The sequence below is a fragment of the Plecotus auritus genome, assembly GCF_963455305.1.
Source record: "Plecotus auritus genome assembly, chromosome: 5".
NCBI classification, from domain to species: Eukaryota; Metazoa; Chordata; class Mammalia; order Chiroptera; family Vespertilionidae; genus Plecotus; species Plecotus auritus.
The window spans coordinates 48,759,091-49,010,156 of record NC_137776.1 but is presented as its reverse complement, the minus strand read 5'-3'; the positions used below and the strand labels follow the sequence as shown (position 1 = coordinate 49,010,156).

Genomic DNA, 251,066 nt, shown 5'->3' with positions numbered 1-251,066 from the left:
CAGGACCCAGGTGCCAGGACATTGTAAGAGCTTCCCAGGTGCTTCTAATGAATGATACAGGCAGAGATCCACTCCACCAATGGGAACAGTTAGAAACTCTCTAGAGCAGTTCTAGTTTTCAGGTGTCTATGAATCACCTAGGATCTTGTTAAAATGCAGATGTCGATTTGATAGATCTGGGGAGGGAATTGGTAGCAGGAACCTTTTTGTGTTGCCCTCTAATTCACAGGTTTGCCACACGGGACTTCTAGTCATGTCGTATTTGTCCAGAAGGGCCTGTGGGGGAGTGACAACCCCTAGGACCAAGCTTCAGGCATCAAAGTTGAAGAGGACATTTAGATTAAAATAGCAGGGAAGCTGAGGTAATAGGTAAGAAGATTAATATGAACTCTGAAGGGAGATGCAAGGTCAGAAAAAGGAAATGAATACTTTGGTTGGAAGGCAGGAGACTGGAGAGCTGCAAGAACAACAAAAAAAGGTAATGCCTAAAATTCCAAACTAAGGTACTCAACGAGTGCTGGGGTTCTTCTTTTATGTCCTTGCCAGCACATTGTGTGGGGAGCGTCAAATGGGATACCTAAGGCCTTCTCCACTTACCCATCACTCTCACCCACGAGGCCTGGTGGAAGGCTGAACTTTTTCCAGGTTTGCTTGGTGAAGGGTTTGATGAGCCATGTGGGGAGTTATGAGACAGTACTGTGGTGATGGGAGCCCAGGAGCTCTTGTACTTAAGCCCTCTCTCGTAGGCCTGGGCGATGAGAGTGTATGCAAAGTGCTAGGCTGAGGGCAAGCTGGTTGGGTGGAGTGAGGAATGGTGGGAAAGAGGGTGATATGTATGGAAAGTGGGTAGAAGGGCAGAAAAAGAGATAGAAGACAGCAAGTTCATGATTCTGGAAGGTCAGGTGTGTATGTTTTTTTAATTGTGGGGAAAAAAACAACCTAACAAAATTGACCATCTGGACCATTTTTAGTGGTACAGCAAAATAGCATTAAGTATACTCATTAACATTGTTGTGCTACCATCACTATCATCCACCCACAGAATTCTTTCATCTTGCAAAATTAAAATTCTATGCCCATTCAACAATAACTCCCCATTCCTCATGTCCTCCAGCCCCTGTCAACTGCCATTCTACTTTCTGTCTTTATGAATTTGACTATTCTAGGTACCTCAAATAAGTGGAATCGAATTATATATGTTCTTTTGTGATTGGCTTATTTCATTTAGCATAATGTCCTCAAGGTTCATTCATGTTGAAGCATGTGTCAGAATTTCCTTCTTTTTAAAGACTAATCATATTCCTTTGTATGTTCATACCACGTTTTGTTTACCATTCATCTGTTGATGGACACGTGGGTTGCTTCCAACTTTTGGTTATTGCAAATAATGCTGCTATGAAATGGAGATACAAATATCTTTGGTCTCTGCTTTCAATTCTTTTGGATATATATCCGGAAGTGGGATTTCTGGGTCATATGGTAATTCTATTTTTAATTTTTGAGAGACTACTGTGGAGAAGAAAAAAAATATTTCCCCTTTGCTCTTCTGGTTCTTTTGTGCTAACCAAACAATCAAATTAACAGGCAACAGATTGACAAGAGAAAATCAAATCTGCTTCATATAGGAACCCCATGTGCATGACAGAGTTAGAGATGAAAGGGGGGATTGAGGTATATAAGACATCCTGAGCTAGGGATGAGGTAAGGTGTCTTGGGGTTTCAAAAGGTTACTGTGGGATAAGGAGAGCAGACATTCAGTAATTAGTAGATAGATTAAAAGAAGTTATCTCTGGTAATCTCTTATGTGCATGGCTTCTAATTCAAATTCTTCTGGGTAGTTAAAAGGAGTAGAGGAGCCTGCTCTTGAGCCTGAACTAAAATTGTGTTTAGCTCATAATAATTTGCATACCACTGAGGTACATCTTGGGGTGGCTCAATCTGGACCCCCACACCATCATATTGTTTTTCCGTAGGTATTGCACCATTTTACATTCCCACCAAAAGTGTGCAAGGATTCCAATTTCTTCACATCCTCAACAACACTTGTTTTTTTTTCTTTTTGATAGTAGTCATCCTTATGGGTGTAAGGTCTAATCCCACTGTGGCTTTGATTAGTGATGGATGTTGAACATTTTTTCATATGCTTACCAGCCATTTGTACATGGAGAAATGTCTATTTAAGTCCTTCATTCATTTTTTAATTGGGTTGTTTTTTTTGTTGTTGAGTTGTTGGAGTTCTTTACATATTCTGGATACTAATCCCTTATCAAATAATTTGCAAATATTTTCTCCAGTCGGAGAGAGGCTAGTTTTTGAGTTTATGTGAGGATCTGGTGATGACTGTGGCAAAAGGTGAGCCAGATCAGGTTCCTTCTGATGGTGCATGGGATGGGGCTTTGTAGCACTATTAGGGGGAGTCTTACAGATCCCTTGAAGGCAGCCCAGAACTCATTTCAACTGTGACCAGTTGGGTGGATTGTGGTGATGCTGAATGGTGTTGAGAGATATTGCGAGTGGAAGCCCTAAATGCTGTGACAGGAGGTGATGATCTATGAGCAGCATTATTAAAAGTGATCTTGAACACCAGAGGGTATGTGGCCCAGGAGCTACACCTTGAGGACTTGTTTCACATGCTTTGTTTGGCTTTTGTTGGGTAGCACATGACTAGATGTATTCATGGAAGACCTTGAAAAGGGTCTATCAATGAAGATGCCAATTGATATAATGGGGTTTGATAGGTTATAGTAGTCAAAATGGTGTTGGCCAGCTGGAGCCGTATATTTAAGTAGAAGATATCATATCTCAGACAAATGGGCATCCACTCTAAGTTGTAGGCTTCTAAAGAGAAAGACTAAGTCTTATTCATTCCAGTATTCTGTACCCAGCACAGTTTCTGATACCCAGTAGATGACAGTTTCTTGCACATAGTGGATGCTTAATAAATATTTGAACGGAATTGAACATAAGCCAAGGAAACAGCAATGACTTTCTGAAATAAGAAAACTCAACTCTTCATAGTTAGTGTGAACCCTGAGGACTAAGAAGGGCTCCTGGTGGCTAACTGGGCTCAAATTAAAACAAAACAAACAGAGTCTAGCAGCCATTTCTGCACAAGTGCCTCTCATACAAACTGCACTTCAGAGAGAAGCCTGCCTGCTCTGTTTCTGCCATCTAAGCCAGCACTTATAAAGGTTTCCTGGGATCCTATTTCAACCAATAGGATTGAGGTTTTCCTTCATCTGCTGTGCAGCTCTGACCAATCAGAAAGGCTCTGTTCTGACCAATCAGGACAGTGCCTTTTGGACCAATCAAACTGTGAGGATTTGGCATCCTCCTTTGTATGAGGACAGACCAATCAGGAACCAGAGACGGGAGTTCTGTCCATATAAACCAGCTCCCCTCTGGCTCAAATAGCACACGTTTCCTTGGAAAACTGCATTTCCCCTGAAGGCTGCATTTTCTTGGCTAGAGTTGAAACGCTGAAGGAGATGTCTCGCTGGAGCAGACCATGTAAGAGCAGAGCAGAGCTGTCTAGCTGGTGAGGGGCCTGGCTCCAAGAGCCGCCTGGCCCCAGAACTGTTCCACCACGGTGCTGTTCTCACAGCCACGCTGTGTATCGCCGTTTGCACTGAACACAGTTTCCTTCTTCACCGTACCCCAACTTGGGGATTCCTGTTGGCATTGAATTGATGCCAATGATCATTGGTTGGCATTAGGAACAGATACTTATGACTAATTTATTTAAACTGCAGGAAGAGTCCAGTTCTCTCTTCAAAAGAGATGAAGACTTAATCACAATCCTTTGTTCAAAAAAAATCTATTAGTAATGATGTTAATTACTACATATTAAGCACCAATCATATCCAGGCATCATGCCTTGCACTAGATGTGCATTATATTTAGTCCTTGCAACAATTCTCAGGTAAGCAGTATCATCTCCAATTTATATTTGAGGACACTAAGGCTCAGAGATATTAAGTGTCTTGCTTAAGGTTACACAACCAGCAGAAGCAAAGCTAGGATTTATATCCAAACGGAGCCCACATTTCTTCTCTGAGAACCTTTTTTAACCTGTTTTTACCTGGGAGCCATCATTCTCATTTTCTAGTATGCTCTTCTTCTAGGTAAATAAGCACACCTTTTTCAGCCGCTAATCATGACCCTTATAAACAAACTATTAATAATTTTTTATCTATCTCTGGCCTTTTCCTAAGTTCTCCATGTTCTTTAAGTTTGGCATTTACCCAGCCTTTGAAATAGCATTCAGTGTGTGTGTGTGTGTGTGGGGGGGGGGGGGGGTCATTAAGTTTTGACTTTAACAAAAGAATTATCTCCATTACCATTTTAAGTCAGCATAGAAACTATTTTGCACCTATTTATATATTCACAAAAAGTGAAATTTTTATTTATTTTAATTTATTATTATTTTAAATTCTCACTTGAGGACATTTCCATTGACTTGAGAGAGAGAAACATTCTGTATGTACCCTGAGTGGGGATCGACCCTGCAACCTTTTAGTGTATGGGATGACACTCCACCCAACTGAGCCACCTTACCAGGGTAAAAGCAAAGTTTTAAAAGTGAACAAATAAGAGGAACAATAACCACCAGGAGCCCCAGGTCTGGTGTTTTCTATCCTTAACACAGTCAATTGCATGAAAAGGATACCAGGGAAAAGCACTGAGCACCTGGACCAAATATTTCCTAGGTGCAATGGCTTAGGTCCTGGCACTGTACACCCCAAGGAGAGGAGAGACCACAGGGTTCAGGAGGCAAAGCAGGACAAATACTATTGTGTGGATATTTAGTCTCCCTGTGGTCTAGACTAGAGAGCAGAGCAGCTCAAGGTGTGGGCTGTGGGCAGGTACTGGTCTGTGCAGGGTTTCCTTCCCAGTCTGTGAAAGGTAAGTAGAGAAACCAGGTAAGTTTATAGCTGTTGAAACTAATAAAAGTCTTGGGCTTGTATATTGTCTATCTCTAATTTTTCCTGTCCATCCTTTCATTCCCCAAACCTAGTGTGGTGCCTGGAACGCACTGACTGGGAGGTAAGAAGGAGAGATTGAGGGGAGAAGGCAGAGACCAGGAAACACAATGCCAGGAACAGGAGCACATTTTTTCCTTAATTCATCTTTATTGTGTTTTTACAAAAGTATTGGTATGAGACAGGTTAGATATGGGCAAAACAGAACAAAAGCAGCAACTGTTCCTTCACCTCAGATAGTTCGAGAAGGCAAAGCAGGACTAGAGATATAACTATTGGTTTTGTGAGTCTATGTTGGAATGGCGCTCAGCACAGCTGCTAGACTTCCTGGCCATTTCCTTAGTAGTCTAGTAAAGATTTAAGTGTAGTAAGGCTCCCAGAATAAGTCACCGGTTATAACTTTGGAAATTCATTTTGCTCGACACTCCCAGTATTCCAATTATGTACAGGTATCAGCACATACCCTGCAGATTCCATCCATCACTAAGGCATTGCTTACAGATCAGGTAAGCTGCTCTAGGTTTATAAGTAAACTAGAGGGTCGGTGCACAAAAATCGTGCACTGGTTGCCGAAACCGGTTTGGCTCAGTGGATAGAGTGTGGGCCTGCGGACTGAGGGGTCCCGGGTTCGATTCTGGTCAAGGGCATGTACCTTGGTTGTGGGCACATCCCCAGTGGGGGGTGTGCAGGAGGCAGCTGATCGATGTCTCTCTCTCATCGATGTTTCTAGCTCTCTATCCCTCTCCCTTCCTCTCTGTAAAATATCAATAAAATATATTAAAAAAAAAAAATCGTGCACTGGGGGAGGAGGGTCCCTCAGCCCAGCCTGCACCCTCTCACAGTCTGGGAGCCCTCCAGAGATGTCCGACTGATGGCTTAGGCCCGCTCCCCCCCCCCCCCCCCCCCCCCGTGGGGAGCAGGCCTAAGCCATCAGTCCGACATCCTTAGCACTACTGCAGAGGCAGGAGAGGCTCCCGCCACTGATGCTGCGTTCCTGTGAGCCTGGCTTCTGGCTGAGCAGCGCTCCCCCTGTGGGAATGCACTGACCACCAGGAGGCAGTCCCTGCGTTAAGCGTCTGCTCCCTGGTCGTCAGTGTGTGTCATAACGACTGGTTGTTCTGCCGTTTGGTCAATTTGCATATTAGCCTTTTATTATATAGGATGCTGAAGAACCACTGACTGAGTATCCCTCTGAGCAGACAACTCAGCAAGCAACAAAGAGACAAAGTGTTCTGCCCCTTTCCTTATCGCTCTAGCTTTGGGAATGTGGAGTGTGCTTTCCCCAGCACTTAGAAAAGATGTAGGTAATTCCCACTCCTGTTTCTTGCCATGTACAAGGATAGCACCTGGTCTTTTTAGTCCCACCCTCCTCATTCTTGGGAGAGGTGGAGCGGCTTATCTAATAAGTGAATTGAGAGACGAAATAGGCACGTTTAACATAGTCTTCCTTCATTCTCCTGTGGAAGCCAGCTACTCTGCAAAAGGCAGACCCCCATGAGTAGAGTCCTGTGGCTGTCCAGCTGTGAGTTCATTCTTGGGATTGATACTAGGAAGGCACTTGTTTCCATGCATCCTGACCATTTTCTCCAATATCAGCTTCATCAGTAATTAAACTCATTTTTTTTTTTTTGAGGGGGGGAGCTAATCAGGCCGGGTTTCCAAGTGAGAGAATGTGGGCCGAGCAGAGAGTAAATTCATATTTAAAAAAAAAAAAAATATATATATATATATATATATATATATATATATATATATATTATTTTAGAGAAAGAGGAATGGAGAGGGAGAGACATAAATGGGAGAGAGAAACATTGATTGATTAGTTGCCTCCTGTATGCACCAAGAATGGGATCAAATCCACAACCCACGCATGTGCCCTACCTGGGAATTGAACCTGGGACCTTTCAGTGCATGGGATGAAGCACAACCAACTGAGCCACACCTGCCAGAGCTAAACTCACATTTTAATCTTCATCAGTTGACATCTTAGTCTCTCTCAGTTGGTTTAAAATTTGGTTGGGTAATATAGGGATATTATTTACTGGGCCTCTCTCAAACATCATCAGATGGCAATGATTGCGTGGTCTTGTCTGGTAGGTTACTCTGGCCTGCATTCTTCACTTGCCCTCCTTTTATTTCCTCTCAGAAGATCAGTAGATCTTGGATCACGTGGTGACTCCATTATACTGATACTTAATCTGTTCTCTTCCGAAAAATATGAGCTAGACCTTCCTCTGCCACACTGGGGAACGAGGGCAATCTTCTGGTTTGGCCAATGCTCCCTTCCACCCACACCTCTCTGGGTGTGTTTCTCCTAAAGCTGTGCCCCATCGTTTGTGACATGTCATGGTAGAAAACAAACACAAGAGCTCTGGAATCAAAAGGAAGTATCAGATAAAGGCAAGACTTTGCTCTTCTAGAAAGTATCAAGTGTTGACCTATGAATCAGGAGGTCACGGTTCGATTCTGGGCCAGGGCACATGCCTGGGTTGTGGGCTCGATCCCCAGTGTGGGGCGTGTAGGAGGCAGCGAATTCTCTCTCATCACTGATGTTTCTGTCTCTCTCTCCCTCTTCCTTCCTCTGTGAAATAAATAAAAAATCTATTTTTAAAAAAGTATCAAGAACAAAATGTCTTACTGGCCGCATCTGTGGTATGATTCAGGTAAACGAAAAAGCTCGCGGCCTCCGTAGCCTTCCCATTCCCAAGGTTTCGTTAGAGCTCTTTCTTTGGCTCTTCCTGAGCTGGGCAGCCAGGAGCATTTACGCTTACGGTCCAGTTCTCTGAGATTTGGTTGCAAATCACTCGTGCCACAGTCTTCTCCGACCTCGTATTTTCCTTTGGGTCACTGGAGCAGTATTTGGCTAGTCTGCCTGTGAACACCGCCTGCTTCCTCTAAGCCAGAGTGTGGCTTGCTTCTGCTGCCGGTCTTGCCTAGTGGTGCCTGTCTGTGCTTGTCTGAGCGTTAGAGGAATGACTGACCCAATTCCTGTCACCATACTGACAGGGCCCATGTCCTCATCTGGACCTTGTCTACGCCAAGCGCTTTGTCTTTGTACTTCCCCTCTCCCGAATATGGTATTTTATTTGCCATATTACTTTCTATTACAGACTAAGGCTTTAAAGAAAGAAAATACCTACCCCAGGAATTTTGTCAGTAGTGTTTTCTCTTTTTATCATTCAATGTTTTCTGATCTAAACATTTTTTTAATGTAGAAATGCATTAATATATAAAATTATAGGCTCTAGGTTTAGAAAGCCTGTGTTTTTGGCAAGTTAGCCACCTCATAACAAACTATGAATAAAGTGCCCAAGGTAGGATGAACCAAGAGTAGCTTATATTCATATATAAACATAATTATAGTATAGATATTGTTGCATACCTAGAATAAAAATTTAATGTAAATGTACCAAAGAGAAAAAAAGCACTAAAGATTTATAAAACTTACATAAAATAAGACAATGCTCAACAGAATAATAACCAAAATTTCATTAACTCACTGGTCTTGTGACCTAGAAAGTGAGGTAGGTAGCCCAAGCCAAATTCCCTTGGTGTTTCAGCTCCTCCTGTACCAGGCCAGACCCCTGGCAATGGGATGGGAGTAGGAGTAAGCCTTGCATGTGTAGTGCATTGCATTGTAGGTAAAACACAGCAAACAGGGAATTCATTATTCTTGAGCGTTTCTCTGTGCTTATGATCAGATTCTACATTCACTTGGAGGAGAAACAACCCTATTAAAATGTCTTTTAAAAAGTCAAAGCTAAATGACTAGGCATTAAAAATTTGAGGAATGGGGCGGGGGTGGGGGGCATCTATGAGGAATCCGTCAGCTGGCTTATCCAAGGAATGAGCAGAACTTAATTCTCCTCCCAGCATGGGGCTCCCGGGCCCCCAGCTCCTTTCACTCCGTAGAAAACAAATCCCCAAGTTGCTGCTGAGCCAAACTCTAAAGGCCAGGCAGGAAATGAGCAGCACTCCTGAATGAGAAAGCCTGGATCAGTGATTTTTTTTCTAAAGTAAACAAAAGATCTGCGAAAGTATTTCCTTGCACTATTTGGCAAGAGAAAGAAGCACCTGGAGAGTGAGTTAGGAAGAGAAAGCATTTAAGAAATGGGAGTAAGGAATGGTGTGGACAAAAAAGGGGCCACATACTAAATCTCACAAGCTCAGGGGAGGCCTGCACAGTGGCCTTACACACTCAGAGACAGAAAGTAACCACATAAGATGGTCTGAAATTAAAACTGTCTAACTAAAAGTGTAATGGTGGGTAGTCATGTCCTAGGCCGGTATGGTCCCTGACAAAGGTAGATCTTTGCCCCCGTCTATGGTCTTTTTGCATCTACAATAACATACCTTTGGATGTCAGGGTAATCTCTTTTCCAGATCCCTCGGGGCACAATCTCCCACCAGAGCAGACCACGGAATCACTCCTTGTTATCTTGTTCCCCGCATACTGTCTCTATGTGCTGTAAATGTTAACTATCCTATACCCACCAATGTAAAAGATGTGTCTATCCATTCTACTTTTTATCTAATCTCCGAGATTTCCCCCCTTTGCTTTCTCCTTCCTCCCTAATCTATCACCGATGGATTTCATGTAACCCCTTACGTCTTCCCTTTTGATTGTGATGTATAAAATAAGGTGCAAAACTTCCTTTCTCTGAAGCCTTTTCTCAATCCATTGCGATTTGCTTCCTGGCAAATAAACTCAAAAAATCTCTACAGGTTTGGACGCTTCTTACGTGGCCAATGGTTATACTGAAGCTTTGTTTCACTAATCTCCAGAGCCCAGCTGTTCGGTTAGGAAACAAAGCTGCAAATGAAGAGGCCCCAGAAAGACTGGTGGATTAAGAGTACATACTAGTACATTGATGGGAAGGGTACATTCATAGAATAATTACTTTTCTGGATCCTGAACTTCATTTTTCATTTGGATTAAAAAAATACTTTAAAAAACATCTTCTAGAGGGTCGAAGTGGAATATATACATTACAATAAATGAGGGCGGTGAAGGCAGAAGTCTGAGTAATGAGAAAAGCAATTCTCCTTGGAGACGAATATTCTTGCTTCAATGCAGCATGTGATTCTGGCAATTTCAGTCCTTCTCTTTCAAATGCTTTTCGGTGCTAGTTCCAAATGCTGCTTGAGGGGCCACTGTCTCGGCCCACCTGTGGGAGTGGGGTGAACTCAAGATGTATGAGGAGCTATCACCTTCTCTATGGCAAACATTCTGTTCAGCAGGACAGCCCTGGGAGAAAGACAAGTTACTCTTGGGAAGCAAGAGGTGAGAGAAACGAGGCAGCAATCGAATAGTGTTGCTTATGTTAAGTACATAGCATTAAAAACAAGCAAACAGAACTAATGCAATTGACTCAACAGCATCTCAGCATTAAATTTAGAAAGTCACTTGGTTTTAGCACTTTTCCCCAAAGGAAAAGGCTTTAAGGCACACAGGGTGATTGCTGTTCCCCATATTTTTTGAAACAACCAGTAATCAATATACATGGATTAACTGAGAAAAAAACTAGTTTCTGCTTTTTCTGCAATGAGCTAGGAAGTGCAGCATAAAGGAGAAATGGGTTGAAAACTACCAGAGAATTTGTATAAGGATAACAAAACTCACAGTTTTCCTGGACCAAACCCCATCGGCCCAAGCAGGAGACATAATGGTTGGGGCTCTTTGGGAGGCAATCGATGGCTCACCTAATTTGGTCGGTATCAGCTGTTAGAAACGCATGTTTCCTGGGGCCCAGGCTCTGCTTAGTGCCTGCCTGCTGGAGAAAATCAAAGATAAAGACTCAAATCAATGGGAGGCCAAGCGCACCGCTAACTGGACACTATTTGTAACTATGTGAAGTCCATGTGCTCTTACTTAAAGTATTGACCTTTTTTCTCCTTACGTAATATAAGGGGGAGCAGAATTTGTCACCCTAAAATATGCCTCTTTGGCATAAGGATTATTTTAGGCTGATTATTTTTAAGCAATAGCAGATAGGAAAAGCTCTGACAACTGAGTAGAAGTTACCATTTTTAAAGAGACATTTGCAAAAAGGAAATGTAATGGTGTATCAAGAAAAGAACGACTCTAAGTCTCTAAAAACTTATCAATGAGGCGGCAAGAATTTAAATCTGCATAACAACCTTACCCTTGTTTACTGTGCTTTTCCTGGTCACCTCCCTCAGCTGGCTCCCCACCCCACCCAAGCATCTTTTGTCCTTCGCTGACGATGGCATCTAAGGTGATGGCTTTGGCCATTTTGGGGAGTTACCCAAGTTTCCTGGGGTCTTTCCCATGTATGCAGGAGGTACTGGTATACACATTATTAAGCTTTTGTTGGTTTTCCTACTGTTGGTCTCTTTCTCTCGCTCTCTCTGTCCCCCTCTCCTCTCTCTTTTGTTAATCCTAATCACTGGTCCACGGGCCAACGCTCTAACCACTGAGCAACCGACCAGGGCTATCTCTCTTTTTATTACAGAGGTCTTAGCCAAGAACTTAGAAGGATAGAGGAAAAAAAATACTTTTCCTCCCCTCAAGTGTTAATGTGTATTTATTCATTCACCTGCCTCTAGCAGCTCCTTACTAAAGGTTAAGTGGTTGTGAAACCACATGCTTTGGAGAATCCAAGCAGCTGTTTAAACTCTTGAACAAGTAGTGGTGCTTGTGGCTTGCCTCTGATGAGTTGCAGAGGCAGCTGAGGGTGGGCTGTCTTTGACCATCTGCAGGTTTTATTGAGCTCCGCCGATCTCATGCCAACCTGGCTTGCCGGAGTTGGGGTCACTGTACTCTGAGACATTTCAGGATGGTGCTCAAGAGAGCTGTGCTCGGCAGCCTCCTGGGCCCTCCTGCAGGTGCACTTGCTTTTTCAGTTTGATGCTGTTTTTCTTACCCTCGATAGGCCCTCGCAGCAGAACTATTATTACTTGCTTGTTACTGCATGTTGCTGACTCATACTCAGAGGAAAAAGACATTTGGTCTTCCACTCTCTTTCCTGTCACTTAAGGCATATGTTAACGAAGGACAGATTTGGGCATCCATTCTTCCCTGTAGCTTTGAGGCCACAATATCGATTCATTATAAATGAAGATGAAACTGTTACTTTACTTCTATTCATATTTATAACTACACCAAAGCTATCCTGCTGGTACCTTTGTGCCTCTCAAATCTCAAACCATATTCCGAGAAATGCTCAATATTTTATGCTTGAACTGGCATTAATGTACAATGTTTTAAATAAAGATGTTTTCACTCATGTTTTATTACTGACACTCCATGAATTCATATACTGTATATTAGATTATGCTAGAGCTGAATCTCTTTGAAGGTTTCCCCTCCCCTGGCTGTACAGACTGATTTTTTTTTTCTTTAAGTGAGGAGGATGCAAGTATTGTGTGCTCTGCTTACTCAGAGGGAAGCCAAGTAAAAGGCCGAAGGCTGAAGGCTGAAGTGGGTGGGGCAAGAGAATTAAATATACAGAATGCATAAAAGAACTGATAGGAGGCTTTTGCTTCGTCATTCCTCTGGGTTCCTTTTATTCCCTTCCTTCCCAGTTTGTTCCTGTGGACAAGTGCAGCCTACTTATTTCATAGACTCACTTAGAATGAGCTGTAGTAACCTTGAAGGTCATCTGATCCAAACACCCATCCATTGTTATAATTCCCCGTTTTATTCAGAAACTCTCTTTCTTCTCCAGCAGCTTTCTGAGCAGCATTCGAGCCTTTCAATTAAAAGTGCACTGATGATGCCCTAACAGGTTTGGCTCAGTGGATAGAGCGTCCGCCTGCGGACTGCAGGGGGGTGGGGGGGGGCGGTGTCCAGGTTCGATTCCGGTCAAGGCCATGTACCTTGGTTGCAGGCACATCTCCAGTGGGAGGTGTGCAGGAGGCAGCTGATCGATGTTTCTCTCTCATCAATGTTTCTAGCTCTCTATCCCTCTTCCTTCCTCTCTGTAAAAAAATCAATGAAATATATTTAAAAAAAAAAGTGCACTGATGAGAGGAGAGGTTTGGAATCAGACAGTTCTGGGTACAAATTGTGGCTATCACTGACATCTCAGAGTCCTGTCTCATCGGTTAAATAGTTATAATAAAGCTAATTCGTAGGAGCTTGAGGGTTAAACGAAATAAATAAAAGTGTAGTATATAAAAAACAGTACAGAGATACATTAAGGGTAGCTGAGCAGTTCAATAGAAACTAGGACCCACACTTCCTGTCGGATGTGAGGCCATACTTTTCCACAGCACCCTCACAAGGTCTCATAAAACCACCAAAAAAGTTTCTGATGCTCGAGTGCTCAGTGTGCTGCCTTGAGGACTGTAAATGCTTTTATTAATAACAATACCTCACATATACTCAGGGCTTTAGAATTTACAATGCACTTTCACAAGTGGGGCGAAGTAGCCACAGCAACATGTCTACTGATGACTAAGAGGCAGGAAACCGAGGAGCAGAAGGTCTGAAAGGTCTGTTAGCGATGCAAATGTGAAGTAGCCTGCACTTGTGAGGAGCTTAATAAACATGAAAACCAATTAGAAGTTACAATGCGAGACATATTCAGGCTTCAGATCTTGGCTTTAATGAGTCTGAAAACCATAAGAACACGGCATAGGGCAGTGGTCGGCAAATTCATTAGTCAACAGAGCCAAATATCAACAGTACAACGATTGAAATTTCTTTTGAGAGCCAAATTTTTTAAACTTAAACTTCTTCTAATGCCACTTCTTCAAAATAGACTCGCCCAGGCCGTGGTATTTTGTGGAAGAGCCACACTCAAGGGGCCAAAGAACCGCATGTGGCTCGCGAGCCGCAGTTTGCCGACCACTGGCATAGGGGCTTGGGGGCAAGAATTTGAGCTACCTGAAGCTTAACAGTCTAAATGGTTCAGATGTCCAGGAGGGCGGCTCTCTGCATATGGATGAATTTTCACATAGAAACCAGAGTACAGCAACGATTCAGATTGCATAATGGTAGAAACCTCAGTGCGTTCATAGTTTAGAGACAAAGCATATGGAACTGAGACAAATAGCAAATAAGCTCTCAGAAGTCAACATTAACTGGGTGTTTCAATCTGACAAATGTGTCATACTGCATGCAAAACTTTTAAAAATAGAAACTGTTACCTTGGCTTTTCTCACAACCCTCTCAAACAGTTCTTCAAGTGTGTGAGAATTTTTACACTTGGAAAATGCTCAGAAGTGAATTTTTAGAAATGGAAAAAAATGGAAGGTGCATTTTCAATATAGCATATTTCATTGTTTCTGTAGCCTAAGAAGATGAAAGAACATATCTTTTTCTGTTAGAAAGAAAATGGGAAAAAAGAAAAAGAAAATGGACCTTTCAAAATCTAGCTCCTTCAGAAGAAGATGAATTTTTAAATATCAAACTCTGTCTAAAGGGAAAAATAAAAATTTCATGCAATTAGCAAATAGTTTAAATTAATACCCAAGCAGGTGCATTTGTAACACTTCATGATTTTGTTAATACCCATAGACAATATTCCAAATCAGGGCTTTTTTTTTCTTCCTCTGCCCCAAAAATCTACATTTTATCTAGCAATAAACTCAAAATAGGGGGTTGATTCAGGTCAGAAAGACTGACAAACAAACTTAAGACACGGGTAGAAATGGCCCTACTGAGCCATTCCGTGGAATAGGAGGTCTCTGCTAGACAGAGCTCCAAAGAGGACAGTTTGTGTCTCACAGTCCAAATTTGGTTGCTGTATTTTTGAAGCTTCTAAAGGTTAACTACATGCTGTAATACACTATAGAAAGACACGAAGCTGAATTTTACTGCGCCAGTCAAGAGGCAGGCTTGAATCTGCTATTTAGAACTGAGAGAGACAGTACAATTTACATGTGTGAGAATGTGAGAATAATTTCACCTTCTGTTGTTTTTAAAACCACCTTGGGCCATGATTTTGAAATTGAGAAACAAGATCTCCTGGGGTTCCCATAGCAACATTAACTTATCTAACTTCCCTTGTTGTATGCAATACTTTCATTACTAATTTGGCTTGTAAATATACATTTTAATTATCAAAGACAACCAAGTTAAGAGTCTCGGGCAAATTTTAACTTTTACATTTACTGACATGCACGTTTAAACAAACCTGGATATTGTACTTCTGAAGACTTGCTACCAAGGCAAGTGTGTACAAAAACCTTTCTGTAGTCTTCTTTGCTCCTCATCTCTGCATTCCATTCTTTAGATGACCCCTCAACCAATCTCTCCAGATACATTTATAACATGCCATGACTAGGATAAAACAGAAACAAACAAACCTCAGATGGCTCCAGTCCGGGGACTAGACCCCGATGTGCCCTCCATTCTAGTCTGTCTATAAGATGACCCTCTCCCTATCTTTTCTCCACTATTCGTCATCATGAATGTCCTGCACCAAATACGTTTTCTCACCATCTTGAGAGCGCACATTCAAGGACCCCCTCCCAGAACCCTGACTCTTGCCCCTTCCTTCCCACAGAGATCTTTCTTTCAGAACCACTATCACCGCTGTGACCATCACCATGTGGCACACTGTTTGTGACTGGGCAGCATCCCGCCCCTTTATTTATTTTTTAATTTATTTTTATATTCATGTACAATTAACCTTTAAAAAAATTTTTTATTGTTCAGATTATTACAGATGTTCCTCTTCCCCCCCCCCCATAGCTCCCCTCCACCTGGTTCCCACCCCACTCCAGGCCTTCCCCCAACCCCCCGCCACTGACCTTGTCCATAGGTGTAAGCTCTTTGTCCAATCTCTTCCCGTACCCCCCACACCCCTTTCCCCCCGAGAATTGTCAGTCCGCTCCCTTTCCATGCCCCTGATTATATTATATTCACCAGTTTATTCTGTTCTTCAGATTTTTTATTCACTTGATTTTTAGGTTCACTTGTTGATAGATATGTATTTGTTGTCATTTTGTTGTTCATAATTTTTATCTTTACCTTTTTCTTCTTCTTCCTCTTCTTAGAGAATACCCTTTAGCATTTTATATAATACTGGTTTGGTGGTGATGAACTCCTTTAGCTTTTTCTTATCTGTGAAGCTCTTTATCTGACCTTCAATTCTGAATGATAGCTTTGCTGGGTAGAGTAATCTTGGTTGTAGGTTCTTGCTATTCAACACTTTGAATATTTCTTGCCACTCCCTTCTAGCCTGCATAGTTTCTGTTGAGAAATCAGCTGATGGTCATATGGGTACGCCCTTGTAGGTAACTAACTGTTTTTCTCTTGCTGCTTTTAATATTCTCTCTTTGTCTTTTGCCCTTGGCATTTTAATTATGATGTGTCTTGGTGTGTTCCTCTTTGGGTTCCTTTTGTTTGGGGTTCTCTGTGCTTCCTGGACTTGTAAGTCTATTTCTTTCACCAGGTAGGGGAAGTTTTCTGTCATTAATTTTTCAAACAGGTTTTCAATATCTTGCTCTCTCTCTTCTTCTGGCACCCCCATAATTCGGATGTTGGTACGCTTGAAGTTGTTCCAGAGGCTCCTTACACTATCTTCACATTTTTGGATTCTTTTTTCTTTTTGCTTTTCCGGTTGGGTGTTTTTTGCTTCTTCATATTTCAAATCTTTGACTTGATTCTTGGGATCCTCTAGTCTGCTGTTGGATCTCTGTATATTATTTTTTATTTCAGTCAGTGTATGCTTAATTTCTGATTGGTCCTTTTTCATATCTTTGAAGGTCTCACTAAGTTCCTTGGAGGTTTCTAGAACATTCTTGAGTAACCTTATAACCGTGGTTTTGAACTCTATATCCAGTATTTTGCTTTCATCCATTTCTTTCATTTGTGACTTGTTTCTTTGTCTCCGCATTTTGGCTGCTTCCCTGAGTTTGTTTCTATGTACTGGGTAGCTGCTAAGACTTCTTGAGTTGATAGAGTGGCCTTGTGTGGTAGGTGTCCTATAGGGCCCAGTGGCTCAGCCTCCCCAGTCACCTGAGATGGACGCTCTTGGTGCACCCCTTTGTGGGCTGTGTGCACAGTCTTGTTGTAGTTAAGTCTTGATTATTGTTGGTATCACTGGGAGGAATTGACCTCCCGGCCAATTGGCTGTGATGAACAGCTGTGTCTACACTGGAAGATCTGTTGCACAGGAGACACCCTTATAGGGCAGGACTTGTTTCAGTGGGGCTTTGGTGCTCACTGAGTCCTCCCCTTTTTTTAAAAAAAAATATTGTCTTGATTTTCCTTAGAGGAACTTTTCTCCATTCTATACATTCTGGTGGCACCATCAACGAAGCTGTCCTGCCCCAGCCTATTAAGAGGTAATCATGACCTAAGTTGGACCAATCACATTCTCCCAGAAAGTTGAATTTTAAGTAAATTAAAAAAGGATAAACAGTGGAAATTGAATTATTGTGATGGTGGTCCTTTGAAGAAACTGTCCATTTCTCCCAGATTTCTTGACTCCTCATCAACACCCATCAGCTGTTAAGCTCCCTACTTGAGTACTTGATCATATATTATCTTTAATCTTGATTTAGAGGCTTGCAATGTGCACATTTTGCTTTGCCAGCTAGATACTATTGATGCTCTCTGAAAACAGGCCTGGGTCTTTATTTATTGTATTCATATAATTCAGCACAATGTAAGTACTTAGTAACAAATAAAAAAAAAACAATCTTAGAAACTCTGTAAGTACTTAGTAAAAATGAAAGACCAATCTTAGAAATTCCATTCTATTAATGTGCAATACGTAAGCCGACTTATATCCTTTTGAGGCAAGGTGGTAAATGAAATTTTTAGTTGCTACAATTAAGAATTTTCTTGGGTATAAACAGTTGTCTTAAGGAGAACATACAATGACTTGAACACCTAATAGTCTGTAAATAATTTTAGCATGGGTCATAGTTTCCCAATTTTAGAAAGGAAAGAGAAAGACATTAGTCTCTGAATTAAAAAAAAAAAAAGAAGTTTTTGGGAAAACAGACAACAAAACAAAAACAACAACACACCTTTGTCTTGGGCTTGTGATTTTCCCTGGAAACAAGGTGAGCTGCCTGTCCGCTACCAGATAACACAGGAGGGAGTTAAATTGTGTTTGACTAATATATAAATAGCGTAGGTGATTTTCTCCTCTTCTGAAAAATGGAAGGTCACGGCTTCTCAGAATCATACTTATGACAATAATTAAATTGCATGCTTACAAAATTCAAACAAGCTTGCTCATATAAGTTTTGGAAACACAGGCTATGATGCACTCTTCCAAACCACTTACATGTGCTTACAATACACCAAAGAGCTAGCCCACAATAAACAGCAGAATACATATATCCTCTTCTTCTGATTGTCTTTTCATAAATAAAAAATTTATAGAAGTCTTTGAATAGTGTGGTCCTCTGGTTTGCACCTCAACATGGTACAGAATTCAGCTGTGAGAAAGGAGTGAAAATGCTGATGTGGAGCTATTTTGAGTCAACTATAATGGTTTCTGGAATTTGCCTTGAACCCATACGCGGTGCATTTTCACTTGTTTTTTCCTATTAACTTGTAAGCGGCGATCAATCAGATTTTGCTTCTCGTCTAACCCAGCCTTGCAGAACATGCTGTGGACTTCCCCTGTGAGACAAAAATAGCAATCAAGTGTGTGACATATGACTGGGGAGAGGGGGGATGGCAGTCAGAAACATGGAACATTAAATGAAATGACTGACAATCTAAATTTCACTTTTACTAACAAATACTCAATACAAAACGATGAAGGGAATGTGAAACTAAGTGGGTTTCTTCCACTTCACCCAAATACACCAAGTATAAACAGGCTAGCACAGCAAGCATAGATGTACAACATTATTGGTGACTGCTTGCAATATTTTGAAAGGTGCCCCCTGTTTGAGTTTTTATTGGTTTGCAGAGACTCCAAATGACACTTTATAATACTATTCACATAAGTTTGGGAAAAATCCTTGAGCACAGGATTCATTTTAAATACTTTTTTAAAATGAGAAAGTGACAAGAGCTAAGTAATTTTTCTAGGGACTCTTAAAATCATACTCCTGCCTCTGCTGTGGCATATCATCAAGTTTTTTCATATGTGGACAAACAGTACCCCCAAAAATGGAACAGACTATCCCTTCATTTGGGTATAAGGATGGAACATATGATTATTTAAAGCAGTTTTGACTGAAGAAAGATTAGAAGGCAAAAAGGCCATTTCCAAACTGTTATGTAGAATAGTATAGTTACCAAAGTACAGACATCCAATGTTTAATCAAGCATTAAAGCCTCATTTTTAGAGCTTCTGAATTTTCTCTCTATAAACAATAATCAAAAATATTTTTTACAACTAATTATTTATTCTTATAGATAAGTATACCTTTTGTAAAGAAATATGCTCGGGTACCATCTCCTCGAACATAAAAATTTTCAGATAAACAGTGCCCTGAAAAAAGAAAATAATTATGAGAAGAGAAACTTAATATTTCTTTTAAAAAATCTTGACATGTGCCCTAACTGGTTTGGCTCAGTGGATAGAGCGTCGGCCTGCGGACTGAAGGGTCCCGGGTTCGATTCCGGTCAAGGGCATGTACCTTGGTTGCGGGCGCATCCCCAGTGGGAGGTGTGCAGGAGGCAGCTGATCGATGTTTCTAACTCTCTATCCCTCTCCCTTCCTCTCTGTAAAAAATCAATAAAATATATTTTTAAAAAAAAAATAAAAAAAAAAAATAAAAATAAAAAAAAAAAAAAAAAAAAAAAAAAAAAAAAAAAAAAAAAAATCTTGACATGAAATATAAATGAGGCATTCCTTAAAACACATGAAATTAATTTGAGACTGAATATACTATTACCCCTTTTAAAACGAAGCTGGGTATTATCATATCTTCCATAGTCCCGAAATAACAGCATTCCCCCAGGTTTCAGTAACTTGGACAATCGGTTTACAACACCTTGCATCCTTTGAAAAAAAGCAAGATACAGTTTGCAGAAATCTTTTATATACCACATTTAACTTTCTTAAAGATAAAATAAGAAAAGCTCGATAAGGCCCAAGAAACCTAAACCACAAAAATAAGGGCAACAAAGACAAAATATATTTTGTATAGAAAGAAAAAAGGATAGGAGCAAGTTAATTAAATGTTTGACCAAATTAAAAAAAAAAAAAAAAGGAGAGAAAAGGAAGATGGCTGCCGACAGGAAGGCAGGCTACAAGATAGTGTGTTAGTGAGAGAACGAAAGGAGAGAGTGTGGACGTACAGGGAGTGTCTATTTGTGAGTGAGGGACAGCTACACTGAGTGGCCAGATTATTATGATCTCTGAATGCATAATAATCTGGCCACTCAGTGTATATCCTATATAATAAAAGGCTAATATGCAAATTGTCCCCTCGACCAGGAGTTCGACCAGCAGGCAGGCCGGCCTAGTGCCCATGTCCCCTCCCCCTGGCCAGGGTGGCCGGACCCCACCCATGCACCAGGCCTCTAAAATATATATATATATATATATATATACATACACACACACACACACACACACACACACACACACACACACACACACACACTGAGTGGCCAGATTATTATGTGTTCAGAGATCATAATAATCTGGCCACTCAGTGTATATTCCAAGGGACTGTTGGGGATTGCCGGACCGGGCTCCCCTGACTGGGCAGCCTCCACTGCTGCTGAAATCTCTCCCAGAGCAACTGGCTCTGCCGAAGAGACTGCGCCATCTTGAAGGGGAGAGTGGCGGTGATCAGGAGCCTAGCCTTAACTTCAACCAGGAAGAATCGGATACTTGCTGGGACCCTACATCCACAACATCCAGGGACCAGCAGTGAACCCACAAACACTGGGTCTCAAGCAGCACGAATAGGTCGACTCGGACGAGCTCTGCACCTCCTCACAGAAAGGTCAGATTTTGCCCAGAGAAAGGTGAGGTCTGCGATCCAGGCTGAAGGGAGAAACGCGCACAGCGGGATCTAGAGGTTCAGAGGAAGTCTGCCCCCCACAAAATCCGCGGACATTGGGCCAGCGTAGTCCGTGAATGTGGAAAGGGGTCCACAGGGCTGCTGACAGAAGGGAACTCTAGAAATCAACCCATAGCTGGGCTGGGCACAAAAGGGCAGCCTGAAGCTTTACCAGTATAACGGCTGCGCTGTGCCAGGGGAAAAAGATGTGCAAAGAGACGTGAGCAGAGTTGTGTGCAGTGCCGGGGAGAAAAAGTTGTGAGTTCGCACACTTACTCTGGCTCTTTTTTCTCTTTAAATCCTTGCTTTTGATTACTAAGCCCAATACATAAGATCACCCAATTAAAAACACTCTCAGAGACTGCAGGGGAAAGTTGTTTTTGTGGAACTTGGGGATCAGAGCAGGGAGAAACAATCAGAAAACCAGCTCTAGGGCAGTCCATACCCCCAAACCAGTATTAAGTGCAGCAGGGAAAACAAAATCTAAATACTGGGTAGAGAGGACTTATAGCCCCGGATGTCAATACAGGAACACTGCCCCCAGGGGTTGAATCACAAACTGATTCTTGTGTAAATACAACCACAGGCAGGCTGAGTAACAAAGAAATACTACCTGCTTCAAAACAAGATTATGGCTTACGACACAGAGGAGCTGTGGAATGCAGGGAACTTCAATACTGTCCTGACTACCTGATAGGAAACAGGCATGCTAAACAGAACAGTAGAGGAAGTGAATGACCTTTACTACTGCACATTTTTATTTTTTATCTTTTACTTAAGAAACTAATTTTTTTTCTTTTTTCCTCACTTGATTTTACCTTTATAATTATTATATTTTTATTTTTAATCAGTATTATTATTACTACTATTTTACCTTTTTTAAAGTTTCATTTTATTTTCTCTTTATTTTATTTTGGGATTAGTATTCTACATTCTATTTTCATTTTTCCTTTAGCATCATTTTACTCTATCTCAACTTTACCTTTATGCCAACACTCTCTTCCTCACTTTTCCCCTTTTGTTGTCCTGTTTCTCTTACCCTTTTCCTGCTTTAGATTTTCCCTATTCCTTCTTATTACCCCCTGTTAAAAATTCATCCTACTTATATATCTAATTTCCAATCCCCTGCTCCCAGTCCATACACACTTCTCTCTTCTCTTTCTTCACTATCCAAAATTTTTTCTCTCTTCCCTTTTTTTGTTAGTTTTTTATTTATGTTTTTGTTTTATTTTGTTTTGTTTTGCCATTCTTTCTCTCTGTCCTATTGTTGTTGTTAGTATGATTGTTGATTAGATTGGTTTTTTGTTTGTTTGTGTGATTGTTTCTCTTTTTTTTTTTGCTTCTGTTTTTCCTCTCCTTGCTTGTTATTTGTTGTGGTTTGTAGTTTGCATTCATATCTGGGTGTTAGTTGTTTGCATTTTTTTGGATTAGTTGCTGTTCTATTGGCGTTTTCTCCCCATATAAATAGTTTTTTCCCCTCCTTTTTTATTCTCTTTCTTTTCTCTCTTACTTTTCTTCCTTTTCTCAATATCGTTTTTGCACTCTTTTTTTTTTTTTTTTTTTAGTCCCCTAATTCTCTTTTCTCTGGTGGTCACCTTTATTTGGGGTTATTAGTATCATGAATATATTTGTATTCAGTGCCTTGTGCACTGTGCCTTGTGTTGTATTTTGTGCCTTTAAGTCAACGCAGGAGAGAGAGAGCTACATAACCAGAAACCCGGAGAGATCATGGGGAGACAAAGAAACAGCCCGCATACAAAAGAAAAGGAGGCAGCACCAGAAAAGGAAGTAAACAAAATAGAGGCAAGCAATATGTCAGAGAAAGAATTCATAGAAATGGTCATAAGGTCGCTGAAAAGGTTGGAAGGCAAATTCAACAATATGTGTAAGAACCAAGAGGAAATGAAGAAGAACCAAGAAATGAAAAATGACATCACTGCAATAAAGAACTCAATAGAAAGCATCAACAGTAGACTAGAAGAAGTGGAGGACAGCATCAGTGAGCTAGAAGACAAGGTAGGAAAAAATACCCAAGCAGAGCAGCATCTAGAAAAAAAGCTTAAAAAACAGGAGGAGAGCCTAAGGGACCTTTGGGATAGCACAAAACAAAACAACATCCGCATAATAGGGGTGCCAGAAGAAGAGGAAACTGAGCAAAGAAAACCTGTTTGAAGAAATAATGACAGAAAACTTACCTCCTATAGGGAAGAAAAAACTCACACAAGTACAATGAGCTCACAGAGTCCCAAACAAAGTGAACTCCAAAAGACCGACGCCAAGGCACATTATAATTAAATTGGTAAACACCAAGGACAAAGTAAGAATTTTAAAAGCGGCAAGAGAGAGACAGAAAATTACCTACAAAGGATCCCCCATCAGACTGGCAGCTGATTTCTCAACAGAAACACATCAGGCCAGAAGGGAATGGAATGAAATATACAAAGTCATGCAAAGGAAGGGTTTGAATCCAAGAATACTGTACCCAGCAAGGCTATCAATCAAAATTGTGGTGAAATCAGGAGCTTCACAGACAAAAAAGGACCAAGGGATTTTATCACCACCAAACCAGCAATGCGAGAAATGTTAAAGGGTCTGCTGTAAAAAGAAGAAATAGGAAGTGAAGAAGGAACACAGGCATAAAAAATAAAAATGGCGACAAAGAAGTACCTATCAACAATAACTTTAAATGTAAATGTCCCAATCAAAAGACATAGGGTAGCTGAGTGGATAAGAAAACATGACCTATATATCTGCTGTCTACAGGAAACCCACCTCAGAAAAAAGGACTCACACAGACTGATGGTGAAGGGATGGAAAAAGGTTTTTTAGGCGAATGGAAATGAAAAAAAAAGCTGAGGTAGCAATACTTATATCTGACAAATTAGATCTCAAACTGAAGGACATAACAAGAGATAAGGAAGGCCACTTCATAATACTAAAAGGAGCAACCCAACAAGAAGATATAACTCTGGTAAACATATATGCACCCAAAACAGCAGCACCCAAATACATTAAAAAACTTCTGAAGGACATCAAGGGAGAGACTGACAGCAATACAGTCATAGTAGGGGATTTTAATACCCCACTAACACCACTGGACAAATCCTCTAAGCAAAAAATCAGCAAAGAAATATCAATCCTAAATGACACAATAGATCAGATGGAATAAATTGACAACTTCAGAACATTTCACCCCAAAGCCACAGAATATACATTCTTCTCAAGTGCACATGGGTCATTTTCAAAGATAGACCATATGTTGGCACACAGGCAAAGTCTCTTCAAATTCAAGAAGATAGAAATCATATCAAGAATCTTCTTAGATCACAATGGCATAAAACTAGAAATCAACTACAATAAAAACAATTAAGAAAAATCAAATACCTAGAGGCTAAATAGCATGCTATTAAACAATGACTGGGCTACCAGAGAGATCAAAGAAGAAATAAAAAGCATCATGGCAACAAACGACAATGAAAACACAACAATCCAAAATCTATGGGACACAGTGAAAGCAGTTTTGAGAGGGAAGTTCATAGCTCTACAGGCCTACCTCAAAAAAAAAAAACACACAAAAAAAACAATGGTAATAAGTTATCTAACCCTACAACTCAAAGAGCTAGAAAGAGAGCAACAAGAAAAGCCCAGCATAAGCAGAAGGAAGGAAATAATAAAGATGAGAGAGGAGATAAATGACATAGAGACCAAAAAAAAAAAAAAAAAAAAAAAAAAAAAAAAAAAAAAAACAATATAAAAGATCAACAAAACCAAGAGCTGGTTCTTTGAAAGGATAAACAAGATTGATGAACCTCTAGCCAGGCTCACCAAGAAGCAAAGAGAGAGGACCCAATAAACAAAATCAGAAATGAAAGAGGTGAAGTAACAACCAATCCCACAGAAATACAAACAATTATGAAAAAATACTATGAACAACTCTATTCCAACAAAATGGACAACCTAGATGAAATGGTCATATTCTTAGAAAAATACCAGCTCCCAAAACTCAACCAAGAAGAATCAAAAAACCTGAATAGGCCAATAACTATTGAAGAAATTGAAACAGCGATCAAAAATCTTCCGGCAAACAAAAGCCCTTGTCCAGAGAGCTTTACAGGGGAGTTCTACCAAGCATTCAAAGAAGAACTAAAACCTATCCTCAGACTATTCCAAAAAATTCAAGAGGAAGGCACACTTCCAAGCTCTTTCTATGAAGCCAGCATTACCCTAATCCCCAAACCAGATAAAGACACCACAAAAAAAGAGAACTACAGGCCAATATCCTTGATGAACATAGATGCTAACATCCTTAAAAAAATTCTAGCAAATCGGATTCAGCAATACATTACAAAGATCGTGCATCATGACCAAGTGGGATTTATTCTGGGGATGCAAAGATGGTACAATATCCGCAAATCAAGAAATGTGTTACATCACATAAACAAACCGAGAGACAAAAATCACATAATCATATCAATTGATGCAGAAAAAGCATTTGACAAAATCCAAAACCCTTTCTTGATAAAAACTCTCAGCAAAGTGGGAATAGAGGGATCATACCTCAACATAATAAAAGCCCTATATGACAAACCTACAGCCAACATCATACTCAATGGGCAAAAACTAAACCCCTTTCCCCTAAGAACAGGAACAAGACAAGGATGCCCACTTTCACCACTCCTGTTCAACATAGTACTAGAAGTAATAGCCATAGCGATCAGACAAAAAGAAGAAATAAAAGGCATCCAAATTGGAAAAGAAGAAGTAAAACTGTCCTTATTTGCAGATGACATGATACTATACATAGAAAACCCCAAAGACTCCATAAAAAAACTACTAGACCTAATAAATGAATTTGGCAATGTAGCAGGATACAAAATTAACACCCAGAAATCTATGGCCTTTTTATACACCAATAATGAACCCACAGAAAGAGAAATGAAAAAAAAAAAATCCCATTTACCATTGCACCAAAAAAATTAAGATACCTAAGAATAAACTTAACTAAGGACGTAAAAGACCTGTACTCAGAAAACTACAGGACATTGAAAAAAGAGATAGAGGAAGACATAAACAAATGGAAGAACATACCATGTTCATGGATTGGTAGGATCAACATCATTAAAATGTCCATACTACCTAAAGCAATCTATAGATTCAATGCAATACCTATTAAAATACAAATGGCATATTTCAAAGATCTAGAACAAACTCTACAAAAATTCATCTGGAATAAATAAAAAAAGACCCCAAATAGCCACAGCTATCCTGAGAAAGAAGAACAAAGTTGGAGGGATCACAATACCAGATATCAAGCTATATTACCAAGCCACGGTTCTCAAAACTGCCTGGTACTGGCATAAGAACAGACATATAGACCAATGGAATAGAACAGAGAACCCAGAAATTGACCCAAGCCATTATACTCAATTAATATTTGACAAAGGAGGCAAGAGCATACAATGGAGTCAAAACAGTCTCTTTAATAAATGGTGCTGGGAAATTTGGTCAGATACATGCAAAAAAAAATGAAACTAGATCACCAACTTACACCATACACAAAAACAAACTCAAAATGGCTAAAGGACTTGAATGTAAGAGAGGAAACCATAAAAATCCTACAAGACTCCATAGGCAGCAAAATTGCAGACATATGTCATAGCAATATCTTTACAGACACAGATCCTAGGGCAAGAGAGACTAAGGAAAAAATAAACAAATGGGAATACATCAAAATAAAGCTTCTGCACAGCAAAAGAAACCATCAAGAAAACAACAAGAAAGCCCACTGCATGGGAGAACATATTTGCCAATGTTATCTCCGATAAGGGTTTAATCTCCAACATTTACAGGGAACGCTTACAACTTAACAAAAGGAAGATAAACAATCCAATTAAAAAATGGGCAAAGTATCTAAATAGACACTTTTCGAAAGAGGACATTCAGAAAGCCAGGAGACATATGAAAACATGCTCAAAGTCACTAATCATCTGAGAGATGCAAATCAAAACAATAATGAGGTACCACCTCACACATGTCAGAAAGGCTATCATGTCTCCCATTTGACCCAGTGATTCCACTTCTAGGAATATATCCTAAGAAAACAGAAACACCAATCAGAAAGGATATATGCACCCCTGTGTTCATAGCATCACAATTTACAATAGCTAATATTTGGAAACAGCCTAAATGCCCATCAGAAGATGAGTGGATTAAAAAACTGTGGTACATCTATACAATGGAATACTACGCTGCTATAAAAAAAGAAGGAATTCTTACCATTTGCAGCAGCATGGATGGAACTGGAGAGCATTATGTTAAGTGAAATAAGCCAGTCAGTGAAAGAAAAATACCACATGATCTCACTCATTTATGGATAATAAAGAACATTATAACCTGATGAATAAAAAGATAGAGGCAGAGAAGCATTGAACAGACTGTCAAATTACAGTGGGAAGGCTGAGGGTGGGGGACAGGAGGTAAGAGATCAACTGGAAGACTTGTATGCATGCATAACCAATGGACACAAGACACTGGGGGGTGGGGGATAAAGTCCGGGGGGTAGGGGAAGCCGGGGGAAGGTCAATGGGGGAAAAAAAGGAGACATATGTACTATTTGTAATACTTTAAACAATAAAAAAAAAAAGAAAGAAAAAAGGACACCAACTTGCTAAATTATCAGATTTTAAAGGCCCTACGCAGTGGTCGGCAAACTGCGGCTTGCGAGCCAACATGCGGCTTGCGAGCCGCAGTTTGCCGCTCTGTTGACTAATGAGTTTGCCGACCACTGGGATACGGGCTTAATCACAAGAAACAACAACAGCCTGTAATTATTGGAATCGAGAGTCTAGGTCAGTGGTCGGCAAACTCATTAGTCAACAGAGTGGCAAACCGGCTCGCGAGCCGCAGTTTGCCGACCACTGCCGTAGAGTATCAAGAAATCATCCAAATGACCAGAACTTGATGGATGAAGTCAAAGCTCAACTACAAAACCACAGAGATATTTTCTGATAATTACAGCAAATTAAAGTAGGTCCAAGGCAGACAGAAACGGATGTTGATCTATTTTTCTTGCAAGATAAAAAATAAGCCAAGCAATCCCAAATTGTGCATATCTACAGTAAACAGAGATCAGCTTTCCTCCACAGTAGCTCCTTTTATCCTGGCTCCTTTATTTAGTTCAAAGGTACCATCATTCACCAAAGTGTAACACCTCAAGGTATCATTAACCCTTCCAGGTCTCTCTTCTTCCACTATCCTCTCCAAATTTGGTCATCAAGCTCTCTATCTTCTACTTCTTTTTTTTAAAATGACATCTTTGATATTTTTCTCTTTTGTTTCCCATTGGAACTCCCTTGGTACAAACTGCTACCTTTTTAGGCCTGGAAACAGAATAGCTTCCTAACTTGTTTTATTATTCTCCCTGCCAATAATTCCTGCAGATTATTGATAAATTATTCTGCTTAAAATTATGGTTTTATGAAATCATTGCTTTGCTCAATTAATTTTTCCTGTCTCTTTCCCACTACTTCCTAATCTGAAGTATCAACTCCAGCCAAACTGTACATGCTTGGCTCTGAGCAGCCCATGCCTTTGTTTATGTGGTTTCCCCTCAAAGAATTCTCTCCTTGCTCTCTGCCTATTTAAATTCTATTCACGCTGAAAGCCCCAGATTAATACTGGGAAGCCTTTACTTTCTTTCTTTTATTATTTATTCTACTCATCTCGTTCCCCATCAAACATGACCCCTTGTTACTGTTCTTGACTTAATGCTTTCAGTTAAGTGTTCATGGACTTATGTGTGATTATGGGTGAGACATGGCAAAGATTTCAGATACTGTATTAATGCCCAGTGTTTGACACTGGCTGCCTACAGAGCTCTATTGAGAAGAACTCAGGGCTCATTGGGAATGATGATCAGAGTACAAAATCAGTGACAAATGTCTGCCTTGGGAAATTGTAAATAGAGAAATTGTAAATTTTAGCTGGTGTGCTAATCCACGCTTTATCCACGCTACTTAAAGCTTCTGAGGTGTTCTTGTTTTAAAAGCGAGGGCTTGGGATCAGATAATCTGTACATTCTTTCCAATTAAAACACTGTTCAGTGAAATAATGGGGTGAAAAGCTGTGGCAGGTTATGAAGGAAGCTGATACACGAAAGGAAGTGAGAACACGAAAATAACTATGAAAACAAGAGAGAAATATAACAGAAAGAGGTGGCATGCTTAGATCAAAAGCTCTTTTAAAAAACTGGAACATAAGTACACAAAGGGGAAAAAGAAAAGTATTTTCCTTGTTTATTTTATTACAGGTTTTTCCCCCACACTGTGCTTATATTCTTAGGCTTTGGCAATTAAATATGACTATATCTAACCTTAAAATAACTCACTTTCAGGATAAATGTTTTATGTACAGAGAAAGGTCTCCTTCTGCAATTATTACTAAAGCAAGCATGAAACAAAAATGCAGAAAAACAAAGAGCCAAATACAGTTGACTCCTGAGCAGCATGGGTTTGACCAGCACAGGTCCATTTATACATGGACTTTTTCCAATAAACATATGGAAACTTTTTTGGAGATTTCCTTACTCCTGTGAAGCAATTGTAATATTACCCTATGCTACCATAAAGCGATTACATTGCTGCTTCCCCATTATCAATGCATGAATCATTAAACCTGTAAATAAGTATGAATTTCTTTTTCACAATATCTTTTCATTTTTTATATTTAGTGTTAGTGCTGTAACATCTACAGTGTTTTGTATCATGTAAGATAATACTGATGTAGGACCGACAGACAATCTAGCATAAACAGATGACATAAACTTACGGTATCAATAAATACAGCACAGTACTGTAAATGTATTTTTCCTTTCTTACTATTTTCTTAACAATATTTTCTTTTTACCAGCTTACTTTATTATAAGAATACAGTATACAATGCCTATAAAATCCAGAAGATACGTTAATTGACTGTTTATGTTATTGTTAAGGTTTCTAGTCAACAGTAGGCTATTAGTAGTAAGGTTTTAGGGAGTCAAAAGTTATATTCAGATTTTCAACTGTGCAAGGGGTCAGCACCCCTATCCCTTCCTTGTTCAAAGATCAACTGTACTTCAAAATGTAGCCACCTGCTTCTGCAAATCTTTTCTTCCCAACTATCCTTTTATGTCGGGAGTTGTAGGTAAAGGCAATGGGTGGTAGCGGATTTCCTGATCACCCCGTCTTGGCTCCTAATGCAGTTCCAGGGCCAGTGAGAGCTGCGGGCAGGAGTGGCTGGCAGTGAGATGGACAAGATGAGAGGGGAGAAAGCCCCTTTTCTTCCTTAACCCTACTTGGGCCAACTCTGCTATCCTCTGGGTGAAGGAAGAAGAGAAGGAAAAGATGAGGTTTTTAAATACGATCATTGCCTGCCTACTCTATGCTTGGGTCTGTGGTAAACATACTTTCTTACATTTTAATGGCAGGACAGCTAGCTCTTTTATAGCCTTCCATTTAAGCTGGGACCCCCAGACTCAAGGTCTAGCTGAACCACTTGCTGTTCATTTGTGCATGGATTTTCCAGGTTGGCAAGAATACTTTTCTAGAACTTCCCTGGGACTGAATCTACTACCACAATCCTAAATGACCTAAAAATATTGTCTTGCCTTTTCATTTACTATGACCCTCTTTCTACTCATTCACCTTATTTTTAGATCATTTCCATGTAGATAAGAAAGTGGCTATTGACATGATACATCTGAATTTATTCTATAATAAATAAAATAAACATACTGTACAATAAAAGTAATCTTCCCAAGACATCTGCTTTCCCTTCTCTTTAACATTCTATTCAAATCACGAGAAAATACATCATCTACACTAATTTCAAATAGTCCGTTTGTGGTTTTATTTGGAATTTAAACATTTCCTGTTATGGGTGTCAAATAGAAAATCTTGTTCTCAATCCAACTACTCCCTCCTTTTGACTATTTATCCTTTTAACTATGAAACAAAACATGTAGATGACATATTTCTACTAGTACCTAATAATGCCAATAGTCTAAACAAATTAGCAGGAAGAAACAGGTTATAGAAACTGGGAGGGAAAAAGTAGCTTAATGGAACCTGCTGGATCTCACTAAGTGCAAATATATCTTTCATTCAGATCTATTTGGAAATCTAATTTGTTTTTCCACAAAGTAATCAAAGTGCCCATCTCTGAATGAGAAGTAACAGGACTGTAAAGGGTCCTAGTGACCTTGTAGTTGCAAAGAGAGAAGCACATAGCAACTCAGCCTCTTTGGGAAAGGGTCACACTCATCAAACAAAAGTGGTTGAAGCCAAGCCTGTACCTGCTACCAGAGGCTCCTTCCTGGAGGAGTCCACTACCACAGTAGAAAGCCCAAGTTTAAGAAACCTTATGAAGGCACAACCCTGAAACCACACATGTGCCTGAATATATACGAAGGGCAGAATGTTAAGAAACGTGATCACTTTGATTGCTGGTAATAGCTCTTTACGCTTCTTCTCTGGAGAAACGCTATGTTTATTCTTTCAAAACATTGTGTGTGGTCCTACCAGTTTTGCTCAGTGGATAGAGCATCAGCCCACGGACTGAACAGTCTCAGGTTTGATTCCAGTCAAGGGCACAAACCACGGTTGCAGGCTCGATCCTCAGCCCTGGTCAGGGTATGTGTGAGAAGCAACCAATCGATGTGTCTCTCTCACATCAATGTCTCTCTCTCTCTCTCTCTCTCTCTCTCTCTCTCTCTCTCCCTCCCTCCCTCCCTTCCTCCCTCTCTCTATAAAAATCAATGGAAAAATATCCTCAGGTGAGGATTAACAAAAAAAACCCACACTCAACAAAACATCGCGTGTGAACAAAAAAATTAAGTCATAAATATTCAAATAATGTCACTAGGCCAACCTTAGATTATAAAGGTCCAAGGTTAATCTGGCAGATCTTGACAATCTTGACAACCCCTAATTCCCTAGTGGGCTTCTTCTTCTTCTTTTTTTTTTTCCTAGTGGGCTTTTTTAAAACAAAATTTTTTAAGCCTCTGGACAGACCTGTGCGAAGCCAAATAGATTCACAGCCCACCTCTTCACAAATGTTCAGGAAAATGCTAAATCAAAGATGTTTGTTTCTGATCACCAAGTACAATTTCCCTCCTGGGAGTCTATTAGGCTGTTCTGAATTTGTAATTTCCTTGAAGCACTGTCACTTTTAATAGGTATGTGTCTTGCCAAAGTGTGCTCCCTTCATTCTGACAGTGACAGAAAGCTCACTAATGAAGCAGTCTGACCAGTTTCTTTCTAAAAGTGTGAAGAAAGCAAAAACTGCATTTAAAAGGCTGCATATTATACATAATGTGGTTCACTAAATAAGAAATGCAAGAATTGCCATTTTTGCTTTGATAGTTCTAAAAACTGCTACTGCTAAAGGGGCTTTCCACATGTGCTTTGCCCTTTTCGCTTCACTCACCTGTCAGGATGAATGGAAGAGAGCACAAAGACAAGGAGGATGACGTCCAGGACCCCATCTGGAAACGGGTAGGGCAAGCCATCGTCACAAACGTCGTGAACAAAGGCACAACACTGGGCTGCTCTGTAGGATGCGTGCGACTGTCAGGATACAGAAACAAAAAGAAGGGAAAAGTAGTTAGCAGACTTACAGTATTTTTCTTCAAGTAAAAAGGTCAAGGTTTTTACTTCTCCCTAGTGTCTTTCTCTATAAATTTGGATGCATTTTATTTCTGATTCAGTATTTTATTTCAAAAGCTGCCATAAAAATTAAGTCTACCACTTGTAGTTGATAGCAAAGACTCTTTGCAAACCCTCTTTAATTTTAAAAGTGGGTGGGGCAGTCCTATGAGTCCATAGGCAGCGTTGCTGGAAGATTCCCCGGGGCGATTTCAGAGGCACAGGGCTGCTCCTCAGCTCTCCCCCCATTGCTTGTGCCAGGACTCCATGAGCTAGATTAAAAAGGTTGCATTAGAGCGTGCGCATGCGCACACACACTCACACACTCTCTCACACACACAATTCACCTACAGAAACAACACTACAAGGATACATACAAAAATATGAATAAAACTGATCTATCCTGGGGCTCCAGGAAGTGTAATTGTAAGTGCACTTTAGGCTTTTCAATATTTTAGAAAATGTCTGCAATGAATAATTATTACTTCTATTATCGGAAGTTATGTTCCGTGTGTTAACTACACATTTTTGTTTGTAGAATTTCCTTTCCTTTTCCATTTCCTAACATTGCCTCTTCTTGCTAAGGATACGTTCACTAGCATTTGGGGACTGGTCAAATAAGCCCAGGTTCCCCACTGTTTTCCTAACTTCTAGGATGTTTTAGATTTGCATTATATGCCTTTTCAGACATCCCCCCCCCAATTTTTTTAATTTAATGAATGTGTACTATGTGCCAGACTCTGTGGAAGGCTTTATAGACATAAATATGAACAAAATCACCTTGTAGGAGCTGTTGGCCTTTCTAGGTGTACCAGTCCCTTCAACTCTAGGTTAAATTCCAAACAACTTTTATTGTTTAGGGTCCTATCTTAGGCATCTGTTGATGGTATGATTCCCAGAAATAGTAAAAGCTCAGTTAAAAATGGCCACAGATAACATCTGATGCAGAAACATTCCCTCCCCTCGCCCAAATCACTTCAACAGGAAATGGCTCTCCTTACAGAAAATCCAAGGCATACCTTTATTAGCTCCACAGCTCCAGAGGCGAAATCACAACAATAAAGAAAGGACTCCGGAGCATTCCTGTGAAAATGAAAGAAATACTTAAATCTAGAATCCGGATATGCTGCAGCTGCAGAAGGAAAAAACTCGGTCTGAACTAATTAATAAGTACTTCCTCCACAGAATTTTGGATGATACTTGGCTTGTCATTTCGTCTTTGTAGATACTGTTCTCAGTAGTGGTTTGTGGGTGGCCTTCCTGTTGCCTCTGAACCAACATTGTCTCAAACACTTAGTAATTACAGGGTTCATTTCATATTCCTGTCCTGGTTTTAAGGCTATTACTAAGGCCTACCTCCCCTCAAACCACACTCTCACGTGGAAAACCTCCAAGGTCATCCATCAGCATTGCTTCAGCCTCCTCCTGCCCCTCACAGGCACTCTTTCTTCTCAGCCCCTAGCAGCACAGTCTATAGCTACTATTAGCTTAGGCACTTCTACCCTTCAACCCGGACACTCAGGCCCCTGTGTCCCTTCAGTGGTGCTTCAATCCGCTTCCTGTGTGTACAACTCATTTGGCTCCTGGGCCTCTGATGCCGTGATAGGGCAGAAACACACACACACACACACACACACACACACACACACACACACACACACACACACCATGTAAATATAACTTCTAAAGACTAAAACACTACTATATTCTTAGTTATCTTTTCAAGTTATTCCCAAACTTTTATTGAGACTCATATATGTACCTAGCATTAGAGTACAAAGTAGTAATGAAATTGTGTAAGAAGAGTATGAATTTTAGAATCAAATAGACCTGTGTTTAAATCCTGGATTTGCCACTTATTAACTTGTGAATTTTATTTAATTTCTTAAAGACTCAGTTGGTTTATTTAAAAAATGTAAATAAAGCACATAAATTTAGCTTTTTTTTTTCTGGGGTATGGTGTGGTGGAGATGTTTACACATATGAAAATCTTGATTAATTTTAATTGGCCGCCACTAAACTCAGACAAGTTCTATTTGGCCTTTATCTGAAATTCATTTAACAATGGCTGGACGATGGCTGTTAATGGGCAGCTGTATACTTTGAATTCTGTGGGCCAGTATCCTTCCTTATCATCTCTCATATGCTAGGATCAAATAATCCTTGCATCATGTTACTCAGTCCGTGTTTGAACCACAGAAAGGGATCAGTATGCCATTAAATGTTAATTATCAGTATGGTCCTGGCTGTTGTGGATTTTATGGCCTATGTGGGGACATAACTGGTTTTATACAACTACTAAAGGGGTGTTGCCAGGGCAGACATCTGGAGGTTTAAATCTTAGGAATTTTTGTCATTGTTGTTAATCCTCACCCTAGGATATTTTTTTCCATTGCTTTTTAGAGAGGGAGGGAGGGAGGGACATACACGCATCAATGTGAGAGAAACTCATCAATTGGTTGCCTCCCATGTGCACTCTGGGGCTAGGGATTGAACCTGCAACCCTTTGGAGTGCTGGCGACGCTCTAACCACTGATCAATGCTGGCCAGGGCAGTCTTAAAAATTTTGAAGGAGGGGATAGCATTGCTAAGTGGGGAGAAGGGGAAACTGTACAAGGATTTGGAGGTGGGAGTCACACACCAGGGATGAAAAGCAGAATTGATCCCAACAGCCCAAACTGGTATGAGGTAGGATATTCAGGTGGGTCTTGAAGCACATAATTAGAACTTTTTAAAAAATACATATTTTTGTTGATTTCAGAGAGGAAAGGAGAGAAAGAGAGAAACATCAATGATGAGAGAGAATCATTGATTGGCTGCCTCCTGCACGTCCCCCACTGGGGATCGAGCCCACAACCCAGGCATGTGCCCTTGACCGGAATCGATCCTGGGACCCTTCATCCGCAGGCCAACAAGAACTTCTAATTTGATTCAGGAAGCATTTCAAGCAAGGAGGACTTTTAAATAAATATGGACTCTAAGCACAAATAAGCATTTACAAAATATCACCCAGGCTCAGATTATATTCTTTTTTTTCCTCAATATATTTTTATTGATTTCAGAGAGGAAGGGAGAGGGAGAGAAAGATAGAAACATCAGGATTGAGCCCATAACCCGGGCATGTGCCCTGACTAGGATCAAATTGTGACCTTCTGGTTCATATATCAATGCTCAATCACTGAGCCACACCAGCCAGGCTCAGATTATATTCTTAAATGCTACCCATTGATGAACACTATAGTCACGCATAACTCACTTGTTTTGTGGCACTGGGGATTGACACTTGATTTAAGATCTGTCCAAATAAGTTCAAGTTGGAGGAATAGAATCTGGTTATGAAAAGTTAACTGGTACTAAATCATCTCTCAGTAACTGTTTTCTCATCTTTAAAACAGAGATAAATACAGCATCTAAAGTGGTTGTAAAGATTGATGGGTTCATGTAAGTACAGTTTCTAGAAAGGTGTCTAATTCAGAGTAAGCACCTAATAAATGTTAGTCATTATTAAGTTACTGCTATTGCTATTATTTATTATCATTACCATATTTTTAAAGGAAGATCTTCCTGTGCCTTCCAGGAACTTAAAAACTTAAGAACTAAACAGGGTTCTGTAAAAATTTCCATTTAACTCAAAATGCTTCTCTGGACACTGGCACGTCTAGCTCGTTATGAAGGGAATGCAGTCTACCTTTGGGCAGTAGTTACTAAACACCCACACAGTACAGAACAGTCTAGTTGCTAACGGAGAGCATGGGCTGTTTGCCACGTGTCCTGCCAGGGTGGCAGCATGACCTCTGAGACTGAATTCCCACTGCATCAGCAGCCAAAGTTAAGGTCTTGTGACCACTCACTGACTTTCCAGAGCATTTCTGTAAAATCAGCTGACTGCCTTGGCCCTTCTCCCAGCAAGTAGGTGTAATATCATTACTACTGCCACACCACCAAGCACTCTCTTGGCAGGAGTTTAAGAAATAAATGATCCTTGGAGAATGATATGACTTCTCAATTCCAAAGGTCTAATTATAGTAAAATATTCTGAAAATGTAAAACATTAACCCTATACTTTCGAAAAGTAATAAAATGTAATTTCTTAGGTGGGAAAAAAGAAGTCTAATGGAAAGTTAATCACTGGTTGCCTTTTAAAGATGAATTCATTAGCTCAGATTACTGAGCTACAGTGATTTCTAAAACATGGATACGAGGCAAAATAAAGATACAAGACGAGAAGAGCCAAAGAGTGAGGAGGCAAGAGCTTGCAATTAGTAGTTGAAGGGAAAAGTAGAAAGGGAAAAATACAGCTAACAAGAGGGGAATCCAAGATATTAATGAATCAATATGTACTGAGCTCTAACTATCTATATTGTACTGTTAGGTTATCTGGAAAACCAGATTAGGATAAAATATGCTCTCTCCCTCAAGGAATATAAACAGTGGTTGGAGAGAGAAGACATAAAGAAATGACATGCTAAATAATACCTTGAGATGAGTCATAAAGTAACACATAATCGACTGCCAATGCCGTAGATTTATGTGTATTATAAGCTTGGAGATCACTGAAGTGAAGGAACCTGGCTATGTGCTATAAAAGAACAGGAAATTTCAGTCCAGATATTGGAAAAGGGAAAACAAAGGAAATAAGTACAAAGAGAGAAAGGCCATTCAGAACTGCAAATCTGTCAGCATCACTTCTCCCTGGCCACTTTAACTGGTTATTTGATGCCATTAGGGGATTACTATTCATTATGTTAGGTTTATAATAGTACTGGAAAATGCCCTGATTTTTTGGAAATACATAATAAGACATGTCATATTTAAAGATAAAGTATCATAATATTGGCATTATATTAATAATTGTTGAGTCGAGGTGGTGGGTATGTGGGGATTCATTGTGTACTCTTTATTTTTCTGAATGCTTTCACATTTTCATAATGAAAGTTAAAAAAATAGCATCATTAAATTTAAAAAATATGCATAGAGAAAAGACTGAAAAGAATTACAACAAAAATTCTGTCAGTAGCTATGTTAGGATAATGAGGATGATGGGTAACCCACCACCACCACCACTACCACCACCCCTAAGCCCTGTTTTCTCTAGTGGAAATGTTCTGGAATGTGCTTGTGTTTACTTTATAATTTAAGAAAAAGAATGTAAAAGCCATTGTGTAAATGTAAAAAAATTAAAAAAGGAACTTGCAGACCAGCCATTCTTTAAAAGGTGTTAAAGAATGTTGTAAGGTGTGTCTTCTTTGTCATGGAAATAGTAAAACATATAGGTGAGGTGGGGAATATGGAAGGGCCAGCCAGGAAAACATTTCAATCCTTATCATCTACTTCTTTGAGTCTTAAGGTTAGTTGCTATTACCTCCAAATAATTCTAGAGACAATCATTTGACATCCAAAGGTTTTATCATGGGTGTGGCTCTGGGAGTAATAACAAAATAAAATGAGGATTAAAGCATAAATTTTAAACCCAAGTTTCTGTGTGTAAAATGACACCTATGTATCCTCGAGGAGCAATTCACAGCTTAGTGGAAGGATCAGCTCTCTTGCTTGTTTCTTATTCACTCATCCACACAAACAAGCTTAAAAACATACTTCAACGCATGGTGGACAAACCATGGCTGTGAAATACTATTTTCAGAGTAAACTTGAAATTAGGTTCTAAGACAAAGGCACTGCTTTTGAAATTTGCCTTAGTCATTTTTTATATGGGAACAAGAACACTACTGGCATATACATGACATTTCCCCAGAATTTCTCAACATCCCATACATATATAAAAATTTATAGGAGAGAACTCACTGCAAGGTGTTCAGAATTGGAAAAACACTATTTCCAGCACCACAGCCAACCTAAAATCAAAAGAACAAACAAATATCATGAAAGCAAGGTGGAATTTTTCTCACCAATCTTGGAATTTTTATTAAAAAAACACAAAACAATTAGAAGAAATTTACTGGACCTCCAGGAATAAGAGAGTTTTCTAAACTCAAAAGCAATGGAATAAATCACAAAAATAATACTAAGAAATTTAACTATGGAAACATTTGAAGTTTTTATACACCAAAACCCAAATAAACTGAATTAAAAGATGACCAAAACACTGTGGGAAAAAAAAACAAAACCCATTTGCAATAAATATGATAAAGGGCAGAGGTCATTAAAAACAAACAAACAAACAAATAAAACCTATCTATATCATAAAAGGCCTGTGGTCATGACGCTGTAACGGCAGAATGACCAAATAACCGGTCACCAGGAGGTGCATGGAGCACCTCTTGCAGGCTGGGGCTCGCGTGGGGCTGGCAGGGCTCGCGAGGCGGAGGTGGAGCCCACAGCGGAGGCAGAGCCCGCGGCTTGCACGGAGTAGGCGGGTCTGGGGTCCTGCGGCTCACGCAGGGTGGGTCTGGGTCTTACGCGATTTCGCGCGCTAGGCCTCTAGTAGGTAAATAAACAAAGAAAATAAAGAGAACACAAAGGAAGTACAAATGGTTTCTAAGCATTTGAAGAACTATATGACCTATTTAATAAGCAAAGAAATGCAAATTTAAACAAGGTATATTTTTTGTCTTATAAAGCAGAAAGCATGAAAATAAAAATATCCCAATCAATGAGGATGTGATGAAATAGACACACAATGCCATGAAATGTGAACTGGTATTAGTACAACTTCTTAGGAAGCAATTTGGCAATAGATCTTAAGAGTATTAAACATTTTAATAAACTATGAACTAGTAAATCTAACTCAAGATAATAAAAGAAAATAAAGAAAAGTCTATTTCCAAAGATGTTTGTTGTAGAAACCTGAAAACAATTTAAATACTTATTAGTGTGAAAAAAGATAAGTAGAATTATAGTACCCCATATAGTAAAATATTTTGTAGCTATGAAAATGTTTATAGAAAAATTTTAAAGATAGGGAAAATAAAATAGCTTATGATATAATGTTAAATAGAAACAAAGCAAGACCTCAAAATACAGCTATAGTATAGCTCAACTATATAAAACAGTCTAAACTAAAGGAGAAAATGTCCGTAAAATGTTAACAGGAGGATTGTAATTTTATTTCTCTTATCTACTCTTAGCAAATTCTCTGTAATTAATATATTCTACCTTTATAATCAGAGGAAAATGTGTTTTCTGAAAAGTAGAAAATCAAGCCCTGACTGGTTTGGCTCAGTGGATAGAGCATCGGCCTGCGGACTCAAGGGTCCTGGGTTCGATTCCAGTCAAGGGCATGTACCTTGGTTGCGGGCACATCCCCAGTAGGGGGTGTGCAGGAGGCAGCTGATCGATGTTCCTCTCTCATCGATGTTTCTAACTCTCTGTCCCTCTCCCTTCCTCTCTGTGAAAAATCAATAAAATATGTTTTTTAAAAAAAAAGTAGAAAATCAAGGCCTATACACCAGATTAGCAAATTATATTCCACATTCCTGTTTCACCTGAAAATAAATAATAACAGAAAGAGATAGAAATTAAGGCCAAAACTTTACTGGTATCTAAAACTGCTCTCAAGTTAGAAATTAAAACAAATTAAAAAATTTTTTTAAATCACAATCATTTTCCCCTTTAAAAAATTCTGGATTGTTAATAAAGTAATATGGAATGTACAGTTTAAAATGATTTGCCACGCCCCATGTTGGCCCTGTAGTGCAGTACCTCTAGGATTCTGAATGTGGCTTTGCTACCAGGAAAAAGGTCCGCCTTCAGAGGTTCTTTTCTGTGCTCTTCAGAGTTGAGGTTGGAAAAATCAGATTCTGCTTTGCTTTGACCACCTGAGGAGCCAGAACTTTTCTGATAAGAATTATTTTCTTCATGAACAATAGGGCAGTGCTTTCTTGAGAAACAATTTGCAGCATTAGTTTTTACATGATCCCATGATAATTCTTTTGCCTCCTCTTCAGTTTTCTGATCAAGTGGAAGAATTTCAGGAAATTCCCTCAACAGCCAATTACGATCCTTGAAAAACTTATTCTTATGAATCTTGTAAAATGTGTCCCAGTATTTATTAGCTTCCCTCTCATACTTCACTAAAATAAAGAAGAAAAAAAATTATTTAACTATGATTTACATTATTAGTTATTAATAACTAAATGTTTAATAGTTAAATCTGTTAAATATATTATATATTATTTATCATTCATAACAAGTATATTTAGTATGGAATAACTTTAATATTATAATTATTTGATTTTTTTTAACTCTTACAGGTTAAAACTACAGAGTATTAACTCTCTGAAAATGTGTCAATATATGGGGTATTCAGTTCATCGGCTTCTGTCTCAATAGTTTGGCCAGTAAGTTTTTGTGAGGAATATAATCATTGCAACTGCTTTCTACAGTGTAATCTTGGAATCTTAATAATCACATTTTTACCAATCTATAATAATCTATAATAATAAAAGCATAATATGCAAATCGGCCAAAAGACTGAACTGCAGAATGACTGTTCCGACAATCTTCCAGACGACCACACTATGACATGCACTGGCGCCAGGCCAGCCAAGGCAGGTGCAATGCGATTAGTCGGGGGCCCCCCATCACCCCACAATCGCCCCACAGAGGGAGGCCCAGGGCACCCTCTGTGGGGTGATCAATGGGGGGCTCCTGCAATCGATCACCCCAAAGAGGGAGGCCCAGGCTACCCAGCCAGCGGTGCTGCGGTGCATGGGCGGGGCCTCCCTCTGCGGAGCCATCGTTCACAGAGCCCCACAATCAATCGCTCTGCAGAGGTGCAGAGGGAGGCCCAGGCCCCTCGGCTGGCAGTGCTGCGGCAGGTGGGCGGGGCCTCCCTCTGTGGGGTGATTGATCTGGGGGCCCTGTGATTGATCACCCCACAGAGGGCAGCCCAGGCCACCAGCCAGTGAAGCTATGGCGGGTGTGTGGGGCCAGCCAACCGATTGCACCCCATGCCTGTCGCCCCAGTGGGAGGCGACCGGTGGCGAGGGAAGGGGGGTAGCGCTGCACAGATGGCAAGCAGTGGCAGTGGTGGGGGCCGGGCCAGCTGGGGCAAGGCAAGTCCCAATAGGCCCTGATTGCCGGCCAGGCCCAGGGACCCTACCTGAGGGGTCCCAGATTGTGAGAGAATGCAGGCCAGGCTGAGGGACACACACACTCTCCCCCCACCACGCCCTGCATGAATTTTGTACATCAGGCTTCTAGTCTATATATATAAAAGCCTAAGCGACAGTTAGGACCAGATGACTGGATGACCGGCTGGTTGCTATGATGCGCACTGACCACCAGGGGCAGACGCTCAATGCAGGAGCTGGCCCCTGGTGGTAGGTGCGCTCCCACAGCCAACCTCCCACAGCTGGCCACCCCACCCATGCACAAATTCGTGCACTGGGCCTCTAGTAACCTATAAGGCTCTTTATTATTTTAGAGAAAGAATACCTTATTTTTTTATCTGTGTGAAAGCAGTTTCAACTCGATATCTATGTAAATAGGTAATCAAATGGTATTATAAATGACATAAATTTAGAACTATAATGGTCCATTGAAATAATCTACTCTGACCCCTCTGTTTTTCATTGGGAGAAAGACAGCACAGAATAGATGAACCCAGTTGTTCCAGGGCCTAGAGTCCCATCACAACAGAACTGGGCTGACTCCTGGAGTCTAGGGGCCATCTCCAGAGGCATCTCTTCTTATGACATCTCCTAATATGAAGCCTTAAAGAGAACTTCTGATGCCTTTCTAAAAGATATAGCATTTTGTGATGTCATCCCTTACGTTTCACTGGATCCCAGGGTCAGGGTTTGGTCAAGAGTCTCAAAATTTTAGGGAATTCTTAGCTTTCTGCCTCTTTCTATCTGTACCTTAAATTAATAAACTAATATACTTCTTCCTTCCCTCCTTCATTCATTGAACAAACTTCTCTTGGATACTATTATGTAGCAGGCCTACCCCCTAGGCCTAATCCATGGATTAAGAATTACTTTCATCCAATGTAGACACATGGTATTTTAAAAGCTTTCAAAGAATAGAAAAAAACCTATTGATTTGGAATAATTTCCAAGATTCAATGTTGGGTGAAAAAGCAAAGTGTAGAACATTATGTTAGCATGCAACCATTGGTTAGAAAAAAAAAGTAAAAGAATACATGTGTGTGCATACCCAGAAACATACATGTATGTATATATACAGATATACTTATAAATGTACAGAATAGCTCTGGAAGGATAATCTTTAATTAGTAATACTGGTTGCCTCAAAAGAGCAGGACTTAGTGGTTTGAGAATTTTCATTTGAATTTTGATCTCTGTGAAATTACTATACTAGTATACCAAAAATAAATTAAACTAAACTAAAAATAAAAATAACACTCACTTTTTCCATAATTTTAAAGAAGCCCCTGCCCTTAGAACAAGCACTGCCTATAGTGAGGTTTGTCTTTGTTACAGAGCCCTGGCCTGAACCCTTATAGTTTTTCTTTTCTTTCCATTTTTATCTTTATGGCCTTGCACCATAGATCTCCACCCATTTGGCCACAAGACTTTATTCCCATCAAGCCTGAACTGTATCTGGCAGCAGGACTGCTATGAAGACAGACACTCTCATCTGTATTTAAGGCCTGAGAAATGAAAGCAGATCTCTGTAACAAAAGAATTATGTGATGTTGAAGTCCAAGACATGCTCACATCTGCATTAATGGAAGGAAGCCTATTTATGATTAATCTAAAAATGCTACATTTTATCTTTACAATCGTCCTATCTCTACTTTTAAAAATTGGAGTGTACCTGATATACAAAGAAAACAAAACAACATTCTACAAATCAGACTCAGGAGGAATTAGGAAACTGTCTAATTTCCCCAGGGTCTTCTTGCATCTTGTCTTCTTCCTTTTACTGGTACCTTAAAACCCTCTTTGTAACTCACTTTATGCTGGTAGAAGGGTTTTCTGCTTAATAAAAAGCAACCACCTAACAAGACCTACATTTAGTCAAATCTCTAGTATCTGCGTTTCCAATACCAAGCTACTTGTGAAGTGATTTTGAACCTAACTATCAGTTAATCTATATATATAAAAGCCTAAGCGACCGTTTAGACCAGTTGGCCAGTTACTATGACAACGCACTAACCACCAGGGGGCAGATGCTCAATGCAGGAGCTGCCCCCTGGTGGTCAGTGTGCTCCCACAGCCAACCTCCCGCAGTCCCTCCCCCTGGCTGGCCGGCCCTGATCAGCCCGATCGCCGGCCAGGCAGAGGGACCCCACCAGTGCACAAATTCATGCACTGGGCCTCTAGTAGAATATAATAGTACACCGTGATTAATTTGCAGACTATTCCCCTAGGAATTAATTGGTGGTAGGGAGGTAGACACCTAGGGAGTAACTTGAAAGAAAAGATATTCATAGCAGTGCTATTTGTAAGAGGAAAAACTGGGAAATAACTCAAATCCTCAACAAACCATAACCAAGCAAACCATGCAGGTCAAAACAGAGTAACCTTACACAGCAATTAAAATGGAAAGGATAATAATAAGAGAAAACATTCACACAGGATGGTCTATACACTGACTGCAACTCAAAATTTTATTTTACATTCATTTATCACAATCAGGTGAAAATTTGGAGTGATGCTAACAATTTAATGGATATTATGTAGTTCTTTCTTTTGCAGTTTTGTCTACATCTTACACAAAGATAAATAATCTTATCTGATTCTTCCTTCAATTTGCCTACACAGTTTCCTCATTTGATGAGTGGTTGAATGTATCTCCATGTTCAAGCTCTAAAAAGTCTATGTACTGAGGAGAAACCAAGATGGCGGCATAGGTGAACACCTAAACTGCTGCCTCACACAACAATTTCAAAACTACAGCTAAAAGACAGAACGGACATCATCCAGAACCACAGGAAAGCTGGCTGAGTGGAAATTCTACAACTAGAAGGAAAGAGAGGGGCACACAGAGACTCACAGGAGCTGCAAAAGGCTGAGGTACGGAGACACACACGGAGAGGATGGGCGGCTGAGTGCCTAGCTAGCTTTCTCTAGCGGGAGAGAGACGGAAGCTCCTGACTGCACTGAACCCCAGTTCCGACTGCACTGAACCCCAGTTCCGGGCAAGACCCTAGGGACCCAGACTCATACCGGGGGAGTCTGGACTGTTGGGAAAAGAGAGGAGTGCACGGAAACTCAGGGGAGCTGAGAAAGGAAGTGGTCACCTATGGATGAGGACAGTGTGGGGGGAGGTAAGGGCAGAGGGTGGGGTGGGAACCAGGTGGAGGGGAGCTATGGGGGGAAAATAGAGGAACAATTGTAATAATCTGAACAATGAAGATTTATTAAATTAAAAAAATAATAAAATAAAATCAATAAAAACATATTTTTTTTTAAAAAGTCTATGTACTTTCCTACATAGACTTTTAGACATTATCAGTTCTACAAACTACAAAATCTTGGATAAGATTGCTGTCATAAAAATGAGCCTGAATTATATTACTATTTTAATTTCTACAATTTATAAAGAAAATGAATCTGCAGTAGATGACTGGATTCTGATTCATATACCAAATATATCAAGCATCTAAATTCAGCTCTGGCCTAGGAAATCTTTAAAAAGGATCTGAATACTATTAGAAGATGATGGTCAAGGTCTGTGTATATACTTTCAAGCCTTTTTCAAGTATTTCCCAATTTTCCAAATTATGAGGAAAAGAACCCCAAACAATGACATAAATAATTATACCAATAACAACATCATTAAAAATAACAACAATTACACATACTAAGTATTGATTATGTGCTAGGCACTATGTCAAACACTTTACTTGGATTTTTCTTCCCATTTAATCTTAATAACACCTCTCAAATAGACGTATTATTTCAAATTATGAAGAAATTCAAGGTCAGAAGAGATAAAAGAAATTTCCCAAGGTTCAGCAGAGCCTGGACTTTGACCAAGTCTATCAAACTTTAAAGCTCATGCTCTTAACACCATTACACTACACTGCCTTCCTAACAGAAAATCAATAGTAGCCCCTCCAAAATACCTCTGAAAATAATCTGTTTTTCTTTCCAGGTTTCTACTGATACTTTATATTTTTATTTTTATGTTCAAGATTATTTTGTATTAGTTTCATGTGTATAGCATAGTGGATGGACATTCATGTAGGTTACAAAGTGTTTCCTCTGGTAATTCAAGTGCCCACCTGGCACCACAGATAGTTCGTACTCTATTCCCTATGCTTTATCTTTCATCCCTGTGACTATTCCAAAGCTATCAATGTGCACTTTTTAATCCCATTATTTTATTTCACCCTACCCCACTGCACCCCACCCCTCTGGCCTCCATCAGTTTGTTTTCTGTATGTGTAAGTCTGTTTCAATTTTGTTTATTTGTTTACTTTGTTCTTTAGATTCCACATATAAGTGATATCATGTGGTATTTGTCTTACCTTGTCTGGCTTATTTCACTTAGCATAATACCCACTATGTCCATCCATGCTGTTGCAAATTAATCTGTTTTTCTAATTCTGTACTTTCTTCTCATTATGAAACACCAAGTTAAAATGAAAACCTCAGCATAACTTATAATCAGTATAAGTTGTAAAAATAATGCTGATTGGAGTAAACCTTCATAAAAACAGGTCAGAAATACAGAATTAAACCCCATTTAAATTATATAAAATATCAATTATGTATGCAAAGTTATATGAAGAAATTAGGGTGAGCAATGACAACATTAAATGCTCTATGAGAATAGATGGGTTTGTGGCATAGAAACAAAACAGAAACAGCTCTCAGGATAGGATGGGGAAAGGTTAATGGGCTGTAACTCATTCCCCTTTTTCCGTTTTGCTTTTTAAAGTTGTGTTTTCAGTAGTATCTCCAATCAATCCTGGCAACTCCATAGTTACCAGTAATGCGTGACAGCTTCTGAGACCCCACGGGAGCTCAATCAAACTCATAATTACGGTTATGAGACAACAAAAACACCTTTAGCGTATGATTTAATTTCCTGAACTGCAAGAGTACCTGTGATAACAGGGGATTTGGAAGAGCTACATTTTTGACCATGAGTGAAACGTTTTTTCTCAACCTGCTGTTAACTTACCTCAAGTTCAGGCCAATAATGATAAAAGAATATAGTGAAGCAAAATCTGCCCTGTCTTTATATGGTCCAACTGACCTTCTAAATAGGTATATTAATAATCAATTTTTCTTGGAAGAACATTTTTTTCCTTTCACATTCCTAGATTGCCAACTCAGAATTAATTATTCTATGCCACTGGCAATAAAAAGGATATAGTAATCTGTTTAAACACAGCCAAATGAAGCATCTTCTCAATTATTCACTTATTAAATTCAGTACTGCTGAGGGGAAGGAGGAATATGACACGCTAACAATACTTAAGTATTCAGAATTCACTCTGAATCACACTGAATATCATAACTAAGAAAATGAATTAAACCATTTATGTATCTGACATATATGATATGATTAATATGAATTATGAAAATTTATTCTAAGTTGCAGTGTAACAAAAAGCAATTTAAAGTTACTTTTGCACATCAATTACGCAAATACCTGAGCTCTCAAAGTTGTTAATTTCCACATGTCACTGATAAAGTTCACCATTGTCTAATAAAAGAAAACTCTTGAAGTTATGAAATGAAAAGTACATTTCTAAGAGCACTGCATGAAATTTTAAATTAAAGCTGATTTATAAACAATACCCTAAATTTATCAGCACAAAAAACTTATAACTGCCTTTTTTTTTTTTTTCCACATAGGATACTCTCAAGTGGTAAGTTATTCAAGGTAAGGTATAGTGGGATTCTTTTACTATTTGGCTTGACATTGATAACTCATCCAAGCTAGGTAGTTATTTATAAGGATATTTTAGAGTGAAAATCACAGCTGCTTTTGTTATTAAGTTTTAAAAACCCATTACATTTGCTAAATAGCCAGCTGAGATATAACACACTGGAGATGTTTTTAGAAAATTATAAAATACTAGGGGCCCAGTGCAAAGGAACTGTGGGCTGCGAGGCTGCAGCGGGCACAGGGGCGGGTCTTGGCCCATCCTCCATGTCCCCGCCCAGTCCCTCCCACTGCGGGCCCTGGTCCCCTGTCTGCTGCCACCACCCTGCTCGTACCCACTGACAGCATGGAGCTATTGGGGTTGGCGCCAGCAGTGGGTGCAAGTGGGGCTGGCGCCATCAGTGGATGAGTGCGGCAGTGGCTGCTGCCCCAATCATCCATCAGGAACAGGGGGAGGTGGAGAAGTCCTCAGAGTCGATCGGGGCCGGCAGCCACCGCTTGCACCCGCTGACGGTGCAAAGCCACCTGGGACTGGTGCTGGGCGCCAGCTACGGGTTGCGAGCTACAGCTGCTGGCCCCAATCGCCCCTCAGGAGCAGGGGGAGTTAGAGAAGCCCTGATGGGCGATTGGGGCCGGCAGCCACTGCTCGCACCTGCTGATGGCGCCAACAGCGGGTATGAGCAGAGCCAGCACCAGCAGCAGGTGTGAGCGCTGGATAGGACCACAGTGTGTGGGAGCAAAGAATTTTAGGTAACCACCAGAAGCTTTCCCTGAAGACGGTGACTGGTGCCCCGCCTTGGTCTGGCGCCCCGGCTCACCTGTTCCACCATCCCACCACGGAAGATGCTCACCATGTTGCGCTCTGCCACCTGCTCCCGACGCCCGCCTAGTTCCACGCGCACCCCCTGGTGGTCAGCGCACGTCATAGTGACCGTTGTTCGGTTGTTCCACTGTTTGGCCTATTTGCATATTAGCCTTTTATTATATAGGAGGATAATCATGTTAACTCAAAAACCGCCAAATGAATCTTTCTCATTTCTCAAATTAACCTGCTTTTAAAAGAAATATGGTCTATAATAAAATTTAAAAGAATTTAACAAAGAATACGTGGTATTAAAAATCATTAATCTGGGCATCTAATTGAAAGAAATATTGCTAAGGAGAGCTTGGATGCTATACATTTTAATCACAAAAACAAAATGTCAACCATCTCACAGCAAAAAATGATTGTCATCTGTGATAGATAAGTTCTTATTTTCAGAATTGTGAGGGTGTTTCCTGACTACAATTCTCATCAACAGCTGAGACAATAGGTGAGAAACAGGACATGGGAATGACAGGATAGACTGACACACACAGAGAAATATTCTGGAGCCCAGCCAGTGTGGCTCAGTGGTTTAGTGTCAACCTATGAACCAGGAGATCACAGTTCGATTCCTGGTCAGGGCACATGCCCAGGTTGTGGGCTCGATCCCCAGTGTGGGCCGTGCAGGAGGCAGCCAATCAATGATTCTCACTCATCATTGATGTTTCTATCTCTCTTTTCCCTTCCTCGCTGAAATCAATAAAAATATATTTAAAAATAAAGAAAGAAAGAAATGTGCTGGAGAGTTGGCCAGAATCGGAGAACAATTAGCAGCATTTCCTCCCAGTGGCATTAAAATACGTAAGATAAGCTCATGCTGTATAACAATCTGCAAACGGGATACTTTGTGATGGGAGCAAACTGGCTCTTTTAAAGACTTAGGACTCTCCTAGGTAAGAAGGGATGACGGTTAACAGGCACTGGGAGAACTGGGTCAGAGCTTCCTTTGGGTTTTCACAAAGTTTGGGCCAGTAGAGCTTTTAAACGGATCTATTCACCTTGACCCCTATTCACCGGAGACATTAAATACCAGATTAGAAGCCTCACCAGATTAGCTTCCGCAGACTAGCAGCTCTATGATCCCTGGCAGAGACCGGACTGGGTGGCTAGGTAGGCTTTTACTCTCACTGCAATGTCCTGTCACTCAACAGCTTCTCGGAACCAAAGTGTTCTTTCTCTGCCACGCGCAACCTTGCTTACGTGTGATGAACCCGGCACCCTCGCTGTGTGGCCCTCTCCTGGTTCCCTGACATGTATGAAGTCCACCGCACTGAGGAGTGTTACGGGGGGAAGCAGACAGGACGCAGCAGAAACCTCCATCACTTGGAGTCATTTTACAATGGAATCTTCTGTTCTGTGTCTCCATGACAGCCAGAAAACTTGCTCAGAAAGAGATTGGACATGCTAATAAGCACACGCCAAATGCTTCAAAGCAGTATCATCAGTCCTCTCAAGCCTGCTTTTCCTGCTTCTACAGAGAGAGCCCAGTCACCACCTTTCTATTTCAGTCACATTATGATTCTGTGGGAACTGTCATTTTCCTTTACTGCGGTTTCCAGGGCCCTAAAATAACCTTCTCATTAGCTTCACTCAAGTTCATTGTTAACATAAATAGGCCAAAACAGGCAGCCCGTGCAGAGCACTGTAAGGGAACATTATCAGCACTGCTCAACTCTTTATGTTCTAAACAGAAATATTCAAGAGTGTGAAAAAAATCCTTGTTTTTTTTAATGATCAGATGAAATATATTGTGTATAATTTTTAATTTGCAGGAAATGAATTAAGATGACTGATAACTTTTAATTCGGTTTAGGCTTGACTCTTTCTGTCACATCCAGGTGGCCACTAGCAGAAGCTTGAGTAATATGGAAAATATGTCTGTGCAGCTGCTGGCAAAGAAGCAAAATTATACTTCCTCAGAAACAGAATGACAGAGCTCCTGAAAGGAATGCAATGCTGGCTGATCTGTAAGCAGAACTGCCACTGGTATGCACCCTCAAATCCAACTCCCGGGCCATATCCCACTCTGGACTGCATGGCTGGAAGCTCATAAAAATAGAACAGCTCCATTGTGGGTCAGGGACTCTTCTTTCTTGTCCACTCTCCAGGACACGTTCAAGCTCAGGGGTAAGAAATGAGAGCAAGCTCTAAGGAATAGCAACTGATGCTAGAGGATAAGACGCAGCACGGCCCCTTCACTGGGTAAGGGCAGCTAAGGAGGGCTGTCTCAGTAGCTCGGGTTGCACAGCTACCTTCGCTTCAAACTTTAGCCTCAATTGTAGACTAAAGCCACTAGAATGATAGTTAACTACCAGTGGGATTAGTGATTTTCACTAGCTTGGCTTGCACGGAGGAATGTAAATACCTTTCTCTAGGGAGCCTTGGGACAGCTGACCAATCTAAACCAAAAATTGTATCTCATGAATTGGCAAACATTTCCTTCAAAGGGCCAGTTAGTGAGTAGTCATTGTGGGCTACATATGGTCTCTGTCACCACTATTCAGCTCTGTAAACATAGCTCAAAAGCAGCCATAGAAAATATGTATATAAATGAGTATGTCTGTGTCCATGTATGAAGTATAAAAACAGGCAGTGGGCTGGATTTGACCCATGACCATGGTTTCCTGACTTGCTCTATCTCATGGGTACTCAGACTTTGCCACAAGAGTGAATGAGAACCAAACTGTTCTGACAAAACTAACCTATGGGGTCAGAAGCCAGAAGAACAATGGTTGCTCATTGTGGGGCCTGAGGGGTTGGGGGAAGTATGGTAATTGGGATGGAACATGAGAAGTTTCTGGGTTACTGGTAATATTCTGTTTCTTGAGGTGGGTGTTTGGAAAAATCATTGAGCTCTGTGAGAATTCACTTATAAGTTGTGTAAAATTCTGCATTTGCTACTTCAATAAGTTTTTTTTTTTTTAAAGGAAAAAGAACCAAGCTGTGTTAAGAAGAAATTATTTTAAGCAAAATAAGGTAAAAAAAAAATCCTATCTACAGATGTTCGGCAGAATGTCTGTGGGTTCCCAGCAATGTAGTAAGAACAGAGGTCATTTTGGGGGGTACTTTTTTAAAAAAATTATGGTGAAAAACACATAACATAAAACTTACCATCTTAACCATTTTTAAGTGTACAGTTCCAGAGTGTTGAACAGATGTCTAGAACTTTTTCATCTTGTAAATCTGAAATTTTATAACCATTAAACAACAACTCTGGTGTTTCCCTGTCCCCCAGGCCTTGGTAACCACCCTTCTACTTTCTATTTCTATGAATATGACTACTTTTTTCACATATAAGTGGAATTATATAGCATTTGCCTTTCTGTGACTGGCTTATTTCATTTCACATGTTCTCCAAGTTATAGCATGGGGTAGGGTTTCCTTCCTTTTTAAGGCTGAACAATAATCCGTTGTATGTATCTACCACATTTTGTTTATCCTTTTATCCATCGATGGACATTTGGAGTGTTTCCACCTTTTGCCTACTATGAATAGTGTTGTTATGAACATGGATATATAAATATCTCTCAAGACTCTGCTTTCTATTTCTTTTTGCTATGTCCAGAGGCAAGGTTGCCAGATCATATATGGTAGCTTCATTTTTAATTTTTAAGGTGCTTCCATACTGCTTTCCATAAAAGTTGCACCATTTTACAATTCAACGAACAATGCAAAAGGGTTGCCATTTGTCTACATCCTCACCAACACATTTTCTTTTTTTGTGATAGTCGCACAGATCAATTTTTCAGAAGCCATTTTTGAAGGCCTGGCAAGTCTTTATCTGAATTAAACTCTAAATATCAACGGCCTTCAAGAAAAGTTACCTTAAATCCTTACATACTGGAATTTTATATTTATCCTAAGAGACCAGCAACATTTTGATATGACTGTACCTTCTTTGCTGAAAGTGTTTGAATTTGTTGAACATTCCTAACAAGTGAAACGCAAAGCAGATACTAAAAGACTCCTAACGAGAGGTAATTTTAAAGTTATATTTTCATATCTTGTTTGAAATGCCACCCATGTCCGTGTGTCTCCCAGAAAGAGCAACAATATGACTAAAAAAAGAGCAAGTACAAGGTGAATACATAATTTATTTCATTAAGTTGGTCCCACTGCACTGGAAAAACTGGGCATTCTCCCAAATGGAACAAGGACATGGCACAGGTAGAAGCAAAGAACTCGCCCAAACAATGACACAATCAGGAGAAAAAGCCTCAGGTGTGAACTGAGTCAGTGGAAGGTCAAACAGAAAAACCCGGCTCCGGGAGCTGCTACGACAGTTCGTTGCCTACCTTGCTCTTCCAGAAGGACTCGCTCAGCTGAGTTTTCCTCTACTTTTTTTCTGGCTGCTGCTTCTTCCTCTTTTGACCATTGCATATGATCCCTAAAAAAAATAAAACAACTGTAAGACATGCTTCACAGTTGAAGAAGGCAGGAAAAAGGCGGCAGGGGATGCATCTGTCATTCCAGATTACGCAAAGACAAATGATACAAACTAATTCCACGTTGACTGAATATATTTGTGTCAGATGTGCCTTCTGATAAGTGCGGGGACCACCCTGGAACCTCTATGGTTTCTTTGTTTAAAACCGGTTGTGCTGCAAGCCCCAGCCACCTTTTGGAAATGATTGCTGAAGTACGTCGTCCCGGAAGCACTATTATGGCGCATGATTGTTTAGGTGCTGGTATGGTTCACTGTATTTTACTCTAAGACTAAATTCATTTGCCTTTCTGTTAATTTATGAACAGGGCATTCTTTAATGGTTTTTGAATACTCTTTTTACAATACTTGTAAAATACTTTGTGCTTATCCTCAGTGTTTAAAGTAACTTTAGACTTTTCTTATTAGCTGCCTTAATTTCTATAAATGGTTTCATTTACATTTAAATTATAGACTACTTGATATAGATATAAAAAAGTCACCTAAGAATTGGCATTTTCTTTAAGTATTTTTTAGTTTAAAAATGTATTTTCCCAATACGAGAAGATATTATTTTTTGCCACAAAAATGTCTTTCTTGGAATAAAAAGCAGCATCTTTATATAAAAAGGTGATTTTGTTTTGTTTTTACAAAGTCTGCATTTCTTTTTTTGCAACTGGTAAAACTTTAGTGAGTGATGTGATTTCTTGGAATAAACCGGTGGTTTTTTTTAAACAATAATGAAATCATATACACAAGAATTCAAGTTCTATATAACTTGAAATGTACTTATTGAAAATTGTAAAAAATATCACCAACATTAATATCATATGATATTTACAGCTACCTCACTGAGGAGAAAGGGGTAAATTATAAAATTCCTGAGGTGCATCATTATGGTGACTGATAAACATTAACTGATATATGTGTATGAAGTTGGAACTGTGGACAGTTTGTACAGGAAACAATAAAAAAATCCATTTTGATTGGTTCTCTTGAATAATTGCAGATGAAGTTAAGAGCTCCAAATCAGAGGATCTCAAATGTGAATGGTTTAGTAATGTGCAAGACACAATGAATTGGGGAGGGACTGGAGGATGGGAGACCAACTAGAAGACTGTTGCAGTGATCTAGGAGTAACGAGTCCCAGGATTAAGGTGGTGGCAATGAAAAACAGAAAGGAGGAGTGGAGGGAGAGACACTGGAAAAAAACAAAGCTGTTATGTCTTGGAGATTAACTAGATGTTGTGGGGAGTAGAATAAGAAGAGCCAGGAATGATTTCAAGATCTTAAAACTAAATATCAAAAAAACTGGGGTATCAATGACAGAATAAGGAGTTGGTTTGGGTAGAATGATGATAAGCTTGGTGCTATTTTTAAGTAATGTGTATGTAATCAGATATGAGAGGGTGTATTCCAGTGAACTGCCTATAAATATACCACCGAAAGGTGAGAAACTGCAATCTTTTGAGAAGGATTAGAACTGGTATACTGAAGTCCCCAGGAAAAGCTAATGATAATGCAAAACTCAGTTTCACAGATGAAACTTTAACCACCATTATTTCAAATAAAACCTAATTATTTAAAATCCAAATAATCATTAAGCAGCTTTGTCACTTGCTCTAATGAATCAGATTAGAATAGATTTTTGTTTTGTCTTATTTTAATATATGTGAGGAATCACTTTGAGCTGACAACTATACTTTGTATTCTGTACATATAAATATACTGGGTGGGGCAAAAGTAGGCTTACAGTTGTTCATATGAAAATAATACAATAAATAATAATACAAGAATAAACTGTTTTGCATACTCATAACTGTAAACCTACTTTTGCCCCCCTCCCATATACAGAATATTATTAAAGGTAACAAATAATTTATTTAAAAAAATAGTATTATTGCCCTGGCTGGGTGACTCAGTTGGCTGGAGCGTCATCCTGTACACCAAAAGGATGTCGATTCCCAGCCAGGGCACATACCTAGGTTGTGGGTTTGACGGGAGGCAACCAGTTGGTGTCTCTCTCTCTCTAGAATCAATAAAAACATATCCTCTGGCCCAGAAATTCTATTCTTAGGTTTACATCCAAGAGAACTGAAAACATATGTTCTCACAAAAAATATTCATAAACACAAATATTCACGTAGCAGCATTTTTATAATACCCCAAAAGTAGAAACAACTTAAATACCCATCAAATGATAAAAGGATAAGTAAATGTGTAATATCCACACAATGGGATGGGAGTATTTCTGCACCAAAACCCACCAAACTACTGGTATACATAACTTGAATGAACCTCAAAAACATTATGCTAAGAAGCCACATGCAAAAGGCCACACAATGTATGATTCCATTACTACGAAATGTCCAGAAAATGCTAAAATATAAAAACAAAAAGTGGATTAGTAATTGCCTGTGACTGGGAATTGTAAAGGGCAGTGCCTGCAAACCGGCATAAAAAATCCTCTTAGGGTAATGTAAATGCTCTAAAATTGGACTGAGGTAATGGTTATAACTATAAATTTACTGAAAATCACTGAACTGCATACTTAGAAGGGATAAATTACATTGAAAGAAAGAAACAACAAGAAACATATCCTCTGGTGAGGAATTAAAAAAAGAAAGTATTATTAAGGCTGGGACAAGTCATCTATAAATTTCTACAACATATAAGAAAGAAAATAGAACAATTCATTTCCCTATAAAGAACCAAGCTCTGAGACAATGAGAGTATATGTGGTCTTTAGCTTTAAGCAAGTTTTAAACTGTTAGTTTAAATTGCTTCTTCCTAAGCATTTAATAGGTTTTAGTTATTTTTTAAATTGCTCTAACTTCCTTACACTGTTATTTATGTTGCTTCATTTTCTTAACTGCTAAGTGAGGGTAATATTATACCCTAAGCCACTGCAGAACAGATTTTCCACTGTACAGTTACAGAATCCCCACTGAAACCTGTAAAATGTTCCTACTGTATTTATGGGACTTCCTCAAGAACTGTAGTTTTATGGTAGTTCTTTATATTAGAAAAGTCTGATTCACGTATACCCAAACCCAACAGACAGCAATAAGAATCATTCAAGTTTATAAGCAATAAATACAATTGCAATAGAATTTAAGCATAGAAACAAATAATGGACAAACAAACGGAAAATAATCAAGTATTTAAGAACCAACACCACCACCACCACTACCCAAGGGGGAAAAACGCCTTGTACTGTTTGATCTATGAATTATACTTCTGGGAATTTATTGTAACAAAGTAATTGAAAATAACAGAGAGGTTCTCAGAAGTATCTTTAGAGAGAAGGAATGTTTTTTATTCTGCAGACCATTAGTATGTTCTTCACTGTTTTCATTGTATGACCTTGCATACACTCCTCTTTATTGTTTCTTTATTCATTGGTATATATGTCAATCCTCCATCTAATAAGAATGATGCCTTTTAGTTGTAACTTACTACTAAGAGTTTTACATATTTATGTCCTTTAATACTCACAACCTCCCCTGAAGGAACTTGCTCAAGTTCACATACCTTGAAAGGGGTAGAGTCAAAATTTAAATTCAGATTTTTTAGATTCTGAAGCCCATATTTAGCCACTATATTAACTCTCAGTCTAGTTATAAACTTCTAATAGATATGAACTGGATCTCATATTTATCTATATTGATCCACTTATTCAAACATACTTATTAGGTGTTTATTAAATAAGGAATATAGCTATGATACAGACATATTAATCTAATAATGAAGATAAAATAGATACCTAAGTAACTAAAGTACATGTTAGAAAATGGTTACAATAAGATAGCTGATTCTTATGTGTTGCTTATTTACTATGTGTATACACTTTATATTATACTAGAGGCCTGGTGCACGAAATTCATGCACTTGGGCGGTGGGGCAGATCCCTCAGCCCAGCCTGTGCCTGGGGGAGCAGGCCTAAGCAATCAGTTGGACATCCTTAGCGCTGTCACGGAAGAGGGAGAGGCTCCCACCACCACCACTGCTGCGCTCTCCAGCCGTCAGCCCGGCTTCTGGCTGAGCAGTGCTCCCCCTGTGGCAGCACACTGACCACCAGGGGGCAGCTCCTGTGTTGAGCGTCTGCTCCCTGGTGGTCAGTATGTGTCATAGCGACCAGTTGTTTCACTATTCAGTCGATTTGCATATTAGCCTTTTATTACATAGGATATATATAATCCTCACAGCAATCCTATGAGAATAGATATTATTCCATTTTAAAGATGAAGAAACTGAGGCACAGATAAAGTAACTTCCCAAATTTAGACAGCTAGCCAGATTGTGCTCTCAACATCTAAACTAGTCTCTAATGACAAATGTCATAATGAAGGTATTATGACATTTGTCATAATACAGAGAAAATATTTATCTGTATTAAAGAACTGTGTATGTAACAGGGCGAGAGGAATCAAAGATAAATACAATAATTAAAGAAAATTCATACTATATAATAAGAAAAAATTCAATCCTTGATATCTGAACTCAATTGGAATTCTGGAAACTATTATTTAAATGGGTTATATAATAGAAAGACATTTCACAACATACAGGTCCTGCCTTGGATCTACAGAGAATGGCTTAGACCAGTATTTTTTAAACTAAAGGTCACATCTCTTAGTGAGTCAAGAAATCAATTTAGTCTGACAATTAAAAAGAGAAAGAAACAGAGTAGAAAAAAATAAATGGAAACTATCTGGGCATGCATCACATGGTAAAAATGGACAGAAAACTTCTGTTCCTATTTCATAAGCATATTTTATGTATACTGCTCCATGATGTAAGCTGCACTTTTTACTGTGGATCATGCCAAAAAGCTTGAAAGTCACTGGCCTAGCTGATAATATAATTGCTTTCTGCTTTCTTATAAATGTCAGGGTTCCCCTGAAAAGTTGCTACACACTCACACTTGGAACAGCATGGAATGAGGAGTGATTTTTCCAAGTAACTGTTTAACTTGCTCAATGCAGACAGATCTCTGGGCCATTTCTCAAAAGGATTCTGAATACAGTTTTATGTCAATGCCCGCCCCTCCACCCCCAAATTAATGAATGTACTAAATATAATTAAAAGACTATCAGAAGAATATAAAATGGTTCAGTCACTATGGAAAATAGTTTGGTAGATCCTCAAAAAGTTAAACATAGATTCACTATGTGACCTCGCAACTACATTCCTGGGCACATACCTCAAAGAATTGAAAACAAGGACTAAAACAAGTACATATATACACATGTTCAAAGCATCTCTACTCACAAGAGTCAAAAGGTGGGAATAGTCCAAATTTCCATCAGTGGGTGAATGGATAAACCAACTGTGGCTTATGCATACAACAGAACATTATTTAGTCATAAAAAGGAATGAAGGAGAAACCAAGATGGTGGCATAGGTAAACACCTAAACTGCTGCCTCACACAACAATTTCAAAACTACAACTAAAAGACTAAATGTCTAGCACCCAGAGCCATGGGAAAGTTGGCTGAGTGGAAGTTCTACAACTAGAAGGAAAGCGAAAAGAGCATTGAGACGTGCACAAGAGCTGAAAAGCTGAGGTACGGGGCGCGCGAATCGGGCTGGCGACGGGCAACGGGGAGCGCTGCTTTTTTCAACCCGAAGGGAGACAAGCTCCCGATTACTCTGAACTACAGTTTCTGGGGAGACGCTGGGGACCCAAACTCCTACGGGGAAAAGCTGGACTGTCTGCCATCGGGTCGGAAAGTGAGGGTGGTTTTCTTGCAGAGGTGCACCCAGCAATCATTGTTTACTGCGCTGGGGCGCGAGACGCCGGGACTTGGAAACAAGGAAACGCAGAGACGGCTGACTGGCAGCCATTGCTGTTTGCTACACCCTAGCCTAGTGACTCCCTGAGACCATGCCCCGCACAATCTACAAACCCATCCAAGCTCCACGCAGCAACTTTTGCATATAGATGGCCTGCCCTATCGCAGTTTAACCAAAGAAACTGCAGCTCTGGTCAGATAGCTCCAAAACCTCCAAACCCCAAGCAAAGAGGAAAAAACTGTAGTTCTCGCTGTACCTCCTGCTGGGTGGCCTCAGACAGCACCCCATTGGAGATCCAGAAGCTAGTGTATCTAGTGGTCAGTGTGAGACGACACCAGATTTAAACTACTCACATCCATAAGTGACACATTCAAGAGGCAGACTCAGTGAGCACCAAAGCCCCACTGAAGTAAGTCCTGCCCCAGAAGCGTGTCTCCAGCGCAGTTCTTCCATTATAGACACAGCGGGTCCTTACAGCCAACTGGCCTGGAGGTCAATTCCTCCCAGTGACAGCAGCAACAACCAAGACTTAACTACAACAAGGCTGTACACACAGTCCACAAAGGGGTGCACCAAGAATGTCCATCTCAGGTAACTGGGAGGCCGACCCACTGGCCCATATAGGACACCTAGCACACAAAGCCACCCTACAAACTCAGGGAAGCAGCGAAAATGTGGAGACAAAGAAACAGATCACAAATGAAAGAAATGGAGGAAAACAAATGACTGAATATAGAGTTCAAAACCATGGTTATAAGGTTTTTCAAGAATATCCTAGAAAAGGCAGATAAATTCAATGAGACACTCGAGGATATGAAATAGGACCAACTAGAAATTAAACATACACTGACTGAAATAAAAAATATAACACAGAGACCCAACAGCAGACTAGAGGAACACAAGAATCAAGTCAAAGATTTGAAAAACAAAGAAGCAAAAAACACTCAACCAGAAAAGCAAAAAGCAAAAAGAATCCAAAAAGCTGAAGATAGTGTAAGAAGCCTCTGGGACAACTTCAAGTGTACCAACATCCGAATTATGGGGGTGCCAGAAGAAGAGAGAGAGTAAGATACTGAAAACCTATTTGAAGAAATGACTGAAAACTTCCCCCACCTGGTAAAAGAAATAGACTTACAAGTCCAGGAAGCACAGAGAACCCCAAACAAAAGGAATCCAAAGAGAACCACACCAAGACACATCATAATTAAAATGCCAAGAGCAAAAGACAAAGAGAGAATATTAAAAGCAGCAAGAGAAAAACAGTTAATTACCTACAAGGGAGCACTCATACGATTGTCAGCTGATTTCTCAACAGAAACTATGCAGGCCAGACGGGAGTGGCAAGAAATATTCAAAGTGATGAATAGCAAGAACCTACAACCAAGATTACTCTACCCAGCAAAGTTATCATTCAGAATTGAAGGTCAGATAAAGAGCTTCACAGACAAGAAAAAGCTAAAGGAGTTCATCAACACCAAACCAGAATTATATGAAATGCTGGAAGGTATTCTTTAAGAAGAGGAAGAAGAAAAAAGTAAAGATAAAAATTATGAACAACAAATACATATCTATCAACAAGTGAATCTAAAAATCAAGTGAATTAAAAATCTGAGGAACAGAATAAACTGGTGAATATAATAGAATCAAGGGCATAGAATGGGAGCGGATTGATAATTCTCAGCGGGAAAGGGGTGTGGGAGGTATGGGAAGAGACTAGACAAAAATCATACACCTATGGATGAGGACACTGGGAGGAGGTAAGGGCAGAGGGTGGGATGGGAACCGGGTGGAGGGGAGCTATGGGGGGAGAAAGGAGAAACAATTGTAATAATCTGAACAATAAAGATTTATTAAATTAAAACAAAAAAGGAATGAAGTACTGAGACTGCCACAATATGGATGACCTCCAAGACATTATGTTAAGTGAAAGAAGCCAGACACAAAAGTTCACCTATCATATGATTCCATCTATATGAAATGTCTAGAAGAGGAAAATCTGTAGAGGCAGAACACAGATTGGTGACTGTCAGGGGCTGGGGGACTGCAGGGTGAGGATAAACTGCTTTATAAGTGAGGGGTTTTACTATGGAGTGATGGAAACGTTTTGGAAGTGGACAGAGGTGCTGGCTGCACAAAATTGTGAATGTAATTAATGCCATTGAATTGCTCACTTTAAAATGATTAATTTTATGTTTTGTGAAATTCATTTCACCAAATTATTTAAAAAACTATAGGCAGATGTAGATACTAATAATACAAATATCCAGAATCAGGAGGGCAAATCTTTCTCAGGATATTAGAAACTGAATAAAAAGGGGCCTATTTTTTCTCAAGAAAATATTTAAAAAGAGGATCATGCCTATACATATATAAAAGCCTAAGCAACCGTTTGACTGCTTGACCGGTAGCTATGATGCGCACTGACCACCATGGGGCAGACGCTCAATGCAGGAGCTGCCCCCTGGTGGGCAGTGCACTCCCATAGTGGGAGCGCTGCTCAGCTGACCAATGGGCACCAGACGCCAGGATCATGGTTAGCAAGCGCAGCTGCGGACACTCCCTCTGCACACCCCTCCCCATCTGGACCGGGACCAGCATCGGGACCAGCATCAGGACCAACTGGGCGTGAGCCCGCGGCCGCTTCTCGGTCATGGGCACACCAGTATCACCCTAGGACGGGCACGTGGAGACCGCAGCAGAGTGGCAGCGAGCCTACCGAGTGGTGGCTGCAGCAGGCACAGTGGGGCTGGGATGAGCGGGAGCGGTGTGGCGCCTGGCCTGGGCTCAGGCTCCTCCCCAGCCGCCTGCCCTTCGTGCTAGTACATCCCTCGGGGGATGTAGGACTGCCGGTTTCTGCTGATCCCCGCTGGTCAGGCCGAGGGACCACACCAGTGCACGAATCCGTGCACTGGGCCTCTAGTACAGAATTAATATTCCTTACCAAGAGGCTAAAGAGAAACAAACTGTAGACAATCCTAACATCTCTGAGAGAAAAATGACATATGCTTTTCTAGAAACAACTTTAAAAATCAAAATTCACCAAGAAGAAACATTACTCTTACATATAAAGAAGATAAGGAAGGGAGAACTTTTGGACAGAACTTTGGACTTGAAGGAAGGGAAAGTAAACCAGTCTTCTGGTTTTCAGTCGGTGTGAAGCAACTCCTTTCCTATTACGTCACTGTCACAGCATCTCTGCCTTTGGAGAGAGGTCACTAGAGGCATCCTGGCACAGGCTGCAGAACCCATTGTGGGGTATGCTATAGAGAAGAATGCCTGACAAGACTCAATCAAGGTTTCTCAAACTTTGATCGACAGAACCTGAAGGTCTGCCTGGCTGCCAGTGAGGGATGAGAAGTGGGAGAGAGAGGAAAAGGGAAGTGGAGCTGTTGATGCCCTAGGTCTCCAGGCTCACTTCATTCAGAGTAGGTTTGTGTTTACCTTTTAAATATTGGGATCCTAGCCTTGGAGAGTGTGGCTCAGTCAGTTAAGCGTCAGCCTGTGCACTGAGAGGTCCGCTGGTTCGATTCCTGGTCAGGGCACAAGTCCAGGTTGTGGGTTCAATCCCCGGTCTGGGTGCATGCGGGAGGCAACCGGTCGATGTTTCTCTCTCCCTCTCTCCCTTCCTCTCTCTAAAATCAATAAAAACACATTAAAAAAAAATATTGGGATTCTATGTTAAGACTTGACTTGGAAAAGAAATTCTACTGCTAAAGAAAAGTTTGAAAGCCATTAGACTGGATCATGGATTCTTAAACCTCGTTCAACAGAATTACTAAAAGAGCTTTTTCAAATTAAAATTTTCTGGGCCATATCTCTAGACCTAGCGAAATAATAAGTCGCCAAGGGATTCTTGTGCCGCAGCCCAAAGCTAGTCACTGGACCAGTTGACCCTCGTTTCCTGGACAGCCTATGACAGAACAGAACAGAACTGAAATGAGTAGGCAGGAAATCTTGCACAAAAAGAGCTGGGGCAGCAGATGGAAAAAGAGCACACACACAGCTAATCACTAGTCTAAAGAAGGGGAAAAATTGGTAAAGGAGAAGCCTGCCTTGGACCGGAAGATCTTCTAGGTGTTTAAATGCCTAGCAATGATCTCACAAGACACAACTGTCCATATTGGTGATGGTGCTCAAAATGGTTTTAATTCAGCAACTGTCCAAGAGTATAACATGAGCCACAAATATAATTTATAATTTTCTAGTAGCCACATTTTAAAAAAGTGAAAAAAGAGTGAAATTAATTTTATTTATTTATTTATTTTTATTATCAACAGAAACTTTATTTCTCATTGATTCGGGAACAACGGAAGGGTAGATGGGAAGAAGTTGGGAGGGAGGTAGAAAGAATTCTAGGAAGAGGAAGGGCTGGATTGAGGGAGATGACAAACATGTACAGGACAAAGGGGCAATTCTTAAGAAGGAGATATTGAATGAGGGAGCAGTAATAGGGGGCACACAATTCAAAATCAGCCACAGTTGGGGTGAGGGGAGCATTGGGCCCAGGCTGGTTGGAAAAGGGGAAGGTAGTACAATTTAGGGCTACAGGACCCTGGGGTTCTGTCAGGGTATCAGGGCTCAGGTTTCAGGTTACAGGGTGTAACATGGGGGAGTCCAAGAGGAGCTGTGCTGGCTGCAGGGGGAGCCCCCAGGCCCCTCCTCTAGAGCATCTCCTTTTGGGGGAATCTCACTGATGTGGCAGAGCCTTTCACTGTAGTCTGGCTGCAGGCTCTCCACCAGTTCCTTAGACACACCACTCCAGGCCGAAAAGTTCCCATGGTATTTGATAACCAGATCCTCCAGGCTCTTGAGGGTAGGAACTCGGGGTACGGTCCTTTCCAGCCAGCAGTACACAAAGATGAGGCTAACAATCAGCCCCACAGAGCCAAGGGGGATGAGCACTGCTTCCAGTGCAAACAATGATGGGGGCTCTATGGGCTTCTTTGAAGTATGGCTGCCCCAGTGGATCGGGTGGCTCCATTGACTCCAATGCTGAGCATTTCCACAGAGTGGGTTATAGCGACTCTGAACACGAAACGTGTAGAGTTTCTGCCCATCCACACTAGGCAAGGAGAAGCTACAGCTGTGGCCCACTGACTGTTCAATCCAGCTGCGGTCCTGGGCACTCCGGTACTGCACCAGGTACTCCAAACAGTGGCCCAAGTCTCTGTTGCTCCACCTCAGTTCTAGCTGGGATTCACTCTGGTTGTGAAGTGTTAGGTTCTCTGGAGCCCAGGGAATCACCAGATCCTTCAGGTTTAGCCTCGTTTTGGTCTTCCTCCCAAGTTCCTGTGGGTCCTGGAGCTGTACAACAAATGTTTGGTAGAGATGGATCTCCTCTTTTCCCAACCAGCAGCCAGAAGTGATCTCTGAAGAGTATAGATAGTGGCCACACTCCTGGATTTTGTCATGACCAGAGTTCCCGTACCAATAGTGCAGAGTCAGGTTGGTGGGCCGAGGCTCAGAGCTGCTGTCCCAAGTGCAGTTCATGTACTCGACATTGAATACAAAACACTGAACCTCTGGGAGGGGCAGGGTGGAGACACTGAGGGCTCCAGGGGGTGTAGATGTCAGGAGTAAATGAGCTTTATTCCCATTGGGTGTGAGGACTGTGGGGGTCAGCCCCATCCCCAGGAGAGGCAGCTGCAGGAATAAGAGGAATCTGAATGGCAGTGATCGCTTCAACACGGCACTCTTGTTCTTCGTTCCCTGGGTGGTACTGTCAAGAGTGAAATTAATTTTAAAAATATATCTTATTTAATTCAATACACCCAAAATGATATCATTTTAACATACAATTCAATATAAAAATTAACAAATGATATATTTTACCTTTTTTGTATTAAGACTTCAACATGTTACAGCAAATCTCAATTCAGACTAACCAGATTTCAAGTGCTCAATAACCACATGTGGCTGGCTAGTGGCTACCATTTGTATAGTAGAGGACTAATTAATGTCAACCTATTTTTTTTATTTTATTATTTTTTAATGGTTAATAATTCTTTTTAAAAATCTTTATTGTTGAGTGTATTATAGATGTCCCTCCTATTTTCCCCCCATTGCCCTTCTCCACTTGGATCCCGCCTCACCTGAGGCCTTTACCACCCTATAGTCTGTGTCCATGGGTAATGCATATATGCAGATATGGTCTTTGATTGATCTCTTCCCACCCACCCCTCTGAGATTCTGTTCCATGTTTCCATATCTCTGGCTCTATTTTATTCATCAGTTTATTTTGTTCATTAGGTTTCTTGTTCATTTATTTTGATTTTTAGATTCAATTGTTGATAGATATGTATTTATTGCCATTTTTTGTTCATATTCTCCTCCTCCTCCTTCAAGAAGACCCTTCAACATTTCATGTAATACTGGTTTGGTGGTGATGAACTCCTTTAACTTTTTCTTCCTATAAAGCTCCCTTCTACAAGGGAGCAAAAAAGAAAAAAAAAGAAAAAATATGAAGATAGTGTAAGAAGCCTCTGGGACAACTAACTGCTTTTCTCTTGCTGCTTTTAAGATTCCCTCTTTGTCTTTAACCCTTGGCATTTTATGATGTGTCCTGGGGTGGGCCTATTTGTGTTCCTCCTGTTTGGGACTCTCTGCACTTCCTGGACTTGTTTCTGTCACCAGGTAGGGGAAGTTTTCGGTCATTCTTTCTTCAAATAGGTTTTCAATTTCTTTCTCTCTTTCTTCTTCCAGCACCCCATGATGCAAATGTTCGTACGCTTGAAGTTGTCTCAGAGGCTCCTTACACTATCTTCATATTTTTGGATTCTTTTTCTTTTTGCTCTTTTGAGTGGGTGTTTTTTTTGCTTCCTCATATTACAAATCACTGATTTGAGTCTCGGCATCCTCTACTCTACTGTTGATTCCCTGTAAATTATTCTTCATCTCAGTTAATATATCTTTCATTTCTGACTGGTCCTTTTTTTATGTTGTTGACATTCTAAGTTCCTTCCTTGAAGTTCTCATTAAGTTCCTTGAGCCTCCTTATAACCATTGTTTTGAACTCCATATCCAGTAGTATGCCTGTTTCCCTTTCATTTAGTGGGAATTTCTCCTGTTCTTTCATTTTTGACATGTTTCTTTGTCTCTGCATTTTGGCTGCATCCCTGTGTTTGTTTCTATGTATTAGGTAGAGCTGCTATGTCTCTTGGAATTCGTAAAGTGGCCTTGTGTAGTAGGTGTCCTGTAAAGCCTAGTTGCTCAGCCTCCCCAGTCACCTGAGCTGAGTACTCGAAGTGTGGCTCCTATGTGGGCTGTGTGCAATGACCTGTTGTAGTTGAGGCTTGATTGCTCTTGGCATCACTAGGAGGAATTGACCTCCAGGGCAATTGTCTGTGAGGACCAGCTGCGACTACAGCAGAAGAGCTGCTGTGCAGGAGACACCCCTACAGAACAGGACTTGCTTTAGTGGGGTTTTGGTGCTCACTGAGTCCACCCCTTGAGTGTATCACTCATGGATATGATAGAGTTGTAATCTGGCATAATCTGAAGTTGTCCACCAGGTGCACTTTCTCTGGAGCCTCCTAAAAGGTGCAAATTCAGCCACTGTCGGTGCCCTGCCTGAGACCATCGACCCAGCAGGAGCTATAGAATGATCTGCAGATGGCTGCTACTTGTGTTGGGCTTGTAGGTACCTAGGAGGGGCCAAGCTGTGAACCTTGGCAAGCTGCTGCTACTGCCAAGTCTGGGGTCACTTATCAAGAGGTATGGGGCACCCTGAGTCCAGCTGCTACTTGTTTGAGAAATTTTAGGAAAGTCTGAAGCCTGAGCCAGGACAGGCCATTCATATGGAAAAGCCACTGCAAACAGCTTGGGTGAGGCTGCAAATTGGGTGGGGTGAGATCTCAGGGCTGGGCACACAGTACGGGCCAGGTTGATTAAGACTCAGCTATGGTGCCTGCCAGTGAGCTCTGTGTGTGGGGAGATCTTTGCAGAGGAACAATGACCTCTGCCAGCACTTTTGTCTAGGACAGTGGTCGGCAAACTCATTAGTCAACAGAGCCAAATATCAACAATACAACGATTGAAATTTCTTTTGAGAGCCAAATTTTTTAAACTTAAACTTCTTCTAATGCCACTTCTTCAAAATAGACTCGCCCAGGCCATGGTATTTTGTGGAAGAGCCACACTCAAGGGGCCAAAGAGCCGCATGTGGCTCGCGAGCCACAGTTTGCCGACCATGGGTCTAGGAGACAGCTACCCCCCGCCCCCCCCGCAATTCCTGCCCTGATGATAGACAACTTAGTTCCTTCCTGTATGGCCCTAAATCCTTTCAAACTGCTATCCCAGTGCTGGAGCTCCAAGGGAGTGAGTCTGAATAAGTCCGTGTGCTGGCCCTTAAAGAGGAATTGCCTGGGACTCCAGCAGCCTCTGTGTCACTCAGGCACAATCCCCACTGGTTTTATAGCCAGAACTTACGGGGACTTCTCTTCCCAGCTCTGGAGGCCTGGGCTGAGGGTCTGGTGTGGGGCTGGGACCACTTACTCTTCACGGGAAGCCTCCTCAGCCAAGATATCCCTCTCAATTAAAACACCACACATGGGTGTCAGACCAGCCCATTTTGTGCCTTTGCCCCTCCGACCAGTCTCAATGTCCTTTCTTCTTTAATTCTCTAGTTGTAGGTTTCTATTCAGACAGATTTTAGGCAGTTCTGAATGATGGTTGTTCTGTATTTTAGTTGTAATTTTGATGTGGTTGTGGGAGGATGTGAGTACTTGCATTTACCTACACCGCCATCTTGTTGTTTCTCCTCAACCTACTTCCTTTAAAAATTTATATTGTTGCAATAACAATATAAAAAATCCACAAATCACTTTCCTAGCCCTAGACACCTTGTTCCCCGAAGGTAGTCAGAAAATAATTTTGTCTGCAGATATCATGCAACTTCACATCTTTAGCCCTGGCCCCTTTTCTTCTTCCCAGTGGCAGAGCCTGTGTTCAGGACATTTTCCTCAGAATGTTCTGCTCCCAAAGCCGATTCAAAAACACCTATAGTAGGTACTGGAGAAGGAATAAATACTTCTAATCTCAGTTACCCCACTTAAATAAATCTTCCTTTATATGTCAATTATACTTCAATGAAGCTGAAATTAAAAAAGAAAAAAGAAACCTTCAGACTATGCTAAAACAGAAGTGATTTTGCATTGTTGAGTTGTTCTTACAAGGCATATACCAATAGGCCTTGTAAGAACATGCTGGTCCCTTACAATTTGCTGCCTTGTATTGCTAATTATAAAAATTTTCTATAAACATCTCTTTCTAAATAGAGGGTAGAATTCCTGAAAGCATGGACTAGGGTCACGCCAGTGTGTTCTTCCAGGTGTTTAGTAAGCAGCAAGTACTGAATTTACATTTGTTGATGACAAGTACTTGCAAAGAAGAAGGGTCTGTGGGGCAGGAGGAAGACTCTACCTAGAAAAGAGGCCTGGAGTGGTAACTCTAGCAAATCAGGATCAGGGTGAGCAGGGAGGGCCTGCAAGAACCCCAAAGCTGAGGAAAGCACTGTGAAGTTTCACTTTTCTAATTTCATTTGCAAAGAAATTAGAACTGGCAACTCTTAAATTAGGATCAGTGAGCCTCAACCACATAAGTGATCAGCATTAAAAATCCTTTCTTGGCACTAAATGAAAACAGTACCACTGTTGATGTTTAATATACATACATAATATCAGACCTAAGAAGATAACTCACCACATGTTGTGCTCAAAAACTTTGGCTGGGTCAGTTAGAATCCTTGATCCCAGAGGGACTGCTGGGTGATAACCACTTTGGTATCTCTGTGGCACATTTCTTATTCTTAGACAGGAAATCGAATTTCTCCAAATCCCATTCATCCTAATTAGTACCTAAAAAATTACAAACAATTAATCAGTCAATATGGATTGAACAGTGTATTGTTTATCTAATAGCCAAAAATTGGTCCAAAAGGTTTACAACCTGTGAAAGGACATGAAAACTAAATAACTTTAATATATTTTTATTGATTTCAGAAAGGAAGGGAGAGGGAGAAAGAGAGATAGAAACATCAATGATGAGAAAGAATCACTGATCAGCTGCCTCCTGCAGGCCCCCTACTTGAGGATCAAGCCTGCAACCCAGGTATATGCCCTGACCAGGAATCAAACCATGACTTCCTGGTTCATAGGTTGATGCTCAACCACTAAGCCACACTGGCTGGGCAAACTGAATAACTTTAAATGAAAGATGGGCATGATAGTTTTTCTTCTCAAGTATTATCAGGCTAAGAGAAGGGAAAAGAGTATTTAGTGTTCAACATTGGCTGACAATCTTTATAAATCACAGCCTTGACCAACTTTGCCTTGTTAGGCATTTGCTTACCTAATTTTTAGCATGTGGCCAAAGCATGTAAACCAAGAATCTGGATTTTGTGTATTAAAAAGTTTTAAGTGATTTCATTATTCTTGTGTTAGAATTCTAGGAAAACATTTTTCTAAGAGAAATTTTGTGACCACTAGACCAAAACCCCAAGTACTATAGTAGTAGAATAAGAAAACAAACCTATTGTCTCATTCCCTGGGCTGAGTTAAATAATATGAAAATTAGTCAAATAAATAAGGACATATTGTATTAAGATATGATCCCAGCCATTCTTAACTCTAACGACCCTGTATACATATACTTTTAAGAATAGTCAAGTCCCGCCGAAACCGGTTTGGCTCAGTGGATAGAGCATCGGCCTGCGGACTGAAGGGTTCCGGGTTTGATTCCGGTCAAGGGCATGTACCTTGGTTGCGGGCACATCCCCAGTGGGAGGTGTGCAGGAGGCAGCTGATCGATGTTTCTCTCTCATCGATGTTTCTAGCTCTCTATCCCTCTCCCTTCCTCTCTGTAAAATATCAATAAAATATATTAAAAAAAAAAAAAAAAAAAAAAAAGAATAGTCAAGTCCGGCGTGGCTTAGTGGTTGAGCTTCGACCTATGAACCAGGAGATCATGGTTCGATTCCTGGTCAGGGCATATGCCGGGGGTTGCGGGCTTGATCCCTAGTGTGGGGCGTGCAGGAGACAGCCAGTCAATGATTCTCTCTCATCACTGATGTTTCTATCTCTCTCTCCCTCTCCCTTCCTCTCTGAAATCAATAAAAATATATTTTTTTAAAAAGAATAGTCAATAATACATTTGCAAAATAGGTTTCCCTGTACAAAACACATGTTTTAATTCTAGCGCATCAGTTGCCTTGCCAAATCCATCCCCATTTCTGGAAGAATAATCTAAACATTTAATTAGTATGTCATCTTAATTATGTATTGGCAAATATGTCAGTTTAAAATGTTTATGGAAAAGTCTAAAAAAGAAGCTCTAAAGATCTTACTTTTTCCAGTAAGAATCCATTGTAATACAGCTCAACATTTCACTCCCATTCAGTTGTGCACCCGACATTCAGCCTAATGCTGTAAGCTGTCAGGTAGAAACAGATGCTATAAGGTGTGTGTACATAATATGCACTAGAGACTGTCCAAGGTGCTATTAGGCATAAAAATGACATGTATTGTACACCCTTTACCACCTTATTGAAAGTCAATGGGTTTTAAGACCGTGAATTTCAAAATGAACTGCAGAATGTCAAAAACATCTCATTATGTTTTTGAACATAAAATTCAAAATTTTCCATTTGAAAAAAAAAAAAAAGCTTAGTTATACACACCAAAAAGACTGTAATGGTTCTATTCATATGTGACTGACAGTGATGAGAAATAAAACATTCCATAGCTAGTGCCAATCTCCTGTTTTTTGTTTGCTTTTCCTTCTCCACTAAATGCAAGCTCCTTGGTTGAAGCAATGAAGTTAAATGCTCTGCCTACCACTACCTTTCCTCTGATATGCCTTTGTTCTTTTCTCCTGCCAGTGTGCCACGTAAGACTAACAAACCCTACTTGCACTATTATTTTTAGAGCTCTCTTTCTGCACTGACTGCTACTCATAAAATCTCTATGCTGAAAAGTAGAAACTGATTACACCTAGAGAGGCAATTCATGCTCAAAAGTGTAAAAGATGTAAACGTATTCCACCCAAATCAAAATGAAATTTCAATCCTTCAAATAATCATGTGATACTTATCTATGTCTACATATAGAAGAGGAAGAGAGAGAAAAATAATATATGAGCTTCTCCCACTATAAATGACCAAGAACCTCTATACACAGTTGGAGACAAAAAGTCATAAGAAGATTGGATATTAGGCAATTCAGGAAAATGTCAGAGATGTGTGTGCCTTGCAGGCTCTCAGCCTGTAGAGAGTATACGGTGTGGCCTAAGTATGAGGCAATTTGTCCTGCTTAGGCAGCTGTTTTTCTAATTAACTACATAAGCATATTTGTTTATCTTTATTATCTGTAACAGTCACAGCTTTGCTCTTTATATTTTATTATATAAATATATAAATTTGTATAATAAATATAATACATAATAAAATTACATAAATGCCTTCTCAAGTAAACTGAAAGCTTCAAAGGGCAGCACCAAGCTGCTCGTGAATTGTTTGACTGATTACACAAAAATGACACTTGTCTGATATCAATTTAATTAGAAGGAAGTTCTTCCTATTTTCCAGGGTGGCTCCTAAGATCCTTACAGTGTGGAAGAAGAAAGTGACAGAAGAGTGTGACAGTATACAGGCAGCTATACAGTTACATTGACTGTAGTGACAGAGAAATATGTGCTTCATGTTATGACTATCATGATAGCTTAATGTTTACTAGGCCATGGTCCTATTTTGTGATGGGGGGAAAAGAGAAGAGCAGGGTTAGCCATAATTCCAGTGGAGAAAGTTGGTTTCTGCTACCAGAGTGTCCCACTCTCTTTATGTACACACTTTTAACTCTCTTTTGGCATACCCTAATTTGGGTACAGGATTAACTAAGATATTATTTGCAAAACGAAGCTGTATGGGTAAGCAGTATTTTTATTTGAAATAACACAAAGAGGTACAGCTAAAAATATCCCATTCACTGGAAAGAAGGAAGGAAGAACAGAGGAAATAAAAACAGATGGGACAATTAGTAATCAAAGATCAAGGAGGCATATATAAACCCAACCATATCTTACATTCAATATACATGAACTCCAATGAAAATTCACAGATTGTCTATTTGTACAAAAAAGCACTATTTACTGTCTATAAGAGAAACACTTTAAATATAAAAATACAAATACATTACAATATTAAAAAGAGATACCATGCAAATACTGCATGAGAAGTACTGGTGGAGCTATATTAATAGACCAAGTAGGCTTTTAAAAAAGACTATTCAGAGCTAAAATGGGACATTTAATAATGATGAGCCAATTTATCAAGAGATAACAATCCTAAATGTGCATGCACATAATAAAAAACTTTAAAATACATGAAGCAAAAATGAACACAATTTTTTAAAAGAAGAAATTAACAAATTCACAGTAATACTTGGAGATTTTAATATCCCTCTCTCAGCAATAAATAGAACACTAAGAAACAAACCATTAAAAAATCAATAAAGGATTATCAACTTAATTTAAATGACACTTATAGAAAGAACAATATCCTATCTAATAAAGCGGGAATATGCTAATTGACTGCCATGCTCTCCAAGATGGCAGCACCCACAGCCACAAGATGGTGGCGCCCAGTCCCCTCAGCCCCACTGGGACGGTAGGCGAGCAGCAAGGCCAGGCCCGCCCCCAGATGGGCCCAGCTGCTCCGCTCCGGAGTCCCCCAGTCCCCTCAGCCCCCCAGCCCCCCAGGGCCGGCCCAAGGTGCAGGCAAGCCTTGGATGGCAGCTGCCCAGCCGCCCAGGGCCAGCCCAAGGCACAGGCAATCCTCAGATAGCAGCTGCCCAGCCGCCTAGGGCTGCCTGAGGCTCAGGTAACCAGGGCCAGCCGAGGCTTGCGCTGCTGGCAGCAGCAGCAGCAGAGGTATGATGGGGCATCACCTTCCCCTGATCACCAGGTCGCCTCCTGCCCCTCAGGGCTCCTGGACTGTGAGAGGGGCCAGGCCGGGCTGAGGGACCCCCCGCCCCAGTGCATGAATTTTCATGCACCAGGCCTCTAGTATCTAATGCAGAATACACATTCTTTTCCAGTGAACATGGAACATTTGCCAAGGTAGACCCTAAAAAAAAAACCATATATCCTAGGCTATAAAACAAGTCTCAATAAATTCCAAAGTATTAAAATCATATGGAGTATGCTTTCTGACCATAATATTAAATGGTAATATTTTTGATGAATTGATTTATTAATAATATTTCCTTATCTCTGATAATAGTAATTTTCTTGAACTGTACTTTGTCTAATATTAATATAACCCCACCAACTATCTTATGCATTGTTATTTATGGCCTATCTTTTTTAAAAATGTATTTATATGTTTACATCTAAAGTGCTTCTCGCCCTAACTGGTTTGGCTCAGTGGATAGAGCGTCAGCCTGCGGAATGAAGGGTCCCAGGTTCGATTCCGGTCAAGGGCATGTACCTGGGTTGCAGGCACATCCCCAGTAGGAGGTGTGCAGGAGGCAGCTGATCAATGTTTCTCTCTCATCAATGTTTCTGACTCTCTATCCCTCTCCCTTCCTCTCTGTAAAAAAATCAATAAAAATATATTTAGCCCTAACCGGTTTGGCTCAGTGGATAGAGCGTCGGCCTGCGTACTCAAGGGTCCCAGGTTCGATTCCCGTCAAGGGCATGTACCTTGGTTGCAGGCACATACCCAGTGAGGAGTGTGCAGGAGGCAGCTGATCGATGTTTCTCTCTCATCGATGTTTCTGACTCTCTATCCCTCTCCCTTCCTCTCTGTAAAAAATCAATAAAATGTATTAAAATATATATATATATATATATATATATTTTAAAAAATAAAATAAAATAAAGTGCTTCTCTTACAGAAGTAAATTGTTGATTTTTCCTTTTCTATTCAAACATAATATCTAGAAAAATTCCTAACTATTTAGAAATTAAGCAACACACTTCTAAATAACCTATGGGTCAAAGATTTACATGAGTTAGTAAATGTTAAGGCAAACTAGAAAATATGTTAACTGAATAATATTGAAATCTTATGGGATGTAATGTTACCACAGCTATGTTTAGAGGAATATTTATTAGAAAGAAAGAATCATCTCAAATCAATTATCTCAGCTTAAATCTTAAAAAGGCAGCTCAGCTGGTGTGGCTCAGTGTTGAGCATCAACCCTTGAACCAGGAGGTCACGGTTTGATTCTGGGTCAGGGTAGGCCCAGGCTGTGGGCTCCATCCCCAGTAGGAGGCAGCCAATTGATGAATCTCTCCCATCACTAATGTTTCTATCTCTTTCTCCCTCTCCCTTCCTCTCTATAAAATCAATAAAACCATACACTTGTTTAAAAGGCAGAAAAATAGTAAATTAGGTGCAAAGTAAGCAGAAAGACAGAAATAATAAAAAGCAGAAATCAAATAGAAAAATGGATAAAATTCAGAAAATCCAAGTCAAAAGTTGGTTCTTTGAAAAGATTAATAAACCCCTAGCAAGAATTATCTCAAATATTTTTGTTTCAGAAAACACAAATTACTAATAACAGAAATGAAAAGGGACATCACCACAGAACCTATAGATGTAGAAAAGCTAATTAGGAGCTATTATGAGTAATTTTATTTCATTTACTAGATGGGACAAATGCCTTGAAAACACAGTTTACCAATAATAACACCAAAACGGCACAAGAAAAAAATCTAAACCGGGCTAAATTTATTAAAAAAATTAAATTTGCAATTTAAAGAAAAACAAACATTACATCCATTAGGATGACTACTGTTATTTTTTAAAATATGTTTTCATTGATTTTAGAGAGAGATGGAGAGAGAGAAACATTGATTGGCTGCCTCCTACAGGCCCCCTACTAGGGACTGAGCCCACAAACGAGGCACATTTCCTGACCGGGAATCGAACCTGTGACCTCTAGGTGCACGGGATGATGCCCAACCGTCACACTGGTCAGGGCAGGATGGCTATCTAAATAACACAACAAAAACAAAAAGAAAATAAGTGTTGGCAAGGATATGAAGAGATTAGAACCTTTGTGCATTGCTAGTGGGATTATAAAACGGTGTAGCTGCTATGGAAAATAGTATGGCAATTCCTCAAAATATTAAACATGGAATTACCATATGATCCAGTAATTCTACTTCTGGATATGTACCCAAAAGAAGTGAAAGTAGGGACTCAAAAAGATGTTTGCATACTGTGTTTATAGCAGCATTACTCACATGCACAAAAAGTAAAAACAACCCGAATAGCCACTGAATAAACAAAATATGATCCTAATATACACTGAGTGGCCAGATTATGATGATCTCTGAACGCATAATAATCTGGCCACTCAGTGTACTTCTCTTGGGTACCTCATTTATTTGATATCAAAGTTACTATAAATCGTGAACCTGATCAGTTTTCCCCTTTACACTGGCTGATAGAAAGCTCAGGGCAAATAGGGGGTTGATCTCCAGCAAAAGTCTAGAATACTTTTGGTACCCATTTGAGATACAAATACATTCAGTGGCCAGATTATTATGCGTTCAGAGACCATAATAATCCGGCCACTCAGTGTATATAAAGAGCTAGGTGGTGTCACGACCGAACGGGCGACCGGTCACCATGAAGTGCAGGGAGCACCTCTCGGTCCTCCCTCTCCCCTGGCCCCCGAGCCGCTCACCATGAGGGGGGCGCTGGGGCGGGGCGGGCCTGGGAACTGTTGAGCGGTAGTGGCAGGCTGCTTCATGGGCGGCCGTGAGCTTAGCGGAGCAGTCACCCAGGCGGCAGCGAGTTTTGTGAAGCAGCCATGGGGCGGGGGAGTTTCGCGGAGTGTCCAGCGGCAAGCTTCGCGGGGCAGCAGCAAGCTTTGCAAAGCCGTCAAGAGGCAAGGCGAGCCTCGCGGAGCAGTCACGGGGCCACGAGCATATCGTGGAGCGTCCTGGGCGGGGAGCTTCATGTAGCATCGCAGGGCGGCAGAAGCCATGCGACGGAGGCCAGGCTAGGCCCAGGGACCCTTACTGCGCATGATTTCGCCTCTAGTATATACATAAAATGGATATTATTCAGCCTTTAAAAAGAAGGCGTTTTGACATGGTACAACATGGATGAGCCTGAAGACATTATGCTAAGTGAAAAAAGTCCATCACCGAAGCACATATGCTATGTCATTCCTCTTGCATGAATTGCCTAGAGAAGTAAAAAATGGAGACAAGAGGAGCCGGTAGTTGTCAGGGGCTGGCAGGGAGAGGAGAATGGGAGTTAAGTGTTTAAGGGGTATGAAGCTTTAGTTGGGGAAGATGAAGTTCTGGAGATGAATGATTGTGATGTTTGCACAACAAGATGAAGTTCTGGAGATGAATGACTGATGTTTGCACAACAATGTGAATGTCACTGAACTGTACACTTAAAAAAGATTAAAATGTGTATATTTTACCACAATAAAAAACAAAACCTTCCTACAAAGAAAAACCACAGGCCTGATAGTTTCACCAGTGAATATCAAACATTTAAGGAAGAAATAACACCAACCTTATGCGACTCTTAGGAAACAGAGATACTTCTCAATCTGTTGCATGAGACCAGCATAACTCAGGTAAGCAGTACCTTTGCATGAAATGAATGTTTGATTATTGCTTTCATTGCTGAGGCTTATATTTAATTTTAATTACTCTAGCTCAGAGCAGAGAAGTACGAAGGCAAGAAGGATCCCCACAAATCCTTGTTAGGTGTTTGGGTTTTTATTTACTGTTGAAAGCCGCTGAAAAGGTTTGTGGTCCTGATTCTTCACCTAACTTAGCTTAAACTAATTCTGCCATATCAAATTCTGGTCCATATACTCAAGTGGTATTGCTTTTACTTACTTTGCCTATAGGTTTCGACTTTCTTCCTCTTGGTGACTTTAGAGCCATGGCTGTCTGAGATCTCAATGCCAAGACTCGGTCATGAATAGTCAGCTGGCTAAAGCAATCACTAAGGAACAGATCCAGAAAAGAACTGAAGCTCTTAGGAGTACTGGAGCAACAGAATTTCACTATATAAATAGCCTTTATGATGCTATCAAGTATACACAGGTATGCCATGAAGAGCTGACACACTTCCTGCCAGCTCTAGGGGTAGGTAAGTGTGCCTATTTTAGAATGCAAGGATAAAATGAAGGGTCTTGCATATAGTATGACACGCCAAGGCGAAGATGGCTTTAATACTTAGCAGTTTGCTGGGCCCACCACTACAATCACATTGTGCTTGTAGCAAAAGAACAGCCCTTGGTATTGAAGGACAATTTGTGGAGAAGAGATCTCTGCTCTAGCTCTAGATTTGGGCTGCATGTTTTGCTTCCCACTAAAATGGAGCCCTTTTCACAATGACTCACACATCTGCCTTACTATACCAACAAACTATAATAAACTTTACCACAATAGGTAAAATATATGTACAAGGGTATTTCATGTTACAAACATGAAAGTATTTCTTAAATAACTGCAAATCTTATTTATGTAGAATAAAAGTTTTAAGTACTGTTTAAATAAAAAGGATGATTTTAGTTAAAGAAAATACTTCATACTATATTTTGCAAATCGAAAAATATCTTTGAGAAAACAAAGCACCAATTCCAATTTATTTTTCATGGAAATCAGAATTTTAAAAAACGTTTACCACATGTAAGGCCCTATTCTAAGCACTTTGCATGTATTATCTTATTCAACTTCTATTTCCCTAAGCACTTTGCATGTATTATCTTATTCGACTTCTATTATTCGGCACTATTTTTATACTCATATTACAGAGGAAACCCCCATATGGGATGAAGTAACATGGTAAAGTCACCCATCCAATAACTGATGGGGCTTCGATTTGGACCCAAGCAGTCTAACTGGAGAGCCCACACTCTGACTTTACTTTTTTTGTGTGTGAACATTTTTATTATTCACATACGTACAATTCACCCATTTGTGTTCCACTTTTGTACCCTATACATGCAAGAAGGATCACAGTACTGATTCTCCAGTCTGCTCTGGGTTGCTAATTTGTTGTAACTGACTTAAGGAGGCCAGAATTCCTTCTCTCCCTTCATCTCTCTCAATTGTTTCTTCTCTTGGGCCTTAATCAAATAGCAAGTAATGCCACTGGGAGACACTAGTCCCCAGATATAGGAGAGCAGTTATTTTTTCCAGTCCTCACATTTCAAGGTACAAGCAAAGCACCCCCGCCTCACATAAATAATGTAACATTTTAACACCCAGTTCTTTTCAACTGGTCTACTTTTACACAGCTGAGGAGTAGTGGCAAAGAAGAACATATTTCCCTTGCTAGTAAAGCTTGATCCCAAGATTGCATTCTCACATCTTAATACTATTAGCACAGCACCAAAGAGCTAGAGCAAACAGTACATACTGCTGGTTGTTTGAATCTATGATTATCCTTGGAGCACTTAGTTGGCTCTGAGCAAAAACTATTTGTAAGGCTCCCCAAGGATTTCCAGTTGTCTCACTCATGAAAATCTCGGGGGGAAAAATGCCGTAAAATATACACTAAATGCCTGCCCTCCATTTAAAAGTTAACTCCTCTTCCATATTTCCTGGGTTCTGAGCATCTTTCAACTAAACAAATTAGTGAGACATTCATGTTTTTACCTTTGTAATTGTTTAGCTTTTCTCAGCTGGGAAGCTGGTACAAGTTTTCATTCAGAGGAACAAGTATCATCTTGATAAAGCTGCACTGACATTACCTGAGAAGCTAGCATTAATGAGAGCAAATTAAAGTGCTATTGTGGTACTGTGTTGGATAGTGAACGCCAACAGGTAAGAAACACTTAAGTATCAAATGCACTGAGGTGAAAGCGGAAGCTTCAATTCACCCTGTAAATGTCAGTGGACTCCGAGGGTGACCATCTGTGAGGTAAACAGTTCAGGCAACTTGTACAGCTCGTTTTAACCTTTCATTGGATGATTACAATTTCTTGGTATAAATAAGGTTATTAGCAACAACAGAACAACAATTACAGCAAGTATTTACAGAGCACTTTGATGTCAGTCACTGCAGCTTCAAAATGGGAATCTCATGCTCAGAGTTTTGCTCTCCACGACCACCCTTAAAGGTGGCCATCCCCTGCACTCACTCACAAAAAAAGGCTGCTGGGATTCACAAGTTATTTCTTTAAGGGTTTCATGTAACCCATCTCAAGCCTGCCTCAATCCAAAATACCTGAAGGGTATACTATTCTAATTACTCTGGAAGTTGTCTCTAAAAAACAGTATGCTGGACCAGAATGAAATCTGTTGTAACTCATTCACCTCTTTTCACATTTGTGCGTGCTATACAGTAACTTCTGGAGGCATTAATTAGATCTGATGGGCTGATAAAGGATATTAAGTTGCATTCATACTTTGTGTGTAATCAGTTCTTACAAATTCACATGGATGAGACTGATGGAGTTCTGCTCTTAATGGAACTTCTGCTTTCTTTTTCATTGCAAAGTTCCTTAGTAAACGAGGTGAAGGAGATGCTTGTATCTTTTTGTAGGATTTACCTAGTCGTGTTTGGACTAACACATCAATAAGGCTGTCGTGGCACAAAATGAAATGTAATAAAAATTGAAGTCATAATAGATGAATATAACATTAAGGAATAAAAGTGTCCACATTTCACTTCCAAAGAAAAGTGAAATTTCCATAATTTCAAAAGAATGTGGGCTTTAGGTAGGCAGAGATTATAGCACTGTAAATTATATTTTAAAGAACCACAAATAGTTATGACTTGCAAAACAAGCAAGGCAAACTGAACCATGGACTGTCAGGTAACATTCTGACCGCCACACCACAGAAGGAACGACACAGAGAAAGGGCCAGAGAATGAAAAATAAAATTCATAGGAATGGCATAATTTCAACACGAGAACAGGTAAGCTGAAAGTTTCAGAGACCATATAGAATTTCTACAGGATTACGAGTAGGAGGTCAGCGTATATTAGATGCACCTGTACTTTTTACCTATAACAGTCAGATGCTGCTCCCATTGGGGTCACCTCTCTTCTCCTCTTGTCTTGAACAGGCTTTTTTGGCCTGGTCTTCTGTCAGTCATCTGGCCTTTTATCCAACAGGAAACAAATCCCTGATTTCCTTGTGGCCTTGCGATTACTTTGAGCTTAACTCTAACACTTTGTTCTTATTCAAAAGATCAGTCTTTCTAAAAACTCACCTCTCAGCTACTTTGCAGCTGGAGGAGACATGTGACTATGTTCTGACTAAAGCCTTTGCTTAAAGGGAAAGGGGTCAGAAGATAGCTTGCTGGCACGGACACACCTGCCTCCTCCCTGAACTTAGATGTGATGTTGTGTACAGAGGAGGAATGGGGCCTGGTCCTTGATGGCATCACTGATAGGTACCACCTTCCTCTGGACTTCTTGCTAGATGAGAAAAAGAAATTCCAAATTTTAGCCACTACTAGGTTTTCTGTTGTTTTCATCCAAGAGGATTCTAACAAATAATTACCATTACTGTTAAGTCCTGGGAATCCAGGGGCAAATCCATTTGGTTCCTGCCTTCAAGAACCTTAACATCAAGTGAAGAAGTTGAGATGGAAACAAAGAGTCCTCTACATGTATAGCAGAGGTAGGTTAAGGTTCTACTAGAGCACAAAGGAATGAATAAGTCTATTGATAATGGCTAGGAAAAGCTTCCTAGTGGGGACAACATTGTGTTGGGTCTGAAAGAACAAGTGGGGATATTCCAAGAAGAGAAGGGTGAAAGCCAGAGCATCTCTGGCAGAGGGATTAGTACAAATAAAGATAAAGAAGTGTGAAAGTGCACGTTGTAGTCAGAGAATAAAAAAATAATTTGGAAAAATATGCTAATAACTTTGGAAATGAGTAGAGTCTATAATTAGCACTGTACTCCAGTTGATAAAAGGTTGACAATTCTGAAACTAGTATATACATATACTGGAATTGAACAACTCAGAAATAGAGAGCAAATGGTGGGAACCAAATTTCTCACCAATATAATATGTACATCCTTTACTCTGCCAGCTGAGAGGGCCTAGAAACAACCACACCCCACTGCAAAAATACACACTAAGCACCTGATCTTGTTTCCTAATATCATTCACTAATAAAGGGAACCAGGGCACTTTAGAGAAATGGCTAATTGTATGACTGGGGGAGGGAATATAAGGTAAATTTGTAGCATCTTTAGTGCCAGAAAGTAGGAAATGCTCAAAACAATAAAACAAAACAATCTCTTATCCTCTGAGACAGCATGGAGGGATCTGGAGAGTATTATTCTAAGCAAAATAAGCCAGTCAGAGAAAGACAAATATCACATGATCTCACTCATTTGTGGAATATAATGAACAAAATAAACTGATGAACAAAATAGATCCACAGACATAGAAGCATGGAACAGACTGTTGAATCTCAGAGGGAAGGCAGGGTTGGGTGGGGAGAGTGGGAAAAGATTAACCATATATGCATGTATGTATACATGCATAACCCATGGACACCGACAATAATGTGGTGAAGGCCTTTTGAGTTTCTTAACCCATGTCACCTAGTAACAAAAACAGAAACACTAACAATGAGAAGGAAATCCTGCTTTGAACGAGAGGCTCTCACAGTGTGGTTAGAAAGAACCACAAGACCATAAACACCTATGAAAAGAGAAACATTTTGAACAAAGGCTAAAATGTGGACTCTTATCCACCATCTCATTTTAATATGAAGGTCATTATAATAGATCTCCAACCCTTATTCTTCAGGAACAATCTCCTACTGGACACAGGGTTATTAAAAAAGGGTTCGTCAAACTAAGGCCCCATGACAATTTTTTTTTAAAATTCTTACATGAGGTTATGTTTGTTGAATTTAGAGAATGAAAGGGAGGGAAGGAGGGAGGAAAGGGGGTGAGAAAGAGGGAGAGAGAAACATCAATGTGAGAAACAATGATCTGCCACCACCCATATGTGCCCTGATTGGGGATCAAACCCACAACCTAGGTATGTGCCCTGAACAGGAGTCAAACCTGACACCTTTTGGAGTACAGGACGAAGCTCCAGCCAACTGAGTCTCAGGGCAGGACCCATAACAAATTTTTAAACTGTGGTTTTATAATCCTATATAATAAAAGCCTAAAATGCTAAGTGTTCGGTCGTCTGTTTAACCAATCAAAGCATAATATGCTAATGATATGCTGAGGCTGCTCAACCGCTCGTAATAATGTGCACTGACCACCAGGGGGCAGATGCTCTGACCAGTAGGTTAGCTTGCTGCTGGGGTCCGGCTGATCGGGACTGAGCAAGCAGGGCTGGACACGCCCTGGCGCCCTCCCACAGTCCCTCTCTGGCTGGCCAACCTCCTGTGTCCCTCCCCAGCCCCAATTTGTACACCAGTGGGGTCCCTCAGCCTGGCCTGCACCCTCTCACAATCCGGGACCCCTCAGGGGATGTCGGAGAACTGGTTTTGGCCTGATCCCGCAGGCCAGACTGAGGGACCCCACTGGTGCACAAATTCGTGCATCAGGCCTCTAATAATCATAATCTAAGAAAATCAATAGGAACAAATGTAAACTGCTACTTGACTTCAGTGCCTGTGTTTGCATTTATGATCTTGTTGGCAGCAAGCAGCACAGATATAATATAAGAGTGATGCGTCTGACTATACAGCACACTGTTAAAGATTCTGCAGTATTCTGAATAGAGAAAAGTGATGAGGGAATTGAGAAGACACACAGCACACAGCATAGTATGGATGGGCTGAAGTCCAAAGAACCTGTTTGGCAGTGGTCAGTCAATTTATTGTTTATAATGAGCACTACAAATGAAATTTTGGTGAAACATCGGCAGTCACATTATAATACCAATTTGAATTTTACTGGCTTTGTGGTTATATCTCTCTAGCTATTTTGATTTTGTCATTGAATAAGAGCTCTATGCAAAAGAAACTTAATACCTGGACTTATATAACAATACACTAAAAATATTTTAAGTCAACCCAGGGGTCTGCGAATTTTTCTTTCTTTAAATGAATGTTTACACATTTTTCAACATTGAGAAATACAGCATTAGAAGATTCCATTCCAGAGCATTCTACTCTTATTCCTCCTTAATAGCAGAAATATCTCAAGAAGGGCAGAAACACCTCAATTCTCCTTGGAAAGCATTTCAGGTGAAGAGGTGAAGGGTTTGAACTAAGTTAAATCCAGGCTTTGTCACTTGCTACCAACATAACTTCTGATATGATACTTAACCTTGTTAATCTCAATTTCCTGAATAAAATGTAGCTAATAAGCTTATTTCAAAACACAGAAAAGTTACAAGAGGTGATCTATGTAGCATATTTGTAGCATGATGCTGGGTGCATGGTAAGTGCCCAATAAACTTTAGTTGATATTACTGTTATTAGTATGGCTCTCACAGTTTCCATGAGTACTACATGGGGCTTCATGAGTACTACAGGATTAAACCTCCCATTATCCTTCTTAGTTTAAACAGTCCTAAATAGTCCCATCTTCTCAAAAAGATGAAAGACTAATTTACCAATGAAGTGGGGGTAGTATAGTAGCAAGTGCTGAATATAATAATATTCAGAATATAATAAGCCTCAAGTTCAAATCCTGGCTCAGCTATCTACTAATCATGTTTTTTTAAAATTATTTCTTTTTAGAGGGGGGGGGGAGGAACGAGAGGGAGAGAGAGAAACATTGATGGGCTGCTTCCTGCACGCCCCCTACTGGGCATCGAGCCCGCAACATGAGCATGTGCCCAGACCAGGAATCAAACTAGGGACCTTTCGGTGCATGGGGTGATGCTCATCCAACTGAGCCACACCAGCCAGGACTACTGATCATGATTTTTGGTAAAGCCACTTACTTTGCCTGAGCCTATAGGCTCATCTGTAAAAATGGAGATAAATCTCAAGTCACAAAGTTCTCACACAGAACATTATAAGCTACACAGGGTTCCACAAATATAAAGTCAAATTATTATTCAGTGAATTCCAGAAACATCCCTAAAGGGCACCCCTTAAAACTTAAAAGAAAACACACACACACAAATTAATAAATAATTAGGAACAAACACCACTCCTACTTCCCACTGTTGAGCAATCAGGTGTTGAGGTGGACAATTAGGACACAAAGCCAAAGTGAAAGTAACAATCAAGCCTTTTATTTACGGTAACAGTGTAAGCAAGAGAGCAAAAGAGGCGTGAGCTCACCAGTGTTCCACTTCTCCCCGTGGAATGGCACCAGGGAAGGATCAAGTGGTGCAGCCCAGATGGGGGAAACTGTCTCATTGCCCAGGAGCCGCCCCCTTCCCCAGGCTCCTGCGATGGTCATGGATGTGGGGAAAGGGAAAGAGCTAAAAATAGAATGGTACTGAACCAACATGGAGAAAGTGTCTATACAGGTGCCCCCAATAAGGAGTCCTCTGAATGTAGTCATCTGGGCTTGGAATTGTCAAATGACAAACTATAATAATTTAGTAACAAGTTGGATGTCCTTTATTCAAGGGAAACCAATCCATGGATTGGGGGTGTTGACATAAGAAATGTCCAAACTATAGTGAATTTTAGGAGTTTATTTGGGCCAAACTGATGACATACATACACTCTGGGGCAGCAGTGGGGTGGCAACAGTGGTGATAGTGGTGGTGGTGGTGGTGGGTGGGTGAACCATAGCTGGGATTGGATTACAGGATAGTTAACAAGATTATGTGCTCTCTTGAGGGTTAATACCCCTTTAGAGGGCTATTCTGATATTTCAAAGGTGTATTAACCTAGATGCACAGGAACAATAGGCAGGTTTGGCTTACAAACTTTCACTAAAGAAGTTACAGGCCTGAGGCATGACTACCCACCATGACCTGCCCAGTTAGGAATTTATTAGATCACCCTGTGAGGTTATTTTCCAAAGAACCCCCTTTTCATCCACGGGGAGTACAGTGCCTCACAAGCAGTGGAGCACTCTTCCCAAGGGATTTGGGGCAAGAGCAAGAATTGTAAGGAGCCTTGGAAGAGGCAGTATGAAAACAGGGCGTGGTTGGCTGGGAGAACAGGGATTCCTTACCGAGCTTCCAAGCCCTGTTTTCTAGGGTAAGGTGAACTAATGTTGAGTGGCAGGACTGTGATTGGTGTATGTGAGGTTTCCTTGACAGGTGTTTCCTGAAAGTGCAGGCTGCAGAAACCACCATTTTGTGGGTCCTGATGCACGAATTAACTATCAGAATGCAGATACACATATGAACATGGCTGCCCAGGGGGCCTCGTGGGGAGAGCAGCTTCTCCCCAGAGGCCTTCCAGGAAAAGCCTTGTAATTGTCTGTGGTCAGGCCTGAAAGATCACCCATAGGAGTCTGATCTAGAGCCTGCTCCTCACCCGAAGGAAAAAAGAACTCAAGTATTCTTTACCCAACGCATAATAAACATTATTCCGAGAAATGATATAAACAAAAAACTAATACATTTAATGTGGATAAAAAGGGACTCTGTGGAAAGTAACCTCACAGGGTGATCTGATCATAAATTCCTAACTGGACAGGTCATGGTGGGTGGTCATGCCCCAAGCCCACAACTTCTTACTGAAAAAATTATAAGCAAGCTTATTATTGTTCTTGTGCATCTAAGTCAGCACACCTTTGAAATGCCAGAATACCCCTTGAAGGCGTGACCACCTTCAAGAGAGCATATAATTTTGTTAACTATCCTATCAGCCAATTCATGCCTTGCTTTCTCCCACCTTCATGTAATCTTCCTTATGTTCTCTCCTTAATTTCAAATGCATAAAAGAAACCACAAAACTGTTAATCTCTGAAGCATTTGAGATCTTGCTTCCCAGCAATTGTCATCAGTTTTGGTTCAAATAAACTTATAAAAATTCTCTGTAGGTTTTTTTCTTACGTAAACATTAAGAATGATTTCTTTAAAAGCCCATGAATAATAATGCTGCAGCAAGTTTCTTAAGAATAATTGAGAATAATAGTTATATTCTTAACCTCCAAGGACCATATCATGTAGAGAAACCTTAGTAATCTTCAACCTATAAAACTCTTATTTCTAAGATCATTTTAAGTCAGTTGTTAAGAGCTCAGAACCACATTTTTAGAGGAACATTTCAAATGGTGATTAATATACCAGGCTAGTCCACACAATTTTTTCAATCCATAATGTGAATGAAAAGAAATTTGTTTATTTTAAATGGCCTTGGAAAACTGGCAAATTCCATTTTCCCAAATAGTTGAAGCACTGCCTGGGGCAACTTGAATCTTATTTAATACAAAAACAATCTGATTAAATTATTCTTTTAAAACAACAACAAAAAACCCATAATACCTATCAACCATCTCTTTGCCACCTGATAATATAAGGAATAACTATAAAATAATGCTGTTTAACTAAAAACTAGACCTGTACATCAAAATAAGTGTAGTGTCTTCAAATAAGTCACCTTAAGAGATTACTATTTACTCTAATAATAGTAAAACATCCTTGAAATTCCATTTTCAGATAATGGCCTAATGGCAAGCTTACTGATTCTTTTTAATATCCTCAGTGGTGGCAAATTCTTTGCTTTAAGATATATACCCTTTGTTGTCTTTAGAGTAGTTGTTCTTGTTGCCATAAATGTGTAGATTCCCAACATAACCAACTTGGAAATATCATATCCATTGAGATATACCTTCTGGTATGTTCTGTTTCCTTAAACAGTCTTAAACAGCCAAACCTCATAAATCAAGTTCACACAGTACAAACTGTACTACCACAAATGATAGTATCCTTTTTGCTTATTCTTTTTTAAGAAGCCAAAACTACCTGGAAATATGAGCTAGATGTTTGTTTATTTTTAATTTAATTTTTTTTTAAATATATGGATAGCAAAAATAGGAAATATACAGGGGGAAGATCCGTCTTATGATTGCAACAAGAAATGTGAAATACCTAGCATTAAATTGGCATTAATGTACAGGACTGACATAAAGAAAGCTACACAATGCTACAGAAGCGCATGGAAGATAATTTTAATAAATAGGAGGAAGACAGTACATGGGTTTCCGAAGTTGAAGATTCAATATTTGTAAAAATGTAAATTCTTGCCAAAACCATCTATAAAATTAAACTTGTTCCAATCAAAATTCAAAAAATGTTTTTGGAGAGCTTGAACAAATAATTTAAAAGTTCATCTGGAAGAATAAACATGCAGGAAGCGCCAGGAAAATATTGGAGAGGAAATGAGTGATGCTGGTTGTGTCAAGATAGGGTTAAGGAGGTGGGGGAGTGCTTGCTCTTCCAGACATTACAATATACTATGATGCGCTGCCTGCTGCTGGGGATAGAGCCCGCAACCTGGGCATGTACCCTGACTGGGAATCAAACCCGTAACTTTTCAGTGCACAGTTCGATGCCCAACCATCTAAGCCACATCGGCCAGGGCAAGGTATTTTTTTTCTTATATTTTAATATTTTATTGATTTTTTTACAGAGAGGAAGGGAGAAGGATAGAGAGAAACATCGATGAGAGAGAAACATTGATCAGCTGCCTCCTACACACCCCCTACTGGGGATGCACCCGCAACCAAGGTACATGCCCTTGACCGGAATCGAACCTGGGGCCCTTCAGTCCGCAGGCCGATGCTCTATCCACTGAGCCAAACCGGTCAGGGCAGGGCAAAGTATTTTTTATATAGTATAATGAAATGTGTCAACATTAGGAAGACTTGTATAATCAGTGAACCAATAGTTTCCAGGTGACCAACATATGGTATCACAAAATCATGCATGGGTAAAAGATCCATTCAAAGTACAAGACAGACCAATGAATTTAAATGTAACAGACCAATGGATTTAAATATTATATTGCAGTTAACCTTTAAGAAACTATCCCATATTGGAATTCGGTGTAGTGTCAAAGGAGAATACACTCTTCTGAAGAGACTATTAAATTACTCCTCCCATTTCTAACTTCTTATACATCTGTGTGAGATTACATTTTCTTCAAATACATCAACCAGAACATATCGTAACAGACTTAGCAGAAGCAAATATAAAATCCAATCATCTTCTCTTAGGCCAGACATTAAAGATATATGCAAAAATGTAAAACTATGCCACTCTTCTAATTTTTTTTGGAAAAAATTTAAAATAAAAATGTTATTGATGCTAACATGCCATGGGGTATTATTGTTATTTTTAAATAATAATAAATGTTAATGTTTTTTCTTCAGTTTAATTTTTAATACAGTAAATATGGGTAACTATGATCTACCTAAATGAAACTCCGGGGAACCTCTATAATTTATTAGAGTGTATAGGGGTCCTGAGAACAAAAAGCTTGAGAACCACTGCCTTAGATTAATATTCTGGGGTGACACGGAGATTGGAAAGTCCACTCTTTTAAAGAATGGTGCAATGGCTTACGACCATTTTGGCGAAGGTGAAATGTTGGTCAGTGTGTGCAGGAGCAAGCATCCTCACACACTGTCAGGGAGACTGGGCTGGAAGATCTTTCCTGAGGGAACTGTGGCAATACATGTGGAAATTTTTAAAGAAAGAGCTTTATGCCCTAACCGGTTTGGCTCAGTGGATAGAGCGTCGGCCTGCAGACTGGAGGGTCCCAGGTTCGATTCCGGTCAAGGGCATGTACCTGGGTTACGGGCACATCCCCAGTGGGGGTGTGTGCAGGAGGCAGCTGATCGGTGTCTCTCTCTCATCGATGTTTCTAACTTTCTATCCCTCTCTCTTTCTCTCTGTGAAAAATCAATAAAATATATTAAAAAAAAAAAAAAAAGAAAGAGCTTTATGGAAAATTCCATTATAGAAATATATCCTGTCAGAATGGCTATCATCAACAAATCAACAAATGACAAGTGTTGGCGAGGATGTGGAGAAAAAGGAACCCTCATGCACTGCTGGTGAAAATGCAGACTGGTGCAGCCACTGTGGAGAACAGTATGGAGTTTCCTCAAAAAACTGAAAATGGAACTCCCATTTGACCCAGTAATCCCACTCCTAGGAATATATCCTAAGAAACTAGAAACACCAATCAGGAAGGATATATGCACCCCTATGTTCATAGCAGCACAATTTACAATAGCTAAGATTTGGAAACAGCCTAGGTGCCCGTCAGCAGATGACTGGATCAGAAAACTATGGTACATCTACACAATGGAATACTATGCTGCCATAAAAAAGAAGGAATTATTACCATTTGTAGGCACCTGGATGGAATTAGAGAACATTATGCTAAGTGAAATAAGCCAGTCAATGAAAGAAAAATACCACATGATCTCACTCATTTGTGGATAATAAAAAACATTATAAACTAATGAACAAAAAGATAGATACAGAGGCAGTAAAGCATCAAACAGACTGTCAAATTACAGCGGGAAGGTTAGGGAGAGGTGGGGGAAATAAGAGATCAACCGAAGGACTTGCAGGCATACATATAAGAATAACCAATGGATGCAGGACATTGGGGGGTGAGGGCATGTATGGGAGTGGGGTGGGGGTGGGGCAATGGTAAGATATGTACACATATAATACCTTAATAAAAAAAAAGAAAAAAGAATATAATTGGAAGGATCCTAAGGATTTTCACAGCATTGTTTGTACATTATACTGAAAAACTCCAAACAATCTAAATACTCATCTTTAGAGTACTGACTAAATTATTGTACATCCATATAAAGAAGGTTATGTAGCCACTTAAAATGTTGCTCAAATCTAAATTTATTGATATGTAAAGAAGTCCATTATTTATTGGCTAAGGAAAAAAGTCAGGTATAAGAGAGTACCTTTAGTATGATCTTACTTTAAAAAATTAGCATAAAGAAAAAATAAAGAAAAGAAAAAGAAAACAGGAACTAACTTAAAAAAAAACCACATATATGCCAACAAGTATACATATGCACAGGAAAGGTCTAGAAGAATTTATAATAGTTATCTGTCATTGAAAGGCTCAAGGAGATCCTTATATTTTCTTTTTAATAAATTTTGAAACTCAAACTACTTTTATAATCAGAAACATAAAAATATTTTTTAAATCACTAAGTATACAATTCTATATAATGTTCATGAGTAGAGGATCCATACTTGGGAAGAAAGAAAAGAAAAGATGGTATAGGCCAGTGGTCGGCAAACTGTGGCTCGCGAGCCACATGCGGCTCTTTGGCCCCTTGAGTGTGGCTCTTCCACAAAATACCACGGCCTGGGCGAGTCTATTTTGAAGAAGTGGTGTTAGAAGAAGTTTAAGTTTAAAAAATTTGGCTCTCAAAAGAAATTTCAATCGTTGTACTGTTGATATTTGGCTCTGTTGACTAATGAGTTTGCCGACCACTGGTAGGCAGTATTAACAGTAACACTAGAAAGGTTTTCAAAATTTTCTGGTGGTCACCCATTTACATGGAGGGAAGATGGCATGGAATCTACAAGAGCCCGGTTAATGGGACCCAGACAGGGTGCTGTGGATGGCTGGATTCAAGACCTAAACACACTACGGCCAAAGAAGTCCAGAGAAAGGCTACTTTTAAAAGACCCCAATTTGTTAGACCAGGTTAAGGCAGAAAATTGCAGATGCTAAGCAGGTAGAGCAAAAGCCCTGAAAGAGAAAGAAATTATTAGAAAAGGCAGAGTAGCCAGAGGTGGTGGAAAACAGACAAGTAATTCATACCAGAATGTCAAATTCCGGTTACCCAGAAACTTCCTATTCACCAACTATGGCTGGAACTTGCTACTTGCTACAGTGCTGTGTGACATTATGGCTGCGCTCCTCTTCATTTGGTAACTGTTTCTGATGTGCCAGAACCTTTTCATTTATAGCACTTGTTAATCATCAGGCAGCAAACACAGATGGCACCAGTCTGGTCTGCCCAGCCCAACTCCTGGGAAAGCTTTTGCACCCTCTGCTGGTCAGCTCTACACCAGAACAGGAGGGTCTGTTTCTGAAGGAGACAACTTCCCAAATCCCAGGGACACACTTTTGTGTTCTCTACCAGATTTCAGTGAAGAGTTTGGAAACCATTTTCTCAAACTGTGCCCCCGACCCTGAGACAATTCCAGATCAAAACCATGCCTTCATTTGTTACACCAAAGAAAAACATCATAAAAACTAAAGTCCCATGAGAAAATAAACCATCAAAAGCATTTATTATATTTTTTAAATTGATCTTTATTGTTGAAAGTATTACAGATGTCCATTTTTCCCATTGACCCTGCAACCGCCACCATCAAAAGCATTTTAAATTCATATGATTTCACCTTATTATATAATAAATAAATAAAAGTATGCAGATGACTGCAACACTTAATGTGACCATGAAGACCCATTAGAGCTTTATTCTGGTTGAAAGCCTGAGAATTATTATAACAATAATATTTGTATAGGTTTTACAACTTACAGAAAGCTCTCATTTTCACACCTAATCCTTACAACAATCCTATAATTGAGAAAGGAAGGCAAACAAGCATTTTTTATTAACCACCATTTTACAGATGTGGGAGATGAGACTCAAAAGAGGTTTCGTGAGTTGCCTTGATCACAAACATACCAGAGCCAGCAGGCCTCCTCACTCCAAGCTCTACATCCTACTCAGGACACTCTTCTACCTGTGCTGCTGATCCATCAGGAGTTTTCTAAAGAGTTGGTATGTATTTTAGGTAGAGAAGCAGAAGGCCTAAAACATGTTTCTATAATACGAGTGGCCTGATGCACGAAATTTGTGCACATTAAAAGGGAATTAATTAGAGGAAATATTTTAATATTGTTATTTGCCCTTTCTCTATAATAGAAGTGTCAGAGATGAAAGAAAATTAGTAAAATGTATATGAAAATCTTCCTCCTGTCAAGAGTCTAGGGCGTGCCACGGGAACCAGAGTCAAGTCCCCACCCACCCACGTGTGCCTCAAAATCGCAAGAGACCCAGACCCGGCCGGCCCCACCCCCATTGGGCTAGATAGATCAAGACCTGGCCGGCCCCACCCCCGTCAAGCCCCACCAGGCGGGGTGGGGGGGGGGGGTGCGGCCTCAGGTACCCCGGCCCAGACCAGGGTGGGGGCGTGGCCTGAGGTCCCCTGTCAAGCCCCACCAGGTGGGGGGCGCGGCCTCAGGTCCCCTGGCCCAGTGCTGGGATGGAAGGCACGGCCTGAGGTCCCCCGGCCCGGCGCTGGGGCGGCGGGTGCAGCCTGAGGTCCCCCGTCAAGCCCTGCAAGGCGGGGGCACAGCCTGAGGTCCTTCGTCAAGCTCCAGTGGGGGTGGGGGGGAGCCGCAGCCTGAGGTCCCCCAGCCTGGCACCAGGGCAGGGGGCATGGCCTGTGGTTCCCTGTCAAGCCCCACCAGGTGGGCAGTGCAGCCTCAGGTCCCCTGCCCCCGCCCAGTGCCACGCAGCCTCAGGTCCCTGCTGATTGCTTGTTAAGGCTCGTTATGGGAACTCGGCCTCCACTGTATGCGCAGCCATCTTGTGTTACGGAATCCCTGCCTCCGCTGTGGGTGCAGCCATCTTGTTACAATGTGATGGTCAATTTGCATATTCCCTCTTTATTAGATAGGATATTTCATTTTGTTTCAAATATCACCAAAATTTTAGATGCTGAATCCTAAATCTGAGTGATTTGCACTGGAGGCAGTGCCCTGTCCTAAAGAAACGTCAGTTTAACAAGGAAAGTGGACATTTTAGTGAGGAATCTTCTGAAAACCAAATAAAGTTAGTTTCAGCATTTCTATGTTTGTCATGCTTATGCCCATAAAAAGTAGGTCCTGTCAGGCTTTCTAGCTTCTGCATCACTTAGTCCTGTAGCATGAAACTAGTGTTGGGAATCCTCAAATTCTGGTCCTGCTTTCCCTTGAATCTCTATCATTTCCCCCTTATGAACAAAGCTTTATGGGTACTGTTCTGCTGGAGTTCCAAGCTAAAAATCAGTATGCTGAAGAAGAGAGATTCAGTGAAATCCAGCTAATATCATGGAGCTCCCCCAAACTAAAGAGCAAAGCAAAGTAGTAATGATGAACAGAATCAAAGAATTATATAGTGCTGTGTGCCAGGCTTTACTCTAGGTGCTTTACATCCAGTGACTCATTTAGTTCTCCAAGAACCCATTTAACAGACAGGTACACTGAGACACAGTGAGGTTAAGTACTTCTAGTTACTTAGGATAACCAGGCTCTCACAGCTAGTAAATGGTAAAGCTGAGATCCAGACCCAATAACTGAGTTCACTTTCTTAATCATTAAAGCTATGCTGCCTCTATATAGTGGTGACTTCCATATTTCTGTTGTATTTTTAAAGTATACTTTTAATTTTAAAACAATTTTAGATTTATAAAAAAGTTGCAGATAGTATGGAATTCTCCTATTATTAAAATCTCACATTAGTATATTTGTTATAATTAATGAAGCCAATATTAATACATTATTATAAACTTAAGTCCGTATTTTATTCATATTCTTTCGTTTTTACCTAATGTCCTTTTCCTCTTCCAGGATTCTATCCAGGGCACCACATTACATTTAGTCATCAGGCCTCCTTAGGTTCCTTTAGCTCTAACATTTCTCAGACTTTCTTTGTTTTTGATGACCTTGACAGTTTTGAGGAGTGCTGATCTGGTATTTGGTGAAATGCTCAATAAATATCCATCAGATATTTTTCTCATGATTAGACTGGGGTTATGGGTTTTAGGGAGGAAAACTACAGAGTAAATTGCCATTCTCCTCACATCATATCAAGGGTACACAATATGAACATAACTTATTACTGTGGATGTTAACCTTGATCACTTGGCTGAGGTAGGAGTTGACAGATTTCTCCACTTAAAGTTGTCCTCCCCACCCCCGCCCTTCCTATACTGTATTCCTTGAAAGGAAATGGCTATGTGTAGCCCACACTTAAGAAGTGGTGAATTATGCTCTACCTCTTTAAGGTAAGAGTAACTACATAAAATAATTTCGAATTCTTTTGCATGGGAGATTTTTCTCTTCTCTCCCATTTATTTATTCAATCATTTGTTTATAATAGTACTAGAAGCCCGGTGCATGAAATTCATGCGGGGGGGGGGGGGGAAGGGGGAGGAGGGTCCCCTCAGCCCAGCCTGCACCCTCTCCAATCCAGGATTCCTCTCACAATCCGAGACTGCTGGCTCCTAACTGCTCACCTGCCTGCCTGCCTGATCACCCCTTACTGCTCCCCCCTGCCAGCCTGATCACCCCTAACCACCTCTGCCTGCTGGCCTGATAGCCCCTAACTACCCCCCCTGCCAGCCTGGTTGCCCCTCACTGTCCCCCCTCACCGGCCTGGTCGCCCCAACTGCCCCCCTGCTGCCCTGGTTGCCCCCAACTGCCCTCCTACCAGCCTGGTCACCCCTCACAGCCCCCCCTGCTGGCCTGGTCACCCCTAACTGCCACCCCCTGCTGGCCTCGTCACCCCTCACTGCCCCCCCTGCCAGCCTGGTCACCCCACGCAGCCTGTTCAGTCGTTTGGTTGTCCCTCACTAACCCCCCTGCCAGCCTGGTTGCCCCACATAGCCTGCTGTTCAGTCGTTATTGTGAGGGTGTCCTGACCAATTTGCATATTACCCTTTTATTAGTATAGATGGACTCACAGATAATTATTTTAAACTTTGGATTATAACCCAATTCCACTTTATTTTTTTCTGTTGGCTCCTATATCCTTTGTTGACACACTCCCATCATTGTGTTTTTGTTTTTAGCACTTACATGCTGGCACTACAAGATGTTGCAGGCTCATATTGTATGTGCCTTGATCCCATATTAGAATCAGCCACTTCTCCAAAGAGCATTTGTTCCTTTTATTTTATTTGTTATTATTATTTTTTTAAATTGATTTCAGAGAGAGAGAGAGAGAGAGAGAAACATCAATGACCATGAAAAGTAGGTCCTATCAGGCTTTCTGGCTTCTGTATCACTTAGAATCATTTATTGGCTGCCCCCTGCACACCTCCCACTGGGGATTGAGCCTGCAACCCATGCATGTGCCCTGTCCAGAAACTGAACCGTGACCTCCTGGTTCACAGGTGGACACTCAACCACTGAGCCACACCCAGCTGGGCAGAACTTGCTCCTTTTTTTGAAGAATGGTCTGGGTACTGGGTATGCTCCTTGCTACCATGTTGCTTCTAGGTCCTCTCAACTGACAAAGCAAGGAACTATATGTACATATTAAATCAAGTATATACACATCTTTACTATAAATGTTTCTCCATGTATCCATCTGTATCTAAAGTAAGCTAAACGAGAGTCCATACTAATGTCTGCAATTCTAATCCATTACCATGTGGATGGATCATTCTAGCCTTCACCTCTTGTTTGCTTATAACCTCTCACTCCAACAGTAAGGAACCTGATTACCAACATCCATTAACCAGTTATTCATTATTCAATTCCAGAACACAGGTATAGTGGTTTGAGAATTGTTAACCCATACCTCTGTGAGAAACAGTCCCTTAAGAGTATAGTGCACATGCATAGGTCCTATTGTCTTTCGTCTTACAGTTTTGTTTTCAAAGTTACTTACGTCAGTACCTTTTCCCTGGCCCCTTCAGGGAGGTTAGTTACCTCCTACATTTGTAATACAGTTAGATTCTTTTGTTACAGCCTGCATTCCATCCTAGAATCCCCACTACCCCTTAATTACCTTCTTAAATTCTGCATACATTGTTTATTCTTTGTGCTAAAAAGCTCTAAGGATTTTAACAAATGCATGTAGTTTCACCACCCTAAAAAAAAAAAAAAAAAAAAAAATCCTCCATTGTACTAATCAACCCTCTCCCCTCCCCAAACTCCGTTTCTGTTACCTTTTTCCTCACAATGTACTTGACATCATTGCTTCTCATCCTTTCCCCTCACAACGTGTTCACATTTATAAGCTCATGTGATTCTCACTTCAATCCTGAGTGTCCCCACTTTAGCAGATGATTGAATAAAACTCAGAATAAGTGACTTGGTCAAGATCTCACTAAGTGGTGGTGCTGGCACTATACTTGTGCCTTGCAACCCTTGGTGTGATGCTCTTTCTACTACACAGCACTGTGTTCTTGTTTTCAGCAGGGAGGGAAATGGCTGTGCATAGAGACAAGAAGAGAAGAAAGAAATGATGAATGGCAGAGACAAATGGCAGGGGACGTGGGGGGGAGGGCTTTGAGAGCAACCAAAGGACTTGTATGCATGCATATTAGCATAACCAATAGACGCAGACACTGGGGCGGTGGGGGCTTGCCCAGGGTGAGAATGGCTGGGGAGGGGGGTCAATCGGGGAAAAAGGAGACATATGTAAAACTTTTACAATAAAAAAAAATAATAATAAATAAAATAAAGAAATGATGGATGGAAACTTTTACACTAAAAATATAAGAAAGTGGAATTCTAGTTCTGATCATTTGGTGAACTTCATACTCCAAAAACCTTTCTGCTATGAAACACAAGAGGCTGGTTAAATATATTTAAAAATATATCTTTCTAACTGCATCACTGAGTCAGCAAGAAGGAACAAGAAATCTTTGGAGACCAAAAGCTAGCGAACGTCCAGAAAGCTGAGTGAGAAATGAAGCCAGCAGCTACCCAAATCCCACAATGTATGAAAAACAAACACATCACAACTTCTCTAAATTAATTCGTTAGGTTTAGCACTAGAAAATTATCAGAAATTCACCAAATTATCAGAATAAAGAAAAACAATTATAGGATCACCTCAGCAAATAGATAAAGTAGCTGATTAAATTCAACACTCATTCACAATTAAAAATCTAATAAGACTTTTAGCAAATATGGGATGGAAGAGAATTTCATTAACCTGATAAAGAGTGGCTACCAAAAACCAACAATGTCATCCTTAATGGTGAAATATTAGAAGTTTATAAAAGTGTATAAGACAAGGATGTTCACTATCACTGGTTCTATTCAACTGCACGAGAGGTCCCGGCCAGCAATGGAAGAAAGAGGAATAAAAGGTAAGAACTGAGAAGGAAATAACAAAACAGTCACAGTTTTCTAAGGACATGATTACCTACATAGAAAAATCCCCCAAACCCTACAAATGACAATTATTACTATTAAAAATAAAATTTAGCAAGGTTGCTAAATAGAAGATCGACATACCAAAAAAAACACAAACCAAAACCTGCTTTTTTATATACTAGCAAAAAAATATAGTTAGAAAATCTAATTTAAAAATATACCGTTTATAACGCTGGCCAAAAAATATAACAATGTACTGAGGAAGTTGCAAAATATGAACTCCTTTAAGAAAAATTATTAAACTTCATTGAAAGACACTAAAGATCTAAAATAAATGGAGAGACATATTGTCTTCATAGACAAGATAATTTGATATGGTAAAGATGCCAGTTCTCTTCAAATTGATATACAGATTTAATGCTATAGCAACCAAAATTCCAGTAGGTTTTTTGGTAGTACTTACGCAGGTTCAAAAAGATATATGAGCCTGGCCAGTGTTGCTCAGTGGTTGAGCGTCAGGAGGTAAAAGTTTGATTCCCCATTAGGGCAATGCCCTGCTTATGGGCTCGATCCCAGTGGGGAGTGTGCAGGAGGCAGCCGATCCATGATTCCCTCCCATCATTGATGTTTCTCTCTCTCTCCCTTCTTTCTGAAATTAAAATATATATATATATATGAAAGTGCAAACTGCAAAAACAAAAAGATACTCCTGAAGAAAAGGAATAAGTACAGGACTTGCCCTACCAGCTCTCAACCCTTACTATTACATTGGTCAGGTAGTAGGCTAGGGATAGAAAAACAGAACAATGGAAGAGAAAACGGCCTAGAAACAGACCTGACCATGAATGTAAACTTGATAGAAAACAAGCGTTAACATTACAGATCTGTGGAGAAACGACAGACTCTGCAATAGTGGTGCTGGGACAAGTGGTTTTTCATGTAGAAAAAAAATTAGGGATAATAAATGGTATTGGTTTAAGCTGCTTCGTTTTTGGTAATTTGTTACACAGCAAGAGAAAACAAACATATACTTGAAGGAGTGTAACAGGAGGCAGGTTTAAGAACGCCTATAGCAGTACTTTTCTAGGAATAAAAAAACCTGAAAGACACTAAAGTCCAGCCAGTAGCAAATGGGTAACTGTGGCAAATTCATACAATAAAATATTATACAGTAGTAAAAATAAATGAAATGAACTCAGGTACCTTGTCAAATGTAATGTTGGAAAAGCTAAGCAATTTATAGAAGAGTACATATATACAGTATGATTCAATTTATATAATGTTCAAAAACATTGAAAACAACAATATTTTATCTATCTAAAGAGGAAAGAGGGATCTAGGAACTAGGAAGAGCACATAGGACGTGTCAAATTTTTAAGTAATGTTCTAGGTTAGTTTGTGTGTTTTTTTAAGTTGATGATAGATATATGAGTATTCATTTATAATTATTATTTACATATTATGCTGTTATCCATACATAGTCTTTGAATAACTAAAATACTTTTTAAAAACATTACTATGAACCCTTTAATCCTAAATCTGCATTTCATTTTATTTTTAATATGTCTTTATTGATTTTAGAGAGAGAGTAAAGGAGAGGGAGAAACATTGATGTGAAAGAGAAACAATGACTGGCCTGGCAAAAGGACTCATTGGTAACAATGTGTAAGTATTCATTTGAATTTGTTTGTTTTATAGTTTTGCTTAATTTAACTTAAACCATTTATAAATGATAGTTGCATAAAAGATACAACATAAGGAATTTATATAGTTTTATATTTGCATATATTTAACATCCTGAAAATATTTTAATTTAACAAGAAAATCCTAAGTATCTACTTGGGTTTGAGAAATTCTGCTCTGGGTGACAGGGAGCCACTCAGAAATACAGAGAAATGGCAGATTTGTGCTTTAGAAAACTCACTCTGGCAGCAGTGTAGAGGGGTGACTTGAAAGTATTTAAGGCAGAAAGGAAGCTGTTAATTTTAATATAAAATGGAGAGACCCTACATTACTCAGGGGATATGATGAGGAGATGCTCAAGAGTTAGAATCAAAAGGACTTGATTGTGGGTGAAGAAAAAGAAGGCATCTAGCTTGACTGTCTCTTGGTGGTGAGGTAAATACCACAGGAAGACAAACAAGTGGCCGCGAAGGGGAAGGAGAGAGAAAAGAGATGATGCATTCAGTTCCGCAATTACTTGAATTTTATTTCAGCCAAAAATTCCGTTATATTTTCTGAGTCCCAGTGTTCTCAGTGACAGCTGCATTCATGAAATTACCAAATTAACTATTATAGTGCTGTCTAAAAATACACAAAGCGCTCCACAGTATGCTGTAAAAAAGTTATGAGAAATCAGCAAATGCCCAGCCCCTAGCCTAGAGGAAATGCAGCAGGGTTAAAAAGAGATATGGTTAAAATTTTTACTGAACACTTTGTGACCCACACACCCACTTAGTTTTGTACTTTTTGCTGTCGGTCAGATGCCATCTCTCCCTCGCGTATGTACCGAACAAGAGGTGGCGTGCCAAGCCCACGTGGGAGATGCAAAGAGCACTCTCCAGGGACACAGCACCGGGACACACTGGGGCATGATTACGGGAAATTTAGTGCAGTGGGAACTTTGACTCTGCAGGCAGGGCTAGCTATTTTCATTTAGTTTTATTTAGAGGAATCAACGTGGAATATCTTAGGCAGCCCAATCAGAATGTAAGCATTTCACATTTTATTCCCATTATGGGGAAAAAAGAGGCTGGATGAAGGAAAATGCAGCAATTATCGCAAAACCAGACTGTGTCCTCGCAAACCGCAGCGGGGCGGGCCTCGGGAAAGAGTAATTCAACCCTAGTTTAGTGGGAAAGCGTAGCATCTTCCACCACTAACTCATCATACATACAGACCCAAAAAGTTTAACCGTTAACCTCGTCCACATCATCCCACGTGGTACTGAAGGGAAAGCCGCGGGGCGTACCTTTAGCACTGGACGCTGCTTTGGGGGTCGCACTCGACTCAGCGCCTCTCTCGGCGCTTCCCACAGCGCAAGTCAGGGGCCGAGAGGCGGGGGGGTGTGCCCGGGCGGTAGGGACGGGTCCCTGCGAGCGGGGCACACGGAGGCTGCAGCACCGTACTCCCGGGGTTCTCTGCCGCGCCGCGTGCACCGGAAGGGCACGCCGCCAGGACAGTGCAGGCTCCGCCCGGTCGGAGGGAGCGGGGCGGGGCGGGGCGCGGAGCGGAGAGGGGCGGGGCGCGGAGCGGAGAGGGGCGGGGGGCGGGGCGGGGCGCGGAGCGGGGGGTGGGACCGGCGGCCGGAGCGGGTGCTCCGCACCTGCCGCCTGATGGGAACTGTAGTTCTGGGAGCAAGCCCGGCTCCTTTGGAGGCACCGGGAACTACATTTCCCGAGGAGGGACCGGCTCCTGCAGGCTGCGTGTTACGGGGGCGACGCAGGACACAGCCGTGCAAGGACCAGAGGGCGTTTGGGGGGCAGCCCGTAAAGGGGGGCGTCTTTTCCTCCCCTCTTCTTGGTAATCAGGCGGTGCCATCTGTGTCTCCCGTGCCGCACTGCCGTGCGCCCCACTGCCGTGCGCCCCAGTGCCCGGCCCCCGTGTTAGTTTTTCCTGGTCTCCGCAGGGAGTTGGGGCCTCGAGGTTCCGACGGAGCGGCCGTTGCTCCGCGCGGGGGTCTGGATCGCGCCCCTCTCCGGCCCCGCGGAGGCCGGCCCCTATGGGCCCGACCCGGAAGCCCAACGTGTGCCGCCGGCTGAGCCGCCGGGCGCTGGGCTTCTTCTCCAGGGACGCGGGCGCGGTGCAGAGGACGAACCTCGGCATCCTGCGGGCGCTGGTGTGCCAGGTGACCGCCTGCGGGCGGGGGCGGGACCAAGGGCTGCGGGCGCCTGGTGCTCAAGCCTTCTGGGGTGCTCAAGCCTTCTGGGGTGCTGATTTTACGCGGTAGAGCCCCCTTTTAAGAAGGTTATTTGTGATGGAGAGGGGCATGGATGCCCTGAACCTGGAGGATTAGTAAATAGGTATTAATAGGACAGCCAGATGCTTTTAATTTTTTAAGCTGCTTATATCTTCTTTGCAAACAATCTTTTGAAAAGTTGGTCACCCTACTAAAACCAAACGTGAGAGTGAGGCAGAGTGACGAAGAATTGAACATAATGTTTTTAAATTACATACGTGAAACTTATTGAAAACCCTAAATTTATCCATCATAAAATTGGTGCACAGTAGAGGCTTATGAATTACTAGAAGCCAAGTGCACGAAATACGTGAACGCAAGGGGGGGTCCCTCAGCCTGGCCTGCACCCTTGCAATCCGGGGCCCCTCAGGGATGTCCAACTGCTGGGATCCGGCCTATACTGGCAGTGGGACATCCCTCTCACAATCCAGGACCGCTTGCCTGCCTGCCTGCCTGCCTGCCTGCCGCCTGATCGCCCCTAATTGCGCGCCTGCCTGCCTGATGGTCCCTAACCACCTCTGCCCCAGCCCCCGCTGCTGGGAAGGACTTCTGGAATGACATCCAGAAGGTCCTCTGGCTGTCCAGTCTAATTAGCATATTGTGCTGTTATTATTATGGAATTCCTAAACTGAAATTCTTTGTGTCTTTCAGGAAAGTACTAAATTTAAGAATGTTTGGACCACTCATTCCAAGTCACCTATAGCCTATGAGAGAGGAAGAATATATTTCGATAATTATCGGTGCTGTGTCAGCAGGTATCTTTTGGGGGGAAATTTTTTGCTGTAATCCACCTCACTGTTGATCTTAACAATTTTATAGAACCACGTGCCTGCATTAGAACATAGTGAAATAGGAGAACGGAAAAAATGTGTCCAAAACAGGTGGTAATATGGGTGTAATTTGAAAATCCTGTTAAATCTGAAGTTGCAGGTTTCATCTTTGTAATTACCATTTAAAGTGAAATTACTTTGTAGTGCAGGCAAAATGATAAATTACTCTCAGAGTACTGTGTAATATTTTATTCTGCTTAAAAGATATCAGAGTCAAGAGAGCCAGGTACCTAATAATTAGATGTTGCTTTAAAGGAGATGGTCTATGTTTTGTTGTGGAAGTACTTGCCTTTTTGTTTTAGAGGAAATTTTCAAATTTGCTCAAGTAGAGAATAGTATAGTACTCATTACCTAGATTCAAAAGCTATTAACGATTTTGCCACATTTGCTTTATCTATCCCATCCTGTCCCTTTATCTCTTTGCTAAGAATTTTAAAGCATATTCTAAACATCATGCTCTATTAAGTTTGCTTCTCTAAAATATATGGGCATTTTCTTTTTTAAATTGCTTTATTAAAATATAATTCACATACCATACAATTTACCAAGTTAAAATATGCAGTTCAATGATTTTTGGTTCACTGAAATTCATATTTAATGAATATGAATGTGATGAACCATTGGTGGTTCATATAGGCAACCCTCACTACAGTTAATTTTATAACATTTTCATTACCTCAAAAAGAAACTGTATACTTTGTAGCGATCACTCCAATTCCTCCATCACCCTCAGATCTAAGAAAATGCTAGTCTACTTTCTGTTTTTTTAGATTCACCTATTGCATATAAATTGAATCACATGTGTTCTTTTGTGACTGGCTTCTTAGTAGATTACCAGTTTATTATAAAAGGAACAGCCAGATGGAAGTGATGCCTAGGACAAGGTATGTGGGAAGGGGCATGGAGCTTCCATGCTCCCTGAATGTCCACATGTTCACCAGCCCAGAAGCTCCTCTCCTTTTCTCATATATACAGGAGTGGGCAAAAGTACATTTACAGTTGTGAGTATGAGAAACAGTGTTTATTTGTATTATTTATTAATTATTGTATTATTTTCCAAACAAGCAACTGTAAACCTACTTTTGCCCCCTCTCTGCACACATAATGCTATATATTTCCCTCTAGGCATTGTTTTTGGTGTATCCACAAATGCCAATATTCTGTGTATTTGTTTTAATTTTGTTCAAAATATTTTAAAATTTCTCTTGAGATTTCTTCTTTTACTCATGTTAATAGTATATTTAATGTTCAAATACTTGGGGATTTTCCAGCTATCTTTCTGTTACTGATTTTAAATTAATTCCACTGTGGTCTGAGAGCATACTTTGTATCATTTTCTAGTCTTTTAAATTTGTGAAGATGTATTTTATGGCCCAGATTGTGTCTATCTTGGTGAATTTTTTCATGTGAGCTTGAGAAGAATGTGTATTCTGCTGTTGTTGGTTAAAGTATTCTGTACATGTCAATTAGATACAGTTGATTGATGGTACTGTTCAGTTCAAATATATTATTACTGACTTTCTGCTTGCTGGATTTGTTAGTTACTGACAGAGGTTGTATTGAAATGTCCAACTATAATAGTGGATTTGTCTGTTTCTCCTTTTGTCCTATCAGTTTTTGTCTCTCATATTTTGATACTCTGTTGTTAGATGATACATATTAAGGATTTTTATGTCTTGGAAAAGTAACTGCTTTACCATTATATAATGCCAGTCTTTATCCCTAATAATTTTCCTTGTTGAAGTCTGCCTTGTCTGAAATTAATATAGCTACACAGCATGATGTATTTTTCCCTGTCCCTTTACTTTTATTTTATCTGTGTCTTTACATTCAAACTAGGTTTTTTTGTAGCCAACATATATTTGGGTCTTGTTATTTTTAATCCACTCTGACAGCCTCTGTCTTTCAGTAGGTGTATTTAGACCATTAACATTTACAGGGATTATAGATACAGTTGGTTTAATACTTAACCATATATTAATAACTATTTTCTAGTCCTTGCCTTTGTTCCTTATTCCTTTTTTGTCTTTTATTATTTTTACTAGAGGCCCGTTGCACGATATTCATGCAAGAATAGGCCTTGCTTCCCCTGACTTCACTCCCAGCCGCCTGGGAGCTGGCATGTCCCGGCTCCCAGCCCGCGTGGGAGCCAGCAAGTCCTCGCTTCTGTCCGGAGCACCGCTCCTATAGCTCCCTCCCCTAACCGCCCTTCCCCTCATAGCAGGAGTCCCGCCCCTCCTGGCTGCTCTGCCCTGCATATGCAAATTAACCTCCATCTTTGTTGGGTTAATTTGCATACTCACTCTGATTGGCTCTGGGTGTAGCAGAGTGATGGTTAACTTGCATGTTTCTCTTTTATTAGGTAAGATGTTTCCTCTGGTTTTAATTGAGCATTTTACTAGTATGTGATTCATTTTCCTTCACTCAGCATATCAATTATACTTCTTTTTAAACATTTTTAGTGGTTGCCTTATCATTTGCAATATACATTACAACTAATCTAAATTTCTTTCATGTAACACTGTACCTCTTATAGGTAGTGCAGAAACCTTATAATAGAGTATTTCTAATTCTTCCCTACTGCCTTTTATAATATTGCTGTCATCCATTTCACTTTTCCATAAGTGATAATCTATTATTGACAAGTTTTTATCTGTTATTAAGAATAAGAAGAATAAAGGATTTTGTTTTATCTTCATTTCTTTCTTCTCTAACACTTTTCCTGTCTCAATGTAGGTCTGAGTTTCTAACCCATATCATCTTTCTTCTCTCTGAAGAACTTCTTTGAAAATTTCTTGTAAGGTTTGCTGGCAGCACATTTCCTCAGTTTTTGTTTGTCTGAGAAATTCTTATTTCTCCTCGATTTTTGAAGGATAATTTCTTGAGATACAGAATTTTTGGTTGGTGGATTTCTTTCTTTTATCACTTAAAGTACTAGTATTTCACTCCATTCCCTACTTGCTTGCATGGTTTTTAAAAAGAAGTTCAATATAATTCTTATCACAGGTGAAGTGCCCTCCCCATCTCCTCCCCTCCCCCAGCTTCTTTTAAGATGTTCTCCTGTTTTTTATTTTCTACAGTTAGTATATGATATACCTAGGTATAGATTTTTTGGGTATTTGTTATTCTTGTTGTTCTGTAAGCTTCCTGAATTTGTGGTTCTGTATCTAACATTAATTTTGCAAATTTCTCAGCCATTATTATTTCAAGTGTTTGTTTTGTTTTCTCTTTCTTCTCCTTCGGGCATAATGTATATTATGTGTACATTACATTTTTTTCTAGTTGTCCCATAGTTATTGGATATTCTGTGCTCTGGGTTTTTTTGTTTTGTTTTCTTTTTCTTTTTTTATAGTTTGGGAAGTTCTGCTTCTCTCTCTTCTCTCTCTCTCTCTCTCTCTCTCTCTCTCTCTCTCTCAACTTTCTAGTTTGGGAAGTTTCTGTTGACATATCTTCAAGCTCAGTGATTCTTTCCTTGGCTGTGTCTAATCTACTGATGAGCCACCCAAGACATTCTTCATTTGTGTTAGGCTGCTTTTGATTTCTGGCATTTCCTTTTGATTTTTTCTTAGGCTTTTCTTTTTAATCTCTGCTTAATTACCCATCTGTTCTTGCATGTTGTCCACTTTTTCCATTATTAGCATATTAATCATAGTTATTTTAAGTTCCCACTCTAATTCCAAATTCTAAATTACCAATAAGTTCCCAAACTAAATTTCCATATCTTCGCCATATCTGAGTCTGGTTCTGATACTTACCTGATCTCTTCAAACTTTGTACTTTGCATTTTAGTATGCCTTGTAATTTTTGTTGAAAGTTGCATTTGATATATCAAGTAAAAGGAATTGTGGCAAATAGGACTTTAGAGTGAGGTTTGAGTTAGGCTGTGTTTTTTGTTTGCTGTAGCTGTAGGTGTCAGAGGCTAAAATTTCTTCTAGGGTCCTTGTTTTTTTCTCCCCAGTACTGACTCCAGCAGCTTGCTCCTGGGTTTTGCTCTCGGTAAGATGTGATTCTTGGTATCCATCTCTCTTTCCAGTGTTGGGAGCTGCAGTTTGCCCTGCAACCTCAATTGTTTGATAGATACAAGAGTCGTTGATTTTCAGTTTGTTCATTTTTTTGTGGTGAGGACAGGTGGGATGACTTCTAAGCTCTTTACATGTTGGACCAGACTAGAAGTTAGGATGATTTTTTAGGTAGTGTTTTAAATTTGTTCTGACGCAGGAGAGCTCCTCCCAGCAATCTTCTGGTTCTCTGTGGCAAGGTAGCCTGCTTACAGTTTAGCCTGTATGGCCAGTGAATCTACCAATCTCTTCCCATTTGCCTTTCATCACAACTTTCAGTGGTCTTGAGAATGCGCTTAAGCTAGAACTCCTCCAGACTGTTGCAGGTGGGCAGCTATCTGCTTCATCACTGTTTCTTCCCCCAGGCAAAATCTTTGAGTCAAGGCTCTGGTGCTGCTGGGAGTGGGGTGGGGTCAATGGAACGCTTCTCTCTGAGTGACTACTCTACATGCTGAGCACTTGAGGTTGGTGTAGGCATTAGCCTCAGGTCTTCTTACTTTCTCCGTGTGGAACCACGCCTTATGAGATGGGATAAGACAAATCTAGGCTCCAGTGTTCTTAGACATGCCATGCCCAAGGTAGAACCTCTAACCCATGAGTAGGCGCTAGGCAGAAGAAGGGAACCCCACCTCTTGACTTTACTCATTCAGGGCTGAGTCCCAGCAACAAGCAGCTGGGGCAGGAAATAAATGCTGCCCCTCAGGAAGGTAGCCCTCTCAGAGCTGGGGTAGTGGGAGCCCGGTGCTCTTGGCTGTATCAGTGTGGAGTGGAGTTTTTGTCTTACTGAACTGAGAATAATGGGGAGGGAGCACATCCTAGTTCAGTTACCACAAGCTCACTATTATTACTGACTTCTAGTAGGTTTTCTTGACTAAATATTTCTTCCTTTGCTGTATGCCCCCAGGACCATTTCCAGAGACTTTAAAATAGTTGTCCTTTTATAATTTCTACAAGTTTTCCTGAGGAGCACACACACCCACAGAGCTCCTCATGTTATCATGCTGGAAGTGGCAATCTGGACATTTTCTTGTGTGATCATAATGTCATCAGACCTATCAAAATGAGCAGTAATTCTTTGGTTTCATTTAATGCCTTTTTTTTTAATAGCTTTCCCAATTTAGAGGTATCTGTTTTAATTTTTAAAGAAAATCAGGGGAGCCCGGCTGGTGTGGCTCAGTGGTTGAGCATTGACCTATGAACTAGGAAGGTCATGGTTCGGTTCCCAGTCAGGGCACATGCCCAGGTTGCAGGCTCGATCCCCAGTGTGGGGCGTGCAGGAGGCAGCCAATCAATGGTTCTCTCTCATCATTGATGTTTCTATCTCTCTCTCCCTCTGCCTTCCTCTCTGAAATAAATAAAAATATATTTTTTTAAAAAAGAAAATCAGTGGAAATGGCATTGTTGGTAAATAGTATTGAAGTTCTTTAGTATGGCATTCAGGGGTGTTTTCCCCATAGGTTAGAATCAAATATGAGGTTGCTTTCATTCCTATGAAATTCTCTTTTTGTTAATATTCACCCAAGGATATATTTTCCCCCCCATTGATTTTTAGAGGGACAGTGGAAGGAAGGAGTAGAGACAGAGAGAAACGTTATGTGAGAGAGACACATGGATTGGTTGCCTCCCACATGTGCCCCCACCTGGGACTAGGGATTGAACCTGCAACCAAGGTACGAGCCCTTGACCAGAATCAAACCCCGGACCCTTCAGTCTGCGGGCTGACACTCTAACCACTGAGCCAAACCAGCTAGGGTAAATTCTCTTTGATTTGAGAAAACATCGAAGGTAAATAAAATTGTTACCCTCAAAATTGTGTCTAAATAGTAGTTTAATTTTAAAGTTCATCAGTTAAAAAAATGAAAACATCTATGAGCACATTTCAGTAGTAATCAGAAGTATAAATTAAAAGCAAGAGACTATTTTTTACATTAAAAAATGTAATGTTTAGTATTGGCAGAAGTATAAACTTATTCAACCTTTCTGAAAGGCATTTTGGGAATAAACAAACCTTAAAGGGTATTTCCTGTTTTAATCCACTAATTTTCATTCTAAAATAATTGGACTCTTTATCTAATTAATTTTCATTAAAAAATTAGAGAAACAAATATGAACATCATAGAATTCAACCAAGATATTCATAGTAAATGTTCATGATTCTATTTTGGAAAATAACCTGCAGGTAGGTAAATGTATGTAAAGAAAAAGTAAAGGGAAATGAACCAAAATGTTAACAGTGGTTATTTTTGATATTTTTACAGTATAAATCTATTTAAATTTTATTATTTTTTAAAGATTTTTTTCTATGAATATGTATTATGAGTTTTATTTTTTTATTTTTTTTATTTTTTTATTTTATTTTTTTAATTTTTTTTTATTTTTTTAAATTGTTTGAAGTATTACAAATAGTAGTACATATGTCTCCTTTTTTTTCCCCCATTGACCTTTCCCCCAGCCTCCCCTTCCCCCCAGTACATGCCTTTACCTGCCCCCCCCCCCCGCAGTGTTTTTTATCCATTGGTTATGCTTATATGCATGCGTACAAGTCCTTTGGTTGATCTCCTACACACACCCCCCAACCGCAACCTCCTCTGCCTTCCCGCTGTAGTTTGACAGTCTGTTTAATGCTTCTTTGCCTCTGTATCTATTTTTTCCCCCATTTCATTCCTTTAAAAAATCTTGCCTCTGCAGACTAGAAATAAACATATAATAACAAAAAAATGTTTGAGTCCCAATTTCCATGTCCAACAGTTCTGAGTCCCCGTTTCAATGTCAAACAGTTCCTTAAGTGTACATGTCAGCAATGATATCTGGATGGTGGGCACATGGTGGCAATGCAGGTCCAACCCTCTCTGGTTTGGTCCTAGGCAACCTGCTGCGTCACACAGCTACTGACTGCTAGCGTGGCAAGGCGTCGTCAGCATCTTCCATCTCTGGACTGTTTCTCCTCTTGTCTTCGTGGTTGGAGCAGACCTGTCAATTCCTCTGTGTTGCAGGAATCCACATGGTCTTGGAGTTGTTTTCTGAAAATATACAAACATATTCTCGACCAAAAGTTAATAAAGGAATCTGTTCTATATAATTGATTTGGGATCCTTTTTATTTTTGCCCAAACGATTTTCCTGTGTCTTATTGTGTTTTTCATGGGTGTCTTGCTGTTAGCATTACAAATGAAAACTAATTTTGTAAAGTAAAAGTTTTCTAGATGTAATTTACTTATAGGACATTTTTCCTTACATGATATTACCCTTCTATCCCCCCTTTTTTGATTAATGGAGGCTTTTGTAACTTTTATAATGCAGTCTTGATAACTTTAAATTTTAATTTTTTGCACAAAAATATGACTGCTTTAGTTTCATTGCATGTTTAGGAATTTTACCATGAGATGAACTACCAATAGAAATTTTAGTTACTACATTAGGAACAGCTTTTTGTCCAGTACAATTAAATTTTCTTGAATATTCACTTATTTCAATTAGCCTATTTAAATTAATCTGAAAACTTGATTATTATTTTACTGTCAAATTTAATACTCTACCAACAATCTTAATTTACCCTGTAAATATTAGTGGAAAGGATTATTTGCATTTTTGAGTAGGCCCTGAGCATTCCTGGTGCTAGGCTGGATTTAGATATAGGGCAGCTGCTGTCGGCCAAGTCTCTGTCTGTTACCTGGGTCCCAATCCGAGCTGGGCCAAGTCACTGTCTGTCACCTGTGTCCCGATCTGAGCTGGGCATGGGAAGCAAAGCAGCCATGGGGGCAGGAGACCTCCCTCAGACGGGGTGAGGTTTCAGGCCCCTGCAAGGTTGGGGAGGTGAGGGTCTGTGCCCCACCTCTGTTGATCCCCAAGTTCTCTCCTGATGGCCCCTCTGCGACTTTGCCTGTCTTAGGTTGTTCCTTCCCTGAGGAATCTTACCCGTCTCTGGCTAACCAGTCATCCTCCGGGGCCAAGCAGGGTGATGTGAGGTTCAGTACTGTCTCCTTGGTAGCCTATGCCCCCGTGGCCTCCACACCCAGCACCTGACTTGGGATCCCCTGGCCTGCTGGCGGGGCCTCAGCACTGATCACATATCTCGGGGAACTCAGGTTTCTTCTCCAGGGAGGGCCCAGCTCACATGATTGGGCAAGAGACAGATCCATGGTACCAGCCACCACGAGGCTTCAAGCTCAGCATGAACAGAAAGATCAGGCAACAGCTGAGGGCAATTGGATTGTGAGAAGAGGGTCCCTCTTGGCACAAAAGGCAAGAGGGGCCAATATAGAATGCTCAAGTGCCTTCCCAGCGCCTTTATTTCTTCTGAAAGGGATTATATCCTTTCATGTGCTTTTTTTTTTTTTTAAATTGCTGCCAAACATTCCAAGAATTAGTTTGTAAGTTTGTTTGGGATAATTGTACAATATGCTGTTGTAAAATATCTAAAATTTTAATGACATTGTAGAATAATATCATGTAAGGATATTCTATGCTCTAGGCCATGGCAATTAAATTTCAAACTGGCTGTCAGTTTCTTTTTGTAACCTTATATAAACTTTGTCAGGGAGGCAAAAACACAAATTATTCCCCCATAACCCCCCACCCCCCACTTATGTCCCAACCCCTTGTTGTCTGTGTCCATTGATTAGGCTCATATGCATGCACACAAGTCCCTTGGTTGATCTCTCTCCCTTACCCCCACCCTCCCCTACCTTCCCTGTGGTATGACGTGCTGTTTGACGTTTCTCAGTCTCTGGATTTGTTCTTGTTCATCATTTTATGCCGTTCATTATATTCCACAAATGAGTGAGATCATGTGATACTTATCTTTCTCTGCCTGGCTTATTTCACTTAGCATAATGCTCTCCATCTCCATCCATGTTGTTGCAAATGGTAGGAACTCCTTTTTTACCGCAGCGTAGTATTCCATTGTGTAGCTGTACCACAGTTTTTTAATCCACTCATCTGCTGATGGGCACTTAGGCTGTTTCCAATTCTTAGCTATGGTGAATTGTGCTGCTGTGAACATTGGGGTGCATATATCCTTTCTGATTCGTGTTTCTAGTTTCTTGGGATATATTTCTAGAAGTGGGATTACTGGGTCAAATGGGAGTTCCATTTTTAGTTTTTTGAGGAAACTCCATATGTTCTCCACAGTGGCTGCACCAGTCTGCATTCCCACCAGCAGTGCACGAGGGTTCCTTTTTCTCCACATCCTCTCCAGCACTTGTCATTTGTTGATTTGTTGATAATAGCCAATCTGACAGGTGTGAGATGGTACTGCATTGTTGTTTTGATTTGCATCTCTCTGATGATTAGTGACTTTGAGCATGTTTTCATATGTCTCTTGGCCTTCCTTCTGTCTTCTTTCGAAAAGTGTCTATTTAGATCAGTTGCCCATTTTTTGATTGGGTTGTTTATCTTCTTTTTGTTGAGTTGCATGAGTTCCCTGTAAATGTTGGAGATTAAACCCTTATCGTTGATATCATTGGCAAATATGTTCTCCCATGCAGTGGGCTTTCTTGTTGTTTTATTGATGGTTTCCTTTGCGGTGCAAAAGCTTTTTATTTTGATGTAGTCCCATTTGTTTATTTTCTCTTTGGCTTCCATTGCCCTAGGAGCAGTATCAGTGAAGAAGTTCCTTCGGCATATGTCAGAGATTTTTCTGGCTGTGGATTCCTCTAGTATTTTTATGGTTTCTCATCATATATTTAAGTCCTTGATCCATTTTGAGTGTATTTTTGTGTATGGTGTAAGTTGGTGGTCTAGTTTCATATTTTTGCATGTATCTGTCCAATTTTCCCAACACCATTTATTGAAGAGACTGTCTTGACTCCATTGTATGGTCATGCCTCCTTTGTCAAATATTAATTGAGCGTAGTGATTTGGGTCAATTTCTGGGTTCTCTATTCTATTCCATTGATCTATATGTCTGTTCTTGTGCCAGTACCAGGCAGTTTTGAGAACAGTGGCTTTGAAATACAGTTTGAAATCTGGTATTGAGATCCCAACTACTTTGTTCTTCTTTCTCAGGATTGCTGTGGCTATTCAGGGTCTTTTTTTATTCCAGATGAATTTTTGGAGAGTTCTTTCTAGGTCTGTGAAATATGCCATTGGTATTTTAATGGGGAGTGCATTGAATCTATAGATTGCTTTGGGTAGTATGGACATTTTGATGATGTTCATTCTCCCAATCCATGAACATGGTATGTTCTTCCATCTGTTTACGTCTTCCTCTATCTCTTTTTTCAGTGTCCTGTAGTTTTCCGCATGTAGGTCTTTTACCTCCTTAGTTAAGTTTATTCCTAGGTATCTTAATTTTTTTGGTGCGATGGTAAATGGGATTGCTTTTTTAGTCTCTCTTTCTTAAGTTCACTATTGGTATATAGAAATGCCATAGATTTCTTGGCGTTAATTTTGTAATCTGCTACATTGCCAAATTCATTTATTAAGTCTATTAGTTTTTTGATGAAGACTTTTGGGTTTTTTATGTACAATATCATGTCATCTGCAAATAAGGACAGCTTTACTTCTTTTCCAATTTGGATGCCTTTTATTTCTTCTTCTTGTCTAATTGCAATGGCTAATACTTCCAGTACTATGTCAAACAGGAGTGGTGAGAGTGGGCATCCCTGTCTTGGGGAAATGGTTTTAGTTTTTGCCCATTGAGTATGATGTTAGCTGTGGGTTTATCATATATAGCTTTTATTATATGATCCTTCTATTCCCACCTTGTTGAGAGTTTTTATCAAGAAAGGGTGATGGATTTTGTCAAATGCTTTTTCTGCATCAATTGATATGACTATGTGGTTTTTATCTCTCAATTTGTTTATGTGATGTATCATGTTTATTGATTTGCAGATATTGTACCATCCTTGTATTCCTGGGATAAATCCTACTTGGTCATGGTGTATGATCTTTCTGATGTACTGCTGGATCCAATTTGCTAGAATTTTGTTGAGGATTTTGGCATCTATGTTCATGAGGGATATTGGCCTATAATTTTCTTTCATTGTGTTGTCTTTATCTGGTTTTGGTATTAGGGTGATGCTGGCTTCATAGAAGGAGCTTGGAAGTGTTCCTTCCTCTTGAATTTTTTGGAATAGTCTGAGGAGGATAGGTTTTAGTTCTTCCTTGAATGTTTGGTAAAACTTCCCTGTGAAGCCGTCTGGCCCTGGGCTTTTGTTTGTTGGAAGCTTTTTGATGACTGCTTCAATTTCTTCCATAGCTATTGGCCTATTGAGATGTTTAGATTCTTCCTGATTGAGTTTTGGAAGGTTATATTTTTCTAGGAATATGTCCATTTCCTCCAGGTTGTCCAGTTTGTTGGAATAGAGTTGTTCATAGTATTTTTTAACAATCCTTTGTATTTTGGTGGGGTCTGTTGTTATTTCACCTCTTTCATTTCTGATTTTGTTTATTTGGGTCCTCTCTCTTTGCTTCTTGGTGAGCCTGGCTAGAGGTTCATCAACCTTGTTTATCCTTTCAAAGAACCAGCTCTTGGTTTTGTTGATCTTTTGTATTGTTTTTTTTGTCTCAATGTCGTTTATCTCCGCTCTTATCTTTATTATTTCCTTCCTTCTGCTTACACTGGGCTTTTCTTGTTGCTCTCTTTCTAACTCTTTGAGTTGTAGGGTTAGGTAATTTATTTCCATTGTTTCTTGTTTTTTGCAGTAGGCTTGTAGAGCTATGAACTTCCCTCTCAGGACTGCTTTCGCTGTGTCCCATAGATTTTGGATTTTCATTGTCATTTATTGCCATGATGTTTTTTATTTCTTCCTTGATCTCTCTGGTAACCCAGTCATTGTTTAATAGCATGCTGTTTAGTCTCCATATGTTTGATTTTTTTTTTTGGATTGTTTTTATTGTAGTTGATTTCCAGTTTTATGCCACTGTGATCTGAGAAGATGCTTGATATGTTTTCTATCTTCTTGAATTTGAAGAGACTTTGCCTATGACCCAACATATGGTCTATCTTTGAAAATGACCCATGTGCACTTGAGAAGAATGTATATTCTGTGGCTTTGGGGTGAAATGTTCTAAAGATGTCAATTAATTCCATCTGGTCTAGTGAGTCATTTAGGATTGATGTTTCTTTGCTGATTTTTTGTTTAGAGGATTTGTCCATTGGTGATAGTGGGGTATTAAAGTCTCCTACTATGATTGTATTGCTGTCAATCTCTCCTTTGATATCCTCCAGGAGTTTTTTTATGTATTTGGGTGCTCCTGTTTTGGGTGCGTATATGTTTACCAGAGTTATTTCTTCTTGTTGGATTGCTCCCTTTAGTATTATGAAGTGGCCTTCCTTATCTCTTGTTATGTCCTTCACTTTGAGATCTAATTTGTCAGATATAAGTATTGCTACCCCAGCTTTTTTTTTCATTTCCATTCGCCTGAAAAACCTTATTCCATCCCTTCACCCTCAGTCTGTGTGCGTCCTTTTTTCTGAGGTGAGTTTCTTGTAGACAGCAGATATATGGGTCTTGTTTTCTTTTCCAATCCGTTACCCTATGTCTTTTGATTGGGGCATTTAATCCATTTACATTGAAAGTTATTGTTGATAGGAACTTCTTTGTCACCATTTTTATTTTTTATGCCTGTGTTCCTGCTTCGCTTCCTATTTCTTTTTTTTTACAGCAGACCCTTTAGCATTTCTTGCATTGCTGGTTTGGTGGTAATAAATTGCCTTAGTCCTTTTTTGTCTGTGAAGCTCCTGATTTCACCTTCAATTTTGATTGATATCTTTGCTGGGTACAGTATTGTTGGATTCAGACCCTTCCTTTGCATGACTTTGTATATTTCATTCCATTTCCTTCTGGCCTGATGTGTTTCTGTTGAGAAATCAGTCACTAGTCTGATGGCGGTTCCTTTGTAGGTAACTTTCTGTCTCTCTCTGGCCGCTTTTAATATTCTTACTTTGTCATTGGTGTTTGCAAATTTAATTATAATGTGCCTTGGCGTCAGTCTTTTGGGGTTCATTTTGCTTGGGACTCTGTGAGCTTCTTGGATTTGTGTGGGTTTTTTCTTCCCTATATCAGGGAAGTTTTCTGTCATTATTTCTTCAAACAGGTTTTCTATTCCTTGCTGTTTCCTCTCCTTCTGGACCCCTATTATGTGGATGTTGTTGTGGTTTGGTTGTCCCAAAGTTCCCTTAGGCTCTCCTCCTGCTTTTTAATTTTTTTTTCTAGAAGCTGCTCTACTTGGGTATTTTTTCCTACCTTGTCTTCTAGCTCACTGATGCTGTCCTCTGCTTCTTCTAGTCTACTCTTGATGCTTTCTATTGAGTTCTTTACAGCAGCGATGTCATTTTTCATTTCTTCTTGGTTCTTCTTCATTTCCTCTTGGTTCTTACTCATATTGTTGAATTTGTCTTCCATTCTTTTCAGCCACCTTATGACCATTTCTCTGAATTCTTTCTCTGGCAGGTTGCTTGCCTCCATTTTGTTTATTTCCTTTTCTGGTGATGCCTGCTTTTCTTTCGTATGCGAGTTGTTTCTTTGTCTCCCCATGGTCTCTCTTCTCTGGGTGTCTGGTTATGTAGTTCTCTCTCTCCTGCGTTGATTTAAAGGCACAAAATACAATACAACCAGGTACAACACACAAAGCACTGAACAGAAATGTATTCACGATATTCATAACCCCAAATAAAGGTGACCACCAGAGAAAGGCAAATTAGGGGGTAGGAGAGAAAGAAGAAGAGAGAGAGAGAAAAAAAGAAAGGAGTGCCAAAATGAAATTGGGAAAAGGAAAAAAAAAGTAAGAGAGAAAAGAAAGAGAATAAGAAAGAAAAGGGGAACAAACTATATATATGGGGAGAAAACTCCAATAGAACAGCCACTAATCCCAGCAAATGCCAGCAACAAGTACCTGGAGATGAATACAAACTACACCCAACAATTAATATCAAGCAAGGCAAGGAAAAACAGATGCAAAAAAACAAAGCAAACAAAAAAACAAAACAAAAAAAAGAATAAGCAAAACAACCTCACAAACAAGCATAAAAAATTGATATAATCAACATTCAAGCAAACAACAACAAAAGGACAGAGAGAAAAACAATTTTTTGGATAGTAAAGACAGAGAAGAGAGAGGTGTGTATGAACTCAGAGCAGGGGATTGGAAATTAGATATATAAGTAGGGTGAAATTTTAACCGGGGGTAAAAAGAAAGAATAGGGAAAATCTAAAGCAGGAAAAGGGTAAGAGAAACAGGACAATAAAAGGGCAAAAGTTAGGAAGAGAGTGATGGCATAAAGGTGGAGTTGAGATAGAGTAGAATGATGCTAAAGGAAAGATGAAAATAGAATGTAGAACACTAATCTCAAAGTCAAAGAGAAAATAAAATGACACTTTTTTTAAAAGAAGGTAAAATAGTAGTAGTAGTAATAATACTGATTGAAAATAAAAATGTAATAATTAAAAAGGTAAAATCAAGTGAGGAAAAAAGAAAAAAATTAGTTTCTTAAGTAAAAGATGAAAAAGAAAAAAAATAATAAAAATAAAAAAGTAAAAATAAAATGTGCAGTAGTGAAGGTCATTCACTTCCTCTACTGTTCTGTTTGGCACGCCTGTTTCCCAGTCAGGACAGTATTGCAGTTCCCTGCATTCCACTGCTCCTCAGTGTTGTAAGCCAGTTCTGATTTTTAAGCAGGCAGTGTGTCTTACTTTCTTGTATTCCTTAATTTGTGATTACACAAGAGTCAATTTGTGATTCAGCCCCTGGGTGGCAGTGTTTCTGGGTTGACCTCCGTGTCTGTAGGTCCTCTCTACCCTGTGCTTAGATCCTGTTTTCCCTGTGGCACTCAATACCGTTTTGTGGGAGTGGGCTGCCCAAGAGCTGGTTCTCTAACAGTCACTCCCCGCTCTGATCCCCAGGTTCCAGAAAAACAACTTTCCCCCTAGGGTGTCCCCAACTGGGAGATCCTATGTATTGGGCTCAGTAATCAGAAGCAAGGATTCAAAGAGGAGAAAGCGCAAGTGTGCGAACTCCGGGTCTGTGCACAAGCCTGCGCAATGCCCTTTTCCCCCTTGTGTCTAAGCAGCCGCCACACTCCCAAAATTTTTAGGCAGTCCTTCTGCATCAGATCAAAATGGGCTGCTTTTTAGAGATCCCCTCTGTTAGTAGCTCTGATGACCCCCTTCTACATTCACGGATCACGCCAGCCCCAACAGCCACGGATTTTTCTAGGTGCAGACTTCCCCCGGTCCTCCAGCTCCCGCAGTGCGTGCGTTTCTCTGTCCTGCCAGGACCAGAGACCTCACCTTATCCCAGGCGAAATCTGACCTTTCTGTGGTGGAGTGTAGAGCTCCTCTGAATCCGCATGTTTGCGCCAACTGGGGACTGGTGCCCTGGGGTTTGCAGCTGTTCGGTGGGTGCCGCAGTTGTAGATTTTCAGGTTTCAGATAACATCCACTTTCCCTTTCAAGATGGCACGGTCTCCGCATCCAAGCCGGTGGCTCCAGGAGGGAACCCAGCAGCAGTGAGGGCTGCCCGGTCAGGGAACCCCCGTCCAGCAGTCCCCCACCTTTTCCTGAAGTATAGCTGTCCCTTAACTCACCAACAGACACTCCCCATGCGACCCTCAGCTGTTCTTTCTATCTGCTCCAGGACAAGGCTCGGGACACATCTGTCTATTCCGCCGCCATTTTTCCACCTCTCTCTGGCGTAACTTCCTGTCTCAGTTATTAAGATGAGTTATCATAAATCATTTATTTTTCTTTTTTCCCAGTGTTGCATCAGAGCCAAGAAAACTTTATGAAATGCCAAGATGCTCCAAATCAGAAAAAATAGAGGATGCTTTATTATGGGAATGCCCAGTGGTAAGATTTGTCTTTAGGCATTTGTTTTTAAAGCAATTTTAGCCTAGAACTGATTATTATTAATATATTGTACAAGGGAGTAAAACTTAAATATTATAGAGATTCCTGAATCTTCAAAGGAATTAAGAGAACTTATCTTTTGATTATTATTTTTCCTCATGAAATAATATTCAAAATATACTTTTTAAATTTGATACCATTTGTAAATCTTGAAAATTAAAAAAAATATATAACCTCATTAAAAGTTCCATAAGAAATAAAAATTGGTTTATGGTTATTTTTAGTGTTTAAGAAATCATTCTACTTACAATACTGAAAAAATATTTTGTTACAGGTTATGTTACATGTTATGGGTAATAGTTATGTTACATAACTGTTTGAAAGGGGATTCTTATGAGTTTCCTCCAGGAATCTTGTTAGGAAAATCATAAGATAAAAATAAAAAACAATGAGGCCCTGGCCGAGTAGCTCAGTTGGTTAGAGCGTCGTTCTGATACACCAAGGTTGAGGTTTCAATCCTGGGTCAGAGCATATACAAGAATAAACCAATGAATGCATAAGTAAGTTGACAACAAATCAATATTTCTCTATCTCTCCCTCTCTTGCTCTAAAATCAATAATAATAATTCTATATAATAAAAGGCTAATATGCAAATTGTTTCCTTGACTGGGAGTTCGACCAGGGGGAGCGGCTGGCTGGCCATCTGCTGTGGCCTCTCCCCCCTCCCGCCCCCTCCCTGGCTGACCCCGCCCCTGATCGGCCCCCCTACCGCTATCGGGAGCGGGGGTGGCCTGCCAACCTCTCGTGTCCCCGCCCCCTGGCCAGCCCCACTACCAATTGGCCAACTGCCCACAACCCCTCCCCCCGGCAAGCCCTGCCCCCAATCGCCCCACACACACACTCCCATTGGGGCGGGCCAGCAGGACCCTACCCATGCATGAATTCTTGCACTGGGCCTCTAATAATAATATAAGCTTATTCCATTAGACCAGCATTGCCCTAATGTGTATTTTTCAAAATACTATTTTCATTAGATGTTAATATCTTATAGTTGCTAAAGGAGTTTGGAGGAAATGAGTTGTAGACAAGCTTGGGGTATTCTGAGTTTAAAAGGTTAAACAAATTTATAGAATTACTTCTCAGAGCCTTTAATAGTAATAATACTTATATTAATACTAATGTGCATAGTGATTATCAAGCTATTTTTCCAAACTCTTGATCATAGAACTTTTTTTTAGGTATATTTCTTTTTGTTAATCCTCACCTGAGGATATTTTTCCATTGATTTTTAGGCAGAGAGGAAGAGAGAGGGAAAGACAGAGAGAAATATGGATGTGAGAGAAACACATTGATTTGTTGCCTCCTGCATGCACCCCGACCAGGCCTGGGCCGGGGAGGAGCTTGCAACCGAGGTATGTGCCCTTGAGTGGAATTGAACCCTGGACCCTTCAGTCCACAGGCCAATGCTCTATCCACTGAGCCAAACCGGCTAAGGCCAGGTATATTTCTAAATAATAGTCTTCCATGGGATCAGTGTAATAAGAAATACACTTAGGAAACACTACAACAAATTAATCAGGTCTTTGAATCTGGTTGGTTGTTTAGGAAAAATAAAACTCACAATATGTGACCAAAAAATAATGTTTAAAGGATAAGAAGGCTCTACTTTGAATTTACCATTAAAATTATTTAAAAAACAAAACAATACACTATTTTTACATAGAATTGTAGATTTCTGTAGCTACTGCTTTCTTTTTTCCTTGACACGTTTTTTTCTGTTCACAGAAGGCTCCATTTTAAAAATCAGAACACTTTAAATCTATGTTTTCTTCCCCAACTCCTTATTGAAACCTAAACTGTTGTGCCCCAACATAGAAAGCCTTTTGCATCCATTTTCATTGCTGCAGGGAGGATGAGGACAAATTTCTTAATTGAGAAGTTTCGAAGACACTAGTACAAAGCACCTAAAAATTTAGAGCAGTCCTATAAAAATAGAGTTTCAGGTAACTTAATTCCTAGCATCACTTCTTGTTAAACATTTTGTTCTCATTTGAAGTGAAGATTTTCCATTAAGAAAAATTAAGAAACATATTGCATTGTTTTTAATATACTGATGCGAAACTATATTTAAATTAGCACCATTCTTTTCTGAGACAATGTGTGGAATATAACTTTTGGTTTAGGAAAATAGCTCCAAGCTATTATATATGCTCCTTCATATTTTTTTAAATAGGCAAGGTATAAATACTACATTTTTAAAAACTTAAAAGTCTCCATGAGATGATGCTTATATAACACACCATATAATAAAAAAATTAATTTTAAAAGTACCTCTTATTTCTTTTTCTAACATTTGAAAGGGAAGACAAATTTTTGTGAGCATGTATAAAATAACTATGCCTTCATTTTTTTCTGTTCCCTTACTGCCTAAGCAAATACTAGATTAATTTTAACTTCCCTATTTTTAACTCTCTTAGAACTTCCTTTTTATTCCACAAATCAAATAGAACCCTTTGCTTTCTTTGTCTTCCTGTCTTAGACTTCCACCTGGTGGTAGCTCTGCAGTGGCAGGTGCACCAGGCAGCTAACCTCTTCCTTTTTGGGGTGTAATTCCTTGGTGACGTAGGTTATCTTTAAACCAGGTCCATCTTCTGTTCCCATTGGAATGCCTTAATTCTGGATTATAGCTTTTCATCCTGAGTTAGAGTGGAGCCACAGTGAATAATGGGATAATTTGCCCTTTTGCCATTTTGACTTCTGTCAAAAGGAAAACAAGTCTTAGAAATGTCTATTCTAATGATGACTCTTAATTGCTATGCTATTCTACATGGCCTTAAGAACTTGTTACTGTTGTTATCATCCTTAGCACAGCAGCAGTATTAGTAATACTCCAACTATTGTGATGATTGGTTAACATTTGTTGAATACTTAATGATAAATAATAATAATACATTATTTCATGTACTGTTTTAGTGCTTATATGAATAGACTCACTTAATAAGTTAATGATGAAAATAATTACCCACAAATTGTATTCCTGAAACCTATGTAATTTTATTAGCCAATGTCACCCCAGTAAATTTGATTAAAAAAAAACACAAAACACAAAAAATAAAACAATTACCCACAACCTTATTTTTCCTTGTCTTAATTCTTTATTTGGGTATTTGAGCATTTACTATTATTTCTTTGATATACTTATTTGACTATTTCTTTAGTGCTTAGCTATTTTCTTGGGCATTGAGTACTGCAGATTGTTCATGGCCAAGTAGTTTTACTTTTCCATCTCATTTTTCTCATTTTTTTAGGGGGAAATGCTGCCCAATCCATCAGATTATAAATCCTCACTCATAGCACTGACAGCCCATAACTGGCTACTTCGTATATCAGCAAGTACGGGAAGAATCCTTGAGAAAATATATCTTGCTTCGTATTGCAAATTCAGGTATTATTTGTGACTTTATTATTCAAGATTTTATTATAAAAATTTGAGACTTGTGGCCCAGGAAATTCAAAGCAAGTTTTGTGTGTGTGTGTGTGTGTGTGTGTGTGTGTGTGTGTGTGTGTGTGTGCGTGCACACACGTGTGTGTGTTTTAGTTTTCCATTGCATACCTGGATCTCAATTTATATATCTATTCTTTTTTTCTCTCCTCATGACTAAATTTGAAGTTCTGAGGATAGAAACTCTTTATAATTTTTTTTGTATTCTTATCAGTAGCTAACCTGTAGTAGTTGGCAGATAAACTTTTAAAAAGTCTTGTGTTTTCCATCTATAATATTAAAAGCGTAATATACAAATTAGACTGGACATCCTTCCGGATGACCTTCTGGAGGAAGCCAGTGCTGCTGCAAGGGCTGAGCCCCTTGCAAAAGTTTCATGCAACGGGTCTCTAGTCTACAAATAATATTCTATATGTAAGATGCACTTTATGGTAGATTTTCCTGAAGGCTAGTCTGTTTCAGTTAAATTACCCACCTAGTACAATCTAAGAACTGTTATTTTAACAACTAGTTTTATAAATTAGATGTAAATTTTTGAAGTATGTGCATTCAAAATGTGAAAGTAATATTTTTTATACTTTATATAAAATTGTTATTTTGTTTTCTAAGTTTTGAATACTGTTAGCTCAAACAATTTTCACCAAAACTCAGAAGGATTAAAGTTATATATTTTTATAAGAATATTTTTATATAAAGATTGGGACGGAATTCTTTTAGCTATTTATTTGTTTTTTAAATAAATTGCTTTGCTTTTATAATTTAAGTAATTAAAAAACTTGACATATGACTGGCTGGTGTGGATCAGTGGGTCAACCCATGAACCAAGCGGTCACCAGTTTGATTCCCAGTCAGGGCACATGCCTGGGTTGCAGGCTCAATCCCCAATAAGGGGGGTGGGAAGGGCGTAGTGCAGGAGGCAGCTGATCGATGATGTTTCTCTCATTGATGTTTCTCTCTCTCTATCCCATTCCCTTCCTCTCTTTCTGAAAATGAATACAAACAGTCCAGACAGCATGGCTCAGTGGTTGACCATCAATCAACCTATGAATCAGGAGGTCATGGTTCGATTCCCTGTCAGGGCACATGCTCAGTTTGCAGGCTTGATCCCTAGTGTGGGGTGTACAGGAGGCAGCCGATCAATGACTCTCTCTCATCATTGATGTTTCTATCTCTCTCTCATTTCTATCTCTCTCTCCCTTTCCCTTCCTCTCTGAAATCAATAAAAATATATTTTAAAAAAATAAAATAAAAATCAATAAAACATATTTTTTAAAAATTTGACAAAATATATATTATATTTTGATTTAAGTATAAGGAAGCCTCCCTCCATCCCCAAATGAATAAACTTTGCTTCATTCTTTTAAAAGATACTTGAGCTGGGACACTCCTCAAGAAGTCATCGCAGTCAAATCAGCACAGAACAAAGGCTCAGCATTGACCCGGCAGGTAGGGTCAATGAAGAATTTGCTTTTTCCATAGGAATTTGTCTGCTGATTTGTCATAAAAGAACTAATGATCTTTGTTTTCTGAAGCATGCTATAAAAGTTGTTTACCACAAATTTCAGAAATTCCCTTTAAACCACTCTGGGCTAGTACAGACTGTTTAATTACATTCCATAGTAGAAAGAAATTGACTGGATCTTTTTCTTCAAAGTAAGGAAGCCATCCTCTTCAAGCAGAGAAATCACTCAAGCTTTTATTGTCGATACTCTTTTCTCATTTCATATACGGTAAATATGTCAGAGTAACACTGCTTTTAAATGATATAACCATGTGTCTTTCAATTAGGCTCTTTATTGTTGGAATTCCAATTTACAATATTAATTATTAATATTACATTAAAATATAATGTATTAATTTATTTTATATTAACATAAACATATAATTTATAATATAATATAGGGATATATTATACAATATATGTGTTTTGTTTTACAATATATAAAATGTTTTTGTATAGAATATAAAATATATTTTGTTGCTAAGAAATGTTTAGTTTTATATTTACTTTTATAAGTTTTGTGTGTAAGTGCATATGTGTTATTGAAGGGTGAACATTTTCATGGACATATTTTGAACATGTATGAATCTGTTTAGCTCTAGTGTAGATAGATGGATGTTTTTGATTCATGAAAACATCTATAACTGCATGCGAAGACGGGTGGATGTTTTCAGCTCAGGAAACAGTGTTTCTGAAATACCCTTGAGAGCTGCCTGTAATTTTAGTCTTTCCTTTTAGGCAGGCCTTCCACAGCCTGTCTTGCTGTACCTTGCAGTGTTCCATGTTCTACCTTTTTCACTCATAGGGATTCTGGAGATCAACAAAAAGGTAAGCACTCATTTCTGATTTAATTATTTGTTTATTAGGTGTGATTAGAAATGTTCCCCTGACTATAAAAAGCTTGCTGACCTAGTTTATTTTATTTCAAAATATATGAGAACATTTAACATGGGAAGAGAGCCTAATTATTCCTTCATCTTTCTGCATGCTTTTATGTCTCTCATGTGGATAGTGTTGAATAGTGGTCATTAACAAACCACTATTTTATAAAATTAAGAAATGAATAAGGTATTTTTCCAGAGGACTATTCCCAAGTTTGTTAAAATTATCATTAAATAAAGGTGAAAAGCTGCAACAAAAAAGCCTCATTTTAATTGCAAAGTATACAATAGATCTAAAACCTATGATATATAAACAAGTCTTATAATTAAATATGTACATTTCCAACTCATTACGTTTTATGTTTAATTGTTATTGCCATTCTTATTGGTTTGTGGGTGGTTATATGGGAGGAAAGAAGGACAAATTCCTTTTGAGTAAAAGAATCAATAGCCTTGAAGGTCCACTAGTATTCTTTAGCAAACAAGATGAATGTATTTTTTAAAGTTTATATTATATAAGCATAATATACTAAATTGCATAAAGGCTGAAGAATAATAGTTTTTTATTAATTGTTTTGTATCAGGCACTTTGAGCATTTTATCACATTATAACATAATGTATTCAAGTAGGAAGTTAAGCAGGCAATAAAGGGAGGAACTGGAATTTTAAACTAAATTTGACTCAAATTACAAACCAAATTTTAAGATAGAGTGGCTATTTTATTATAGTACTCAATAATTGAAACTATGTTTGTATTACACAAACATAGTGGGGACCCAGGGTCAGTGAAAAAAAAGTCATGAGCTAGTCAAGATCAAAGCAAACTATAATTTACCTTCTAAGAGATAACCAAAACACATAACTCATGAACATAATTGTCCTCCTTGTGCTTGTAGATTAAGTAATTGTCTATTCTAATTACAGTCTACAGCAGGAATAAACACGTAATAAAGTCATAAATTGTTTCCATTTTTTCTCATATGTCTAAGATTATCATTTGAGGAATATGGTTTCAATATGCTTACTTGGAATTGAAGTATATCTTTCACTTACCATGCATGATCAGGCTACCCAGGGTCCAGACTTGGAATGTACTTTAAGCTATTTATTGGGATAGTAAATCTTTACTAAGTAACTTGTCTTGAGTAGAAATAGAAACCCATTTTCACTTAATCTCTATTCTTTTATTGCTGTAAATATTTGTCTCTGTTGGCTTCTGTTAAATATTAAAATAGGCATAGGATCAAGTTCTTCATCAGAACTTCTATGGAGAATCCTGACCAAGTGCACTGCCCAGAAACAGAAAGGGAGCAATGATCCAAAGTCTTACTTGAATTAGCTAGACTAATGGCTCAGTCGGTGGTTAGTCTTTAACTTGTTTGGTTTTTACATGACTAAATAATTAAACACTACCGAAGACTTAAAGAACAAGTAATGATAAAGATCTGGAGCTGGCTGTTTCTTATTAGAATTACTTTTTAGATCCAATCTCTCCCCCTCTAGTTAGCTAAAAAATTAAGTCTATAAATAACATTTTAGCATAAAGAACAGGTCCCTGGCAGGCTATGCATGGTAGAGTAAATATTTATTTAGAATTAGATGGATTCATGTAAAGCTATATCCATGAGGAATACAATTTGTCATTAAAAGATATTGACAAAACTGAAGCAAATGGATGAAGCAGATGAAAGCTACTGCAACAGCATTAGTGCTTCAGTATGAGACTCCAGTGGCTTACCACTCATCCCTAATAACACCTTAATTTCAAGTTTCTAAATTATAATTATCTTATGATGTGAGGCAGCAGTATTGTAGTGGTAGCCTGAATATTAAGCAAATGCATAAACCACTGTGAACACTCAGAGGATTGGCCTTCTGGTCTTTTCTCAGGTGATATCTACCTTTCCCCTCAGATTTTCGGGAACGTTACAGATGCTACCTTATCTCATGGAATACTGATTGTGATGTACGGCTCAGGACTGGTCAGACTCTATAGCTTCCAAGCTATCACTGAACAGGTAGAGAAAACTGGAATTTGCCTATTATAATTAACTTGAAGTTTGGACTGAAGTATGGTGTTTTTAATGAGATGCTTTTAAAGTAAGACACTTGTATAAATTTCTACTCTACAAAAATTTGGGAAATGCAGATAGACAAAATAACCTTCAATAGAGGGGTGGGAAGATAAACATAAAGGCCCTGAATAAATAAAGACATTTTCTGTCATATACATGTAAATTTTTCTCTCTCCAGACAGCAATAAGTAGGTGCTAAAGACACCATTTTTGTTTTGTTTTGTTTTTAGTTCATGCAACAGAAACTTGACTTAGGGTGTGCATGCAGATGGGGTGGGACTGCTGGAACTGTGGGAGAGGCTCCTTTTGGCATTCCTTGTAATATTAAACTCACAGGTATGGCTGCTATATAGTATTTTTTTCACCTTTAAAAATAAGTAGTCGTGTAAATTATTAATTGTAATCACCCAAATGTTTTTCTTATAACTAAATTACAAATTCAACTCATTTTACTCTTATACAGCATACTCCTTGCTATTGCATACATGTCAAGAAAAATCTATCATTCATTCATTGAACTGAAGGCTTGGAGATGCTGGGCCTTGCTTGGCCAGAGATCAATGACCTTTGGCAAGTCACTTAACCTCTCTAGTCTAGATTTCCTTATCTGCAAAGTGATGAGTTGCAGCAAATGTTACTATCATTGCCCCCTCTTCACTTACTGTTTTGCAATTCTACAATTTTACCTACTTCTAAGAAAGGTATTTTCCAAGGAAAATATAATTACCATTCTATCTGAATATAGAGCTTAGACACAGAAAGAACCTCCTACTATACTTAATGGTTGACAAAGCACAAAAAATAAAATTATATTCAATTCTATAAATATAATAAAAATGTTCTCTATTTAAACAGCTTATCAAATTCAGCAGTTTAAGAAAAAAGAAATTAAATATTACTCAAATTCAGCAGTGTATGTTAAAAGAAATAAACCATGACTGACCAGAGTTCATCTTAGGAATACAGGATGTCATTTAATATTTGGAAAAAGATATTAAAATCACATGAGTAAACTTAAAAATAATATATACATATTAAATATATTTTTATTGATTTCAGAGAGGAAGGGAAAGGGAGAGAAAGACAGAAACATCACTGGTAAGAGAGAATCATTGATCGGCTATCTCCTGCACGGCCCACACTGGGGATTGGACCTGCAACCCAGACATGTGCCCTGACCGGGAATCAAACCCTGACCTCTTGGTTCATAGGTCGATGCTCAACCACTGAGCCACATCGGCCAGGCAAAGCAGTTTATTTTTACTACAGAAAAAATAGAAAATGAAATTAAGTGAAATAGAAATTTAAACACTCATAGTTCTACCATATGGTGATAACTGTCACCTATGTATAGTAGTAAGTTGTGCTTATGAAGAGGCCTAATAAAGCACACATTTCTATAATAACATGAGTAAGTGGTCTTCCTAAGATAAGCCCCTTTACTGACAGTGGTGGCCTCATAAACCAAAGATTAAACTTTCAAGTAAAAGGGTAAACAAAGGAATCATAGATGAGCCACTTGCTCAAGCAGACCATGTGGTGCTTCACAAGGCTGCCCAAAAGGAATTCTGATCTAAAGATGCTGTGCCTTCCACTTATGTATTTCTGTAAGAGTAAATCCGTTACCTCTACCTAAAATTAATTGTTATTGAAGAAGACTAAGAAACACCAACAGATATGGGCATTCCTCAGGGATACTGTGAGTTCAGTTCTAGACCATCACAATAAAGCAAGCACAGGCATACCTCAGAGATATTGTGAGTTCAGTTGCAGACCACCATATCAAAGCAAGTATCACAATAAAGTGAGTCAGAATCTTTTTGCTGGTGGAGGTTCTTGCCTTCAGTTTATAAAAAATGCAACACCTATGAAGCACAATAAAGCAACACGCAATAAAACAAGGTATTCTTTTCTTTCTCATGTGGTGTCAATCTCCAAAAGAGAGTGACTGACTGGATGTATCTAAACTCCCTTAAAGTTAATTTGTCTAATAAGAATATAGTAGTACTGGCTATCCTTTAAAAAAGCTTCCATTGTGACAGAGCCTATCCTAACTGCTTACATTCATTGTACTAATCTCACTTCCACACTGAAAATCCTAAGCAGGACTGCTCTTGTAAGGTTTGGTAAATTTAACCTGTTAGTCTAGATTATGAAAGATGTCTTCCTCACATTTGAAGGAATTATTAGACCTAATTATCGTGCAGGATTGTTATGAGAGTTGGAAATAGTATCTAACCCAGTCTTGTACATGGCAGATGTGTCGTAGTAAATGGCAGCTGCTTTTATTGGCTGTACTTTGTCATTTTTCCATCATAAGCACCTTCAGCCCACTTTTATCTCCACTCAGCTACAGGTCACAGATGTCTAGAAGGTTGACTCATAGCCTACCATTTGTTTTCTACCAACTTTCTCTTTTCTTAGCAATAAGCCTGTTTCCTGATTGTTTTTTATTTTCTTGAACACAGTAATTTTTCATTAGTGGAAACTCATAGATGATGCATGCAAAGAAAGGTTGAACTCAGTTAATGAATGTTCCAAAGCTACCAAAACAGAGAAAGCTAATAACTTCCTTTTACCCATGTCTACAGACACGCCACCACTGCTCTTTGAAGTGTCCTCCCTGGAGAATGCCTTTCAGATTGGAGGCCACCCTTGGCACTACATCATCACACCTAATAAGAAGAAACAGAAAGGAGTTTTCCATATTTGTGCCCTTAAAGACAACTCCTTGGTAAATCATGAGTGATCAGACCTTTTAGTAGTAAATTCGTATCAGAAATTCTTTTTTCTCTGCTTCTCTAATAGGTTCACATTCCTGAGTTACTTTTTTTTGTATTAATTTGTGAATAATGTGTAATACAGAGGAGTACAAAGAATATAGCAAAAGCTTGTGTGCCCTACCTGGAATTTAAAAACATTAACATTTTAAAATTCTTAGGGCACAATCTCTAAACACGAGATTACTTAGGTGTTTTTTCTTACCAGTCTCCCAGCAGGGGATCCCATGCAAATCATCTCTGAAAGCTTCATGGCGGGCATCAATGAAATATGTTCAGGCTGCCTCTGAAATTGCTGGTGGAATGTGTTGTTGGTTCTGCTTTTTCATGCTTTGTTGCTCTTTGCTTTCCAGAACAGAACCAGGTAAAATTCTGGTGTTCACCATGTAAGCCATGAAACACTTTGACCTTTCAAGACTATTCTTAAATTATTTATGGCAAAATAGGAAAAAATGGTACATGGTAAGACAAAAGAAATTTCTATCCATTAAATCTATTTTTCTTCATTTAAAAAGTGATTTAGGCATTGATTTATCAATTAATAAATATCATTTAAGGCCAACTGTGTGCCAGACATGGCTGGGACACATTTCCTTCTCTCAAGTTGCTTACACTCTCAAAACACACACAAATATGTAGATAAATTAGATGCTGTCTGTTAAGTGCAGTGATTGAGGTAAGTGCAAAAGAATGAGTGCACATTCCATCTTTGTTTTGTATTGCTGGTTTAGTTTTGTTTATTTCTGGAACCTCTTGATAAATCACATGAACTTTTCTGAGGCAGACTCAGCTTATTCCACACCCATCTCTTTCAGGATCTTGCTCAGTTGTTGTTGGACCCAGAGGCTTCTAGAGTACAGGTCACCTTTTACCACGCTGAAGATCAGCACAGTCTTGGGTTCATTTATCTATTTCCCTTGATGTGGTGACCACCAGGGAACACTATGTACAGTGTCTTCTGGTTTTCTTTTTGCAGGATTATGGTTCCCTCTGTTTTTTCATTTACGTACCTCATATAACAGTCCTGTTTGGCCCCGCCCAGTGACATCCTCTTTTACAATGCACTCTTGAGGGGCAGTTTCCTGCCATGACAAGTCTGGTTTGATTGTTCACCTCCCAACCAGAGGACATCCTTCAGCTGACAGGACCTCGTGTATCTCTTTTTTATTTAACTTTTTCTTCCAGTCCAACCTTACACAGTTCACATTGTGGATATTTAGTACATACTCTTGTTACATAAGAACTTACAATACATATTCTTTCGTGTGTGTGTGTGTGTGTGTGTGTGTGTGTAAAATGGCTTTCAATATCCATATTAAGCATGTATGGCATGGACTCTCCTTCTGTAATAATTGATTAAGATAATAACATTTAGTCAAATCTGTATTTTAATATATTCATAAATAATTGCCAAATCCAGGGGAAGTTTCAATGCTTTTGCTAGACAGTTTTATTGCAGTGACATAATGATACATATGCCCATTACCTTCCACCTGTCAGTCGGAAGAGTAGATAATCCCAAAGCACATATGCATCCAAACTGAAGAATTCAGTACATGTGTCAGAGTCTTCTAATTAACTGTGCTTTAAAATCTAGCATTTGAAATAAGTAAGTAAATAAATAAATAAATAAATTCTAGCATTTGAACAAATAAACACTACGAAGTTGATAATACTGCATAGTGTTTAATACAGAGATATGATGTTTTTTGTGTGTGTTATAGATATTATAATAAAGAGAATAATCTTCTAAAGAAAGATATGTATAGTATGTACATATTTTATATTAAAGAAGCATCTGGAGCTAATGTCATCATGGACACATTAATTTCAGTGGTTGCAACCAAGCTGCTTAATTGCACTGATATTCTTATAAAATGTAATAATACCATCATTCCTATGAGGATATTTATTAAATTCTGGAAAATTAAAACTCATTCTCTAACTTTATACATAAAGTGTGTTAAATTCAAATTTTTAGAAAAGCATGCCATGTAAAGCACTTGTAACATAGCCCCAGCCTCCTGCTCCTGTCTCATGGCTGGACACTATTTTCCTTAATTTAATTTTGGTTGCTTCTTGTGTTCATGCACATACATGCTAGGTAGGTGAGTACTTCTGTGCTTTTGAATTTGCTCTCTTCTTTCTAGTCATGTTCTGCTCATCCTGGAAGGTTCAGTTTAAGCTTTTTTTCTTCCTGAAATTCTGCTCACCTGGGTTGAATGCTTGATCACTTTGGCTTTTACGCTGCCTTATTATTCTCTGCCTCCCCTCTTGATTATGGGCTTCTTGATGGCAAGGATTATGTTCAATTCACGTCAAGTACAAACGCCTAGTGTGACACCTAAAACATAGGATGCTGTCAATATATGCTACTGGAATAAATTCACTAATATTTCACAAACTTTCATGAGTGTCAAATAGGAAAGATAGTATTATTTTATTTTAAATTGGAGAAATTAAAGAATTTAAATGACTTAGATGAAGCTAGTGAAGTTAATGTACTAGTATTCGTGCTGATAATGGTTCCCAGTGCTCCTGTGTATAAAGCAAAACACATTTATGTGCATATGTGATAACATATCATGGAGGTGTCTTTATTTTAATGTCTAAATAGATTACTGTAAAATAAATGTCTCCACTGGTCTTAAAGGCTAAGCAGTATTAGACCATTTCCTCAGCATTCGAGTTTAATATCTGGCTTATCCAAGGAGATCATATGACCTGTGTCTGAGATTTTAGGTTTGGTTACGTGTTTATTTTCATGTATCCACTCTTCTGAGCGATGGTTTGTTCAGGATGGGGAAGGGAGGGGACTGCATGAGCATAATTATGGCAAGATTATAGAATGGAAAGTCCATGGACTTTGGAGTCAGATCTGCTGTTTAGTAGATGCTAAACATTGAGCAAATGATTTATATTCTTTGTTTTCTCACCCATAAAGTGGAGATAACAAAATATGCTTTGAATGTTGTAAGATCAAATGAAATGAATGTAAAACATCTGATGCTGACATAAATTGGCCTGAGATATGGTAACTAAGAGATTCTTTGTGAGGTATAATGTATGGTACAGGGTAGATTTCTGAATTTAAATGTTTTGGATTTCTCAAGTTTGAGTGTCCTAACTCAGCCCTTATAACACATCCCAGTTCAACTGGTTAATATTTTCTCTTCCCTGTACCTTTGACTTACTGATCTGTCACTGCTGTTAGATTTGAAAAATAATAAATATTTTCCTTTCTTTTAATCTTTAGTCTCAATATTTTTTCCCAACTTCAGGCTAAAAATGGGATCCAAGAAATGGAATGTTGTTCTCTAGAATCAGACTGGATCTATTTTCATCCTGATGCTTCTGGAAGAATAATACATGTTGGCCCAAATCAGGTCAAGTGAGTATTTTCATTAGTTACTTTAAAATTAAAAGTAGCTTTTGGTAGCACTTACTGGGATCTTTATTTTTGTGCCAGCTAACTACTGAGCAAATTATGGAAATAATTAGCTGCCTATAGGGTGCTTCCTCAGAGACTGACATCTGGGAAACCTGACTGTTCCCTCGGCCTCATCATTACTGTTTGTAAATATTATCTTTGAGTAAGTTCTTCAGTGGATGATATATAAGTAAAGAAGATGGCAGATTGGCTCATCCTCATCAGGTCTTAGTTCTCCAGGATTAATGAGAACAAAGATGATTTGTCTTTGTTCTAAGTAACAGCCTTACCATAGGAGATGTAGCAGATTGTTTGAAGTAAACCTTGTTAACCACATCTTCCAAGAGTTGTCCTCTCCTTCCTTGAAAACCTCTTCATTTGGCTTCTCTGACACCACAGTTCTCCTAAATGTATCCCCCTCTCTGTGATCTGCCCTTCTTAGCATACGCATGCTCCTCTACTCAAACTTTGTTAGATGTCCTCAGGACTTGGTCTTCTCACTCTTTTTTTCTCTCTCCAGAATTCTGTATTCTCTTGGCTTCAAATATCATGTATACAAAATTCCAAAAATGTTATCCTAGCCTAAATCTCTCACCTAAGATCATGTTAGAAATCTGGAATCATTCTTGGCACTTTCTGACCTTGTCTTTCATCAGGGTACATATACTTAAACATTCATGTCTATATTCTCTCTCTCTCTCTCTCTCTCTCTCTCTCTCTCTCTCTCTGTCAGTGCAGTTTATTTTGCTACTAAATATTTCTTAAATCTGCCTCTTTCTGCCCTTGGCCTCTGTCATCATCATGGACAGACCATTGTCATCACTGGCCTGGACCATAGTAATTTAATAGCGTACTTACAAGACTCTAAAAATCAATTTTTGCACTTTTTAAGTCTGTTTTCTTCTCAGCAGCTAAGAGTGATTTTTAGAAACATTAACAAAAACCTGAACATGTGAATTCTGCTTAACCTTTTTATGGCTTCTTGTTGCTCTTGGCATGGTCTGAAAGACCCTCCTCTGACTCAGTTTACTTCAGTCATACTCTTTTCAGAAAGGCGAGGACCTGTTCCCTCTGTTTGGAGTCTGCTTCCCTTAGCTATTCTTCTACCTAATATCTGTTCATATTTAACGCCTGAGCTTAAATGTCCCTTTTCCACAGAGTCCTTTCCTGAAACCTTTGTTAGATTAGCTCCTCATCTTCTTTTCACTGCACCGGCTATGTAATCTTCCTCTGTAGCACTTAGAGCAATTTCACCTAATTATTTGTGTGAATATCAGTTTAAATATCCAGACTTGGAATCATGAGCTCCATAAATACAGGGAAAGAGTCTGTTTTTCTGATGCCTCTAATCCCAGCACTGAGCATAGTGCTTAGCCTAGACTAAGGTGCTCAGTGAGTGTTCGTGAATAAGAAGGGAGTGTCTGCTCCACGTTAACTAGTCTGTTCCTCTGGACTGAGTATAAGGAGGATGACTAGACTTAATGAAATATGATTGTGAACTTTTAAAAAAAGTTATAAAACTGTGGCTCAGCTTTCCTAAACCTTACTTTTAATGTTTATTACCACCCATATCTTAATATTAGTTTAAGAAAATGAAGTCCACAGAGAGTATGTGCCTTTTTGCCAGGTTTTAATAGATAGGCACTATACAATATCTGCACTAATTAAGACAGCTAATTGAGTAATTTAAAATTAATCTGATTTCTTTGTCTCTGGCAAACTCTAAGGCCTCTGGCTCTTCCTGGCCACAGTAGTTGCTTCTCCCTGCTGCTCTCTTTGCCTGTGCTTGAGACTTTAAGCTTTGAAAACATTGTGCTTTTGAAGCTTGTTAGTGCTGTGAACAGATTTGTGTGGGTGGTGAGCAAATTATTTTATTTTCCCTTGATCCAAGGAAACCACTCAGAAAACCCAAATCTGTAATCTTTAAATATAATCCTAAGAAAAAAGAAAAGTATTGAGTCATTTGCAGCTCTTAAATATTACTCTTTCATGAAAACTCTTAGTTCAAGCATAGTTGCTAATTCAGTCTGTCTTATAATTCAAGTGTTGTTCATTGATATTTCATTTTATCTTCAGAAATAAAAATGCAAATATCTACAGGCATACCTCAGAGATATTGCATGTTCAGTTCCAGACCACAGCAATAAAGCAAGTATTGCAATAAAATGAGCCTTAATCTTTTTGCTGGTGGAGGGTCTTGCCTTCAGTTTGTAAAAAAAAAAAAAGCAACATCTGTGAAGAGCAATAAAACGAGGTATGCCTGTACTATAATGCCATTGTTAAAGTCAAAACGTTAAAGACCTGTTGCAGGATGGCAGAGATGAGGTTTTTGTTTTGTTTTAAGTAACTTTCATTAAGCCAGTTTGGAAGATGGCTTAAGCCTGAGCATGCTCATTACCTACCTCAGTAGCACTTGTCACCATTCCTACATTTTCTGTTTAACAAGATCCCTGAATTTGAAAGAGTTTATGGACACCTAAATAAATGGACGTTAGTATTTCAGACTAATCAGAAGGAGAGGAGAACTAACTCAGTGTTGTTACTATAATTTTCATTTGTTGAGTTTCACTAGTTCAACTTTGGCATTTTGATGGTGAGTTGAAGTCTTAGGTTCTTAGAATTCTTTTTTCTCTTTTCAGAATTTTAAAGCTAAATGAAATAGAAAATAATAGTGGCCAGCATCAGATCTCTGAAGATTTTGTCATTTTGGCCAACAGGGAGAACAAAGTAAGTCCCGAGTACTTTAAAATCCTGTATCACTGTCTTTCTAAGTAGGAATAGAATAGTGCAGATGTGTTTACCCTTTAGTGTGGCTGACAAGAACAGCACAATTTTATAAAAGTCTGTTCACTTTGTCTACGTGGCTAGCTGGTCTTAACCCCATGTACATAGGAGATCTGGAGAAAATTGATTATATTGAATATTTTTTTAAAATATATTTTTATTGATTTGGCAGAGAGAAGGAGAGAGAGAGAGAAACATCAATGATAAGAGAGAATCATTGATCGGCTGCTTCCTGCACACCCCCTACTGGGGATGGAGCCTGCAACCTGGGCATGTGCCCTTGACCAAAATCAAACCCAGGACCCTTCAGTCCATAGTCCAACCCTCTATCCACTGAGCCGAACCAGACAGGGCTATATTGAGTATTTTTTGCTTATTCCTATTTCCTTTCTGGGTTTCTCTTTAAGTTTTTATTGATGAGTTATCAACCTTTGGGTTTAATTCATTGCTTTGACTCCAGCTGGTTCTTTTCCTTTAGCATACAAATTAAGACTATGAAGGAAATCATGTAGAGGGAAATTTCCAAAAGCAGGTCCACTCTATTTGCTGTACTATTTACTAACACAGAGTCAGAAGGGCGAGTGAAGTAGCGAATCTGTAACCTTCATATTTATTTTTGCCTATTTTGGTGTTTTATCCATTAAAAACTTTATAGTAACATGTATTTTTACTAATTGGAGGATCAAAAAGCTGATTCATAATTTTATTAGTTGAGGAAAGAATTATGGATGTTGGGGAAGGGTTGGTTAGTTTTACCAAATTTGCTAATTAATTTGTTATTAACTGCATATACTAGGACTTGTCACATCTTTTTTCTCTCTACATATGATAGAATGAAAACTTACCCACTGTTACTGCATCTGGACGGGTGGTTAAAAAAAAATTTAATCTTCTGGATGATGACCCAGAACAAGAGGTATTACTCTAGCCAGAGACAACAAACCGAACTAGTATGTACTTGCCCTGTGGGTTTTAAATTATTTTGGCCAACTGGGACCCTGGGGTAGAGATTGGGGGTGAGCTCCATGCAGGATTAGTTGGTAAGACTGTGCATACTATTTCAACCAGTGCTTTCCCTGTTACCCTCTCTTTTCAGATTGGAATTATTCATAAGATTTTATTTGCAGAAAGGTTCATAGGACTGAAATAACTTGAAAATACCATTAGCTTATTGTATTGTTTTGTTAATGTGGACACTTTAGAGGGAAATCTCTTAGAAAAGTCTTGAGTTTTCTCCTTCTGACTTTATGGCTTTAACCTTATTTTTTTACCTACTAGACATGGATATGTTTGTTTATGTTCATGGGCCAGGGGAGCGGGGTCATAAATCAGTTCATCCTCTGGCCTCAACTTAACATTACTAGTCACTGAGCTAATACATTTCTATCCTTTTTTTTAATTATTGTTTTTATTGATTTCAGAGAGAGAGGAAGGGAGAAGGATAGATTTTTCTCAATGAAAGCGAAACATCATCCATCAGCTGCCTCCTGCATGCCCCCACTTGTGACTAAACCTGCAACCTGGGCATGTGCCCTGACCGGGAATCAAACCAGTGACCTCTTGATTCATGGGTTGACACTCAACCAATGAGCCACACCAATGGGCTATCCTTTTCTTTTAAAGAGGCATTGAAAGGACTTTTGAAATCAACTGACAGTTACCATGCTGCAAATATAAAACCAATGCATAAATACTAAATCCACTTAGACCATAGAACTATATTATTTGTGTACTATTTCTAGGTAGAAATATCAGAATAACCTTCTAAGGATAGTTTTTGAAAATATTTAAAAATAGGTTTGAGTTGGCCCAGTATGTGGCTACTGTCAAAAAAGAAAAATATGTATTTATTCTTTTGAACCAAGGAAATCTGTTGAGAACAAAGCAGAAAGCTCCCTATCCTGTATAAAAAACTGTATTCAAGAAAGACATACCAAAACTACCCAAAGGTAGCAAGAATAATTTAAGGGGGAAGGAGGTAGTAGCAAAGAGGGCTACTCTACATCATGAGATGAGAAAACAAAAACTTTTTGCCTGGAAAGGGGAAATTGAAAGGGATTGTGACTAAAATCTCTAAAAGCACACCCAAACTTTGAAGTTTGACCAAATTTAGATCAATGCAAAAAAGTAAATGAAAAGGAACCACGGGTAATAAATCTATGTAAATTTATATGTCATAGGTGGTAAAGGCAGAAAATATAAATGGGTTAACAAGCAGTTTGATCAAATGTAAGTGGAGGATTTGCATGTGGTGATTAAGAGAAATTTGCTGTGCCTGCCAGGACATCTCTCTGGTCCATCCCTGATGTCTGGGCATGGATCTGCTTCCCTGCGAGGCTGTTGGAGTCCCAGGTTTTCCTCCCTGGGTTCTGGAGTTAGGTTTTTCTCCCGTGAGTCTTTACCATCTTTAATCTAACCCGTATCTCTTATCTTACTCCTGTTTTGTGGGTTGGATTTCAAATTCTAAATATCCTTCCTCAAGTTTAAGCAGCAATTTTGTTTGTTTGCTTACTTGCTTTAAGGAACCAAGAAGGATTAAAAAAAAATAAGTATGACAAATAGAATCCTAAATAGTATATGATGGGCTATCAGTTCTTCTTGAAATGACTTGTTTTTTCTGTTGTAAGAACCTTCCGAGCACAGTGGGCAGTCTTCAGGTTTCAGAACTGGGCTCTATATATTTACTAGTAGTTGTTTCTGGGAACCAGTGAACATGTCAGAGACAGCAGTTGAATACCTCTTTTGAGTTTGGAGAAGCTCTGGTTTGCTCATAACAGAGAATTTCAGTTATAGTTTGGCTGAGACGTACACAGACTTGGTTCTGTTTGTCAAAATCTGTGGGATACTGTTTAAGTCTTGAAAATGTTGAAACTGGTGTTTTACTAGGCATATAAGAAGAGACATGTTCCTCCTTATGTTCCCACCCATTCATTCTTTTTTCTATATATTTTCATAAGTAGTAGAATAGTTAAACTACAAATGTAGAGATAATCCTAACTGGATAACTGGATTTGTCCTTCTTTTCCTTTGCCTTATCTGTCTATTCCCCAAGACTTTCAAAATTGTGGACTATGAAGATGAATTGGATTTGCTTTCTGTGGTAGCTGTTACTCAAATAGATGCCGAAGGAAAAGCTCACCTGGATTTCCACTGTAATGAATATGGAACTTTACTTAAAAGCATTCCACTGGTGGAGTCATGGGATGTGGTGAGTAGAGTTCATGGAGTACAAAGTTGTAAGGGTTCCCTTTATAGGTGGCATTTATTGAAACAGATGTTTCTATTCTGTCAGTCCAAGTTCACCTACACCAGTGGTCGGCAAACTGCAGCTCTGTTGACTAATGAGTTTGCCGACCACTGACCTAGACTCTCGATTCCAATAATTACAGGCTGTTGTTCCTTGTGATTAAGCCCCTATCCAGCGGTCGCAAACTCATTAGTCAACAGAGCGGCAAACCGCAGCTCGCAAGCTGCATGTGGCTCGTGAGCCGCAGTTTGCCGACCACTGACCTAGACCAATGACCACATGAAAGAGGTTACTGGACTACATGTAGGACAAAATGAGTACTTCTTAAGACTTCCTCCCCTAGGGAGTAGAGGATGTCACCTTCCCAGTGGCCTTAAAGATAAAACTTTGTTTTTTCTGAGACATGCTGTCTATTTCCTTATCATAGTCCTTGGTTTTCTCTCATTTTAAAAGTTTGTTAATATTTAAAAAAATAAAAATTTACTGTATTGAATCCCCACAGTTATTTAATAGAGACCATATCTACGAATCTGTTTTCAGGCACTCATAGAAGCATTTGTCTACTCTTCTGAGTATTATAGAATATAAAAGTTATAAGAAATATTTTATCCAATTCTTGTTTTATCAGTGGAGAACCTGAGAGGTTTAGCAATTTGCCCACCAAAACATGGTGAAATAGTTGCAGTGTTGGCAATAAAATCTGGGTGTTCAGATTCCTAAGTTCAGGGCTCTTTTCATTCTTAGCATTTTGTGTCATGCTTTTCTCGTAAGTAATCTGCATATCCACAAATAATAAAAAATAAACCTTTTCTGGCAACTATTTTGATCCAAGTGTGCATTTGAAGATCGCTGGTATAGGTGCTGTGACATTTTAGGGACAAGTAGTGAATATGGTTCTATTCTAAATAGTGAAGAGGAGATTGCATTTGACTGTGTTTTCATTGCAGACATACAGCCACGAAGTCTACTTTGACAGAGACTTGGTCCTCCACATAGAACAGAAACCCAGCAGGGTCTTTAGCTGCTATGTTTACCAGATGGTGTGTGACCCTGGGGAAGAAGAAGAAACCACAAACAGCAGTTGAGAAAAAGAGTGAGAAAATTTTTAATTTTGAGATGTAACTTATGAGACTTTTAGCCAAACACCCCAACAACTGTGTCCAGTCCTCCTTTTTATCATCTGCATAGCAAGTTCTCCAGTGTTTTCCAGAAAAGATCTTGTATTAACTCCAGATGACTGTGACTTCTCTTTCAAAGTCTTGCCATATAAGGTGGTGAGAACTTCATTTTCTGTAAGGGATTTTTAGCATGTTCTCCAAGAAGTCTAGCATTTTAGAGATTTTAGCTAGGTGGCAATGAAAATATAAAATGTTGAGAACAGCTTAATTTTAATCATTGGGGAAAAGGTCATTGGTGAGGAGGTGTTTAACATAGCTCTTAAAGGATAGCATAGAATTTTGATTGGTAATACTAGGAGGGGAAGACAAAAAGAAAGATACAAAAGATAAAGAAATCTTGTGTCCTCTGTACCATACTTTGCTTAAGGATGAGAAATGAGATCTGTAATGTGAAAGCATACTTTTGAACCAAAGATGTGTCATTACAGTTAAAAAGAAAATCTTACATATGTATCTGTATTTTGTATTTGTACTAATTATTTTTTCTTCCATGGTTTTATTCTCATGGCTTGATGTTCTCATTGATTATTTGTGTTTCTATCACAGACTAATGTAAAAGATTCCAAGCAAACTTTAAGTGAATTTTTTTCTATGTAACCTGTTAGCTCTTAATTATTAAGAATGTTGTACTCATTTCACCATTCGGTCTAGTTGGTGTGTCCTCCAGTTTTGCTTAGGCAATACAGTAGGGGAAAGTTATTCTGGTTCATACCAGTTTTGCTCTCTATAAAAGAGTAGGTGGTTCCAGGAGTAGCTTGGGAACGAACTGCTTAGATAGAAAAACTTTTGGTTTTATCTTACTTGTGAAATGAGTATTTTTTCTTATATGTTAAAATTGATCTAAATATGATCCTTGAAATCAGATAGTCATTCTTTAGAATGTTAAATAAATGCAACCTAAGTAAAAGGAGAAGGTATTTTGTTGTGCTTCCTGTCTGAGAAATCCAGTTGCTTGCAGTGCGCATGTTCCATACATTTCTCTGATTCAGCCTCAAAAAAGAAAAAATAACTAGTAAAAAAAGGGGGGGAAGAAAATAGCAGCAAAAATCATTGCTGATTCCTATTAAGGTAAAAGTAAGGAATTTTAGCTTGGATGGTTTACATAAAAATTCTTCAGTTTTAGCTTTATCCCATGTTAAGAATGATGTAGCCAAAACCGGTTTGGCTCAGTGGATAGAGCGTCGGCCTGCAGACTGAAAGGTCCCAGGTTCGATTCCGGTCAAGGGCACGTAACTTGGTTGCGGGCACATCCCCAGTAGGAGGTGTGCAGGAGGCAGCTGATCGATGTTTCTCTCTCATCGATGTTTCTAACTCTCTATCCCTCTTCCTTCCTCTCTGTAAAAAATCAATAAAATATATTTAAAAAAAAAAAAAAGAATGATGTAAATTCTGCCCTGTTCTGCCCTTGAAGTTTGCAGAAACATTCCAAGCTTATAATAATCAACAGGGTTGAGGAGAGAGAAGTATGAGCTATTCTAAAAGTCAAGAAATTAGTAGCAGAGTCCATAAATTTAAAAGCAATAAAGGGAGTAAACATAAAACTGTCTTTTGTGAAACAGAAAAGATTAGTAACATTTTAGAATAAGGGAAAATACTTATATGTGGGCTAAAAATATAATCTTTCTGAATCTGATCCTATGTATTACAACCATTTGGGAAAGCAGAAGTGATTACCTCATGAGCAAGATGATAAAACTATCTTCATATATTAAATGTGAATACTTTTATATCCACTAATTGAAAAATTCATTCTCATTTTATGCACATTTAATAGTACTATTTAATATTTGAAGCTTTCAGAGCATTTTAGAGACATGATGTGATTACAAAGTGGTTGAATAGTTGCCATGTGCTGGATATAGCCCCAAACTTCTAATTAGACACTAGGTAAATGGCCCTGCCCAGTTCATTTAAATCTGGAAAGGGGGGAATAGATTAAAAATATCAGAGAAAATAAAGAAAGCAGTGCTGTGTGGGTTTCAAAGCAGCTATCGTTACAAAACCTAATCTTTGTTTCCAAGAGTGTCAGAAAAGGATGTCCTAAGACTTGAATCCTGTCAGATTTTTTCCAAAATAGGTTTGTTGAGTTTCTCCTTCTCTTTTAAGTTATTGCCTTCTTATGATAAAATGCTAGCAAGGATCCCATCTACTCATAAAGGCATCTGACAAACGAGATTCCTGTCATTTTGTAAAAGGTACAAAAAATGGTACTGCCATCCTATTTTTGGTGTGTGTGGGTATGCTTCTAGTCTAGATCTGAACTGACTACTAAGAAACTCCTACTGTCTCACCACTGCCCAAATCAAACTAGACCAAGATCCAGATGCCATATGGGCCAGGCAGGAAATGCACCTCGTGTGGACGACAGTAGGGAATTGTGGGCCATGTAGCAAATAGGAGGGCTGTGCCCCAATTGAGAGGACAAGGACAAGCTGCTACTACTTAGTTTTAGGCACTTAGAACATTGTGTGGAAATGTGGGCTGCATGATGGTTAACAGGATGGTTGATAAAAAGATGGCAAAAGGTACACAAGATAGCAAAGAATATGGAAATTTACAGATAACACACATACCTGGAGATAATATAACAAGCTTCCCCGAAAAGTAGGGGCTTCCCAGCTCCCCCCAGTGGCATACAGTTGCTCATTCTGCCACCTGCCAGGTGTGAGTCTGTTATTCTGGTGGGGGTGAAGGGAATTTGTGGTTAATAACCTCCTGCTCCACCTTAACCCTCCTCTCTACCTTAATGTGTTAGAGACATTCACTGAGTGCCCGCCTACTTAACAGGTGCTAGTGCCCAGCATAAAACATAATGGGGTGACATTTCTGAGTGTTTAATTCAAGACTGGGTGAAGCAGGGTAGCTTCTTTCAGCAAGTCCAGATATTAAGCTGATAGGTGTAATTCTGCCCTAACCGGTTTGGCTCAGTGGATAGAGCGTCAGCCCGCAGACTGAAAGGTCCCAGGTTTGATTCCAGTCAAGGGCATGTACCTTGGTTGCGGGCACATCCCCAGTAGGAGGTGTGCAGGAAAGAGCTAATCGATGTTTCTAACTCTCTATCCCTCTCTCTTCCTCTCTGTAAAAATCAATAAGATTTTTTTTTAAGTGTATTTCTGCATTTCACTCCTTGATCTAAGGTTCTGTATATTCTCACAATATCAATGCAATAAGGATTATTTTACTTGACTTTCTAAAACATTTCTGGGACAAAACAAAAGAAATCTTATCATGGTTATTTGAACTACCTAGTGAGGAGATCATATTGCTTTTTTTTTTTTTTAATATATTTCATTGATTTTTACAGAGAGGAAGGAAGAGTGATAGATAGTCAGAAACATCGATGAGAGAGAAACATCGATCAGCTGCCTCCTGCACACCTCCCACTGGGGATGTGCCTGCAACCAAGCTACATGCCCTTGACCGGAATCGAACCTGGGACCCTTCAGTCCATAGGCTGACGCTCTATCCACTGAGCCAAACCGGTTTTGGCTCATATTGCTTTATTTAAACAAATTAAGGTACCCCACATTCTTCCACCATTTGTTTTGTGTCTTGTATATACTTTTTAAAAACTGGTAAGTTGTATTTATTGAGTGCTTTCTGTCTACCATTCATTGTGATGCATGTAAAACGAATTATCTCAACACTCAGAATAACCATATGAGGTATGAACTACATTATACAAATGAGGAAAACGACAATTGCAGAAGTTAATTTGAACAAGGTCCCACAATGAGTTAAGTGCAGCGATGGTAAAGACCCAGATTTGGTTGACAAAAACTTATGCCAAATTTCCTCCAAAGCTCTTAAAAGGCAAAAGAATGTTATTTTATCCCATGTATAGCATACTGACAATTATAATGTTGGATACATAGGAACATGTTTAAGAAGTGTTGTTGTTTATTTGGTGTGTTTTTTTTTTAATGATGATTGGATGAATATCCAAATTTTGGACAAAGTTTGGCTGAGGTACAGTTGGCCTGCTCACAAGTAGAACGACATAGGAAATGATTCTTCCTTCAATGGTTAAAAGTCATTTTTTTAAAAAAAGGTACAACAAATGGTACTCTCATCCTGTTTTGGTGTTAATAAACAACAGTGTTAGTAATTACTCTTAATGTAACTTGGCTTCCTTTTTAATAATTTTTTTTACCTTTCTTAACATATTTATATATATCATCAACCTTTTAGAATTTCAGGGGCACATTTTTGGCCCCTATGTTGCTGTAGAATCTCTAGCTTACAGAAAATTATTTTGGACAAAGGGTATATTATAGAAAGATAAGACCTACTAAGGGCTTTCCCCATCATTTTACTATGAAAATTTTCAAACATACAGCAAAGCTGACAGAATTTTATGGTAAATATCCAAATACCAACCACATGGATTCTACCTTTCACTCTATATTGTTTTATTACGTATCTATCCATGCTACTTTTATGGTTCATTTCAAAATAAATTGCAGACATTGGTATACTTTTCTCTAATAGTTCAACATGCATGTCATTAAATAGATTTAATATTGTTTAGTTTTTAAAATTTTTCATGTATACTTACATGCAATGAAGTACACAAATGTTAAGTATAAATTTGTTGAGTTTTTGCAAATGCATACACCTGTGTAACCCAAACCCTTTACAAAATTCAGAACACTGCAGTCATCCCAGGAAGTTTCCTCCTGGCCCTTTCCAGTCAATCCATTCCACATCCTATCAGGTGTAACTACTGTTCTGTTTATTTTGCCTCATAGGTTAAATTTGCCTGTTCTAATATTTTACATAAATGATATCATGCAAAGCATAATGCTCCTTTCACTCAGTGTGTTTTTGAGATTAAAGTTGTATGTCAGTGGTTCATTCCTTTTATTGCTGAGTATTCTTTTGCATAAATATATCACCATTTGTTTTTTCCATTTTCCTGTTGATGGGCACCCGGGCTGTTTCTACTTGAAAAAAACAACAACACTGTGTGTGTGTGTGTGTGTGTGTATAAAAGCCTACACAACCTGCCAACTGGCCGGTAGCTATGATGTGCAATAACGACCAGAGGACAGCTGCTCAACGCAGGAGCTGCTGAGCTGCGGTGGTTCTCAGGAGACACACCCGGAACCAGAGAGGAGGAAGCCTGATTCCAGGGTGCGTCACCCAAGAACCACCCTCTCGCAATCTGGGACCCCTCGGGGGATGTCGGAGAGCTGGTTTCGGCCCAATCTCCACAGGCCAGGCCGAGGGACCCCACTGGTGCACGAATCTGTGCACCGGGCTTCTAGTTATGAATAAAGCTGTTGTGAATATTCTTGTACAGTTTTTTTGTGGGTGAACATATGTATTTATTCCTTTTAGGTAAACACCTAAGGATGAAATTGTTGGGTCCCAGAGTAGGTGTATGTATAGTTTAATAAGAAACTGCTAGCCGGGCCAGCGTGGCTCAGTGATTGAGCATTGACCTATGAACCACGAGATCACAGGTTCAATTCCCAGTCAGGGCACATGCCCAGGTTGCGGGCTTGATCCCCAGTAGGGAGCATGCAGGAGGCAGCAGATCCATGGTTCTCTCCTATCATGGATGTTTCTATCTCTCCCTCTCCCTTCCTCTCTGAAATCAATAAAAAAAATAAAAAAAACCTGCCAGACCATTTACTCCAACATTTGTGGTTGTTTATCTTTTTACCTTAGTGTTTTTGGTAGGTGTATAACCTTTTCTAGTTGAGACTTATATTGTTTCTACTTGTGCCTAGCAGCCTTCCCTCAGTTCAACCACTTTATCTTCTTTTAACAGCACTACCCTCCTATCAGGAACTGTTGAGAACATTCTTTTTATGTGATAATAGTTAAGATAATTCAAAATCCAGCTTGAATTATTCTTTTTTTTTTTAAATATGTTTTATTGATTTTTTACAGAGAGGAAGGAAGAGGGATAGAGAATTAGAAACATCGATGAGAGAGAAACATCGATCAGCTGCCTCCTGCACACCTCCTACTGGGGATGTGCCCGCAACCAAGTTACATGCCCTTGACCGGAATCGAACCTGGGACCTTTTAGTCCATAGGCTGATGCTCTATCCACTGAGCCAAAGCGGTTTTGGCTTGAATTATTCTTTTTCAAACATGAAATACATTGCTCACCAAGGAACCCTGTTTCCTTTCTTGAAGACCAACATTGGAGAACAACCCTGGGTTCCTAAGGGCATACTCCCACCTGTTCCACACGACTGGTGGAGCTGGACGAAATGACACCAGAGAAGAGGCTCCGTAAAAGATTGTAATAAATAATACAACTGTTTTCTTTAAAGGCTATGTATTCATGTTATTTCTAAATCAGGGAAATTTCTGCTCTAATATGAAAGCATTTTAAACAAGCTGTACCCTTTCCCCAATAACTATATTGGATCTCAATGTGATTTTAAATTTAGATTTCCTTATTAACTAATGGTAAGCACATTTTCATGTGTTTATTTTCCATGTGTAAATTTTACATTTGATTAAAAAATTTATGGAGACATATGGACATACAATAAAGTGGACATATTTAAGTTTTTTTGTTTTGTTTTTTAAATATATTTTATTGATTTTTTACAGAGAGGAAGGGAGAGGGATAGAGAGTTAGAAACATCGATGAGAGAGAAACATCGATCAGCTGCCTCCTGCACACCCCCTACTGGGGATGTGCCCGCAACCAAGGTACATGCCCTTGACCGGAATCGAACCCAGGACCCTTCAGTCTGCAGGCCGACGCTCTATCCACTGAGCCAAACCGGTTTCGGCAAATTTAAGTTTTGACATGTAAACATCACTATAATCAAAATAACAAACATATCCATTACCCCAAAGAGTTTTCCCTCCCTCCTGGCCTCTCTCCTCTTTCGAAGGCAACCACTGATCTGTGTCTGTCACTTTAGGTTAGTTTGAGTTTTCTAGAATTTTATATAAATGGAATCACACAGTAAATACTTTGTGGTTTTTTTTGTTGTTGTTGTTTTTAATAAATCTTTGTTTAGATTATTACAGGTGTTCCTCTTTTTTTTCCCCCATAGCTCCCCTCCACCTGATTCCCCACCCCACCCCATGCCCTTACCCCGCACCATTGTCTTTATCCATAGGTGTAAGATTTTTGTCCAATCTCTTCCCGCACCCCTCACACCCCTTTCCCCCTGAGAATTGTCAGTCAACTTCCTTTCTATGTCTGATTCTATTATATTCACCAGTCCATTCTGTTCTTCAGACTTTTTATTCACTTGATTTTTAGATTCACTTGTTGGTAGGTATGTATTTGATGTCATTTTGTTGTTCATAATTTTTATCTTTACCTTTTTCTTCTTCTTCCTCTTCTTAAAGAATACCCTTCAGCATTTCATGTAATCCTGGTTTGGTGGTGATGAACTCCTTTAGCTTTTTCTTGTCTGTGAAGCTCTTTATCTGACCTTCAACTCTGAATGATAGCTTTGCTGGGTAGAGTAATCTTGGTTGTAGGTTCTTGCTGTTCATCACTTTGAATATTTCTTGCCACTCCCTTCTGGCCTGCATAGTTTCTGCCGAGAAATCAGCTGACAGAAGTATGGGTGCTCCCTTGTAGGTAACTAACCGTTTTTCTCTTGCTGCTTTCAAGATTCTCTCTTTGTCTTTTGCTCTTGGCATTTTAATTATGATGTGTCTTGGTGTGGTCCTCTTTGGATTCTTCTTGTATGGGGTTCTGTGTGCTTCCTGGACTTGTAAGTCTATTTCTTTCACCAGGTAGGGAAAGTTTTCTGTCATTATTTCTTCTAATAGGTTTTCAATATTTTGCTGTCTTCTTCTGGCACCCCAAAAATTCGGATGTTGGTACGCTTAAAGTTGTCCCAGAGGCTCCTTACACTATCTTCATATTTTTGGATTCTTTTTTCTTTTTGTTTTTCTGGTTGGGTGTTTTTTGTTTTCTCATATTTCAGATCTTTGGTTTGATTCTTGGGGTACGTTGATCTACAGTTGAGTTTCTGTATATTCTTTATTTTAGACAGTGTATGCTTAATTTCTGACTGGTCCTTTTCCATTTTTTTGGCATTCTCATTAAGGTCCTTGAAGGTCTCCCTAAGCTCCTTGGAGGTCTCATCAAGTTTCTTGACGGTTTTTAGAAGATTCTTGAGAAACCTTATGAATGTGGTTCTGAACTCTATGTCGTCCAGTAGTTTGCTTTCCTCCATTTCTTTCATTCGTGACATGTTTCTTTGTCTCCGCATTTTGCTGCTTCCCTGTGTTGATGGAGTGGCTTTGTGTGGTAGGTGACCTATAGGGGCCAGTAGCTCAGCCTCCCCAATCACCTAAGGTAGACACCTTTGGTACACCCCTTTGTGGGCCGAGTGTAAAGTCTTGGTGTAGTTAGCCTTGATTGTTGTTGGTACACTGGGAGGAATTGACCTCCAGGCCAATTGGCTGTGAGGACCCGCTGTGTCTATAATGGAAGAACTGCTGCACTGGAAACACGCTTATGGGGCAGGACTTGTTTCAGTGGGGCTTTGGTGCTCACCGAGTCTGCCTCTTGAATGTGTCACTTATGGATGTGAGGAGTTGAAATCTGGTGTCTCACACTGACCACTAGGTACACTGGCTTCTGGATCTCCAATGGGGTGCAGGTCAGCTACTGTCTGAGGCCACCCAGCAGGCGCTACAGCGAGAACTACAGTTTTCTCCTCTTTGCTTGGGGTTTGGAGGTTTTGGAGCTGTCTGACCAGGGCTGCAAGTTTGCTAGGTTAAGCTGCGATAGGGCAGGCCATTCATATGCTAAAGCCGCAGCTTGGAGCTTGGGCGGGTTTGTAGATTGTGCAGGGTGGGGTCTCAGGGCGTCACTAGGCTAGGGCATGGCAAACAGCGATGGCTGCCAGTTAGCCAACTCTGTGTCTCCGACCGTGTCCCGGTGTCCTGCGTCCCAGTGCAGTAAACAGTTATTCCTGCGCGCAGCCCTGCAAGCAAGCCTCCCTCACTTTCCGACCCGATGGCAGACAGTCCAGCTTCTCCTCGTAGGAGTTTGGGTCCCCCACGTCTCCCCAGAAACTGGAGTTTGGAGTAATCGGGAGCTTGTCCCCCTTCGGGTTGAAAAAAGCAGCGCTCCCAGTCCGATTTGCGTGCCTCCATACCTCAGCTTTTCAGCGCTTGTACACCTCTCAATGCTGTTTTCTCTTTCCTTCTAGTTGTAGAACTTCCACTCAGCCAGCTTTCCCGTGGTTCTGGGTGATAGACGTTTTGTCTTTTAGTTGTAGTTTTGAAATTGTTGTGCGAGGCAGCAGTTTAGGTGTTTACCTACGCCGCCATCTTGGATCCTCCTCCACAGTAAATACTTTTGGGGGTGGCTTCTTGCACTCAGTATAGTTATTTTGAGATCATCTGTGTTGCATGTACCAGTAGTTCATTTCTTTTTATTCCCTGATAGCTCTCCATTGTTTGTATATGACCACAATTTTTTTTTTAATTTTTATTGCGTTTTTTACAGAGTGGAATAGAGAGGGATAGAGAGTTAGAAACATCAATGAGAGAGAAACATTGATCAGCTGCCTCTTGCACACCCCCTACTGGGGATGTGCCTGCAACCAAGGTACATGCCCTTGATGGGAATCAAACCTGGGACCCTTCAATCCGCAGGTCGACGCTCTATCCACTGAGCCAAACCGGTTAGGGCCATAATTTAATACTTTTACCTGTTAATGTTCATTTGGGTTGATTCCATTTTTTGGCTACTACAAATAAAGCTCTTACAAACATTTACAGAAAAATTTGTATGGGCATATATGCTTTATTTCTGTTGGGTAAAAACCAAGGGAGAAATGGCTGGGTCATACTTTAGGTATATGCTTAACTTTTTAAAAAGTTCCCAAATTGTTTTTCCAAAATGGCTGTGCCATTTTATATTCCCATCATCGGTATACTAGTATGAGAGTTCCAGCTGCCCAAAATCCTTGCCAGCACTTGGGATGGTCAATCTTTAATTTTAGATATTTAATTTAGGTTTTACATTTAGATTTATAATCAACTTTTGTTAATTTTTGTGTATGGTGCAAGGCATGGATCAAAGTTTGTTTGGACTTGTTTTTCTGCATATGGGTACCCAACACATAGGGAAAATCTTGTAGTCTTTCACCATTAAGTATGATAATGTACATTTGGGTTGTTTCCATTTTTTGGCTACTACAAATAAAGCTCCTACAAACATTTGCAGACAAATTTAAAGCACGGTTAAACAATTACAGTTTTGTAGGTTGATCATAGATGCCCTCTATCACTTTGAGGAAGTTCCCTTCTAGTCCTAGTTTTCTGGGTTTTTATTGAATTAGATGTTGGAATTTGTCGCATTCTTTTTCTGCATCTACTGAGATGATCATGTGATTTTTCTATTTCAGACTGTTAATGTTTTAAGTTACATTGATTGTTTTTTTTACTGTTAAACTAAATCTTGAATTCTTGGGATAAACCCACCTGAGACCTCCAAATTTCCAACCATATTTAAAATCAGGCAATTTCTGCAGTTCCACTTTTCACATTGTGTGAAAAATAATTCATAAAATTTATCATCATATTTGTACTGCGGTATAGATGAATAGTTTCAAGTTCATTACATTTAGTTGACTTTCTGCCTTTACAAATAATTTTCAGACATTTTTGGGTCTTTTGCCAGAGATTTCATCCTCATAAACAGAATTTAGCAAGTTAGGATTTATAACCTTGGAGGAACTCTGGGCATGTTGCCAGCCTCTCCCTGTCTTATCTCAGTCCACAGAGTTCATATAGTAAATAAAATTATACCTGAAGTAGTAAAGTATATAAGATTCATTTATGTTTTTGTAGGCATCTCCAGCTTGTTCCTTTGTTGCATTTTAGTTTATTGTCATTATTCTATAATATTCAATTGTATCAAAATTGATCTATTCTACAGTTAGTGGTTTTTTGGATTGTTTTGAGGTTGAAGTCAATTATTAACAACTAGAGGCCTGGTACACAAAATGTGCACACTGGGGATGGGGGGTGGCCTCAGCCAGGCCTGCACACTCTTGCAGTCTGGGATCCCTCTCACAGCGCAGTGGAGAGGCTCCCACCACTGCCGCTGCACTCGCCAGCGGTGAGCCTGGCTTCTGACTGAGCAGCGCTCCCCCTGTGGGAACACGCTGACCACCAGGGGGCAGCTCCTGCGTTGAGCGTCTGCCCCCTGGTGGTCAGTGCATGTCATAGCAACCAGTCGGTCCACCGTTCCATCAATTTGCATATTAGCCTTTAATTATATAGGATTTATTTATTTATTTATTTATTTATTTATTTATTTATTTATTGTTAATCCTCAACCAAGGATATTTTTCCATTGCTTTTAGATATGGTGGAAGAGAGAGAGATTGATGTGAGAGAGACACATTGATTGATTGCCTCCTGTAGGTGCCCTGACCAGGGCTGGGAAATGAACCTGCAACCCAGGAAATGTGCCCCTGGCTGAGAATTGAACCTGTGACCCTTTGGTACACAGGCCAATGCTCTCACCACTGACCAGGGCTGCTTCTAGCATTTTTATAGAATTACTAGAGGCTCAGTGCATGAAAATCGTGCACTCAGGAGGGTCCCTCAGCCCAGCCTGTGCCCTCTCGCAGTCCGGGAGCCCTCGAGGGATGTCCAACTGTTGGCTTAGCCTAAGCCAGCAGTTGCGGGGGGAGCAGGCCTAAGCCAGCAGTCAGACATTCTTAGTGCTGCCGCGGAGGTGTGAGAGGCTCCTACCACCACTGCTGCACTAGCCAGCCGTGAGCCCGGCTTCTGGCTGAGCGGCACTCCCCCTGTGGGAGTGCATTGACCACCAGGGGGCAGCTCCTGCATTGAGCGTCTGCCCCCTGGTGGTCAGTGCTCATCATAGCGACTGGTCATTCTGCTGTTCAGTTGATTTGCATATTAGCCTTTTATTATATAGGATCAGTCTATTCTAAGATTCATTGTTTATATACAAATAGAGACCATCCAAGGAAAATAACTTCATTCTTTGGAGCTGAAATTTAGTAATAAAGAGGAAATTCTGGACAACTAAAATAGTCATTCTAATGCTGATGGAGAACCATCACTTAAAAGGGTCCCACCCAATATTTAAGGATATCCAAATATCCTTGTCCCCAAAATTATTCCACCCTGGGGTCAATGCAAAGTGTTCTAAGTTTAATCTTGGAAAACTGTTTAAGGGCAGAATACATATAGTCTCATTTTCAATGTCCATGGCAAACCAGAGAGCTAAGGCTGGACTTTCAGATCATTATACATTTCCATAAAAGACTTTCTTATTATTTTAAACTGGGTGAGTCATGCAAATTAAAAGAAAAAATAGTCATTATTTCTTAATTATCGCAAATAAAGACTGTTCCCACATAAACAGATATGGTCAAGTCCTCAGATCAGTGGTTTTTATGACTCTATACATAAGCAAAGAAAGCTTTGATGATGTCACTGGAGGGGAGCCAGGAGGTTACTAAAGCCTCGTTTGAGCACTTTAGACTTAAGTAATCATCTTAACACACCTTAAATGCACATTTATTACCTAGAGATGGAAACAAGGGCTTGGAGGAGTTAGTATGACCATTGACCATCAATACTTAGCATGAAAGAGACCTGTAATACTGCATATTGGTAGAAGGTGAAGGAAGGTTAAGTTTCCATCTAGGGCCTTGATATGGTGGTATATAATAGTCTGAGTGTTGGGGGTTCTTGTGCAAAATGTGGGTGCTGGGAAGGAGAAGAGCCAAGGTAGGAGAGGAAGGTATAAGAAGAAGGGGCAACAGGATACTGGTTACAAACCGGATCTGTTTGACACTCTTGCCTGGCCTGGCTATGCTTATAGAACAGCTCTACCACACCATCAGAAAATGGAGATTAAGCAATCAAGAGGCAGGCCTTCTATTTTCAGGACAGCTCAGCATTTAATAATAGCTCTGGGTTATGAAGATTTAAGGTTTTCCTAGGTTAATCTTCTAAGAGACATATCAAGTTCTTCAAGTGTTGTTTTTTACATTCCTATCATGGTAGGATGGTGACTGTACTTTGTAAGATGTGAGTTTTAGTTGATAGCCTTCCCTGAGTTTCTGGGTTCAATGGTACAAAGTATAGATTTAAAGGAAGGAAAAAAAGCCTTAAAAGTCATTTAGTTAAGGGATTCTTGGCCTTCCTGTGTATTGGCTCCTTTAACAGATAAATCCTCTATTCTAATAAAAGGGTAATATGCTAATTAGACCTGGAGACCTTCCGAACGTCCTTCCGGACAAAGCCATGGTGGCAGGGTCAAGGCAGAGGCAGTTAGGGGTGATCAGGCCAAGAGGGGAGGGCAGTTGGGGGAGATCAGGCTGGCAGGGGGTGCATTTGGGGCCAAGAAGGCTGGCAGGGGGGGCAGTTGGGAGCAAGCAGGCCGGCTGGGGGGGGGCAGTTGGGAGCGAGCAGGCCGGCTGCGGGGGGGCAGTTGGGGGCGAGAAGGCTGGGGGGGGGCAGTTGGGGGCGAGCAGGCCAGCAGGTGAGCGGTTAGGAGCCAGCAGTCCCGGATTGTGAGAGGTATGTCCCAGATTGGAGAGGGTGCAGGCTGGGCTGAGGGATTACCCCCCCCCCCCCGTGCATGAATTTCATGCACCAGGCCACTAGTCTTACCTAATAATAGAGAAACATGTAAATTGACCGTACCTCCACTACGCCCACAGCCAATCAGAGTGAGTATGCAAATTAACCCAACAAAGATGGCGGTTAATTTGCATACACACCTGGGTCCTGGGAACCTCCTCGGCACCCAGGTTACTCCCAGCCAGCCATCGGAGGGGCAAGGGGGCCCCCTTCCCAAGCCTAAAGCCTCGATTGGAGGCTTTAGGCTTGGGCAGGGGCCAAGCCTGGGATTGGAGGGAAGGGGGGAAAAAATCAATGGAAACATCCTCAGGTGAGGATAAAAAGAAAAATAAAGAAAGAAATGTCATATCCTATGAAAGACACATCTTGAAAATGCCTAAAGAAAGTTGTCATTTTTTCATGGTGAAGGGACTGGAGTCTGTGTTGGTGAAAATACCTTGGTGGCTGCAGTGACTGGCAGTGGCTGCAGCAGCGGGGTGATGGGGCTGGCGCCTTCCCCTGATCAGCCCAGTCACCTCCTGCAAAGGGAGGCCAGACTGCAGCTTAGGTCGGCTCCCAACGGGGAGCAGGCCTAAGCCATCAGTAGGACATCCCCTGAGGGCTCCCAGTATGTGAGAGGAGGCAGGCTGGGCTGAAGGACGCCTCCCCAGTGCACAAATTTCGTGCACCAGGCCCCTAGTATATAATAAAAGTCTAATATGCTAAGTGTCCTGTCGTCCAGTCATCTGTTCAACCAATCAAAGTGTAATATGCTAATGATATGCTAAAGCTGCTCAACTGCTCGCTATGACATGCACTGACCACCAGGGGGCAGACACTCCAACTGGTAGGTTAGCTTGCTGCTGGGATCTGATCAATCCGGACTGAGCAAGACGGGCCAGACACACCCTGGGGCCCTCCCATGGTCCCTCCCCAGCTGGCCAACCTCCCATATCCCTTCCTGGCCCTGATCATGCACTGGTGGGGTCCCTCGGCCTGGCCGGCGCCCTCTCACAATCCGGGCTGAGGAACGCCCCCGTCCCCCCCCCCACCCCCCCGAATGCACAAATTGCCTGCACTGGTCCTCTAGTATTTCAATAAAAAGGAGGAAAAAAGACTAATAAGGCCTATGGACCTCTCCTCCAAATATTGTTTTAAAATGCATAAAATAAAATAAAAAAGGACTGCAAAGAAAACCAATTCCATTGAAAAGGAGTTATCAAAATTTAAAAAAACAAATTTGTGATATAATATATATGCTTCATTACTGATGCCTTGAGATCTAGCTGCAGGTCTAATAACTGTGCTGCACTGAAGGAGCACTGGGCATAAATGGTAAGTTGAGATATCCACAACTCTTAATGGGAGCTGAAAATATCAGTGATTTGTACTGGTGACAAAGTCATCGCCACTGCAATACCAGTGGGGCTGGCGTTTATAGTTTAAGAAATTGCTAAATTTCAATTCTAAGTTAATGAAAATAAAGGTGCAATTTTCTTCCATTTCAGGTTCTATCCACAGACACCAGGTTAAGAACCCTGATCTGGTATGAAGCTATCCTGTCACAGATTAGCAAACTGCAGCCCACTTTTTGGCCCCTATAAATTGTCCAATGACAGCAAGCTGACAGCAGACTGAAGGCTTAGAACCATGCATTTCCTTATTCCAAACTGCTTCTTGTTGACTGGAATCTCAAAGATCTAGGCTTGGAGGCAACAGATAAAAAAAGCCAAGCTAAATTATTTTGGAACAAAAGTAAAATTTGGACTTATCCCATTTTGGTGTTCTCTTTAAAAAGAGCTTTTACCTACTAATAGAAATGACAACCAAGGCTTCCTGAGACCCAGTGAGGTCTGTGTAAGCCACTTGCAAATAAAATTTATTTAGCCAAATATTTGGCCAATTAAAAGAAATTCTCTGGTTTATTTTCAGACTCTTCTTGGGGGCATGCATGATTCCTTCATCTATCTATGTACATAGACGCCTAAGCGACCAAACAACCGGTTGACCAGTCGCTATGATGCACACTGACCAGCAAGGGGCAGACGCTCAACGCAGAAGCTGCCCCCTGGTGGTCAGTGCGCTCCCACAGCTGGCTGCCGCAGTCTCCAGCGGGCTTGGTGGGGCGGGGATGAGCAGGAGGGGCAGGCAGGAGCAGCAGGTGACATTGGTCTGCTGGTTTCGGCCCGATCCCTGCAGGTCACACCGAGGGACCCCACTGGTGCACGAATCCGTATTTCAATAAAATCTTGAGATCCATGAGCCAACATTTTGGAAATATATTTCTGAGACATTCTGCCTATAAATGCCCTTTAAATATATGCATCAGTGTCCGGGAGAACTGTAATTAGAGCACTTAGTCCTGCTATCACAAAGCCAAAGAAGCATCCAATAAAAGTTTTTCAAAGGTAAGTGATGTTTTTGACTATTCACTAATTACAGTATAATCCAGTTCTTCACATGCTATAATGTCCCATCCAAACAGTTCAGCGTACTTATAAAATCTGGTTTATATGAAAAAAAGCTTGGTTATGAGAAAAGTGTCCCAGAGCACTCCTTCCCTGCTAATTCTTTAACTTTTTCTAGTCAGTTCACAGATGTGTTATATTAAAGGCCTTGCCTTTGTAAATACCAATTACTAGTACGGGCTGTCTTAACTATATTTTCTTTTTTCCCTCTGTATTCTTGATGCTCTGGTATTTTGGGGCCTTTGGACTGGGGAAATGGCTCCTTTTAGAGTTGACTAATTCCTACCGATAACAATTTGTCTGCCAGGATACCTTTGATATGCAGAACAACCAAATCTGAGTCCATTCCCTCCCCCGCAACCCTGTCTCCTTTTTTTTTTTTTTTTTTAAATATATTTTTATTGATTTTAGAGAGGAAGGGAAAGGGAGAGAGAGATAGAAACATCAATGATGTGAGAGATCATTGATCAGCTGCCTCCTGCATGCCCCCTACTGGGGATCAAGCCCACAACCCAGGCATGTGCCCTTGACTGGAATTGAACCCGGGACCCTTCAGTCCACAGGCTGATGCTCTATCCACTGAGCCAAACCAGCTAGGGCCCTGTCTCCTTCTATGAGACCTCTACAGTCTGGGACACCATCCCCTGCCCTGCAGGGCCAGGTACCAGGCAATGTGGACCACCCCTAGAGCCCAGAGCCCACTGGAATTATTAAAATATCCATTATAAGCTTGCTCCGATTGCTTACCTTGCATCTCTCATGCCTTCCGCCCAAAACTACAGGAAAGGGCCCTGCCTGAAGTTCCTGCTCTCCCTGCCTGATCATCTTGCGGCTGACCTTCCCCAAGTGGCAGTGCAGTGCGTGGCGATCCATGCCTCCTGTTTCTAGGGGACTGTGAATACTAAAAAAATAACTTCTTCCTTCATGGCAAGCATTTTCGTGTCTGTGTGTCATCCTATACCTGCCCCAAACAAATTCCAGCACATTTTACTAGTAAGAACATAGGCCTGGAAGAAGATCAGCAAATAAGACAGACCAAGTTCTCACCCTGAAGGAGCTTATATTTTAATCTAGGATGTTAACCTAAGAATAAAAAGCAGAAGTGAGAGGCAACGAACGTTTATTTGAGATCACAGAATTGCAGTTCAGGGGCACAGATTCAGGCAGAAACCCAAATTGTGTCCCAATTACAGGGTGAAGGCAAGGATGTTTTGTTTTTTAATTTAAAAAGGAGGGGAAATAATTACACAAATAAAAGAAAAGCATTTGTATTGGTGTTAAACTGAGTTATTCTCTAGCTATACCTAGCTGATTCCTGGCTTTAGCTTCAGAAAGAGTGTGCAAAACCATCAGTCCTGTGGTCACAATGCCTGCTTCCCTGTTAGTTTTACAGGCAGCTGTTTGGAAGACAATGTTGGTGTGTCCCCATCCAAAGGTTTATTTTGCCCAGCACACGCATTCCAGAGGTTCAAGGAGCAAGATGTGTAAGCAGGTCTTGTATGGCTGCTCTGGCTCTTTTTTAAAAAAGGCTCCATTAACGTCATCTTTTCAGAGGGGTTTATAAGTTTGCATGGGGATAAGGGCTCTAAAATAAATAGAACCTAGATGTGACCAAACCCCATTCTTTTTTTTCCCCTCACTTAGTTATTTCCTACTAAGCTATGGGGTAAGGGTGGTAGATGAGAACTGGGGAATCATGGAACGTAATTCTTTTCTCTTTTGCCTGGATAAAGACCGGACTCTTTGTCTGAACTGGATTGCAGCAATTTGGCTGAGAGGGTAGGGAAGGGATGGGGTCACTGCAATTTTGTCTTACCAGAGAATTTGGAAGCTACAAGATGATTAGGAAGAGTTACCAGTGGCTTGCCTAAGTGCTTCCTGCCTCACCAGTTATCCCCAAACCCAACTGAAACAGGATGATAATGGAAGCAATTTAAGAAAATTACATGAGGGAGTGCCCTCAGTGGTCCCAGATGGAACAGACCCAGGGACACCCTTTCTTCCAGCCTCCAACCACGCTCTACCCACTTTTCCAGTCACCACCTTCGGAACCACCTCAGCTATTCTCAGCCTCCAAGACCAGCCGACACACACACCGTTGTTGTTTTTCTACCTTAACTCCTTATTGCCCAACAACCATGAGTTCCCAAATTGGTCAGAATTATTCCACCGATGTGGAGGCTGCCATCAACCGCCTGGCTGGCCTGCACCCATGGGCCTCCTGCACCTACCTCTCTCTGGTCTTCTCTTTCTACCGCACAGATATGGCTCTGGAGGGCGAAGGCCATTTCTGTGAGTTGGCAGAGAAGCATGAGGGCACTAGTTTCTCTTAAAGTTACAAAACCAGTGTGGTGGCCACATTTTCTTCAGGATGTGCTGAAGCCTTCCCAAGACAAGTGGGGTGAAACTCAGGATGCCATGGAAGCTGCCCTGGCCTGGAGAGGACCCTGAACCAGGCCCTTTGGGATCTGCAGACCCTCAGCTCTGTGACTTCCTGGAGAACCACTTCCTGGGTGAGGAGGTGAAACTCATTAAGAAGATGGGCGACACCTGACTCACATCTGCAGGCTGGCCAGCCCCCAGGCTGGGCTAGGAGAGTATCTCTTCAAAAGGCTCACCTTCAAGCAGGACTAGGAGCCTTTGGAGCCCAGAGGCCTTTGAGGGGCCCTTCTGTATTCTCCTGGTGTCTGGCTGTTGCCTGAGCCTCTCACCAAAACCATTAGCCATTCTTTAACTACCCCGTAGCCCTCTCCCATGCATTGGACCAATAGAAACAAAATAAAAAAAATTAAATGAAGGGTCAGGTAGATCTTACAAAGCACTATAGTATGGAAGGAATAGAAGTAATGCCTTGGTCTGACCTATTCTCATCCCACATCCTCCTCCACTCCTGCGTGTAGCATGGGAAAGAAGCTGTACTGAGTTGGGTGTTTTGCTTGGCCACCTCGGAAGGTGCTTTCCTCACTCCCCATGTCCTTCCCAGAATCATCTTCCCAGTCTGTGTGCTACTTTGCTCCCTGAGGAAAAGAGTTACTTCTTGCCTCCTTCCAAACTGGATTTCTTTGGGCTGTGGCCAGATACCAGTTCCCTCAGAGCAGAAACACCTCAGCAAAGCAGACATTGGGTTTTGTTCCTGAAGACAACACAGTCTAGCCTCACAAGAGGAATGTAAATTCCTCCCATTAACATCAGTTTGACTGTGTTTTTCTCAAAACCGGAACCCTCACTTTATTTTGCTAAGGAGCCTTGGCCCACTAGCCAGGCTTGGCTTATGTCATGACTCACAGTGTCAGCTGTGAGTTCTTTTACTTTAATCATCTGGGATCAGCTGTAAGCTGCTTTATTTTAGTCATCCAGGACAGCTTTCTGATCCCCAAATCTCTGTCTACTGGAAGGGAGGATAGGAAGATGCGTGATCTCTTCGCTTCGTATACTCCTCCTTTCACAGTGTGTCCTTAGAAGGCATAGACAATTGGGGGGAGCTGGCGAAACAGCATTAGGCAAGAGTATTTTTCCACTTGTCTCTGTCAGGATCTTGCAGGAAACAGCTGTTGCAAAACAGAGAGTTTAATCAAGGGACTATTTACAGAGATGCAAACAGACTTAAGAGAACCCAACAAGGGAGGGTGAAGACCCGGGACAAGCAAGAGCAGGCGGCCAATATCTCATGCAGGCCTGGAGAAACAAGGGCTCACAGTGTTACTGGGCACAGAGGAAGGCAAAGACAGGTGGGGAATGGAGGGACAACCAACACAGTCAACATTTGAAAGTTTTAAAAAAACGGCCCACTTATCCCACAAAGTAAACTACTACGTACAACTTATTATACTCTACATTAGAATACTGGACTTCAGTGTCCACCAAAAGAAATGCAACATTACTGTGTGGACGATGAATAGAGAGATGGCATACGGGCACCTGGTTCCAATTCTCATGATGGATGGGGTGTGGCTTTTCTTTTCCCACGTCTTCACACCTTATCTCCTCACTCTGCATTCAATGACTACACCAGGGACCATAAAAATCTGTGTCAACATGTACATTTTTCCAGAATCACGGGTTTTTAGGAAGGCTAAATGCCCCGCCCACACACCCCATCCTCCCTATATACACATATAGGGAATCCCTTAGAGAGCATTGCTGGCAGGTTACCTAGTCTCTCCAAGTACTTTGTTAACAAATTGTTCATCATCTCCTGTGGGAAACTTTTTAACTGAACAACTCTTTTAAAAAGTTGTTAACATTACGACAATATTTAGTGAATTTTTTTTCTGTTTCAAGTGACAAGTTTCATCAAAGTTAGGTCCTAAAAGGACAACTTACAAATTGAACTTCTCTCAGATAACTTGTAACTTCAAGATGATTCAACACCATCCGTGCCATCTGGCCATGCTTTCATTAAATGGGGTCTGGAATCCCAGGAATTCTTATTTGCTGCTGCTGCTGCTGCTGCAGAGCAAAATCAACTCAAGAGTGAAGTGAAAGTGTTGGGTCAAGGGGATGAGGAAGTTAAGGACAAGGCGTAGATACTTGTAGAGAAAAGAATAAGGATACAATGACATTATTGTTAAAAAATTCTAGTTAAGTCCTGGCTGGTGTGGCTCAGTTGGTTGTCCCTTGCACCAGGAGGTTGCCGGTTCAATTCCCGGTAGGGGGCCTGCAGGAGGCAGTCAATTGATGTGTTCTCACAGGTTTCTCTCTCCCTCTTCCTTCCTTTCTCTCTCTCTCAAAATCAATAAACTCTTCCTTAACAAATTTTTTACTAAGTGTTCCAAAGGAGAGAAACAGCATAAAATTAAACAAAATATTTGCAGCACCCAGGAAACAAAAATGTCTGAAAAAAATCAGACGGGAAGATTCTGTGAATTTTGTTTATTCCTACAGATTCACACTTACCTTTCTCCACTCTGTTGTGTTCCCTAGGAGGCTGACCTATCGGACTACACGAACTCCCCTCTGGCTTCTGACTAAGTTAAGCTCCTCAGATTGGACAGGAGATTGGAGGGGAGGAGAGTAAGGCTGGAATATTTCTGCCTCCCATTCTTCCTCTCTGTGGAGTTCCTGCAGGTTAGTCCCTCAACTCAAGGCCATAGCCCTAATCAGATTGCCTTTTCTATACAGTTTTATCTCCCTGGATTTCAGTGGCTCTCTCCCCTTCAGGCCTGGGCACTGCAAAACCCTTGTGGTTTCCCACACTCTGCCCACAACTTTGAAATACTAGGTCCTGCTCGTTATTAAATTGCCCAATTGAAATGTGCCATCCGTTTCCTGCCAGGACCCTGACTCACACACTCAGTCCCGTTCATCTCTCAGCAAACATTTACTGAGTAACTACTACATGCTGAGGAGAATATAAGGAGAAATTAGATGGTCAGTACCCTCAAGGGGCAGTCTGGGACGTGGAGACAGGGACAAATGGTTGCATCACATCTTGATAAGTGATGTCGGCATGCATTGGCTGAAGAAGTGAGGGTAGCTGTAAAATGGGGAGGTTTCTGGGTGCAGATGGGCTCAGGCAAACCCCGTGGCTGCTGGGACACAGAATATGGAGCACTGATGGCCATGGATGGCTGCAGGGGCTTCCTGGGCTGCTGGTTGGCTCCCAGTCAGAAGAGCAGGAAGGTGGCAGGGAGTGGTCAGGAGCTAGAAGAAAAGTTTAGAGCCGTGGACATCAGGGCTAGTCAGATTGTGGTAAAGGATTAGAGTGGAGGACTAGTTTGGCTCAGACCACAGAAAGCCTTGTACTATGGGGAAGGGTCCTTCTTTTAAAAAAAATATATTTTATTGATTTTTTACAGAGAGGAAGGGAGAGGGGTAGAGAGCTAGAAACATCCATCAGCTGCCTCCTGCACACCTCCTACTGGGGATGTGCCCACAACCAAGGTACATGCCCTTGACCAGAATCGAACCTGGGACCTTTCAGTCCGCAGGCGGGTAGGGAGCCTGCAGGAGGCAGTCAATTGATGTTGTGTTCTCTATCCACTGAGCCAAACCAGTTAGGGCAGGAAGGGTCCTTCTATTCCATGTGCTTATTCTCCCTCTCTTTCTCTCTGGGTAAGAGGAAAATAATGACACGGGGGAAGTCTGCAGCCTCTTATCTTAGCCGTTGGTTACTCCTGCCCACTATCAGGGCTTTGCACTCCTCTTTCTTGGCCTAAAACTTGTTTTTTCCACTGAAAACCACCTACACACACTCTCTACACTTTCTAAGGCCTTTTGAAATGGCAACAAGGCTAGTCCTTAGAGATGAGCTGCAGAAGAGGGCTAGAAGTGAATGTCCCCACATGCAATCTAGAAGTCCTAGCAGCCCCGTTTTCTTTAATGGCAATAGACACCACCGACGCTTTTCTTGTCCAGGGGAGAACGGGTAATGATAACGCTGGGAAACGGCAGGGAATGAGCTTCACTTCATCAAGGTGGGGCTTCGGTCCGGATGGGTTTGGGCAGGGAGGCACTTTTCAGATCCATTTCTATCACACTATATGGGCACGTCCGGGGGTCGGGAGGTGTCTGTATTCCTTCCCTAAAGCGCGAACGGCAAGCAGTTTCCTTGTTAGGTAGAGCCAAGCCCACCCCACCCCACCCCACAGGTTTTCCTTCGCGCATTCTTGGCATCAAAGACGGCCAGTCCTCTAGGGAGCCTTTATTAACCAAAGTCACATACACAACCCCACCCAACGGACCCTCCTGTTTGTTAACCAGCAGTGCGCACCACTGCCTTATTCAGCCTCCCACAAATAAGGAAGGGACACGGGAAGAGTTAAAAGAAAGTGGTGGGTGTGGAATCACCCCAGCTCTCACTCGCAACAACTAAGTGGATGGGCTGTTCGCGCCCTCTGCCAGCTGGGGCGCCGAGTCAGGGGCGTCCACCGCGCAGCGAAAGCTCTCAGCCGCCGGAGATCCCTGAGCAAGGACGGGTTCTGAGCGAGGGCCAGCTACCCACCCCCTTGAGGCCCCACATCCCCGGCAGGCCGTGGGGAAAGCCCCTCCTCCCGGGCGGAGACGCCTGCAAGAAGCCTACGCCCGCGGTCCGCCGTGGCCAGTCCCCGGAGGCGCGCAGCCTCGTCCAGTTCCTGTGGCTGTCGCGGCGCGGGGCATGGGGTACTGATGGCCATGGAGGGCTACCGGGGCTTCCTGGGGCTGCTGGTGTCGGCGCTGCTGGTCGGCTTCCTGTCCGTGATCTTCACCCTCATCTGGGTCCTCCACTACCGGGAGGGGCTCGGCTGGGACGGGAGAGGACCCGAGTTTAACTGGCACCCGGTGCTCGTGGTCACCGGCTTCATCTTCATCCAGGGCATCGGTACTGGAGCCTCCTGGGAGGCGCGGGAAGGGGGCGCGGGCAGGGGTCCCCGACCGAGTCCCCACCGAGAGTGGGGCCGACGTGAGCGAGTTGGAAGTGAGGGAGGATGCGGGGAGCGCAGGGGACGGAGCGGGGGGGGGGGGAGCCTCCCCGGAGCCGGGCGGTGGGAGGGAGGTCGGTGGTCGGCCCCGCCGGGGGGACCGGGGTGGGGGCGCGGACCCGCAGAGCCGGGGCTGTGGCCGAAGTGAGCGATCGCGGGAGCGGCGGCGCGGGCCCGGGCGCGCGGGGCGGGGGATCCGCTGTGAGACACGTCTCGGGGGACGGCCGGGCGCAACGGCGGCGCCAGGCTGAGCTGGCCCGGGTGCCGACCGAACTTGGTTAACTCTTTGCAGGGAGTGGCTAGGGGGCACTTGAGGCGCCCCAGCGACACCCGGAACGGGAGCCGAGGAGAAACGCCCGAGCGCCGTGGGCCCGGCCCGGCCCGGCAGTCGGCACCACGGGGAAAATCGTTCCCTGTGGGCCGAACTCGCGCAGTCAGGGGCGCGAAGCCGCTCTTTAGGCGAGGCCTTTGCTGAACTTTCTGGGCTGCAGATTAGGAGAGCAAGGCACGGGGGCCGGGAGGGTGGAGGTGCGAGAATGTGCCTCCTGCACGGCTCAGCCCCGAGTGCAGGCGCTGGTCCGCTGGAGCCGGTGAGTGCAGCGTCCGCTCTGCTTTCACTCCTCTGGGAGGATTAAATTCAGTCGAGCCCGGGAAGCTGCCGGGTGTTTTCGCGGCCCTGCCTGCACTGGTCAGTTTTGAGCCCAACTTGCTTATGTGGCTGCAGATAGCATCGTTGGGCGCTGACCACTAACTGGGGCCGGAGGTGCCCGCAGGGGGCCCGGGCTGCTTGGCTTCTGTGCAGGATGTCCCCGAAGTTTGCTGCGTTGGAGTTTGGCCCACGCGTGCAGTGAGCCAGCTCGGGGCCTGCGTTCTCTTGGATGAGGCTGGAGCGGAGGGAGGAAGGGCTCAGTCGATGGCCGTTTGTTTAATTTTGGACGTATAATTGACCTATAGCATTATATTACTTTTAGGTATCTATCATAATGATTCGATATATGTACATATAGCTAAATGGTCACCACAATAAATCTAGTTAGTGACCCATTAACTCACATAGTTATAATTTTCTTTTCTTGTGATGAGAACTTTTAAGATCTACTCTCTTAGCAACTTTCAAATATAGAATATGTCTTCATTCACTATAGTCACCATGCTGTACATGACATCCAGGACTTATTTATTTTATATCTGGTAGTTGGTGCTTTTCACCCCTTCACCATTTCCCCTGCCTACCCCTTACCACCCTCCTCTGGCTGTTTATATTGGTTTACTAGAGGCCCGGTGCATGAAAATTCATGCACTCCCAGGGGGGGTCCCTCAGCCTGGCCTGTCCCCTCTCACAGTCCAGGAGCCCTCAGGGGCGGGAGGCGACCCAGTGATCAGGGAAGGCTACGCCCCATCACACCTCTGCTGCTGCCACTGCTGACAGCGCAAGCCTCAGCTGGCCCTGGTTACCTGAGCCTTGGGCAGCCCTGGGTGGCTGGGGGGCCGAGGGGACTCGATGCCATCTTGTGGCTGTGGGCGCCACCATCTTTGAGGGTGTGGCAGTCAATTAGCATATTTCCTCCTTATTGGCTGTGGGCACCATCATCTTTGAGGGTGGGGCAGTCAATTAGCATATTCCCTCTTTATTAGATAGGATATTGTGGCCTAGTCCCTCCCAGGATGTCCTGCAGTTTCCTTCGGCTGTTGTTTTTCTGGAGGGAGCTGTAGCTAGCGGGACAAGTGCTATTTATTTGAAACCATTTTCCAAGCACTAAGTGAAGGCCTTGGCAGAGAAAGTATTTAGAAAAAGGTAGAACGTGATGCGCTGGGGTGATGAGGAGTGGAGGGATTTGGAAACAGGTACCCTTTTCTTGGAAGCAGGCTGCCTTTTCTTCACCAATATTTAACTTTCCACAAACAAGCAAAGAAGTGCCCACCTCATTCCTACAGAAAAGATGTTCTGTTTAAAACTGGTGCTGTAGCCTTGGGCAGGTGTAGCAGGCAGGCACGCTCCCACTCTGAGATGTGGTGGCCAGCATTACGAATGACCTAGCCGTGGTCGGCATGCTTCCCTGGCGTGAGATTGGCACTGGGGTGTGAGTTATTTCAATGGACAATCCCAGTTATTTCTCATTGAACTAAAATGAGAAACACATACTCAAGTTTCTAAGTCGCTGTCATCAGAAGCGCTCTTCCTTCATGGTGGAGCCCTTAAGTTTGGCCAGAGCTGTCAACACCTCTGCTTGCTCCAAGCAGTAGAAACAGTTTATCTCTTCCAGCCAAGGTTTCAGAGCAGCTCCTAATACCAAGACACTGTCCAGAGGTTGTGGAATATCTTTTCCTCATTCTTAGCATTAATTGTATCCTGACTTACCAAAGAAGAGACCAAGTCGAAAACAAGTTTCCATTTATCGAGTGCTTTCTGTGTGCCCACGGAGTGCATTATTTCATATGTAAGAGAAACCGAGGCACAGAACACTTGAGTAACTTACGGATGGGAGTAGGATAGGGTGTTTTCCGTGGCCTTCTTTTCAAGGTTGATTTCTCTGCTTTTATGGATATATGCCTATTTTCTGCAAAACATATTTTTTTTTAGAGAAGCAAAAGGCTTCATTTAAAATATACCTTGGGATTCTTCCTTCATAGTAGAGTTCATTACTATTTTCCTAAAAGGATTTCTAGTTCTCTAAAATTTGCACTTTTAAAAATCTGTTTATACTCACTTTGGGGAAAAATAGTGTAAGTGGGTGTTTTGGAAATGTTCATCTGCTGCTTTTATGCAAACCTTGTTTTCTTAAAGCTTAGTTCCTGTATTTGTATCAGTTTTGGAATATTTGTCCTGTCAACATTACCCATCCTGTTTACTCTTTAGATTCCAGATTTGCAAAGCATTTAACCACACAATACATTTAATTGACATGAACATAACTTTTTCATTCATAGAGGCACATGCATAGTACTTTCGGGTTCTCAGAAACCTTTGCCTCACCTTTACCTCCTCACAGCCAACAGTAGGAAGGCTCCCTCAGGGAGACTAGGAATACCTGGCAAATGGCTGACTTTATAGGCCAGGAGGGAAGCACATATTACAGCCTCGCTGTGTTATAACACACTTTTCCCCTATGTGGCATTGCTTCAGGGAGAAAACTTTTAGGCTATGCATATGTAATGTAATATGATGCCCATTCTTTTGTAAGGTTGGCTACACTGGTGCTTCCAAGCTGGTCTCCAAGCAAGAGGATCACTGAGGGGAAGAGAGGGCACTTTTACTTTAGAGGCTACTGTAGTCAGCACACATGAGTGGCTGTAAAGTTGCATTTTTTACTAATTTACTGATGCTACAGAAATAATCACTCATTCTTTCAACAACTACTTATTGGCCTACCATATGCCAGGTCTAGGCGTCATTCTAGGAGCTAGGGATACAACAGTGAACAAAATAATCATGTCTAAAACGTTCTTATTAGTTATGTTATAAAGAGTTCTGCATGCATTTATTTATAACAGAAACGATGTTTTGGGTTGCCTTGAATTGTCTCTTTATACTCTGTGAAAACCCTTATTTCCCTTCCTCTCTCTAAAAATCAATTAAAAATAAATAAAAAATATTTCACATCTCTAATAATGGACATGACATAAATGAGTTCTCTGATGCACAAACATTTAGAGATGAGGAAGGGAAAGCTAAAGTACATACAGGCATTACTCTAAGCATAAAATGCTTTACAAATGCAATATACACACAGTCAACAGTATTTGAAACTATGTGAGAACCAGTAAGAGTCCTTTGAAACACCTTTAAGAAGTAAGGTCTGAAGAAAGCAAGGCTTACCTAGAGTTACAAAATAAATCTCTTCCCTCTCTCTCCAAGTATATTTTGGAAAATATTTGGTTTCTAAAATAAAGTACGGCAGACCATAGAATATCTAAAACCAAAATAAAAATTTAAACTGGTAGGAAATCTGGTGAGCATGAATGAGGAAGAGTTCCAAAGAGAACTTTAGAGGAGGCTTTGTGCTTCCCTGAGAAAGAGTTTCCCATGAAATAGGTATACTGCCAGGAAATCAGAGAAACAGACCTTGAAAAGGCCACAGCAGACTGAAACAAACGAACGCTCTCAGAGTGGCAGCTGACCTTTTAAAAGGTTCAGCAGGTGGAATGTGCTCTTTAGTAAAACATAGAAAATTCAAGTTTATAAATTTAGCGCAAAGAAGTCTCAGCAATTCTATACTCCTTGTTTTTCCACTTGTAGAACTCTATTGTATAAACTGAAGGAAGAGAAATAGAATAGTATAATGATATCAAGTTGGTTTTGTGAGAGAACCTAACTACACTTAAGTAACATTTAACAGAGTAACAAAAAGAAATGAAGAGTAGTTCTTAAAAGGCATTTGGAATATCCTATTAATGTATCTAAAAGTGACCAAATTTCAAGACAGGTTAAATATATTTGAAAGGGCTTTTGGGTAAAACCTGGGAAAGAAGATAATGGAGAAAGTGCCCCAAATACCTACTCCAAAACCAGCCTTGGGAACACAATTGCTAATAAAATCTTTCAATATTAGGGAAATAAGGGTTTTTGCAAATTATAACGAGACAATTCAAGGCAACCCAAAACACAGTTTTTGTTATAGATAAATGCATATGGATCTGTTTATAACATAACTAATAAAAACGTTTTAGACATTATTATGTTATCCACCATTGTATCCCTAGCAACTAGAGTGATGCCTAGAACTGGCATATGGTAGGCCAATAAGCAGTTGTTGAAAGAATGAGTGATTATTTCTGTAGCATCAGTAAATTAGTAAAAAATGCAACTTTACAGCCACTCATGTGTGATGATAATAGTAGCCTCTAAAGCAAGCATGTCAAACTTGTAAGGTTTAATCAGAGATGTAAGACTTAATCTGACCGAAGCCAATAAGTTGACCAAGACAAGCAGGGTAAAAGCGAAAAATCGCGTTTATTGAAAGCTCTTGGGTGAGGTCCCGCGGTCCGAGAGCACAGGCCAGGGGAGTCACACTTTATTCACCGGTGGGCTTCACCGGTGGGCTTAGAGAAAATGAATTCAAATTCTAAGCAAGGTTACAAGCAGAACTTCCCTTTTTATTAAAGAGCCAGCCCTATGTGCACTTAGTGGTTATCTCGCTGCTGGCCTTGAAAACAACACAGTTCTATCCAACTAAAAAATGCACCTGGCATGGCATTGAAATTATGGGCATATCTAGTCTCTGGCCTACAAGGTCAGACAGCTTAAGTTTATTTTCCTCATTATTCAAGCAGGCTAAAGCAGGCTAGAAAGCAAAGTTTGTAAAGTTCCTGCTTTCCCAGCCCCAGACCTTACAAAACTCGCGGCCCACAATGAATATTTTTACAGCCCAGCCAATATAACTGTATGTAAGAAACATTTTAGTAAAAATTTCGTGACTTAATTTTTATAAATCCTGTTATACATAATCTTATATAATAAAAGGGTAATATGCAAATTGATCCAAACGGTGGAACCATCTGTTGCTAGGACACACACTGACCACCAGGGGGCAGACGCTCAATGCAGGAGCTGCCCCCTGGTGGTCAGTGTGCTTCCACAGGGGTAGTGCCCGTCAGCCAGAAGCTGGCTCATGGCTGGCTAGCACAGTTGCAGTGGCAGGAGACTCTTCCGCCTCCACAGCAGCGCTAAAGACCCCGCGGGCCTAAGCCGTCAGTCGGACATCCCTCCAGGGGTCCCGGACTGCGAGAGGGCGTACGCCGGGCTGAGGTACACCCACCCCCCCAAGTGCACAAATTTTCATGCACCAGGCCTCTAGTTATTAATACCGAACTACAACATTTGCTAATGACTGATGACTATAATCATGTTGCATTCATTTCCCTTATGCGCCTTACACACAGGCGCACCATTTCCCTCCACTAATACTGGCAGCAAATATTTTAGCAGGCGATTGCCACATCATTAGTCTTGTACTGACTTGTTTGGTGTGCGCAACAGGAAATATTTAGCTTTCGGAGAACAAGAAAAATAGGTTTATTTGCATTTGCTTATTAATTTGTGCAGTTATTCAGTGTCTAGTAAGTTAATGTTCAAGAAAAAATATTAATTTTTATTAAAATATTCTATTATTTTATGTTAGTGATTACTCATTTGTATTCAGCATGTCTTTATCTAAATAAATCTACATTTCTATGAAAATTGAAGCTTTTGTTTTTGTTCAGCCCTCATAAACTTAAACCTTGTTTATTTGGCCCAGGTTAGCCTTTGAGTTTGACATGCTTGCTCTAAAGTAAATCTCCCCCTGTCTTCCCTTCAATGATTCTCCTGTTGAGCCAGTTTGGAAGCACTGTTTTAGCCAACCTCACAAAAGAATAGGCAGCATATTAAGTCACAAATGAGCTTTTATTCTAAAGGCCTTAAACTCCTAATGCTACTGCTGAATTATAATCTGTGCCTCCTCTGTCTACTTAAGGACGTCGCTTCATCAATTCTCCCTTTTTCCTTCTACAACGTCAAGTTTCTCCCCCAATGGATTATTTCCAACACGTTATAATTTCTATCATCTTAAAAGCAACCACACTCGTGACCCCATAATCCCCCTTCAGCTACTGCCTCCATCCTTTGCTTGCCTCCCCACAGAACTATTTGTCAATATCTGCATTCTCCAATTCCTTTCCTCCTATTCTCCCTCAAACCCACTCTGGTCAGGGGTTCACTCTACTGCTCCACCAAAATTACTCTTAACATAGTAACCAATGGCCTCCACATTGCTAATTCCACTGGTCAGTTCTCAGTCCTCATCTTGCTAGAACAGAAGGCAGCACTTGGCATAACTGGCCCTTTACTCTTCCCTGGGATACTTTCTTCATTTGACTTCCAGGACACCCAACTCTCTTGGCACCTCTCTCCTCACTGGCTCCTCTTTTCAGTGTCCTTTGATGGTTCCTCCCCATCTCCCTGGTGGATCAAGGTTAGAATGAGGCTCACGCTCATTTTTGTGGTGATCTCAGCCAGTTTTGTAGCTTTAAACACCAGTTACTCACTGAAACCTCCTATATTTTTATCTTTAGTCTGGACTTGTCCCCTGAACTCCAGATCCAAATATTCATCTGTTTACTCATATTCTCTACTTGAATGTCAAATAGACATGTCCATATCTGAACTCTTGATCCTACTCATGTCCCCAAAACCACTCATCTCATAGGCTTCTCCACCTCAGTAAATGGCAACATCATTCTTGTAGATCAGCAATTTTCAACTGGTGTGCCACACAAATTTTTAAAACATGCAATACCTGACTGTTTAGTCAGAGGCACTGACCTCTTTTGCTATAAAAAATGACAACAGCCAACACAATAGCTATCTGTTGTGAATGCCCTATCTTGAACCATAAATATATAGTTCATATAATAGAGTTGCTTTTTATTGGTCATGTTGCATAATAAGGTTGTGTCTGATTGATTAATTCTTGGTACTAGAAATCATTATGTGCAAGTATAGGCACCTGGTTTTTAAAAAAGGGTAGGTAATTATGATTATTGTATTTTGTAAATCAATACAAATTATACCTATTTTTTATCAGATTGGCAAAAAATATAACATATTTTTGGTGTGCCACAGAATTTTAGTAATTAATGTATGTGTTCTATGAAATGAAGAAGGTTAAAAATCTAGAATCTAGATGTTCAGAAAAAGTTATACAGTCCTCCTTGACCCTTCTTCTTCTTCCATAATTCTCATCCAATTTATTAGCAGTACTATCCAAATTCTGACCACTGACTTGTTAAATTATTTATTAATTTATTGTCTGTCTTCTCCTACTAGAATGTAACCTCCTGAGGGGAGGGACTTAAGTCTGGTTTCTTCACTGCTGTATTCTTGGTGTGTAGAACATTATATAACACATAATATGCATTCAATATGTATGTACTAAGTTAATGAGAGTTTGGCCAATCTTTTAAACCAAGGGTCGTACCTACAAGGACAGCATATAAAGTAACTAGATGAAGCACATGGTGTGCAGCACTTTATGGTATGCCAGACACTGAGTAACCCTGTCCACAGCTATTAATGTTTGAGTTTGTTAAATCCAAGTTTTTATTTTCCTTTTGAAAACCTGAGCCCTAAATATTTAGAGATGACTGGGACTTTAGGTGAAACTCCTAATTTTAGAGATCAAATGTCTGGCCCGGATCAGGCAATCAGAGCCAGTACTATTTCTGATTTGTCATAATACTTTAACATAAGGCACAAGAAAATATAGCTGGTGTTTCTGAAAATGCAAAATTTGTGGATATTTGTAAATGTCTAGCCAACTAGTTGAATGTTTCTCTTTTTATACGCTATTTGGTACCAACCAGTTAACTTCATGGGGATTTCAGTAACTTCAAAGAGATGCTGCTGGTGCTACGATGCTTAAGTAAATCTTCCGAATCATCCAAATCACTTCCTTCATTTTGATTCTTCAAAGGTTTTGTTTTCATGATATTCATGCTATGAGGCAGTTTGAATGCACAGGCATGTTTCAAAGCTCAAGTTCTCTTTCATAGCCACGCAGGAATCTTTTCAAGGAGTTTATTTAAAAATGGTTCTCTGCTTTTACATTTAAACTTGAGGTCCTTTGGATAGAGTCTCTTGGGTGCACAAAGGAATGAGTTATCAAGCTTGATAATCCTGCTCTGACCATTCTACCAGAGAAAGCAAAATAATATTTTATTTAAAGAGCTAAGGAAAGTGTAATGGGAACACAATATTTAATCAGAATGTATAACTGTTTTAAAATTCCAGTGCATTGCCCTGGCTGGTTGGTTCCCAGTTAAGAGCACATACCTTGGTTGCAGACTCAATTCCCAGCCCCAGAAGAGGCGAGAGCAGGAGGCAACCAATCGATGTGTCTCTCTCACGTTTTTTCTCTCTCTATCTTCCTCTCTTTATCTCTTTCTTTCCCTGCTCCCTTTCATTCTCATCTAAAAATCAATGGAAAAATATCCTCACTCCTTGGGTAAGGATTAAATAAATAAATATAAAATTTCAGTGTATTTTAAACTCAATAACTTACTCTTATTTTATATTTGGGTTCACTTAATACCTACTTAAAGCTGTTAGGTGCATCTAAGTGCAGAATACTTTTTACTTATTTGAGAGAACCATTCATTCAGTCTTATATGAGCTAACACTTGGGTCAACAGTACAAATTGCCTTGAATTTTTTTTTTATTGTTGCATTTTAAAAGAGGATCTGCTTATTGCTGGAGAATACTGAATGAATTAGTGCACTTTCTTAAGATTTATTTATTCAACACACACTGAATTCCTACTATGTGCCCGGCTCTGTGGTAAATGCTTGGATATGATGGTGAACAAGATAGTCATGCTCCTACCCTGATGAATCACAAGATCTAAACATAAAAAAAACCTAGAGTTCAATTGTTTTCTATGTTCAGGAATATTTCTCTCCCTCCAAGCAGCCCTCTCCCCACATACACTTAGACAAATATTACATATGCATTACCTGCTATAAGACAAACTTGTATAGATAGTTTTGTAATAGCATGTGGATTGAAAGCTGCTGTCAAACCAGAGATTGCATCTTAGAGAACATATATTTTCACAGATTCCTGAGTTGATTATGCAGCTAGGAGATGAGAAATTTTTTAATAATTAAATTCAAATTTAATCTGCTGCATTTTCCTCTTTATTGTCCAAAGACTAATTATACACAGATACTGATTTCTTTTTAATTTCCTTCTTTCATTTATTTGTAATATTTTTAAAAAATATTTTTATTGATTTCAGAGAGGAGAGATAGAAACATCAGTGGTGAGAGAGAATCATAGATTGGCTGCCTCCTGCATGCCCCTGACTGGGGATCAAGCTCGCAACCCAGGCATGTGCCCTTGACCGGAACCAACCCAGGACCCTTCAGTCTGCAGACCGATGCTCTACCCACTGAACCAAACCGGCTAGGGCATTTCATCTATTTTTAAATTTATCACAATAGCAGGTCCCACTACAAATATTTTTTTTTAAGATTTTAAATGTGTTTCTCACATATACAGATGGTCCCCGACTTGTGGTGATTTGATTTAGGATTCTTCACTTTGTGATAATGTAAAAGTGATACACATAATAAATTACATGAGATAGTCATCACTTTATTATAAAACAGGCTTTGTGATAGTTGGTTTTGTCCAACTATAGGCTAATGTAAGTGTTCTGAACATGGTTAAGGTAGGTTAGGCTAAGCTATGATGTTTGATGCATTACGATATTTTCAACTTAGGATGGCTTCGCTGAGCTGTAACCCCAGTGTAAGTCAAACATCTGTGTGTGTTTATGTTTCCCTTCATTTTCTGGTGGAAAATGGTCTGTCTACTAGAATCTCTAACAGAAAACTCTTGTTTCAGTCACAAGTAGCTATTTGATAGCTGTTCTCCTCCTCATGGGCTTATGAGACCTTTTTCTTCCTTCCCACTGAACCTCAGGAATGGTGTCTAGGTAAGTGCCAAGCCAGAGAAGCAAGAAATATTTAAATTCGGCTCTCCAGGCAGTTTTCTAAGTGTTGAGAATAGACCGTTGTTGAAGAATGTAGTCTGATTTGTTAAGGTTGCTCTTTTTTCCTAAAGTCCACCACATTTTGGTTATTTATACATTTTTAAAGCATATAAACATCTTATGCAAGTGCAATATTTTGCAATTATCCTTCATGTATCCAGACAGCGTTTTGATGCAAGTTCCACTATCCAGCAGAGCTTCCCTGTAGCCAGTATGGCTGCTGAGAATTCCGCGCCTCACTCAGGAGAGCCCCTCAAATTTCCACAAGCTGCCTAAGTAGCCGTTGAGACTAGTTTGCTATGGATTGGCAAGCTTACAATGTTTTCACACTTTGGAACTATTGTGAATTCTTTAAACCACACAGAAAATAATAAACAGATTGCTATGTGCTCACCACCCAAAGGGAACAAATGTGCAGATTTTTGCCAACATAAAAATGTATAAGCAAGAGCTTAGAGCTGGTAGGAATAAAATGTAGGGCAGGATGGAGGGAAGAGGTTGGGGGGTGTGCACCCTAACCTGATATAGAAACTAAAAGAAGAGATAGAGCCCGGCTGGTGTGGCTCAGTGGTTGAGCGTCAATCTATGAACCAGGAGGTTATGGTTCAATTTCAGGTCAGGGCACATGCCTGGTTTACAGGCTTAATCCCCAATAGAGGGCGTGCAAGAGGCAGTTGATCAATGATTCATCATTGATGTTTCTACCTCTCTCTCCCTCTCCCTTCCTTTCTGAAATCACTAATATATATATATATATATATATATATATATATATATATATATATATATATAAATTTTTTTAAAGAAGAGTTAGAAAAACTCTCAACTAGACCCAGGGACTGAAAATCTGTAATTGTCTGGGCCCATTTGGATCAGAGGCTAGCACCTCTCCTCCTGCAGAGCCCTTAAGAGCTGACTCTTAGAGTAATAGGACAAAATGTTTTGCTTATTATCCCAAATCATAAATAAAAGATTAAATTATGCCTTATTCATGCTACTGCTGGAGAAGGAAAGCTAGTGTGTAACGAATATGAAAAAGAAATACTGTACTGTCCTAAGGGTGAGGGCTGTCAAGCGTTGGAATGGAACCGAAAATAGGAGATGGCCACCGGAAGCTTTAAGAGGCTGACTTCACACTGTCTTTGTGGGTTTAGACATGTTTCTGCCTGAACATGGACTAGATAACCCCTTACATTTTTATGATTTTATGAAGTTTCATATATTTAATTCATAAATATCTTTGGTGGGAAGAGGCTTTTATTTTTCTACTAGAATTAGGAAATACACATGTTACACTACTGATGTAGTGGAATCCATCTTCCAGGAAGCATTCTTTAAACTTTCTCGATCTGCCATACATTTCCAGGTATCTACATTTTCTCTGACATGGACTAGAGGGGTGGGGTGAGGCTGGTATTGTCGTCATCACAAAAAGTAGTTGTAAGCTGGTTCAGGTGGCCATGTAATCCACTATTTAAATGAGGACACTTTAAAAAACCTGTTTAAAAAATCTTTTTTGTTGAAATTTAATCTACATGCCAAAAAGTGAACATGTAAATGCATGGCTTGATGAATCTAGGTATGTAACCAGCACCCAGACTGAGGAAGAGAGTATTAGCAGAAATCCCTGTGTATTCCCTTTCAATTGCTATAAACCTTCCTCACAAGGGCAGCCACTAGCCTGACTTTTCTTACTGCAGAGATGAATTTTACCTGTGTTTATTCTTCATATAAATTGAATCATCCAAGATACACTTGTTCATGTCTTGTTTCTTGGGATTGATCCATATTGTTGGGTGACGTTCTAGTTATAAATTATTTATTCTCTTTACTCTATTATGTGGTGTGAATGACTATATCACACTTTATTATTCATTCTATTGATGGTGGTCATTTGGGGAGTTTCCAGGCTGGACCATTACAAATGGTGCTACTAATAATATCCTAGTACATGTCTTTTGGAAAAGATTTATTGAACATATTTCTTTGGGGTGTATACCCAGGAGTGGAATTGCTGGATCCTAAGGTATGCATAAGTTTAGCTGAAGTAGATACTGCTAATTTTCCATAGTCTTTGTTCTCACTTAAGCTCCCATCAGCATAACATCAGAGTTTTGATTGTTTCACATCTGCTTCAATATTCAGTATGTTTCGTGTTTAGTCATTCAGATATGTGGTAGAGGTATTCTCAGTTGATTTTAATTTGTATTTCTCTGTTGAATAATGAAGTTTATGTCTTTCTTATGTTTATTAGCCACTTAGATATACTCTTTTGTCTTATTTAAATCTTTTTGCATATTTTTCTAATCCTTAGTCTGCCTTTTTCTTATCAAACTAAAACATTTCTAGAAAGAAACCAGGTCATAAGATTAAGAATTTAGTTCTGGATGTGTGAAGTCTGACATATTTGGGAGGCATCTATATGGATGTCAAGAGGCTGTTGGATGACGTGGGTCTGGAGTTCAGGAGAAAGTTCTGGGCTGGAGATTAAAGTTCGGAGTCCCTGCCATGTAGGTGGCATCTCAGTGAAAGAGTGAATGAGGTCACCCACAGCGAGAGCAGGAGGAAGGCCCTGGGACTGAGCCTGGGGGCACCAAAGTCTGTACACAAGTTGGGAGTAAAGAAGAAGCCAGCGAAAGAGCCCAAGAAAAACCACTGAAAGGTGGGAAGAGGGTAGAAGCAGAAGCCAAGAGGAAAGGGTTTCATGGAAGGGAGTGTTCAGTGTGTCCAACTGTGTATCACGTGGACATTTAAAAAAACAGCACCACCACATTCTGTCCCCCTTTGTCTCTCTGTAGCCATCATTGTATACAGACTGCCATGGACCTGGAAATGCAGCAAGCTCCTGATGAAATCCATCCACGCGGGGTTAAACTTCGTTGCAGCCATTCTTGCCATTATTTCTCTGGTGGCGGTTTTTGATTTCCACAATACCCTGAACATCTCCAATATGTACAGTCTACATAGCTGGATTGGACTGACAGCGGTCATACTGTACGTGTTACAGGTCAGTGTCTCAGTAATTTTATAAACAAGGTATAAAAAGTAAAGCAGTTCAGATACTGTAGATGTTTTCTATACATTAATATTTTGGTTTTTTGGGGGGGGTTTTAAAAATATATTTTACTGATTTTTTACAGAGAGGAAGGGAGAGGGATAGAGAGTTAAAAACATCGACCAGCTGCCTCCTGCACACCTCCCACTAGGGATGTGCCCACAACCAAGGTACGTATCCTTGACCGGAATCGAACCTGGGACCTTTCAGTCCACAGGCCGACGCTCTATCCACTGAGCCAAACCAGTTTGGGCACATTAGTATTTTGTTGGAAATCATCTTCTCATTCCACTAGTCCTTGTTCCACTTGTTTCCATTATAAGTATTTCCCCCTGAGGGGGCTGAGGAACTGAGGAACAATCTGTGAGACTGAATGTGAGATTCTAAATATGGGCATATGTATATACAAGGAAATTGCCCACAGATAGCATCTAGACTGCTATTGTTGGGACTTCAACTTTCATGTGCTGAATAAACTAGCACAGACAAGAGTTATAGATTTCTTTTTCACATTCAATCACTTCTATTTTCTAGGTTTAACTTTATGAGTGAAAAGATGAATTTATATCTCCTTGATTCTTTGTTAGAGTTTGAAGACTGTTTATTTTATTTTATTTTTCCTCTGTCCTCACTTACTAAAAACACATGCTTTTGACAGCACTGTATTTAAACATAACTTAATGGAGAGTGATAGGGATTTGGCTGTTCTAGGTCACTAAAGAAAAGGTAAATTTTAGAAGTCCTTATGGTGTTAACCACTTTGTTGAAAAATCTTTGTAAACTGTGTTGATTTACTTCCTTTCTTTAGTTAGTACAGTATACATTCAACTCCCTTATTTGGGACATCATTGTGAACTTTAGTTTTCTGTAGATAGAAAAGTAGGAAACTGGAGTGAATTTACAAAATCGCAAGGCCTATCTTAAAATATATGAATGTGTGACCTCTCAAAAAAAAGACCTCTTACCAGGCTTTTATTTGTCACTTTTCTGCTTAAGGCTTTTTGAACGTTAATTAAAGTTAACGTCTATATGATACTATTAATTATTTAAGTTTGCATTACCATGCCCAGAGGTAGGGACTGGGGAGTGGAAAGGTGCCAGATCGAAAGGAGCACCGAGGAAACCCTGCATCAAACATGATCTTCCTGGTCAGGAAGGACCAAGGAAAATATCTCAAAGTGGATGGCTGAGCCTTGCTCAGATGTCTTGTCCGCGAGGTTGCTTTTCCTTCAGAGTTCTCAGCCTCTGCCACACATCTGGAAGGCAGCTCCCTCCACTGCCACCTGCTGGTGGACCCTCTCCCTTACAGAGTAGGATGACAACCGCAGGGAACATTGACATGGGGACAGTTGCTTTGGGGACCCTCTTCACCTACTGTCATTTCCTCGGGACTTTTCTCAGCTGCCTCTTCTGCTTGCAGTGGTTGGTTCGGCCTGGCGTTGCTCCACTTCCTTTGCACCACCTCAGAATTCTAGAGCCTGAGCACTGTGGGGAGCATTCTACTCACCTCACGCACTCCGTTAGTGACATAGCCTTCAAGATGCTGAGGACGCACACATTACACAGCCAATGGCAGAACCGTAAGCACTTGGTTCTGTTTCCATGAGGTCCCCATGATCACTCAGCTCGTGTTTGAGCATTCTCAGTGGAGGGCTGTATTTCTGAGGATCCGCGTGGAAGCTACCCAAACTCTTTGTAGCTTCGCTGTGAAAGGGTCTGTACTCCTGAGCACAGTAGCTAAATAAATGCCTTTACTGAGTTAGTTATATGACAAGGCATTGTTTGAACATCTGGAAAGATGTGCATTATTTTTCTTTTTATTTTATGAATTTTCTAAACACATAAGCATTTCTTGTATAGCAGTGGTAGTAGTAGTAAGCTTTTAAAGCTAAAAAGCTTTTTATACCAGATATGCCTTTTCATTATTAAATGTATGCTTTTAAATCTGGATTTTTCTAAAAATCAATTTATACTCTGCTCTATATCTTAATCTGTAAAATTAAGAAATATTGCAGTGGATAGAGCGTCGGCCTGCAGACTGAAGGGTCCCAGGTTCGATTCCAGTCAAGGGCATATACCTTGGTTGCGGGCACATCCCCTGTAGGGGGTGTGCAGGAGGCAGTTGATCGATGTTTCTAACTCTCTATCCCTCCCCCTTACGCTCTGTAAAAAATCAATAAAATATATATTTTTTTAAAAGAAATATCTAGGGATTAGCAAAAAAGAGAATACTTATTCTAAAATCTATGGGTCTTAGCTAAAATGGTTCTCAGAGAAATATAGGCTTAAATGCTTTTTTTTTTTTTAAAGAAAACTTAAAACACATAAACTAAATATTCATGTAAGAAACTAAAAAGAATAGCAAAATAAACCAGGAAAAATAAAGATCCCAAAAAAGCCATGAACAGTTGTGTTAGTGTTTACTATTGCTGCCGGAACAAATTACCACAAACTCAGTAGCTTAAAACAACACCAATTTATTACCTCACAGTTTCTGTATATCAGAAGTCCAGGTTGGCTTGTCTGGTTTCTCTCCTTGGGTCTTGCAAGGCCAAAATTAAGGTGTTGGCTGGCCTGAGCTCTTACAGGTGGACTTTGGGGTGCAATCAGCTTGCAAGTTAATTCAGGTTATTGGCGAAGGACTCCCTTGCGGCTGTAGGACTGAGGTACCTGGTTCCTTGCTGGCTGTTGGCTGAGGGTTGTCCTCAGCTCCTCTAGTCCTCTCTGGGTTCCCCTCGATCAGCAATGGTGCACCTGCTCTTTGACCTAGCAATGGCACATTTCGGGGGAGCAGAGATAACATATTGTCGTATAAGGAGCTCTAAGAAGGGTGTTTAGTGTAGCATTGTTTGTATAGGCAGGAAATGGGAAGGAAAATAAATGTCCAAATAAGAGAATGAATGGTTAAATCATTTGTGGTAAATCCATATTGTCGGCTATTATACAGCTATTGCGAAGAATGTAGCTATATCCACTGATCAGCAGTGAAATCCATGATAGGTACTTCAGTGTAAACAATACTGAAGAGTAATGTGTATAGAACATGGGAGGGGGGAGGGAGAAAGCATATATGTATAGGTGTTCTAAGAAAGGTATGGGAATATATTAGTATACCAAACTGCTATAATTGTGGGGGTGGGTAGGGTCGGTTGGGGGATTATTAATTTTCAAACTATATCTTGTTTGACTTGAACATGTAGCTCTTTTGTTTGAAACAGAAGTAAGCCGCATATGTTATATACAAATCATACATACGTGACTTTTTAAGCTAAATTAAGCAAATGGCGTCCCCTCACCACAGTTGTGAGCACTCGTGTCGTGCTTGGTGCTTTCTGGCTGTTCTTTCAAGAGCCAGGTGAATGGCTTCCTACTCCTATTGTGGGAAAAATGACTACATTCCAGCTTTATTTTTGTTGTTGTTGTTGTTGCATAAAAGCTGTTTTTAAGTATTGCATTGCTGTCCATAGAAGTGACAGAACAGATCACCCAGATGTGCTCAGGAAGAAATTAAATGAAAAAACATTTCCTTTCCCAATGGAAAGAAACCAATTCTAAACTTGCTTTCTTTGCCTTTGATAGGAGCCAAGCTCTGTCCTTTTTATGATTCACAAGATTCTTGCCTCCACATTCTTAGTTGCAAAAATACATAAGCCATAAAAATAGGGCTTTGACAGAGATGTGTTTCTACCAGATTTCTTAGGTTAAGAGTGAAAAGGGGAAGTGGTGTCTCTTTCTGAACTAGAAGAGTTGTACTGGTAAGTGGAGGTTCTCCCAGCTGCCACTGTGGGTGGAGAGCAGGAAGCTGCGCTCCGTGCAAGGGCAGCAACCTGCTTGCGGCTCACTGACGCAGCCACACTGCTGTGCACTTCATTCACAGTCTGGTTGTGTGCAGAGCATTCGTAAAAGTTCCTGAGGTCAGTTTGCACTCCCCCCTCAGTACGACCCAAAAAACAAACCTATAACAGTATGAAGAGCATGGGAGAGATTGTCAAGATCAGATCCTCTCATCTTAGTGCAGCGGGGTTTGGTTTAGCCACTATGTGTAAAATCAGAATTTCACCTGTCAAATGAAGCCAGTGGCTAGGTTGTTTGAGGAAGGAGGGCGGGTGAGGCAAGCAGCAAAACAATGCAAGCAATACACTTCCTCGTGTATATCTATGGATCATAAATCATTTCAAGTGTAGAATTCTTTTCTACTTGTAGCCTCTGGATCACTTTTTAAAAATAACAAACTCTTGCCCTAGATGGTTTGTTCAGTGGTTAGAGTGTTGGTCCGTAGACAGAAGGGTCGCAGGTTTGATTCTGGTCAAGGGCACATACCTTGGTTGCAGGCTCCATCCCCCAATCAATCCAGGTGTGTCTCTCTCTGTCTCTCCCCCTCCCTTCCACTCTCTCTAAAAAGTAATGGTAAAATATCTTTGAGTGAGGATTAAAAAAAACCACCTCTTGTATGTATATTGAAATTATGTATCATAATAAAATTGATTTCCATGATTCCACCATCAACCTAATTTAGAAAACATAGAATCCTTACCCACCTTGATCCCCCATCTCTCCACCTATCCCAACCCATAAGGTAACCATTTCCTGAAGTTTTTTTTTCTTTTTTTCTTTTCTCACTCTCTGTTTTTCTTTATAATTTTATCACATTCTGTGAATCCTTAAACAACATATTGGTTAGTTTTCCTTTAACTTTTAAAAGTCTCATAATATATGTAGTCTAATGTAACTATGTTTTAATTCTTTTGCAACCTTTCTTTTCATTGTACTGATTCCACTATCTTGTTTCCTCTAGTTCATTCATTTTTACTTTTGTGTTCCATTGTACAAATATACCACAAATTTACTTATTCATTCTCATGCTATTAGACATTTGGGTTATTTTCAATTATTCTCTGTGACATTGGACATTTAGATACACATTTCCTGACTCTCATATGCAAAGGTTTCTCCATCAAGTGGTTGATCCCAATTATGTTCCTGCTAGCAGGGTGTAAGAGTTCCCATACGGCACATCCCTGTCAACATGCATCCTCTTCCAATGCCCCCCGCCCAGGTTTAAACTTCCTTTGTTGACATAGAAGTATTACTCTTGTATTCAAATGCTTTAATTATTGTAAGCTAGTGGGTATAAAATGATGTCTTCTTGTGGTTTTAATGTTTACTTCACTGATTACTTGTTTCTCTCCTAAGAAACACCTGTTTGTGTCTTTTGCCCATTAAAAAAAAAGTTTCTTTTTTTTTTCCTTAAAGATTTGTAGTTCTGTTTCAGATTCCTTTTCATTTATATGTATTGCATATGTCTTCCAATTTGAAGCTTGTACTTTTCCTCTTTTGTTAGTATTTTTTAAATCAATTCTCAATTTTAATAAAACACGAATCATGTTTTGTTTTGTTTTTAAGGTTATTATGTTTTGTTTCGGTGACTTGTTTATGAAAACCTTCTCTACCCTGAACTCCAAATGGGTTCTCAGGTTCTATTCCACACCTGCTGGGTCAGAAACTGTGGGGTGGGGCCCAGAAAAATGTGCTTTCACAGGCCCTCCAGGTGACTCAGAGGCACACTAATGTTTGAGAACCATTGTCTAATTAAAGTTTTATTTTTGATATTTAAGTACTTAATTCATCTGGAATTAGCTTAGTGTATGATGTGATGTGATCCAACTTCATTTTTTCTCCTTACGGTAAGCTGTTTCCCCAGCACCGTTTATTGAATTGTCCTTGTCCTTGCTACTTACCTGCAATGCCAGATTTATTATATATCTTTTCCTCTGCGCAGTATAGAGTTGAGGTATATAAAAATACATAGGTTTAAGAAGTACAGAATAGAAAGAGATAAAAATCTTCATTTATTCTTATTTTGAAGAGAATGATTCAACAGTTTACTACTGAGTAGAGGTGCTTCACATTTCTTCCTATTACAGTTTGGGAAAAGGTTTTGTTTTTCTTTCTGAATCATAAATGAATGTAGAATCTTATTGAATGCTTTTCTGTGTCTGTTGAGATGAATATAGTTTTTTTTTCTTTAATTTATTAATGTAGTTGGTTACATCCATCAACTTCCTAATGTTAAACTTGGGTGAATTAAATACATTTTTAATTGTCTTAAGGTTCTCTTTTGCTCTCTGAAATATCCAGATTCTTATCTTAGGCTGTTTTATTTGTGTGCTAATGAGGCTTCTCAGAAATGTCATTTCACAACTTCATGACTGTGTTTAGTAGGCTGACTTTGGCCCCTGGCTTCTTCCTTGCTCAGATCCAGAGAGCAGGCAGTGTTTTAACAACTCAGGACTAGGAATCAGGGTGACCTCGGTTTGAATCGGGTTCATCTATTTGTATATTTGTAGCTGGTGACATTGGACAAGTTACTAATCTTTTGTGGACTTAGTTTGCTCATCCATAAATTAAGTCTTGTGGTGCATTCTTCACAACATCATAAGAATCAAAGCCAAATAATACATGGAAAGGCTCAGTATAGGACTTAAGATACTGGAATGATGCAGTCAGCTGTTGTTATTAGAAATGCAAATCTTTGGTAGGCTCCTTTATGACCAGAAGATGGCATTTTTCATTTCCACTATAAACCATAGGCACCTTTGTGGTTGAGAACATGCCTTTTATGTCAGTGAAATTTTATTCATGAATCCAATAATATATTCAACAGAGTTAGCTACCTATTATGTGTTGGATACCTGTTGGATACCTTGTTTCACAAGACAAGCATGGGTCCAAAGAGACATGAATCTTACAGGGGAAGACAGGTCACTGAGTATGTGGTAGACATTGAGTATATGAAGTATTCTGGTAGAGATCTCATATGGTAGAGGGGATACAGGAAGTCAGACCAAGACTTGGTGGTGAAGGGGAAAGAGTCTTCTAGGTGGATTGAACAGTATATGGGTAAAGTTTGCTTTATTTGAGGAACAGGGAGGTCAGGCTGCCTGGAGTAGAGTATAGAAGATGAATTGGAGGCTGGACAGGAGTAAATACAGAAAAACTAGCTTGGGGGCATTTCTAGTACAGAGGCTCAGATGAGAAACGATAGTCTTGGAGGAGTAACAGCAGCAGTGAGAAAAGTGGATAGTTTCTAAAGATATTTAGTAGGTAGAATTAATGGGGTTTGGAAAATCAATGTATAAGAGAGAGAATCACTTGCAAGCTTGAGCAAATGGGTGGTGAGAAAAGAAACATTAAAGGTGGAGGAGAGGTTTGAATGTCAGATGCTACTGGGAAGTCACAAAAAATAAGGTCTGAAAACTGTCTCTTGGATTTAGTGACTGCACATCTATATCTATAAAAGCCTAAGTGACCAAATGACCGAACGACAGTCTACCTCCCGCGGCCCCGATTGGCCCCGATTGCCGGCCAGGCCGAGGGACCCCACCCGTGCACGAATTCGTGCACCGGGCTTCTAGTCAATGATAACTCTAAAGGAAAATTAAGAACATTTTGAACCACCAAGGGGGACCTTCTGAACCAAATCTAATGTATTCAGACATTTGGGGCATTAAGTGGACAATATAATATGCAAACCAGCCTATCAGGTGCATTTTTTATTCCTTTCCACTCATGATCACTGCCTAAACACTTATCCTAAATGTGTTTTAGGGACTCAGACCCCCATTTCCATTCTGCTGGCACCCCATTAGTCCTTTGATCTCAAACCGGGAAGATAAACAGTGATGTTAGTGATTCTCCCCATTCTCCTCTCTTCTCATACTTTTGTTAGGGTGGTAGATCCTAAATAGATACTTGAAAAAAAAAAAGTCCCTTTAAACTCATCTAAGTTATCTTTATTTTCTTGAGGAGAAGAGAATACTCAATAGGTAGGGGGTGTGAGGCAACAAAATAAAACTGAAGGTGTTAAGATTTCAGTTTACATAGGAACTTGCTGGCTTCTCGGCAGAGAAGTATTCCATTAGGGATTGAATTATCAAGGAAATTAAGGCAACTTTTCTGTAGGACACATTTCTTCCTCATAAAATAAAATTATCGACCTCTTTCCACATAGTTTTTTAGGTTGACCTGACTAAATGTGTCCTATTGTACACAACAACAAACAAGTAAGTACCAGAATGTTCATGTAGCCTTGTTAATGTAATGATAGCAAAAAAACTGGAAACAGGAACACCCATAAAGAACTGAATCAATCATGTTACATCCTCAAAATAGAATATTAGCCTTTATAAAGAATAAACTAGACAATCATGTATTGCTATGAAAAGATATCTAAAAACACAAGATGCAAAACAAATATGCGTGCGCTTGCACACGCACACACACACGCACGCACACACACGTTTGTTTATATAGGCACAGAAATTTTCTGGAAGGATGCTTTAGAAGATGATAATAGATCAGGGGTGGGCAAACTTTTTGACTCGAGGGCCACAATGGGTTCTTAAACTGGACCGGAGGGCTGGAACAAAAGCATGGATGGAGTGTTTGTGTGACCTAATATAAATTCAAAGTAAACATCGTTACATAAAAGGGCACGGTCTTTTTTTTTTCTTCAATAATTTTATTCATTTCAAACATTTTAACAAGAAGAATGTAAACACTAATTATTATAATTTGAAACTTCAAGAAATGGAGGAATCATAGCACAATAACATACCTTATATTGAAGATGGCAAAGGCAAAATAAAATTGCCTAACAAAGGAAAGATACAAAAGCCTTTCAAATTAAACTTAAATATAATAAAATAATTTAAAACTAAAAGAAATAGAAAAGAACTAAATGTGTAAACAGTAAATTAAACATTTTCTTTAGTGCAACTTCCAAATTATGCCCGGGACGTAGATGTAGATGGCAATGTAGACTGGGTTGAAAGGTTTTTGGTCTTTAAAACATCAACTTCAGTGGGAACAGTGTTGTTGGTCTCCTTTTTAGCTAATGCTCTGGTACTGTGCTCTCCAGGGGCGTGCCTCCCTACATCACCACGATAAGGTGTCTACGCATTCCCAGGGTGCATTCCCAGGGTGATGTCGCGGGCATTACAAGGAGCCTCTGGAAGATTGAGAGGTTGTTCCTTCTACTGAATGGGCGGTTATAAATCCGTCCACTCAGAAGAAGGAGCTGCGGCCATGTTTCCCGACGTTGCCATGTTAGCACTGCTGCTGGTGAAGGAGCGGAGGGGAGAGCAAGAGAACCCTCTGCTCTTTTGGCTCCGCGGGCCGGATAGAACAGCCGAACGGGCCGGATCCGGCCCGCGGGCCATAGTTTGCCCACGGCTGTAATAGATGTTACCTTGGATTAGTGGAACTGGACTGGGAAAACTTACTTTTCATTTTATGTCCTTAGTTCTACATGAAATATTTTCTAATTTTGCACATATTGCTTTTAAATAATAATTTTAAATTTCTATAGTTAAAACTTAAAATTAAATGATAACCATTGCTCTTTTTGCTGTTTAGCTTCTCCTAGGTTTTTTCATCTTTCTGCTTCCTTGGGCTCCACTTTCTCTCCGAGCATTTCTCATGCCCATACATGTTTATTCGGGACTTCTCATCTTTGGAACAGTGATTGCAACAGCCCTCATGGGAGTGACTGAGAAACTGATATTTGTCCTGTAAGTGACATAGTTGTCCTAATTGTACACTTATGCTCTAAATGGAAAATACTTATTCATTGGGAAAAGGTAATAAAATACAACAAAAATTTAAAAATATTAAAACATTAAAATTTTAAAATATTTATTCTTAAAACATTTATTATATAATACAATATAACATTGTCTATAGATACAAGTTATTGTATTATACAATATAATATTACTAAATGCTTGAAGAAGGACCAAAAATCCAATAAGTTGTACTACTCTTAAAACAACTATTGAAATTATGCATGCCCTTACAATCTTTTTGATGTGCATGTTTTTATTGATTGCAGTTATGGTGTATGTACATTTTTGTATCATCCTTTTTTCATTTTTAAGCGATACAGGTGCTCCAGAAGCTATATTATTTTTATACTAATGGTTTTTTAACCATATCATATTATTCCACTGAGTGAATTATAGCATAAATTTCCCCTTAAAATCAAGCTTTATGGGGGTTGGGGGAGAAATCAACCAAAGGACTTGTATGCATGCATATAAGCCTAACCAGTGGTCACGGACAACAGGGGGGTGGGGGCATGGGTGGGGAGGGGTTTGGGATGGGAATGGGGGACGAGGACAAATATGTGATACCTTAATCAATAAAGAAATTTTTTTAAAAATCAAGCTTTAAGGGAATTGACACTGAAGCTGTACCAATGTGCATTTTCAACAAATAAATTCAAAACTGTTTGGCATGTTGCTGTCTCACTCTGTTTGTAATTGGACTGACTCTCGCTCTCTCTTTTATTTTTTTGGTAGGAAACATCCTGGCTATGATACATTCCCACCAGAAGGTGTTTTTACAAATACCCTGGGCCTTCTGATTCTGGTGTATGGGGCCCTCGTTTTTTGGATAGTCACCAGACCACAATGGAAACGTCCTAAAGAACAAGCTTCTATCCGTCTTCAGCCAAACGGAGGCACTCCAGAGGGAGTGGAAGGCTCCATGGCAATAAACTTTGGCAACACGGACAAATCAGATTCAGAGTTAAACAATGAAGCAGCAGCCAGGAAAAGAAACGTTGCCCTTGACGAGAGTGGTCAGAGGTCCACCATGTGAGGTGTTGTAGCGGTGTAGTCATGTAACGTCGCTTTTAAAAACTAGCTCTATAGTTTAGCGTCCCTTATTTAGCCATAAGATGATTGAGCTCCATAGAGTCTATGTTGTTTTAATCATAAAGTAGGATTTCTTGGAAGAGTTGGTACTGATAGAGGCCTATGAACTTACCTGCATTGGAAAGGAGATGGTCAACGTAAATGATAGCAGCTATAAACTGTGGTTCTGTTGCCTCTTGTTGAGGACCAAAGCGTCCTGTGCCTTGCAGAGCATAGATGCTCACACTGTATTTGTTGGTTGGTAAATCTGATAAAGTGGCAGCCCTGGAAGTTTTTCCAAAACTCAACTTAGTCCCAAGACTTCCCTGGGGTTTGGCATATTTTATGATCCTGATTCCAAACCCAATTAAATCGAGAATGTGCCTGAATTCTTAAGCAGCACAAACTGCTCTACAAACCTCAAAGAGCACTTTTTCTCAAGTTTCTGTTTTTATTGTATTTCTTTAAGTAGTTGCATGGCACTTACTGTGTGCCAGACACTATTCTAAGCACTTTATAGATATTATTAGCTCTTTGGATCCCCAGACAAACCTTCTGAGGTAGGGACTATGATTACCTTCATTTTATAGATGAAAGATCTGAAGCTTGAACTGGTTAGTAACTTGCCCCAAGGTCATAAGTCGTGGAACTGAGATTCAAAACCTGCCAGTCTGCCTCCTCAGTCCATGAGTCTCACCACTTCACTATGCCATTTTTCCTTTGTTATACTAATCTGCACCTACTTTGACCCTCCCCTGAGTAAATTTCCGTTCCTAGAGTGCAGTGGCGGTTAATGGTTACCTTCTGGCTCTTTTTGCCAAGAATCCTCAGATAACCAAGGAAAAGGGCCTGGAATAGGTCTGGGTGCCCTTCCACTGCCAACAAGCCCTGGCTTACCTTGATGCCTCTTTGTTCTTAAAATTGTGTCATGATGACAAAGGAAGGTTCGGGCAAGAACATCTGTAGCTTTCAAGATAATCAATTGAGATTTTTATTCTTTACGATCTTAGCTGCTGGACAGTTTTCAGTTTGAAGATGGGAGAAAGAGAGACTTACCTCAGGGTCTGCCCTTCCTGGGGGCAGCAGCTGGGGTCCTTCCAGATTTGCGTGGAATTTTAGGGGCTACCTTGAGCTTTGTGTTCTCAGTCGTGAATGGCGACTCAGAGGTGACAACTTTCATGCATGGAGACCTCTTGGGGCTGACTTAAATTAAAACGCAGAGCAGTGTCTATGCTGAAATGATGGTTTTCATTTTGGGGTCAATTTTCGGTATCCCTGCAATGTTAAACTGGAGCACTTTAAGACAGATAAAAACCTTACAGTTTTACAGCAAATACTGGTACACTTGACTTTTTTAGTGCTTAGTGGATTTCCTCTTAGGATAACTGGTCATTCCTTCTATAGATTGAATATTGAATACACTCCACCACATCCCTTAAGCTTCATGGATAACCATTCATAATCCCCTCTCTGGAACGCTGTTTTCTTAGGTAACTCTAGTTTCAAAACCGGTGACAGTGTCAGAAGGACTGCCAGTGCCTGGCTTGGTGCGTGGCACATAGTGGGCACAATTCAATTCAATATCCGCAGAGCGTGCTACAATTTTGGTGCTAAGTAAGAGTAATTCCATTGTCACACACAGACATTTGATAAATGGATATCTCATTACATGGAGGGGTACAGAATTCCAGGAGTTTAGGAGGGGAAGGGTCAGTGAGAGCCTCAAAAATTGAAACTGCCATTCCATTTTATATAGGCCAAGAAAGAGGTAATTAGTGAAAAGTTAATTATGGATTTGGTACTAGAACATTCTGCTCCATTGCAAACTATTTGAGCACCCCTCATCTCAGCCCTTTATTTTGTCTTTCTTTCAGGCTAATGTGAGGGTAATCTTACAGATATTATAGGATCTTCTTTCCTTTCTTTCTCAGCCTTTATGAAAACAATGCATGGCAAAATATACCTAGAAAAACTTTCTCTTTGAGACTTTTTTTAAATAGACTTCCTATTCTAAAGATAATTGTACCTTTATCTTTTAAAAGCTAATATTTTCTACCTAAAGCATCTCCCCTAAAAATATCTCATTAAAAAGCCCACTAAAAAAAAAAAAAAAAAAAAAAAAAAATAGGGAAGAAGAAAGCCTTAGATATCCATTCCAAAACAGTGACTGAGATCCCCACAAATAATTATAGCTTATGTCATCTGCAGAGATAATCTGGCTTGGTTTACCCAATAATCTAATTTCAGGGGGGAAAGTTTTATTTTAACACTCATCTAAATCAACACTAGCGCCTTTTCTCTTGCAGGGCTTAATTAGGCTGAGTTGGAAATTCCAGTGCCATACTGGTTGACCACAGCTGCCAAATCTAAAAGCTCCAAGATGAAGTAGAGCTTTATGCTAGTTTTATTGCAACATGGTAGAATTTTTCTCTTGGCATGTACTTTTTTCAGATTTACAACAGAAAACTGTAACTGCTATGCCTTAGAGCTACGCATAGGAAAGTAGAGAAGAAAGAAAACTATTACTCTTTATTCCTATAAGGTACCTGGAAAAATATTTCTGTGTGTGATTCTGTCTTTCTATCTCAGCACATTTATGGGAAAATATTAAATAGCCTGAGTATTTTAAAATTTTGTAGAAAAAAATATGCACCTATTTTTTCTTGACTTGGTTTTATAAAGTAATAAAAGTTATTTTGGAATTTATTTGTCTGTGTTATCAATTGGTTTAGGCTAGTACGTGTAGGCATGGCTCTAAAAGTTTCTTTCCCGTGGAAAATTTTGTAAAGTTTCTTTATTGAAAACAGTGTCCGATTTCTCTCTAAAGTGTACTCTGAGTACCATACCTTTTGCATTCCTAGAAGGATTAGAAGACTTGCAAACCTGGCATGGTCTCCTCCACACGGGATCTTAACAGGAGCCATGCTCTGTAGTGTGAAAGGCAGCCTTCAATGTGGCAACCCCAGCAGGCACAGTTCCAGTTGGAAAAGCATGGAAGAATAACCTACTTACAGTGCTGGTTATTACAAAACTCTGTGTTACTAGTTCCTTGTCCTCAAGAAAGTACATAATTAATAACGAACACATTGCTGAGGTTTTTATTTTCCAAATAAGAAAGGTCATTCACATATAACTAGTGCCAATACTCATCCGATCTTAATTTCACCTCTCATTTATTCTTTTTTCACCTACTTTTTGTCTCCTGGGAAATGTTAATGGTATTTCATGTAATAACACCATAATATATGTCCTATTATTCCTTAGAGCTAAAGTATTGTGGGTGAATTGAGTTTTAATGTTACACTAGAGGCCTGGTGCACAGAATTCGTGCAAGAGTAAGCCTTTGTAGCTACGGCTGCTGCCTCGATCCCTCCCTTGTAGCTGCGGTGGCTGCCTCGATCCCATGGCTGCAGCTCCGGCTTCGTCCAGAAGGTCATCCAGAAGGACGTCTGGTCTAATTAGCATATTATGCTTTTATTATTATAAATCCTATTTTGTCACTGATTTATATATTTAACCTCAGGGGCATGTATTTCATTTCAGATTGATCTTTATTGGAAAGTACTTTGGACACTTTATAAATATATGGCTCAAGTACATTACCATGCAATTTTACATGTATTAGCTCATTTAACGCCATTTTCAGTTGTACCAGTGCCCACTATGCCCTCACCCCTCTGAGGCAGCTCTGTTTTACTGACTCCATGTGACCTACATCTCAGCCACAATTGACTGAATAAGGTGGGAGAGAACATGTCACCTGTATACAGCCTCACCATAGCTGAGGAGGTGGCCTGGCATGAAGAGAAGATGTCCTTTAATTTCATTTCAGACCGAGGAATAAGGATTTCAGAGGAATTTGGTTCTCTCTCTTCTAGGAACTTGAACTGGGAAATACTTCAAGAATGAGGTAGTGAGAGCAGAAGCTAAACGAATGCCTAGACAGGAGCCCTGAGGGAGAGTCTAGACCAGGGATCAGGAGACTGTCTCTAAAAAGTCATATAGGGCCCTGGCTGGTGTGGCTCAGTGGATAGAGCGTTGGCCTGCAGACTCAAGGATCCCAGGTCTGATTCCGGTCAAGGGCACATGCCTGGGTTGTGGGCTCGATCCCCAGTAGGGGGCATGCAGGAGGCAACCAATCTATGATTCTCTCTGATCATTGATGTTTCTATCTCTCTCTCCCTCTCCCTTCCTCTCTAAAATCAATGAAAACATATTTTTAAAAAATAAATAAAAATAAAAAGCCATGTTGGTTTTGTGAACCACACTGTTTCTGTTGCAACCACTCAACACTGCTTTTGTAGCTAAAAGAGGCCACAGACAACAGTGAATGCATGAGTCTGACTGTGTTCCAATAAAGCTGTCTTTATAAAAGCAGGGGCAGGCCACTTTTGGCTCATAGGCCCACGTTTGCCAGTGCTTCAACTTGACTATGAGGTTTGACCATGATACTTCATGGCAGGCTGAAAGGATGAAAAATCAAGAACTATGTGGTAAAGAGGAAATACCGATGGTAGAGAGGAAGAACCGGTTGTGAAAGATAGGAAGCACACATGAACCGTGTAGCCGGGGAGTGAAGACTCAGATCCTGCTGAGGATTCCTCAGAACTGCTTTGGTTCCAGTTCCAGTTCCCTTAGAGCTGCTCTTCCAGGAATCACGGAAGACTTCTGTCTCTTGGTTAGCCCGAAATAAAACTCTGTGAGTTACAGACGAGGGAACTGAGGTTACGACAGGTTAAGTGTTTGCCCAAGTTCCCCAGCTGGAAAAATCGCAGTCAAAATAGACACCTAGATCTTCTGACTCTCAAGTACAGGACACTTTCCATCTCAAATCAACGCTTCAGTGCACTTTGAGGTTTGCTACCTAACAAAGAAAGCTCTAATCTAAAAATCAAAGCTTGCTTTTGTAAGATAAACAACAATCCATTCATTTGTAAATTTTAAACCTCTTTAATAAGGCGAGCAATTTAGGCTTTAAATGGAAAGTTTGGCACCAAATGTCCTCAGTGATAATCGCCAAAGATGACCCCCATCAGTTCCCCTTCTTCCCAGGCTGCTCCTCATACCAGGAGGTGAAGTCTATTTCCTCTTTCCTTGAATCTGGGCGGGACTGTTGGCTTCCTTTAACCAACAGTGAAATGTAGAAGTGACATTCTGAGGATCTTCCCACGCCTTAAGAGAATTTACAGCCCTGTTTCCTCCTCTTGGAGTCTGGCCATTATGCAGAAGTCTAGACAAAACCACCTGAAATGAAGGCTACCTGAAGAGAGACAATGAGAAATAATAAATGGTGGTTCTTTTAAGCCACTGTGTTTTGAGATGGTTCATTATACAACAGTGGATGTGGCACATCATTATTGTTTAAAAAATTAAAATGGGTGTAGACTAAATCTAAATAGTGTGGACGAAAGGGGCCACATGCTGACCTGACAAGCTCAGGGGAGGCCTGCATGGCAGTCTTGCAAACTCAGAGACCTAAAGGAACCACAAAGGATGGTCTGAAATTAAACCTTAACTAAATGCAGTTATGGTGTGCAGTTACATCCTAGGCCAGTAACTTCACTGGCAAGGTCAACCTTTACTTTAAAGGTTGGGCCTATCTGTCTTTTTGCATCTAAGATAACATACCCTTGAAATGTCTGGGTAACTTGTAACTTCCCTTTTTCTGGAGCCCCTGGGGCACAACCAAATGTGGTGGGCGCCAGGACAGATACCACAAATTCCTTCATTATCATGTTAACTGTTCCTGCACCCACCTAAGTATGTGTCCGTCATTTTACTTTTTATCCAATCCCAGGGTTTTCCCACCGCTTTGCTTTATCCCACCTCCTTAATCTATCACCAATGAATTTCATGTAACCCACCTATGTCCCTCCTTTGATTGCAATGTATAAATACAAATGTAACCCGCCATTCTCCGGAGCATTATCTCAATTCGTTGAGGTTCTGCTTCCCGGCATATGTCAACAGTTTGGCTCAAATAAACTCACAAAAATTCTTTACAGGTTTCAATGGTTTTTTTACGTTAACATTAAGAAATGTTTTCCAGAGCATTTCTGCAGGGCTGATTACATTTTCCTTGGGGTTTTAAAAAATTTTGCTTTGTTGAAAAAGGAGTTTGGGAGTTTCAAAACTACAACTAAAAGACAAAACATCTATCACCCAGAACCACGGGAAAGCTGGCTGAGTGGAAGTTCTACAACTAGAAGGAAAGAGAAAAGAGCATTGAGACGTGCACAAGCGCTGAAAAGCTGAGGTACGGAGGCGCGCAAATCGGGCTGGCGCCAGGCGACTGGAAGTGCTGCTTTTTTCAACCCGAAGGGAGACAAGCTCCTGATTACTCCGAACTCCAGTTTCTGGGGAGACGCAGGGGACCCAAACTCCTACGGGGAGAAGCTGGACTGTCTGCCATCGGGTCGGAAAGTGAGGGTGGCTTGCTTGCAGAGCTGCGCGCAGGAATAATTGTTTATTGTGCTGGGGCGCAGGATGCAGAGCCGGCTAACTGGCAGCCATCACTGTTTGTCACGCCCTAGCCTAGTCACGCCCTGAGACCCCGCCCCGCACAATCTACAAACCCACCCAAGCTCCAAGCAGCGGCTTTAGCATATGAATGGCCTGCCCTATTGCAGCTTAACCTAGCAAACTTGCAGCCCAGGTCAGACAGCTCCAAAACCTCCAAACCCCAAGCAAAGAGGAGAAAACTGTAGTTCTCGCTGTATCCCCTGCTGGGTGGCCTCAGACAGTAGCTGACCTGCACCCCATTGGAGATTCAGAAGCCAGTGTACCTAGTGGTCAGTGTGAGACACCAGATTTCAACTCCTCACATCCATAAGTGACACATTCAAGAGGCAGACTCAGTGAGCACCAAAGCCCCACTGAAACAAGTCCTGCCCCCTAAGCGTGTCTCCAGCGCAGCAGTTCTTCCATTATAGACACAGCGGGTCCTCACAGCCAATTGGCTTGGAGGTCAATTTCTCCCAGTGTACCAACAGCAATCAAGGCTTAACTACACCAAGACTTTGCACTCAGCCCACAAAGGGGTGTACCAAGAGCGTCCACCTCAGGTGATTGGGGAGGCTGAGCTACTGGCCCCTATAGGTCACCTACCACACAAAGCCCCTCCATCAACACAGGGAAGCAGCAAAATGCGAAGACAAAGAAACATGTCACAAATGAAAGAAATGGAGGAAAGCAAACTACTGGACGACATAGAGTTCAGAACCACATTTATAAGGTTACTCAAGAATCTTCTAAAAACCGCTGAGGAACTTAGTGAGACCTTTAAGGATCTTAATGAGAATACCAAAAAAATGGAAAAGGACCAGTCAGAAATTAAGCATACACTGTCTAAAATAAAGAATATACAGAAACTCAACTGTAGATCAACATACCCCAAGAATCAAACCAAAGATCTGAAATATGAGGAAACAAAAAACACCCAACCAGAAAAACAAAAAGAAAAAAGAATCCAAAAATATGAAGATAGTGTAAGAAGCCTCTGGGACAACTTTAAATGTACCAACATCCGAATTTTTGGGGTGCCAGAAGAAGAGAGAGAGCAAAATATTGAAAACCTATTAGAAGAAATAATGACAGAAAACTTTCCCTACCTGGTGAAAGAAATAGACTTACAAGTCCAGGAAGCACACAGAACCCCATACAAGAGGAATCCAAAGAGGACCACACCAAGACACATCATAATTAAAATGCCAAGGGCTAAAGACAAAGAGAGAATCTTGAAAGCAGCAAGAGAAAAACAGTTAGTTACCTACAAGGGAGTACCCATACGACTGTCAGCTGATTTCTCAACAGAAACTATGCAGGCCAGAAGGGAGTGGCAAGAAATATTCAAAGTGATGAACAGCAAGAACCTACAACCAAGATTACTCTACCCAGCAAAGCTATCATTCAGAGTTGAAGGTCAGATAAAGAGCTTCACAGACAAGAAAAAGCTAAAGGAGTTCATCACCACCAAACCAGGATTACATGAAATGCTGAAGGGTATTCTTTAAGAAGAGGAAGAAGAAGAAAAAGGTAAAGATAAAAATTATGAACAACAAAATGACATCAAATACATACCTACCAACAAGTGAATCTAAAAATCAAGTGAATAAAAAGTCTGAAGAACAGAATGGACTGGTGAATATAATAGAATCAGAGACATAGAAAGGAAGTAGACTGACAATTCTCAGGGGGAAAGGGGTGTGAGGGGTGCGGGAAGAGATTGGACAAAAATCTTACACCTATGGATGAAGACAATGGTGCGGGGTAAGGGCATGGGGTGGGGTGGGGAATCAGGTGGAGGGGAGCTATGGGGGGGGGGGAAAGAGGAACACCTGTAATAATCTGAACAATAAAGATTTATAAAATAAATAAATAAATAAATAAATAAATAAATAAATAAATAAATAAAATACTGAAAAGAAAAAAGAAAAAAGAGTTTGGAAAACACAGAGTTAAAGTTAAATAGGTCTCTCTAATGTGAGACTTTGCATACCGGTTCCCCAATATCTTTTTATGAACATTTTCAAACCTACAGAAAAGTTGGAAGAATTACAGAGTGAACAAGCACACACCTACCACCTGGAGTCAATAATTAACAATTTGTTGTATTTGCTTTATCACTTTTCTGTCTATCCATTTCTTTATTCATCAAATACTCTTAAATTTTTGATACATTTCAAAATGTTGCAAACCAGTAAATTAGTGTGGGTGAACGTTTCTAGTTCATTAACTATCATAGAGAAAAAGCATTCAATATGTTATTGTTAAATATGTCATACATGATCTTCATCAGGTTGAAGAATTTTAATTTGCTGAGTTTCTTTTATTTTTTTTGTTTATTGTAAGATGGTCAGGATCTGGTAATCATCCCAAACATCACCCCACTTTCTATGCCTTGCAAAGTTCAGAATCTCCTCAAAATTCAGATCAGGCATTGACTGGGAAAACCCCTCGCTGGCTCCTGCTTCTCCTTTGCACCGGCTCTCACCACCCCTTGCTCTGTGTGGAGCGTTTCTTCTCAGGGCATTTAAAGAACCAGGTTCCTGCCCTAGCTGGTTTGGCTCAATGACTAGAGCGTCACCTGCGGACTGAAGGGTCCCAGGTTCAATTCCGGCCAAGGGCACATGCCTGGGTTGTCGGCTCGATCCCCAGTAGTGGGGCATGCAGGAGGCAGCCAATCAATGATTCTCTCATCATTGATGTTTCTATCTCTCCCTCTCCCTTCCTCTCTAAAATCAATAAAATATATTTTTAAAAAAGAACCAGGTTCCTGCCACTAACCCTTCTTATCAGAATATATGTTCTGCTCACTGGCTCTCCCTCCCTGATTTCTGTAAGTATTAGGGAGTTGGGATTTGCACCTTCAGGCTTATGGTAGGACCAGATAGATGTGTGTCAAGATAAGCAGACTATAATAGCAAGAAAGAAACTAGCATGAGGCAGGGGAACTGGTGAGGGCTGCTGCTCCTCTGTGCTGGACAGTAGGAGTTGGGGATTTGGCCCTAGGTCAAATTAAATGTCCCTTTTTGACTTACTGGCATTTTTTCTTAGTCTCTTCCTGCGAGTGTATCCCCCACGTCCCGCGTGGTTCAGGGTTCGGGTTCTGGAGGAGGCCACACACAAATGAAAGAGACAAGACAAGAAAATACTAATTTGGGAATTGGGGGCCAGGTGGAAGCCCAAGAGAGGACTCCGCTTTGCTCTGGACTTGCGATCCCTTTTATTCAGGTTTGGGATCCACCTATAGCCCTTGGGCAAGCAATTTCCAGTAATAGGCAAACTATCTTATCAGTAAGGATTTACATGAGACTAAAAGGTAAAAGTTGCTTCAGCTACTTTTGTCTCAACCAGACAGTGGGTGTATGGCTTTGACCCTTGCCAGAGCCTCAAGGTTGACCAGCCTTCCGGACTCCTTGTCCACGCCTTTCTGCTAGTGAAGGCAATGGGCAGCTTCCAACATCTCCCCTCCCTAGTTTCTCATACCCTAACTCTACCATTTTTTCTCCCATCAAAAGCCACCTACATTCATGTGAATGGCAAGATGGGGACTGTGGAGGGTGCCTCAATCCAAAGGAAGTTTCCTGGGACCAGTTGGAGAGATCAATATGTGCTCTTGGTAGTTGAGGAACACAGTGGACTTGTATCAGCGTCTGCCTGGACACTGTAAATAAATGGTGGAGAGACAGGCTAGCTAGCTACTCAGAGGATGGGAGCAGGGAGAGGCGGGGGCAGTCACTCTGTCCTTAGCCAGCACCCAGAAAGCTGGCATTTCTCCTTTAAGAGGCTCTTGCACCTTTTTAGGTGGTCCTCTTAGACAAGACCTAAGATGACTTCTCTTTGGACCTCCCCTGGCTCCACATCTTTTCTTACAGAGATGTGGACTTCCTCCCCTGACAGTCAGTTGCATGAAGAACAGTCTTGGAGCCCAGATAATAAATCTTTAACTATAGAATGTTAACCTTTAGGCAGCTCAAAAAAAAAAAAAAAAAAAAAAAAGAACAGAGCATAAGCTGAAAAGAGCTCCCTTCCCCGCAAACCCCACTCACCCCAGAGGCACAACCCATAAGACCCCACCTCCACCCCACCCCCGTTTTAAGGAGGGGCACATTTGGGTGGGGAGGCTGCTGGAAGTGAGGTGTGTTGGATCCCACAATCTGGCAACCTCTGATCATGTTGGAGGTAGCCTAACGTGCAAATCTGGATAAGGGTATATTTGTGCTTTGTCAAAAAGACAAAGAATGTCTCTAGAATTACCTAAATCCTGTGTATTTAGATCTTGCTAAAGTAAGGGAGTCAGCTACCATAACTTTCCTTCTGGCAGAGACTTGGGGTGTTTTGAAAAGAGAGTGAGGTTCATGGAGTAAACAGAGGAAGTCTTAGGACAGAATTTGATTAGTTGAGTGGGTGGAAGGCTTTCTGACTGACTTTCAAGTGCATCTGGCAGCCTTTGATTGGTTCAATAGCCGCCGGAGCTTTCCAAGCTGAGTGGCGTCAGATGGGTTTTCCTGTGTCAACTGGAAGAATATCTGGTCTCCAGCCCCAGGTCAGAATCTTGCATAAGCAGATCCTTCATTTGGTTAATGTCAGGGTAGAAAGCTGGCCTGAAGTCAGTCTAAATAAATGTTTTATATGTGGTTGTATTTATTTATATAACTCTATCACATCGAGGCCAAACTGAGACTTATCACCAATTTCCTTCTTGTAGAACGAAGGTGAAAAGGAGAAATATAAACATCGGAAGGATGTTGCACTGGATAATGTCTGAGATTCCTCTGAAGTTAGGATTCTGAGGCGATTTCCTTTATTCTGTGGTTCAGGGGCTGGAGGGACTCCAAGGTCAGACTGGGTGAACCCAGAGAGCCCACCTCCGGCTCAGGCCTGGCACACACACACAGGCAGGCAGGTGTCCAGGGATGTGAGTGCCCCTTCTTCCTCCACCCAGGCCCAGATGGGGCAAAAGCAGAGAGAGTCCGAAGCATCCTTGTTTTTCCCCGCTCCACCCATCTCCTCCCTCTTCTATCAGAGCTCATGCTCCCCTCACATCTCTAGCTAAGAGGTCTTTGAACAGATTTTAGAAGATTCTGGGCCCAGTGATCTCACCTGGAACACTCAAATAAAGGAAGGTAAGTAAAAGAGGGCTGAGGCAAGGGGAGTGATGATAACTTTTAAGTGTGACCTTTTTCACCCCAGAGGAAGCAAAAGTGCAAATATAACTCAAGCATGTGCAAGAGTGTGGAGTAGTGATTACGATTCAGGCCTCATGGGATAGAAAGTCACCCCTCCTTTACCTAGCCTTCCAATCCCATTTTCTCTCTTCTATTCCTCCTCCCAACCCCGCCCTTCCTTCCTCTCTCTCTCTCTCTCTCTCTCTCTCTCTCTCTCTCTCTCTCTCCCCGCTGTCTCACACACATATACACATATGTCCCTTCCTAAAAACACAGTTCAAATCAGCATGCAAAACTGGAGATATCGCCCTAACCGGTTTGGCTCAGTGGATATAGCGTCAAGGGCATGTACCTTGGTTGCGGGCACGTACCCGGTGGGGAGTGTGCGGGAGGCAGCTGATCGATGTTTCTCTCTCATCGATGTTTCTAACTCTCTATCCCTCTCCCTTCCTCTCTGTAAAAAATCAATAAAATATATTTAAAAAAAAAAAAAACTGGAGATATCCTTCTTTGCTTCATTAAAGACTTTTTTAAAAATTCTATTTCCAGCTTTCTAAATTGTATTAATCTGTGAAGTTGTTCTCTTCACCCTTCTCCCACCCTGTTCATTTCCCAAGGTTCTTGACCTTCCTAAGTACAAATACATGATTGATTTCAAGAGGGAAAACCATGAGATCTGGAAGTTGTGAAATTCTTTGTTTCTCCTTTGAGGAGGGTGGCTGAGTTCCATTTTCCTCTGGAGCTTTGCTGGGTCCTTGCTCCCAGAGGCAACCCAGTGCACACGGCCACACTCTCCCCCCTTATTTCCAGAGCAATGGCTTGTGAGTGGGTGCAAGTGGGGACTGGGAATCACTACTACAGTGACCATCTGTATAGCAAATCACCTTGAACAATTTCTTGTCTTTGAAAACAATGTCCAATAGAGAATAAACAAATACAATGTCATTCTATAAAAGAATTATGTCATCAAAATTATGTCGTAGGTGAGTTTAACAATATAGAAAGATGTTCATAAAATGTTATTAAGTAAAATGAACAGTATATAATACATATTATGGTGTCCCAAAAATGTGTACACTAGTACACACTTTAACAGCTGATAGCTCAATTTTGAAAATAAAATGTATTTTAATAAGGACTGCCTTTATAATTATTCAGAGTGTGTGTATACACTTTTGGGAAACATCTTATATATACATAACTGAAAGCATAATATACCAAATAGTTTAGTTAATAATGATTCTCTTTTGGGCAGAGTAGGATAATGGGCAGTATACATTTCCTCTTTTTGTTTTATTTATATTTCCTATAATTAACATGTGTTACTTTTGTATGAAGAAAAACATTACAAGTACTTAAATATGTATTTTCAGAAATCTACCTGCCTGATGGATATTACCCAAATCTTTGTTTAATCTAATTTTTAAAAATCAAAAGCAATATTTTTAAAACCAAGTAAAGGGTTTCTCAACACCAGGAAAGAGGAATCAAAGCATTTGCCAAGAGCCCAGCTGGATCAGACACCAGACTGGCCAGAGGAGCCACCTGATCCCCGAGCCCCAGAGGCATCAACAGTCACAAGTCTTCCCGAGGGAATGCAGATTACCGGAAGCTGGGCAGTGAGAACGGGATAAAACACGAGGACCTAGGTTCTCGTAAGAGCTCTATCGTGGTCCAGGAGTGTAACCTCGGACAAGTCACTTGATCTCTCCTCCTCTACTCACTCACCAATTGTTTACCAAGGCTCTCCGGTGTACGTGGGCACCGCCCTTGGCACATGCTAGGAGGTTGAGTCTATGTTATTTTATGAGACTTTCACCCAATTTAATTTACACCATTATTTCTATTTTCCAGCACAGAATTCTCCAGAATCCTCAAGGCTTACGAGTGGAATAAACCTTTGGTAATCTAGGTATTGAGGGCTCCAGAAACAAGAGTATATTAGTGGGCTTTGTAAAGGTGACAAAAGAGTCAAGACTGAGGTAAGGAATAACCTGAGTAAAGAGTTATAGATGGACCAAAATGATTCAACTTGACTCAGAACAGCGTGGAGGAAGGGGGCAAAAGGGAGAAATCCTGAGCCAAAGCAGTGAGGAAAATGAAGATCATGCTGGTAAATCCCCGAGCATGACAGGCTACGTGCCTTATTCTTCTTGATGTACAATTCACTCTTCTTTTCCAGCAACAACACTCTGAACCGAATGATGTTTATGTGTTTCCTATTACAGCAAGACAGGGAGAGAGTAGGTTACATAAATTTGCCCTTGAAGATTTAACACTGTTCATAATGGTTAAGATAGTAGATTTTTTACAAACTTAAAGAACATGAGCCAAAATCAATAGAGACTGGTGTTTTGTTCCAGAAAAACTACACGGACTAACCATGACTATACAGGACATAGTGTCAGGAAAAGTTACTTTCACACTTTTCAGAAGGTGTTTAAATACATTGCTTGGCACAGCATTCTGTTTTGATTTTTATATACCATAATTTTATTGTTTTTCCTCTTTGCACAACACGCTTACCACGGATATTCAAAGGGCTACAATAAAAAACAATTGCACATGCTCACGTAAGGACATGCACTCACATCCAAATGCAAACACACATAGACACGAATAAATGCCATCGAAGAAAAAGACATAGGAGGAATTCAGTAAGGAAAACTGACCATTAATCAGAAATTTAACTTTGAGACCAAAAATACCTTTGGTCAAAAGTTGGTAAGCTCACTGCCTCTTTATAAGAATCCAGGGAGACCAATGCCGGGTTATTTTAGGGTTCCCCTGTGCTCAGTTATCTTAGCCAAATATGGGGCTGGTAAGGCACAGGGCCTTGCATGCCAACCTGGAGGGTGGTTGACAGGAATTCAGAACCTAGTTAGATGCTCTGAAGTCAGGACTGAGACATTTCTGGCCATTATGACCATCTGAGTCATTAAATAAACACTAAGCAAAGTCAACTCATATTTCATCACACACACAAAAATAATAAAGTTCCTTGATTCATAACCCATGTGGCTCATGAGTTCTCTTACTTTTCTGTTAAGAAGTGAGGACAGCTCAGCTGAGATCATATTAATGTTTACTTGTTGGAATCTGGAAATGTGCCACTTGAGGATTTTTGTAAACAGTACATGCGTAGACAAGGGCTCTGTATATATTCTAACATTATTGGAGTATTTTGTGCATATGAAGACCTTCTAGAAAATTTGTGCCCTTGCCTCTCTCTCTTGTACACGCTTGCCCTGATTTTGCCTCTCTCTCTTTTACACGCTTGCATCTCTGTTTTTCTGTGTGAAATGTGGTATCACCATAATGCTTTATAGATTCACATTAGATGTTATGTAGTTAAATATGTAATGTATATCTTAGGGTCCCAAGCCTTATCACTTACTAACTGTAAGACATTCAGCAAGTCTGTCTCTCTGAATTATAGCTTCTACGTCTGTAAAATGGAGCTAAGGATACCTTTTTATGGTAATTTTGTTTTATTTTTTAATTAAATCTTTATTGTTGAAAGTATTACATGTTTCCCCCTCTTGCCCCCGTTGACCCCTTCTAGCCTGTCCCCAACCCCCACCTCAGGCCTTCACCACTGTATTGTCTATGTTTGTGGGTTATGCATATATGCATACAAGTTCTTTGGTTGATCACTTCCCACCTCCCCACCCTCCCCACCTTCCCTCTGAGACTCTGCAGTCTGTCCTGTGCTTCCATGTCTCTGTTTTATGATGATTTTAAAGCAGGTCCTCAAATTCTTTGACACTCCTCCCATCAAAATATGGAGTCCAATTCCTTAAGCATGGGCCAGGCTTAGCAACTCACTACTAAAGAATGGAATGTGTTGCAAATAATGCCTGACTTCTGACACTAGGTATCCCCTGGCGCTCCCTCTTGGAATGCTTTCTCTTGGAATCCAACTACTTCACCATTTGATGAACAGGCCAAGCTGCCACATGGAAGATGTAGGGAGCTGTTATAGGGGTAAGCCTCAGACTGACCTGTTGGCAAAGCCACAAACAAGTCCCAGCTTAGAGGGCACAGCCCTCTTAGCATAATTAAGCTTGATCTTGTGACTGCTCCCTAGATCTTTCGGGGGTAGCTAATGGGCTGTGGGAGGTGCAGCAAGTGCTGCCAAAACAAGTGAAACTTACAAGAACATTGTAAATTACCTTGTTTACCTCTGACTATAAAATAAAGGCTCAGCTTGCAGTCTGGATCTGTTCTGTGGCCTCAGCCAGGCACAGAAGATCCACCTAGACCTAGACCCAGCTTATTCTCTTTGTCTGTCTTTTCTTCATCTTTCGCCGGCCCCCCCTCAGGCTTGCCAAACCCTTGGCTGTGCTGGCGAGGCACAGGAAGGTCACGTGCAGACATTCCAACAACAGTCCAGATAAGCTCCCCGCCAACATCAGCCATCACACATGTGAATGAGTGAGTTTTCAGACTAATATAGCCCCCAATCTTTCAGCCACCTCAGCTGACACTGAGTAGAGAGAAACTCTTTTTCAAGTTCTTCCAAAATTGAAGATTAATGAGTCAATAGATGTTGTCAGTGTAATGTTTCAGCCATTGCGCTTTTGAGTCATTTGTTATGTAGCAACAGATAACTGGAACAGATTTTGGTACCATAATGAAAACTGAAAACATGTAGCCATAACTTCAGGTCTTGGTGGCAGGCAGAATTTGGGAGGGTATACCATATAAGAAACTGTTCATGAAAACCTTGTGGTTCTTGAAGTTATTGGTTAGGGCTGGCAGGAAAGTGAGGGAAATGTTATTGGGAGATGTAATATATAGTAGGAGAAAGTTTAGAAACACTGTTATCTGTGGTAACATGGAAAATAGAAAATATACCAAATTAATTGAATGACCTAGCTAAGGAGATTTTCAGGAAGAGTGTTGAAGGGGCTGCCTGGTTTTTCTCACTGACTATAGCAAAATGCAAGAGATACAAAAGAACTATTAAAGAGTATTATGCTAATAAGCCAGCCAAACACAAGTGCCATATGATTTCACTCAGATGTGGAATCTAATGAACAAAATAAACTAACAAACAAGATAGAAAGAGACTCATTGATACCCAGAAAAGACTGAGAGCTGTCAGAGGGGAGGGGTGAGGGGGGCAGTTGCTAGGTGAAAAAGGTGAAGTGATTAAGCAAAAAAAAAAACAAAAAACAAAAAACACCACCACCAACAACAAAAAAACACCTCATAGACACAGACAACAGTATGTTAATTACCAGAGGGAAAGAGGGGTGGGAGGAGGTAGAAGAGAGTAAAAGGGCGATAAATGGTGATGGAAGAGACTTGACTTGGAATGGTGAACATACAATACAATATACAGATAATAGAATTGTACACCTGAAACCTACATAACTTTACTAATCAATGTTATCCCAATAAATTCAATTTAAAAAGAAAGAACTATTAAATATAAGGTGTCCCCCCCCCCCCCCATAATGTATACACACACTTTGAATAATTATAAAGGCAGTGTTTGAAAATACATTCCCTTTTCAAAACTGAGCTATCAGCTACTAAAGTGTGTATACATTTTGGGGGGACACCTGTATATAGGAGCCAGAAATTTCTGGGTTTGAAAATAACTGTTTCTCCTTCCTCACATCTTCATATAGGAAATGAAATGGCTTCCAAGTAAGATCAAATCCAGAGTGCTGTCAGGAAAACACAGTTCACAGGTGAAGCCAGGGATGTGACCACAGAACTGTTAAAACCTCGAAAAGTTGCTTGGTAGACCTTTACAAGCAGACAAAAGGCCTACAGCTTTGGAGAGTGTGAGGTGGAGAAGGGCTAAAGGAGACTTATGGGTGTGGCTTTTGCCTAACGGAGTTGGTTATAAATTGATTGATAAGAAGCCTACAATGTTGTTCTTTTTCATTTTTACTTTAAATTTTTTTTTAATTTTTTATTTCTTTTTTTACTTTAATTTTTTTTACTTTTAATTTAAATCATTTTTAATTTTTGATTACAGTTGACATACAATATTGTATTAGTTTCAGGTGTCCACCCCAGTGGTCAGACATTATAAAACTTACTTAGTGAACATCCCGATAAACGTAGATATTTTTTATCTTCATCTTTAAAAGAAGTGGATGAGTGGTTGTTTGTCTCACTGATCTACCTGCTGGTTAGATCAGGGCGTGGCTTGGAAGAGAACAGGACAAAATAGTATCCTGTGCTTGGAGTTTGGGAGTCAACGGAGGATTGACCTCGGAACTCAGATTCCCGGCCTCTCCAGCCAGCACACCATTCTCTCACACTGTAGCTTCTCAGAGATTGAAGTTATGTAGCCACAAACCAAGACTGTCTGGAGTCACCAGAAGCTGGAAGAGACAAGGGACAGATTCTCCCTCAGAGCCCCAGAGCAAGTACAGCCCTGAGGACACCTTGATTTCCGGCTTCCGGACCTCGGACCGCACTGCGAGAGAAAGCATTTCTGCTGTGTGAGCCACCAATTGTGTGGTAACGTGTTATGGCAGCCTAGGAAACCAATGCAATGGATGAATCTCACACATAACATTGAATGAAAAATCCAAGTTACAAAATAAACCCATTGAAATAAAGTTTTAAAAACACAAAAACTGATACTTTATATTGTTTGTGGATACATATTTATTGATAAAAGTATTAAGAAATAAATAGGCACGATTAACACCCAATTTAGGGGAGGGGGAACCATGAAGGAATGGGAAGGAAGGGAACACAATCGGGGTACCCAGAGGGCTTCGTCCGTATTGATAATATTGTGTTTCCTAGAGCTGAGTGACAGGGTTAGGCATGATCAACATCATTTCTTCCACCATTGTGTGTGACCTAACAATTCCACAATAATTGAATGTAAAATAACATTTAAAAGGAAAAGGAAATGGCCAGGAAGGAACGGTGACAGCATTTTGAAGTGGGGAGCTGCTTTCTTGGATAAGGCATGACCTTTCAAATGTCAGCCAAAACAACATGCATCTCCTGATCCCTAATGAGCAGATGAAAATCACCTTGTTAATATTCAGTGTTCTGATGTTGATTATAAATAATTCCAATAGTAACCTTTTTCATTGGAAAAAACACCTGTACAGAGCCGACTCTGATTACTCCCCGTGGGTATTGCTTAGCTAAAAATTAATATATCATACTTTCTAGAAGGACAGACTGTGGGCTGGAATAAGAGAAAACAGTAATTTATAAGATGGAGTAATTACTGGAAGATCCAGGTACTATTTACTGACTTTCTTCTTTGTTCTCAAGTCAAGGAAATTATTCAGTCCACCTTCCCAGAGTCCTTTATTAGCCTTAATCTTAGGTTGTCTATCAAAAACAATACTGTTGTGGATTAATAAACACCACAAACCCATAATAAACCGCCAGGGCCCTTCGTCTTCCAAGGCAGTAAGTGAGCTCAGCTCAAGCATCACCGAGGTGAGACTGGGCTGTGGGGCGCGCGCCCCTTTGGCGTGGCTGAGGCCGCCTCCCTGGCTGCGCTTTCTGGAATATCCACGAGGTGGCAGCAGCTCCCCGGCTACCAACCAGTGGCCTCCAACGACAACAGAGGCCACCATTGACTTCCTCGTTATCCATTAAGGCAGTTGTGGTTTCCAAGTGGATTTGGTTGTTTCTTTTAATGCTGGGGTTAGAAAACATTGTGACTATTTTCAGTGAAAAATTATTCAGGTTTAATCACAACCAACATAAACACAACATGGCCTCTTCTCCCTGGAATTTCACAACCATGATTAGCTGGCAAGTCTTCTGGTGGAAACAGGGCCCTACCTCAAGATCCGGTCACTGGGCTTGCCTGTGGTGTTATACTTCAAGTCGCCTTTCCTTTATACGTTAACAAAATGCAAGTGTTTAGCAACCCTTTTTTGTTAAAGAGGACTCCATCTTTGCCCACTCTTTTCCCATCCCTCTTCTGTCTTCCAAGAATGGATCTGCCAGACAGGTTCTTGGAGATCCTTGCACATTGAACTTGGAGGAAAGAGGGAGGACAAGAGGCCCTCAGGCTAGTCCTGTAGAGGAATTTCCGAGCAAGAATCTCTGATTTTTATCTGGCAGGTGGCCTTCCAGGATCTCTAGCTTCCTTTGAAGCTAGTTATCGCTATAGGACTATAGGACTAAGTTCTGGCCAACCGGATATGAGCAAAAATAACGTGGGCGACTTCTGGGTTATGCCTTCAAGCGGAGGGGTTTGTCTTCCCTTCTTTCCCTTTCTGCCAGCAGGAATATTGGTGTGGGAACGAACCTTCTTGGTCAAGAAGATGAGGACAACACCTAAAAGATGACAGAATAGCAAGAGGCAAAAAAGCTGAGCCCTTGACGATTTGCTAAGGAAAGCCACCATACTTTCACATGAGCGAGAAATCATCTTCCAACTTGTTAAAGCCATTGAATACCAGTTCTTACTTGTTTGAGTGGATTTCCTCCCAATATCAATATCTGTGTTAGCCTTTCAGGCTCTGGGCCCTCCCAGCACCCCCTACCCCACTATAATTAACCGGGCCAGGTTTAGAATACTACATGGTACAATTTGTCCTGTACTTTCTTGCTCTGCGCTCTCTCTCCCCTGTGGTTCTTAGGTATGTTCTCTGTGAAAAGCATTACACAATGTTCTTTCCTCCATTCCGTTCTCTGCTCTTAGCTTTCAGTCCATCAATCTTTCTTGCTCTCTCTAAGGCTCCATTATTAAACTCACCACCTTTGTGCTGTTGGCATCTATTAAGGCTGCAATTCCGTGGTTCTGCTGCTCATTCCGACTGACTTGCTGCACTGTAGAATGGGGCAATTTACTGCCTTCAGAAAACTCTATCTCCACGTACATAGGAAAAGGACAGGCTCTCTCACATAAAACCACCAGGAAGATGACTTTCCCAAGGAAAACAAACAAAGCCTCATTGTCCTATCTCATGGCATAGCCACTCTTGGGAGGACTAATTGGATCCCAACGGGATCAAAGTCTGAAATCAGCCCCACCTCATCCCTCCAGGAAAGCTAGCTGTTGTGTGGGGGAGTGAGGAAGGGAGGGTCATTCACTCAAGCTAGAGAAAATAGTATTTTGAAACACAGCAGTTGGTAGTCCAGGCAAGCTGTTGTCACCAGAAATATGCTGCAAGAATTACAGTGACATCTGTATAGGAGGCAGAACCTGGCACTGGGAAATCCAGGAGCAAGCTATATTTGGGGACTAGGCTTAGAGTTGGTATTAGGGAGACTGCCAGCAGATAGTAGGACTCCAAGCATCAAGCAGGAGTTTAAGGACAGGACTTCAGGCCCCAGAGTAGTGATTCCCCAATGGAGGGGATCTTATGTCTCCAGGGGACACGTGGCAATGCCTGGAGAGATGTTTAGTTGTTATAATTGGGGGATGCCAATGGCATCTAATGAATAGAGGCCAGGGATGCTGTTAACATTTTATAATGCATAGAGCAGCCCCTACACACAGACACACAATACAAAATTGTCTAGCACAACATGTCAGTAGTGCCAGTGTTGAGAAAACCTGAGGGCAGGGCCCTTCTCTCAGGGGTCTCCTGGGTCCTGAGCAGTCTGCCAAGGCACAGGCTTAAGAACCAGAAAGTAAGACTTGATCCCCAAAGCTGGGCTGAGAAGCAGGTCAGAGGAGCAGAACGGGAGCACAATGTCATAGCCAGACTAGGAGCAAAGTAAATTAATGCCAAACCCCAGGGCGTCCCACCAGAACAGCTTCAACCCCTCTAGAAAACTGGGAGATGGTTCTACAGCAGGATTCTTAACCTGGTGCCATAAATCTTTCAGAAGCAGGGGGAGATCCTTGCACATTGATAAGGGGATCTTAACCTTCCTCAAATTATATGAAAATTATGTGTTTTTGCATTTCCTTGGGGTAGGGAACCAAAGCTTCTCTCAGGATCTAAAAGTGGATATAAGACCCCACAAAAGGTCAAAAGCCACTGCTGATGACCTAGGGTATCAGGTTGAGCCTGAAGGAAGGAAACATAAGGTCTTAAGTAAAGAAAAAGGAAGGATGTAAAAATAAGGATAACAGCTAGCAATAATTACACACTTGCTGTGTCCCAGTACCGTTCTGTTGCCTAATTTAGATTAACTCATTTAATCTTCATAAAAATCCTTTGAAACAGGTGCCTTTTCAACCCATGTTACAGACAAGGAAAATAAGGTTAGACTGTCCCCAAGGCAACCTTCCCATCATGGAACACACACACACAATAGCTATTATAGACAAAGAATATTAGAATTAATAAGAAAGCATAGTAAGTTTGCCATAAGTAAGATCAACAGAAAAATTAAAATTGCAAATCTATACTTTAGCAACAAATATTTAGAAAAAAACAATCGAAAGAAAGATGCCAATTACAATGACAAAAAAAATTATAAGGAATAAATTCAGTAAGAGATGTGCAAGAGTTTCATAGAGAAGTCAGTAATAAACATCAAAAGCACAGTGGGGTAAAGGGATGAGAATGTCTATGACCAGAGGCAACTGGGCCAGGGACTCCTGCAGCCCCATGTCCCTCTCAGCTTTGTTGTTAGTCCTCACCTGAGGATATTTTTTCCATTGATTTTTAGAGAGAGTGGAAGGGAGCAGGAGAAACACTGAGAGAGAAACATCTATGTGAGAGAAACACATCAATTGGTTGCCTCCCACATCCACCCTGACCAGGGCCGGGGATTGAGCCTGCAACCGAGATAAGTGTCTTGACTGGAATTGAACCCAAGACCCTTCAGTCCTTGGGCCGATGCTCTAACCACTGAGAAAAACCAACTAGGGCAAGGCCTAGATATTTCTTTATTTATTTATTTTTATTATTGATTTCAGAGAGGAAGGGAGAGGGAGAGAGAGATAGAAACATCAATGATGACAGGGAATCATTGATTGGCAAGGCCTAGATATTTCTAAAGGCAGGCACAGGCAAACACTCAAGAGCTTATTCCAATCATACATACATGAAATCTTGCAAAATGGTAGAAAAAGAAGGAATAGGGTCCAATTTATCACCCGAGGCTGGTACCTTGATACTAAAACTAGATAAGAACTAGGAAAATAAACTGTCAAAATATAATAAACAAAATACAATTGCAAATCTATATTTCAGTAACAAATATATAGAAGACACAATTCAAAGAAAGATGCTAGTTACAACACCACCAAAAAAATATAAGGCACCATGGAATAAATCTAACAAAAGATGTGCAAGCTGTCTATGGAAAAAAAATCATAAAACTTCAGGAAGGAACATTAGGAAGATATAAACAATATTTTTCTAAAACAACCTATAGATTTAATGGTATTGTATTCATGGAACTTGACATGCTGGTCCTAAAATATAGGAGAGCAAAGAGCCAAGAATAGTCCAAACAATCCTAGAGAACAAGTAAAAGCAATGATAGTAAGATGTTTTATTTATTTTTATTTTTTAAATATATTTCTTCATTGATTTTTAAGAGAAGAAGGGAGAGGGAGAGAGAGATAGAAACATCAATGATGAGAGAGAACCATCGATCGGCTGCCTCCTGCATGGCCCCCACTGGGGATTGAGCCCACAACCTGGGCATGTGCCCTTAGCTGGAATCGAACCTGGTACCCTTCAGTTTGCAGGCCGACGCTCTATCCACCGAGCCAAACTGGCCAGGGCGATAGTAAAATGTTTTAGAAAGTCATTAATAATTAAAAGCATGTTATTCATTCAGAGATAGATCAATGGACCAAAACAGAGTCTAGAATAAGACCCATGAATAGATGAATATACAGGGTGTTCCAAAAAATGTATACACACTTTGAATAATGATTAATTCCAATGGGTTAAATCTGAAAAGAAATAAACATCAACTGAGCTAGCAGCTGTTAAAGTGTGTATACATTTTGGGGGGACATCCTGTATAAAGAACCCAACTATGGCACTGCAGATTAGGAAACAGGGACAGACTATTAGAAAAATATTAATTGATTAGCCATATGAGGGGGAAATTAAGTGAATTCCTACCTCACTCTATACACAAAAATCAATTCTAGATGATAAAGGACTTAAAGACAAAACTTTAAAATGTTGAAAGAATATGTAGAATTTTTCTTTCTAACTTGGAGGTTACAAAGGATTTCTTAACACAAAACTGGAAGCATAAATTCAACTACATTAAAATAATAAAACTCTTCCCCAAAAGAAATCAACAGAGTGAAAACAGAAACCAAATCTGGAGGAAGACACTCACTACACATATGGCGGATTCAGGGTTAGTATCCAGCCACATATGCACCTTTAAATCAATAAGAAAAAGATAAAAATCTAACATAAAATGGACAAATATGAACAGCCCTGAACAGAACGCATCTAGGTGGTAAATAAATATTTGAAAATATGCTCAAACTTCATTAGTTACTAGAGAAATACGAGTTCCTGTTTTATTCCCACCAGAATGGTGAAAATTTTAAAGTCTGACAATAGCAAGTGTTGGTGAGAATTTGTCGTAATGGTAACTTTCATACTGTTGGAGAGTAATCTGGAACTATCCAGGGAAGCTGAACGTATGCATTAATCCGACCACCTAGCTTACTTTCCGGTGAAGTAAGCAGGCTTCTAAGACGGCCCCCATCATCTTCACCTCCTAGTTTTCATGGCCACATGTAATTCCCTCCCCTTAAAGGAGGGCTGCACCTAGTGGCTTGCTTCTAACCAATAGACACAGCAAATATAATGGGCCGCCTCTGAAGTGAAATTTCAAAAACTGATTCTATATTGCATTGTGTGCCCACCACCCACAGTCAGATTCTAGCTTTCATTCTCTCTCTCTCTTCTTACTTGCAAGAAGCAAGTTGTTAAAGCAAGCTATAGCTACAGAGAGATCAATGTGGCCACGAATTGAGGGCTCCAGCCAATAGCCTCAGAGGAATTGATCCCTGTTAACAACCAAGTGAGTGAACTTGGGAGCAGATTCTTCCCCCAGAAGATCCCTGAGCCAGAGGATCCAGCTAAGCCACACCCGGATTCCTGACCCAGAGAAATCGTGAGTAATAAATATGCGCTGTAAAGCGTGAAATCTGAGTGTGATTTTAAAATTTTTATTAAATTTATTCAGATGACATGGTTAATAAGATTATATGGGTTTCAAATGTACATTTCTATGACACATGATCTGTATATTGCATTGTGTGCCCACCACCCACAGTCAGATTCTCTCCTGTCACCATATTTTTGCTGAGGGTAATTTTTTATGCTGCAATAGACAACTACATCTGAGTATAAATCCTAGCACAGACTTCCCCAACAGGTGCACCAGGGCACACTGATAAGCAGAGTATGGATTACAGGTGAGCCCAAGGTATTGATCCTTCAACCACTGAGGCTGCCCAGAGCAGGAAGGTCAAGGCAGATGTGGAAAATCATAGTCAAGAGCAGATTATCCCCAGCCAAGAGCAGCCTCATTTGTTTATCCCAGTGTGCCATACAATATTATTGGGTTTGTTTTGTGTGTGTGTGTGTGGTATAAAGTTAAAAGGGTAGGAAATGCTGGATTATCAAATTTCAATTTCCTCTGGAGTGTGTTTGGTAATTTATAGTTTCTAGGATTGTGTTCTCAGTGTTTTACCAACTGGAAACTTGCTAGAAATGCAAAATTTCAGACCCCATCTCAAAGCTACTAAGCCAGGTACTCTAGGGGTGAGTCCCAGCAATCTGGATTTGAAAGCCTTGCAGGTGATCCAGATATACACTAAAGCCTAGGAAATTGCTCTTGGAATTTGTGCATTTCACCTGTTTTCAAATTTATTGAGAAAGAGACTCCAATTGTTTTCTTACATCCTTTTAGCACCTAAGTCATGCCTTCTTTTCATTGCTAATGTTTGTATTTTCTCTTTCTTGGTCAAGCTCTCTGAAGGTTTGTCAGTACTATTACTCTTTTCAAAAGATGTACTTTATTGTTTCTTCATTTTCTATTTTATTGATTCTTTCTCTTATTATTTTCATTCTTCTACCTTCTTTAGATTTATTTTGATGCCCCGTTCCTCCTGTTAACCAAATACTTGCGAGCACACTGAACCAAATATTTGGCTTAGATTTATTGGAGGGTGGGCAACAGATGGTATCAATTCTGGCCCCAAACACATGTAGCTAAATATTCTTCAAGTATTTTCCCCATTTTTACTTTTTATTTAGATCTAATGATGATAGGTGAGTCCCCCCCCACCCCACCCTCTCTTTCTCTTTCTCTTTCTCAGGTGCTCTCACCACCAAACCCCAGTTCAACCCTCTTTAATGAACTTAATAGAACCTTTCTGGAAATGTGGCTGCATGTGAACATTTTCCATTCCATCTTCTCAGCTTCTACAGGCCTCATGTTTTTGTCCATCTCCTCACCAGGTGGCCTCCTAAGATAGCCACAGACCTCCATGGCAAACACCAGCACCAGAAGGGCTTACTTCTCTAAATTTTTATTTTCTTATTACCTATGGCAAGGATATTCCTCCTTTTCCCAATAGGCTAGCCAAGTATTTTAAAAGATAGAAGTGTGTTTCATCCAGAATTTTTAGTTCCGTACTGGAAGACTTTCTCTGTGCATTTAGTCTTCGTGATAGCCAGAAACGGAAGTCATTGTACTTATAACATAAACACTTTCTTTGTCTTTTCCGAATGTTTTAAGCTGAATGCTTATTTCACTTTTAAGGCTTTCTTTTTTTTATATTTTTAAGCTACAAATTTCCCTCTGAATACCACTTTACCCCACAATAATGGTCAAGATAAAATTTTGTTGAGTGCTTATCTGACTATGCAAACTCCCATTGCAGAGATGCAATGCAAACTGCTCTTTATGTATTGTCTCATTCATCTTCACAAAACCCGGTGAGATGTGTGCTATTATTATTCCTCATTTATAATGAAGAAATTGAGGTGAAGATAAATTAAGTAATTTCCCTAGGACAGTAGTCGGCAAACTCATTAGTCAACAGAGCCAAATATCAACAGTACAAAGATTGAAATTTCTTTTGAGAGCCAAAATTTTTAAACTTAAACTTCTTCTAATGCCACTTCTTCAAAATAGACTCGCCCAGGCCATGGTATTTTGTGGAAGAGCCACACTCAAGGGGCCAAAGAGCCGCATGTGGCTCGCGAGCCGCAGTTTGCCGACCACGGTCCTAGGATAACAAAGGTAGGGAGTTTGCAGGGAAGCTGGGTTTCCAACCCACGTTTGTCTTACAACCAATTCAATGTGTTTTATGGGCGAGGGTGAGGGGAGAGGAGTGAATATCTGAGGTGAGAGTCAAAAGAAAAAAAAATGCCCTAACCGGGTTGGCTCAGTGGATAGAGCGTCGGCCTGAGGACTGAAGAGTCCCAGGTTCGATTCTGGTCAAGGACATGTGCTTTGGTTGCGGGCACATCTCCAGCAGCTGATCGATGTTTCTAACTCTCTATTCCTCTCCCTTCCTCTCTGTAAGAAATCAATAAGATATATATTTTTTAAAAAGAAAAAAAATGACATTATTTGGTTTTAGAGTGTTACAGTAAAAAAAAATCTCATAATTTGAACTAAGGAAGAGAAAAGATGCACTTTATTAAGGGAATACTAAAAATCCAACCCAAACTCAGAGACCCGGTGTACACTTAGAAACTGTGGCAAGCAGTAACAGGTGTGTGCAAAACACCATCTGGATTCCCAGGTACTCTGATGGAAATTCCTCTTTCTCTGTCTAGTTCAAATTATTAGTTTGTACTTTCTGGCACAACTTACCAAAAAGTAAAAATAAAAAACAAACAAAAAAACCCCCACAAATGGCCATGTGTATAATTTATAAAACCATCACTGACAAATATATTTTTAGCCCAAAATAAAATAGTTTCTTCTGCTAATCCCAGATCTTGGCTCTTAGCCAACTGGCTTCTTGCTTTTATTATTTGCAACAGAATCCAGCATTCAGAGAGAATAAAAGAGCTGAACAGGAATACAACTCCTGGTAATATTGTCTCTGTTCCTTGTGCACTTATCCTTTTTGTCTCTCCCCAGGGGAAGAGCAGATATTCTTACTTATGCTAAATCCAGTTGTTCCCCACAGCGCCATGTAAATCCTGGCACCACATGCTCCAGAATAAAAAGTCAAGGCAGTGGGAGGTGCTCACACCAGAGCAATATGCAGCCCCAAAGCCCCAAACTGTTCCATCCATTTTCTCCTAAAAATAAAGGGCTCTATTCATCAAAAACTTTTATATACTCTTGTGATTTTTCTTACAAAAAAGCTAACATGATATGCAGGCAAAGAATAACAACTGGTTCACAAACCATGCAGCCTTTCATTCCCAGAGTAAGCAAATAATCCAGAAAGAGGACACGTAGGAGAGGCAGCTTTTGCTGTATTCATCAGACAAAAAAAAAAAAAAAAAAGTCTTCTGCAAAAAGGGATCTGACCTTGAAATTGTTCAGTTTGAGGGAAACTGTCCCCTTTCTGCACACCCATTTAACAAAATGAGTTACCCAAAGCCTACATGTGAGAGATGCCATAGCTTTGTTTTAATGTGATTTCTAAATATCATAGATTTCTTGTCATTTCTTCCCAGTCAAGAATTGATTAGTTAGAATTTACCAAAATTTAAAGATTATTCAGACCTTATTCTTCTATTCTCTCTCTCCTGTTTCCTCTCAATCTTTAAAAACAGTCTGTCTAAGTCCAGATTTTTGTATGCCTTAGAATGTTCCCTCTGCTTATTAGCACAACACTGTAATTTGCTAACATTTTTGAAAGGTAAAAAATCACAATTCCACCCAAAAGTCAGCTGGTTTCCATTCTCCAGGCTTCTTTTCTGCCCTGAATTTGCATGCATTTATTTTATATCGTTTTCTATGTCTATTTCCTTCACCAGGTTGGGACCATGGAAAAATCCAAATAATTAGACAGAAATAGCAGAATGGGTAGTTGGGTTGGGCCATGGGGCTTCTCACCGGTGTTTAGTCATTAATGTGACTCGGCTTCTTGCTCTTCCTGTGTTTGTTCCCTTCTCTCCTCTTCCAACTACTATGTTTGCACGTCAGTTTGCCCAGAGAAGGAACCGCTTTGGCCCAGCTCCTCTGTTCACACCAAGTCTCGCCATAATTTTAGGTGAGTCAGTGACTTCCTTGGGTCACTCTCATCCCCTGATATACCCTTCCAGCCTCCACCCTGCCCTCCCTCCCACAGGCACTCATGCACACCTAAAGACCAGCGCAGGTTGAGTGAGGCCAACCTGGGGAATGATGTTCTCAGTATCTATAGTTTAACTGTGGAAGAAAAATATTCATTGTACAATCCCTGAGATCTAGATTTTTCTGCTTATCACTGCGCACTGAAGTGAGGTAGTGTGTGTAAGTGCATCACACGGCCTGGCATGCACAGGAGCCCTCGGTGTTAGCTGTCATTACCAACAAAATTTGCTTAGAACAAAAGCCTGGCCTATTTTTTCTCCCTAAGTCTCTTTGAAACTCTCCTTCCTTCCTCAGGAATTCTCTAATCATTCTCTGTAATTATTCCACACATGTAAATCCTACCCATCTAACAAGGCCAGAAAGGAGTCTTTTCTATTTTTCCTTTGGACCCTCCACAGACTCTGGCAGAGTCTTAAAAGCATAGAAAGTGCTTAAATGATGGAGTGTTTTCAGTTACTCATTTGCCTTGCTAGCTAGTCATTTAACTGAACTGAAAGTTTATTGAATTGAAAATTCCCATTAATAAGACAGTAATTATTTGAAATACACAGGAATTTTACTAACATCTCTAGAGACGTGAGACGCTGTGTTCAGTCCCTCAAACACGCCAAGCTCTTCCAGGTCTGTTTATCTTTGCTTGAGTTTTCAACCTGGAAAGCACATTTTCATTCTTTCAAAGTGTTGTGTAAAGCCCACCTTTTTAATGAAGGCTTTCTTCCATTCCTTCCCAAGATATAATGTGTCAGTCCCTTCTTCAGGTCCCTCTATATGCTGTGCTTACATTATAATAATAATTTACTTGTTATGAATGATGCAATCACCTCCCCAAGAGAGTATAAGCTCCCTGAAGACAAGAACTGTACTTTATTCACCTGTGGACAACCATTGTTTGTGGTTCTTTGGATGCCATGATCACTTCATAGTGTACATTGAATGGCAAATGGCAACTGGACACCTACCTAAGTGGTCTCACAGCTAATATGATGGGAATGAAAGTTTAAGCAACTTGTCAAAGGGTGAGAGAGCTAGTCAAAGAACAAAGCACCACAGCGTGATGCCACCATTTCTATGCTCCAATCATTCTGACCTGGAGAATAAAGAAGATATAACACCAGAAAATACCAAATGGTTTCAGACCTATATTTGAATCTAAAGGATGAACTAGCCATTAAAAAACCTTTTCTTATGGAAATCGTCAGACATATACGAAAAATAGACACACTAGTTTAATGGAATCTCCAGCTTTACGAGTTATCAGTATTTGGCAAATCTTTCGCTATTTATGCTCTTATCCATTTTCTGTCCCTACTGGATTACTTTAAAGCTAAATCTAGGCAATCTGTTTACATTTATTCTGTAAAAATTTTAGGATATGTCTCTAAAAGATAAGGGATCTTTTATTACACATAACCATAATATCAGTATCACTAAAAACTAATGATACTTTCTGTGTATCATCAAATATCCAATCAGTGTTCAAATTTCAACTGCCTCATTAATATTTTTTTTTCAGAGTTTTGTCATCAAGATCAAGACGAGGTCCATACTTAACATTAGGTTGATGTTTTTCTTAAGTTTCTTAAGAAAGTCTCCGTTTTTCCCCTTGTAAATTATTGGTTGAAAGAACTGGGTCATTTGTCCTACAGAGTTTTTGCAGTGTGTTTTTTGTTTTATTTTGTTGTTTTTATGTCATAGGATGCATCCCAGTCAAATTATTATGTTTTGAAGAACCTTGAAATAGTTCTCTGTGTGGTTAAGATACCCACTCAATCGACAGTGGGGTTCATTAGTTTCATTTTTTATTTTTGTAGTTATTTTATTTGAATCATCTAAAACATTTACATGATTCCAGAGTCAGATATCTAAGTAGAGTAATTTCAGAAATGTCTAACCTTGATTACTATTCTCTCCTTTTGTCTCTTCTTTGGAAAAATTTTTTAAATTGTATTTTGATTTATCTTCCACTAAAACTAGTAAACCTGGAACTTTAAAAAATTAGCATGTACCTTGAGCCACAAGCATTCCCATCTTATTTCAGCAGGGCACATCCCATCCTTCCTTACTACCATCTGATTTGCCCAAAGAGAGGATGATGACAGTAACGACCCCACCGGCAGTTTGCATAAGTGTGGTTCTGATCAGCAGTTGAAAATACAAGCTGTTTCATGGTACTTTTTATGTTTATTAGGGTCACAAAGGAGATCTGAAACCATTTCATATTTTCTGCTGATATATATCCTTTGCTCTCTCAGAATCAAAATGGTTGCAGCAGTGAAATAGCAGCATCGAAACTCATCTACTCTCAGTGGGAAATTCAGACCATGCATTTACGGAAGCTTGGGAAAAGAAATCATGGGGGAAATAATTTAGTCCATTTCCTTGCTCAGGTCTGCACTTAATGTATTTTAGGTAACTATTATCATAATCAACACCAAAAATATACTTGTGATAGGGCATCATGTGTGGTAGCCACAAGAATGCACCTCACGGATCTGCAACTACAGGGAGTATGATTGTCTCAGGCCCTAGCAACTGAGGTGCTCTGACACCCACTGCAGCGTTTTTTAAAAAATAACATCTTTATTGAGATATAACTCAGATACCATAAAACCCACCCTTAAAAGTATACAATTCAGTGGTCTTTAGTATGTACACAAAGTTGTGCAACCATCACCATTTCTCTCCATTATCTCCTTATCATTTTAATAACTCCAAAAGAGTGATTCTCCACTCCCTCCAGCTATGGCAACAACTAACCTGCTTTTTGTCTCCATGGATTTGCCTGTTCTTTACATTTCTTATAAATGGGACCATGTAACATGTGACCTTTTTTGTCTGGCTTCTTTTGCTTCCCATAATGTTTCATAGTTTATCGATGTCATGGTATGTATAAGTACTTCATTCTTTTTTTTCCCCTCTTTTTTTTCAACTTTGGTAAATAAATACACATAACATAAAATATACCATTTTAACCATTTTCAAGTGTACAGTTCAGTTACGTTAAGTACTCTCACACTGCAGTGCAGCCAATCTCCAGAACTTTTTCATCTTGTAAAACTTGTGCAAATTGTGGGTACCATTCCACAGGAGGAGAACTTCTGTGTTTTTTCACCTTGACAAATATGTAAAGTATATATTTGGAAGGCAAAAAGTGGCTTTCAACTAAATTGTTGTCCCTTACGTTTTTAAACTTTGAAAAAGAAAAATCATTAAACAACTCAATGGTTCTCAGAGTTTAGGACCATATAAAGTGGTGATGGACCAGTTCTGTGTGTTGATTGTGACGGTGGATGTATGATTCTGTAAATAGCATAAAACTCTATAGAACTATACACAAAGGCATTTTTTTTTTCAAATACATTCCATTGATCCTCTACAGAGAGGAAGGGAGAGGGACAGAGAGCCAGACATATCGATGAGAAAGAAACAGCGATCAGCCGCCTCCTGCACACCCCCTCCTGGGGATGTGCCCACAACCAAGGTACATGCCCCCGACCGGAATCGAACCCAGGATCCTTCAGTCTGCAGGCTGATGCTCCATCCACTGGGCCAAAGCGGTCAGGGCACAAAGGTATTTTTAAAAAGTGAAAAACTGGTGAAGTCTGAGTAAGGTCTATAGCAGGGGTAGGCAAACTTTTTGATTCGAGGGCCACAATGGGTTCTTAAACTGGACTGGAGGGCCGGAACAAAAGCATGGATGGAGTGTTTGTGTGAACTAATATAAATTCAAAGTAAAGGAGCGGAGGGGAGAGCAAGAGAACCGGATAGAACAGCCGGATCTGGCCCGCAGGCCATAGTTTGCCCAAGGCTGGTCTATAGTCTGGTTAACTGTATGGTGCCTGTGTCAATTTCATCGTATCAATCATGTACTGTAGTTACAGAGTATGGTTGTCATTGGGAGAAACTTGATGATTGGTATTGGGATCTCCTTACTATTTTTGCAATTTCCTATCCTATCTAATAAAAGAGTAATATGCAAATTGACCATCACTCCAAGACACAAGATGGCCATCCCCATGTTGTCAAAGATGGCTGCCTTCATGTGGACACAAGATGGCCGCCACCAGATGACCTGCAGGGGAGGGCAGTTGTGGGCAGTTAGGGGTGACCAGGCCAGCAGAAGAGGGCAGTTGGGGGAGACCAGGCCAGCAAGGGAGGGCAGTTGGGGGAGACCCAGGTCTGCAGGGGAGAGCAGTTGGGGGGGACTAGGCCTGCAGGGCAGGGCAGTTGGGGGGGGACCAGGCCTGCAGGGGAGGGCAGTTGGGGGGGGACCAGGCCTGCAGGGGAGGGCAGTTGGGGGGGACCAGGCCAGCAGGGGAGGGCAGTTGGGGGGGGACCAGGCCTGCAGGGGAGGGAAGTTTGGGGGGACCCAGGCCTGCAGGGGAGGGCAGTTGTGGGTGATCAGGCCAGCAGGGAGGGCAGTTAGGGATGACCAGGCCAGCAGGGGAGGGCAGTTAGGGGTGACCGGGCCAGCAGGGGAGGGCAGTTAGGGGTGATCAGGCCTGCAGGGGAGGGCCGTTGGGGGTGACCAGGCCTGCAGGGGAGGACAGTTAGGGGCAACCAGACTGGCAGGGGAGGGCAGTTAGGGGTGACCAGGACGGCAGGGGAGGGCAGTTAGAGGCAATCGGGCCAGCCGAGGAGCAGTTAGGCATCGATCAGGCTGCCAGGGGAGTGGTTAGGGGGTGATCAGGCTGGCAGGCAGAAGCAGTTAGGGGCAATCAGGCAGGCAGGCATGCGAGCAGTTGGGAGCCAGCAGTCCTGGATTGTGAGAGGGATGTCCACCAGGATCAGGCCTACACAGGCGGTCGGACATCCCTCAAGGGGTCCCAGATTGGAGAGGGTGCAGGCTGGCCTGAGGGACACCCCCCCCTCCACCATGCACAAATTTTGTGCACCAGGCCTCTAGTGAATCTATAATTATTTCAAAAAGCAGAAATAAAACAGGCAGTGGCTGAATTTGGAGAGGACATAATTTGCTGACCCCTTTTTTCGAGAAAAGAGCTTCTTTCTCACATTTCCATTTCAAAAACATCCCAGAAGAAGACTCGGATTGTCCTGCTTGGGTCATGTGCCTCTCTCCTGTATCAATCACTGTGGATAAAAAGCAAGGTCATATGATCACATGTTAGAACCAATATGGGGTGGAAAGTTTTTTCCCCAAATAATGGAAGAGTTGAGGGATAGACAAAACCATATATGTCTGCTACAATGGGTGTCTTAAAAGTCCCAAAATCAAGTCCTAAGATGGGCCTTGTGCAGAACTGGAATTAGAAACCCCAAAACAATCAGAAGCTATGCTCTTCCTGGAGCCAAATGGTCTCATATCTCCACTCTTTAAAATATATATATATATGTATTTCAGAGAGGAAGGGAAAGGGAGAGAGAGATAAAATGTCAATGATGAGAGAGAGTCATTGATTGACTGCCTCCTGCACCCCCCACACTGGGGACTGAGCCCACAACCCAGGCATATGCTCTAACTGGGAATCGAACCATTACCTCCTGGTTCATAGGTTTACACTCAACCACTGAGCGACACTGGCCAGGCTTATCTCCACTCTTTTTTTTTTTTTTTTTTTGCACCTTCTTCATTCATTTTTCAGTGTGGCTTTCTCTGCTTTTCTGTGGGGATTAAGGTGATCTCTCCACAGTTTCTGTATATGTGTTGTCAGTTAAAATACTTGTTATTTTGTTTGTATTTTACATTATTTCAAAGAATATTAAAAGATAGTAACCTTTTGCCTTTCCACTTAGTGAATTTGTATTACTAATTACAGTCAATTTTTATTTTTATGATGCTGCATTCCTATCCCAGCCTAATAAGCTATGTGTATTATTTTAGAAGGCCCAGCACAATGTAAAATTTGTGATAGATTTAAAACAAAACATGGTCTCTAGTAAGAGTCTGCATATATTATTTTAGTTAAAACATTTAGTAAACAAGATTTTATTAAACAGCACATAGACTGATTGTTATCTCAGTATCTGGTCAAAATCTCTGAAAGGATCTTTTAGGCCACTTGTTATCTTTTAATTAAACAATGATCTATGACAAGTGGTGGAAATAGATAGTAAAAACATGACCTCCAGGGCCCACTCTCTAATGCAGGTGTACCAGAGGTCTGGGGACCCAAAGGTCTGCAACCCGCTATGGGTTCTTGGCATCATGCAAGAAAGAATTCAAACTCAAGCCATCATAGAGAGTTTATTAGTGAAGCAGTGCAGTAGAGAGTGGCTACTCCACAGGCAGAGCAGCCTCTCCCTAATGGGATTTACTTCTTTTATTGAGTTCATTTAATCGAGGGGTAGGGCATTCAATAAGGGGGAGGAATATTCAGGATTTTTCCAGGAAAGGGATGGAGAACTCTTGAAAGAGCTTCATCGACCATGTTGTGTCCTTATATGTACTTTCCATTTCTGATCATGGTTTCATGGAGTGTGTCATTTAGTATGCTAATGTATTAGAATGAGAATATAATGAGGCTAGGGATTCTGGCAAGGTGAAATTAGTCACCATGCTGGTCTTCTGCTGGTTCTAAGCCATAAATCCATTAGGGGTTGGTCTTATGATCTCCTTGATAGTCCTTGTAGCCTTTATTGGTTATAGCCATTTTGTCACACATCCTACCTCACCTTTGGTCCCCAGGAAATCCAAGTTTTAGTGCTGCCTTGGTGGTGTGATTTGGCTATATTGTGTAACTCTCTGAGCCTCGGTTTCTTTTATTGTGAAATGAAGAAGTTGGACTTGAACTCAAAATTCTCTAGTAACTCTATGATTCCACAATTTCTCTAGTGACTCCATGATTCTACTATTATTTCTACTCAACTTCTAGCCAGGATGTAGTGTGTGTGTGTGTGTGTGTGTGTGTGTGTGTGCTTTAAGAGCTATATAAAATCCTGATAACCTTCTTACTTCACAACATTTTATAAAAGTCAGAGAAAATTAGCTCAAAAATATATAGCAATTAACCTTTTTTTCTAAGTTTGGAAAAAAAGTAGAAGAGGAAATTGTCAACAGAAGAAGAAAAGCATCAGCTACTCCTACAGCTTATAAAATCTAACAGATTAAATACAATAAACAAGCGAGTGAAAGAGTTTCAAGTATACATTCTCATTGAACCAGACCACAGGATGTTGGGGCTTGATCACTGCCATCGCACAAGAGGAAAATTGAAAGTCTTTCTTTGGGAACTTAACAGCATCATTTGTTAAATAAGCACTGTGGGAGCTATAGAATTGTTTAGCTCAAGAGCAGCGAGACACATCAAGAAGAGAGGAATGACAACGTGAGTCCTTCCAACAATTCAGCAGTTTGTTCAGTGGAGGGAGGTTAATGTGTTAAAAAAGAAACATCAGCTCTAATGGTAGTAATAATAACTGGGATTTATATTTGTATTTAGGTAGCAACCTATTTTCAAGAAGCTCTAAGCACATTAACTTCCTTAATCCCACATTGGTGGAATACTAACAAATACTACACCATTATTCTCACTAAACAGGTAAAAAACCTGTAAAGGCATTTATTCATGTCACATTTATATGTATCCAAGTTTCAACATACCCCATATGACTTCAGGGGAAATATAAGTTATTTCACTCAAAAAACAATAATAGTAACTATTTTGGTATGACTAATAGCATAGGAACACTAAAACTTGCTTTTAAAATATAAGGTTCCATGTTATTTTAATCTTTACAACAATCCAGTGATATAGGTTGAATTTACAATGTGAATCCCATTGCAGAGGTGAGAAAATTGGAGCACAGGGTGGTTAAATGGCATGCTCACATCCAACTAGGTGGCTAAAGCAGAATTAGTACCAGGATCCAGGGCCTCTCACTTGGAAAAAAATTCCAAGTGTTATTCATGGTTTAAAGCAGAAGTTTAATTGAAATAAAATAGGACCAGTAATGTTTTCTGAACTGGCATTGTATGTTGTATCTTCTAATGCCCACATACCTTAGATTGGCATCTGAAGAAGTGTTCACACCTGTGGTACTGTGGTACTGCTCATGGAAAGTGTCCTATTAGGGTCACAAAGTACTAGTAAGGCTGCATGTGTAACAAGAGCCAGAATGACTAAGGAGGTAAGAGGGTGTCACTACTCATGTTTGTCTCCAACTTTGTTCAAGAAGATGCCAACAAATGTTTCAATCCAACTCCACTGTCATTAATCTCAACATAGACAAGAAGTATCAGTTAGTTCCCCCATGTTGAATACACTTCCCCCACTCTGTTAATTCCAACTCGACCTTCAGCTCTCATTTCAAGCACCACTTCCTCGGGGAATCTTTTTCTGACTCCTGGTCCCTTGTACTATGCTCTTTTCCTTCAACACACTTTACTCAGCTAGTGAGTATATGTTCACTTCGGTGGTTCTATAACTATTGTCACTCTCCCCGCTAGAGAGTTTGAAAGTCCCATGAGAGCAGGAAACATATCTGTTTTTGCTCATCACGATATCCCCAACAAGTAGGAGAGTATCTGGCCACATAGCAGGCATCCAATTAGTATATGTCTGAACAAATCCTCGGATGGATGGATGGATGGATGGATGGATGGATGGATGGATGGATAAAAGAATGAATGAGATTTAATATAAAGGATGAGGGCGGTCAGGTAAAATTCAGGATGCCTAGTTAAATTTGAATTTAAGATAAATAATGAATAATTTTTATTACTAGTATTCCCATGCAATATTTGGTACATACATTAAAAAATTACTCATTGAAATTCAAATTTACTTTATTTGCTAAATCTAAACGTTGAAGTTGGAAGAAACCTTGGAAATGATAGCTCAAATCCTTCATTTTAAAGACAAAGAAATTGGCACCAAAAGACATGAATATCAAGGAAGATTTTCCTTAATGGGATTGTAAATGTGTTCTTAAAGTTTTAAAATTGTGGGTTCCCTTTCGAGCTTGTCTAACTACGTTAGAGCCAAGAGATGACATTGAGTATTGGCATCCTGCAGTGCCTGAAACAATTCTTGAACTTTTCAGTAACAGGAGCCACTTGAGCTGGTTTGAATGGTATGTCTAGTCCTTGTAACCCTGAGAGTCTCACTAATGTTATAAGCCCTTCCACATTTTCTTATTCAGGTTGTTAGGCTAATCATCATAGCAGAAGCTCAGTAAATATTTATTAAATAGGTCACAGCCTTGGTTTAGGCTATCACATCATGTTATCATTTAAATATTTTCCTTATCCATACAGTGTGGTGGTTTTTTGGTGTTTTTTTTTGTTTGTTTTGTTTTGTTTTAGTCTGAATTTCTTTTCCTGAGCACATGCACACAAAACCAAACTAAATATATTATTTTTTACAATGTAAACATGTAAAATAATGAAGCCAGGGATATTATATATCTGTACTACTTTCTATGGATGGCTTGAGCATAAAATTAGCCAGATTGAAGAGTTTTGTGTTTTCAAACACTTCCATTCTTCTTTTCCAATTAGTCCCAATTTTGCAGGATAAGAAACCTAGATGTAAACTTCCATCGTTTCTTTATGAATTAAAAAAAAGGTATTTTAACTTTAATAAAGTCCTGGATAATGAATTTCTACAACTAAAATGCCCTTTTTTGTAATGTATTAAATTTCTCTCTCAGGACAAAAAAACTCAGCTTCACAGAGGGGTGATTTCAGCAAATTTGCTTACTCATACCCAGCTGTAAACATTAAGCCATTTGAAAAGCTGAGTTGGCATTTCTGTCTCTTAATTCTCCAAGGCATTCACATTTCTGCATGTGGACTCTGCAGCAGACCTTCTACAACTGAGCTTCTTGGACATTTGAGAGCCCAGCTCCAAGATAATTTATGTCCAGCTTCATGTGAGTATCTGTTTCTGGACTAGAGGCCCGATGCACAAAATTCGTGCAAGGTGCTCAGCCCCTGCAGCCCTGACTGCCTTGCAGTCCCACCCCCCACCCACTGGTCATTCTGGAAGGTTGTTCCAGAAGGTCGTTCCGCCATCCAGTCTAATTAGCATAGTGGTTCTTTATTATATAGAACTAGAGGCCCATTGCACAATATTCGTGCAAGAATAGGCCTTCCTTCCCCTGGCTTCACTCCCAGCCGCCCAGGAGCCAGCAAGTCCCCGCTCCCTGGCCGCCCGGGAGCCGGCAAGTCCCCGCTCCCTGGCTGCCCGGGAGCCGGCACCTCCTCGCTCCAGGGCTGCCTGGAGCCGGCAAGTCCTCGCTTCTGTCTGAAGCACCACTACAGTAGCTCCCTCTGCCGCCCGCCTTCCCCTCATAGCAGGCTTCACTCCGCTAGGTGCCTGCATATGCAAATTAACCTCCATCTTTGTTGGGTTAATTTGCATACTCACTCTGATTGGCTGTGGGCGTAGCAGAGTGATGGTTAATTTGCATGTTTCTCTTTTATTAGGTAAGATTACTAGTAGTAAAGGAACCATATATGCACCTAAGCACTGTCTTCTTAACCATGTAATGTTCAGACATGACATTCTCCCCCACATCAAACAAATTAATTGCTTTAGATTGAATTCCAGAGCATTTCATCAATAGGCAGTTCTAAATCTTCTTCACATTAGCATCTAGTTTTGGGTGTTGAGGCAAGTTTCCTAGTAAAATCAACACTGGGAAAAGTGTTAGAGAAATACGTTATAATCCTTTAGATGATTTTATCTGGTATTGTATTTAAGCCCTGAATCTCAATATTAAAAGTGAATTTTCCTATCATCATGAAAACAAATATGCTTTTCATTTCAGTCAACACTGTGACCGTGTTATTTTCAAATATAATTGATAAGAGGAACTTCAGCAGTTTTCTCAAAAAGTTATTTATGCCTCTTTCTTATGTCTCATTATACAACTACCAAGCTTATCTTCGATCTTCACAAATAAAAATCCATGAGATTCATTTAAGCTGCGAGTTCCTATACTATTTAAATTAAACATTGCAGGTTCAGCTTGTTTGTTTTGGTTTATGGTTTGCCTGTTTGGGCTCTGAAGTGCCGTTTTGTCTCTAGGCGTTAGGCTGATAGAAGCCATGGTAGAGTTTGGTCAAGTCTCTCAGTGCCAAGGTTTGGATGAAGTCGTGCTGAGTTTCTGCAGTTCTCACAGGTCCAATGCCATTCAGTAGATTTTTGTAAGTTTCCCCACAAGGGTTGGAAACACCTTTTGTTGCTTGATATCTGACGGGGTTCTTTCAGTCTTTTATTGGACTATGGCTTTCATTACCCTCTTGCTAAGATTTTAAAGTCTCTTAAATGAACTTTTGAGGCTGCTCTTTACCCCCATTCATGTCCCTGGTTAAACTTTGGAGTGTGACATAGGGATTGAAATGAAATCTGAAGCCAAGAACTGGGAGGGCAATTTCCTGCAGAGGCAGTATTCTTTTCCAGAATGTGTCACTTAAAAAGTAAGGTCTGAGCCCTAGCCAGTTTGGGTCAGTGGATAGAGCATCAGCCCATGGACCAAAGGGTCACACAGGTTCAATTCCAGTCATGGGTATGTACCTTGGTTGCAGGTTCGGACGGGGGATGTGCAGGAGGCAACCAATTGATGTGTTTTTTTCACATCGATGTTTCTCTCTCTGTTTATCCCCCTCTTTTTCACTTTCTCTAAAAATCAATGGAAAAAATATCCTTAGGTGGGGATTAACAACAACAACAAAAGTAAGGTCTGAGATAAATCCTTTTTTTCCCTCAAGGTTGATCTTGCCCAGATGACCTGGGACTTAACTCTCTTCTCCAAAAAACTGTGGGATGAAGAATAGGGATGATATCCTTGGAGAATTTCAATTTAAGTGTTACTTATAACACTTACTGGCTTTCTCAGCAAGAAAAAAAAATGTATGTTCTTTTAAAAGCTATGCTTATGAAATTGCATGCTTTGACACCTGCTCTTGGTTTATGTCACTGACTGGAATGACCTAATTTGCCAGTTCCAGCAGTTTCTGGACTGGGACTACTCTATAACCTTATGAGAGAGAAAAGGGGGAAAAAATTAAAAGCAATTAATTTGAGGTGGGCTTGTAAAACAATGAATTAAAAACCTGAAGAGAATGTAATAATTTCTCTGCCATGCCAGTTTCTCTTTGTTATAAACGTCCTTATTTTTAACATGAGTTTCCAGGGTGCTAAACCAATTAAATATGCTTAAATATTGTCTCTTAAGACCTATTTTAAAACATAAAGTGAAGCTTGACTTCAATTTAACCTTTCTGAAATAAATAGTTCTGAATTTCTGCTGGGGAATGGAAGAGTTAGCTACGTCAGACATGCATTTTCTCCCAAAATGTACAATTACAATTCTTCAAAATCAGAACAGAGAAGATAAAGGCAACTGGGTTTCAACACCATAAGGTGGCTTTAGATTAATTTTTAAAGGAATATAATATTTTCATCATCTGCTCCTTAGACATATATTTCCCTTGGTGTCAAATCTTTGTTGATTTTCTGTTGTTAAATTTAAAATTCAACTACATGAACCCAGGGGTGATCAATCTGAGCCATTTATGGCTCTTCAAAGCTTATCTAACCTTTTTTGTGCATTTTGAAAATTTTAGACTTGATTCTGCTGTGTAAAAATGCTGTTACTTAATTACATGACAGTGTGAATGAAAATAATACAGTACATCCTCTGAAAGGCTTAACATGATATTGCAAGACAGAGACAAATGAGAGGTGTTTCTATAACAACCTTTGTGAGGGTGTGGCTTAAATTGGACAGAAGGGAGAATGAGTGAGTAGGGTGGGTCTTTATCAATGACACTGATAAATTCTGGCTTCTAAGTTCAGCCAAGACTTGCATTACCTTCTTTTCTAGTGTCAATTTAATGTTATATGTATAGGTATACATATATATTAAATATCCTATCTAATAAAAGGGTAATATGCAAATTGACAGTCACTCTGCAACAAAGATGGCGGTGCCCACAGCCAATAAGGAGGGAATATGCAAATTGATGCGACAAAGATGGCAGCGGCCAGGCCTGGACGCTGGTGTTCCGCCCTGCCCGGGCCGCTCCGGGCCTCTGGAGCAGCCAGGGCAGGGTGGGATGCCTGCTATAAGGGGGTGGGGGGTCCAGGGGGTGGAGGGAGCTACAGGAGAGCAGCAGGGCCGGAGCGAAGGCGGAAGGTGACTCCAGCCAGAGCAAAGGTGGAAGGCGGCTCTGGCCAGAGTGAAGGCGGAAGGTGGCGGCCAGAGCGAAGACCCGGGTCCTGGGTGCCAGAGGGAAGCCCAGTGCCGGCAGCCAGGGGAAGGAAGGCCTATTCTTGCACGAATCTTCGTGCATCGGGTCTCTAGTATATTAAATATTTAATGTTATATATAGTAAATATTGCTTTAATGATATTTGCTCTCTTAAGTGTAGCTACATTCTTCTGGAAAAGAATAAGAAGAAATGATGATTATTTATAGTACAAATCAGATACCAGTGATTTTGAATGATCAGCAACTCAGTATAAATCACAGATTGGATGTACAGGTCAATTTAAAAAAATGTTGACCTGGAACCAAAAATGAGTAATATTAGACATACCAAGAAGAAACTGCGGATCCTAATAAGAAGCCTCCCTCTCATCTGAAAGTTTAGTTCTATGAGGCATCTGAGTTGGGGTTGGAAAAACTGCAGAGAATAGAAATAAAAAATAGTTTGGCATGAGCGTTCTCTGGCTTTTGGTGGTTCTGTTTGTTGGTTTGTTAGATTGTATTTGCCTATAGTGGCCTTTTGCACCAGGATTTGCAGGATCTTCATGTTATGCTCATGTGGATTATAGATTGTAGCGTTTGAATGTAGATTACAGTAGCCCCCTTGTCCGCTGGGGATGTGTTCCAAGACCCCCAGTGGATGCCTGAAACTGCAGATAGTACTGAACCCTATAAGACTTTTTTTCTATACATACATACCTCTGATAAAGTTTAATTCATAAATTAGGCACAGTAAGAGATTAAAAACAATAACTAATAACAAAATAGTACACTTATAACAATATACTGTAATAAAAGTTAAGTGAGTGTGGCATTATTAAGTAAAATAAGGGTTATGTGTGATAGTCAATCTGATAACCCTGACAGCTACTTTGTGGCTAACAGGTGGGAAGCATATGCAATGTGGAGATGTTGGACAAAGGGGTGACTCAGGTCCTGGGAAGGATGGGGCTACACAGCATGAGATTTCATCATGCCACCCAGAACAGCATGCAATTTAAAACTTATGTATTGTTTATTTCTGGAACTTTTCATTTAATATTTTCAGACAGCAGTTCACCGCGGATAACCGAAACCACGGAAAGTGAAAGCATGGGTAAGGAGAGACTACTGTGTAGATTGTAGTATTATACTCATATGGTTTAGGGATTGTAGTGTTTGAGAGCCTCCAGGCAGCCCAGCTGCTGCTTTTAAATTGTGCCCCTTTTCAGGCCTGTCCGTTGTTCCCCTCAGTTCACTCCTGCTATTGTGCAGTGCCCTGAGACCCCAGTGTGTGTGTGCCAACGACCACAGGAAATGAATGTTGGCTACTGAGACCGAGGGCCACGTCACAGGCCCTTACTTTATGATAACCCCAGCAATTATTTGTCAGCTGTTTCAAAGCAGCTTTGGCTAATGGAAAAGACATGTTCTGTCTTCAGGGTGAGTGGGTGAAACGTGACATTACCAACACAACAGTACCTCTCAGAATTCTACAGAGGTTTTAGGTAGATGTTTGTTCTTGCCAGTTGCATTTAAGTTTACAGAATTAGCCCAGCCAGTGTGGCTCAGTGGTTGAGCATTGACCCATGAACCAAGAGGTACCTGGTTCGATTCCCAGTCAGGGTACATGCCAGGGTTGCGGGCTCGATCCCCAGTATGGGCATGCAGGAGGCAGCTGACTGATGTTCCTCTCTCATCAATATTTCTTTTTCTCTATTTGTCTCCCTCTTCTCTCTCTAAAATCAATAAAAACATATTTTTAAAAATTTGCCTCATTGCTAATATTTTTTAAAAATATTTTTTAAAAGATTTACATAATTATATCAGACATGGCTTTTTCTGTTTTTCTTTTGTTTTGTTTGTTTGTTGTAATAAGTCTTGTTTGAAGCTCTAATTCTTTACAATTAAAGCTGGGCTCATTTTTTTTTCTTCACATTGTTAATCCACATTTTCAGACCTTTTGCTTTTTATTTCAGAGAGGAAGGGAGAGGGAGAGAGAGATAGAAGCATCAATGATGAGAGAGAATCATTGATTGGCTGTCTCCTGCATACCCCCACACTGGGGATCAAGCTTGCAACCTGCACATGTGCCCTTGACTGGAATCAAACCCAGGACCTGTCAGTCCACAGGCCAGTGCTCTACCCACTGAGCCAAACCAGCTAGGTCCAGACCTTTTTTAAAAAATTAATCATTCTTTATTTTTCAATTACATTTGACATACAATATTATATTAAGTTCAGGTGTACATCCCATGATTAGACATTATAATGCTGCAGAAGACCGGAAAAAAAAAAAAGCAACACTTAGAGAGTTTGGAGTCACACTTTGATATACACTGGTGGGTCTAGAGAAAAATGAATTCAAATTCTAAGCAGAGTAACAAGCAGAATTTTTCTTTTTATTAAAGAGCCAGCCCTATGTGTGCTTAGTGGTTATCTCGCTGGAAGCTTGTGGCCTTGAAAACAACACAGTTCTGCCCTAACCGGTTTGGCTCAGTGGATAGAGTGTCGGCCTGTGAACTGAAAGGTCCCAGGTTTGATTCCGGTCAAGGGCATGTACCTTGGTTGTGGGCACATCCCCAATAGGAGGTGTGCAGGAGGCAGCTGATGGATATTTCTCCCTCATCAATGTTTCTAACTTTCTATCCCTCTCTCTTCCTCTCTGTAAAAAAATCAATAAAATATATTAAAAAAAGAAAACAACACAGTTCTAGCCAATTAAAAAATACATCTGGCATGGCATGAGAGTATGGGCATATCTAGTCTGGCTTACAAGGTCAGACAGCTAAGTTTATCTTCCTTATTATTCAAGCAGGCTAGAAAGCAGTTATTTTTTCAGAATAGGGGGCTGTCTAAAAAATAGCAGAGTTGGCTTTACAGAATAAGGGACTATCTAAATAGCAGAGAATTTCAAACAGTAGTTTTACAAAATAGGTGTTTGCCTTCTCAATATAACTTAATAAGTGATCATCCTGATAAATCTCATACCCATGACACCATACATAGCTATTAGAATATTATTGACTATAGCCGAAACCGGTTTGGCTCAGTGGATAGAGCGTCGGCCTGTGGACTGAAAGGTCCCGGGTTTGATTCCGGTCAAGGGCATGTACCTTGGTTGCGGGCACATCCTCAGTGGGAGGTGTGCAGGAGGCAGCTGATCGATGTTTCTCTCTCATCGATGTTTCTGGCTCTCTATCTATCTCCCTTCCTCTCTGTGAAATATCAATAAAATATATTTTTTTAAAAAAAGAATATTATTGACTATATTCCCTATGCTGTACTTCACATCCCCATGACTATTCTGTAACATTTTCAGATTTTATTTCCAACTGGTCTGAGGGTCAGAGTTTCTGAAAAAAATCAGAAAAGCACCCAAAAGTGGCTTTGTAAAAGTTATTCTAAAAGAACTCTTTGAAAAATACTTTCTTTTATCTTGCAATCTACAAAATTGTATGTATGAGTGAATTAATATTGAGGACAGCAGGTGAGAACCCAGATGTCAATTTCCCCCGCATATTGAAGTAGGTTTTTATGTTTTGCCTATATAAAATAAGAATATTTTCTCAGTTATTGTTTTGTTGGTTGGCCCATTGCTAGTAATTTAATGAAGTGATTTACAGGGAAAATATTCCAGACTATTTTAGGATTGGCCCATATTTATAGTATAGAATTCAGCCGTGGGCAAACTACGGCCCGCGGGCCGGATCCGGCTGTTCTATCCGGTTCTCTTCCTCTCCCCTCCGCTCCTTTACTTTGAATTTATATTAGTTCACACAAACACTCCATCCATGCTTTTGTTCTGGCCCTCTGGTCCAGTTTAAGAACCCATTGTGGCCCTCGAGTCAAAAAGTTTGCCCACGCCTGGATAGATACTCAAACTGAGCTGATTTGCAGAACATTGTTGATTTTAGTTGCAAACCCCAGTCACATAAACGTGTAGTTGTCTAACCCCTTTGTGTGAACCTACATAAGAGCAATGCAGGCATCCATTGTTCTTCAGATATTTCAGGTTAGAGTTGATATAAAATTCCTATGTTCCTAGGCCTTCCTTTCATACCCATTAAATTAGAATCTCTAGGCCCAGAATCTACGTTTTCAAAACTCTACCCATGCTTCTTACTATGCTAAATTTTGAGAAGTACCCTCTTGGAAATATACAATCAGTCACTCTGGGTTAATTATAGCTACCACATATCTATTTTTCCAAGTCCACTGTGATTTCCAATATTCTGTTTTATGAATGCATCTATGGTTTTTCAATTATGGGTCCAACTTTGCTTCAGTTTGTATGCTCACCCTTCTGGGCTCTCTTCCTTCCCTTCCAAATCATTTTCTTAGTTTAACTGACCTTAACTTTCATCTTCTCCAGATCCAAGGCCACAACTAACTAATATGATTAACTAATCATTGTTAAAATGGGACAGTGGCCCAGAGATACAATTCTGGTGGCTTTTCTTTAATCTATTAATCTAACTTTTGTAAGCATTTTACAAATTTGTGTCTTCAAACCTATGACATAATGTATTTCTCTTATCTATTTACATAATCTTTAATACCTTTCAATTAACTTTTATGATTTTCTCTATGGAGGACTTACATGCTTTTTGTTTGGTTTATTTCTAGCTACCTTTTTAAAAATAGTATTTTAAATGATAAATATCTTTAGAATTATATTTTTTGTTTGTCCTTAGATTATAGAAATGTGTTGACTTTGGGGGTCTGGATTTCTAATAATTTATCTGTATGTTCTTTCAGATTTTCTACGTAGACAGTCATATCCACTGAAAATCAGTTTTATTTCTTTTTCACCTTTACTTCCCACATTGTACTTCCAATAAAATATTAAACTGAAAGTAATAATAATAATACTTATTATGGTATTATAATAGTGGGCATCCCTATCTTATTCATGATATTAAAGAGAATGATTTTAGCATTTCACATTTCATGTTTGCTCTATGTAATTATTGGGTACCGTTTATCAGGCTGAAAGCTCCTATCATTCCTTATTTGCTAAGTATTGTTCAAAATCATGAATTCTTCTTGCTGTGTATCAAACCTTTTTCTACATTGATTGAAATATTCATGTGCTTTTTCTCCTTGTATTGCTAATATGGTAATGATAAAAAGATTTTCTGATATTAAAGTAACTCTGCTTTCCTGAAGTAAATCTAACCTCATCATGGTTTATCATCTTTTTTTATATATTGCTGGATTCAGTTTGCCAGTATTTCATCTGTGATTTGTACACCTATGTTCATGAGAAAAATTTCCCTGTGAATTTTCTTTCTTATATTACCCTTGTCTGTTTTTTATATCATAGTTATACTAGCATCATAAAATGAGTTAGTTTTATTCTAGTTTTCTATTCTCTATAAAAGTTTGCTTAAGACTAAAAATCTCTTTCTGAAATGCTTGTCCCATTTCTCTCTGTGCTTTTATTTATTAACTTGCTTTTCTCTTAAAGAGCTCCTTTGACTTAAAAGCATCAAAGAAATTGGACTGAAGCTCAAGGATCAGGATATCTTAATTGATGTTTTTAACATTTCCAAATATAACATTTCTTTGTGTTTAGTGTGACCAATTAGTACTGCCTAGATGGGAGGAGGGGAAATCTTGCAGTCATTTATAATAATACTGACTGTTAAATGAAAATGAGAATTTCAATACTCTGTTGATAACCACCTATTTTGAAATATTTTTAAAAACAATTCAGTCACATTTATAACATGGTAATTCTAGACTTCTCTGCCTTCTGACACTCAACAATGAAAGGAAACATTTCTACTATGTAAAGAACACATCAAAATTTCATGGGTGTAAGAGTCTTTTCACAAATAAGCTATGATGATTTAAAAAAATAAACCTTCAGTTCTATGTTTTATATTTTATAGATATATGTACTCTCCTCTCTTTTCAAATAGCACAAATGCAATTTTCTTGATGGAGCATTATTTCTAAATAGTAAAGATTACTTTAATTCTCTGTAAAAAAAAAAAAAAAGAAAAACCTTGGACATTTTTTCTTTATTTTAGTTGAAATGTAACTATTTAAAAGCCCTCCATATCAATTTTATTTCTTTTCTTCTAGTGATTTAGTGTCTAAATACCAATGCTTTTACAAAATGCAAATCTCTTATTCAAAATATAATTAAATTATAGCATACACAGATTATAGGCAGTTATAGTCACATAATGTGTATAATTTCAATTTTGGGAGGTAAAAAAGCCTATAAATGCACAGCTACCACATTTGAACAAGAAATATTACAGTTCCTTTTTGGAAATAAGATATACTATAGCAAAAATACCATTTCTAGGTAAGAATGTAAAGTAAGTGGAGTAGGTCTTTCCAGAAGAATACAAATTAAGCCTGCCTCTATGGGAATTCTACAGGGCTCCTGCCTATTAATTTAGGTTATTTAATTCTCAGAACAATTATAAGCATTTTATACTGAGAACATGTATTCCACCAACCTTGCAATCTGGATTAATTCTAGGTCACATACACTGATTGTTAAGATAACTAATGTCCATTTTGTAGCACTTCATGTCAGTAGTCCCTCTCAAAAAAACCTGAACTGAACTGGGATATTCCAAAACAGATTTCGGATTTTTCATAGGTTTAAATATTAGCCCCATTTTTTTTTAACCCTTGAGTTGGTAGACAATGTGATGAGTTACCCGGATAGTAGCACTTCATATTAGTTTCCTAAGCCTGCTGGAAAAAAAAAAATTGCCACAAACTGGGTGGCTTAAAAGAGCAAACACTTATTTTCTCCCAGTTCTGGGGCACCAGAAGCCCAAAAATCAAGGTGTAGGCAGTACTTCATTGCCTCTGAAAGTTCTAGGGTAGAATCCTTCCTTGTTTCTTCAAGCTTCTGGTGGTTCCAGGCGCTCCTTGGCTTATGGTTGCATAGCTCCAGTATCTGCCTCCATCTTCCCTGTGTCTCCTCTTCTGTCTCTTCTAAGAATACTGTCATTGGATTTAGGGGCCATCCAAGCAATGCACGATGATCTCATCTTGAGATCTTTAACTTAATTATATCTACAAAGAATTTTTTTTTCAAATGAGGTCACATTTGCAGGTTCTGGGTTGTTGGCTTTTTTTTTGGGGGGGGGGGGTGGGGAGGGGGATGCTATTCAATCTGCTGCAGACTCATTTCCCCAACAACTGATAGGGCTACCAGAAGGCAGTCTACTGTCAGCTCTCTTTGGGGATTATTTCTTTTGGGAAATTGCCTGTCCAAGGATTCCTTCTAAGGGCAGCCCACATCCAAAACTGATCAAAATGGATATAAAGGCCAGGCCTCCTTGGCCCAACTTGGGACGACACTGTAAGACCACTCGTTTCAGCACCACCACCTACATTTAGCTGAGGCCTCACCAGAACTGCTTCTCTACCTGATCCTTCTCCTATTCCTCTCCCTCCTCTTCTCTGTCTCCTGAGTCTGCTTAACAGGAACCTAGCCTAAAAGACTTTGATGAAAATTATCCGTTTATTTATTGATTCACTCAATTCATTTAATTATGTTAATAAATAGTTATTGATCACCTACTGTGTGCTGAGTACTTTACAGTAAACGTATATGAACCTTTCTTTAGTAAATCAGGATCTTTCAGTGCCTAGGGGCCTCATTTGTCAGTTGTAGATATTAAGGGCTTAAGAGAAGACCTCACAATTTGTCTTGGGAGTTCTCTTCAGTTTAGAATAAATCTCAACCTGATATAAGCTTTTCTTTTTGCTGTGATTTTCACTTTCCCCCTAACAAAGTCACCTACAACATCCCTCAACTGAGTGTCCTGATCGTTAGAGTTTGCCTTGATTCCAGACTTTCTGTGTGGTTTTAGGCCCATCTCAGTATGGAGAAAAGGAAAGAGGAAATAATGACAGATTCACAGCATTAGAAGCATCACAGGATTATAGAAGGTTAAAGCACTGTCAGAACCAAGAAATCATGTGGCCAGCTCAACCTCCTTTTACTACTAGTACCGATGGGAAAACTGAGAATTCTCCCCACGGTTACCTGAATCACGCAATGTATGTGACAATTTTATTTATTTATTTATTTGTTTGTTTGTTTGTTTGTTTGTTTGTTTATTTATTTATTTAATGTAGGAGCAGTTGCTCCATCTAGTTTATAAACTCCTTTTGGGCAGAATCTGAATCTCATACTTTTTGACCCTGCTCACTGTCTAGAAAATTAAGATGTGGGTTTGAATAAGTGATTGATTGATGGAGCCCTCTTTATCCAACCGAACTTCTTCCACCATGTGGTAGTTAGTCTAAATTTTTTATAGACAAAGACCTCTAGAGGAAATCCAGTAACCTCCCTCAGCTCTCAAATCCTAGGATTAACAATGATCACTGTTAAGGAGTTCCTCTTTTTTTTTGTTTTTTTGTTTTGTTAATCCTCACCTGAGGATATTTTTCCATTGATTTTTTAGAGGAAGTGGAAGAGAGAGGAAAAGACAGAGAGAAACATCAGTGTGAGAGAAACACATTGATTGGTTGCCTCCTGCATGAGCCCGGACCAGGAGGGTAGGGAGGGGGGGGCATGTAACCAAGATACATGCCCTTGACCAGAATCAAACCTGGGACCCTTTGGTCTACAGGCCGACACTCTACTCACTGAGCCAAACCAGCCAGAGCATGAGTTCCTTTTAAGAAAATAACACAGACTTAGACAATAGCCCCAAAATGTCATAAATATGCACATAATATGATTTAGCCCTGTTCTTTTGTAAGAAGTTCACAGAAAATAAAGCAGATTAAAAAAAATCAGCACTATTTTTAAATGTAAGTGCTTAAATAGCTATTAATCATTTTTTATATTTTACTTCATTTTAAAAAAGATTTGGATCACTTATAATAAAACACATATTTAAATACATTAAAAAATAAGAATGTGAGAAAACTGAGGTTAGAAAATAAGATAAAGCTCCAGGTAATGTCAATATCTAAAGTTTATGACATTGGTGGTGGTAAGCCTAAAATTTGGCTCTGAGCATTTCAATTATTAATAATAGGTATAATAGACTGGTCCAAGTTCCCAAGTCATCAGGTTCACTCCAGATGATTAATCTAAGCCAATTGTGCTAATCCTATTTCTCTTGCTCAGAAGTGGTTTAAGAATGTGGATATGACCTATTTCTGGCAACTTAGACATGGAGTTAGTCTTCCAGGGGAGGAGTAGCTTTCCATGGAAGGCCTCCTCATATATTTTTTTAAATATATTTTATTGATTTTTTTACAAAGAGAAAGGGAGAGGGATAGAGTTAGAAACATGATGAGAGAGAAACATCGATCAGCTGCCTTCTGCATACTCCCTACTGGGGATGTGCCCGCAACCAAGGTACATGCCCTTGACCGGAATCGAACCTGGGACCCTTGAGTCTGCAGGCTGATGCTCTATCCACTGAGCCAAACTGGTTAGGTCAGGCCTCCTCATTCTTGTTCTTAAGAGAGAGAAAAGAAATCTACCATCTCCTTTCTTCCTCTGGATGATATTCTGTCTGAATATGATGCCTGGAATGAATGAGCCACCTTGGTATCAGTCTGAGAACAAAGTCAAAACTTGACGGGGGGGTGTCTGGAGGGGGTACAGAACCAAGGGCATCCCTGTGAAGGAGCAGGGGCCCTGGCACACTGCCCAGGAGCTAGACCTCTGATTATGTCAATTATGACATTTTCTGTGTTATGACATTTTTTTTTTTAAGGCAACTTCTGTTGGGACTTTTCTGTTATTTTAAACATCATAAACGGTTTAAAATCAGCAGTTAAGGAAAAGGCTGTAAAATCAGACTAACCTGGTTTTACCATTTAACTTGTTCTATGTAAACCTGAACAAGGATTACAATATTTAAACATCAGTCTTTCTCCTGTATATTGGGGTATGTAATACCTCCAATACAAATTTGTACAAATTTAGTGGAGACATAAAGCATGTGAAATATTAGCATAGAACCTGATGCATTGTAAGTGCTTAATAAAGAGTAGAATTTAACACTGAGGAGAAACACAGATACTCAATACTCAAGTGACTGGCAATCAGACTTTCTGAGTCTGTAATTCAGACCCAACCTCTAGTGAAGATGGAAGAGAACTGACCACTTCTTGCTTGTAAAACAATTACATGCTGAAGTTCATTACTAGAGATCTCATTGTTAATCTCAACTAAATATCTAGAACCAAAATTATAAATTAATTATCTTGTGCTCTTACTGAAGGAGCACAATATAGTGTGACAAGGGTAGGGCTCAAATATCACCGTCATGTGTCCTACAGTCATCAGATGGTCTTTATTCTGTCAGCCCTTCTTGGCTTTAGTCTCCTTGTCACTTGCAGATGAGCTCTTTTCAAATCTGGTAGATATTACCAATGCCATCCACCTTTGGAATAAAGGTTCCTTCCTCTTTCAGGCTTTGTAGAACCAAATCCTTTAGAGCCAGCCCGCACGAAATTATGGCAATATTATTTTGTTTTTTGGGTTTTTTTTAAGATTTTTTTTATTAAGGTATTATATGTGTACGTATCTTACCATTGCCCCCCCACCCCACTCCCATACATGCTATTTTGTTTTTTTAAGGGGTTGTGCATGGTCAGTCACCATCTCTAGCCAGCCCAGTGATCTCTCAGCTTTAGGTCCTGTCCATTCACTGGAGGAGAATCTCAATCTAAAGCTGTATGATCCCGCTGACTATCATAATACTCAGCATTGCATTAGCAGCAAGGTTTGGGGAGGGTGGATATGGGAAGAGTTGTGGGCTGAGGGAGAAAGATAAGCTGAATACCCCAAACAAGAATATTTTTACCATTCTCCGGAAGCAGTAAAAGGGGGCTAATTTACTTGTTAGGGTTTGGCTGGTGACTCAGACTGTGAAAGAATTCCCTACTAAAAGAAGAGATGGAGAGATGAAATTTATTTTACTTTCCAAGGGAGGAAAGGGCCAAGTATTGCTAGTCAATGCAGAGTGGGGAAGAAAGAGTGGCTCAGAGCTTTTAAGCAGTTGCTGTTGCTAAGCGACCAGGAAGGGAGGGGGATTGTGTTGAAGTAGAGCAGATAGGGGAGTTGTTTTGAAAAGTTATAGTTTGTTTGCTTTCCAGGAGACAGCTGGCAGATGTTCTAAGGAGGTGTCTTATCAGCATTTTTCCCAAGTCTGTAAAACATGCTTAAAGCAAAAGTTATAAAGAGTTCAAAGGGGGCTGGTCTGAAAGCCAGGGGGGGTGGGGGGGGTGGGGAGGGAACTTGCTACTAAGGGACTCCATGGTGCAAATTATCCCTGAGTTGTTAAAGCAGCTGGGAGGAGGGGGATGGAAGAATGTAGCTTATCTTGTCCCACATTTTGAACAGAGGGGCTGTTTGAATCAGAGGAGCCAACAATCTTGGGCTTGAATTACCAGGTGCTTCTCATAAATTGTGGAAGGCCACAGCAAAGAAAAGGAGAGGCCTTTTTCTGTCCTTACATTATATTTCTTAAGGACAAGGACTGTGTCTTCACTGGTACCATTCATTGCCTGAAAGTAGTAAGAATAGTGTTATTGCTCTTATAACTTTTAAAATAAAGTTTAAATGTCAATATCTTCAAAATAAAGTCATTAAGCACATTTTGTAACTAAAGGGTATAACAGGGTAATTTACTTTTTTTAGAAATTCCTTTTTGTTTTTATTGCTGTTTGTTTAATACTGTTAATTTGGGGTGGAGGGAGGGGAAGAAAGCATGTCTCCTTCACCACCACCACCACTGTTATGCCCAGATTTCGTGATCCCCAAAGACTACTAGGGAGCCAAGTCCGATGCAAAAGCAAAGAGCCTTTAATCGAGCTAGCTCGAGCTCAATCCCACACACACACACCGGTGCAGCGGCGAGGTGGAGAGAGAGAGAGCCCCAGACCCCAAACGCGCTGATTTATAGGGGGCCTGGGAGAGGTAGGAGGGGTGAGGTAGTGTGGCCTCCACTGATTGGTCGGGGTCAGGTTGCACATGAGGGCAGGGCGCGGCTCACTTTCCTCTTGCATTTCTATTGGCTAATTCAAAAGTGTGGGTTGGGCTCTTGGAGAGGTTCTAGGGCGGGAACCTGACTCCACAAGGTGGAGGACATGGAACAAAAGGAACATGGAGTCAGTCTCTCCCCACCCTTTTACCACCACCACCACCACCCCCAACCACTACCACCAGCACCACCACAGAGTTAAAAGGCCCAGTGGGTGCTCAGGGACTGAGCGCTAAACCCCAGTGAAGGTCCCTGTGCCACAATGAACAGAAAGCACATGGCTCCCAGCAGAGCGACTGTGCCTTGCCGTAGTGAGGAGGATCAGGAGTGCCAGCCCTTATGACCTGAAGAGCAGAGGCCCTTCTCCGATTTCTAGGAGTTCTTTTACAATCTCAAGAGATGGGAGGGGCTTAGAAAATTACAGAGATTGGTGTCTCTCAATTTTAAGAGAATAATAGCCAAGTCAGATTTACTTCTAGCTAGAATAAAACTGCCCTATGGAGTAATTCATTCCTGTTGCATTTGTAATTTTTAAAAGTATGCAAAGATAGAGAAACAACATGAAAATAAAAATCACAGGAGAAACCAAGATGGCGGAATAGGTAAATACCTAAACTGCTGCCTCGCACAACAATTTCAAAACTACAACTAAAAGACTAAACGTCTATCACCCAGAACCACGGGAAAGCTGGCTGAGTGGAAGTTCTACAACTAGAAGGAAAGAGAAAACAGCATTGAGACGTGTACAAGCACTGAAAAGCTGAGGTACGGAGGCGCACAAATTGGGCTGGCAGCGGGTGACTGGGTGCGCTGCTTTTTTCAACCTGAAGGGAGACAAGCTCCCAATTACTCCGAACTCCAGTTTCTGGGAGATGCTGGGGACCCAAACTCCTACGGGGAGAAGCTGGACTGTCTGCCATCAGGTCGGAAAGTGAGGGTGGCTTGCTTGCAGAGCTGCACGCAGGAATCATTGTTTACTGCGCTGGGGCGTGGGATGTGGGGACCCGGTTGGAAACGCAGAGCTGGCTTACTGGCAGCCATCGCTGTTTGCCACGCCCTAGCCTAGTGACGCCCTGAGACTCTGCCCTGCACAACCTACAAACCCACCCAAGCTCCAAGCAGCAGCTTTAGCATATAAATGGCCTGCCCTATCGCAGCTTAACCAAACAAACTGCAGCTCTGGTCAGACAGCTCCAAAACCTCCAAACCCCAAGCAAAGAGGAGAAAACTGTAGTTCTCACTGTATCCCCTGCTGGGTGGCCTCAGACAGTAGCTGAGTAGCACCCCATTGGAGATCCAGAAGCTAGTGTATCTAGTGGTCAGTGTGAGACAACACCAGATTTCAACTACTCACATCCATAAGTGACACATTCAAGAGGCAGACTCAGTGAGCACCAAAGCCCCACTGAAGTAAATCCTGCCCCCTAAGCATGTCTCCAGCGCAGCAGTTCTTCCATTATAGACACAGCGGGTCCTCACAGCCAATTGGCGTGGAGGTCAATTCTTCCCAGTGACACCAACAACAATCAAGACTTAACTACAACAAGGCTGTACACACAGTCCACAAAGGGGTGCACCAAGAGTGTCCATCTCAGGTAACTGGGAGGCCGACCCACTGGCCCATATAGGACACCTAGCACACAAAGCCACCCTACCAACTCAGGAAAGCAGCGAAAATGCGGAGACAAAGAAACAGATCACAAATGAAAGAAATGGAGGAAAACAAACGACTGGATATAGAATTCAAAACCACAGTTATAAGGTTTTTCAAGAATATCCTAGAAAAGGCTGATAAATTCAATGAGACCCTCGAGGATATGAAAAAGGACCAACTAGAAATTAAACATACACTGACTGAAATAAAAAATATTATATAGAGACCCAACAGCAGACAAGAGGAATGCAAGAATCAAGTCAAAGAATTGAAATATGAAGAAGCAAAAAACACTCAACCAGAAAAGCAAAAAGAAAAAAGAATCCAAAAATTTGAAGATAGTGTAAGAAGCCTCTGGGACAACTTTAAGCATACCAACATCAGAATTATGGGGGTGCCAGAAGAAGACAGAGAGCAAGATACTGAAAACCTATTTGAAGAAATAATGACAGAAAACTTCCCCCACCTGGTGAAAGAAATAGACTTACAAGTCTGGGAAGCACAGAGAACCCCAAACAAAAGGAATCCAAAGAGGACCACACCAAGACACATCATAATTAAAATGCCAAGAGCAAAAGACAAAGAGAGAATATTAAAAGCAGCAAGAGAAAAACAGTTAATTACCTACAAGGGAGCACCCATACGATTGTCAGCTGATTTCTCAACAGAAACTATGCAGGCCAGATGGGAGTGGCAAGAAATATTCAAAGTGATGAAGAGCAAGAACCTACAACCAAGATTACTCTACCCAGCAAAATTATCATTCAGAATGGAAGGTCAGATAAAGAGCTTCACAGACAAGAAAAGCTAAAGGAGTTCATCACCACCAAACCAGTATTATATGAAATGCTGAAAGGTATTCTTTAAGAAGAGGAAGAAGAAGAAAAAAGTAAAGATAAAAATTATGAACAACAAATACATATGTATCAACAAGTGAATCTAAAAATCAAGTGAATTAAAAATCTGAGGAACAGAATAAGCTGGTGAATATAATAGAATCAGGGGCATAGAATGGGAGTGGATTGATATTTCTCAGGGGGAAAGGAATGTGGGGGGTACGGGAAGAGACTGGACAAAAATCGTACATCTATGGATGAGGACAGCGGGAGGGAGGTAATGGCAGCGGGTGGGGTGGGAACCGGGTGGAGGGGAGCTATGGGGGCAAAAAGGAGAAACAATTGTAATAATCTGAACAATAAAGATTTATTAAATTAAAAAAAAAAGAAAAGAAAAATCACACATACCAAAAAAAAAAAAAAAATCACACATACCCTACTGCTCAGAGATCATCACTCTTAATATTTTGGTGACTACTTTTCCTGAAAACAAACACATATACCCCTATGTATATTCATATATGCCAGATTATACTTATATATCACTGTGTAAACTGGGCTTTTTTTAAAAACACAGTGTAACATTGTAAATATATCCACATCAATAAACACATTCTGCAACACAATTTTAATAGCTACATAGTATTCTATTATACAGAGTCTATATGTTCTGTTCTATAAATAATGTGCACAACCAAACCATTAGTGAGGTTTGCTATTATAATTAATAGCACCATGATAATTATAATTAAACCCCTTTAAGATTCCTTATTAAACTCCCAATTTCCTTAGTATAATTTCTAAAAAGTGCAATTTCTGCTTTAAAATGTTTGTAGTGTTAAGTGTTAAAATATATATATTGCCAAAATTCAGTAGGATATTTAAATATTTTTATGAATTACATTCTCTACTTAGAGAAAATTCATTGGCCTATTAAATCATCATACAAAATTTTCAATTTCTCTATACTTAGCAGATTCATAACAAGACTCCATTATGATAGCAATGAATTTATTACTCCAATATTGTCATATGTCTTATTTTAACTTCAAGTAAAAATTCTTTTATTTGCTAGTTACTTACTTTCTTGAATTTCTCCCACACTTGGCATCTCAATAACTGGGTTTGTAGCCCAATTTTTAGGTCTAGTAATACAGGCAAATCTCTCTAGTAGTTCTATTCATTTTTAAAATCAAATTGATCATTTTGCATAAAACAGTAAGTTGTCACTATTTAAATTATGTGAATTTAATGTAAGATATGCTAGGCCTTTTTTATTTGCAAATTCACCTGTAATAGTCATGTCTGTGCTCAGTCTTTTGAGATTAGCACAGCATGAAAAGCAAGTGTTTATATTTTGATAGCATACATTTATTTTTAAAATATACAGATACTAGGGGCCCAGTGCACGAAATTCATGCACTGGGGCAGGGGGGTCCCTCAGCCCAGCCTGCCCCCTCTCACAGACTGGGAACCCTAAGGGGATATCCTACTGACGACTTGTGGGGAGTGGGCCTAATCTGCAGTCTGGTCTTCCTCTGTGGGAGACGACCAGGCTGACCAGGGGAAGTCACCAGCCCCATCACCCCACTGCTGCAGCCACTGCCAGCCACTGCAGCCACCAAGGTGTTTTCATCAACACCAGTCCCTTCACCATGAAAAAATGACAACTTTCTTTAGGCATTTTCAAGATGTGTCTTTCATAGGATATGACATTTCTTTTTTTTTTTATCCTCACCTGAGGATATGTTTCCATTGATTTTTAGAGAGTGTGGAAAAGAGAGGGAGAGACAGAGACAATGTGAGAGGGACACTTCGATTGGTTGCCTCCTGCATGAGCCCTGACCTGGGCCCTGGCCAGGGAGAAGCCTGTAACCTAGGTACATGCCCTTGATCAGAATCGAACCCGGACCCTGCAGTCAGCAGGCCGAGGCTCTATCCACTGAGCCAAACCGGCTAGGGCAGGATATGACATTTCTTAGTCCCTCCAGCAGTGGACCTTCATTTTTTCCTCCAGGAGTGTGGTGGAAAAACCCTAGATCACCTTCTTGGATTCTAATAACCCAAGTTACCAAGAACACTGCAAGTGGTGGTGTACAGGGAGCTTAGCCAATGAGCAGTCAGAAAAGGTGTTTATGCTCGAACTGGTTTGGCTCAGTGGGTAGAGCGTAGGCCTGCAGCCTGAAGGGTCCCACGTTTGATTCCTGTTAAGGGCATGTACCTTGGTTGGGGGCACATCCCCAGTGGGGAGTGTTCAGGAGGCAGTTGATCGATGTTTCTCTCTCATCGTTGTTTCCGACTATCCCTCTCCCCTCTTCTCTATAAAACATCAATAAAATATATTTTTTTAAAAAAGAAAAGAAAAGGTGTTTCCTCTGCAGCTCATGTGCAGAGGACCCCCTGCATTGTGTACATGGCTAGGGGCATGTCCCCGTGGCCCAAGGCGCCACACCCCCAAGGCTGGCAGCCAGCCCCGCGTTGTGGGCACCAGGGTGGGGGCATGGACCCGGGCTGCCACTTGGCGCTGGTGCACACTCAAGCGGCCACCCCATCTCCAGCTGCTTGGCACCTGCGCCTGTAGGCCCGGAGTGGCTGGGGGCATTCTAGGACCCTGGCTGCTCAGGGCCTATACACAGGCCTACCGGCTAGGAACGACCTGAGTCCCGAGGATGTTCCCAAGACCCAGGCCGCTTGGCACCTGCATATGCAAATTAACCCACCAAATATGATGGGTTAATTTGCATACTCACTCCTGATTGGCTGGTGGGCATTGCAGAGGTATGGTCAATTTGCATCTTGCTCTTTTATTAGTGTAGATATGAATATATAAACACACATGCATTCCAGGAATATGTTATGCTTTATTGCTCACAGATATGGAATAAATTATTTAACTACCAAGCCAAGTATTTGCAGATGTGGTTTGTTATTGCTTCTAATCTGTTTTAAAAAACACTAGCTAGCCCTGGCTTGTGTGCTCTGTGGTTAGAGCATCGGCCCATGCATTGGCGGGTCAAAGGTTTGATTCCTGGGCAAGGGCATGTACCTGGGTTGCAGGTTTAATCTCTGGCCCTGGTTGGGTGAATGTGGGAGGCAACTAATCAATGTGTCCCTCTCACATTGATGTTTTTCTCTCTCTCTCTCTCCCCCTTCCTCTCTTCCTCTCTCTCTAAAAATCAATGAAAAAATATCCTCTGGTAAGGATTAACAAAACAACAAAAAAAACCCACCAGCTAGATGCTCCTTTTTCTGCTATGTCCACCTTAGCGAGCAAGAGTATACAGTAGCCCCACTTATCTATGGTCTCGCTTTCTGTGGTTGCAGTTTCCCACAGTCAACCAAAGCTGCAAAATATTAAATTTCCCCAATCACCAACATCATCTGCTCCTGACATTCAATGGCCCACGTCTTTGTGGCTGGAAGATCCAAGACCACCTGAAGCAGATGATCTTCCTCCTGATGTATCGTCAGGTCAACAGTAGCCTAAGTCTAGATCACAGTGCCACCGTCATTCACCTCACTTCCTCTCATCACATGGGCATCTTACCGTCCCACATCATCACAAGCAGAAGGGTGAGCATAGTACAATAAGATATTTTGAAAGAGGGAGACCACAATCACATAGGTTTTATTACATTATGATATAATCATATTTTTTATTGTTAGTTATTGTTGTTCATCTCTGACTGTTCCTAATTTATAAATTGAACTTTAACATAGGTAGGTATGTATAGGAATTAATACAGTATATGTGGGGTTTGGCCCTAGCCGTGGTTTCAGGCACCCACTGGGGGTTTTACAATGTATCCCCCACAGATAAGGGAGGACTATTGTAAGTTAGCACTTGATAATGACCTCTGTTCAAAGGCTCAGAAAATGCTGATGGTTTAACAAGGGACAGAGTATTTTAACTTTAGATTTTAGCTTAAGTTCACAACACCAACCACTTCTTCATTCACATAAAACTCAGAAAAACGTCGAAAATATGACCCTTTTAGGGAAAACTGTTATGACATGAATGAGTTTCCCTAAGTAAATGTAATATGAGTATACAAAATTCATTGACACAACATACTAATTCCATATATTTGGGAAGCATTGTGGGATATTGAAATTGACAGGTCATTTTTATAGGAAAATTTGGTTTTTAGAAATACAACAAATTGGGCAATCATCTGGATGAAACAATGAGTTAATTACATATAATGACCCACTACTGTACTTTCAACACCTTCGGGGATCAATTTCACCCCAAAGTGAGCAGAGCCAGCACCACATGGGCTGCTATCAAGCACTGACCTCTCTGATTCAAATGCAAAATGCTATTGCAGCTGAAATTCACTGGGACAAAATGTTCAATAGAAAGATTACATTTCCAGTGGAGCAGAAAGATATTTGCCAGCATCTCATTAAGGCTTTGATACCACGTCTTGGATTTCAATCAGCATTGAGACAGAATAGCAATAATCCAGTAGCAAGAATGTAGCTAGGGCTTTGTTTCCCATAGCATTATGCATTTTTCCCATCTATAATAAAATCCTGAAAAAAATTTTCCAAGAGAATAGATGGAAAAGAAATAACGTTGTAATCATTTTAACCACGGCCTTACAAAGCGTTCGGGAAAGCCTCTGTGGCCTAATAACTTTGCCTCTCACTAGAGAAGGTGACATCATTTGCATTTAGCCCAACATGTGAAAAAGCCTGAAATTCTCTGCATCATAAATGTAGCATCAATTCTTCCACCTTTGCAGCCCCACCTCCCATCATTAATACAGTCCAGCCATTTTATCACCAGCATTTTCTCCTCTTTGCCTAGAAGTAATTTACCGACTTAATGGAAATGTGAGGGATTTGCTTTAACAGATTTTATGAATTTAGGCAAAAGGTCCCGCTGAACATTTCCCTCTGGAGTGGGGTTATTCTTTGGCCAGGAGGCATTTGATTACCAGGAGGTAATCAAAAAAGATTTGCCTCGGACTTGCTAATTTGCTCAGACTCTTAAGTAACAAAAGGATCTAAACTCTGCCTCTCAATTTAAAGTGAGCCCATAAAAGCTTCCAGCTTAGCAAGGACATCTAAGAATCCACAATCTGAGCTTTTAACCCCATTTCAATTTCTGCAAGTGTAATATCATTAGGGACTAATTTCTACTATGGGGTAGCTGTGGCTTTTCATGGAATTTAGTTCTTTATCCAAGAGGTGGTGGGGTGGGAGGACACGGTGAAGACAAACTACCACAGAAATAGGCTTGTTCCCCTGAAGGATTAGATGCTGGGAACGCTACAGATTTCATGGGAAAGTCTCTTTTCTATGAAACTTTTGGTCAAATGTAGGCAGGTAAGAGCTCTGGATTAGACTTGAATTAAGGGGTGGAAAATTCAACTGTATTCTTCTTAATTTTCATGGCTGCATCTGAAAAAGATACAATCAAGCCGAATTATGGCACTGTATTCCTAGCATCTAGAACCGTGCCAGGCACTGGGATGCTCAGGAAACATTGGCTGGATGAATGAACTCTAGTAGCACAGAGCCGTAGTCATTGTCTGGTCAGGGAGAGACACTGTTCTTGCCTCCGTTTGTATCATCATCCTGTTGCTCCAGCTCCTGCTTCCAAGCACCTTTTTCCTGGAATCAACTAACCAAACTGCACAATTTAATGGGAAAAATATGTAATGAAGATTACAGCCTCTTAACCCAGAAAAAAAGTAGAAGAAAACTAACCTGTAAATCTATAATCTTGCTCAGCAACTTTGGTACTTAAAAAAAATCTACACAATAGAGAACCTGGGGTAACAGTATTTGCTGGAATTCCTGAGAGAGTTCTAATATTTAAAATTTTGTCTCACTGCCTTTGAAATCATTGCCTAACCATACCATGTGCTCATTATAATTAGACTGGCAGGTAGGGAGAGAAACATATAGCAGGAAAGAGAGGAGAGGCTTTGCCAAAGCTTAACAGAACTAAATTATCTCCTTGGATATGTCATTCAGAGAATTATTAAAAACCCCACTAGCCAAAACCGGTTTGGCTCAGTGGATAGAGCGTCGGCCTGCGGACTGAAGGGTCCCGGGTTCGATTCCGGTCAAGGGCATGTACCTTGGTTGCGGGCACATCCCCAGTGGGAGGTGTGCAGGAGGCAGCTGATCGATGTCTCTCTCTCATCGATGTTTCTAGCTCTCTATCCCTCTCCCTTCCTCTCGTAAAATATCAATAAAATATATATTTTTTTAAAAAACCCACTAAACAGGCATGAACAACCCCCCACAAATAAGGCAAAAGGGATAATACTGCAAGCCTAGGTAGCTCAGCATCTGATAGCCAAAGTAATGTCAGTAGTGGTGAGACTAAGGTCGGTTCATAAGTTTCTATAAAGAACCAACTGGAAAGAAAACATGGCACACTTAGGTAACTGGGAGGGGAGAGTGCCATGTGACCGAAATATAAGCAAATTTGTTTCCTCGTCAATACTCTTTCCATCTATGTTAAAAATTCTCCCTGAAACACCCTGCCACTCCTAGTTCAGTTCTTCCTGATCACTTTGTACCGGCACTATCTGAGACCCTTTACCTGGCCTGTCTCATTGGTGTGTTAATTGGCTAAATCATGCTCAAGTCTTACAACTTTTAGAATCAAGGAAAAAACAAATATCACTTTGGTTAGAATAAAAATTCCAGTGGAGTACTACTTGTCATAAGCAAACGAGACAGGTCGGGGGAAGCGGGGGGGGGGGGGGGGGGCGGGGGGGAGAAACATGTATAGGGATTTTGCCTTTGTAAATAATCCCTACATTTTTATTTTTTATTTTCAAAATGTGGATAAATGCTTTTCTTAATTTTTTAATTAATTAATTGATGATCATACATAATTTAAACAGTTAAATGATAATATAAGGGTTCTGCCCCAAACTTTTCCACCAATAATATCTGTTCTTTTAGTTGTTTATCCTCATTTCTAAATAATATTCTTACGCTACTATTTCTTAATTTTTTTGCAGTTTTATATTTTATCTTACTTCCTACTATAGAAGAATTTGATTCTTATCCATATATCCTCTCACCCCATCTCTTCTTCACCTTCCTATGTAGATATAAAATCATTTTCATTCAATATTCAATGTTTACATAATTACCATTTTTAAATATTTTTCACAGCTAAGCTACACAGTATACTATAAATACATTTTATTTATAGTACAATGCTTAGTTTTTTTGGCCATAGTTTTCTCATATTTTCATTTGCTTAATTTTCTGTGATTCATTCCTAAACTTTTGTTGTTGTTGTTGTTAATCCTCACCTGAGGATATTTTCCCACTGACTCTTAGAGAAAGAGGAAGGGAGAGGGAGAGACAGAGAGAAACATTGATGTGAGAGAGAAACTTTGGTGTGAGAGAGACACATTGATTGGTTGCCTCCTGGATGCACCCTGACCAGGGCCAGGGAACCTGCAACCAAGCAAGGTACATGCCTTTGACTGGAATCGAACCTGGGACTGATGCTCTATCAACTGAGCCAAACTGGCTAAGCAGCCGTGGGCAAACTACGGCCCGCGAGCCGGATCCGGCTCGTTCGGCTGTTCTATCCGGCCTGCGGAGCCGAAAGAGCGGAGGGTTCTCTTGCTCTCCCTTCCGCTCCTTTACTTTGAATTTATATTAGTTCACACAAACTTTTGTTCCATCCATGCTTTTGTTCCGGCCCTCCGGTCCAGTTTAAGAACCCATTGTTGCCCTCGAGTCAAAAAGTTTGCCCACCCCTGGGCTAGGGCCATCCCTAAACTTTTTAAAAGAAGTATCAATATCCTTCCAGTACATTCAGGTACACCAAGTAATCTAGCAGTTCCATTTTAATCGTCTTAGAGACAACCCTACCAGAGGGCCACATTCTCTGACTCCCCTCTGGCTTGGTTGTGTCCAGGCCTGCTATATGCTGAAAACTTCCTTCTACCTTGTCCTATATTGCCTTCCTTGTTTCCCAGACCCTGTATCTTCTTTCCTGTTTTTGCAAAGCAATGTCATTACATTTCTTTTTGCTAGACCCCTAAATTAGTCTGGCTGTTAAGTCAATGGTTTCATTTCCTCTCATCAAGTAGAGTTTGGTCTTGGAGATACGGAAATCAATTACTTATCTGGCCACACAACTGTAACAAAGAGCAGAATCGAGCATTGATTCTTCCCTATTGAACGAGATTAACCCTTCACTGAAAACAAGATACTTTCAAAATTGACTTGGTCAAATTCTCTTAAAACAATTAAACCTCAAGTCCAATATAAAAAGAATATTCCAATGCCCCTTTATGCATTCCTTTTACATGCTACAAATACATCTGTCTGTATTTTTGCTTTTCTTTGCAATAAGCATTTCCAGTTGTCTTGGCTGTGGTATTGCACAAGCAAATAATCTTTTTTCTGAAAATCTGAATTGTCATTAATGATTGGAATTCTAAGGCAAACATGCAG

At 40.3% G+C, this 251,066-nt stretch overlaps 3 protein-coding genes across 7 annotated transcripts; 2 read left to right on the top strand and 1 right to left on the bottom strand.

Moving 5' to 3' along the window:
- Positions 1-18,275: 18,275 nt before the first annotated feature.
- Positions 18,276-99,565, bottom strand: METTL8 (methyltransferase 8, tRNA N3-cytidine). Of its 2 annotated transcripts, XM_080668802.1 has the most exons (10): positions 99,354-99,532; positions 68,131-68,285; positions 52,505-52,596; positions 40,229-40,599; positions 38,372-38,421; positions 33,589-33,652; positions 32,352-32,491; positions 19,770-19,876; positions 19,298-19,363; positions 18,276-18,540 (listed from the first exon to the last, which is right to left on the bottom strand). In XM_080668802.1, exons 2-10 carry the CDS (start codon positions 68,271-68,273, stop codon positions 18,401-18,403), a joined length of 1,173 nt encoding a protein of 390 aa, XP_080524928.1. In that variant the 5' UTR covers positions 68,274-68,285; positions 99,354-99,532; the 3' UTR covers positions 18,276-18,400. The 2 variants fall into 2 exon arrangements, with proteins under 2 accessions (XP_080524928.1, XP_080524929.1); XM_080668803.1 differs by lacking the exons at positions 18,276-18,540; positions 19,298-19,363; positions 19,770-19,876; ... (3 more) ...; positions 40,229-40,599; positions 52,505-52,596 and adding an exon at positions 62,554-64,150 and having other exon boundaries at positions 99,354-99,565.
- A 190-nt stretch (positions 99,566-99,755) lies between these two features.
- On the top strand, positions 99,756-139,309 carry DCAF17 (DDB1 and CUL4 associated factor 17). 4 transcript variants are annotated; one of them, XM_080669074.1, is made up of 14 exons: positions 99,756-100,229; positions 100,992-101,095; positions 116,929-117,019; positions 120,329-120,465; positions 121,890-121,968; positions 122,762-122,851; positions 124,819-124,923; positions 125,211-125,316; positions 127,572-127,714; positions 131,042-131,151; positions 133,830-133,917; positions 134,807-134,890; positions 137,027-137,182; positions 138,169-139,309. In XM_080669074.1, the coding sequence occupies exons 1-14, from the start codon at positions 100,104-100,106 to the stop codon at positions 138,304-138,306; spliced, it is 1,557 nt and encodes a 518-aa protein (XP_080525200.1). In that variant the 5' UTR covers positions 99,756-100,103; the 3' UTR covers positions 138,307-139,309. The 4 variants fall into 4 exon arrangements, with proteins under 4 accessions (XP_080525200.1, XP_080525202.1, XP_080525203.1 ...); XM_080669076.1 differs by lacking the exon at positions 138,169-139,309 and having other exon boundaries at positions 99,772-100,229; positions 134,807-134,924; positions 137,027-137,152; XM_080669075.1 differs by lacking the exons at positions 99,756-100,229; positions 100,992-101,095 and adding an exon at positions 118,313-118,432 and having other exon boundaries at positions 117,003-117,019.
- A 22,170-nt stretch (positions 139,310-161,479) lies between these two features.
- On the top strand, positions 161,480-188,823 carry CYBRD1 (cytochrome b reductase 1). Its single transcript, XM_080669031.1, has 4 exons — positions 161,480-161,733; positions 175,165-175,373; positions 184,839-184,993; positions 185,783-188,823. Exons 1-4 carry the CDS (start codon positions 161,541-161,543, stop codon positions 186,081-186,083), a joined length of 858 nt encoding a protein of 285 aa, XP_080525157.1. The 5' UTR covers positions 161,480-161,540; the 3' UTR covers positions 186,084-188,823.
- Positions 188,824-251,066: the final 62,243 nt, after the last annotated feature.

Excerpts from the sequence above, each read along its gene's own strand:
- DCAF17 (XM_080669074.1), top strand. The coding sequence starts at position 100,104 with ATGGGCCCGACCCGGAAGCCCAACGTGTGCCGCCGGCTGAGCCGCCGG. Across the intron at positions 117,020-120,328 it reads TATTATGGGAATGCCCAGTG|GGGGAAATGCTGCCCAATCC; the intron begins GTAAGATTTGTC and ends TCATTTTTTTAG. Across the intron at positions 124,924-125,210 it reads TCCAAGCTATCACTGAACAG|TTCATGCAACAGAAACTTGA; the intron begins GTAGAGAAAACT and ends TTTTGTTTTTAG.
- CYBRD1 (XM_080669031.1), top strand. The coding sequence starts at position 161,541 with ATGGCCATGGAGGGCTACCGGGGCTTCCTGGGGCTGCTGGTGTCGGCG. Across the intron at positions 175,374-184,838 it reads TCATACTGTACGTGTTACAG|CTTCTCCTAGGTTTTTTCAT; the intron begins GTCAGTGTCTCA and ends TTTGCTGTTTAG. Across the intron at positions 184,994-185,782 it reads GAGAAACTGATATTTGTCCT|GAAACATCCTGGCTATGATA; the intron begins GTAAGTGACATA and ends TTTTTTTGGTAG.
- METTL8 (XM_080668803.1), bottom strand. The coding sequence starts at position 68,273 with ATGAATGGGATTTGGAGAAATTCGATTTCCTGTCTAAGAATAAGAAAT. Across the intron at positions 64,151-68,130 it reads GTTTTTGAGCACAACATGTG|TACCACCCAGGGAACGAAGA; the intron begins GTGAGTTATCTT and ends CACTCTTGACAG.